The sequence below is a fragment of the Mesoplodon bidens genome, assembly GCF_964165515.1.
Source record: "Mesoplodon bidens genome assembly, chromosome: 2".
Taxonomy (NCBI): Eukaryota; Metazoa; Chordata; class Mammalia; order Artiodactyla; family Ziphiidae; genus Mesoplodon; species Mesoplodon bidens.
The window spans coordinates 83,778,834-84,067,191 of record NC_138177.1 but is presented as its reverse complement, the minus strand read 5'-3'; the positions used below and the strand labels follow the sequence as shown (position 1 = coordinate 84,067,191).

At 44.9% G+C, this 288,358-nt stretch overlaps 3 protein-coding genes and 1 pseudogene across 6 annotated transcripts; 2 read left to right on the top strand and 2 right to left on the bottom strand.

Annotated features, from left to right (window-relative positions):
• Nucleotides 1-102,992: 102,992 nt before the first annotated feature.
• Nucleotides 102,993-122,188, top strand: LOC308630059 (small ribosomal subunit protein uS2-like; annotated as a pseudogene). The gene is made up of 3 exons: nt 102,993-103,110; nt 107,160-107,238; nt 121,394-122,188. The product of its transcript is annotated as a small ribosomal subunit protein uS2-like (transcript).
• Nucleotides 122,189-130,837: 8,649 nt separating this feature from the next.
• On the top strand, nt 130,838-181,614 carry VANGL1 (VANGL planar cell polarity protein 1). Of its 2 annotated transcripts, none has more exons than XM_081224324.1 (8): nt 130,838-130,945; nt 140,606-140,812; nt 149,068-149,200; nt 153,160-153,767; nt 171,728-171,861; nt 173,296-173,428; nt 174,614-174,848; nt 179,068-181,614. In XM_081224324.1, the coding sequence occupies exons 2-8, from the start codon at nt 140,742-140,744 to the stop codon at nt 179,326-179,328; spliced, it is 1,575 nt and encodes a 524-aa protein (XP_081080450.1). In that variant the 5' UTR covers nt 130,838-130,945; nt 140,606-140,741; the 3' UTR covers nt 179,329-181,614. The 2 variants fall into 2 exon arrangements, with proteins under 2 accessions (XP_081080450.1, XP_081080451.1); XM_081224325.1 differs by lacking the exon at nt 130,838-130,945 and adding an exon at nt 138,721-138,823.
• A 17,549-nt stretch (nt 181,615-199,163) lies between these two features.
• Nucleotides 199,164-262,580, bottom strand: CASQ2 (calsequestrin 2; the record flags this gene model as incomplete). 2 transcript variants are annotated; one of them, XM_081224550.1, is made up of 12 exons in its annotated part: nt 199,164-199,382; nt 200,342-200,416; nt 202,331-202,431; nt 213,138-213,192; nt 213,442-213,450; nt 219,713-219,758; nt 221,152-221,282; nt 228,221-228,294; nt 235,440-235,551; nt 237,022-237,122; nt 240,123-240,207; nt 262,046-262,279. In XM_081224550.1, 12 exons carry the CDS (start codon nt 262,277-262,279, stop codon nt 199,164-199,166), a joined length of 1,242 nt encoding a protein of 413 aa, XP_081080676.1. The 2 variants fall into 2 exon arrangements, with proteins under 2 accessions (XP_081080676.1, XP_081080675.1); XM_081224549.1 differs by lacking the exon at nt 213,442-213,450 and having other exon boundaries at nt 262,046-262,580.
• Nucleotides 262,581-279,746: 17,166 nt separating this feature from the next.
• On the bottom strand, nt 279,747-280,292 carry LOC308612024 (NADH dehydrogenase [ubiquinone] 1 beta subcomplex subunit 3). The gene has a single exon (XM_081224227.1). It carries the CDS (start codon nt 280,180-280,182, stop codon nt 279,886-279,888), a length of 297 nt encoding a protein of 98 aa, XP_081080353.1. The 5' UTR covers nt 280,183-280,292; the 3' UTR covers nt 279,747-279,885.
• Between the last annotated feature and the right edge of the window lie 8,066 nt (nt 280,293-288,358).

Below are 288,358 nucleotides of genomic sequence, written 5' to 3'. Positions count from 1 at the left end.
GGAAGATGGTACCGCCAACCCCAGAAACAGTCCTGTCCACAGAGGCTTATGTATCATCCTACCCTCACAGTCAGACCTCTGCTGGAGTGCTCAGCCTCAAGGCACTGAAGCCCTCCTCGACATGCAAGAGAAACCAACGGTGGCCTGGGCCATCCACCCTCCTGTACTGGAGCCCAGGATGGGTGCCATATATGTGTCACTTTCTTGTAACCACCCAGGGAGATGTGCGTGTTACCCCTATTTTTATAGGTGAGAATCCTGAGCACAGAGAAAGACAAACAACTCAAAGCACACAGCCAATGACTGGCAATCCTAATACTCGCTCCTAGGGCTCCTGACACCAGAGTCTGGCTCCCTCACTGCACTGTGACACTTCTCAGAGACTGCAGGGTTTTTATTAGAGTCAGCTGTGGTGCAGATCAAGAAAGGGCAGTCAACCTATGGGGACATTTCCAGGGGCCCAATAGCTGCGTGAGTTGGAATTGCTGTAGGAAGGAGAAGAGCTTGTCAGCGGGAAACCCTGGGAAACCCTAGGACATTCCCCCCAGATGAGAAAACCCAGCCCTGCTTGACAGCCTCAGGCCACTCCTATCCTGCTTGGTCTAGGATGGAAATGTTCTTTCCCAGAGGGAATGCGGTGCCCAGGACCATAGAGTGAAGTGCCACAGTGTTCCACCCATGACAGAAACCAGGACTCCAGGGGATGAAGGCAGAGCTGTGTTGCTATGGCCATGAGATAGGCTGGCATGGGAAGGTGACGACCTGCCCCACCTCCATCTCTATCCTTGAAACTGACCTCAGGATCTCAAAGGACGCATACTGCTGAGAGCTCATATCATAGCGTGTCATGACAGGGGTGATGCTGTTGATTTTGGAGAGGGCATATCATCCCCAAACAGCCAGGGGTGTGTCTCTGTACTTCTGGGTAAACAATCACAAGCTCAACACTATTCTGTGAAGTCAGCCTTTCTCCTAGTCTCTGGACCACTCCTTTCTCTGATGATGACTATGGGTAGGAAGAAAGAGGCTGATGGGTCTCTGAATTCTGTTCTTAGCCTTTCTGCCCCTTCTTCAGAAGTTTAGGCAGATAGGAGTGTGCGTGTGTGTGTGTGTGTATCTGTGTGTGTGTGTGTGTATGTGCTGCTTCAGGGGTAGGGGAGTGGAATGTGCGTTCTGGTAGAAGAAGCAGACTTGTCTATGGGAGAGAGGTAAGTGAGTGTGAGGGTAAATAGGAGAAATGTGTGTGTTCATGCACAGGCCACTGTGTGACCCTGTGTGTGGTGTGGGCTCCCCCAGCTACATTTCAGGCCTTGTCAGCTCCCACTGCAGCCTGAGGGCCCTCCAGGATCTAGCCATGTGGAGGCCCTGCTTCAGCAGATAGCCAGAGGGGAGGAGATCTTCCTGTCTCATGCTTCTTGGCCTGGGACTGCTGTTTGCAAGACTCTGGGCTTTGCAGTTATGAACCCTTGGGAAGGCATGGGAATATGCATGGGACAAAAGGGGTCTTTCTGCCTCATGTGGCTCCCAGGCTGACTAGACCTGCTGTCCTGATTGGAGGGAAGGTACAGGGGAGATTGGAGGCTGTGAAGGGTATAGACATTATTTGCCCCAGGGACCCCCATCTCTCTCTCCAGATCCACTCTGGGTAGGCTTAGAGACCTGGGCACCTAGAGGTGCCCAAACCCAAACCCACTTCTTCCTGGAATCTCCAAATAGTGCCCAAGGAGCAAGCAACCAGGAGGGCCTGGGCAACCCTTGAAGGGGGAAGGTGGAGGGGGCTCCCTTCCTAGGTATCGCCCCTTGTGGTGAATCTGTTACAGTAGTAGTGGGCTGGCCATACACCACTGTGGAAGAATATGAGCAGCAGGAGTGGAAGGGGTTGGGATACAGGGAGTCATTCCAACATCACTTTTCATATTTTAAAGGTCAGTTTTTGAGTGCCTACTGCATGCCACGCACAGGGCTGCCTCATTTCATCCTCACAACAACTGTATGAGGTGGGCACATTATGCCCATTGTATAGAAGAGAAAACTGAGACTCAGAGAGGTTGAGCAGTGTGCCCCAGGTCACATAGCTGGAAAGTTACAGAGCCAAGAGTCGGACTCCCACATTCTCACTCCAAACACATGGCAGTCTCTCTTTGTCTGGCCCACACCCTTTTATTTTTAACATCTTTATTGGAGTATAATTGCTTTACAATGGTGTGTTAGTTTCTGCTTTATAACAAAGTGAATCAGTTATACATATACATATGTTCCTATATCTCTTCTTTCTTGCGTCTCCCTCCCTCCCACCCTCCCTATCCCACCCCTCTTTGGTCACAAAGCACCGAGCTGATCTCCCTGTGCTATGCGGCTGCTTCCCACTAGCTATCTATTTTATGTTTGGTAGTGTATATATGTCCATGCCACTCTCTCACTTTGTCACAGCTTACCCTTCCCCCTCCCCATATCCTCAAGTCCATTCTCTAGTAAGTCTGTGTCTTTATTTCCGTCTTACCCCTAGGTTCTTCATGACCTTTTTTTTTTTTCCCTTAGATTCCATATATATGTGTTAGCATATGGTATTTGTTTTTCTTTCTGACTTACTTCACTCTGTATGACAGACTCTAGGTCCATCCACCTCACTACAAATAACTCAATTTCGTTTCTTTTTATGGCTGAGAAATGGAAATAAAAACAAAAATAAACAAATGGGACCTAATGAAACTTAAAAGCTTTTGCACAGCAAAGGAAACCATAAACAAGACCAAAAGACAACCCTCAGAATGGGAGAAAATATTTGCAAATGAAGCAACTGACAAAGGATGAATCTCCAAAATTTACAAGCAGCTCATGCAGCCCGCACCCTTTTAAGCAGAGCCAACCATTTTCCTGAATGAATTGTCTCGGGAGGGAGGGCTGGCAGTCAGCCTAACTCTGTCTCACAGATCTCCACACTCCTTTGGTGACAACCAAGGTGAAGCCACCTATCCCCAGAGCAGTTCTTCCCTCGAACCTCACCAGGCGTCAGGCAAGGAGCTCTTGCCCCCTCCGCCCTGCCCCGCTCCCACCTCCTTCTCCCTCCACCTGCAGCTTCCAGGGTCCAGGCATGGTCTCAGGAAGGTGAGGGACAGGAGTCCAGGGAAAGCTAGTGTGCCCTTTCTCAGCTTCAGTGCCTCCTGCCAATCCCCACCTTCCATTTTAAAAGACATCAGAGCCCAGCGTGGTTCCATGCTTGGCTCAGAGCTGGAAGTCAGGGGCAGGGCTTCCTTTCGGTGTTGGGGGCGCTAGGACAGGACAGATAGCCCCCATCTTCACCACATTTTTGTTTTGATTTCCTGTGGTTTCTTTAATGTCTGTCCAATATGGTCTTAACAACTATTCCTTCAACATACTACTTTCATAAAATATTACCAAGTACCACTTTCGACACATTTATGTCTGTTCCCTCCCTAAGCCTCTTAAAAGACAGCAAAGGAACAAGAAAGGTATAAACCCTCAAGGATGAAGAGCAGGGAGAGGAAACCATGGCTGATGAAAAATGACAACCAGATTTTGAAGATAGAAATTAGAGGGAGGGTTTAGCAAGCAGAGCCAGCAAGGGTTACACGGAGGGAACATGATGGATGCACCCCAGGACCAGGTCTTGGGACAGGAATGTGTCCGGAAGAGATGAAGCCTGGACTGGAAACAGGGGGACTGGCTGAGAATCTGTCACGGAGAAGTTAGACTTCCCTTGTGCCCTCTCCCCAGCAGACAGAGCCACGCTATCATGCTACCCCACCGGGAAGAGGCCAGAAGATTCCTCTCTTGGAGACTGCAGTAGAGACACTTCAATCGTGTCCAGTAGAGATACACTCAACATAGTGAGGGTGGGAACACAGACAGGGGCTGGAAAAATAGAGACTCTGTGTTAGTCTGTATATGGACTGATGTGCTTTCAGCCCCTTCCCAATCTCTGTCCCGAGAAAGGATGTGGAAAGGTATATTTTCCCCAGATGGGAGATAGAGATCTCAACAAAAAGACCTTCAGATACTGGCACTGGAGGGTGCCCCAGGGAAAGCCAACTCAGAGCCTCTGCTATGGGGTACTTTGCGCTACCAGTTCATGAGCCTCGTCCACATACACTGAGCTTCTCCGCCCTCTTACTTCTCAACCATGAATAGAGAGGAGAGCCGAGGGATCACAGGAGATTAGTGGAAGCCTCCAATTTGGAAGAAGAGACCAAAGCAAACAAGCACACAAAAAAGAGACAATGCAGGATGCAGAGACAACGTTTTTAAAGCATTCATCTGTAATCAATCTCTTCCAGGGGCATACGAGGAAAATTTTTCATCCATAAAGCAAGTAGTGGGTGCAATAAAAATAGACATCATCAGAGGCTCAGAAAGGGCCTTTGAAGTTAAAAATATGAGAGCAAAAATGTTTTAAGGTAGTAAAAGTGTTGGAGAACAAAGTGAAGGAGATCTCTTAAGAAGTACAACAAAAAGAAATCAGGAGCTAAATAAAAGAAGCTTGAGAAAACAAACCAGAAGTTGCCTTTATCATATCAGAGTCCTGAATCTTGACTCAAAATATATGTCTGGGTCCTGCAGCACCACCCTGGGTGTGGGGCTTTAAAAAGTTGCTACTGGAGGGCTTCCCTGGTGGCGCAGTGGTTGAGAGTCCGCCTGCTGATGCAGGGGACACGGGTTCGTGTCCCGGTCCAGGAGGATCCCACATGCCGCGGAGCGGCTGGGCCCGTGAGCCATGGTTGCTGAGCCTGCGCGTCCGGAGCCTGTGCTCCGCAACAGGAGAGGCCACCACAGTGAGAGGCCCGCGCACCGCAAAAAAAAAAAAAAAGTTGTTACTGGAAATTCCCTGGCAGTCCAGTGGTTAGCACTCTGCGCTTCCACTGCAGGGGGCATGGGTTAGATCCCTGGTTGGGGAACTAAGATCCCACAAGCCATGTGGAGCGGTTGGAAGAAAAAAAAAAAAATGCTGTTCTTCTGGTGCTGGCATCACTCCACACGGCCCGCCACAGCGTAGCACCACTCTCTCTGAGTCCCGCTGGCTCTGCCAGTCTTCTCTGACACCACAGCCACAGAAGGGGTCCCAGAGTCAAGAGGCAGAGCCCTCAGCCCATTCTTCTCTAAGCTCCCTAAAGCCTCAACGTTCTTGTCTGAACAGTAGAAATGACAGTAGCCACGTAATAGGGCTGCCCAGATGAAATATTATTATTCAAAGACTTCACAGCACTTTGTAGGTGCTCAATAAACGGTGGTTGGTATCACTCACCTTCTGATGCAGTCCCCGGGCTGCCTCATCTCCCCACAACCCCTGCACACCTGCTCCCTCTCTGCTCCTTGCTCTGCGTGCTCTAGGGTTTGGGGGGAGGAGAGGGAGAGGAAGGATGGGTGGTCAGTCTCCCCCACTGGCCATGACTGGTCACAATCTTGTCAGGCCTGCTGGTAGGAAAGGAGACGGCATCACTCTCCTGAGATTCGTGACCGACTCTCCATCAGCAGACGGCCTCACTGAGGGAGAAGTAAGGTTCTGGGGCAGGGTACCCGCCCCCTCAAATTAGGATATATAACAACCTCTTAGGTCTTGGTTTCCTCCTGTGTCATAGGGAGAACCATCCACTCCCCTCACATCTCAAGGCTGATGTGACATTGGGAGAAGACTCTCCTTTCAAGTTCACGCTTTCTTACCTCAGGCCCTCTCCACTCACTCACTACTGTCATTACCAGATGCCAGGTCCCACCACATCATTAAGCAAAGACTTTGGCTCCTGACTCACAGACCTCCTTCACCCCAAGCTTCCCAGGATCATCCTGGATGGACCACCATCCGCACAGATGTTGACCCAGCCAGCACCCTGGTCCCTTCTTTCCTCCTTTTTACAGCCCAGCTTCTCAAAATAGCTGCCTGCCCCCCTCCCATCATGGCTCAGCCCATGCCTCGTCTCCTGCCCTTCTGCTTCACTGAACAGCTCCTGCTAAAAGCACCCATGGCTGCACATCCACTTGTTACCCTGAGTCACACAGACCAATTGCTCAACACAGTCCTCTGTGGCTTCAGGGACACTTAATGGTTTTCTCTGGCTACTCCCTTTGGGTCTCCTGTGTAGACTCTTTTCCCTTCTGGTCCATTAAAGCTTGGAGCCTTTGACCTTGCTCTGTATTTTCTCCCTGGCTAATTTCATTCAGACCCATGGCATTAAGTACCAATTGCAAATAATGCATAAATCCTTCACCAGATGCATATATCCACCTGCCATTTGATATCACCCCTGGGATGTCTCACTAGTAGCCCCACACTCAACAGGTCCTTGAACTCATGATCTCCTCAACCCTCTTTCCCTTCTGGAATCCTCATTCTCTCCTACTGCACCCTGTGTATCACCAGGCATCCAGAAACCTCCTTTTCCTTTACTTCCTTATATCTAATTAATCCCCAAGTCCTGTGACTTTTATTTCCTAAATTTTGCTCAATTCAGTCCAAACTTCTTCATCTCCACCAGATGCGCCCACCCTAGTTCAAGCTTCTATAGTAACTCTAGAGTTCAAATGCCATGGCTTCCTAACGGGTATATTACAGTATTCTAGACCCATTGCAGCCAGAGTGATCTTTGAAAAACACATTTAATTACATCACCCCCTGCATAAACCATCAAAAGCTTCCCATTGGTTCTAGGGTAAACAAAGGACTTTTTAATGTGGGGTTCAAGAACCTTTATGGTTCAACACTCAAGTCAGCTATGTAATGAGTTCTGGGTCATACGGCCTAAATTTACAGCCTGACTCTCCCATCACTTTCTGTCAGTCTGACCTTGGGCAAGTTACCTTCTGAACCCTGCTGTATCTCAGTCTCCTCATCTATGAATGAGGCAATAATGGTACCTACCTCATAGGTTGTTATGAGAATTGAATGTGGTAAGCACTTCTAATGGGGTCTGGTGCACAGGAAGCATCCGCTCTCATCATCCCCTGCCTCCTCGGTCTCACCTCTTCTCCCATTCCCTCTCATCAGTCTGTTTTAGCCATGCTGGCTCTTTTTCAGGTCCTTGTTCTCACGCTGCTTCCTCTCCACAGGCCCTTTGCATGTGCCATTCCCTTTGGGACTCTACTTCCTCCCCCAGCAGAAAGATCCATCCTGGAGGCATAGAACTGAGAATGTAAGAGGGCCTGAGCTGGAGGGCACCTTAGAGCCTGCCTAGCCTTCTGCCTCATTGTACTTATTTGGAAACTAAGGCCCAAGGATGGGAAGGGACGGTCCAATATCACACAGCAAGTCCACGGTAGAGCCGGAACTAGAACCCAGGCCCCTGCAACTGGTCCAGGGCTCTTTGCACTGTCCATCACAGTTCACTAATTCACTCATTTAATAAGTATTATCCCCTACTTTGTGCTGGGGGAGAGGCAGATGCCCATGCACGTAAGTAACTGAGGTCAGTGCTCTCAAAGTAGGGCTCATTCCTGTGCTGCGGAGCCCACAGGAGAAAGCAGTCAACTCCAGGCTGAGTCAGGACCTGCTTCCCCAAGGAGATGGTAATATTGAAAGTGGGCCTGGGAAGAATGAGCAGGGCGAAACCAAGTGAGAGCGTAGTAGGCGGAATAAACGGCCCCCCTCCTGAGACTGGGGGAATGAATGTGTTTTTAAGGAGCTGCCCCAGACTGGTTGAAAGCTACAGGGTAAAGGGAAAAGGGCAGAGAGATGGGGCCCCAAAAGGAGTTAGGGCCAAGCAGAAAGAAGCAGGAAGACTAACTGCCCTGTCTGCAGAAGCTTCCCCAAACCCCGAGGGCTGCCCATCCCTCCCTCCAATACTAGGAAAACTGAGGATGGACAGCCCCCCTTCCCCCAGCTCCCCACTTCCAGAAGGTTCCACTAGGTGCTTCTTCTCACGCCAGTCTGTGGTGCACTTTCCCATAAACAGCTGCTGCTCACAGAGGCTTGGAGAGGGGCAGCATCCGGGCCCCTGGGCCCAGCTCTGTCAGGGAACAAGTCAGGAGGACTCACACATCTTCCAGATGGGAACACTGAGACACAGCCTGGGAGAGGCCAGACACAGGCACAGCCAAGGTTAGTATAGAGATTGGAGCTTTGAGGGCATGGGGGTGGGGTCTGAGCTGGGAGGCTGGAAATCTAGGCTCTATGCCCATCTCAGCCTTGACCTTGTCCCTGAGCAGTGCTGTTCCTCATCAGCTTCTGCCCCCTCTAGGGAGCCCCGGGCCAGGCTGGGATGGGGCAGCTGCTGGCGTCACTGGACACAGCCTTCCTCTCCCACAGCCCTGCTTCCTCCAGCCCCTCTGCTGGTTACCCTTCCCCCACCTAGCTAGGTACCGTGGGTAAGACTTGTTACTGGCTGCCCTGCTGTCTGCCCCAGGATAATAGATCAACGCATAAGAGAATGACTACCTCCCTATGTATGGAGTGTACAAAAGGAGAAGGGCGACAGGCTTCAGTGGATCCCAGACAGACAGCCCCAGGCGGGGGAGTGGCATAGAACTTCTGGGGCAGGATGCCTCACGGGGGACGCCTGCTGGCGCTCCGGGGCTCCTGCACCTCCAGCCTGCAAGCAGAACCCAGTGCCTTCAGACAGTGACTCAGGGAGAGCAAAGAGATTCCCCTACCTAATGAGGGTCCCATTAGGCACCCCTCACTAGGCGCAGTGTGGAGCTCAGAGGTGATTAAGACATGCCCTTGCCCTCAGGGGGCTCACAGCCGAAGTATCTAGAAGGGTGTGGGCAGAGTGAGCTCCATCACGGAAGCAGACAAGGCTACTAGAGTTGGCTTTGGGAGATTTCTTGGTTGCAGTGTTGCTCCACGAGCAGAACTAACCAGGTCCAAAACCGTGGACAAGTTACCTCTTGTCGAGTAACCCCTCAAGTCTCAGTTTACTCATTTTTAAAACAGGAATAATGCCAGGACCTACTGCAGAGGGTTGCTCTGAAGATTTACTGAGATAATGCATGGAAAGCCCTTACCACAGTGCAGGGAATGTTGTAAGGACTCAGCTGTTATTAGTACTACAAGGCGGATTATCATAAATGTTAAGATCTAAAAAGCAGCAAAAAGGCAAAAGAAAAGCTTAAGGCAGCCAAGAGGAAGGAGGAGAAAGACAACGTCCATTCTGTGCCAAGCCCTGTGAGGACAAGCAATTCGTTAGGGTTCAGAAGGGGAAGGGCAGGGTTGGGAGAGGGCCCAATGATGAGGAAAGAGCAGGTTTGCATTTGGAAAGCTCAGGTGGGACCAGAGGACCTAAGGGAGGAGGGTGGGCTTTGATAACAGTAGCAGTTGCTAAGCCTGTAAATGCTTAGGTTTCACAGCATCTTTTCTCATGTCTCATCTCAAACCATCCCCCCATCAGCCCAACAGTCCTATTGTACAGATAAGGGTAGCAGGACTCAGGGAGGTTGAACAGCGAACCTTGGGCCATAAGTCAGAGGCTGAGTTTGGACACATGCCTGATGGGTTGTTTCCAAAGCCTATTTCCCTTTCCCCAAGTTCCCGGAGAGAACTGCGGGATTGGGAGGCTAGGACAAGGGCACAGTGAGCTCAGGCCTAGGGCAGCCCCAGCCCCGGGGGAGGGCAGAGGGAGGTAAAACCTTCCTCCCTTGTTCTCCTCCAAAGGAGAAGTCAGGCCAGGGAACTGGCCAGGGTGGAGAGGGTTCTCAGGCTTTTCAAACACAATTTTGGCAATTTTACCAACTGCTCTGTGCCGAGCACCACACAGGGCACTTTGGGAGTGATCCCAGTTCTCAAGCTGCTTTCACTGCCTTATACATATGCAATTACATTTATTGGCCAGGGGGCAGCTCATTTAATCCACACAGAGACCCTCTGAGCTAGGCACTGCCATTAAGCCCATTGTTATAGCAGGGCTCAGTGGAGGCCCAGGGAGGGTAGGTTAGCTGCTCAGAATCACTTAGGAAGTAAGGGGAGGCACCGGGATTCAGGCACCACCCCACAGACACTATGCCCTCCCTCCCACCATATTGTACAAAGCATTAGGTCATGCAGTGCTGGCTGTGAGCACCCAGGGGGAAAGGCACAGGAGCCCAAGGAGAGGCAAAGCCAGTATGGACTGTGGGCCTTGGGGCAAGCTTCCTGGATGAGGGGCTTTGAAGATTAAAGACCTGGGTGGGAAAAGGAAAGGGAGAAGGAAGTGATTTTCTGAAAGCAGATTGGTAAAAGTCAAGTTCCAAAGCAGAGGCTCTTTAGAATCAATAGTGGGGAAAGTACCTTCTTTGAGGTAAAACCTTCTCTGGCCCTCCATGTCCCCATCTGTAAAATGGGAATAATAAAATTACCCACCTCAAGGGAAGGCTGAGAATCAAATAAGATCATAACTGTAAAAACACTTTGTGAACAGGAAACCATGATGCAAATATGACAAGTCATTTCCATCATCGTATCACACGGATAGGTGTGAAAATAGAACTCATGTTCTTGGACACAGTGGTGGGATGGTCAGTAGAATGGGAAGGAGAGGAGAGTGGAAATAAAGCAGGGCTAGCAGCTGAAAAGAAAGAGGGAATCTCCATCTGGATGGGGAAAGCCTCTTGCAAAGTTAAATTGAGCTGGCGTCCTGCCGCTCCGCACACAACTGCTGGGGCCATCTTCCTCCAGGCATCTGAAAGCAGCCTTCCTGTCAGCAGAACCCAGGGGGCTTTTATAGAAATAGAGTCAAACGCAGCTGCTTTGAATCCCTGCTCCATCATTCTGAGTCACCTACATCCCCGTGAGCCTCAGTCTCCACATCTATAAAATGGGGATAAGGACAGCTAGTTTGCAGGGTTGTTATGAGGGCTACATGGGTGTATGTACAATGCTTGGCACTCCCCAGCAGCAGCGCAGTATGCTGTGAGTTTCCCAGGTCACTTTAATTCTGCCTCCCAAAGGTGATGGGAAGGTGTCTGGGCAAGATGCTGAGGACCTGGGACTTAGGCTCAGACACATCCTTCTAAGGACAAAGTACACAGACTCTCCGGAGATGATGTCCTCTCTTCCTGCCCCACCCAGTTCCATAGGTCCACTTCACACCCTGGCGCCTGGCTGGCTACCTGCCCCCAGGTGTCCAGGAGCCCCTGCGGGCTGCGATGGGCATCTGCTGCCACCTATAGGACCTATGTGGCATTGCCTCCCCCAGCCAGCATCACAAGGCGCAGACTTCATCTGCTCAGAGATGTCACTGCATCTTTCCTTGTCTGTGTCCCGGCCTGCTGGCATTCCCTGAAGGCAGCAGTAATCATCTTTATCTATATCTCCAGCATGCAGCACAGGGCAAGCACAGAGGAGGTGCTCAGCACGAGATAATGGAATGGATGATTGAGTGAATGGCCTTGTGGTGATCCGTGTTCGAGGTCCTAGACAACAAGAGGCAGTTAGCTGAAGCTTATTTAATGCCGGTGCAATTGACTCATGGAGACTTGGAAATCCTCTTTCAGAGGCCACAGGGAGCAAGCGTGAGTCTTAGGTGCCTGGGTTAAGGTTGGGGGGAGCAGTAACAGAAGCAGTGGGTGGCTTTAGGGACTCTGCCTTTGTGGGAGGACAGGCCTCTTCTATTTTTCCTTCCCCCTCCCTGGGCCAGGATCTCCCTCTAGAAAATGTCCTCAGTCTGGAAAAGCCGGAAGGAGCAAGGAGGCATGAATGTGGCCAGGCTCCGTACTAAGTGGAGCCAGTTCACCAAGAGACTGTCCTTCAGCAACAGCACCGGCTCTGCCGTCATCATCAACCACCTGGACGCTCAGCCCCTCACTTCCTCCCTGTCTCCTTTCTGTCTTGGACCTAAGACTTTCTTTCCTGCAAGGTCCGTTCTTTCTCTACTGTCTTGGACTGAATTGCTGAGGAGCACATGAGCATCCTAGAAAATCCCCATTGTACAGCTGGAGAGCCTGAGGCACATTGAGTGGGAAGGAGCTCTGGGACAAGTCAGAGGCTCTTCACCTCAGCCCAAGTGTCACTGGTGGGTGGGAGGGATGTGTGACCTAAGGTGGGTGTTTCTGTGACCAGGCTCAGCACAGCTTGACCTTCTTCTACACCAGTGGTTCATCAAAGGTCTCGGCACGTTCTTACTTCATTTTCAATGTTTTTGTTTTGTCCTCTTGTCTCACTGAGTCTCCCACTTCCTTGGAAGTTTTAAAACAAGAAGCCCCATCCATTCCCTGCTGCAAAATGGAAACCCAGAGAGCTTGTACAACCTACCTAATTCCACCCTAAGCACTAAGGGTAGAGCAAGACAACACCCCAAAGCCCAAGGCCCCCCAGCCCCTCAAGCAGACTCTTTCATCCCTACAGACCCAGTGCTATGGGGAGACCAGCATCAGCACCTGTTATAGACTGAGTGTTTGTCTCCCCCAAATCCATTAAGTAAATCCTAACCCCAATGTGATGGTACTAGGAGGTGGGGCCCTTGGGAGGTGATTAGGGCACAAGGATCGAGCCCTCGTGAGTGGGATTCATGTTTTTACAAAAGAGACCCCAGAGAGCTCTCTCGTCCTCTGCCCACCACGAGAGGAGACAAGGGGAGTCCGCAGTCTGCAACCCGGAAGAGGGCCCTCACCGGAACCAACCATGCTGGCACCCTGACCTCAGCCTTCCAGCCTCCAGAACTGTGAGAAATGTTTCTGTTGCTGGTAAGCCACCCAGTTTATGGTACTTTTTTTTACAGCAGCCCAAATGGATTAAGACAGCACCCTCCCCCAGACCTTCAGAGTCACCTCTGACACAGGTTCACCCAACCTCTTGGTCCCCCCGCATCGAGAACAGCTCTCTTTCTGCTGCTTGTGGTGACACCCAGGACCTCTGGGCCTCTCCCCAGCCTGGGGGTGTTTCTGACCCCCACCCAGGTAAACCCTCCTGCTGCTATTTGAACTGCTTCCTCTCTGCCTCTGGTCCCCTAGCCCTGAAAGGAGAAAGATGGCACCCATTTTCTAGAGATGGCCACCAAGGTAAAATGGCAAGTTCCAGGAACCCCTGGCCCACCCAGAAGGCCACGTCCCAGCTCTTCTGAGACCAAGACAGGACTGACTCCTCAAACACAGCCCAGGCACTTGTGCTCCTCCATCCCCGTCCTCCGTCATCAGCCTCTTATTGAAAACTCTATGCCCAGAATCTTCTCCCCATCTCAGTGTTAGCAGTTGCTTTTAAATGTGTCATTTGAGACAAAAGTTTTAGAGGTACAAGCACAGAATAAGTGTTCAAGAATCACCGTCCTTGATCCATGAAAGACATTTGCCAAGCCCCCAACTCCAGGACTACCCCATTCCTGCACCTAGGTCTTCAACCACACTGGCCATATCCATTCACAGCCTGCCTCTCAGCCCCACTGCCTGGGCCTCTCTTGAGCAGGACCTGAGCCTATGTCCTTCTGCCAGAGAGTCACAGCCACTACGATTCCTTGGGAGCCTCCAGCTACATGGAAAATGGGATAGAATTCACCACCCAGCATCCACTAGAGTTCAGAGAAGGTCAAAGGCTTCTTGAACCAGGACATGGTAATTATATATGGGGTCACCCCAGGTCATCTGACCCTCTGCCCTCTTGTCCCAGGGCTCTTCTGCCCCTCCAAGGATCACACTTGGGGTGAGGTCCACTCTACCCTACTCTGGAGCCTGGGAATTGAGAGCACCCAGCTCTACTGCTTCTAGCTGAGCTCCAAGCTCCAAGCTGGTGACTCTGAAAGACTTTGCATCTTTGTATGTAGGGCCAGTGACCTGGGGCCTCTCCCTGTGAGGCCCATGGCTTTTCTCACACAGATACAGTCAACTTTATTCCTTCCTTCCTTCCTTCATTTATTTGCTTGCTCATTGATTCAACAGATATTGGGCACTTATGTGCCAAGCACAGTGCTTGGCTCTGGGGGTACAGCCATAAACACAGTGCACAAGACAGAGTCCCTGTCCCAACAGAGCTTATAATCTAGCAGGTAAGACACAAAACATTAGCCTGTGATGAGTGTCCCGGGAGCACAGGGAGTACAGGGCTGGAAACTGGAGATGATTTTCAGTGCCTGGCTGAGCTTCTCTGCAGGACAGCAAGCCTTGGGGGAGCTGCTGTCAGCTTTGAGCAGGGATGAGACCTGCTCCAAGCTGTTGGATTTAGAAATACGGTATGAGCAGGAGACAAGGGGTCATCAGAGTAACACTGCCAGTGACAGTGAGGATGGAGAAGAAGGTGAGGGTCCAGAGGAATCTCAGAGGTAATATGGAAAGGAGTCTCTAGTTTGGCAAGAGAAAGGGAAGCATTGAGAAAAGGCCACAGTTGGTGGTTCCACAGTCAGGGGTGGTCTTGAGAAGAGCTCTTTTACAGGAAGAGCAGGGAGAGCAGAGGGTGAGTGGCTAAGAGGTAGATGTTGGTGTTAGGAAGTGGACGCTACAGATGTAGGCTGTTCTGAGAAATTCAACAGGGAAGGGAATGCGGGGGGGTGGTGAGAGGTGGGGAGAGATACAGGAGAAGCTGGGTAAGGACAGGCGGGCGTTCTTAAATACCAGTGGATGCCTGAGCGTGCTCGTAGGTGGAGTTACGAGCCAATGGAAAGAGAGAGACAGAAAACTGGGAAAAGGAGAAGATCATGGAGGGCACAGGAGCCCGGAGGCTATGGGAGGGATGAGCAACCAGCAGATAGGAAGAAGGCAGGCCTTGTGGAGAAGAGGGCATGCCTCTTCCTTTACCTCAAGGAAGAAGAGGGAATATCCAGTGGGATCCTGAGGCAACAGGGGAGGGGTGGGTGGGAGGACTTGTGCTAACTCATGCACCTTCGTGCTGAATTTGCAAACATGCAATTACACTTGCACAAAGTGACATGTGCACACCTTCACACTGTGCCACATGTGCGTGTACAGAGGGCTCCTCCTATGAATGTGGGAAAGCCACATCCCATGCACACGCACTCTGGAAAACCGGGCCCAAAGTGGCCACGAGCCAAGGGAGGCATCTCGCAGCGTAGAAGGAGAAGAAGGCAGGGAGATCAGCTTAGGACTGGGCACCGGGATCCTTAGCTCCAGTCCCTCCTTTACTCCACTCAGGATGCTCGAGTTCAGGAAGTGACTTCACCTCTTGGTGACACCATTGCCTGAAGGGCAAATGAGAGTGAGTCATACCCACCCTGGCAAACAACAGGTTGGTTAGGCTGACCCAGAACAAAAGCCCCCTCATTGCTGGCTCTTTCTCTGCAGAAAATGCAAGTAAGGAGATGAGCCCCAAGTGGTCCTGACCCACCAGTACTCCCTGACCGCCTGGCCAGTCACACAGGCTCCGCCCCTCCTCTGCTCACCCGGTGTCCTTGCTCCACCTGAAGCCACCCAAACCCAAGTGAGGGTGGGGCCAGTTGCACCTTGTTTGCATTATTTTACTCACTGTCCTTGTGCCTGCTCTTTTTCTGTGACTTCACTGGGGCTACTTTATTGGGTGAGGCTGGACTATCCCAGAGACACCTTTGGGTGGGCTGGGGGAGGGGTAAGAAAGATGGAGAAGCCATAGGTTCTGCATGTTTCATGAGGCAGCTTCCCAGCCCTGCCATCCACTCGCCTCCCTCTGCCTGGCCCTGCACCCATGCCCAACTTCCCTTGTTGCTGGGGTCTCTGGGTCTTAGAGGTTATGTGTCTCCACGAGGTTCTGATCTTTCCCGTAGGAATTCCCATTTGCTGGGGGGAGAGGTTGTGCTGGGATGCAGGGACTCCCAGTATTACCAAGGGAATTTCCATCATGTGAGCTTCAGCAAGACTGGCTCCTGGCCAATCAAAATGAAACGGTCAGGAATCTTCAACTCTCCCCACTCTCCAAAAATCCTGCTGCCATCCTCCTGCCCTGACCCCCAGTACAGCCACTACTCAAGGCACAGCTGACAGGCTGGGACCTGGGACCCTTTGCTCCAGAGCTGCAGCGCTGCAATGCCTGCACCTGGACAAACATCTCCTTGAGCAACAAAATACAAAGAAACTATAAGGGACTAAAAATAACTGCATGCATGCGCATTTGGGGCAAATTCTGGACGAGATACAAAGAGAAGCTGGGGGCAAAAGCAGGGTACTGCACATGCTCCCTGCACACCATACCACCTAAGGGGTGGGCAAAGCACCTAAGCCACCCCTCCGCCCAGACACACCCCTGCCCTCACCCCATATAAGGATCCAACTCACCCTTCCTCAGCGAGCGAGCGAGCAAGGGAACCTGTTACTTGTCCCTGCTGCAGCAGGGGCCCCAATAAAGCCTGGCCTGAATTTCTTGTCTGGCCTCTGATCAATTCTATTGATTAAGGAGGCCAGAACCCTGGTCGGTAACACTGCCAACATGTGCTCTCGGCCTGCTCTGTCCAGGGAAGGGGGGAGGGACATGGAGATAAGAGGAATGGGGTTGGGGGGCCCCTAGTGAGAGGCAGTGGAGGGTCACTAAGCCAAGTGAGGGGCAGCACCTTCCCTCCCCCGCTCACAGCTTACCCACCCTCCACTGCAGCAGCCAACCACCAACACGGCGACTACTCTCACTTGGGAAAGCTATGCAGCCCGGTGGTGCTCCCTCAGCCTCTGTCTGTCTGTCTGTCTGACTGTGGCCTCACCTGTCTCTATGCAGAGTGCTGCACGGTAGTGGACACCAGTGCATCCTCATCTCAGGCCCCACCAGCTCCCTGTGGCTGTTCATGGAGGGCCTAGGGGCCCAGGAGCTGAGCACAGAGGAGGAGAAACCACAACGAAGCTAAAGGTGCCGGGGGAGCACCAGGCCCCAAAATCCGCCCCAGGCAGCATCACGTCCCAACGAGGCCATCTGGAGCTTCCTCACCTCCCACATAATTTCCACACGTGCGGCTTGGGTCCCCCAGGGAGGGAGGGCACTGCGCACTCAAAGGTCAAATGGGCTCTCTGTGTTGCTTCCCCCAGTATGTCGAGGACTGTAGGCAGGTGCCCAGCCGCCGAGTCCTCTCCTCCGACCTCAGAGGCAGAGCCAACACGCTCACTGGTGCAGACAATGTATTACAGGGGCGTCCCCTCAGTGGCAGAGAAGAAGGGTGGGTGGGGACCCTCGAAGGGGATAAGTTATTATACACAGATGACATGCTAGACCAGTGGTTCTCAAATTTGGCTGCATGTTCATGGCCCCTGGGGAGTTTTTAGAAATTCTGATGCCCAGGCTGCAGCCCAGACCAATTAAATCAGAAACTTTGGGGGTGGCACCTGGACATCTGCGGCGTGTAAAACTCCCCAGGTGACTCCAGTATGTAGCCAAGTTTGCAGATCACTGCGTTTGTTCTTTACCTCCATTTTCTCACCCAATGCTTTCAGTTACCCTTTACTGGGGATATTCTTATTTCCTTTTTACATGCAATGGATTTAGAGAAGTTAAATACCTTGTTGAGGATGAAAAGCTCTGCCGCACAGCGCCTTCATCCAGGAGCAGTGCCATCCAGGATGGGTTTTACGGTCGAATGGCCAGAATGTGATGGAGGCCTCGTGTGGATGGGCAGGGAAGAGGGGATGTTCCTGAAGATGGCTGCTGGGGTCAGGCAAGGTGAAGGGAGAATGGTTATGTGCTGGGCAGTCGGAAACTCTCCTGCTTCCTGCCAGGACCCCTACAGTAACGATGACCTGTGCACAGGGTCCTCCACAGCCTGGACGTCCCACCACTCACCAGGCCCCTCTAGGTCCTGGGCTCCAGCTTCTTCCCAAGTTCTGAAAGAAATCTGATCAGCATAACAATGGCACTGACTTTGCTCTGGCCCTCTGAGGCCCTTTGCTCTCCAGGCAGGCCCTGCCCTCAGCCCTAGCCCCCAGCTGGAGCCCTGTCTGGGAGCCCCGTCTGCCTGTGCTTGCGCCCTCACGTGGGGCATGGTGGGGTGGAACTCCCCCTGGATGTGTGCCCTGCCCCCAGCACCAGCTTTGAGGACAAAGAATGAAGATGTCATGTTCAGAACCCCATTGCACCTGGGTGCACTAGGGTTTGAAACAGAGGGAGAGATGGCCACGTGATCATGTGACCCAGAATGACAAACTGGACGCATTGACCAGCATGCAGAGACTCTGTCCTTCAGGGACTGATGCCATCCATCCACTGTGGAGTTCATTATACAGCTGCAGGTAAGAAGTTTGCAGAGAGCCGGGTCTGTACCCACTCCAGCCCCTCAAGGACCAAGGCTAATGCTGTGGCAGCAGACTGTGGGTCCCAAAGGTGCTCCCAGCTCCTGAGAGCCAGCCCTGAGCTCAGGCTCTGCACTGCTGAGCTAGCCAGCCAGCCTTCGGTGCACTGGGAAACTCCCCCCCAGCCCCTGCAGACACCTCTGCCCTGTCCTGGGAGCCATTGACACAGTCTAAGGCACCATCACCTCCAAATGTAGAATGCCAGAGATCTGACTGATATTCCCACTTTACACGTGGGGAAACTGAGGCCCAGAGTGTGGGCCTAGCTGACCAATCTGGCCCAGCCGACTCAGGTCCTGGGGGCTTCCTGCTTTACCTGTTTTAGTTGTGCCATCCCAGGTACAGAGCTTCACGCGGGAACGGGGTCACGCGCACAAGCACACAGCTAGCCTCCAGCTCTCAGACCTGGGACTCAACAGGCTGTGGTCTCTTCTCCCACTCCCACCCCATGGGCTGTCTACAGGGGACGTGTAGCCAGGGAGTGAGATGGCAGCATCTACCTGACAACCCTGAAGCTGCCCCTCTTCAAAGGAGCTGCTCAGCCCTCATTTGATCAAAAAGCCTGAGTCACTGAACTAGGTCTAACTAGACCTAGGCCGCCTCTAGAATGCAGCCTCTTGGGATTGGGTGGGACCGCAGGGCTCCGCCAGGACAGCATTCCCACAGGCAGGAGTGCTCTGCAGCACCCCTGTGCAGTCAGGAGCCTGGATGGAGACCCTGCCCACCCCCTTGTGTCCCTGATGATTCTCTGCATTCTCCTGCCCTGCCTGGTTTTACTTCCTCACTGCAGAAGGAAGGGTTGGAGTCAATATCCTCTCCAGCTCCCATACGCTGGGGCTCCATGACCTTAAGTGGACAGGCCCCTCCATCACCTCCTACACTGTCCAATAGGGTAGCCACGAGCCATATGTGACTACTTACATCTACATTTAAATTGAAGAAAATTCAACAAAAGTTTTCACTAGCCACCTTTGAAGTGCTCAGTGGTCACATGTGACTAGCAGCCACTGCCTAGGGCAGTGCAGATATAGAACATTTCCATCATTTTGGAAGTTCAGAGCTGGATTCTGGACAACAGTGAGAGGACTCTTGTGTTGGAGAGGTCTCTGGATAGGCTGAAGAGACAACTTGGGACAATAGAAAAGGGTCTCTTCTCTGAAGGCACTTTTCTGGGTGGGGCAGTAAGAGATCTGGCCCCTTAAGAAGGCCCCTGGGCTTCCCTGGTGGCGCAGTGGTTGAGAGTCCACCTGCTGATGCAGGGGACACGGGTTCATGCCCCGGTCTGGGAAGATCCCACATGCCGCGGAGCGGCTGGGCCCGTGAGCCATGGCCGCTGAGCCTGCGCGTCCGGAGCCTGTGCTCCGCAACGGGAGAGGCCACAACAGTGACAGGCCCGCGTACCGCAAAAAAAAAAAAAAAAGAAGGCTCCTGTGCTCACGTTGAGAGCACACATACTGAACTTAGAACAATACAGAGAAGATTAACCTGGGCACGGATGACACGCATATTCAGATAGTGTTCCATATTTTTTTGAAATAAATAAGTCACGAGGATGTAATGTACAGCATGGCGACTATAGTTAATAATACTATTTGCACATTTGAAAGCTGCTAAGAGGGTAAATCTGAAAAGTCGTCATCACAAGAAAAAAACTCTATAAATATGTAAGGTGACAGATATTAAAAAGATTTATTATGATGATCATTTTACAACATATACAAATATTGAATCATTCTGTTGCATACCTGGAACTAATGTTGTACGTCAATTATACCTCATTTTTAAAAAGGAAAAAAACAGAAAAAAACAGATGGCTCCTCTCTACAGAGATGGTGATTAACTAGTGAGGCTCCACAGGGGGACAGGAGGGTGGGCCACTAAGGCATCACTGTGGCAAAGAGGGCTGGCCGTCTACAGAGCCCGGCTCCGGAGGCGACAGAGTGAACAGGGGAGTGTCCCGCTAGTGGGGGGCTTGCCCTTAAGCTGCCCTGGCCTCTCCATGTCTCCTCCTCCCCCCAGGAATTCCGTGCCCACACCCGTCCTTGCAACACACACGCATGCACACACGTACACACACACACACCCCACCTCATCCTGCCCTGGCCCTAGAGCTGTGCCAGGCTTTCATCTCGCTTCCCCAAGGGCAAGCACGGGGTCTGTCCCACCTCCTCACCCCAAGTGCCCAGCAAAGCACTAGGTTCAGGCACACCTGCTTGCCTACAACCTGTGCCTCCCAGTCACTCAGGATTATTAAATGACCAAAATTTCAGTCTTGCTCAAAATCCTGGCCCAAGGTGTATCCAAATGCTCCCAGGTCCCAGGATGTTCAGTGGCCCTTCAGGCACTCTTGTCCCCTGTACCCGACGGACCCTCTTCATCAGGTGTGTGTGTGAGGTGGGGTGGTGGGAGAGAGTTGCCCAGAGGTTCCCTGCAGGGAAAGGCCTTTGATATGCCTGTGGGGGCCACTCCAGAGCCCTTTCCAGGGAGCAGGGGCACAGGTGGGCGAGTCCAAGCTGACCTCTAGGAGTTGCCTCATCTCTGTCCCCCAGGAAGCTGCTCAGGTGCAGAAAGAGCCCGCCCCCACCCCTGCCCCAGCCTGGGTGGGAGGGGAGGGATCACCTGGCACTTCAGAAGTGGCAGCACGAGACCTGGGGTAGAGGGGAGGACAGGCCCCAGCCCGGCATCACTGGCCTCCCGGCTGCATCGCCCTCAGCCCGGGCTCCAGGCAGTGGCCGCTGCCTCTGGAGGCAGGGGCTGCCCTCACTCCGTGGCAGGCGGGCCGGGCAGGACGCGTTCCCATGGCTGCAGCCTTGGCTTAGGCGATCCGTGGCCCCAGATGCCACCCTCCAGGAGCTGCTGCTGCAACGGAAGCCAGAGCAAGTTCAGAGCAAGATAGCAGAGAGGGCGCGGGGCCGGGAGCCGGGATGCTGTGGACGACCGTGAGAGCATCCCCCCAGGTGTCAGTCCCAGGGATGCGCAGCTCCAGTGCAGGAGAGGTTTGGAAAGGTGGTTTGTGTATTTATTTCTCCATCTCCTTTGGTTGCTAAGCAGTGCTAGGCTCACACCTCCCTCACCCCGTGCACTCCTCGTGGACCCACGCCTGACTCTGCGGCCCAGCCCCTCGCTGCCCAAGATCGGGTACCCCACCAGCTCGGAAACCTGAGGAGACAGGACCCTTTGGGGGCCCCCTCCACACACACACACACACAAACACACACACTGCTGCCCCCGCTCATCAGTGTGGTGGGAACAAAGCCTCCAGGTTCAGGGCTGCCCCGCCAGGCCCTTGCTTTGGGTGGAACTCCGCCCAGCCCCCGTCTGCACTGGTACAGGCCCTCGCCTTAGCTGTAGCTGCGCACAGGGCCACTCCTCACCCTCCGTGGGCTGCATTCTCCCGGACACAGATGGAGCAGCTGACTCCCCGGCTGACCTGCCTTCTCAGAAAAGAAGTCTTCACCTGCCTACCACCCCCAGCCCTCTGGGAGCTGCCTGTGAGGGGGTGTAACTTCCCTGGGGTCTTGCAGCTTGTGATGGAGAGGAATTAGTGGCCCATGCTGAGGGGCCTTCTGGGTGGAGAAAACAAGGTCCTGGGGAGGTTCAGGGCCAGGTAGGTGGGGCTGCTGACAGACCCCTCCTGGTAAGGGAGAAGGGTGGCATTTGCAAAACAAAAGGCCCGGTTGGTAATAGACTTTCTTTTCTTTTTTTTTTTTAACATCTTTACTGGCATATAATTGCTTTACAATGGTGTGTTAGTTTCTGCTTTATAACAAAGTGAATCAGTTATACATATACATATGTTCCCATATCTCTTCCCTCTTGCGTCTCCCTCCCTCCCACCCTCCCTATCCCACCCCTCTAGGTGGTCACAAAGCACCCTGTGCCATGCGGCTGCTTCCCACTAGCTGTCCGTTTTACATTTGGTAGTGTAGTACACTCTGAGGCTTCAAGAAGGTCAGAGGTTAACTCCAGCACTGCCCTAACACGCTGCCCATCAGTCCCTCCCCTCTCTGGGCCTCAGTTTCTCCACCTAGAATCCTTCAGGATTTCTGCTAAGGCCCCGTAAAGCTCTGTCACACAGCGCCGCCCAAACTCCACGGTTCCTTCCTCGTTGTCACCCTACCCAGAGAGCCTGTTCTCCCATCCTGGTGCCTCGCCTGTCTTCTGGTATGGAACTTTGAGGGGCTATAAGGACCTGTCACCACCAAAGGCCAGGGGTGGGTGCCAACCTTAGTGCCCTCCTGGATGGGGCAAGGGGTAGAGCAAAGAGCCTGACGCCTGGCAGATGGTGAGAGGCAGCCGGGTCAGGATGTACCTTTCCCAGGCAACTTCCAGTCCTCCTGTGCCACATTCTGGTCCATGGAGGTTTCTTTCAGAGCCTGATGAGAGAGTGACGAGGGGGAGGGGCCTTCTACCCACCAGGGACCGAGGAAGTTCCCACTGCCAAAGCCCTTCCACTAGGAGCAGACCAGTGAGTGCACCTGGGCTGAGCCCAAGTACCTCTGTTTCTTGAACTCTAGTCTCCCACAAGTGCTGGGGGCAGGGGAGAACGTTACAGCTGATGCTGAGCTCTTTATCCAGTGGGGGGCCAAAGCACGGGGGGTGCTGTGTGACTGTGTTCAGCATTCAAATAGCACCCCGTATGGGAGCTGGGGAGTCATGGGGCAAGACCAGAGAGACTGTTCTGCACGCTCGTGATCTGCCCTCTCTCCCATGCTGGTACTTCCCTGGTGGAGACATCAGCACACTGGTGACCTGCTACGTGGAGGAGGACGTGTGAGACTGTGGATGGGGAGTGGATGGAGCTACTGGTGGGCAGGGAGAAGGAAGCTGGGATATGCCAGCGGCTGCTGTGCTCCCAGAGTCTACTGCACCTTCCAGCAAAGGTTGTGCCATGAGTACATGTGGGGCATGGCCCTGCGGCCTGGGCACGTCTGCAAGCCCTGGCTCTTCAGGTGAAGACAGTGCCCAGGGTACTATAGATCTTCACCATTCCTCAGGTTTTGGGCTTTGAAATCCTCGGCCACTTTTCTTGGTACAGAATTAGGCCCATGGATGAGACTCATAAGATCTGTGAGCTCCCTGAAATTGCATGAAATATGTGTGTGTGTGTGTGTGTGTGTGTTGTGCATTGCTCTGCGGAGAGGGGCTATTGCTTTCTATAAAATTTCAGTCGGTCTGCTAGAAGGATGAGTTCTTGGGGGGGAAAGTGAGAATTTTGATGAACCTGGGGCTAAAGGACCTGTTTCCCTAGGGATTAGCAGCAGGGATCTGCTTCCTGGCCCCAGGTCTCAGCCCTCTGTTCACCCCAGATCTTACCTGGAAACATCCCAGAGCCTTAGAAGTGAAATCTGAGCCCAATCCCCAGGGCTCTCAGGGTTCCCTGCTTCTCCCCTCCTTCTGCCAAGAGCTCACCTTTTCGAGGAGAATGTGCCCCATCCAGGGTGGGTATGGCTCTACTAGCCCAGAAAGATGTCATCCCTCCTCCCAACCTGAGCTCCTTCCAGGTTCTGTGACAAGGTGGAAGCTCTTCTAGGCTTAAAGAGCTGTCAAGCATTCCTTTCAGAGGCTCCCATTAACCCATGGCCCCTAGGGAATGCCTCCTGCTAAATCCCTGGATGTGTAGGACCCAGGTCTGGACTTAACCTGTGAGCCCTGTGGATGCTCCTATGAAGCATGGAAAGGGGAGGACAAAAGAAGAGCCCCAGGGCGACACTCTCCCGTGACGGGCCAGGGCGGCGATGTCAGGCAGGATCCTCTGCCTCTCTCTTCGATGCCCGGCCCACATGCAGGGCGCTCAGAGCGCAGTGAGGCCACAGGCAGGCTAAAGTTTACTCCCGACAGCGGGGTGAGCAGTGCAGCGTCTGCCTGGGATCGTTAGATCTGTCCTGTGTGAGCCAAGGGGGGCCCTCTCCATATTGAGGAGATTCAAGGTCTGCCTGGGGGATAGAGCAAGAAGCTTCTTTGCTCCCTTACCTACTTGCCACCCTGCTAACCCCCAGCACACATGGCCGTGTTTGGATAGCCCTCCTGGCTGGCCTCCAGGATTTAGAGAAAGGCTATCTGATCAGGCCCCCAGGATATTTACACTGAGTGTGCAGCTCTCTGTGTGTGTGTGTGTGTGTGTGTGTGTGTGTGTTGGGAGAGGGAAGGGAGGCTATACAAACCTGTACAAGGGTCTTCTCAGGCTCCAGCTGAGGAGTTCTAAATGCACCCAGCCTTCAGCTGTGAGGTGGGAGAAGAGTGGGGGGACTTTTCCTGTTTCTGCCACTGCACTCCCCCCAGCTCTCCACCAGTCTTGTGCCAATAAGCTCAAGCATTGGCTCGTCCTCACCACTCCCAATCTCCCTCCACCTCTGTGAACACGATGCTGGCACTCATTGTCTCATTCCCATTGTCAGGAAAATTGAAGATGGGTTTAGGTTCCACAATGAGAAGCACTTTGGATTCCGGGGAGAGCCAGAAATGGAGATAGGTGTAGGAGGTAAGCCCTTCCTTGATGGTTTCACCAGGATATACCCTTATCCTCCTGGGGTGAAGGTGGATCTCTGAGGGAAAGGCAGGAAGGAGAAAGTCTGGGGGGCCACCCTCCTCATGTTCCCCTGCACCCCAATCCCTGACTTCCACCTGCTGAGGTTTTACAGCATAAAAATGCTGAGTGTTGGGGTTACTTTCATTGCTATTCTAAGCAACAGCCCTAATGATATTCAAGGAAATGGTCTGTTTGTGCTCCACCCAGAATCTTCCTTTGGGAAGGGAAGACTTGGGTTTCAGGTCTGATTTCCTGCCTTGCCCCAACCCTGGAGGGCTCCCTGCTAACCCCAGTCCTCTGAAAGCACAGCCTCCATCTCTCACCTACTATATATGTATATATAGTATATATATTTCTCCTAAGAGCAATGATTCAGTATTCACTGCTTCAATGTACATGGTGACTCTCTAGAACATAACTACTGCAAATAAGAGAATTGACCGTAATGATCTTTAGCTCTATTTGGCTCAGAAACATAACTACTGCAAATAAGAGAATTGACTGTAATGATCTTTAGCTCTATTTGGCTCAGAAACAGCCAGTTAACCATCTCTAGCTTCACTAGATAAACTCATCATCCACCTAGTCCCAACACGGCAACAGGCAGGGAGTGCCAAAGTTGTACCCAATCTTCTCTAGACCTCTTTATTAAAAGAAAAAAAAGGTCAGAGAGCCTTTTCTAATTTTTAAAAGTTAATGTGCTTTTGGGGCTTCCCTGGTGGTGCAGTGGTTAAGAATCTGCCTGCCGATGCAGGTGACACGGGTTCGAGCCCTGGTCCGGGAAGATCCCACATGCCGCAGAACAACAAAGCCCGTGCGCTGCAACTACTGAGCCTGCACCCTAGAGCCCGCGAGCCACAACTTCTGAGCCCACGTGTCACAACTACTGAAGCCCGCGTGCCTAGAGGTCCGTGATCCACACCAAGAGAAGCCATCACAATGAGAAGCCCGCGTACCGCAAGGAAGAGTAGCCCCCGCTCGCCTCAACTAGAGAAAGCCTGCGCGCAGCAGCGAAGACCCAACGCGGATGAAAATAATTAAATTTTTAAAAAATTAATGTGCTTTATATTTTAGAGTAGTTTTAGGCTCACAGCAAAACTGAGTGTAAAGTACAGAGTTCCCACATACCTCCCTGATCCAACCTCTTCTACCAGTCTCTCTTACCATTAACATCTCCCACCTGAGTGGTACATTTGTTACATTCATTAAACCTACACTGATACATCATTATAACTAAAGTCCATAGTTTATGGTATTTAACAATCGTATTATGACAAACACCCATGCTTATAGTACCATAGAGAATACTTTCACTGCCCTAAATATCCCTGTGCTGCACCTTTTCGTCTCCCTCCCCCCAAACACCTGGTCACCACTGAATTTTTTTTTCACTGTCTCTATAGTTTTGCCTTTTCCAGAATGTTATACACTTGGAATTGCTCAGTATGTAACCTTTTCAGATTGACTTCTTTTACTTAGTAATATGCATTTAAGTTTCCTCCATTTCTCTTCATGGCTTGATAGCTAATATTTTTAGTGCTAATTTTTAGTAGCGAATTTTTTAGTGAAATTCCATTGTTTAGATATACACAGTTTATTTATCCACTCACCTATTGCGGAACATCTTGATTAAGAGTTTTTTGTAGATTTTGTATAAAAGTCCTTAATCAGATATGTGTTTTTAAAAGATTTTTTGCTTGGTTTGTAGCTCGTCTTTTCATTCTCTTAACAGTGTCTTTTGCAGAGAAATTTGAATGAAGTCCAATTTATTAATATTTTTCCATGGATTGTGCTTTTCATGTTGTACCTAGAGTTATTACCAAACCCAAGGTCACCTAGATTGTCTCCTGTGTTATTTTTTAGGAGTTGCATACTTTTGTGTTTTACATTTACATCTATGATCCATTTTGAAGTGATTTTTGTGAAAGGTGTAAGGTCTATGTTTTGATGCATTTTTTTGCATGTGGATACCCACTTGACCCAGCATCATTTATTGCAAAGGCTATCTTTTTTCCTTGAATTGCCTTTGCTCCTTTGTAAAAGATCAATTGACTGTACTGTGTGGGTCTATTTCTGTGCTTTCTATTCTGTTCTACTGATCTATTTTTGTTTCACCAGTACCACACTATCTCGATTTCTGTCACTTTGTAGCAAATCTTGAAGTCAGGTAGTGTCAGTCCTCCAACTTTGTTGTCCTTCAGTTTTGTGTTGGCTATTCTGAGGCTTTTGTTTTCCATATAAATTTTTGAATCAGGTTGTCAATATCCCACAAAATAACTTGCTAAGATTTTGATTAGGATTGCATTGAATCTATAGATCATGTTGGGAAGAATGAACTTCTTAACAGTATCGAGCCTTCCTTTTTATGGACATATGGACTATCTCTGCATTTATTTAGATCTTCTGTGACTTCTTTCATCAGAGTTTCATAGTTTTCCTCCCGTAGATCTAGTCATATATTACATTCATTCTTGCTCCATCATCCAGCAGGCTAGCCTGGGCTTTTTCCCATGGCAGTCTCAGGGAGACAAAAAGCATCACCTTATTCAGCTTCAGCTGGGATTGTTCCTATTGGTCGACTCAAATTCTTTGCCACTCTGTGCATATCCACAGATGACCACAAAAGTGCCAAGAGCGTTGATTTGGGGATTACAAATTAATATTAGCCAATAGAGTTCATAAATAGGATATCTGCCAAAACTGAGGATCACCCGTATATGTATGTTTGTGTGTGTAACTGTGTACGTATTTACCAAAATTTTAAAATCAAGATATATCCCATAAAAATCTGGATTTCAACTTCTCTTGAAATTGGCCTTTGGCAACAATTGATTGGAAGTGAGCAGCCGCTACTCTCTGTGGACAGGCCAGTTTGTCTTAGTCTCCACCACACCCTAATTACGATCTACTCCAAAAGGAGAGCAAGTATTCACTACACTATATAATAGGTTTCTATGTTTTGTTTTCCCTATAGTAGAGTTGAAATAAATGTGAAATATTTCTTCTATCTAAGTATCTACCAAAAGTGGAAAAACAAATAACAGGCTGAGAGAATGAGTGGTTTCTTTTTGTGTTTATTACAATTTTTTTTAATATAAATATATTTATTTATTTTTGGCTGCATTGGGTCCTTATTGCTGCGCATGGGCTTTCTTTTAGTTGTGGTGCACGGGCTTCTCTTTACGGTGGCCTCTCTTCTTGCAAACATGGGCTCTAGGTGCGTGGGCTTCAGTAGCTGTGGGACTCGGGCTCAGTAGTTGTGGCTTGTGGGCTCTGGAACGCAGGCTCAGTAGTTGTGGCGCACAGACTTAGTTGCTCTGAGGCATGTGGGATCTTCCCGGACCAGGGCTCAAACCCGTGTCCCCTGCATCGGCAGGTGGATTCTTAACCACTGCACCACCAGGAAAGCCCGAATGAGTGGTTTTAAGGAAAGTATTTTCTTACATCTCACTGGAGTCTCTCATTTAGAGACTGGCCACTGTAGACTTAGGAATTTACAATCTCTGGTTTCAGCAGCTGCTACACCTGGTCAACGTTGCAGAGACTCTGCCTCACCTGGTTCCTGTTGCTGCCCTGCTCCTGCCACACCACTGGCAGGGACATCCAGAGAAGCTGAGCCATCACCAGATCTTGGGAAGCTCATGCCAGCTTTGGGGCAAGAGCAACAGATGCCCGTAGCTCTCCTGCTCACCCTCCAGAGTCACTGGGCAAGCATCCAGGGACATGATCGGGGAGGCCTGGATTCTTATAGGGACACCTAACAGGTACAAATACGAATGAGTCCTGGCTGTGGTACTCGGCTGAGTGACCTTGCGCAAGTAAGTTAGCCTTTTCACACCTCAATTACCCCATCTGTAAACTGAGAATGAGAGTCCCTACCTCACAGGGCTGTCACGAGGATTGGTGGTTGATATTTGCACAGTGTTTAGAAAGAAGAGCATGGCGGTAGTAAGCACAGTATGGACTTTTGTTAAAGCACTGCTACTTCAAGTGCAGCCGAGGACCTGCAGCTTCAGCATCGCCTGCGAGCATTCTAGAGGCAGTGTCATGGGTCCCACCTATGAGTCAAAATCTCTGGGGTGGGGCTTGGGAATCTGTTTTAATAAATGCTCCAGGTGATCCTGATACACACGAGCTTGAGAGGCTAAATAAAATTTATAAAAAATTTTTTACCCAGGGAATAAATTTTTAGGGAGAATGTAAGGCCAAAATTGAGATATAATGAAACATCCCTTAAATTAAATTGGAGGTGCATTGTAATATTTGTATATTGTATCAATCTGGTATAGTAAAATGTTTCTTATAACATATATAATAAGTAATATGCAGTGTTACAGTGCCATATATAATAGAGAACATGTACAATGTTTTTAATTAAATAACTAAAACAACATTATAGTTGATATATATGAATATATATAAACTGATATATAAAATATATATTGATATATATAAATTATATTTATATAATATATATTATATAATACATATATAATATAAATATATACTATATAAATTAATATAAACAAATATATAAATATATTAAAATATATAATATCTATATATTTCATTTGAGTCCACCCTAAAGATGAGACCAGACTAAACTCTCCTGCCTCTCACTTTAAAAGGGCACAATGCCCTGGGGGCTGCAGTGAGACCCAGGACAGAACATTGCAGAGTGAGGAGAGAGGCACATACCTGAGCCTAAGAACACTGGCCCCATCCCACCTAGGTCAGGAGAAAAGAAGAGACCCCAGTTTGCCCTTGGACTTTGAGGCGAGGCTCCCCTTCTCATCCCCCAGGGGCCTGGAGGGCATCGTGGGAAGCAGGAAGCTCAGCCAGTTTGGGCTCAGAGAGAAGCAAATAATGGGGATGAGGAGAGTCCGGGAGGGAGTAGTTTCCTGAAACTGAGGGCAGCAGTTTCATAACAAACAAACCCTGGGCTCCAGCTGTGAATTAAGCAAATCACTGAAAATAAAACTGTCCTCTCTGGAACTTCAAACAAAAGAAATGAAAACAACCAGGTTGGCTGGAAAATAAAAGTCAGCAGCACTGAAGTGGGAGGACAAAAGGTAACCAGACCATAGGGTGTTGGATGAAAGTTAAAAAAAAGCCAAAGGAGGACTTCCCTGGTGGTGCAGTGGTTAAGAATCCGCCTGCCAATGCAGGGGACACGGGTTTGAGCCCAGGTCCGGGAAGCTCCCACATGCTGCGGAGCAACTAAGCCCGTGCGCCACAACTACTGAGCCTGCGCTCCTAGAGCCCGCGCACTGCAACGAAGAGTAGCCCCCGCTCGCTGCAACTCGAGAAAGCTGCGCTCAGCAACGAAGACCCAACGCAGCCAAATTAATTAATTAATTAAAAAATAAAAATAAAAAAGCCCACGGGACTGGTCTGCTGCCTCCCCAGACCGAGATGGGGAACGTCCATCTGTGGCTGAAGGTGGAGGCGGGGGGGTTCTGACTGACCCCTGGCGGGTCTGAGCACTGATGTGCTGTAAGTGAAAAACACACACGGGATTTTGAAAACTACAAAAACAGAATGTAAAATAGCTCATTTACAATTTCTGTTATTGATTACATGTTATAGTTATAAGATTTTGGATACAACCATTTAAATAAAATACAATTTTTTTTTTTTTTTTTTTTGCAGTACGCGGGCCTCTCACTATTGCGGCCTCTCCCGCTGTGGAACACAGGCTCCGGACGCGCAGGCCCAGCGGCCACAGCTCACGGGCCCAGCCGCTCCACGGCACGCGGGATCCTCCCGGACCGGGGCACGAACCCGTGTCTCCTGCATCAGCAGGCGGACTCTCAACTGCTGCGCCACCAGGGAAGCCCTCTAAAATACAATATTAAAATTAATTTCACCTGTTTCATTTTACACTTTTTAATGTGGCTGCTAGAAAATTTAAGACTAAATGTGTGGTCTGCATTCTATTTCTATTGGAACTATTGGACTATTGGACAGCACTGCACTTAGGACATCTCCCTCTGAGTTGTTTTTTTTTTTTTTTTTTGCGGTATGCGGGCCTCTCACTGTTGTGTCCTCTCCCATTGCGGAGCACAGGCTCCAGACGCGCAGGCTCAGCGGCCATGGCCCACGGGCCCAGCCGCTCCACGGCATGTGGGATCTTCCCAGACCGGGGCACGAACCCGTGTCACCTGCATCGGCAGGCGGACTCTCAACCACTGCACCACCAGGGAAGCCCCTCCCTCTGAGTTTTGATGGCCATTTCTAGTCACACTTAACCCCCAGCAGTCCCTCCAGCCATGCACGGTGGAGTATCTTTACACTGGGGAGATGCCTCCTGGGTTCTGACGGCTCATCCCGGCCTCCAGCACAGCACCTGCTAACAAAGAAAATGGCTTCTGGTGACCAGCCGAGCTGCCTTGTGGGTGTCCATTTCCCAGGGCATGGCGCCCACCAGTCAGCCCTGCTAGACCCTGCCACCCAGGCCCAGGGCCCCCCCTTCCCACAGGCTCGGTCTCACCTGCAGGCGTTGGACTCTGCTTCTCAGTTGGGCTCCTCTCAACCCATTTGCTGCTGGAGGGGCAACAGCCCAGGCCCTACGGGCCCCTCTCAGAGAAGGGGAAGGGTACTGGGCCCCTCTTTGCCTCCCTCCTCCTTCCCCAAGCACAGGCCTGCCGGAGAAGAGCAGCGCCGGTCCCTGTCCCCGGACAGCCTTCAAGGCTACCAGGGTCCCAGCCTGCTGGAGCCCACTGGACGGCGACTCTCTGTGAGGAGCCATCAATGCCAGGCTCTGGACCCTGGCGCCCCAGCTCCCCTTCCCCAGAGCAGGAGCGGGAGCCACGTGCGACAGACTAAATAAGGGGCAAAAGCAGAGGAGGTGAAGGCGAGTGGTCCTCATGCTGTCCCTGATCCCCTGATCGTCTCTCAGCAGCTGCGAGTCCCTACACAGGTCACTTCGCCTCTACAGGCTCTTCTATGAATGAGGACTATTTGGGGAAGTTCATGGAACAGAATTTAGATGACTCATAGGCTTTTTTTTTTGCTGTACACGGGCCTCTCACTGTTGTGGCCCCTCCCGTTGCGGAGCACAGGCTCTGGACGCGCAGGCTCAGCGGCCATGGCTCACGGGCCCAGCCGCTCCGCGGCATGTGGGATCTTCCCGGCCCGGGGCACGAACCCGTGTCCCCTGCATCGGCAGGCGGACTCTCAACCACTGCACCACCAGGGAAGCCCCTCATAGGCTTTTATGTCCAACAAACCTGGGTTCAAATTCCTGCCCCACCACCGACTAACTTGTGTGACCCTGGGCAAGTTAATTAACCTCTCTGAGTCTGTTTCCTCATCTATATAATGGGCACAACAACCCATATCTCACAGGTATCTGCAAGGAGTAAATAATACAGGTGAGCATCCAATATGTCATTGCCCTGACTGCTGGGAAGTAAAGAACAGCAGATCAGGGCTGCCCGCCATCAGCCGGGATGCCCTAAGAGCTGTGTCCTGGGCTTCAGCTTGACCCGGGCAGGGCAGCATCACAGTGGCAATGGCCCACACCACCAGGGTGGTTTCTCATCAACTGCTCTTCTCCATTTCACAGCCACCACTCCTAGCACACCCCCGAAACAGCCTGCAGCCCCACATAAAAAATGTGGAGTCTTCTCTCCCCTCAGAATCCAGCTTCCCTCTGCTCCAGGGACAAACCCAGGCCCTAAATCCCTAGAAGAGAAAACACCCTGCATTGCTTTGAATGGGCTCCCAAACCGCCTGCCTATACCCCTTATGTCACAGGCCCACAGACTGATGGCCCATAGTGTGCAGCCCACAAACACACTTGTCACAGCATGGATGACCAGTACGTGCTTGAACATATATGTACCTTTCCATGTGTGCACAGAAGCGTGTACATGTTTTTCCAGAACACAGGTATCAGCAAGCACCCCCAGGTAGGATGCACACCCAAGGGCCCTTCCACACATGTGCAGACACTCACTCATGCAGACAGCACAGCTGTCTGCCCTGAACAGGTCTGGAACGAAGAGGCTTGAGGTGTAATGGTCTCAGCTTCAACTGTAGACTGGTAGGGGCTGGAGAAAGGGCTGTGGGCTCCTGGCAGGGCCATGTAGGTGTAGGAGGGAGAAAGAACTGATAGTCTGAGTGTACTTTGGGAGGGGCTTGTAGCCCACTCCAAGACACGGCAGGAAAAGTAGATCATGAAGGACTGGAAGGCCTTCAGGTCACGCCAGGGTAAAACAGATCAATTCATCCTTTCCCCAGTCTCCAGACTGAGAGTTTAGAGTCAGGAGGTTGAGAGAAAAGCTTCTGGGATCAGACAGACCTGGATAGACAGGAACCTCAGCTCTGCCCATTAATTGCTGTGTACTCTTGGGCAAATGACTTAACTTCTCTGAGCCTCAGTTTCGTCCTCAGTGAAACGAGAATAAGAAAGCCTAACAGAGAGGAATGAGTTTTCCTAACATCCCAAAGCCTATCAGATGTGCTTATTTTACATTCGCATGGCATTTACACATTCTTGTGGACATTGTAATGATACATTTACATGCTTAATTTATTTCTGACTCATCCAGTAAGTCACCCAGAGAACCTGCCCCACCTCACCCAGAGCACTGTGGAAATATACCTATTTTTGTTCATCATTGTAGCCCTTGAGTCTAGCATAACATCTGGAGCATAACAGGTGTTTAATAAATATTCACAGACTAACAGAGTAGCATACAGTTGACAGCACAGCATGAGGCAGGCCTGGGTGTTTAATAGATGACGTCTACTACTGTTGCCATTATTAGATGCTGTGCTCTGAGTTTATTTCCTATATTCCCACTTTCCATACCCAGTTATCCTCAGCTGCCTCTTCCCTGCATCTAAGCTCTTCCTGTGAGTCACTGAAAGCCCCCCAGCAGTGAAGCAAGTCCGTTTCTTTTTGTTTTCACCTGAGGACAGATAAGAAGCGTTTTCCATAGTTTTGGGGTTTAAAGACCCCGTTGGAGTCCTCCTTAAGTCTCTTCCAGAGACTAAAAACCTCTCAAGTTCTTTACTCCTTCTTTACAAAGCATGTCCTATGCTTCTTTGATTCTCCATGTAGCTCCTAAGGTTTTTAAGGTCAGTGTCATACATCCGCCCCTGCCTCTCCAGAAGCTCACAAGCCAAAGGGAGATGTGAGACCTCTCTCGGGGTAAAGTTAGTTTTCACAACACATGGCCTTTGGCCATGGTCCTTTTCATATGTCTAAGATTATCCGCACAGGATAAGGATAGGAGGCTTCACTCAATTTCCCAATACACTGGAACCTCAGTATTGGCGTTACAATCTTACCAACAAGACCGGCGTTATGCCATATCATGCTGTGGTAGATGTAACTGGAGAAAAGATGCTGGCACATTACGAGAATCCCACTCACTCATTAGAAGTTAATCCACTTCATCGTCATGTCATATGACCAAAGTATCTTCCAGGGCAAGGCCACTCAGCTTTGCAGACTTCCATTTGATCTTGGCAAGTTCCAAAAGCAGGATTGGGCCCAACAGTACATGGCTTCACCCTTTCAGGCATCTCGTATAATTGAGCTAAAAGATAACATCATCTCCTGCTCCAAGGCTCTGTTACAGCATGTAGTATTAGATCTGCCTTGTTGCCTAACCGTTTACTTATGCCTTTACCCTCAGCTACTATTCCTCTGTCTCTTCATTTATACCCAGACATTTCCACCTTATTGAGGGGTGTTAGCTTTGGCCTCTGTGCTGGTCTAGATTGCTGGCAGTACTACTAGTGTAGCAAATGCTTACTACTCAATCCACCAGCTACAGGCTCAAGGGTTCCCAGACCACCCTGACTTCTGGCCAGCGGGCTCTAATCCCTCTCACAGAGACGTCCCTCTCTTCCCCTACTCTACGGTGCACCCTGTCTGGGCATGCCTGGACAGTCTGAACCCCAAAGTGTACGGTGGGAGTGGGGATTTTCCTTCCTTCTGGGTCCTTTGTCCAGGACCACAGCCTGGGGGTTTTTCCTTGTACAAGCACAAGATTCCCAATAGGAATTTGCTGAGATGCCTGTTGAATGCCCCCTTAACCCTTGAGGTTATACTTTACATAAGATGCCCCCAAATATCCTTAGTACAAATGGAAAAATGTGAAGCCAACGTCTTATTATTCTTGGTTATTTTCAGTTGTACTTTGATGGAAAAATAAGTTATTCCTTACATTAGGCCTTAACCTACAGCTATTCTGATTACATTTCTGAGAAACATAGATTTGGGTTTTTGTTGTATTTTTTTTTAATGGGCTCATATCATGTTTCCTTGTCTTTATCCTTAGGTTAGTATGATTACCATATATATTTTATGTTTCCAAGTTGTTTATAAGAACTGAAATTTTTTCCAGGAGAAAACACAAAAGTCTTTATGATTTGACCCCTGCATATAATGGAGCCTCATCTGCATTCACACATCCCCACCCGTTCCTTTATTTACATGCTCAAGCTTCCTGGGTTCTCTTCTAGCTCCACACCAGGCAATCTGGTATCATGCTTAGGAACACAGAGCCAGAGTAGGATGGACTCAGGTTAAAATCTGTATGTGCCATGTATTGGCCAGATGACCTTAAGCAAATTCCTAAGCTTTTGTTTTCTCATCTGAAAAAAAAAGCTGATAATAAGAGTACCTGTCTCCCCATAGTGTGATTCCACTTCACACCCATTAAGACAGCCATTATCCAAAAAGCAGAAAATAACAAGCATTTGCAAGAATGTGGAGAAATTATGCATTGCTACTGGGAATGTAAACTAGTGCCTACTCTGAAAAACAGTATGGCAGTTCTTGAAAAAAAATTAAAATCTGTGTCCAAAATTTCCCAGGTAATCCCAGAATTGCCATATGATTCCGCATTTCCCGCTTCTGGGTATAAACAAAAAGAATTGAAGGCAGGGATTGAACAGATATGTGTACATCCATGTTCACAGTAGCATAATTCACAAAAACCGAAAGTTGGAAGCAACCCAAGCAACTATCGCTGGATGAATGGATCCATAATATATGGCATATATATACCATGGGATTTAACTCACCTTAAAAAGGAATGAAATCCTGACACACGCTACCACATGGATGAACCTTGTAGACATTATGCAAATTGAAATAAGGCAGTTACAAAAGAACAAATATTGTATGATTATGCTTATATGAATTACCTAGAGTAGTCAAGTTCATAGAGACCAGAAGTAACATGGTGGGGCTTCCCTGGTGGCGCAGTGGTTGAGAGTCTGCCTGCCGATGCAGGGGACACGGGTTCGTGCCCCGGTCCGGGAAGATCCCATATGCCGCAGAGCGGCTGGGCCCATGAGCCATGGCCGCTGAGCCTGCACGTCCGGAGCCTGCGCTCCGCAACGGGAGAGGCCACAAGAGTGAGAGGCCCGCGTACCGCAAAAAAAAAAAAAAAGTAACATGGTGGTTACTTTTGCCAGGGGCTGGAGGGCAGTGGTGTGGGGAGTTACTGTTTTACAGGTTCAGAGTTTCCATTTGGGAAGATAAACAGGTTCTGGAACTGGAGGGTGGGTATGGTTGTACAGCAATATGAATGTACTTAATGCCACTGAACTGTACCCTTAAAGGTGGTTAAAATTGTAAATATTATGTTACATATATTTTACTACAATAAAAAATGTAATTACAGTACCTGTCTCAGAAGGTCACAGTGATACATAAGTGTATGGGATATATTTGGCAGGATGCTAGCATATAGCAGGTGCTCACAAAGTGTTAACTCTCTTTCCTTCTTTCTGGAAAGCCCTTGCCCTGCTCTCAGAATAACTCCCATTCAAACATCCATGACTCTTAAGCCTGTTCCAACTCCTTGTGTTGTCTTAGCCATTTCATGCTGACTTGGGTGTCCGCCTCCATTCTCTCATGCACAGGCTTCTGACACAGTCCTGGCTTCTCTGGGGTCCATCCTTGATTTCCTTATCTACCTTTCCCACTAGACTCTGAGAGCCTTTGGGACAGTGTGTGTGTCCCGTTCCTTTCTTATTCTAGTGCCTGGCGGAGTGTCTGCTACCTATGTTTAGAATGTTTATCATACATACAAATAAGGGAAGTGTTGGGGGAATCAATAATTTTTAAAATGACAATTGCTGCTCATTCCTTTAAAATAGAGGTTTTGCTTAAGTACTAGGGAGCTCTCTTTTAAAGTCAAACAATTCCATGGACCCACATGTGAACCACTAGTTTAATTTTTAATATTTGAAGATAAAAATTTTATTGTGACCTGATGGTCCTATAAATGTAGTACTTTTAAAACAGAACTGAGCCAACACACAAAGTCTGATGATCACACAGGTTTGTAGGTCAGTGGCTATAACTCCTGGCCTATTGGGGGTCTGGGACACTCCTGTTGGCAACCACACTGCTAATGGACATGGCATCTTCAGAGCACATTAATGACTTTTACAGCTTTTGAGTAAACCTTAAAGCTGAGTTTGAATTAGAAAGATAATAAAGCATTTTTGGTTTGTCCTACTGTATGGACATAAAAAAGAAAGCTTGTAACTATTCTGGAGTCTTCGTCAAAGGAAAAAGTATTGTTGAAAACAGGCAATCCCAGGGCTGAAGGTTGGGTGCTAGAAGGCTTGCCTGTTGAGTTGGGATTTTTTTTTTTTTTTTGCGGTACGAGGGCTTCTCACTGTTGTGGCCTCTCCCGTTGTGGAGCACAGGCTCCGGACGCACAGGCTCAGCAGCCATGGCTCACAGGCCCAGCCGCTCCACGGCATGTGGGATCTTCCCGGAACGGGGCACGAACCTGTGTCCCCTGCATCGGCAGGCAGACTCTCAACCACTGCGCCACCAGGGAAGCCCTGAGTTGGGATTTTTTGAGAGAAAGAAAGGAAAGGCCCCTAGACTCCTGTGAGCTCTGGGCTGAAGTAAGTGTCCCCCTAGTAATAAAACTGGCCCCTAGGGAGATGGTCACTGCCAGCAAAGAAAGTCTACTTGGGGAAATTTGTACATGTGTGTATTAGTTTACTAGGGCTGCTGTAACGAAGTACCACACACTGAATGACTAAAACAACAGAAATTTATCGACTCACTGTTCTGGAGGCTGGAAGTACAAGATCAAGGTGTTAGTAGGGTTGTTTCCTTCTGAGGGTTGGGAGAGAGAATCTGTCCCAGGCCTCTCCCCTAGATTCTAGTGGTTTGCTGGCAATCTTTGGTGTCCTTTGGCTTCGGCTGCATCACCCCATCTCTGCCTGCATCTTCACGTGATATTTTCCCTGTGTGCATTTCCTGATTTCCCCTTCTTATATGGACACAAGTCGTATTGGATTAGGGACCCACTGTAGTGACCTAACCCTAACTGATTACATCTGCGACAACCCTATATTCAAATAAGGTCACACGCTGTGGTACTGGAGGTTAGGACTTCAACATATAAATTTGGGGGGCACACTTCAACCCATTGCAATGTGCCACTGGTTAATGAAAGGACATCCTCTGGAGACACAGCGTTAGAGGCCTCTTGGACACACACTCCTGTCTCTTAGCAGTTCCTGCTACTTATTTTTTTATGAGATATCACGTACCTTCTCCTTCCATGAATAATCTAGCAAAGCTTTAAGCATATACAAAATAAATACAAATAGATGCCATGTAGACTAGAATCGGGCTTTGCCATTGATACAAATAGATCTTGGCAGAGATCAGTAGCGTCTGAGTGGCAGAGAGGGGTGCAGACTCCATAGTCAAGGCTAGGGCTGGGCAAATGTTTTCTGTAAAGGACAAGATAGTAAATATTTTGGGTTTTGCGGGTTATAAGATCTCTGTTATAACTACTCATCTGCTGTTGCTGCAACATGAAAACAACCATAAACAATTCATAAACAAAGGAGGATTGTTGTGTTCCAGTAAAACTTTATTTGCAAAATCTGGCAGCAGGCCAGGTTTGGCCCATGTGCCTTACTGGTCAAGACCACTGTTCTCCCTACTGAAGCCTTTCCCTTTCAGGTTTTTTTTTTTTTTTTCCTGTGTCATTCCCCACATCATATCATCCCCTCTCATATCTTCTCCCCCAGCCCTACCTCATGGTTTTTCTTCTCCTCCATGTGACCTATCATGAAGGGTCTTCTGCCCTCACTGCCACCCCCTTTCCTTGCAGTCTTCCTTTTCCTCCCATCCCAACCCACTACGCAGCCTCATCCTCAGAACATCCTTTCTTCTCCATCCCAATTCTAACCCTGACACTGATTCAAGCTCTCCACCCCACCCCATGCCGACAAAGGAGACAGCGTAGGCATTCGTGCAGGGCAATTCAACACTGAGCTCCAGCCGTGCGGTGTACATATCACCATGAGTGTGTGGTATGTGTGGAAAATACTTTCAGGTCATCCATCTCAATTTATGAACCCCCTTGGCAGCCTTTGTTCTGCTCTCACATGAGGCTCTTCCAAGTTTATAAATACTTCCTCCGAATGACAATACATTCAGTCTCCCCTGATCCTTCACGCCATAGATAAAACCTCAGTGAGGTTGCAATAGCACTGACACTTAAAGTTAACTGTTTTCTTGCTTTATCTTAACACTCTAACCAAATGGATTTTGAGGGCCTCCTGTTCAGGGTTCACAGCTGCTTGACTCAAGGATGTTTGCCTGTCCGTATCCTGAAAGTTGGAAGCTAACTCACTTGGATGCCTGCCTCTCACACTGTTCTATTCTGTGAAGTCAAGACCATTGCTAAAAGCCAGACAGTTTACAGAAGGACCTGAAGAAGGTTATTTCTCTGAACACCTGGCTGTACTTTCTCCAACAACAGAGGAATATACCAGATGTAACCGAAGTGGTTCTTTTTTTTTGCAGGAAAGACAAGATTGCCTTTGGTTTTGATGAGCCCTGAAGAACTTTCAGGTTAGGAAACATATTACTAGTATATCATCTCATGTTTGCTTTTTCTCTTAATTCTTTCCACTTTATTCTCGTCTATAACTTGTCAGTTGCTTCTTACAGTAGCAGGCACATAGGAGATATTTTTTAAAGCTGTCTTCTTGTCATTACCGCCACCAGCATCACAGCACTCTTTCCTTTCTTCTGTACCTACTCAGCTACAAACTCATTCAACCTCTTTGTAAATTTTTAACAAGCAGTTAGTCCAGGCTAAGACTAAGAATTTTATTTTGTTGCCTGAATTGATAACTGACTGATCATTTTCAATGCAGTGAAAATGGCCATGTAGTTCATATTCGAACAATAAGGTGTGGAGGAAAAACTACCTTTGAATTCTATTTTCTTTCCCTATTCATTTTCAAATACGTGCAGAGAACAAAGACATGGAGATACAAAGAAGAAACAGACAAGAATAGAGGCCAAAGGATCCTGAGGGAAGATACGGCTTCCTAAGCAGGACCCGTGCACTCACCTCTTTTTGTTCCATTTTCTTTCCTGTTCTCTTTTGTCTCCCCTCTGCTTCTGTTTCCCTTTTATTTGTCCCTCTTGTTTTTTCTTTTCACTGTCTCAATTTAAAATAAATTATAAGATGGAATCAAATGGTTATGCCTTCTTTTCCAACATTATTATTAGCACCTGAATAACATTGACTAGTGATTTCTATCTTGAGTTTTTTACAATTTAATTACTAATTACTAATTATTTGAGAAGAAGACCTATTTCTTGGATCCTTAGCCTGTTGTTTCCATGTGCCTAAAGAGGTATAACTCTAAATGGAAAATAAAATGTCTTCATTGTCAGAACAGAAGGAAGCAACGATAATTTCGATTATTTTGTTTCTTCCCTTATTTCCTCCCTCCCTCACTGTTTCTGGTTACTCACACTCAGCTGTGTCAACTCTGATGACCAATGAGCCAGGCACCCACCTTGGGCTCCTTCTGGGGGAAGTAATGACTCAGAGCATCCACCTCCCTCCCATGGAAGCCACCTGTGCCGTTCACTGCCACGGGCTCAGGACAGGGCTCTGTACACAGCATAGTGTTCACCCAACAAAGAGTGTTGATTGACTGAGGGGCCAGATGGCCGACAGGCTGGCCCCTGCCTAACGTGAAGTAGAGGGGACACCAACCTGGCTCAGAGTCAGACAGAGATGGCCATGAGGAGGCAAGTCTGAGATTCCCCGCCAACAGGTGCATGAATTTGCAATCCCACAGATCTGGACTCAAGCCCTGCCTCCAGCTGTTGAACCTACAGATTGAGAGACCTTGGGCTTCTAAGTTCATATATCTTGGTCTCAGTGTTCCCATCTATAAAATAGATAATGCTGCCCATCTCACAGGCTGCTTCTGAGCATCCAGGAGATAACAAATAAGGCACCTAGATTAGCACACAGTAGATGAGAAAGAGCAAAGAGAATGGAGGGAGGGGACACAGGGACAAAGGGCAGCATCTAGGAGTTAATGTGGGGGGCTACGTGGGGGAACTGACCCAAACACACCACACACAGAAAAAAGTTATTTTTCCCAACTTGCTAACCACACAGCGCCATCTAGGGGCAAGCATGCTCCGAGCTAATGGTGGTCTCAGCGAGGCCCTCTGCCCGGACAGAATTCCTTGCCCCTTTCGTGCCCTTTCCCCTAGCCTGTCTCTCCCTCGGCTCCCTTCTCTCCCACCCCATGTCCTTTCCCACCCCACCCTCCTGCCTTTTTCTTCCTCTATCCCCTCTTCCTTGTGCAGTGTTTTTTACAGTGGGGTCCTCAGGGCTTTGGGCAAAATGATTAATCTGTGGGGAGTCACCTCTCGCCCCGCCTCCCGTGCTCCATGTTGCTGACTCCTTTGGATGGTACCGGAAGCTCCTGGACTGTCACAGCCATGCTGTCCCTGGGGGTCTGATGAGAACTCACCGTGGTGCCATGGACAGCAGGACCTTGGCTACCACCGATTCAGGCGTCAGGCTAATGGAGAGAGGAACACTCACGCTTCCCTCTGTCCCCGTCCTTTGGGCCCACTTTCTCCAGTGTGAATTTCACTGTGACTCCTTACTTGTTCTCCAGCTAAAGCAAGAATTCCACCCAAACAGCTCACAAGCTCAAGGCAGCAGCAGAGATTTTACTTAAGATGGGAAAACAAAAACCCCAGAACCCTTCAGAGTGAAGGACAATTTTGGCCAAACCTGCATCTCAATAAGACTTGCCAATTTCTACTCCTCATTTCAGAAATCATGATTTAAAAACAATGCTGAATTATTTTTTTTTCAAAGTACATTTATAAAGAGATTCTGGATCCAGTTCAGCATTCTCTCCACACCTCCTTAAATCTCTCTCATTCTTCTCAAGAACTAAGATTTGCTTTCAAATCCCAGCAATTTGCACTTGAAACAGCTTCCAAGTTTGTTCAATGTAAAGTGGTTTTGAAAGCTCAATAGGAACATTGTAACATAATCACGAATTTCCTGAAAGGTTGTTAGAGGGCATCACCTCCACACACATAAGTGTTCCTGAGTTTCCCAACAAATTATTGAGTGCCAGCTTCAGTCTGGACAGGGATGAACTAGATATATGAACTAGTTGTGTTCCTATTTGTCTTTTCCCTAAACCAAATGTTACTCAGAACACACTTCTGCTCTGACTGTGGCCATTAGTAAACTAAAATTTGGTTTTTACAAATTGTCGAGTTCACATCCAAGTGTTAAATTCAGCATATATTTTATTTTATTTATTTAAAAAACATTTATTTATTTATTTATTTATTTATTTATTTTGGTTGCGATGGGCCTCTGTTGCTGTGCACAGGCTTTCTCTAGTTGCGGCGAGCAGGGGCTACTCTTTGTTGCAGTGTGCAGGCTTCTCATTTCTGGTGGCTTTTCTTGTTGTGGAGCACAGGCTCTAGGCACGTGGGCTCAGTAGTTGTGGCATGTGAGCTCAGTAGTTGTGACTCGTGGGCTTAGTTGTTCCACGGCATGTGGGATCCTGCCAGCCCAGGGATCAAACCCATGTCCCCTGCATTGGTAGGAGGATTATTAACCACTGTGCCACCAGGGAAGTCCCTAGCATATACTTTTAAATTACAACAGCTCTGACCAAGGCAAAAGTGTCTATGGAAACAATTACCTGTGTCAATTGAAGATAAACTAGAAACACAATACATAGATTGCCTTCTTATTTTTCCCTTGCTGGTGATCATCCATTACATGTGTAATGAAGCTATTACCCACGTGATTCCTCTGTCTAGAGAACCCTCTCCCTCTAATGTCTGACTAGAAATCACCTAATCATTCTTTGAATTTGAGTCAAATGCCATCTACTAAGTAAAACCATCTCTTAACTCTGGAACAAACTTAGGTGCTGCTTCTCAGTGTGTCCAGAGAACTGTATACATGCCTTCCTTAAGGCAATGACCTTGTTATATTATAATTTTTGGTATTAATGCAGTCTTCTTCCTGATTGCAAGTCCCTTTGTTCTCAGTGAAGCAGCAGCTACCACTCTGCACCAGACAATCTTCTGAGACCTTTGCACACATATTATTAACCCATTTAACCCTCAGAGCATGGTTTCTCAAACAGGGTTCCATGGAACCCTAACACTTTCTACAGATTTCAGACTATATCATGATTGGAAAAAAAAAAAATCACCTTTTTTCAACTGATCACGTAACCAGATGCTAATACTCACAGTGATTGATGAACTATGACTGAGCAGCCCAATCAGTGGTTTCATTAGAGGTCTTTCAACCCCATAGGACAGTGTGATGTCAGACCATGTTCATTTGCTTGAGTCCGTTCTCAGGGTTGGACGCAACTGATAACTGGTGAGCCCTTCCCTGCACAGAGGGAAGGATGGTAGGCTCTTGACCTCTCCCTTCTGAATACCTGTAACAGACTCATCCTTCCAGCCACAGGCGTATCAGAGCAAGTAAGCACTACAGGTGTGAAAGCAAATCAGAGGAAAATCTTCATTTTAGGGAGGAATTTTTAAGTGCTCAGTTACCTTTACCACTCAACATAGTTAATAAAATTGTTCAATTACAGTAATTGACCTCAGCAAACAAACTTTATTTCAATTATATCCATGATTAAAATTAAATTACACAATTTGGCATAAGCCAATTATTTAATAGAAATTTATTACATTGCCTTATGATTTTTAAAAATCTATGAAGAAGAAAGAAAGAATAATTTCATGAAAGGTAAACTAATCTTAACTATCTTTTTTATAGAAAGTTGACCAAAAAGTTATTTTTAGGTTTAGGAAAAACATGATTCTTGCACATTTTGTATAACTTACTTCTTTAGCATCTTTTGGAGGTGGGCGGACTTTTTTATTGAGGTATAGTTGATGTACAGTATTACATAAGCTTCAGGTGTACAACATAGTTACTCACAATTTTTAAAGGTTATACTCCATTTATAGTTATTATAAAATATTGGCTATATTCCCTGGGTTGTGCAATATATCCTCCTAGCTTATTTGTTTTATACACAATAGTTTGTACCTCTTAATCCCCTATCCCTTTTGCTCTTGCCCCCCTTCCTTTCATTAGTAACCACTAGTTTGTTTTCTATTTCTGTGAGTCTGTTTCTTTTTTGTTATATTCACTAGTTTGTCTTATTTTTTAGATTCCACATATAAGTGATATCATACAGTATTTGTCTTTCTCTGCCTGACATTTTACTTAGCATTATACCCTCCAATTCCATCCATACTGTTGCAAATGGCAAAAATTTGTTCTTTTTATGGCTGAGTAATATTCCATTGTGTATATATATACTACTTCTTCTTTATCCATTCATCTGTTGATGGGCACTTAGGTTGCTTCCATATCTTGGCAATTGTAAATAATGCTGCTATGAATGTTGGGGTGCATGTACCTTTTCAAATTAGTGTTTTCTTTCTTTCTTTTTTTTTTTTTCAGATATATACCCAGGAGTGGAACTCCTGGATCTTATGGTAGTTCTATTTTTCATTTTTTTGAGAAAACTCCATACTGTTTTCCACAGTGGCTGCACCAATTTACATTCCCACCAGCAGTGTATGAGGGTTCCCTTTTCTCCACATCCTCACCAACATTTGTTATTTGTATTCTTTATGGTGATAGCCATTCTGATAGATGTGAGGTGATATCTCACTGCAGTTTTAATTTGCATTTCTCTGATGATTAATGATGTTGAGCATCTTTCCATGTGGCTGTTGCCCATCTGAATGTCTTCTTCAGAAAAATGTCTATTCAGATATTCTTCCCTTTTATTTTATTTTATTTTATTTTATTTTTTTTGCCACACCGGGCAGCTTGCAGGATCTTAGTTCCCTGACCAGAGATCAAACGCATGTCCCCTGCAGTGGAAGTGTGGAGTCATAACCACTGGATGGCCAGGGAATACCCTGCCCATTTTTTTAATTGGGTTGTTTGGTTTTTTGATGTTGAGTTGTATGAGTTGTTTATATATTTTGAATATTAACCCCTTATTAGTCATATGATTTGCAAATATGTTCTCCCATTCAGTAGGTTGTCTTTTTGTTTTGTGCAAAAGCCTTTAAATTTAATTAGGTCCCATTTTTGCTTTTATTTCCTTTGCTTTAGGAAAAAAGAGAGAGGACTCAAATAAATAAGATAAGAATTGAAAGAAGAGACATTACAACTGATACCACAGAAAAACAAAGGATCGTAAGAGAATATCATGAACAATTATATGCCAACAAATTGTATAATCTAGAAGAAATGGGTTAAATTCCTAGAAACACACAACCTACAATGACTGAATCATGAAGAAATAGGAAATCTGAACAGACCAATAATGAGTAAGGAGATTGCGTCAGTAGCCAAAACCTCCCAACACAGAAAATCCCACACAGAAAAGATGGTTTCACTAGTGATTTCTACAAAATATTTAGAGATAAATTAATGCCAATTCTTCTCAAACTCTTCCAAAAATTCAAAGAGGAAGGAACACTCTTAAACTCATCTTATGAGACCAGTATTACCCTGATACCAAAGCTAAATGAGGATACTACAAGAGAATAAAACTGTAGACTAATATCCCTGATGAATATAGATGCAAAAATTCTCAAGAAAAACTTAGTTAACCAAATTCAACAGCATATTAAAAGATCACACAACAGGATCAAGTGGGAATTACCCTTGGGATGCAAAGATGGTTCAACCTATGAAAATCAATAAATGTGATATGCCACTTTAATAGAATGAAAGATAAAAATCTTGAGATCATCTCAGTAGGTGCAGGAAAACCCCTTGACAAGATACAGTAAGTATTTATAATAAAAAAATGCTTAACAAATTGGGTGTAGAGGGAACATACCTCAACATAATAAAGGTCATATATGACAAACACACAGCTAACGTTATGTTCAATAGTGAAAGGTTGAAAGCTGTTCCCCTAGGATCATGAACAAGACATGGATGTACACTCTCACCACTCTCATTGGACATAGTACTAAAAGTCCTAGCCAGAACAATCAGGCAAGGAAAAGAAAAAAAAGGCATCCAAGTTGGAAAGGAAGAAGTAAAATTGTCTTTGTTTGTAGATATGATCTCATATATAGAAAATCCTAAAGGTGCCACCAAAAAAATCCTTACATTTAATCAATGGACTCAGTAAAGTTGCAAGATAAAAAATCAACATTTAAAAAATATCAATTGCATTTCTATACACCAACAATAAAATATCTGAAAAAGAAAATTTAAAATTCCATTCACGATAGCATCAAAAACAATAAAGTACTTAGGAATAAATTTAACCAAGGAAGTGAAAGACCTGTACACTGAAAATTATAAGACATTAACCAAAGAAATTGAAGAAGACACAAACAAATGGAAAGATATCCCATGTTCATGCATCAGAAGAATTAATATTGTTAAAATGTCCATAATACCCAAAGTCATCTATAGATTCAATGTAATCCCTACCAAGATTCCAATGTCATCTTTTACAGACATAGAAAAAAAAAAAAAACCTAAAATTTATATGGAACCACAAAAGACCCCAAGCAGCCAAAGCAATCCTGAGAAAGAAAAACAAAGCTGGAGGCATCACACTTCCTGATTTTAAGCTATATTATAAAGCTGTAGTAATCAAAACAGTGTGGTCATGGCATAAAAACAGACACATAGACAAGTGGAACAGAAATGAGAGTCCAGAAATAGCGCATGCATATGCAGTCAACTAATGTTTGACAAGGGAGCCAAGAATACTCAATGGAGAAAAGACAGCCTCTTCAATAAATATTGCTGGGAAAATTGGATATTCACCTGTAAAAGAATGACCCAAGATAAAACAAGTTTTGGTGAGAATGTGGAGAAAAGAGAACCCTTGTGCACTGTTGGTGAGAATGTAAACTGGTACAGCCACTCTGGAAAACAGTATGGAGGTTTCTCAAAAAATTAAAAATAGAACTACTGTACAATCCAGTATTCACACTTCTTGGTATATATCCAAAGGAAATGAAAACAGGATCTCAAAGAGATATCTGCACTCCCATGTTCATTGAAGCATTATTCACAATAGCCAAGAGATAGACAACTCGTGTCCATCAATAGATAAATGGATAAAGAAGATCTTGGAGATTATATATATATGAATGGTAGTTACCAGGAGCAGAGGAAGGAGGAGGAGATGGGGTGAAGTTGGTCAAAGGATGCAAACTTAGAGTTAGATGAATAAGTTCTGGGGACCTAATATACAGCATGGTGATTGTAGTTAATGATACTGTATTGTATACTTGAAAATTGCTAAGAGTAGGTTTTAATGTTCTCACCACAAGAGAAAAATGGTAATTATGTGACATGATGGAGATGCTGGCTAACACTATGGTGATAATCATTTTGCAATGTATAAGCGTATCAAATCAACAGGATATACACCTTAAATGTACACTGCGTTATATGTCTATTATACCTCAATAAAGCTGGAAAAATTAAAGTAAAATATTTGAAGGTGTTTACCTCTCAGCAGAGCCTTCTTTGCCAACCTATTTTAAAATTCATTCTCATCCCATTCTTCCATTTTATTTGTTTTCGTAGAAATTATGAACTTCTGACATAGTAATTTGCTTCTTTACATTGTTTATTTTCTGTCTTCCCCCCATTAGTATGTAACTTCATGAGAGTAAGATATTTCATCTGTTTTGTTCCTGTTGTTTCCTCAGTGCCTGGACAAGAGCCTGACAACTATTTTTTAGTGAATAAATAAATAATTAAGATTCATAAGTTGAATTTCAAAACAATCAAGAACTGGGATTTGAATGTGTAATTCTAATAAAGTATTATTTGTTAAAAAAAACCATAAACTCTTGGGTAGTCTTTGCAGAACACAGAAACCACCCTGAAGTGTACCTCAAAAGAAAAAGCTATAAGGCCCTCATTTGGTCTTTATGGTACAGTGCTGATGGATAATACAGAAGCAGTGGGATTCCTTGGATCTTGCTTTATTCCTGCTTCCTTGTCCAAGAGAATCCTCTCCAAGCTGAAAATTAACTGTTAGGAAGGGATGAGAGTCTTTGAGAGATGACAAAATTATTAAAAAGCATGCCCATCCTCTACATTAGACCTAGCTTCTGGTCCCAGGAAACTGAGAAATTGCAAATTGTTAAATGTGAGCTTTGGGGGTATTCTTGAGGGTGATTTCTGTGCTCTGCAAAGACTACACAGAAGTTTATCTACTGTAGGGGAGGAAAATTTTTTCCTTTATCCATCTTAGGGTCTTGTTTGGGGCTCTTTATAAAAGACAGATTAACAAGAGAAAAACAAGTTTATTAGCATCTATATCATGCATGTAACAAATGGGAGTATTCAGAGATGAGTAACTCAAAGAGGTAGCTTAGAATTCAGGCTCGTAAAGTGTCCTCAATAAAGAAGAATAAATTTGTAGAGAAATGACAGGACAAAGGAAAGATGTTTTAGGCTTTCAAGGGTGGCAAATTGTGGGTAGGTAAATATATGGGGATCCAATGGTAGATAAAGGATAATCAGTAAAGTCTGTTATGTAGATTCCTCTTCTGGTGCCTTCTTCAGGCTGATAAATTGTTCCTAGTGATTAACTTTTGTTTGTTCTGGTAGAGAGGAGGAGGGACTTCTTTGTATATTTATGTACAACTTTCAGGCAAATACAGGGAGGGCAAGACACTTTTCTTGTATCTACATCTCAATTACCTTCAGCTCAAAATAATCTGTATGCCAAAGTAGCATATTTGGGGGTAACATATTCTAGTTTATTTTACTATCAAATAGTATAATTGATTCTTTGGGTATTGACAGCCAGAGAAGACACCATCACAACCCCCCAGATAACTAGAAGAGGTGCCAAGATGATTCCACATATGTAGAAAAAAGAATTAATCTCCTGAATGTATGTAGACAATGCCTGAGGAAGTCAGAACTATTTGAAAGGGCTGTGAGGAAAGTTAGTCTTCCTAAAAAGTAGAAAGCACCAGAGACAGAGAAACACTTATTGTCAATGTTAATTTTACACCCTAGCTGGTAGACCTGAACATACGAGTGATGTGGGAAGGTTGGTAGCACTGAAACCGAGCAGGACCCTGTGGAGTCCTCCAGGGTACAAATCCTTTCCACGTCCCTCATTTATTTTTTTAATTTTTTAATTTAATTTTATTTATTTTTTCATACAGCAGGTTCTTATTAGTCATCAATTTTATTCACATCAGTGTATACATGTCAATCCCAATCACCCAATTCATCACATCACAACCTCCACCACCCTACCGCTTTCCCCCCTTGGTGTCCATACGTTTGTTCTCTACATCTGTGTCTCAATTTCTGCCCTGCAAACCGGTTCATTTGTACCATTTCTCTAGGTTCCACATATATGCGTTAATATACAATATTTGTTTTTCTCTTTCTGATTTACTTCACTCTGTATGACAGTCTCTAGATCCATCCAAATCTCAACAAATGATGCAATTTCATTCCTTTTTATGGCTGAGTAATATTCCATTGTATATATGTACCACATCTTCTTTATCCATTCATCTGTCAATGGGCATTTAGGTTGCTTCCATGACCTGGCTATTGTAAATAGTGCTGCAATGAACATTGGGGTGTATGTGTCCTTTTGAATTATGGTTTTCTCTGGGTATATGCCCAGTAGGGGATTGCTGGATCATATGGTAATTCTATTTGTAGTTTTTTAAGGAAGCTCCATACTGTTCTCCATAGTGGCTGTATCAGTTTACATTCCCACCAACAGTGCAAGAGGGTTCCCTTTTCTCCACACCCTCTCCAACATTTGTTGTTTGTAGATTTTCTGATGATGCCCATTCTAACTGGTGTGAGGTGATACCTCATTGTAGTTTTGATTTGCATTTCTCTAATAATAATTAGTGATGTTGAGGAGTTTTTCATGTGCCTCTTGGCCATCTGTATGTCTTCTTTGGAGAAATGTCTATTTAGGTCTTCTACCCATTTTTGGATTGGGTTGTTTGTTTTTTTAATAATCCTTTGTCCATTGATTCATTTGCAAATATTTTCTCCCATTCTGAGGGTTGTCTTTCCATCTTGTTTATGGTTTCCTTTGCTGTGAAAAAGCTTTGACATTTCATTAGGTCCCATTCGTTTATTTGTCTTTTTATTTCCATTACTCTAGGAGGTGGATCAAAAAAGATCTTGCTGTGATTTATGTCAAAGAGTGTTCTTCCTATGTTTTCCTCTAAGAGTTTTATACTGTCCGGTCTTACATTTAGGTATCTAATCCATTTTGAGTTTATTTTTATGCATGGTGTTAGGGAGTGTTCTAATTTCATTCTTTTACATGTAGCTGTCCAGTTTTCCAAGCACCACTTATTGAAGAGACCATCTTTTCTCCATTGTATATCCTTGCCTCTTTTGTCATATATTAGTTGACCATAGGTGCGTGGGTTTATTTCTGGATTTTCTATCTTGTTCCATTGATCTATGTTTCTGTTTTTGTGCCAGTACCATATTGTCTTGATTACTGTAGCTTTGTAGTATAGTCTGAACTCATGGCACCTGATTCCTCCAGCTCCATTTTTTTTCCCTCAAGACTGCTTTGGCTATCCGGGGTCTTTTGTGTTTCCATACAAATTTTAAGATTTTTTGTTCTAGTTCCCTAAAAAATGCCATTGGTAATTTGATAGGGATTGCATTGAATCTGTAGATTGCTTTGGGTAGTAGAGTCATTTTCACAATATTGATTCTTCCAATCCAAGAACATGGTATATCTCTCCATCTGTTGGTATCATCTTTAATTTCTTTCAACAGTGTCTTATAGTTTTCTGCATACAGGTCTTTTGTCTCCCTAGGTAGGTTTATTCCTAAGTATTTTATTCTTTTTCTTGAAATGGTAAATGAGAGTGTTTCCTTAATTTCTCTTTCAGATTTTTCATCATTAGTGTATAGGAATGCAAGAGATTTCTGTGCATTAATTTTGTATCCTGCAACTTTACCAAATTCATTGATTAGCTCCAGTAGTTTTCTGGGGGCATCTTTAGGATTCTCTATGTATAGTATCACATCATCTGCAAACAGTGACAGATTTACTTCTTCTTTTCCAATTTGGATTCCTTTTATTTCTTTTTCTTCTCTGATTGCCTTGGCTAGGACTTCCAAAGCTATGTTGAATAATAGTGGTGAGAGTGGACATGCTTGGCTTTTTCCTGATCTTAGAGGAAATGCTTTCAGTTTTTCAACATTGAGAATGATGTTTGCTGTGGGTTTGTCGTACATGGCCTTTATTTCGTTGAGGTAGTTTCCCTCTATACCCACTTTCTGGAGAGTTTTTATCATAAATGGGTGTTGAATTTTGGCAAAAACTTTTCTGCATCTATTGAGATGATCTTATGGTTTTTCTTCTTCAATTTAATATGGTCTATCACATTGATTGATTTGTGTATATTGAAGAATCCTTGCATCCCTGGGATAAATTCCACTTTATTATGGTGTACAATCCTTTGAATGTGTTGTTTGAGTCTGTTTGCTAGTATTTTGTTAAGGATTTCTGCATATATATTCATCAGTAATATTGGTCTGTAATTTTCTTTTTTTGTAGTATCATTGTCTGGTTTTGGTATCAGGGTGATTGTGGTCTCATAGAATGTGTTTGGGAGTGTTCCTTCCTCCACAATTTTTTGGAAGAGTTTGAGAAGGATGGGTGTTATCTCTTCTCTAAATGTTTGATAGAATTCACCTGTGAAGCCATCTGGTCCTGGACTTTTGTTTGTTGGAAGATTTTTAATCACAGTTTCAATTTCCTTACTTGTGATTGGTTTCTTCATATTTTCTATTTCTTCCTGGTTCAGTCTTGGAAGGTTATACCTTTCTAAGAATTTGTCCATTTCTTCCAGGTTGTCCATTTTATTGGCATAGCGTTGCTGATAGCAGTCTCTTAGGATGCTTTGTATTTCTGTGGTGTCCGTTGTAACTTCTCCTTTTTCATTTCTAATTTTATTGATTTGAGTCCTCTCCCTCTTTTTCTTGATGAGTCTGGCTAAAGGTTTATCAATTTTGTTTGTCTTCTCAAAGAACCAGCTTTAGTTTTATTGATCTTTGCTATTGTTTTCTTTGTTTCTATTTCATTTATTTCTTCTCTGAACTTTATGATTTCTTTCATTCTGCTAACTTTGGGTTTCATTTGTTCTTCTTTCTCTAGTTCCTTCAGGTGTAAGTTTAGATTGTTTATTTGAGATTTTTCTTGTTTCTTGAGGTAGGCTTGTATAGCTATAAAGTTCCCTCTTAGAACTGCTTTTGCTGCATCACATAGGTTTTGGATCATCGTGTTTTCATTGTCATTTGTCTCTAGGTATTTTTTGATTTCCTCTTTGATTTCTTCAATGATCTCTTGGTTATTTAGTAACATATTGTATAGCCTCCATGTGTTTGTGTTTTTTATGTTTTTTCCCTGTAATTGATTTCTAATCTCATAGCATTGTGGTCAGAAAAGATACTTGATATAATTTCAATTTTCTTAAATTTACTGAAGCTTGATTTGTGACCCAAGATGTGATCTATCCTGGAGAATGTTCCATGTGCACTTCATAAGAAAGTGTAATCTCCTGTTTTTGGATGGAATGTCCTATAAATATGAATTAAATCTATCTTGTCTATTGTGTCATTTAAAGCTTCTGTTTATTTTCATTTTGGATTATCTCTCCATTGGTGTAAGTGAGATGTTAAAGTCCCCCACTATTATTGTGTTACTGTCAATTTCCTCTTTTATAGTTGTTAGCAGTTGCCCTATGTATTGAGGTGCTCCTATGTTGGGTGCATATATATTTATAATTGTTATATCTTCTTCTTAGATTGATCCCCTGATCGTTATGTAGTGTCCTTCCTTGTCTCTTGTAACATTCTTTATTTTAAAGTCTATTTTATCTGATATTAGTATTGCTACTCCAGCTTTCTTTTGCTTTCCCTTTGCATGGAATATGTTTTTCTAACCTCTCACTTTCAGTCTGAATGTTTCCCTAGGTCTGAAGTGGGTCTCTTGTAGACAGTATATATATGGGTCTTGATTTTGTATCCATTCAGCAAGCCTGTGTCTTTTTGTTGGAGCATTTAATCCATTCACGTTTAAGGTAATTATCGATATGTGTGTTCCTATGACCATTTTCTTAATTGTTCTGGGTTTTTTTTTTTTTTTTTTGTAGGTCCTTTCCTTCTCTTGTGTTTCCCACTTAGAGAAGTTCCTTTAACATTTGTTGTAGAGCTGGTTTGGTGGTGCTGTATTCTCTTAGCTTTTGCTTGTCTGTAAATCTTTTGATTTCTCCATTGAATCTGAATGAGATCCTTGCTGGGTAGAGTAATCTTGGTTGTAAGTTCTTCCCTTTCATCACTTTAAGTATATCATGCCACTCCCTTCTGGCTTGTAGAGTTTCTGTTGAGAAATCAGCTGTTAACCTTATGGGAGTTCCCTTGTATGTTATTTGTCATTTTTCCCTTGCTGCTTTCAACAATTTTTCTTTGTCTTTAATTTTTGCCAATTTGATTACTATGTGTCTCAGTGTGTTTCTCCTTGGGTTTATCCTGTATGGGACTCTCTGTGCTTTCTGGACTTGGGTGGCAATTTCCTTTCCCATGTTAGGGAAGTTTTCGACTATAATCTCTTCAAATATTTTCTCTGGTCCTTTCTCTCTCTCTTCTCCTTCTGGGACCCCTATAATGAGAATGTTGTTGCATTTAATGTTGTCCCAGAGGTCTCTTAGGCTGTCTTCATTTCTTTTCATTCTTTTTTCATTATTCTGTTCCACAGCAGTGAATTCCCCCATTCTGTCTTCCAGGCCACTTACCCGTTCTTCTGCCTCAGTTATTCTGCTATTGATTCCTTCTAGTGTATTTTTCATTTCAGTTATTATATTGTTCATCTCGTTTGTTTGTTCTTTAATTCTTCTAGGTCTTTGTTAAACATTTCTTGCATCTTCTCAATCTTTGCCTCCATTCTTTTTCTGAGGTCCTGGATCATCTTCACTATCATTATTCTGACTTCTTTTTCTGGATGGTTGCTTCTCTCCACTTCTTTTAGCTGTTTTTCTGGGGTTTTATCTTGTTCCTTCATCTGGTATCTATCCCTCTGCCTTTTTATCTTGTCTGTCTTTCTGTGAATGTGTTTTTTTTTCCCACGGGCTGCAGGATTGTAGTTCTTCTTGCTTCTGCTGTCTGTCGTCTCCCTCATTTATTGTCTGTAGGAAATAGGCTTCTTTCATCCTCTGTGACCTTCCTTGAGTTCCAAAGGGGAGATTCAAACAGTTGCTAATCAGAAAAGTGAGGGAATGCAGAAACAAAGGAGGAGCAATCAAGAAAGAGTAGTGCAGCAATAAAGCAGAATCCTGCTTCCTCCTCAAGGGATATACATAACAACACCTTTGGTCTTGAGAACTAAGGCCATCACCCAGGTGGAGGATGGTAACTTCAGGCTGAGCACAAGAATCCTGGAGTACCACCCTGTTACCTCACTACCAGCCAGTCAGAAGAAAGTCTGCACACAGTGGAAGATAATGAAGTTTCTGACCCCTTCCCCAAAGGATTAGCTGCAATTAACTTCCCTTTTCTCCCTTTAAAAACTTTTATAGTCAAGCAAAATCTTCAGAGTTGGTTCTTGGACTTGAGTCTGCCTTCTCCTCAGGTTTCCAGTCTCCTGAATGAAGGAAACTTTCATTTCCAACCAACACTTGTGTCACGAGAATTGGCTTTCAAGAGGTGAGCAGCCGAATCTGAGTTCTGTAACAGCATTTTATACAATCCAGGCTTCTGGTGTCTCACCAAAGGCATGGAATACACATAGCTTGTTTTGTTCACATTACAGAGTACTGGATCACATCCTGGGATATGACACGTATAAGTGTAGGTTGCTTTCATGTAGCTTCTATATCATATGTACTGATATATTTCACATAATTAAGTCTATTGTGTCTGCAGCACTACATTTGAAGACTTAAAGCAAGTCCTGCAGACTGCCCTCTTGTCTGAGGAACCCATTTCCTGGTCTCCATGTTACAAACACAAGCTTCTTTGCCTGAACCATGCTTCTTAGGCTGTGCTTTCCTCAGCTCTTGGGTCTAAGCCTATCTGTCTCCCCTTCCATTCTGTCTCATTTTCATCTCCTTGCTTCTGCTGTTTTGTTTGAGTAGGCAAATAAATCCAGAAAGCAATGTTTGAGGCAAAATTCTAAAAACAGCCAAACAAAAATCCAGCTGCTACAGTTTAAAGCTCATTAATGCTTGGAGGGAAAACTGCTGAGTGTAAAATATATCTCAGTAACATTTTTGGAGGGGAATTTGGCAATATCTATCAACATTTAAAATTTGTACACTCTTTGATGTTTTGATTCCACTTTTTGGAATTTATTCTATAGATAAACTTTCACAAATGTGCAAGTGTGTGTGTCTGTGTGTGCACAGAGACACATCATTGTACCAACTTATAATAGATGTTGTAGCAGCATTGGAAGAGCAGGAAGTTGGTAACAACATAAATGTGCATCAGTAGTCCTGTTTAAATAAATTAAGACATTCATATACTAGATTACCACATAATCATTAAAATAATGAAATAGGGCTTCCCTGGTGGCACAGTGGTTGAGGGTCCGCCTGCTGATGCAGGGAACATAGGTTCATGCCCCGATCTGGGAAGATCCCACATGCTGCGGAGCGGCTAGGCCACTCAGTGGCCATGGCCACTGAGCCTGCGCGTCCGGAGCCTGTGCTCCGCAATGGGAAAGGCCACAACAGTGAGAGGCCCATGTCCTGCAAAAAAAAATAAATAAAATATATAAAATAGAATAATGAAATAGATCTATATGTACTGATTTTTAAAAGACATCTAGGAATCTAGAAAAATGGTACAGATGAACCAGTTTGCAAGGCAGAAATAGGGACACAGATGTAGAGAACAAACATATGGATACCAAGGGGGAAAAGTGGGGATGGTGTGGGGTGGGATGAACTGGGAGATTGGGGTTGATGTATATAGACTAATATGTATAAAATAGATAACTAATAATAACCTGCTGTATAAAGAATAAATAAATAAAATAATATTCAAAACTTCAAAAAAAAAAGATATCTAGGGATTTCCCTGGTGTGCCAGTGGTTAAGACTCCATGCTCCCAATGCAAGGGTCCCAAGTTCGATCTCTGTTCAGGGAAATAAGATCCTGCATACTGTGACTAAGCCCGCACACCACAACTACTGAGGCTTGGTGCTCTAGAGCCCGCATGGAGCCACTGGAGAAGCCCTGATGTCACAAGGAAGCGCCTGCACACAACAACAGAGACCCAGAGCAGCTAAAATGAATGAATGAATGAATGAATGAATTTTTAAAAATAAAAAGACATCTAAGATATACTGTCAAGTAAAACAAAAATCAAGTTACAGAAGAGTATATTAAGTTCCTTTTGAGTTTTAAAAATGTAGGGTGTGTGTGTGTGTGTATACACCAATATTTTCTGAATGAACCCCAAAATTGCTAGTGGTTGTTGTCCCTTGGAGTTAGACTGGATGTTGTGAGATGGGTGGGAAATGTGGTGGAGACTTATTTTTCACTTCATGCCCACCTGAACTTTTAGAAAATTTTCCCCCATAGGCACAATTTATATTTATATTTTAAAATAAATTTAAATAGGAAATATATAATTAAGTTGTATAATTCATCTTCCATGTCCCAAGTCATTTGTATCATTCAGGGTGTTAAGTTACTTGTAGTCAATCCACTCCTGTCAGTTTGAATAGCAAGGGGTTTATTACAAGATACTGGATAACTCACAGAATTGTTGGGAGGCCTGGAGCATTGGGTTCTAGGCCAGATTTCCAAGAATGATTCCTACAACCACAGACTTGTGATGGGGGAGCTTCCGCCACCCTCACCATCCAGGCCCAGGCTGGTACCCACGCCCAAACTCATGGAACTCACTCCCATCTCACTCGGGCAGCCATGACCTATGGGATCTCAGTCACATGTTTTTCCTTTGGCAAGGAGGTAGGAAATACAAGGATGAAAAAGAAAAATCTTCCTTAGGAAGGCAGAACTCACAATGTGGGAAATACCAAAATGTGGAGAGGTTCAGTTTAAAAGACAAGGGCAATTAAAGGTGATAGATATCCACTACCTGGTTCTACAGGTTACTGCCTCTGGGATCCTACTAACTAAACATATTTTATCAGAGAAAAAAATGTATTCCAAAATTGTGCTGTGTCACATTGAAAATGAATGATAGCAGTGACCTGGACTATCTTTTATTTTTTTATTTTTATATTTATATATTTTTATTTATTTATTTTTTTTTTTGCAGTACACGGGCCTCTCAATGTGGTGGCCTCTCCCATTGCGGAGCACAGGCTCCGGACGCACAGGCCCAGCAGCCATGGCTCACGGGCCCAGCCGCTCCATGGCATGTGGGATCTTCCTGGACCGGGGCACGAACCCGTGTCCCCTGCATCGGCAGGTGGACTCTCAACCACTGCGCCACCAGAGAAGCCCCCTGGACTATCTTTTAGTTAACCATTTGTCAATTACATGTGGGAAGCTTTTCTGGCAGAAATAACCAGAACTTCAAAGTCTGGTGAAATCCAAATAAATCCTGGATTTAGATGGTTTTCTCTGAGTTCTAGAATAGTAATGATAGCTACCATTTAATTAATGCTTATTAAATGTTAGGTACCATTCCAGGGTCTATACACATGAAAAAGGGGAACATTGTCTTAAAGAATATTACCGTGGCCACCAACCTACAACCTATTGTATCAGTCAGGGTTCAACCAGAGAAACAACCAGCAGGAAACATATATTAAGAGATTTATTATAAGGAACTGGCTTACGCAGTTGTGGGGTCTGATGAGGCAAGTCTGAAATCCAGGATGCGGGCCTTCAGGAGGGCCAGGCTGGGCATGGGCTGAAGCTGCTATCACAGGTATTTTAGCTTCTTCAAAGAAGCCTCAGTTCTGCTCTTAAACCTTTTAAATTATTGAGTCATACCCACCCAGAATAGCTAAGCGATAGTCTCCCTTACAAAATCAACTGACTGTGCACCTTAATCACATCTTCAAAATATCTTCACAGCAACACCTACACTGGTGTTTGAATCACTGGGGGTTGTAGCCAAGATAAACTGATATGTAAAAACTGACTGACCATCACACCTACCTACTGTTAACCATAGCAGACATTTTATTCTGCAAAGATTGTTCATGGATCCTTTAGTTATGCAAAATAGCCCATTTGGTGCTAAACTAGAATGGGACTCATTGGGAGAAGAATGATTTGTACTCACTAATTCACTCAATTCATTGGACAAGTCATGAATGCCTTACTACAAGTTATTGTTTTTGGTGCTTGGGATACATCAGGAAATAAAACAGATCCAGTTTCCTGCCTCCATGGAATTTATATTCTTTGTGTAATAGAATGGCGACAATTGTGAGTTTTCTTCTTTTGTGTGTGTGTGAGTTTTCTTTTGGCATTTGCAAGAGATTGAAGTTTAGAGGCCCAACATCCAAGAAGACAGCTAAGGAAGACAGATTTTAGGAAAGAATGTGTTCCAACATAGTAGCAGGTTGGAATCAAGGAAATGCTGATCAGTGGGAAATCCTTTTGTGCTGACAGCTGACCATTAAGAAAAATGATTTCCAATAGTCCAGTTGTCTGCTCTGCTGTACTTTCCTCCATTATCCCCAATGTTTCTGTTAAAGTTATTGACACACCCTGCCTTAGATTAGTGAAGTTTGGTAGTGTCCATGCATTGAGCAAACTGGTGCAGAGTGAGTATGGCAGCCACAGGGAGCAAGAGGGCTGACGAGAGAAACAGAACTAGTAGCTAAACATATATATATAGAGAGAGAGAGAGAAATATAAATATATATATATATAGAGAGAAATATATTTATATATATTTCAATATATATTGAGAATTCAATATATATTGAAAATTGAAATACATATATACACATATATATACAATTTATATAAATAAATTTTCAAGAAATTGGCTTATGTGATTGTGGGAGCTGTCAGGTCCACAATCTATGGACAGGCCAACAGACTGGAAACCGAGGCAGATTTCCTTCTTCTTTGGGGAAACTTCAATTGTGCTCTTAAGGCCTTTCATCTGATTGGATCAGACCCACTCACATTATCGACATAAAGTCACAAAGTCAACTGATTGTGGATGTTAACTACATCTGCAAAATACCTGCAGAGCAACCCTTAGTTTCATGTTCAATTGAATAATCGAGTACCATAATCTGGACAGCTTCACACATAGAGCTACCCATCACAGGCAGGAAGTCGAAGTGACCAGAAGAATCTAAGACCCCAGGAATCCTCAGAAAATTGAGAATGGAATTGGACTTTTGTGGGATAGAGCTTGAGACAGTTTGTCTATTAAAGTAATAAGGAAAAAAAGATCTACAATTTGGAAATAGGCAATAGGATGACTGCATGTCCTATGAGTGTCATCCTGAAGCACCACCTGCTCCACCCAAGGATTATCTCATCCTCTGGAGGCATGTAAGTGTTTTACTCAAGATTTACAATTTTTAAAATTTATTTATTTTAATTAATTTATTTTTGGCAGCGTTGGGTCTTCGTTGCTGCGCGCGGGCTTTCTCTAGTTGGGGAGAGTGGGGGCTACTCTTTGTTGTGGTGCACAGGCTTCTCACTCTGGTGGCTTCTCGTTGCGGAGCATGAGCTCTAGGCATGCGGGCTTCAGTAGTTCTGGCACGTGGGCTCAGTAGTTGTGGCTCATGGGCTCTAGAGCACAGGCTCAGTAGTTGTGGTGCACAGGATTAGTTGCTCTGTGGCATGTGGGATCTTCCCGGACCAGGGCTCAAACCCATGTTCCCTGCATTGGCAGGCGGATTCTTAACCACTGAACCACCAGGACCCATGATTTACTATTGATTAGGGTATTTTACAAATCTGGAAGGGTGGTGGTTAACTTGCTGAAGATGATTCTTATCTGACTGCAATGCAAACATCTTTTGGCTGATATAAGGAGTACAAAGTCACAAAGTCAACTGATTGTGGATGTTAACCACATTTGCAAAATACCTTCATAGCAACCCCAAGATTCATGTTAGATTGAATAATCGAGCATCATAATCTGGCCAGGTTCACACATAGAGCTAGATGCTACTTCAAAGTATGTCTAGAGGGACTTCACTGGTGGCACAGTGGTTAAGAATCCACCTGCCAATGCAGGGGACACAGGTTCGAACCATGGTCCAAGAAGATCCCACATGCTAAAGAACAACTAAGCCCGTGCGCCACAACTACTGAGCCTGTGCTCCTAGGGCACATGCTCTGCAACAAGAAAAGCCACTGCAATGAGAAGCCTGTGTGCCACAACGAAGACCCAACACAGCCAAAAATAAATAAATAATAAATAAATAAATTTATATTTAAAAAATCTATGTAGAAAAAGTGTCTCTTTAAAAACACACACACACACACACACAAACAAAGTATGTCTAGAAGAAGATGCTACTCCAAAGTACGTCTCTTCTACAAACGGATTATTTTGAGCTATAGACCACTGAGAACCAGCAGATGAAAGAAAAATTCTAAAAGCAGGGCATAAGTTTTTCTTTTGTAAAGGAAGTTAACACTTATAAAGGAAATTTTAGTTTCCAAAAAGTATCTCCCTATCAGATCAGGAAGAGGTAGAAAACAACTTTATGAAATGACCCTTACTTACCATGATTTTCTTGGTCACCTTCCCATTACAGGCTTCCTCCCCTCCCAACCCCCCAACCACCCAGAAGCCCCAAACCCCTTTTCCTTTGTTTTATCCTAACATGATATATAAACCCAAGTTCTAATCACCCCTCTGAATTACTCATCTCTGAGTACTCCCATGTGTAAGCATGATTCACAGGCTAATAAACTTCTGTTTGTTTTTCTCTTGTTAATCTCTCTTTGGCCAGTCTCATTTACAGGGCTTCAGCTGGATAATCTAAGACGGGTGGAGGAAAAGATTTTTTCCTCCCCTACACATAGAAATGAAAATTATTTCCAACCATAGAAAAGACACTCCCCAAAGGTTATTCTTTCTTTGCCCTGTGGATCATTAACCAGTTTTGTCACAAATCGAGCAATCTTAGTCATCGGTCTTTCTTTAAGTGACTGTAAATATTTCTGTCTCTACTACACGCCTTTGAAATAGTTTTACCATTCTGGTGCTTCCCTCATCAATGAGTTACATAAGTCTTTGATGTGTGTACATTTTATATCTGTATGAGAGACCTGTTTTTAACTTTTGAAAATTATACCTGGACAAAAGGAAAGGGTGAAGGACCCAGAGGCTGAATGACTTTGGAGTATTTGGGTGATGTTTGCCTTATCCTATTTAATTGTCACAAAAATCACAATGGTTTAATATTAGTATTGCTATTTTAACATATGAAGAAGTAGATACTCCCCAAGGTTAAAAACTTACCCAGAACTACGTAAATAACATGCGGCGGACCTAGGGTCCGAGCCCTGGTCTTTACTTGCCCTTCTCTTTGCTGCGCTATCCACAACTGAAGAGCAGGCAGAAGGGATTCTACAAGTCTAAATCATCACACTCTGCCCGAATCCCCTCTGTAAGATCCTTGATAAGTAGTTACTCTCTTCCATTGGACAGGAACATAGTATTCACTTTCCTACAGTTTATTTTCTTTTCTGGCTCATCCTCTGTGTTCTCACCCATTCCTCAAAATGTCACAGACTTCAGACCTGTAACTTCCTAGATACTGGCCCTTCATCAATTATCTGTGAATATCACTCCTCAGACATAGCATTCTGAATTGCATATCATAATAGTGTACATGGAGCTGATAAATAAAAAGTAGAAAACTATCAATCATCTTCCTTGTTGTATTCTTTCATTATTCTGCCTAAGATTGAGTTAGCTTTCTTGGTAGTCTCAATAACTGATAGCAACATTAATCTTGTAGGCAAACAAAAAAATTATGTCCTTTGCATCTCAGCATTATTTATTTCACTACTTCTTGTTTTCTCCCATCTTTCACTGAAATGAAACAGAAATGTGTGGCCCAGATCTAAGAAATCCATGAGAGGAGGGGAACAGCTCAGTTTCTGTATGTATTTTAATCAGAAGAAAAAAGAATATCATATTTTTTTGTAAAGTAGCTAAGCTGAAGCAGCCAGCTGCAGAAATTCCTAGAGGACAAAATATATATAAAAAAACAGAAATCAAGATTTGACTGACATAGTCTAGGAAATATTTTAATGCAGATAAGAGTCATTTGAAAGTTTTAAAGTGAATTTCTCAACCATCAAAATAAAATGTTGCAATGACACAAAAAATAAAGCTGTATTTTTCAAAACAAACAAAACTGAATTTTGAAAATAAGTCATTCGTGTTTGGTTTCACAAGGAGTTGAATTACATGGAGAACTACTTGTTTTAGCATCTGGATGCTAATGATTGCATGAGGGCAATGATTAACTCATGAAAATGCAAGAAAATCATCTTTTTAGATTATGAATAACATTAACCTCATCTGAAATTACCGAGTCTGGAGCATCAAGCTGAGTGAATTAGGTCTCTTCAGATGACAGAAACCTATTCAAGGTTTCTGAGAGACAGAGGTTTCATGTACTGCAGGAAGAACCCATGGAGACCCATCAGGCCATCTTTAATTCTGCTTCTCTTCAAGTTGGTATCCATCTCTCCTGCTGAGAACAGCTCTTTCTGCACCGTGGGCAGTGTGGTCAGTCCACAGGCTCATATCTCCACTCCCACAGATCTAAGATTCTCCAAGTAACGCCAGCAAAGGGCTCTCATTGGCTCATCTTAGACTTGGTTAATGTCTAGATCTGAATAAAAAGTTGTGGCCAAGAAAGAGGGGTGATATGATTGGGCTGGCTTAGGTTAGATACTGACTTCTGAAACAATCACTATGGCCAGTGGGGTGGAATCTAAAAGAAAATGCGTAAATCCAGTTCACATCATATGGTTTGTGTCCAGGAGTGGGTAGAAAGCTACTTTTTTGGGCATTCTGAATAACAGATATTCAATAAACAGGGACAATTAATATTTGGAATTTGGCTTTTTACCTGAAAAAAATACCAAAATATTTTTACATTAGAGTTAAAGCATTCCATTTCAAATGATTATTCCATATATTCTGTGTGTAAAATTGAGAGGCATTAGCATCTTGTCTGTAGCGGCCTGCAGGAATAGAAAGGTCTTGCTGCCATTTATGAATGCAACTCACCATTTCATACCTCCAAGAGCTACTGCTTCTTGGCAAGCCTCCATTAAGACTTTGATTAAGTTCAAGGTGATGAGACTATTATTTACATTAGTCATACTCTGGTAGACTCATTTCACCCCCCTTCCATTCCTTTGATCATTGCTTTATTTACTTGCTCAACAAATATTTAACGTGACAGTTGTCTAGATATAGAAAGATATATAGAGAGAAATAAGTATGGTCCCTGCCCTCAAGTGCTACATCAAAGAGGAGACATCAAACAAGTAAACAGATTATTAAATACAGTATGATAAGTGCTGTGATTGGCCTATTCTATTTACCACTAGCCTCTAAGGTCACAGTGAACAACCTGTTCCTTTGCACCTCAAAATACTTATTCATCCTATCTACTGATGTCTGCCTTTTTTCAAGCAGGAATTAACTTTCATTTACAAATACAAAGAAGTACTAAAGTGCAAATGCCCATGAGAACTATTTTAAATTCACACTGGCGATTGGTTCAAGATGGCAGAGTAGAAGGATGTGTGCTCACTCCCTCTTACGAGAGCACCACAATCACAACTAACTGCTGGGCAATCAATGACAGGAAGACACTGGAACTCACCAAGAAAAATACCCTACATCCAAAGACAAAGGAAAAGCTTCAATGAGATGGTAGGAGGGACACAATCAAAATAAATCAAATCCCATGACCACTGGGTGGGTGAGTCACAAACTGGAGAACACTTATACCACAAGGGTCCACCTACTGGAGTGAAGGATCTGAGCCCCACGTCAGGCTTCCCAACCCGAGGGTCTGGCAATGGGAGGACGAACCCCAGAGAATCAGACTTTGAAGGCTGGAGGGATTTGATTCCAGGACTTCGACGGACTGGGGGAAACAGAGACTCCACTCTTGGAGGGCACGCACAGAGTGGTGTGCTCATCAGGACCCGGGGGAAGGAGTAGTGACCCCTTAGGAGACTGAGCCAGACCTATCTGCTAGTGTTGAAGGGTCTCTGTCAGAGCTGTGGGGTGGCTGTGGCTCACCACAGCCACAAGTACACTGGCAGCAGAAGTTCTGGGAAGTACTCCTTGGCATGAGCCTTCCCAGAGTCCACCATTAGCCCCACCAAAGAGCCTGTAGCTTCTGTGCTGCATTACCTCAGGTGAAACAACCAACAGGGAGGGAACTAAGCCCCATCCATCAACAGACAAGCAGATTAAAGTTTTACTGAGCTCTGCCCACCAGAGCAACACCCAGCTCTACCCAACACCAGTCCTTTCCATCAGGAAGCTTGCATAAGCATCTTAGATAACCTCATCCACCAGGGGGCAGACAGCAGAAACAAGAAGAAGTACAATCCTGCAGCCTGTGAAACGAAAACCACATTCACAGAAAGACAGACAAAATGAAAAGGCAGAGGACTATGTACCAGATGAAGGAACAAGACAAAACCCCAGAAAAACAACTAAATGAAGCGGAGAGAGGCAACCTTCCAGAAAAAAAAATTCAGAATAATGATAGTGAAGATGATTCAGGACCTCGGAAAAAGAATGGAGGCAAAGATCAAGAAGATGTAAGAAGTGTTTTACAAAGATCTAGAAGAGGGACTTCCCCGGTGGCACAGTGGTTAAGAATCCGCCTGCCAATGCAGGGGACACAAGTTTGAGCCCTGGTCTGGGAAGATCCCACACCCATGGAGCAAATAAGACTGTGCACCACAACTACTGAGCCTGCGCTCTACAGCCTGAGAGCCACAACTACTGAGGCCCACGTGCCTAGAGCCCATGCTCTGCAACAAGACAAGCCACTGCAATAAGAAGCCTGTGCACTGCAACGAAGAGTAACACCCGTTTGCCACAACTGGAGAAAGCCCACGCACAAAAATGAAAACCCAACACAGCCAAAAATAAAAAAATAAATAAGTTTATAATAAAATAAAAGATCTAAAGGAATTAAAGAACAAACACCCAGAAGAATTTTTTAAAAAACCAAACAGAAATGAACAATACAATAACTGAAATGAAAAATACACTAGAAGGAATCAATAGCAGAATAACTGAGGCAGAAGAATGGAGAAGTGAACTGGAAGACAGAATGGTGGAATTCACTGCCACAGAGCAGAATAAAGCAAAAAAGAATGAAAAGAAATGAAGACAGCCTAAGGCACTTCTGGAACAACATTAAATGCACTAACATTCTCATTATAGGGGTGTCAGTAGGAGAAGAGAGGGAGAAAGTGCCCGAGAAAATATTTGAAGAGATTATAGTCAAAAACTTCCCCAACATGGGAAAGGAAATAGCCACCCAAGTCTAGGAAGCACAGAGAGTCCCAGTCAGGATAAACCCAAGGCAAAACATGCCAAGACACATAGCAAACAAATTGACAAAAATCAAAAACAAAGAAAAATTATTAAAAGCAACAAGGAAAAAATGACAAATAACATACAAGGGAACTCCCATAAGGTTAACAGCTTATTTCTCAGCAGAAACTCTACAATCCAGGAGGGAGTGGCACAATATATTTAAAGTGATGAAAGAGAAGAACCTACGAACAAGATTACTCTAACCAGATAGGAGCTCATTCAGATTCGATGGAGAAATCAAAAGTTTTACAGACAAGCAAAAGCTAAGAGAATTCAGCACCACCAAACCAGCTTTATAACAAATGCTAAAGGAATTTCTCTAAGTGGGAAATACAAGAGAAGGAAAGGACGTATAAAAACAAACCCAAAATAATTAAGAAAATGGTAATAGGAACATACATATCGATAATTACCTTAAATGTGAATGGATTAAATGCTCCAACCAAAAAACACAGGCTCGCTGAATGGATACAAAAACAAGACCCATATATATATGCTGTCTATAAGAGACCCACTTCAGACCTAGGGACACATACAGACTGAAAGCGAGGGGATGGAAAAAGATATTCCATGTAAATGGAATCAAAAGAAAGCTGGAGTAGCAATACTCATATCCCATAAAATTGACTTTAAAATAAGGACTGTTACAAGAGACACAGAAGGACACTACATAATGATCAAGGGATCAATCCAAGAAGAAGATCTAACAATTATAAACATATATGCACCCAACATAGGAACACCTCAATACCTAAGGCAAATGCTAACACCTATAAAAGAGGAAATCGACAGTAACATAATAATAGTGGGGGATTTAACACCTCACGTACATCAATGGAGAGATAATCCAGATAGAAAATTAATAAGGAGAAACAAGCTTTAAATGACACAATAGACCAGATAGATTTAATGGATATTTATAGGACATTCCACCTGAAAACAGCAGATTACACTTTTTTCTCGAGTGCACATGGAACATTCTCCAGGATAGATCACATCTGGGGTCACAAAGCAAGCCTTGGTAAATTTAAGAAAATTGAAATCGTATCAAGCATCTTTTCTGACCACAATGCTATGAGATTAGAAATCAATTACAGGAAAAAAAAAACATAAAAAACACAGGCACATGGAGACTAAATAATATGTTACTAAATAACCAAGAGATCACTGAAGAAATCAAAGAGGAAATCAAAAAATACCTAGAGACACATGACAATGAAAATACGACGATCCAAAACCTATGGGATGCAGCAAAAGCAGTTCTAAGAGGGAACTTTATAGCAATACAATCCTACCTCAAGGAACAAGAAAAATCTCAAATAAACAAACTAACCTTACACCTAAAAGAGCTAGAGAAAGGAGAACAAACAAAACCCAAAGTTAGTAGAAATCATAAAGATTTCATAAAGAAATCATAAAGATCAGAGCAGAAATAAATGAAATAGAAACAAAGAAAACAATAGCAAAGATCAATAAAACTAAAAGCTGATTCTTTGAGAAGATAAATAAAATTGATAAACCTTTAGCCAGACTCATCAAGAAAAAGAGGGAGAGGACTCAAATCAATAAAATTAGAAATGAAAAAGGAGAAGTTACAACGGACACCACAGAAATACAAAGCATCCTAAGAGACTACTACAAACAACTCTATGCCAATAAAATGGACAACCTGGAAGAAATGGACAAATTCTTAGAAAGTTTTAACCTTCCAAGACTGAACCAGGAAGAAATAGAAAATATGAACAGACCAATCACAAGTAATGAATTTGAAACTGTGATTAAAAACATTCCAACAAACAAAAGTCCAGGACCAGATGACTTCACAGGTGAATTCTATCAAACGTTTAGAGAAGAGCTAACGCCCATCCTTCTCAAACTCTTCCAAAATATTGCAGAGGAAGGAACACACCCAAACTCATTTTTTGAGGCCACCATCACCCTGATACCAAAACCAGACAGAGACACCACAAAAAAAATAAAATTACAGACCAATATCGCTGACGAATATAGATGCAAAAATCCTCAACAAAATACTAGCAAACAGAATCCAACAACACATTAAAAGGATCATACACCATGATCAAGTGGGATTTACCCCAGGAATGCAAGGATTCTTCATTATACATAAATCAATCAATGTGATACACCCTATAACAAATTGAAGAATAAAAACCATATGATCATCTCAATAGCTGCAGAAAAAGCTTTTGATAAAATTCAATACCCAGGGCTTCCCTGGTGGTGCAGTGTTTAAGAATCCACCTGTGAATGCAGGGGACATGGGTTTGAGCCCTGATCCAGGAAGATCCCACATGCAGAGGAGCAACTAAGCCTGTGTGCCACAACTGCTGAGCCTGCGCTCTATAGTCCATGAACCACTACTGAAGCCTGCGTGCCATGACCACTGAAGCCTGTGTGCATAGAACCTGTGCTCTGCAAGAAGAGAAGCCACCACAATGAGAAGTCCACGCACTGCAATGCACAGTAGCCCCCACTCACTGCAACTAGAGAACGACCGTGTGCAGCAACAAAGACCCAACTCAGCCAAAAATAAATACATTGATTAATTAATTTTAAAAAATTCAACACTCATTTATGATAAAATCTCTCTAGAAAGTGGGCATAGAGGGAAGCTACCTCAACATAATAAAGGTCATATACAACAAACCCACAGCAAACATTCTCAATGGTGAAAAACTGAAAGCATTTCCTCTAAGATCAGAAACAAGACAAGGATGTCCACTCTTGTCACTGTTATTCAACAAAGTTTTCTAAGTCCTAGCCCCGGAATTCAAATTGGAAAATAAAAAGTAAAACTCACTATTTGCAGATGACATGATACTATATATAGAGAATCCTAAAGATGCGAATCCTAAATCCTAAAGAATCCTAAAGATCCTAAAGAGGTAGTCAATTAATTTGGTAGTCACAGGATACAAAATTAATGCACAGAAACCTCTTGCATTTCTATACACTAACAACAAAATATCAGAAAGAGAAATTAAGTAAACAATCCCATTCACCATTGCAACAACAACAAAAAATACCTAGGAATAAACCTACCTAAGGAGGTAAAAGACCTGTACTCAGAAAACTATAAGACACTGATGAAAGAAATCAAAGATGACACAAACAGCTGTAGCATGTTCTTCGATAGGAAGGATCAAAATTGTGAAAATGACTATACTACCCAAAGCAATCTACAGATTCAATGCAATCCCTATCAAATTACCAATGGCATTTTTTACAGAACTAGAACAAAAATTCTTAAAATTTGTATGGAGACACAAAAGACCCCAAATTGCCAAAGCAATACTGAGGGAAAAAAATAGAGCTGGAGGAATCAGGTTCCCTGACTTCAGACTATACTACAAAGCTACAGTAATCAAAACAATATAGTACTGGAACAAAAACAGAAATATTGATCAGAGGAACAGGATAGAAAGCCTAGAGATAAACCCATGCACCTATGGTCAACTAATCTATGACAAAGAAGCAAGGATATACAATGGAGAAAAGACAGTCTCTTCAAAAAGTGGTGCTGGGAAAACTGGACAGCTACATGTAAAAGAATGAAATTAGAACACTCCCTAACACCATACACAAAAATAAACTTAAAATGGATTAAAGTCCTAAATATAAGACTGGACACTATAAAACTCTTAGAGGACAACATAGGAAGAACACTCTTTGACATAAATCACAGTAATATCTTTTTGGACCCACCTCCTAGAGCAATGGAAATAAAAACAGAAGTAAACAAATGGGACCTAATGAAACTTAAAAGCTTTTGCAAAGCAAAACTATAAACAAGACGAAAAGACAACTCTCAGAATGGGAGAAAATATTTGCAAATGAATCAACAGGCAAAGGATTAATCTCCAAAATATATAAACAACACATACAGCTCAATATTAAAAAAACAAACAACCCAATCCAAAAATGGGCAGAAGACCTAAATAGACATTTCTCCAAAGAAGACATACAGATGGCCAAGAGGCACATGAAAAGCTGCTCAACATCACTAATTATTAGAGAAATGCAAATCAAAACTACAGTGAGGTACCACCTCACACCTGTTAGAATGGGCATCATCAGAAAATCTACTAACAACAAATGCTGGAGAGGGTGTGGAGAAAAGGGAACCCTCTTGCACTGTTGGTGGGAATGTAAAGTGATACAGCCACTATGGAGAACAATATGGAGGTTCCTTAAAAACTAAAAATAGAATTACCATATGATCCAGCAATCCCACCACTGGGCATATACCCAGAGAAAACCATAATTCAAAAAGACACACCCCAATGTTCATTGCAGCACTATTTACAATAGCCAGGTCACGGAAGCAACCTAAATGCCCATCAACAGACAAATGGATAAAGAAGATGTGGTACATATATACAATGGAATATTACTCAGCCATAAAAAGCAATGAAATTACATCATTTGTAGAAATGTGGATGCATCTAGAAACTGTCATACAGAGTGAAGTCAGTCAGAAAGAGAAAAACAAATATCGTATATTAACGCACATATGTGGAACCTAGAAAAATGGTACAGATGAACCAGTTTGCAGGGCAGAAATTGAGACTCAGATGTAGAGAACAAACGTATGGGCACCAAGGGGGGAAAGCCGCGGGGGCGTGCCTTGGGGTGGTGTGATGAATTGGGCGATTGGGATTGACATGTATACACTGATGTGTATAAAATTGACGACTAATAAGAACCTGCTGTATAAAATAATAAATTAAATTAAATTAAAAAGTTTTTTTTAAAAAAAGAAGAAGAGCTCGGAGGAGGGGAGTATGAAGAGAAGAATATGGAAGACAGCGTCCAAAGATCAAATCTCCCTGCTTCACATTGTCTCCAGTAGGCAACGGTGGAATCAGGAGGATGCTCCTAGGAAAGGAGGAGGCTGGTTTAACTTGGCCCCATTTTCAAGATCACCTGTTGGTGTGAGTAGTTGAGTTGCTGAGATGAAGATAGACAGCTAGTGCAGTGGGTGATTTAGAAGTCATCCATGTAAGGAGGATGGTAAGCCAGCCTTAGTCACTAACAGTTAGACTCTGTCTTCATGAAATCTAGTGCAGAGCAGTATAGAAGAGGCTGTGTGCTTCTCAGGATGGGCCCAGCCTCAGGCTCTGGGCAGGCCCCCTGCTAGGGATGGAAGCCTAAAATGGAGGGAGAGATGACGGCTTCCAGCCCTGGGGAGAGGCAGGGAAGTTGGAGCAAGAGAGGAGCTCTGCAGACGAAGCTCACTTATTTCCCAATTTTGTCCAAAGTGAGAAGTCCACAGAAGAAAGAGTAAGGCCGAGGTGCGGAAGTGGAAGGGGTGATGGAGAATTAACTGGCAGTGCAAAGAACAGGTGAGAGAGCCTTAAGTAGAAACTATGCCTTTATGAAACTCCACAATATTCTGCTCCCTAGCAGTTAAGGAATCAGTGCTTTTTTTCTGTCTAGCAAGTAAGAACTTGTAGTTAGTGTCCCCAAAGCTTCTGAATAAAGTGAGGACACTGGTCAGCATGGAAACTCCTTTGAGATCCTGGGAACTCCTTACAGATGGTCCCTTTGTGGAGCAGTGACGAATTTTTATTCAAGAAGGTAAATTATTGAAAGCAAGCTCTACTGAATGCAACTGAACTGTATAACATCACAGGGGTTTATTCCTTACAGACCTTCCTGCTGATAGCGACATTCTGTTGAGTCTAGACGTCAGCTCTGTAGCTGGCAGTTGGTATTTGCAAGAGAGTAATTGTTCAAGGAAAACCCTCCTGTCTTTTTCTGAGATCAGAGTGCTCCGGAGCCACTGGCACCTCTTCTTTTCCCCACTCTGCTTGCTCTCTGCGTGAAGTGAAATTCGGGGCTCCCTGTGAAATTACTAGGAACCAGGCACCATTTTAATGCATTGTTAAACATCATCTGTTTTTCTCTGGGTCATAGTGGCGCCGAGCTCTCTTTCACCGAGGAGATGCAAAGTAGCATATTTCATGCACTTTTATGAGTCCTTTGGCTCTTCTAGGCTTTTCTTTGCTTTAGCTCAGCCCACAAACCAAAGTGAGTATCTGTTAATATTTCCCCAGACCGCTGTTCAAGAAAAGGAACCGCTTGATATGAATCATGATGGCAGAACTCCCTGACAGTCTTTGGTCCAGAATTCTTGAGGCTACAGTGCCTGTGACACACTGCTAGTCTAACTCTGTAAACCCACGAAACTCCCTGAGGAGTTTGCTAGCAATGCCGGATCCAGCAAATTCTCCCAAAGATTCTGATCCAGTGGGTCTGGGGTAGGACCCAGAAATTTGCACTGTTAACAAACCCGCCAGCTGATGCTCCAATAAGTGTGCTGAGGAGCAAACATGAAAAACCCTGCAATGCAGTTTTTTTTCCCCTTATTAATGAAGTTGTTGGCTCATGGGTTAGATTCATTCATTCATTCATTCATTCATCCATTCCTGTTACCCAGCACTTGTTATGTACCTCCTAACTTGATTTCCCATTTCTAAAGACTTTAAATTCCATCATCAAGTTTCACTTTTCTTAGGAAGACTTGCCAAGGGTGAGGCTCACAAGAGACAAAGTGAAATTGGCTGCAAGAGTGGTCACTCCAGCTGCAGGCCTGGAGGTGGGAGGGATGACATCCAGGTGGTTGGAAACCATCTGGTAGGGAAACAAATCCGATGATGACCCTCACCTAAGGAACTTGGCTGTTTGTCTAAGCCTCCAGAGGGAGTGATCCCTGGCCCCATAATGGGCTGAAGCAGCTTCAAGTGTTATGAGGGAATGGAGATTTCAACATGTGTGATCGGGAAGCTGAATACGATCTTTGTTTGGGAAGCTAGTGGGCCTCTTTTCTTTACTATTGTGCTGTGACCAATAATTGAGTGTTTGATTTTTGTTATATCTTGAAAATTGTGGACCAGGTGAAATGATGTCTTGTAAATATTCCACATGGGTATAGCCCTCTCACTTCCTCAGTTCTCTCAAAGTGTTTCTGGAGGATTACAATCCCTCACTACAAACACAGGTTTCATATTAGGGCTGACCCCAAATCATATGGACTCCTTCAAAAAGGCCACAGCCACCCCTTGGGTTGGGGAATGTGAGGGAGGCTGTGCTGAGCTTTTAGTTGGTTTCATTTTGTTAGTTTTCTTTTGGGAGGGATGGTAGAATTTCACAAAGATTTGGTGGGAGTGAGTGAGGAGAGAGGTATCCCAGGGAGGAGGAGCACTGTATATCCCACATCACCCTCTGACCTCTATTATCCCATTCAGGCTGCTATAGCAAAACACCGCACACTGGGTGGCTTATAAACAAGAGATATTTATTTCCCACAGTTCCGGAGGCTCAAGGCCCAAGATCAGGTCCAGGCCTTGGGCTTTCTTCCAGGTTGCAGACTGACATCTTGTCTCCTCACATGGCATAAAGAGGGCAAGAGAGCTCCCTGGGGTCTCTTATATAAGGTCACTAATCCCATTCATGAGGGCTCCTCCCTCATGACCTAATCACCTCCCAAAGGCCCCACCTGTAAATACCATCACTTGGGGGATTAGGGTTTCTAATATGAATTTTAGGGGACATAAACATTCAGAGCATAGCATGACCTCACTTTTTTAAATGGACTTGTAACCCGTCTCCAAAAGAGACTTGGGTAAAGTAAGTCGTGTGTGTGTGTGTGTGTGTGTGTGTGTGTGTGTGTGTGTGATCTATGTGTTTGCTGGGGAAAGCAGTGTATGGGTGAGTGGGTATACAACATTCCCAGTCCCACGATCAGGTACCCAGTAGCCCATCCATGGTAATAAATATGCCTGTTGTTTGGTTTGCCCCTTAAGTGTGGAATTCTCAGAGCCCTGATCCTATGGAGAAGAGTAATTTCAGCTGGGATAGAGAGAGATCACAGATATCAAAAATCCAAGCAGAAGAGGGAAATCTCATAGGTGTTACAGTCTCACCCAGCCAGCAAGCAGCAGAATTTGTGTTCTCCCCACCCCATCATGATAAATGGGGACGTCCATGGGGACAGGCCACTGACACGAGGAGGTGACATGTATAACAGGCTCAATCCTGGGCAAGCAGGCAAATGGGCATGCAGACACTCAGGCTCTGCCTTTAACAAAGTTTTGCCCATGACTATCCAATCCTCCACCTTCACTCCTCCTTCTATTGTCATCCCAAGCATAAACATGGGCCCAGGAGACTCTCCTGCTCACTCAGAGTCTCTCTGGCAGTCTCACTTGTCAGCTGTCGTAACATCAAGGACTTACAAGGCAGAACTGACTTCCTGGGTGTGTGACCTATATAGTCTCGCAGAAACTTGTGCTCAGAAGGGCCCTGTGCTTGGTTCAAAGCTCTGCTGTCACCATCTTGAAATGTTTAATAATTTTTTAACTAGGAGTCTGCAAATTATGTCTCCAGTCATGCTGGCAGGGTCAGGAGGATGCTTCTGGCTCAGTGGTGGGCAAGGCAAGGTGGGTCCTGGTTATGTCCCAGCAGCAGAGCACCCCTGTGCCTTCTAGGTCTGCTACTCCTCACCTGCCTTCCCCTCATCCCTCCAGGAAATGACCTAGAAAGACGCAAGGAAGAGAGAGCTCTGGTGTTATTTATTACTGCTTCTGGTAGGATCCAGGGGAGGGCATGAACGTTGGGACTGAATGAACTTTAGGGCAGGTGACAAGAATGGCCCTCAAATAGGCCCCCAGCACAGGGGGCAAGTGCTTCTCACGGGGACAGAGGCCAGGCCCTGGTGGGATGAACTCCTGCATGACCACCTTTATCAGTAGACCCTCTCCCTTGGCCCAGCACAGGCCTGGCCTGGATCCTAAGAGACTAGGGAATGGAGACCTCATGGGGACCATCCTCACCTGGCTTGTCTTAGGATTGGGGTGCTGCTAAGTGCAGAGCCTCTGTCTACTGTCTTGTGTGCTGTTGGCAGTACCCCAGCACATCACCCTGGCTTCATCACCCCGGAAAGGAGCAGGCTCATGTGCAAAGCTTGTGGTGGGATTCATCATGACCTAATCAAAGGATCGAAAGAAGGTCAGTGAGGCCGAAGTGGACAGAAAGAGAGGTGCATGGGTCCAGAAGAGCCTGAAGAAGAAAGAGGTCAGAACCCGCAAGGCCTTTGAGGATTTTAGTCTTTATCCTAAGACCAATGGAAAGCCATTGATGAGTTTTAAGCAAAGTGACAGGACCTAAATTATAGTTTAAGAAGATCACACTGAGTGCTGTATGGAGAACACGTTGAAGAGTGGCAAGAGTGGAGATGGATGACCATTGTTGGCTATTTTAGAAGTCCAAGAGAAAGACAATGGTGGCTTGGAGGCAATGTTGGAGATGGAAAAAAACTGAGAGAGAGTGAAGAGGTAAAATTATGGGTATTGACTATGATTGAATCAGGGAAGTGAGGAAGAGAAAACTTCCAAGGATTTGATTTCAGGTCTGTTAGTCTCCAAAGACTGTACTTTTAATCACTACTCTTAAGCACTTGGTTTTTCAGGTTTAAGTTCAGCTGTATATAACCAGAAACACTGAATAGCAATAGTTTAAATAAGATAAAAATTTATTTTTAACTCACATTTAAAAATTTGAAGATGGTCAATCCATGACTAGTTCAGGGTTCTGCCATGTCAAGCACACAGGCATCTTCTATTTTCTTGCTTTGCCTTCCTTAGCACAGAGTCACCACCTCCTGGTCCAAAACTGTAAGCTTGAGCTCAGCCATTGCATCTGCATTCCAGCTAGCAGAAGAGGGGAAGAGGAAAAGGGACATGTCTCCTCCCTTTGAGGGTATTTCTTGGAAGTCACATACCAAACTTCTAATTACATCTCATTTATCAGAACTTAGTCAATGGGTATACTTATCTGCATAGGAAGCTGAGAATTCTCCCCTTTATGAAGTACCAGCTTAAAACCAAGGGTTCAATTACTTAGAAGGAAGAATAGATGTCAGGGTACAACTAGTAGTCTCAACTATAACCACTAGTCCTGAGTCTGTGCAATGCCCAATGACATGCTAAATGATGAAAAGACAGAAGCAGAGGCTCAAATAAAATGAAATAAATTTCTCTATAAAATTGAGACATAAAATGTCTCAATTTTATGCATATTTTGAAGTTCCCTTTTTGTATAGCTGTTAGACTGTTTACTAGGTTAAAAATACCCACTTGAATGTAAAATGGTGCAGCCACTGTGGAAAACAGTTTGGCAGTTCCTCAAAAATTTAAACATAGAGTTACCACATGATCTTACAATTCCACTCTTAGGTATATACCCAAAAGAACTAAAAAGATATGCTCATGCAAAAATGTGTAAACACACACACATTCATGGCAACATTATGCAGAGTAGCCAGAAAGTGGAAACAGCCTAAATGCCCATCAGCCGATAAATGGATAAATAAAATGTGGTATATCCATACAATGAAATATTATTCAACAATAAAAAGGAATGAAGTACTGATATATGATAGAACATAGATGAACTTTGAAAACAGTATGCTTAGTGAAAGAAGCCAGATAAAAAAGGACTCACTGTATGATTCCATTTCTATGAAATGTCCAGAATCGGCAAAGCCATAGAGACAGACAGTAGATTAGTGGTTGTCAGGAAATGGGAAGAACAAATAAGTCATATTTTTGGAGTGATGAAATTTTTCTAGAGTTAGATAAAGTTGATGGTTGCACAGCATAGTGAGTACAATAAAAACGACAATAAAGATTGTACACTTTAAAGGGATTAATTTTATCACATGATATTGCTTATATGTGGAATCTGAAAAAATAATACAAATGAAATTATTTACAAAACCAAAATAGAGTCACAGATGTAGAAAACAAACTTATGGTTACCAGTGGGGGTGGGGGGAGGGATAAACTGGGAGGTTGGGACTGACATATACACACTACTATATATAAAATAGATAACTAATAAGGACCTACTGTATAGAACAGGGAACTCTACTCAATACTCCGTAGTGGCCTATATGGGAAAAGAATCTAAAAAAGAGTCGATATATGTATATGTATAACTGATTCACTTTGCTGTACACCTGAAACTAACACAACATTGTAGATCAACTATACTCCAATAAAACTTTATTTTAAAAAAGGATGAATTTTCTGTTATAAGAAATATACCTGTTTTTTTTTAAAAAAAACCTCCATCTTTAGTTCCACGTGTAATTCTTTTTTTAAAACCTCCTCCCAAATCCCATAAATATATATATTTTGGTTAAATCTAATGAAATAACACTCTAATTCTGGCTTTGATCCACGTCGTCAGGATAATTTTAGCTATAGGAAGCCAGACATTTATGTTTTTGCCTGGATTTGGAAGTCTTCCTAAGGATGCCCATCACCCCACATCACTGCAGCATTGCTGCGTAAAGGTTATCTAGGGCTGGGTAGCAACTCACATCACAACTCAGCCACTTAAGACGACAGACTTGGGCTATATCAGAGCTTCTGGGGGTCAGGAATCTGGGAGCAGAACTGGGGGGTTCTGGCTCATATTTTCCTGTAGGGTTTCTGTCAAGCTGTCTGTCAGCCAGGGCAGCAGTCCCTGCACCCATGACTACGGCTGCAGGACATGCTTTGGAGCGCCCTCCCGTGGCCGTTGGGCAGTGGACTTCAGGGCCTCACCATGAGATTCTTCATAGGGGCTACTCTCAACAGAGCTTCCTCCCAGAGTGAGCGATGAGAGAGAAAGAGAAATGCCAGCTGCTGTGTCTTTTTAACCTAATCTGAGACGTGACACACATCACTTCTGCCATATTCCACTGGGCCAAAGACCAAGCTAGCAGAGTGTGGGCGGGCACTGCACAAGGGTGTGAACACCAGGACGCAGGATCACTAGGGCCATCTGGGGGGCTGGCTGCTCCGGGGAGGCAGCAGCTTTCAGACTGTACGAACCCCAAACTCAGAAACTCAGTGACACTTCCCGAAGTGCCGTCACTCAGCTAGACAGAGACCCCACTTGAGTGCTGTAAGGTGAAGGCTCCTGCTCAGCAGGAGTGACACCCAGGGGTCCAGTTGTTAGTGCTGCTGCTGTGGGAGCTGCCCTGAGGACAGCACGCTGGGGGGCAAAGCGTGCCAGACCCGGCATGAGGCGTCTCTGAATCCACTCTGCGAGCTCCTCCCTCCGTGAGCTTGGACAGGCCGCTGTCCCACTCCAGGCCTCTGCCTCCGGATTTGTAAAAGAGACAGTGTGATTAGACCAGTGTTTTTCAGTCTGCGATCTCTGGGCCCCCAGGAATCCAAGAAAGTACTGCCAGGTGAAGGTCTGGTTTGATCAGGCCCCATGTAAGAGTTCATTTGGTAAAAAAAATAAAATAAATAAAAGTATAATGAAAGGAATGCAGGTATAAAAAGAACGAAGTGGGCTTGAAAGCCACCGTACTCTATGATGTTTGAGCCCCCTGTGCCTTCACTTTTTTTTTTTTAACATCTTTATTGGAGTATAATTGCTTTACAATGGTGTGTTAGTTTCTGCTTCATAAAAAAGTGAATCAGTTATACATTTACATATGTTCCCATATCTCTTCCCTCTTGCATCTCCCTCCCTCCCACCCTCCCTATCCCACCCCTCTAGGTGGTCACAAAGCACCGAGCTGATCTCCCTGTGCTATGCGGCTGCTTCCCACTAGCTATCTATTTTACATTTGGTAGTGTATATATGTCCATGCCCCTCTCTCACTTCGTCCCAGCTTACCCTTCCCCCTCCCCGTGTCCTCAAGTCCACTCTCTAGTAGGTCTGTGTCTTTTGAATGTCCTGATCTCGGAATCAGCAAAGCCTTCACTACAGGATCACCGTCAGTCACGCTAAAGGTATGCAAAGAATGTGCAGTTATGTTCCATCCCGGGGTTGTCTAGCCAGAGGGAAATTGTCCTTGTATCAGATGTCACAGTAATTGTCATTCAGTCGTTTTCTTGTTGTCTGGAGGGGGAGTAATCGTAAGGAAAGGGCGGTGTCCGCAGTGTTGAGAAGGGGCCAACATATCTGCATGGAAAGAGAAAGATCAGTCATGGCAGTTGGAAGCCCGGGCACCGGAAGGAGCGCGGGGGAGACCGTGGGTCTGAGAAAGGGCTGCACCTGGAGTCCTCTGAGCTCTGCTCTCCTCACTGTGATCACCTCAAGCGTGGCCAAGACGAGCAAATGAAGTCGTGGCTCACTTGGAAAGTGTATAAACAGGTAGTGCCCCAGTGGAGGGAGGCTGTGGTGGTGCCGCAGGGGAGAGGGCAGGAGGGTGCCCTGGAATGGTGGCAGCCTCCACCCACTCCCTCTCCATACGGGAATGCAGGCTCAGGGTTGCAGATCTTCACATTTTCCAGGAGAAGCCAGAAATCCAGGTTTTCATGTGAAGTTTTCCAATTTTAAAACTTGCCAAAAAAAACTTATCACTGCACCAGACCTGATCCATTGGTCCAGTTTGCAACCGCTGAATTCCAAATGAGTGACTCCATTTTAATTAAAAACACCAGGAAAATTGGATTAAAATTTCCATTCTCCTTCTGAGAATTTGGAGGCACATCATTCAACTACCAAGTCCCTACTGTGTGCCAGGCACAGAGAGGATTCTAGAATGTTCTCATTTTCTCATCACCTTTCTGATCACAGAGCCCACTTTCTCCCTTGTTCCAACTGTTGCAGGAAGGGGGACCCCTTCCAGGGCCCGAGAGCGGGCTCTCGTCTAACACTCGGAAATGAATTGTCTGAGGAGACACACGTGCTGACAAAGCAGGAGACTTTACTGGGAAGGGGCGCCCGGGTGGAGGGCAAGAGGGAAAGGGAACCCAGGAGGACTGCTCTGCCACGTGACTCGCTGTCTCGGGTTTTATGGTGATGGGGTTAGTTTCCGGGTTGTCTCTGGCCAATCATTCTGACTCAGGGTCCTTCCTGGTGGCGCGCATTGCTCAGCCAAGATGGATTCCAGGGAGGAGGATCCTGGGAGGTTGGTAGGACACATGGACTGGTGTCTCCTCTCTCCTTTGACCTTTCTTGAATTCTTCTAGTTGGTGGTATCTTTTTAGTTCCACGTTCCTTATCAGGAACCTCTGTTGTAAGAGAATTCATGCAAGTGGTTACTATCGGGGCTGGCCAGAGAGCATGGTTTCCGTCAGTGGCTCCCCTAACACATCCATTAAGTTTTCCATATGTGGGAAAGTGGGAAAAATAGAAATAGAAGGGAAGGAGAACCGAAGCCTGGAAGAAAAATTTGGCCAATGTCTCATTCCACCAGCGGGGGTAAAATTATGCCCCCAAAGTCACCATCTTTGTTCCCTCAGAAACTAGCCCAGCGCTCATTACATATTTATCGAAAGACTCAATAACGATTATAGCATACGTCGATGGATCACCCACTGTGTGCCTGCCCGGGGGGGCATTATCGTATTACCATGCATTTTATTCCTCATAACAGGACCCCTTTGTAAGATGAGGAAACCAAAGGCTCAAAGAGGCTAAGTTACTGGCTGGAGTTCACAGAGCTCTCAAGCTGTGGGGCTGGGATTTAAATCCAGATGTGCTGACGCCAGATCACACATTTTTAACATTATACCGAATGAATGAATGAATGAGTGAGTGAATGAATGAGTGAGTGAATAAGTGAGTGAATGAGGCCCTCATCCCTTACCCTTCCGCCTCACCCTGCCTCCCAACTTCTGCACTGGTTCTGAGACTTAAAGGCCTGAGTGACATATTTTCAGGTCTCCCAGAGGAATCTTGGGGCCATCAGTTCCCTTAGTGGCTCAGGAGGCTCCTACTTGGCACGGCCTCCCAGGAGCGGTCAGTCTTAAACAGGAGCTCAGCCCCCTTCCTGTCACACTGATACACTTGGCATCATTTGCCTTTTAAACGTGGTGAAAGGGAAAGATTCAAGAAAGCTGCAGGTTTTATGCATCAAGGAGGGGTATTATTTACCAGCACACTAGTTTCTGTTATTTTTTTCTGTACCTTAGTGTATAATCAGAGCTCATAAATGTGCTACTGTGTGGGAGGTCTACATTTCCTCCCGATTAAGCGTCCCCAGATGTTCACAGATCCTGACAATTTGTGCCTCCCTGCCTGCTTCAGCTCACCTTCCAGCATCACTCTTCTGCTTTGCTCCAGCCCAGGAGCTCGGAATGTCCCGCCCTGCCCCTGCGGTTGCCTAATCAGTCAGCATTCCCCAGTACTGCAACTCGACCTCTGCCTGTGTCTGTTTCTTCCTTGATGTGGTTGAGCGTCTACTGTCTGCTTTGACTCAGAAATCTCTCCTTCATTAGAACCTGACTCCCAAAGGCAGCTGGATTTCCTTGCTGCTTTTGGAAAGCACCAATAGGACTCCCTTGGTGCAACCACAGAAGTCCCTATGTGATACATGCTGGCCTGATGGCTAGACAAGGGATCAGCAAACATTTCTCTACACCGCAGTTAGCAAACTCGCAATTTCAGGGGCTGTTGGGATGAAACCAGGAAATACTGTGGTCCTTCAGATAGGTCCAATGGTCTATTTTTGCAAAGTATCATACCCAAAGGATACTAGGGCTAACTCAAATAGGGGCCTCTCTCTTTTCCCCCAAATCCACCCAAGACAAGCTCCATGGGCTTAATGGCTCTGTCCCGAGGGCTTTGGCCTTTATTCCCCAGGAAAAGACAATGAAAGGATCTTAGAATGACATAAGACTTGGAATCTGCAGAACTGGGGTCACATTCTCGCTCTGCCATGTATTGGCTCTGGGATCTAAATAAAATCACTGAATTTGGGGTTTGTTTTCCTCACCTATAAAAATGAAAGTAATAAGGACAAAAATTGCCTCACAAAATTATTGTGAGAATTACATAAATTGGCATCTGTGAATGTACTTGGAACAGAGTAGGTTTTTTACCAAATGTTAAATGAATTTCTTTAATGAAAGAATAAAGGTGTCCCCTTTCATTTTCCCTTCTCACCATTGAGGTGAAAGAAATATCATTACCTCCAGTGAGGAGCTCTGCACCCAGACCTGAGACCACTTCTGTCTCAGCATGATGGTGCGGTTCGGTCCATCCTAGTCCTGGTTTCTTCTCTCTACCTGGCCAAGAAGTCTGGTGTCACTTTTTACCTCTACTCTTTTACTTAATTTTTTTTATTATGAAAAATTTTACATCTACAGAAGAGTGAAAAGAACAATATAATGAACAATCTACCACCTAGTTAGCATTTTGCCATATTATATATTATACATATTATATATTTTATATATTATGTTATATATGTGTGTATATGTATATATATATATTTGCTGAACTACTGCAGAGATAATGACTCTTCATCCCAAAATATTTCAACAGGCATTTCCAAGAGAAGTCATCTTTTATAACTAAATTAAAATTATACACTAACCAAATTAACAATTTCCTAATATCATCTAATACTGACTTAATGTCAAATTTTCCCAAATTATTTCCAAAATAGATCTTGTAACTTTTTTTGGAATAGGTATCCAATCAAAGATGCATTTGGTTGTTATGTCTCTTAAATGTTTAAAAATCTAGAACAGACTACTTCCCACCCACCCCCACTCCCAGCTTGCCTGCCACATACACTTTCTGTCTCCTTTGATGCTAATTTTTTTAAATTAGGGTATAGTTGTTTTACAATGTTGTGTTAGTTTCTACTGTACAGTGAAGTGAATCAGCCATGTATATACACATATCCCCTCGTTTTTGGATTTCCTTCCCATTTAGGTCACACAGAGAACTATGTAGAGTTCCCTGTGCTATACAGCAGGTTCTCATTAGTTAACTATTTTATACATATTAGCGTATATATGTCAATCCCAATCATATACTAAATTTGATTCCAGGGCTAAGATGGTGATCAGCCAGACCTCCACATTTTTAAGGTAGAGTGCGCTCCTTTGTGATTAGCAAGGTATGGGGGCGAAGGGGAGGAGGGGCGGGGAGGAGGAGAGTTGGCTATTCTCTTTCCATTCCCCAGTTCCATTTGCTCTTCTGGTGCTGAGGAATAAAGAACATTCCTGGTTCTTCAGGAACAACCGTTGGTTCTGGGGAAAAAAAAAAAAATGGACCTCTAGGTGACTTTGACCAAAACAGAAGTTCAGGGAAGGGAGAAATTGCCACCCTAGGGAGATGATAGGAATATTCATTCATTAGATGGCATCTGAGTCAGCTCTTGAAGACTGGATTGGCAGATGTGGAGAAGTGTGTAAAGGGTATCTGGCAAAGGGAACAGCATGAGTGAGGACATAGAAGCAGGAAAGTCTGGCGTGGTGTGTACAAGGAACAGTGAGCCATTTACTTTAAATAGAGGGTGGGCTAGCCCTACTGATACTACCTACAGTGGTGGAAAATACATACAAAAGGACCCAATTGTTGTCAACCGTGGATACCCTCAGGGGTCCAGAGGTCAGAACAAGCATTGCTTTGCTATCCCCCTTGAGTCAGAAGTAAGGCTTACTGTACTTTGCAAGGGTGCAGGGGAGCTCTTTCCCCTTGGGTCTTCCTCCTTGCTGTTCTACTCTTTATCCCAATGGTCTTGGTTCCACGTTATTGCCTCATTCTTTACCTCTGAAGCCAAGCCCACATCTCCTAGATCTATGCTATCTCCGGATAGCTCAAAGAAGACAATCCATTCTCTCCTGCTAAATTGATTGCCTCTCATGACTTTAATACTTTATTATGATAAAATACACTAAAAACAAGGATGTTGAGAGTCACAGGGGTGTCAGGAACAAAGAACCCTGTACTGATGAGTGAGTCAGACAGAATCTCCAAGAGTAGGAAGTAGGGTTGGAAGGGTTGGTTGGGATTTGGTCATCAATGGTTTCTGAGCAAAGAAAGGACCAGATCAGAACTCCTGAAATGTATCAATCTTGCAGCGGTGCGTAAGTGCATAAAATGGCTTGGTGAAGAGAAGTGACCTGAAGAGGGGAGATTCGGGTAGAGACACCAGCTGGCAGGTGGCAGGTGACTCTAGAAGCGTGGATATCACTGTGCAGAGAGAGAATGTTGAGATATAGCAAAACAGCACCAAGGATGACTCCTCAGGGGACACCCAAGGGCTGGGAGGTAAAAAGAAGCACCTGAGGAGAAGATAGAAAAGACTCATCCTGAGAGGGAAGAGGTAAACCAACCCATCCCTGTATAACACAAGCAAGTGAAGACATTGCCTGCAAGGAAGGAGTGGTAATAGTACAGTGCTGAACTATCTATATTTTCACAGAGATAAGAGCTGAGCAAGAGACTTTGAGTTGGGTGGACATGTTTCTCGTCTGCATCCATCTCCCTTTCCTGTGGTCCTCCTCTGCCATCCATAGCTCATCTCTCCTCTAAACTCTGGGACCATCTCTTTCTTCCTTCATTTTCCATCAGTCCCTCCTCTCCCTCTCACCCTGCTCGGCCAAGAAGAGGCTCAAAGACTCTTCTATCTTAAAAACACAAACCAACCAACCTTCCTCAATCTTATATCTACCACCAAATCTTGCCCTTTTTCTCTATCATTCCACATTTAACTCTGGGAGGAAGTTATCTTAGCTGCATCCGTTTGTCTCCTTTTACTCATTCCTTACTGCTGCCCAACCTCCCTTCACCAAAATGTTCTCATTATGATCACTGATGTCCATACAGTTAAATCCAATGGACAATGTTTGGTCTATATCTTATCTTGACTTTGTGAGTCATTGATAATATTAATTACTTTCTTTTCCTTGCAGTCTCCTCTTGCCTTGCCTCTGAACACCACTTATTCCTGTTTCCTCTCATGCCTCTCTCTCCGTTCCCCCTCAGTCTCCTCTGCTCATGCTGTACACACCCTTGGACACCCTCGGGAAGGCCCATGTTGACCACTACCATTTTTATTCTGATGAGTGCCAGATCTGTGTCTCCAGCCCAGACTTCTTCTTTGAGCTCCAGAACCATATATGGTATCTAACTGTCTACCAGAGAACTCAATTTTTATTCAACAAATCCTTATATACTCTGTAGCAGGTACTGCTCTAAACACTTTATGAAATACTAGCTTATTCACTGCCCCATCCCAAACTGAAAACCAACATGACCAGAATTGAACTCATCACCTTTCCACCCAGCCTCCTCCTTCTCCCCCTGTGAGACTGGCATTGTAGAAGGGCATCCACCACTCACACAGCTGCTCCAGCCAGGAATTACTGGCTCCTCTTAGGCATACCTCTCCCTCACCACCCAATCCTTTCCCTTTCCCTCCAAATACAACTAGTCTTCAAGACTGGCTGATCCCACTGCTTTATCACCTCCCGCTGCCACTGCTTTAATTCAGACCTTCATCACTTGTGACCTGGATCATCTAGAGACTCTCCTGCCTCTGGTCTGACCCCTCTCAAATCCACTCTCCATGATGCTTTCCAAATAATTTCTTCTGACATATAGTTTGAGCCTGTCTCCACCTCTGCCTTCATGTTTAAGTCCTTCCATTTCGCTTCAAGATTTAAAGATGAATAAAATTCTGAGACCCAGGAAATAAGGTTAGGAGGTCCAGGTGGGCTCCGGGATGGCTAGCTGTCTCACGTCTCTGAATATTCTTGTTATGCCCTTCCCCTCTTCTCTCTATAACCATCACATACTCCTCCATATGTGACTTTTGCTCTCAGAACACTTTCTTATTCCAATTTAAACCCCCTTTCTTGTTGTTCCCATAGCATACTTTGCATATATCTGCTGTTGTATATATCATTCTGTCTTTTATTTGTGGTCTCATCATTGACTGTATACTTCTTAAGAGGAGAGATTAAACATTATGAAACTGTGACTCCCCAGTATTCAAAAAGCTTCTCTTGGATGAATGAACAAATAAATGAGTGAATAGCAATAACTGAGTAGCATTATAATTAAATATTTAAGGATGTGGGGTTTTAGATCAATCTAGTTCAGTTCAATCCCAGTTCAACTATCATTTACAAGATCTATGACTTTGGACAAATTTCCTAATACCCAGCACCTTGATTTCCTCTTCTATACAGTTAAGATTAATGAGAGAACTCCATCGGTTCAATGTGATAATTAAATGAGATTATCTATATAAATCAAGTAGCAAAATACCTAGCTCACAGTAATGCTTAATAAATGTTTGCTATTATTACCATCTTTAAATTAGGAAATCAATTACTTTTGAGGAGCTTGGAAGTAATTTTTAAAATGTAGATGGAATATTCTCCCTGAAATGTTTAAAATTAATTTTCATACTTTTTACTAATTATTGTTACTGTTGTTAATTTGCAGAGTTAAAACTTAGTTTATAGCTTGGAAAAGTTCAGCCCAGCCCCTGGCATATCATCAAAACTTCCCCCAAAATGGAGCTGAACTCATGAGATGATCCTACCCTGTTGAAGGTCCCAGAGTCAGATGGCTACGGAATATAATCTTTCATTCCAGGAACTAGGGAATGCTGCCACTCACTTATGCTTTAAGCAGTTTCCTGACTCAGAAGCCAGATGATCAAGATATACATTTACCAGCACCCCAGATACCCACTAACTGTTCGTCCCCAGCACATTTCAGAGACAGTCCTTTCTTTCACTGGTTGGAAAGGGTATGGGGATGCAAAGGTATTTTCATATTTGTAAAAGTAATACTATGGATGCTTCAGAACACTTAAATAGAGCAGAGTTAACTCTAAGACTAAACACAAATAGTTTCTGACTTAGCCACGGATTTGGACTATCCACGTAAGGAATACCCATCTTGAGCAAAAAGGAAAACCGACTATAGAATTTTGAAAGCCTGTCTTGGTTACTGAGAGCTCATTTCAACAACTGATTTAACAATATCACAAACTTAATTGACAATCCACTCATCAGCTCAATTTCTTCTATTAATACCCTTTTACCTGAATGTACATTTACAGTTGGAGCCAGTCCAGCTGCTGCTGCCGCCAGATGGTTTATAGATGCGTGCTGAGACGCATCTGAAAAGTAACATCTGGAAATCTTTGAATCACATTCTTCTTGCTAAAATATCCCTGGGGGAACAGGGGCCTCAAAGAGAGAAAAATCCAAACTTTTAATATATATTGTGAAGGATGTGAGATGTTAAAGTTTTTCTTTCTTAATTAAAACTTCCAGAGAACAAAACAGAAGTTGATGTAAAATTCTAATTGAAAAAGCATTAACACTATCGATAAAAGAGTATCACCTTTCAACTTGTATTATGATGTCATTTATGAGAGCTCATCTTTAATACAAGTTTATGAAAAAGCCCAACCACTCATAAAGTCTGCACTCAAAAACATTTGTCCAACCGTGGTGACAGATTTGCACTGACCCTCTACATGTACATTTGCTCCAAGGGGCCTGGAACAAAAAACTTCCCTGGGTTGTTCCCAGGTTTAATGAGATAATGAATGTGAAAGTGCTTTGTAGAATGAAGAACACTTTGTAAACTATAAAGGGCTACATTAACACAACATTAGTCACCGTTAAAGACAAGCTATTTGACAGAACTCATAGTACAGCAAATAATCTTGGGTAGAGCAAAGAAAAATGATTAGCTCAGGCAGATACAAAACCACAACTAAGTCTTTATTTTCAGACCAGTGATCAAACCACCACAATTTAAGGGTCGGCTCACATTACAGACCTGGGGTGGGGATGGGGAGGCTGTTCTTGTTTTTTTTTTCCTAACTTTGAAAATACTGTATATAGAATATTATCCTAATTTGGGACTTCCTTCTCTACCTGTGATTTCAGACTTTCTGGGGCCACAGAGTTATTACCAAGTATCCATGGATCCTTATGCTGAGCCAGCCCTGAGAGTAGCCTGGACAATGTGTACTTACTAGGCTCTGGTAAATATTTATTAAATGAATGAATGAACCACCTCATTCATTTACATACTAGTGTATTTCAAATTATGTAAATACCATTGTATTTAGATTATCCATGGCTGCATAACAAACTACTCCAAAACTTAATGGCTTAAAACAACAATGATCTTGTCATTTCTCATGATTCTGTTGGTTGCCTAGGTTGTCCTGCTGGTTCTACCTGGGATCATTCATGTGGCTGCATTCAGCTGGCAATCAGCTGGTGACTGGACTGATAGCTCAGCTGGGACAGGTGGGCCTCTCTCACCCCTTGTGAGGCTAGACCAGCTTCCTCACATTATGGCAGCTAGGTTCCAAGAAGGCAAACCCCAGAGGGCAAGCACTTACCAAGCTATTGCTGTGTCAAGTTTATTGATGTCCCCTTGGCCAAGCAGGTCACTCAATCCAGAGTCAATGTGACAGGAAACTAAACCAAGAGGTTGATTTTTTTTGAACCAATAGTGTGACAATCTATAACAGTGTGATTAATTAATTGCAAATTCAGAGTTACTGAATTCATAAGAGCTTTTGGTCATAATGTTCTCTCAAGCATCAGAATGTTCATTAAAGTTCAGACATTCTTGTGAGGCCCCACTAAATTGTTTGGCAGTTTAAAGGGATCCTTGTAATCAAAAGAGATGGAAGGAATTTAAAGTATTTGATCTTATTGATATATTTGGGATGAGATTTGAAGCATTTGGAAAATGTTGCTTTAATATTTATTATGTTCTCCACCATAGTAGGATGATGAGTGCTAACTGAAGAATGTTTAAAAAGTTAATACATTACTGCACTTTTGCTAGAGGAATAAGATAGGATGTTTGTTCTTTCTCATCCAGGGCAGAGCACATCACCCTTAACTCCTCAGGCCCACCCCTGGCTCCTATGACTTTAATGTGGCAGAAATCAAGGTTAAAGTACCCAAAGTAAACTTTTGCAAAAAAAAAAGCGACATTGTAAAAAGCTGGCAACTGACAAATATAAAACTTCTACTTTTACATACTAGTTCTATAGTGCCAGCCAATAACTATAAAGTGAGAAAGGCATCAATCAGTAACAGGAGAGCAGGCAGGGGAAATGGCAGGGGAGTGAATGTGCCCATTGACAGAGAATCTAGTGGTCATCCTGTTCAGAGGGGTGAAATCAGAAGTGGGAACTTAAGTGTCTTGGTGAGTTGGATATTTTCCTTGGTGATAATGAGTCTGTGCTTTCTTTGGGCAATCAATCAACTAGCGATGTCGAGAGATCCAAAAGGAGACCAGTTCCCTTCCAGGGGAGCCTCCCTACAAGGATGCTCGCTACACGTGTGGTCAGAAGGCAACGCGTTGGCTTGTGGCCCAACTGCAGGCAGCACTGCTCTGGCTGACTGCAAAGGGCTGCCTTTGGGCACATGGCCACCAGAGTGGCATAAATTGTTCACCCCATCTTTATTGGCACCTTCCGGACCCCACCCACACAGTTTTCTATGTGATCCTGATGTTTCTCTTAAGACCTTTCTAGCAGACCATTTTCCCAGTTTCTCCTCTGTGGCTCAACACTCCTCTCCAGTTTCCTCTTTGTTTACTTGTTCTTTCCATTAATTTACTCAACATGTCTTGAATGGCAGCTGTGTTCAAAGTTCTCAGTGAGGTCCTGGAGCTACACAGGGCAAATACTGTTGGTTAAGGAAGACATATCCCCAAATAGCCTCCAAAAAGCAGGAAGTGATAGCAAATGTCACACGTGGTAGAATAAAGGGTCAGAGGAAGGAACTGATCTTTTACCTCCATGACCACTGCTTCTCAGCTTTCTTCACGGCCCCTTTTCCTCTTTGCCAGGATTCACTTTCCAGCTGCTTCTGTCTCCCTCACCAGCCATCCAGCCACTCTGGCTTTGATAACTCATCCCAGCCCTGATCATTCTCCTTAAATCCCAACCACCCTTTCCTCTCTCTATTAGATGTTGTCATTGAAGGATTCTGGGTCTTCAGTCAGGCAGCTTGGCTAAGACTGAACTTACTCTTCTGGGACCTACTGTCACTCCTGTATTCCCAGACTCAACAATGGCTACAAGTAACCTACAAGAAACCTTAAGTAGTCTTGGACATATCCTATCTCTGGGTTTCTGAATCTACCTTGCCAGGTACTTGTGGGTTTTACCTTCGTTTTACCTGGGAAATGCCGCATCTCATCCTCTTCCTATTAATTCCCAGGACCATCACACCAACCTACTAACTGGACTCACACCTCCACCTCTTTCTTTTCTAAACTATACTCCAGAGACTTCCCTGGTGGCACAGTGGTTAAGAACCTGCCTGCCAATGCAAGGGACACAAGTTCGATCCCTGGTCCAGGAAGATCCCACATGCTGCAGAGCAACAAGCCTGTACACCACAACTACTGAGTCTGAACTCTAGAGCCCTCGAGCAACAACTACTGAGCCTGCGTGCCACAACTACTGAAGCCCACACACCTATAGCTTGGGCTCCGCAACAAGAGAAGCCACAGCAATGAGAAGCCCGCGCACCACAAAGAAGAGTAGTTCCCGCTCGCTGCAGCTAGAGAAAGCCCGTGCACAGCAATGAAGACCCAATGCAGCCAAATAAAAAATAAAAAGCATAGGCTCAAGGGCCAGCCTGATAAACTATCCTCCACTGAGACCAGGGTGATTTTTTTTTTAATATATAAATTGATCATGTCACTTCTGTGCTTCAGAACTTTATCATTGTACACAGAGTAAATTTTTTGGCATGGCATAGAAGACTGTCCAAATGTGATCTCATTTCCAATATGTTAATACTTCCTCTCCACCCCTACACCCTGCCTGCACTACACACACACACACACACACACACACACACACACACAGATACTTTTAACTCCTTCAGAAAGCTCCTAGGGAAAAAAAAGCATGAAACTCTCAAAAATGAAGAAAAGCGATTAGTAGAGTACCTTCTGTGAAATGCTGACCTTGCCTAGTGTGATTGTCAGGGACGGTCTAACTCTATACGGGCTGTGCACCTCTGATTGCCTTTGGTGGACCAGCCTGTTTCACAACTCTAGAATTAGAGGTTAAGTTGCGGAAAATGGTGGTAATGCAGATGTCCTCTTCCACAACAGGGCAAATGATTCCTTTTCATAACTATGCAAATAAATTTTGTCTCACAGAGGCCACAAACTACTGTAAGTCAAATCTTGATTCAAACTGATTTTAACATCTTACTGGTTCCCTCATTAATTAAAGAATTACATAACATCCTTGGTACATGTTAATTTTAAATTTCTGTGAGAGTCATGAATTTACCACTTGACAATACTTTGAGGATTTCGTCAGTCATCACCAAGATGCTCCAGTGTACTTTCCTGGGGGAGCAAGGGAAACTGCTTTGCAAGAGAAGTCTCCCTCCTGGGCTTCTTATGCCTAAGCCCATCTTTTCTTTGCTCCCAGAGTGCTCCTTAATTGACAACAGAACCTTAACATTTTTCCTCAGTTTTTTATATCAACAAAAATTATGTGTTGTATGCATCAGCTTACACATAATTTTCAATATTTTAGGAAACTTAAAACCTTGAACTAATACTTTTTTATGTAAATTTATTTTTTTTTTTGATATTTATTTTGGGCTGCATTGGTTCTTCATTGCTGCACATGGGCCTTTCTCTAGTTGAGGCGAGTGGGCGCTACTCTGTCTCGGTGTGCGGGCTTCTCATTTCAGTGGCTTCTCTTGTTGCGGGGCACAGGCTCTAAGCACGCGGGCTTCAGTAGTTGTGGCATGCAGGCTCAATAGTTGTGGCTCACAGGCTCTAGCTCACAGGCTCTAGAGCACTGGCTCAGTAGTTATGGTGCATGGGCTTAGTTGCTCCACGGCATGTGGGATCTTCCCAGACCAGGGATCGGACCCATGTCTCCTGCATCGGCAGGTGGATTCTTAACCACTGCACCACCAGGGAAATCTCTTGAACTAATATTAATTGAGCCAATAAAAGGAAAATACTGGACACAAGTATTGATTATTTATTTACTTTTGTTTTCATTTTCATATGTTATAGAGTGGTTATATTGGGGGTCATTTAATAAACATGGTCATTTTTGCCACCTTAAGAAGGTATAAAAGGATTGGGTGGCAGTAGAAAGTTGTGTTTTGTGTATTCAAGATCTTTTTCTGGCCTGCTAAAATGCTTGTATACGACTAAGGTCATCATCTATTGTGCAGTTTTCTTTATAAAACAGAAATTAATTACTTTGATTAAAAGTAATGGTAATATAAGTGGTTAAAAGTATATAAGAACAATAGTGATGAAGAAAAACAACTCTGTGCATTTTTTATTTTCAAGGGAGAAAGAATAGTTTCATCCTAAAATAAGAGTTTGTTACAGTCAGAATAAGAATGAAGGACAAAACTCGAGAAAAGTACATTTTATTTGCCATGGTTTTGGGTTTTTTAATTTATTTATTTAATTTATTAATTTTTGGCTGCATTGGGTCTTTGTTGCTGCACGCTGGCTTTCTCTAGTTGAGGTGAGCAGAGGCTACTCTTCACTGCAGTGCGCGGGCTTCTCATTGCAGTGGCTTCTCTTGTTGGGGAGCATGGTCTCTAGGCGCGTGGACTTCAGTAGTTGTGGCACGTGGGCTCAGTAGGCTCTAGAGTGCACAGCCTTAGTTGTGGTGCACAGCCTTAGTTGCTCTGCTGCATGTGGGATCTTCCCGGATCAGGGCTCAAACCTGTGCCCCCTGCATTGGCAGGCGGATTCTTAACCACTGCGCCACCAGGGAAGCCCCTTGCCTTGGTTTAAAGCATGTCAGTCTGAAAATAAACTTATGAACTCTGAAAATTTTGATGGGCTTGCTTCCCTGGTTTATTAATGCCCTCGTTTACATGAAAGGTTATTTACCATCTCTGTCATCTACCTAGAAATCAAAGATTCCATGTCTTTGCAGAATAATTTTCTGTGACGATGTTGACTTTATGATGTTTTTGATTATTTTTTTAAAGTTTCTTTACTTGCTCTTCCCTGGTGGCACAGTGGTTGAGAGTCCGCCTGCCAATGCTGGGGACACGGGTTCGTGCCCCCGTCTGGGAAGATCCCACATGCCGCGGAGCGGCTGGGCCCGTGAGCCATGGCCACTGAGCCTGTGCGTCCAGAGCCTGTGCTCCACAACGGAAGAGGCCACAACAGTGAGAGGCCGTGTACCGCAAAAAAAAAAAAAAAAAAAAAGTTTCTTTACTTGTGAAAGGGCTGAGTTTCTATAGAATTGTATTATTTTCTTCTGTTTATTTTAAAATATTTTATTGTAATTAGATTAAGTTGGTAAGTTGGTATTGTTTCTCAATCACCCATGATCCCATTTTAATCAAGTGATTAAGATAGGATTAAAACTCCTCTGACAAGCTTTTTTTTTTTTTTCAGTTTTAAAATTTTTTAATTTGTTTCAAAGTTAAACCCAAGACACACTGACTTCAGAGGAAATCCACCGAGAAATGTTTTTCTAGGCTGAACACCTCTTTCCTTTTGGTCTCCCCACACACAGCATGCACATGTTAATTACTTTCATTTCATAATCACTGCTGTCCCACCACTATACCAAGATCACCTATACTATGTGTGTAGTATTCTGAATGTTCTTAGTTATACCCTAATTTCACTAACTGCAAAAGATTTTCTGGGATACCCTGTCACTTGAATTCTTTGGCTACTTTGAAGATGAAGTCCAAAGAACTCTTAAATGATTCTCCTTTGCGGGGGGGAGGGTGGTATTTTATAGGCGTTAGCAACTAGCACCTGGGGCTGTGCTGATCCCTTCTGGCATCACTGGGAGGCAACCTATAAAACCAAAGAATCGGGCTTCCTGGTGGCGCAGTGGTTGAGAGTCCGCCTGACGATGCAGGGGACGCGGGCTCGTGCCCCGGTCCGGGAAGATCCCACATGCCACGGAGCGGCTGGGCCCATGAGCCATGGCCGCTGAGCCTGCGCGCCCGGAGCCCGCGCTCCGCAACGGGAGAGGCCACAACACTGAGAGGCCCGCGCACCACACACACAAAAACCTCCCAAAGAATCATTTGATGTGGCAGCCAACTAAGAGACTCAAAACTAAGGTTAAATTTAAAGAAAATTTTAAAAATGGTAATCCTAGAGGAACTCATTCTAAGCAATCAATCATTATGCGTGTGCGTGTGTGTGGAAGGCACAACCAGATCAATTCAGTGCAGCCTGGTTGGTCCCAGATGACTCTCCTTTTCGGGAGACTGTGCTCTGAGGAAGCAGATCTGGCAAGTGGCCAGTACCAGTAAAGAGCAGCCATTAAGTGCTGGCAACATTTATATTCAACCCCCCTCTGGAGTCAAACCTACAGGTTCGGGAATTCCCTGGCAGTCCAGTGGTTAGGACTCATCACTCTCACTGCCAAGGGCCAGGGTTCAATCCCTGGTTGAAGAACTAAGATCCCACAAGCCATACGGTGCAGCTTAAAAAAAAACAAAAACAGAAACCAACCTACAGGTTCACTTGGGTCCCACAGAGCAGTCAAGTCCACTCAGAAGCAGACTATAACCCAGCAGGTAGACTTTCCCACTTGCTAACACGTCCTTTCGCTTTGTTTTACTTCCAGCTATAAGCTGCTTGGACCGGTTTTCAGGCTCTTTAAATCTCACTCCAAATATAGTTTCCTTGGTGACCGAACAAATATGTGACCTTATGTATAAAGAGCTGCACACACCTCCCAACTTCAACAGGAAAGGCAATCTGTGTCCAGTTCAAGCCTGGCATTTAAATGGGAACAAAGCCCAGCTCCACTCTGCTACTCTCTTGCTCACATGCCCGCCATGCCATTCAGACAGAGCTCAGCTAACACCAGCAGAGCTCCCTGGTGTTAACAAAGCACCTGGAAACCAAATCACTCTGCTAGTGCCACTGTACCCTGTCTTTCCTGGATGTCAGGATATGGTGCAAGGGCAAGAGGTCAGACAGTCCTGAAGTGTTCTCACTGCCACAGCTGGCATACATCTGCCATTCCCGTCTGTTTCAAACAGCACATTCATTTTTTTGAAATATGTGACAAGCACTCTTTCATTCTACAGTAAGAGTATAAACCAAATCTGGGCCACTTGCCCATTTCTGCCACCTCTTATAGCCTGTGCCCTCAGAGCCATTAATCAAGGGGCCTAAAGTGTGACAGGGCAGCCACACCACTGGTTTTCAAGCTGCAGAGGGATGATGCATTAGTACTGGGGTCTTGGCAGGGTGTGCACAATTCCCTTTGGGGTCCATTCAGTTCGATCCCTTATAGAGCCTGAACTTCTTTTAAGAGCACAGGGCCAGCCCCTTAAGCCTCAGAACAGATTGTTTTCCCTCAGTTGAGATTTTCAGACAGGGATAACTAACCATCATAGGCTTGTGGGGCTTCTTTGGGACATGTTAACATGGAAAGAGAAAGCTTACAAACAACAGGAGAAGAATCATCATTTCACTTCTTCAGGCAAAGCAGTTCAATTCTGTCTCACTCACTGCAGACACCTAGCGAAGAAAACAAACCTATGTGAAAGTCTCCCTGCCACTCAGCACAACTCAAAGGCCAGGACAGGGGAAGCAGAAAGAACACTCCACCCAAGCCTGTTCCAAAGATCTTCTCTATTACACACACGAGAGAAATTCCGCCTCGGGTCCAGGGCAGCTGAAACGGCACTGCTGCTAGTTAGTGTCTTGTTCTGGAGCATCCTTTTCGGCCTCAAACTGAGGCTGAGACTGTACTATTTATAGAAATTTCATCACGAAGATCCTTACACTCAATATCTTTGGATGATGGTTTTCATGTGACTTTTTTCCAAGTCCACAGCCAACATCTTTAATCTGCATCCATGCGACTCATTTCAGGGTTCCATGCGCTAGTTTTAAGCTTCAACGTGCGCGTCGGCTTCTCACCGCCTCTGCAGATGCCGAACAAAGGCCGCCGCCAAAGGTCCGAGGTTGCCGGCATAGCTCGGACGAACCTGAGGCCGCCATGACTTCCTGCCACGAGACCGATCCCGAAAAAGCTCTGACAAGCTTTTTAATTTTGTCCTCCCAAGACCGAGCCTTAAGTTTAGAAAGAATAAAATAAAGTTTCCGGAATATTATTTACACCTAAACCTATCGTTGAGATAACCTAAAAGGCCCATGGAAAATGGCAACAATTTGTTATTTTGCCTTATAAAAGGAGCAATGTTAGAAATAATTAGGTTTGTTGGCATGCCCATATTTCTTAACAAGCTCAACATTATTGTAAGAGCTGCCTAAGAAGAATTACCAAATCATGAAAAAATCTTCCATGAATTAAGTTAGAATAGGTAAACTATTATTAATATAAGTTTTTAAAATTGTATGCTTTATGTGAAATCCCTGGAAACTTTTCAGTGTACTCACTGTCCATATGTTTTTACTTTCAGGGGAAACCACTGCTCAAACTCATATGAAATGTCCCCCAATAGAGGATTTCATTTTTCTATATACTGATATGATCAGTTAATGTAATAAATTAACCTCAGCCTTTCTATCTTTGGCATTTACAAATAATTTTTGCTTTACTTTTATGCTTGCCTGATGGCTCTCTCATAAGCTATAAACTAGAGTTTCTCTTGTCAACTAAGAAAGAGTCTCAGAGCTTCATGGGAAGGATTGCATCAGGGACTTGGAACTATTGATACTTCAAAGAATAGATTCTCAGGGACAAGCTTCTGAGCTGACACTGCTTGGACAACTTCAGACCACACCAGTGGACTGGGTGGGATTTCCAGAACTCATTTTAGTCTGGAAGCAAATGCCTTTCTGAAAACAAACTGCTGACAGAAAACTTAGCAGCAGAAGAATTAATTATATCATTAATTGTGAATTATAGTATATTAAGAATTAATTACATTAGATTGAACTTGATGAGCTAAGAGTGAACTTGATGAGCTAAGTTTAATTGGAGCTACTTGTTTGGAGTATTGTTCATGTTGCTTTTGTGTGTTTGTGTTTGTAGGGTTTTTTTTCTTCATTGGATACATCAGAAAACCCTTTCTCTTTCTTCTTAAGCTATCTCTAACCTTCACTGTAGTAGACTCTGTTTTGCTACCTGAAGTTAAACAAATGGTACCCAATTCTCCCTGACACTCCTCTCCCCTCATCCTTCAATTCAGAAACTCTTATAGTCTCCTAACTTTCCTTGAACAATATAGTTATTGCATGGGTTTAATTAAAATGTCTTCTTTTTGCCAGAATATAATTTAAAACACTGACTTGACAACCAAAGCCATCCACTCTATTTAGAGAAAGACGGAGCACCATATTTGAGAAAGATTCCCGTTTAATTAGATATGAAAAAAGCAACATATGTGGAGCCAGTGCTCACAAAGCTCTCTATCAAGGAGATTGTGAAAGCTTTGGAAAGGGGCAAAGAAGAGGACCTAGTGTCCTATCTAGACCACCCTCTAGGTTATCTCTCTGCTATTCATTGTCTTTGTGCTGTGACACAACTCTGTATGTTGTAGAAATTAGTAACACATTTTATTCTCGTCCATGGAAAAGCAAATTGTGTTTGGTGAAGATGCACTTGATTACTGCCCTGTGGATGCTAAGTGGTTTCACATAATTAAGCAAATTTATTTCTATATTCCTGATGGCCTATATAAGTCTCTCCTCTTTGATTTCTCCTTTGAACTAGTTATAATGCCCTACTGTTTCCCATATTAATAAATGGGTTAAATAAAGCCTTTGGCATGACTTTATTATCATGATTTTACTTTTGTTAAAATTTTTTATTTTTTTAACAGTTTCAGAGGTTAGCCTAGCTACCCAATGGATTTACCTGACAGAACCAGGTAAATTGCATTGCCTCAGGAGTGCGCTCCATGGGGAGGTTAACCCAGATGTATCTCTTCTTGACACCCACAGGTGAGTTCCAAGTGACAACAGAATTTAACTTTGCTAACTCTCCCCTTCTCTGGTTTATTTTTATTCTTCCCTACTGGATTTTTGTTTTTGTTTTTGTTTTGTTATGGCCAATGAGTTAGTTCCCATTGTTGGTAGGAATGATTAGGAATTTAGTTTTATAATCTCACAATTTGGGTGATTTCTCTAGAAGGATGATAGACATCCATTCTCTGTTGGGAGAGATGACAGATAATTCAGTTCAGTAGGGGGTTTTTTTGTTTGTTTATCTGTTTGTCCTTTTGTCTAAAATCAATTAATCATTTAGTGCACAGTGGGAGAAGAACAGCTCTTTGGTATATTTATAACAGTGAAATTTTTTTTTGTTTCTGTATTTATCTGTGGCTGAAGTTGCAGATTTAAAGCTATAAGCGCTCTGTGTGTGTGTCTGTCTGTCTTTCTCTAATTCAGAAAGGCCTTTATTGCTCATTGTAAGACTATGGAAAGATTTCCTATTTTTTGAAGGCTTAAGTTTTGTCATGAGTTTGCAGTCCAGCTATTGGCCAGGGCTGCAGTTTCGTGTGAAATCTTGACTGGGCACGAATCTGCTTCCAAGTTCACTCATGTGGTTGTCAGGACTTATTTCCTCATGGGCTGGTGGGCAGAGGTCTTCAGTTTCGCACTGGCTGTTGGGCAAAAGCCTTCCTCAGTGTCTTGCTACATGGGCTTCTCTAGAGAGCAGATCACAATGTGGCAGCTGACTTTCCTCAGGGTGAGCCAGAGAGCAGGAGAAAGCACCCAAGAAGGAAGTCATGGTCTTCTTGCAACCTGGTATCAGAAGTAACATCTCATCACTCTGTCATATTTTATTCATTGGAAGCAAGTCAGTAAGTCCAGCCTACACTTAAGGAGAAGCAATTACACAAGGTATGAATACCAGGAGGCAGACTCAGTGATCGTCTAGAGGCTGCCTACCACAGATCTCAAAGAGCTTTTATATATGTGGGTTATAGAACTGTCAATATTTCCCATATTAGAAATTGATATTCAGAAATTTTACAAATATTTATTAATTGGCTCATTTAAAGATAGCAATGATAAATGCATTTCATGTTAACATAAATAACATCTTAGCATTACTATTAAAATAATTTCAACCTCATGGACCCCTGAGAGAGAACTGCTGTCTTAAAAGTGTCAGTTTGCTCCAGAATGTGAAAGAGCATAATGAAGAAAAAAGCTTGGAAAGTTAAGTTTCTTTTCCTTGGTTTAACATACCTGCATCTGAATAAAAAGTAATGAAATATGTTAAAATTATAGCAAAGTCTATTCAATGCCAATGGGCTTACTTGATTTACCAACAAATGCATTTGACTATAACATGAAAGGTTATTCTCTGCCTTCTTCATAACCTTCCTGTGTAGTAGAAACTCTGGGTCTTAACAGCATAATTTTCAGAACTTTATATTGACTGTATTAAGGCCTTTATTATTTAAGAAAAAAACAAAACAAAGAGTCCTCACTTACAAAAGAACTAAGGTTCTTTTCCATCCCATGTTATCTTCTATGTTTATCCTTTAATGTTTGATTGTCATTTTGATTGAGTAGGTAACCAAGTACTGTTTCTCTTCACCCATGACCCTATCTTAGTCAAGTGTCCAAATTTCCTCTTACAACATTTTAAAAAAAAATTTTTGCCTACTCAAAATTAGATCCTAGATATAGGAAAGAATAAAACTTTAGGATCTCTCTTACATCCAAAACTATCTTTCCAGTTCCCTGGAAAATCACAAAATTTGTTCTTTTACCTTATAAAAAGAGAGGTATTAGAAAGAATTTGATTTATTTGATGTGCTTTTACTATAAGAGTTACATGGGAAGAGTTTGTCACATCAGAAAAAATACTCATTCTACCCTAGGTTAAATTTGGATAGATAAAATGTTATTAATATAAATATTCCGGGTATTGTATGCTTTGTGGGAAGTCCCTGGGTAATGGTCAATACCCTTGCTGTTATAATGTTTTTTCCCTCTAGGATAACTGATCAAAACTCTGATGAAGTAGTTTTACAGCATTTTCCTACACTTGTCAGAGTCCTGGAGGTGATATTAGCCATATGCCTGATATTAGCCATAATAATTTTGCATATTATTAAAATGTTTAATTGGCCACAATCTTCTTTTATTTGCATAAAGCATCTTCTAGGCCAGTGGATGTCAAGCCAAGATGCACATCAGACTTATTCTTGGAGTTTTATAAAAATTCAAATATCTAGGCCCTACTCTACACTTACTGAATCTTTTTTTATATATATACAGCAGGTTCATCTAGGCCCTACTCTACACTTACTGATTTTTTTTTTATATACAGCAGGTTCTTATTAGTTATCTATTGAATCTTTTTACTTAATATTCTAAGAAAAAAATATGCCTTTAGGCTATTATATGTTAACCTTAAGATTTTTCTCTTTATTTTATGTGCCATTGAAACAACCAAATTTCTTCAACCAGTGTATTTTTCATGTTACAAAACTTCATCAGACCTTTCACATTTGAAAATGGTCAATTATAAAATAACCATAGCCATTATTATTTCTGTGTTGTGGAAAATTTTTTTAAAAACCACTCAAATGAAAATAAGCAAAGCCTATTTTTTCTGAGCTTACTATAACAAGGGAGTCGGCCACCATTGCTTGCATCTTGGCAGAAACTCAAAGGCGGGCAGAGGGGTGGGAAAGCTCTATAGTGGGAAAAAAGGGAAGGCTTCAAGTGTGCCCTGATTGGAGGCTGTTGACCTGGAGAAACTGGAGGTGGCAAACTAGAAATGGCACATCCTGTGTGATTGGTTGGGGGGGGCACATTTGGTTTTGCTGGTTGTCTCTAAGTTGGAAGCTGGGGCAAAAATTCAGGAAGCTGTCAGTTTTTAATCAAGTGCTGGCCATTTGGGGCTGATTGCTACAGGAATTATCATTTGGCTTCTTGGATGGGTTGGCTTCTTGGGCTGGTTGCTGCAGGCTGTGGGTCAGAGTTCTACTTTTATATATAGTCTGGTCCTAGTCCATTGGTATATTCAGTCTCCCATCATCATTTACAGATAGCTTTTGTCCCACTGTCTTCAAGCAAATTGCTTGCTTGAAGTCTCTTCTATAAGCTACAGGCCAGCGTTTGTGTCTTCAGCAAAGGACAGTCTTAGAGCCCACCTTGTGGAGATAGACTGTACCAAATCCTACGAACTATTGATGCTTCAAAGACTAATCTCTCAGGTCCAGGATTCTGTGCTGGCTCTGCTTAGACAACTTTCAGAAAACAGCAAGATTTCCAGGACTGCTTTTAGTTCAGAAACAGACAGCTTCAGCTTCATGAAAACAGACTACTAACCCAAGATCCAGCAGAACAAGAATTAATTAATTAATTAATTAATTAATTAAGACTGAATGAACTAATGAAAAACATTTTTGTGACTATTCATTTTGAATACTGTTGATATCATTTTCATGTATTTAAGAACGTCATTTTACTTTCTTCCTAAACTTTCCATAATCCAAATCAATTTAATAAACTCTACTTTTGTAAACCGAAGTAAAACATTTAAAAATGGTATCTGGGGACTTCCCTGGTTGCACAGTGGTTAAGAATCCACCTGCCAATGCAGGGGACACGGTTCAAGCCCTGGTCCAGGAAGATCCCACATGCCACCGATCAACTAAGCCCGTGCACCACAACTACTGATCCTGTGCTCTAGAGCCCATGAGCCACAACTACTGAGTCTGCATGCCACAACTACTGAAGCCCCTGTGCCTAGAGCCCGTGCTCTGCAACAAGAGAAGCCACCGCAATGAGAAGCCCACACACCACAACAAAGAGTAGCCCCCGCTCGCTGCAACTAGAGGAAGCCCGCACGCAGCAACAAAGATCCAATGCAACCAAAAAATAAATAAATGAACTAATTAATTTTTTTTAATGATATCTGATTATCACTGGACCCCAAATCAGAAGTTCTGAATTCTGACTTTCCTTACTTTCCGTGGCGATGCAGTTACTTGCACAAGTTCTTACCAGAATATAATTGGACAAATGGATTGTGCAACCAAGACCTTAGCTGGAGTGTCACATTTGAGAATGATCCTCATTGAATTAGGTATGACCAGCCTCTTTTAAGGAGCAAGGGCTGACTTTACTCATCAAGCTGATGCCCACAAAGCCCTACTGGAAGTATTAGTTGGGTTCCTGCTTTCTAGAGTCCCATTCTCACAGATAGTAAAGAAGGTCATTTCCTGGAAAGCCAGAAACCTTTGTCAATTTGGGGGACCTGGAGAAGAGAGGAATTTCCTTTAGTTTATGGATACTGCAGGTAGAGTCTAGTGGAGAGGGTTTCTTGGGTTTGGCTTTCTAACATGCTCTTCCCTCTGCCTCAAGTCCCTACCTCTACTCCTCTATCAGAAGGATTCCCAAACCAAAGCCAAACAATCCTTCTAGACTGAACTAAAATTCTTCCTCCTCTGGGGAAGGCTTCCCGGCTCCTCCTCTAGATAGAACTCTCCCTCCAGGATTCTCAAAGCACTTGCACATTTTCATTATCCAAAAGGCCTAGAGCACAGCAAAGTACATGGCATCACATGGCAGATGAACAAAAAAGGAGGGAAGGAAGGAAGGAAGGCAGGAAGGAAGGGAGGGAGGAAGGGAGGGAGAGAAGACTTGCAGCTAAGAAGAAATAGTGTGTGGCTTAAATTTCAAGAGAGATTGGATTTTAAAATCGGGGAGGGAGCTCAGACTTAGGCTCTCAGTAATGCTACCTCTTAGTCACTTTGGCCTACTTTGGGGTCTGCTGCTAGACTCTCCTTTCCCTCCCTCCCTCTCTCCTTCCCTTCCAGGAATGGGGACATGAAACCCTGGTGTCAAAAGCTGGGGAGACATCTAGTCTGTAATCCTCCATCCCTTATTCCTGCATGAGCCAGCAAGTTACCTAACCTCTGTCAGCCCTCCGTTTCCTTATCTCTGGAGTGGGAAAAGCGATATCCAAGGCCGGGGGTGGCTGGTAAAGTCTGTAAAACCTTTTAGCCCGGGTTCCTGGCCAGAAGTAAAGGCTGGCTATTGTATTGCTATCATCGCCACTCCCCCCTCCAGGAATCCCAGTGCCTGTCCTATTAGCAAGTTAATAAGCAGCCTGACCTCACTGTGCTCCCCTGACACATTTGTAATCCTCAGTGGCCCTTCTGCCTGCCAAGTCTTCTCCCTCTGGAGGTCAGGGTCCGGAGTTAGTGATTTTTGCTAGCCGGGTGTGTGTTTCTGAGACTCTTGAGGCTCTGATGCCCACTCTGCTCCCAGTCTGCAGAACTGGTGTCCGGAGAATTCTCTGCAGCATCCTCTGGGCATAGTGTGTGTGTGTGTGTGTGTGTGTGTGTGTGTTTTGGCAGTGGAGAAGCTGGGCTACGAGGCACAGCCTCTTGGGTGGACCTCCGCTGAGGCCCTGTGTTGGGGAAGAGCCAGCCGCCCACCGGGAGAAAGCAGGGAAGGCTGGGCAGCACCCCTCCCCCTCCCACCCCCGCCTTCCCCCCGCCCCCCTCACCTGCCCCCTCACCTGCCCCCCTCTGGCCACCAGGCTACTTCCGTTTCTTGAAGCTTCTATTTTTAAGAAATGGATAAATGCCAAAATGGGGTCATAAAAAGGGCAATTTATACATTATTCTTTGATGCTTTTTAACAAAAAAGCACCAACTGAATGACCACATTTGGAGACAATATGGGGGTCACATTTCAGGCTTACTGTGCAGGGGAGACCCAGGCTCGCCCGGCCCTGCCTCCGCAGTCCTTGCTGCCCGGTGTGGTCCTCTCCCGGCCGGCGGTGGACGTGGAGGGACGTGCGGTGTGTGTCAGAGGGAGCGGACTGCGCAGGTGACGGGAAGTGGGCGGGAACAAGGCTGGTGCTGGGCCTTGCGGGGGACACAGCTTCCTCCCAATCTGGGTGTGTGGGGAACCAGAGGACCCCAGTCCTCACTTCAAAGCCCTACCCAGCCTCGGAGCCAATCCAGTCCAAACTCCAGTCATGGTAAATGGTCATTTCTTTGACCCTGAGGTCACAACCACGTCGCCTTATTGCCGGAGCAGATCCCCACGCTCAGCCCTGGGCTCCAGGAGCACCGTCCGGCCCGCCTGTACTTGTGGATGTTCCCCGGGGCCCTGAGAATGAGAAGGACAGGACTGAGGAGTGGGAGGGCACTGGGGCGAGGGGAGGATTGACGAACAACCACGCAGATGATCGTGGAGACGTCAAGGCTCCCCATCTCAGAAGAGTAGAATTCAGGCCCCCGGACTGTGTGTTGAAAGGATGGGTTGGGGGCCGCTGGATGGGCCCCGCCCAGCCTGACCAGGCCTGCAGCTGGCCTGCTGCCTCTCGGTCCCTGCGCTGTCCTCGGTCCAGAGAATGCAGCAGGAGAGCCCTTGCACTTGCCCTGGGACCTAATGGCCAGGCTGAGGGCTAGTCTGATTCAGTTCTAAGCCACTAGGCACAGCCATGGGAATAGAAGTCTCTGGCCAACCCTCTGGATTCCTAGGCATATAGGGAGGACATGGCAAGAGGAGAGACCCTTGCCCTGGGTCCCCCCATCTCCCTCACGCTGCCCCCAGCCAGGCTCGTGTGATAGGCCCACGTTATCTCTTTGAATCTGCACAAAACATGGAAGATGCACATGGTCGTTCCCGCTGTTCCACGTTAGGCATTAAGAAACCTGCCCCAAGTGTCTACCGTGGAGTAAGTTTTAGGGCCAAGCACACGCACCTGTGGCTCCCAAAATTCAGCACCTGCTCCCAACATCATGTTGAAATTGCGAAGGGCTGAACACCAAAGGGCGTCTTTCCTGGTCCCGGTCTCTTATGCTGATAACCTCTTCTTGTTCTTCCACGATCCCTGTTCTGCCTTCTCCTCTCTGCCCTCTGCCTTGGCTGAACTTCACACCAGCATCAAAGGCTCCCCTGCCCTCTAGCTTCCCACTGGGCTTGGCAAAGGGAGGCCCCCACGGAGACCCAAGGAAGAGAGATGGGAGGAAGCAGGCAGAGGAGACGCGAGGAAGGCAAGGTAGGAGCATTTCCCCAGCCCTGGCACTCCAAGTCCCGGTTCTCTCCTACAGCTCCAGCTCTCCCGCTGGATTCCAGTCACTGCCCTTGCACTGGACCCTTGGCCCAGGGATGGTAATGGCTCTCTCGCCAATGTTGCTAGCATTGCTGGAAACGTCATCTCTCATTGGTTTTCCGTAATCCTGCCCCTTCCCTCGTACCCTGCTCCCTCATGAAACCCTCCTCGGTCACCCTGTTCAGGTGTATCTTCTCTCTCCCAGGGGTTCCTGACTGAGCTCTCCTGTTTGCTCCCTCTTCTCAGCTTGCGGTACTCTTGTCTTCCCTCTTCGCATACCCCGTGGTCCCCCGGGTCTACTCTTCCCTTCCCAGCCCCCCTCCATTAATCCTCCTCTGACACAAGATGGAGCTATTGCTTCTGAGGAAAAGGATACACGATGCCCCTGGTTCTGCGGGGGCAACCCAGGCCCTGTGTCTGACCATGAAACTTAAAGCTTGGCCTGTGCTGGGGACACATGGACACCCGGGTGGGAGCAGGCAGACCCCTGGCTCTCCACAGCTGTGCCTCTCACTGGGTCTGAGGAGACTCCTACCAATACCTCCTAGACCTGTGTGATGGAACAAGTGTGGTCCAAGGAAGTCAGTCAGTAGAGGATTCTACCTGCTCCTTACCAATCTAGGCTCTTTGGGGCAGACCTTCCTCGGGGTGACTGACAGTGTCAGTGTAGGTATTTTAGTCTTTGTCATTCCTTCACTGTGGGAAAGGGTTGGCAGAAATCCTCTTACAGAATTTATTTTAAAGAATCCAGAGGAGGCTTTTACAAGTCCTTTTTATATTCCGGCTGAGCGATTGAGTGCAAAACTGGAGATTTCATGTGGTTTGGCGCCATCTAGTGAGTTAGGAGCCACCTGTCTACCTGTGGGTCACGCAGCTCTCCTGGAAGTCAGTTTGCCTTCTCGCTGGGCAGACGTTCTCTGACTTAGGTGTGCAGGAAAGTCATCCGTTTGCTTGTTAAAAATAAGGATTCCTGGGCTCTACCTGAGGTTTTAACTCAGTCAGGAGGGAATCTAGGAATGTGTTTCTCTAACTAGCATCTCAGATGTTTGTGAGGCAAGGCTCTGGCCCACACATTGAGAACAACTCTCGTGAAGAACTGTATCTTCTAAGTGTCCTGCTTTGCGTGGATAATTACGTACACTGACATTGTTCTAAGAACTGTGCTGACCATTCCTAAATCTGTATCATCAGCAAAAGCTCCTGAGTTTCAGGCTTGTGTTTTTGACTGGTGGCTTCATAACTATGACTAGAGATAGACACACAGATTCACCGTGGTCATCTCTGAATCTCTGTACCTCATCCTCAACCGCCTCTTATTCAGGGGAGGGTCAGTCTTTTTTTGTGCTATTCAGGCCTTCAACTGATTGGAAGAGGCCCACCCACGGTATGGAGGGCAATCCGCTTTACTCCATGTATCAGTTTAAATGTTAAGCTCCTTCAAAAACACCTTCACAGAAACACCAGGATAATGTTTGGCCAAATATCTGGGCACCCCATGGCCCCGTCAAGTTGACACGTAAAATTAAGTAAGCATCACAAGGCCACCCTTGTCAACCTGGCACCTATCACGTCATCTTAAACCATCTTTAATTTCCAAATAAAGACAATAAGAAGGTCATAATTCCACCTCACATGAGACAACTGTCCTGTGTACAACTGAAAAATGCACTAGCTCCTCCCCCAAAAGAGGAAGTAAAGTCCTTGAGTGACATTTACTCTTCTTCTTGATATCTTGTAGCTTAAACACTATGATGTTAAATTAACAATACTTAAATATTATCATATAAAGTCAATACATGTTATACTTCATGATAAAGGAATAAGACAGGGAAGAAAACAAAAATATTTAATATATGTATTATGTATCTTATATATAGATATTATATATAATAATACAAATTATAACATATATAATATATATCTTCTTCCACTACTCATTCACTCATCCCATCTTCCTTTTGCTTCACAGTAGGGTGACCCAAACCTTCATCCCTGAAGGGTCTGAGCCATTCATAGTTCTGCCTGGATTGGGTAGCTGTCGTTTTCCATTGATCCTAATCACAGGGCATGGTAATATTTTAAAACACCCTAAGGAATCTCCCATAGTCCCGACATATTCCTCTTTACCACCCTTGTGGAGTCACAGTCCAATTTCTCTTTGATAGTTGGGCTCAGTCACATAAGTCAGCACAGTAACTCCCTTCTCTGCCTGTTGATTCAGAAGCATGAGGAGCTCAAAGTGACTGAGCGGAAGTCTTAACTCTCAGTTTAATGGAATCATTGTTGTGTCTTCTGGGGCAAGCATTCCTCCCTCTGGAATGAAGACCTCTATGCCAGCAGAGCATAAGGTCATGGGAACAGGAAGCAAAAATTTTGCTAGTGGGTCACTAGGGGTCATCGTGAGGGGTGACACTCCCATTCCCACCCCTTGATGCCTGGACTTGTGAATCTGGGCAATGCAAAAAAAGGCATCATATATGGGGTGCTGATTCGGAGCCTATGTAGCTTTCTGGAGAACCATGCCCCCGTCCTGCAACGTAATGCCACCTAGCTGGCACTATAATTGAGTCTTCAAGAGGCCATTCCACTGTTTAATCGAGCCATCTGCTTCAGGGTGCTGGTGAACACGGCAAGACCAGTGAATTCCACAAGCATGTGTCCATCGCCGCACTTCCTCCTGCCTGACTGCCTTCAAACTGGGACGTCAGTGTTTTCCTGCCTTCGGACTCAAACTGAAACAGCAGCTCTTCCTGGGTTTTAAGACTGCCGGCCTTCACACAGGAGCCACACCATTAGCTCTCCTGGGGCTCCAGCTTGAGCTGGAGCTGCAGATCCGGGCCTTCTCAGCATCCATAATCACGTGAGCTAATCCCTTACAATAAAAAAAAAATGGACTTGAGGATATGGGGAGGGGGAAGGGTAAGCTGTGACAAAGCGAAAGAGAGGCATGGACATATATACACTACCAAACGTAAGGTAGATAGATAGTGGGAAGCAGCCGCAGAGCACAGGGAGATCAGCTCGGTGCTTTGTGACCGCCTGGAGGGGTGGGATGGGGAGGGTGGGAGGGAGGGAGATGCATGAGGGAAGGGATGTGGGAACAGATGTATATGTATGACTGATTCACTTTGTTATAAAGCAGAAACTAATTAAAAAAATAAATAAATAAACTTAAAAAAAAATGGATAACCAGTGGACCTACTATATAGCACAGGGGACTCTGCTCAATGTTATGTGGCAGCCTGGATGGGAGGGGAGTTTGGGGGAGAATGGGTACATGCATATGTATAGCCGAGTCCCTTTGCTGTGCATCTGAAACTATCACAACATTGTTAATCGGCTATACTCCAATATAAAATAAAAAGTAAAAAAAAAAAAAAAAAAAAAAAAAGAGTGTGTGTGGGGGGGGATAAATAGATAGATAAATAGTAAATATATATAAATATCTTCTATTGCTTCTGTTTCTCTGGAGAACTAATACAGATTTTGGTTCTCGGAGTAATGTTTGACCAAATAGCTGAGCACCCTATGACCCAGTAGAGTTGATATATAAAATTAATCATCACAACACTTTTTCCTTCTTTTAGATCTTTTAGGCACCACCATATTCCCAAACCATACCAGAAAACTTGAAATTATCCTTTAGACTGTCTTCTTCCTCACCCCTCAGACTGCATTGGTTGAAATCATGGCTCTACCATTTACTAGCTGTGTAAACTTAGGGAAGTTACCTAACCTCTCCGGGCCTCAGTCTACTCATATGAAAAGACATTTAATAATACCTACCTCATAAGGTTGTTTTGAGACTTAAAGGAGTTGATATTCAAGGAGCTTAGAAATGTCTAACGCCTAGTAAAGGGCTAAATGTTTATTAAATAAAATAAATTTTATAAATAAATAAATAAATCCAGGGACTTCCTTGGTGGTCCAGTGGTTAAGACTCAGTGCCTCCACTGCAGGGAATGCGGGTTCGACCCCTGGTTGGGGAACTAAGATCCCACATGCTGTGTGGCGTGGCCAATAAATAAATAAGTAAATCCACGTAAAGACTACAGGACAGCAAATAAAAAAATCTTTGAAGCAGAGAAAAGAGAAATTGGCTCTAAAATTGACAATTAAACAGATAACTGTCTGCTCAAAGACAATAATGAACAACAGAATATAGTGGAATTATATCTTTAATTTGCTGAGAGAAAAAATAACTAGAATTATACAACAATAAAAAATATTTTTCAAATACAAAGATTCACTAAATTAATTTTTTTTTTTTTTTTTTTTTTTTTTTTTGCGGTACACGGGCCTCTCACTGTTGTGGCCTCTCCCATTGTGGAACACAGGCTCTGGACACTCAGGCTCAGCGGCCATGGCTCACGGGCCTAGCCACTCTGTGGCATGTGGGATCTTCCCGGACTGGGACATGAACCCATGTCCCCTGCATCGGCAGACGGACTCTCAACCACTGCACCACCAGGGAAGCCCTCACTAAATTAATTTTGAGGCAAACAAAAACTGAAGCAGTTGACCACCAAAGACCATCACTAAAACGAAATCCAGAAGATTCTTTAGAAAGAAGAAAAATTATTCCAGAAAAAATATCTGATATGTAGGATAGAATAATGAGAAAAGAAAATAGTAAAGATATGAGTAAATCTAAGTAATATTGACTATATAGTACAGTAATAATGATAATGCCTTATGAAATAGAAAAGGAGAACAGTAATAGCATGACAATAGCAGAGAAAGTATGTGAGCCTTAAGCACTTTGGTGGGGGGGGTAATTTGGAAGGAGGAGGTATCCCTTAGAGGCTTGATAGTGAAAGGAAGGGAGGAAGAAACATTTGAATTTAAGTGTCCTTAGAAACAGAGAGTATCACAGAATCAGAAGCATGCCACCAATGATGGCACACACACCACCATTCATCAAAGAACCTGAACTCCATTGTACCAACAGAAGAGGGCACTGTTGAACTAAGAGATGCAGTAAGCCAGCCTCTCAGCCTGGGTTCCCACCACAGCAGAGTTTGAGATCAGGGCTTGTATGCAGATCCCTTGAGAAGTGATCGCAGGGAACAGATGCGAGGGACTAGGGAAAGAGTCAAAGGAAAGAGGGTAAATCAAGCCAAGCGTGCGCCATCAAGCTGGTTACTGCTGTAGGCAACTAGGGCTCAATCTTGCTGGAGGCCCTCTGTGGAGCCCTGTAGAATACAGCATTGTCTGCCCTAGGGATAGAAGGAGGGGGTATTTCATCACTAGTTTAAATGTAATTTAACCCCACTGGTTGATGTGGCAGCCATGGAGGTGTGCTGTTTGGATCTCCCCTCAAGAAAGAATTTGTCATTTAGTTGAAAGGAGGGCAGCCTCCCACTGCAGTGCCCACAGGATTGGCCTTGGCTTTGGAATGAGCTGTGTCCTTCTGGGGCAGCATCCAGTTAGTGAGTGAGCACAGTGGTGGGTCCTAGGACTTTGCCATACGTAGTTAGAGAATCTTTATCTTGTGATGAGAACTTTTAAGATTTACTCTTAGCAACTGTCAAATATGCAATACAGTATTATTAACTATAGTAGCCATGCTGTACATTACCTCCCCATCACTTATCTACTTTATAACTGGAAGTTTGTACCTTTTGACTTTCTTCACTCTTTTTGCCCAGCCCACCGACCTGTTCTCTGTATTTATGAACTTTGGGGGTTTTTTTGGGGGGTGGGGGGTGGGGATTCCACATATAAGTGAGATCGTATAGTATTTGTCTTTGTCTGACTTATTTCACTTAGCATAATGCCTTCAAGGTCCATCCATGGTGTCGCAAATGGCAATATTTCATTCTTTTTTATGACTAAATAATATAATACATATTAATATACACAAATATATATTAATTTATATAATATATATTTTATATATCCATTCATCCACTGATGGACACTTAGGTTGTTTCCATAGCTTGGATATTGTAAATAATGTTGCAATGAACTTGGGGGCACATATATCATTTCCAGTTAGTGTTTTCATTATCTTTGAATACATTTCCAAAAGTGAAATTGCTGGATCATATGGTATTTCTATTTTTAATTTTTTGAAGACCCTCCATACTGTTTTCCACAGTGACTGTACCAGTTTACATTCCCACACACAGTATCACGTACTGTTTTTAGCCTTCAGGCTTCAGCAGAAATTCTGACACCACCATAAATGTCCAATTCAAGATGAAAAGATGTTCAGCCTCTCTGTAGTCATAGAAATGTACATTAAAGCAATAATAAAATACCATTTTTGACTCATAAGGTTGGCAGAAATTAATAAGAGCAATAACAACCAATTTGGGGCAAGACCTGGAGCAATCCTGCAGGGAGCTGATGAGAACGTGGCTATAATTTTTTTCTTTTCTTTTCTTCATATGGAGAAAGGAGACTTCTGTACCTTGAAAACACTAATTACAGTTCATTGTGTTTTTTTTTCAAAATCTAATATGCAATATATCAAAGTGTTATTTCTTAAAGCCTAGTTTATCTTAAACCTTCAAGCTCAACCTACAAATCAGTTTCTTCTGTACAAATCCAGCAATGAAAAAGAAGTATAAAAATTGTTTCTACTGGCTCTTTGATTAATGTCAACTAACTTAAGTGTAACAGATTAAATCCTTCTTAAACATTTACTTCATTTATTTTTTAATTAATCACACTTCCTCAGACATTTGAAAGTACAATCACAAATTCAATATATTGGATTCTTCCAGGTAATTGAAACTCCTGTCATGGCAGACTTAACAAGAGCAAAATTATTCTCAGCAATTATGAGAACTGCAAATTAATAAATCAGTCTTGCAAATGTGGTGTGTCAGATTCTCTTACCCATTTCCAACATCGTAAAAACAGAAAAGCAGACAAAGCACATATAAAGCAGTAGAATGATCTCAACACTTGTTACAAATCCCATACAATATAACCCACTAGAAGGAATTCTGCATCCAGTGTTTCATTATCTCTATAGTTATTTTATACCTGTCTAGGGTTATAAATTGCTACCTCAGGAAACAAAATTATGATCTCAGCTGAATGATTCTATTCCAGCTGCAGGTTGAAAAGTTGATTAATTTTACTGCATGGTTTGAGATGTGTCTGCACCCTCTTTCTCTATTACTTGCTTACCTGTCTCATTGCCCACTTTTTCTAGAGTACTGTGTTGGCACAGGTGGAGGTGATGAGCCTACATGGGGTGGTCACTCCAGCTAATGGGGCCTCATCCATAACCACAGGCTGGTGAGTTTATACATCCTCATGGGAGAGCCTACCCTCTCCTCCACACCAGGAGGAAGGGAAATGCCATGCAAGCCCACCCCTTGAGAAGGCATCCTCCCGTTTTAGATCAACAAGGAAACTTCTGTGACGGGCTTTCTTCTCTGTAAAATTTAACTCTTTGCTTAAAAACAAGTCCTCCTATACTCAACCAGGGAGTACCAGTGATAACACTCCTGTTTATGAATCTTTGGGGGAACAAAGTCCTTTCCTATCAAAGTCAACCATGGTTGAAACACAAATAGATATACACGCCCCTCATAAATTTTGTTGGCATATCATAGAGTTTGCCAATCGTCCTTTTCTCCCTTCCCTGTTCAACCCAGGTGGAGTAACAGACATCCTCCTCCAGCCTTCCTAGTTTCTCCAGTCCCCTGCCTGTCATCTGGGGGCTAAGAGTAGGTCTTGTCTACATGGACCCAATACTTGGCCAGCAGGGATGAGCCTAAACAGGTTCAATTAGCAATTGATCCTACTGCTGCCTTGCTGGTATGTCCAGGGCCAGGCTTCCATCTCCACTGCCAGCAAAACTCACTACTAAAACACTGAAACCCTCCCCTAGTCCCCAGCCTCCTTGGGTGGGACCTTCCCTTCTTATACCAGTGTTTCTTCAAGGGAGGCACGGGATCACTTGAAGCAGACTCATTTGTGGTGTTTGTTAAGACACAGAATCCCAGGCCACATCCCAGACATACTGAATTTCTGGGGATGGACATAGCACTCCTTCAGTTTGAAAGGTGATTCTTCCACACACCAGAGTTTGAGCACCCTCGATCATCCTCGTCTCTGCTTTCCTTGGACCAATGGAGGTGGCATCCGAATCCCCGCTGTGAATGGCGTGGACCTAGGACTTTGTCGACCCTCTGACCGTGGGCATCACCTCTGACCAGCATGACCCTGGCAAGGAGCCACTTTTTGGGTGTAATTCTCAACCATTTTTACTTAAATCCCAGCATGCTCTGTATTCATGGCTTAACTTATATTCTTCCTTAATTTGACTTGACTGCTTTTGTTTTTATTGCATGATAATTTATTCCATAAGTGCCCCCCTTTTGATAACTTGAAATACTAATGACATGGTTTAATTTCTCTCATAGCAAGTGAAGTTTCTGCCTCGTTAGGACACTCTCTGAGGAGCCACCAATCACAGACTGGTGGGTTTCAGGCCAAAGAACTATTTCCTTCAGTTAGTTGTAGAACTGGAAGCCTGTGCCGAATTGTGCAGCTGCAGTGTGATCGGTGCTTTCAGGCAGGGAAACAGCCTCCTTTAGGAAAGGCAGTCAATTCTCTTAGGAAAATGGAGCTTTCAGGTTTGAGCTGCAAAATGAACAGGCCACTCCGCAGCTGGGATGGCCAGGCTCCTGGAGAGCAGGGGAGGGAAGTCCACTCTTTCTTGCTCTGGGCAGCAATGCAAAACCCATCTTTTGCCCCTTCTACTCTGAAGAGTAGCACCCACATCCTTCCACATGGGCTCTCACCCCCACCCTTAGCACCCGCCTCTGTGGGTTCTAACCCTCAGGATCTTTCCTCTGCTTCCCAGGTAGATAACTGATAGATGGACCCACACAGGTTATGGATGGTTTGCTGTGTTACCTCTTTTTCTAAGTGAGTCTGAATCTCCATGAGACACGCACAGAGCCATGATGTGTCAGACCTTAAGATGATCTGGTCCAACTCCTCCACGGACAAACAAATGAGCTCAAAGCAGACAATCATCTGAAAAAACACATACTAGGAAGGGGTGGAGCCTAGGTGTGAACAGTCAGAGCCCTGATCTCCTTCCAGAGCCTCCTTTATGCCCCACTACAGACATACTACATGGAGAAAAAGAAGGGACGGTCCCCAAACACTGACCTACCTCCCTCTGTCCACTGCTCTCTCCAGCCTTAACCTCTTCTCTGCATGCCAGACTCATGCATCCATCTGTCTGCTGACAGCTCCTCTTGGGTGTCCAACAGACATGTCCAAAACCAACTCGTAGCCCACCACCTTCAATTTCCTCATTTCAGTAACTGGCACGTCTGTCCTTCCGGTCGCTCAAGTCAAACACCTTGTAGTCCCCCTTGCTGTCCCTCTTATAACACGTTCCATTCACCAGCACATCCTGTGGCCTCCACTTTCTATCCAGGATCTGATCTCTTCTCACCAGCCACACAGTTGGACCAAGGTCCTAGACAACATTTCCTTACATCACCATGGCTTCCTGAATGGTCTCCCAGTGTCTACACCTTTCCCCTTCCTGCAATCTACACTCCACACAGCACCCCGGGTGAACGTAAGCCACCCCTCTCTCATGACCCTCCCACAGCTCCATCTCAGGGTAAAAGCTGTGGTTCTCACAGGCCCACAAGTCCTACAGGACATATAACACCCTCGGCCCCTCCTCCTCTCCCATGGCTCCCGTCCACACTCTGCTCAGGCCACCCTGGTCTCCTGGCCCTCCCTCATCCCTCACACTTGCCCAGCCTGCCACAGGCTCCAGACCTTTGTTCACTCTTTGCTCCTCTACCAACTGTCTCCCCATATCTTTGGCACTCACACCCTCACTTCCTTCAGGCCCTGCTCAAATATCACTTCAAGGAAGAGGCATTTGACCACCCCATATAAAATTGGAATGATGCTCCTTCCCCATACTCCCTACCCCCTTGCTCTGTTGTTCCCTGGAGCACTTACTATCTGACATACTTTATATTTACCTGTTTATTTACTTTTTTATCACCTTGTTCTACAATATGAGCTCCATGATGGTGGGGAATTTGCCCTGTTCACTGTTGAATGCCCAGCATGTAGAGGGGTGCCTGGCACTTAGTAGGTGCTCAATAAATATTTGGTGAATGAATGGGTGAATGGATGATTCTTGTGGGATATGCTGTGTGAGGCATTTTACGTTCACCATCTCACTTCATCCTCACCTACCTGTAAGATGGGTATCATTGTCCTCATTTTACAGACGAGGGAATGAATGCTTAGAAGGGTTAAATACTGAAAACAAAAGGTTCACAGCGCTCATTGCTGGTAATTGGTAGGGTCAGGATTTGAACTCAGTTCTAATGGATTCAAAGCCCATGCTGTCCACATAAAACCAAACCAAAGGAATCAAACGTATCACCCTTCTTAGATTTGCATTTTAAAAGACATGGTATGGAGGACATGGTAAAGTATTGAATCCCTAATCGTGGGATTTCATCCACTCTAGCATTAGACCTTCCACGACCCCTCAAGCCATTCACCTAGGTGTGCCTACCCTGTCTGCCCCTCTGTCTGCAGCAGGGGCAGCCTCACTGGGTCCCTTTTCATGCAGCTGGCTTGGAAGAGCATCCCCAGCAAAAGCTGTCATCATTACCCTGCTGTGCTAACTCTGTCTCATTTGTAGCTAGACACTTACGTCTTACCAAAACATTAGCACTGATGGATGAGATGCATCTCTCCAGGGCTGCTCTAGAGCTGTGATAAAATGAGCAAGCCCATTTTTGCCTGTCTCTCCTCCCCTCTGAGTGCCCTCTGAGCCATCCCTCACCGTTCCTGGGGTGCCCTCCTCCTGCCAGTCACACCCAGAGCCTTACTTTCATTTCACGTACACAATGCACACTGTTGCCCTCATCACTCTCTTGGATGGACACACACACAGATATAAACACAGAGTTGTTCCTCCCTATCTTCAGCTTTGGAAGGCAGACCTCAGGGCGTTTTGTGAGAGTCAGACAGGGCATTACAGGTTCAGGCAACACCTTGAAGAAGTCAATAATGTCAGGAAAGGGAGGAGTGTATTTGAAAAACAGCAAGTAGGCTAGTGTGTCTGCATCAGGGAGGGGCATGGAGCAGGCTGGGAGTGGCGGAGAGCACAGCTGTGAAGGTCAGGGGGGCAAGTGGTGGAGGGGGGTGTGAGGCATCGTCCTGGATCCTGAGTGCAGAGCAGAGTTGTGGTGGATGCATCATCACCGTCCTCCACAATCCTCCTCCCCTACCCTGCATGGGTCAATTCCTAGCCAGTGATGTTTCAGAAAGCCACCCATGGGCTTCCCTGGTGGCGCAGTGGTTGGGAGTCCGCCTGCCGATGCAGGGGACACGGGTACACGCCCCGGTCCGGGAGGATCCCACATGCCGCGGAGCGGCTGGGCCCATGAGCCATGGCTGCTGGGCCTGCGCGTCCGGAGCCCTGTGCTCCGCAACGGGAGAGGCCACAACAGTGAGAGGCCCGCATAACACACACACACACACAAAAAAAAGCTTAACAAATTCTTGGAGGCCAAGAGTGCGTCAGCATGTCAGTTTGGAATAGTGGGGGCACTAGGCACCAGGAGAGCTCGCTTCGCTTGTAAGGTCTTCTTCGTGAACCTCTACTGGGTGCTCACAAGAAAGATTGGGTGCAGGGGAGCAGATTGACGAGAGTCTCCTCTGACACAGGAGGGAAGAAGGTAATGATGGCTGAGTGGGACAGGCACAAAGCCCTGTTGCCTCCCTGGATCCTTTTCTCCTATGAAGCAAAAGCCTTAAGCTGTTGAGGGAGAGAGAGTGCACCTTATAGATGCATGGTTTCTGAGAGAAGAGGAGGAGTAAAATCCAGCTTTCGTGGGAGAAGGTAGGAAACTCTCCCCCAGGAAATAGGCAAAGAACCATCACTGCTAGAAGAAGAGTAGAAGTAAAAATCCTCTACCCCCAGGGACAGCAAGAAAGATCTTGGGTCCAGAATTCTACACTGATGTCAAGAAAACAGCATGACTGGGAAAAATGTAGATCAATGGAATAGAGAGCCCTGAAGTAGACTCATATGAATAGAGTCAACTGATCTTTGACAAAGGATCAAAGGCAATATATTGGAGAAAAAACAGTCTCTTCAACAAATGGTGCTGAAACAACTGGACATCCACATGCAAAAAAGATGAATTAGAAACAGACCACCCTTCACAAAAATTAACTCAAATGGATTAAAGACCTAAATGTAAAACATAAAACTATAAACTCCTAGAAGATAACATAGGTGAAAACCTAGATGATCTTGGGTATGGTGATGACTTAGACACAACAACAAAGGCACAATTCAAGAAAGAAATCATTGAAAATCTGGACTTCATTAAAATTTAAAGCTTCTGCTCTGAAAAACAAAAACAAAAACAAAAAAAAAGCTTCTGCTCTGTGAAAGATAATGTCAAGAGAATGAAAAGACAAGCCACAGACTGAAGGGAAATATTTGCAAAAGACATATCTGATAAAGCACTGTTACTCAAAATATACAAAGAACTAGTAAAAGTCAACAATAAGAAAACAAAAACCGGGTTAGAAAATTGGCCAAAGACCTTAAAAGACATTTCAGCACTGCCATACAGATGGCAAATAGTGTATGAGAAGATGCTCTACCTCATATATCATCAAGGAAATGCAAATTGGAACGAGATACCACCATGCACCTATGAGAATGGCCAAAATCCAGAACACTGACAACACCAAATGCTGGTGAGGATGTGGAGCAACAGGAACTCTCCTACATTGCTCATGGGAATGGAAAATGGTACAGCCACTTTGGAAGACAGTTTGGCGGTTCCTTACAAAACTAAACATACTCTTACCATATGATCCAGTAATTGTGCTCCTAGATATTTACCCAAAGGAGTTTAAAACTTATGTCCACACGAAAACCTGAACACAGATGTTTATAGCAGCGTTATTCATAATTGCCAAAACTTGGAAGCAACCAAGATGTTCTTCAGTAGGTGAATGGATAAATAAACTGTGGTATATCCAAATAATGGAAAATTATTCCACACTAATAAGAAATGAGCTATCAAGCATGAAAAGACCTGTAGGAACCTTAGATGCATATTACTAAGTGAAATAGGCCAATCTGAAAAGGTTATATCTGTATGATTCCAACTATATGACATTCTGGAAAAGGCAAAAATACAGACAGAAAAATGATCAGTGGATGTCAAGGTTTGGGAAGGGGGAAGGATGAATACACAGTGCACCAAGCATTGTTAAGGCAGTGAAAATACTCTATGATATTATAACAGTAGATACATGTCATTATACACTTGTCCAAACCCATGAAATTTACAACACCAAGAGTGAACCCTAAGGTAAACTATGGATTTTGGGTAATTATGATGTGTCATTGTAGATTCATCAACTGTAACAAATGGACCACTCTGGTGGGGGATGTTGATAACAGGGAAACCTGTGCATGTATGGTGTACATACATGGAGTACATGGGACATCTCTGTACCTTCCTCTTTATTCTCCTGTAAACCTAAAACTGCTCTAAAGAAGTCTTTAAAAAAGTAACGAATGAATTAATAATGTATAAAATGAAATCACAAATAAATAATTAATACAAATGAGAGCAAGAAAAGAAAAATAATGGAAAAGAACAAATCGAACAAACAAAACCATGAGCAACATAGTAGATATAAAGCCAACCAAGTCAATAATTAAATTACATGTAAATCATCCAGGAGTTCTACTTTTAACTAAGATGGAATAACAGTGACCAGATTTACCCTCCTGCCTAAAACTTTTAAACTGGACAAAATTCACAAAACAGTGGTTTCGAGAGGTTTCACATTAGGCAACAGAGGACAGTGATCCCTGATAGATGGGGAACAAACAAGGTGAGACCTATGATTGCCCAGGCTTACTCTCTTGGGAGAAAACCTACTGTGGCTAGGAAAGGCAAACCTGGAAAAGCCCAGAAGACTGCATGAGATAAGGAGATATTTCTCTGAATGTCCAGAGAAACTAAGGTAGCTAGAGTTTCCAGTAGAGAGTACCAGAGAGGAGAGAGCTGCACAGAGAGAGAACCTCAGAGATTCTCAGACAGTCTAATGACTTCTACAGAATACTGATGAGTGTATTAATGTGAGGAGAGTATTGAGACTGAGGAAAGAACCACTCAAAAGGATTAGAGGGACAAGTACCTGATGCTCACACTAACTACGAACAGTGCCTGTTCCCACCTCATAATCCATGGGGTGTTGGGTAGAGTACTCAGAAATGTCTTCCTCAGTATTGGAAAGCAATTAGCCCTAGAGTAAACATGACTCTGGTCCCACATAACAGGTCTTAAAAGGAGGACCTAAAAGGATCAAATGACTTCCAAGTAATTTATCTGCATCCCAGAGCAAAGCTCAGGAATATTTATAGGAATACAAAACTATCTAACAGTCAACAAAAAAATTCACAATGTCTAGTATCCAATAAAAAATTATTAGACACCCAAAAAAGCAGAAAAATATGACCATAATGAGGGGGAAGAAATCAATCAGCCATTTGAAAATGACAAAGAATTGATACAGATGTTAAATTTAGCTGACAAGGACATTAAAATAGTTATAACTGCATTTCATAGCTTCAAAAATTTAAGTAGAAACATGGACAATATAAAAGAGACACAAATCAAACTTTTAGGATGAAAACTACAAAATGAAGAAGTACACTGGATGGGATTAACAATGGATTACACATTGCATAAGAAGAGGTTAACAAACTTGGATAGTTTCTTTTGCTATGTTTTCAAGTTCACTGATCTTTGTTCCTACTATGTCTAAGCTTTTGTTAATCTTACCTGGTATATTTTTTATTTCAGACATTATAGTTTCCATCTCTAGAAGCTCAACTTGGACTTCATGTTCAATTTCTCTGGTTATCATGTTTAATTTTCCCCCTAGCTTTTTTTAAAATTAATTTTTATTGGAGTATTAGTTGATTTATAAAACTGTGTTAGTTTCTGCTGTAGAGCAAAGTGAATCAGTTATACATACATTCACTCTTTTTTAGATTCTTTTCCCATATAGGCCATTACAGAGTATTGAGAAGACATCCCTGGGCTACACAGTAGGTCCTTATTAGTTATCTATTTTATATATAGTAATGTGTATATGTCAATCCTAATCTCCCACTTTATCCCTCCCCCCCTTCCCCCCTTGGTAACAGTAAGTTTTTTTTCTACATCTGTGACTCCATTTCTGTTTTATAAATAGGTTCATTTGTACATTTTTTTAGATTCCACATATAAGCAATGTCATATGGTATTTGTCTTTGCCTGACTTACTTCACTCAGTACGATAATCTCTAGGTCCATCCATGTCACTGCAAATGGCATTATTTCATTTTTTTTTTTTTTTGAAGTACACGGGCCTCTCACTGTTGTGGCCTCTCCCGTTGCGGAGCACAGGCTCCGGACACGCAGGCTCAGCTGTCATGGCTCACGGGCCCAGCCACTCCGCGGCATGTGGGATCTTCCCAGACCGGGGCACGAACCCATGTCCCCTGCATTGGCAGGCGGACTCTCAACCACTGCACCACCAGGGAAGCCCTATTTCATTCTTTTTTATGGCTGAGTAATATTCCATGTATACGTATACCACATCTTCTTTATCCATTCTTCTGTCGATGGACATTTAGGTTGCTTCCATGTCCTGGCTATTGTAAATAGTGCTGCAATGAATACTGGGGTACATGTATCTTTTTGAAATATGGTTTCCTCTGGATATATGCACAGGAGTGGCATTGCTGGATCATATGGTAACTCTATTTTTGGTTTTTTTTAAGGAACCTCCATACTGTTCTCCACAGTGGCTGTACCACCCCTAGCTTTCTGAATTACCATTTTAAAGGTGTTTTTATTTGTTTGTTTTACTAATTCTATCATCTGTGTCAATTCTGGTGTTTCAATTGATAGATTTTCCTCCTCCTTTTAAGCCACATTCTTCTACTTCTTTATATGTTTGGTAATTTTTATAGGATCCCTGTTACTGTACGTTGCTGGATGCTGCATATTTGTGTATTTCATAAATATTCTTGACCTTTGTTTGGAATGTAAAGTACTTGGAAACAGTTTGATGTTTTCTGGTTTTGCTTTTAAGCTTCGTTTGGGCCAACCAGAGCAGCATTTAATCTAGGGTTTTTTTGCCCCACTACTGAGGCAAGACCAGTCTGACTACACTACCCAGTGCTTCATGGATTGTGAGGTTTGCCAGCCTGGCTGGTCATAACAGATACTATTTACTGTGTGACTCTAGGTATTGCCCCCTTTTATCCTTTCAGGGTGTTCTTTCCTCACACACATACACTGAACAGCCCTCAACTGAGTACTTGAGGGGAGCCTCTGTGTTTTTCTAGAGTTCTCCTTACCTGCAGATTTCTCATCTCTGTTACTTTGCCTCCTTAAACCCTATTAGCTCTACCTGTTCAGTGCAGGGGGCCCACTAGGCTCTGCTTGGTTCCCCCTCCTTATACCACAGCCTAAAAACTCTTTAGGCAGAAAGTTAGGGCCATCGTGGGGATTACCTAGTTGGTGTCCTGCATCTCAGGGATCACTGTCTTCTGTTACCTGATCCAATTTCTTGAATCCTGTTGTTTCATATATTTTTTCTGAATTTATAGTTATTTCACATGGGAGGATAAATCCAGACCTTTTCCTCTATCTTGGCCCTGGCGTTTTAAAAAAGCATTTAAAACGAAGTACATATTTGAAATTGGATTATTGCACTTAAAATGTAAAAATACTTATAAGTTCAGAACTGAAAGTTTTTGTAGTTAAAATAAGAAATTTTATTATATCCTGGAATTTATGATTTGTCTTTTAGATTTTCACCTAGTTAAAAAACACACACACAAATAACAATGCCAAGAAATTTTTTTGTTTAAGGGGAAAGGTAGGGCCTTTCTGAACCACCCAGACAGGGGTCCATATGGTGCTGTTCTGCATTCCCATCATAACTTAAAGGGAAACGTTCACAATATCTGGAGCCCTTGATGTCCTGCAAATAAAGGAGGAGGATGTCCTCAAATTCCTTGCAGCAGGAACCCACTTAGGTGTCAGCGACCTCGACTTCCAAATGGAACAGCACATCTACAAAAGGAATCTACATGGCATCTATATCATAAATCTGGAGAGAACTTGGGAGAAGGTTCTGTTGGCAGCTTGCACCATTGTTGCCATTGAAAACCTGGCTGATGTCAGTGTCATATCCTCTGGCCAGCGAGTTGTGCTGAAGCTTGCTGCTGCCATCGGAGCCACTCCTATAGTGGGTGCTCCACTTCTGGAACCTTCACTGACCAGATCCAGGCAGCCTTCGGGGAGCCAAGAGTTCTGGTGGTTACTGATCCCAGGGCTGACACCAGCCTCTCACAGAGGAGTCTTATGTTAACCTGTCTACCATCGCTCCCTGTAACACAGACTCTCCCCTGTGCTATGTGGACATTGCCATCCTGTGTAGCAATAAGAGAGCCCACTCAGTGGGTCTGATGTGCTGGGTGCTGGCCTGGGAAGTTCTGCACATGCGTGGCACCACCTCCCGTGAACACCCGTGGGAGATCATGCCTGATCTCTGCTTCTACAGGGATCCTAAAGAGATTGAAAAGGAAGAGCAGGCCTCAGCTGAAAAGGCTGTGACCAAGAAGGGATTTCAGAGTGAATGGACTGCTCCAGCTCCCATGTTCACTGCTACTCGACCTCAGGTCACAGACTGGTCTGAAGGCACAGGTGCCATCTGTGCCTATTCAGCAGTTCCCTACTTAAGACCAGAGTACTTAGCCCACCACTGAAGACTGGTCTGCAGCTTCCACTGCTCAGGCCACTGAATGGGTAGGAACAACCACTGAGTGGTCTCAAGCTGTTCTTTCACAAACTCTTACAATGGAAATAGGTTGATGGAAAATAAACAGTTGCTAGTAAATAAATAAATATATAAATAAATAAATGGAAAAGTAGAAGGAAAGAAAAGTGGTAGAGGATGGGGTAAGCAGTGATCATTAATCAGAGAAGGGAAGAGAGAATAAAGTAACAGCAAGAAGAAATCTGTCTTAGTTATCTACAACCAGTGCAATGGGAAAGTCTGGCTAGAAACCAAAAAGCCTGGGTTTAGCTTCTGTGACCTTGGAAATGGCACTTAAACTATTTGAGTTTTTGTTAAAAAAAAAAACAAACCACACTAGGGCTTCCCTGTTGGCGCAGTGGTTGAGAGTCAACCTGCCAATGCAGGGGACACAGGTTCGTGCCCAGTCCAGGAAGATCCCACGTGCCGCGGAGCGGCTGGGCCCATGAGCCATGGCTGCTGAGCCTGCGCGTCTGGAGCCTATGCTCCTCAACGGGAGAGGCCACAACAGTGAGAGGCCCGCATACCGCAAAAAACAAACAAACAAACAAACAAACAAAAACACTACACTAGTGTTACCAGGAAAATATTATTAAATAATAGATTAAAAATGACTATTACAGGGCTTCCCTGGTGGTGCAGTGGTTGAGAGTCCGCCTGCCAATGCAGGGGACACGGGTTCCTGCCCCGGTCAGGGAAGATCCCACATGCCGCAGAACAGCTAGGCCTGTGAGCCATGACCTCTGATCCTGCAAGTCTGGAGCCTGTGCTCCGCAACGGGAGAGGCCACAACAGTGAGAGGCCCACACACTGCAAAAAAAAAAAAAAAAGACTATTACAATGCCTGCCACATAATAAAAAACAGAATAAATATTAATTCCTTCTCTCTGCCTAATCATTTATATGGTTCACAAATGAGCAGCTTCAATAGAAACCCTGTTTTAAAATGTAGGTTTTATTATTATTCAGGTATGATAAGGCCAACAGATCAGGAGACAATTGCCTTTGAGAAGACAATTCCAAGAGGAGGGGGTACACTACACCAGGCAGGGCCACACAGAGAAGCACCAGGGTCAGTCAGGAGGCAGGGAGAGTGGGAGGAAAACATGGGCAAGAGCCTTTATTTTCCTGTGAGAGGGAACAAGTAAGGCAGGGTAAACAAGCTTAAGGATTTCTGGTTTAAATAATTTCAGCAGGTTCTGGGGTGTAGGGCCTGTCTCTACTTGTCCCATACCTGACCCTGGGGTGATTAGGGCAGATGGATAGTGGTCCAGAGTGTGAGAGTTGGATAGAGGATAAGGATGGGGTATGGGTTCTAGATTGGTTGGTTTGCATATGAAGAGCATCGCTTGTGAGTCTTTACTATGTCTAGGAATTAGCTAGCCCTGAGAGGGACAGTCTCTCCTGGGGCAGCAAGGCCCCCAGATGTCAAAGCATTAGAAATGCAGAAAATAAAAAGGTATAATTAACTCAAACCCTGATCACTAAGATGGATTAATGGTGCTGTCCTTCTGTGCCCAGACTTGGCCTTCCCCTTCTGCAGCAACCATGGAGACTATTGGTGACTTGCGGTGAGTGGATCTGGCTGTGGGCCAGAAGCCAAGGCCTTCCTTCCACACCTGTGTCTGCTCCACAGCCCCGAGTCTGAGCCCAGGCCAGGAGTGCCAGAGGCTGGTTCACCCTTAGAAAATAATGCCACCTGGTGTTAGTCCAAGTAATTAGCTTAACGCAGTATGCAGGGTGTTATTCAAGTGTTTCGTATAAATAGGTAATGAATTACTGACAATGACTCCCCAGATTAAAAACGACATTAAAGAAGAAACTTCCAGTCCCCAGAAGGTATTATTAGCCAGTCCATCCCTGCCCATGACTGGCCCTGAGTGTGATCCTTTGCACAGCCCAGGCAAGTGGAATCACCTTGGGAACACCTAGAAGCCCCAGAGCCATGTGTTCTGACTGGTGTCTCCATCAGGTTCTCTGCCCCGGCTTCTCTCCTTTTCACTGATAACAAGTGAAAAGGAAGGGTTGACTGAAGCCTTGGCAGCATCCTGCTTCTGAGATCTGAGCTCTACCTGACATTGCGCTGCCTCCCAGCTCCCCTGGTAATGAGAGCCGCTGGGCCTGGGAGTCAGCTGCCCACCCAGGCCTATGGACCAGCACAGATGCCAGGGCCTGGCCCCACTGGGGCGTTAGTGCACTTGGTCCATGGGCCATGGCTGAGTGTTTAGGTCCCCCTTTACACAGAGCACATTTGCTTTCTTGTCCATAGACTACACTCCCGAGCCCAAGAAAGCTGTTGAATAGAATAGAAAATAGAAATAGAAAGTCTCATCATTTCCTCTGCTTTTTCAAGTTTCTATTTGGGCATCCCACTCTCACCTCAAACTTAACTCATTAAAGATAACAATTCTTAGACATGGAAGAGGCTGTAGAGAGGACAATGTCTGGGGTCCCTTAGAGGCCTTGAGTCTGAGTCTATTCAAATGGCTTGCAAAAAAAAGGGGAATGTGCATTTTCTGTGATTTCCATCCCAGCGGCAATCAGATGTTCAAAGGGCCCCTGAGAAGCCATCAGATATACCTCCTCTCTCTGGACGCCATCTCCTGGCCTCCCAGGCTCCGTTAGAGCCTCTTGCTTCCTACTTCATGGAGAATACTGAGATGCCCTTGACTCTCCATGCTCACATTAGGCTCACCTCTGTCTGTACATTTACAAGGTTAGTCCTTCCACCCGACCCCCAAGTTACCCCTCCCATCTTAAATTTTGAAATTTAAGATTTCTTCTCCCTGGTCTATAAACAGGCTTCAGAATTTCCTATTTCGAAACAAAACAACTATGACACCTGTCACCTCTGCATGTCCCTGTCATATCTCTCTGCCTCACACGTTCTGCAGTTTCCTACCCACCTCTTGCTCTTTTCTCTACTTCATTGTCAACCACATGTAATCTCCGAAAACTGTATCCATTGTCAGTAGCCCGTCTCCTCCTGAGTTCTAAATGTACACTGCCAAGAAGCCATATAGCTGATGGATTAAAGGCGGGGAGTCTGTGGTCAGCAAAACTTGGGTCAAAGCCTGGTGACACCTGTCAGCAGCTGCATGATCTCCTGCCGTTTATTTAACCTTTCTATGCCTGAGTTTCCTTCTCTGTAAAATGGGTATAGATGATATGATACCTAAAACATGGGTTGTTGTGAAGGATGAATAAGACCTATAAAATACTCAGAACAGTGCTGGCATATAATAAATGCTCAATAAATGTGACCTCTTGTTGTTTGCACCTGCACCTCCCAAAGATACTTACACTCAACATACCTAAAACTGAACTTACCTTTCCTCCTTGAACTTCTTCTTCCTCTCCGTTCCCCATTTGTGATTAATACTTGCCTCCAAAGGCTTCAGTAACTCAGGCCCATTCATCACTTCAGGAGCCCTATGTCTCTCCTATTTGGTCCCTCTGCCTTCACTCTTTCCTCAAGAAGCCACTCTTCAAACCGCAAAGTCAGCTCATCTTATTCCTTTCCGTAAAAATCTTCAATGGCTCCCTATTGCCTACCAGATAAAACCCACACTTTTAAGCTCACCACATAGAGCCCTGCGAGCTCTGGACTCTGTCCCCCTTTTCCAGGTCGTGCTGCCCCCTTCCACCCATCCCAGACCTGCTTCCTCCCGTATGCTCTCCCCAGGCCAAACTGCTGGCAGGCCCCCGAGGAGCTGTGCTGCTTCAGAGCTTCCTTCCTGTCCTTCCGGACACCAGCGGCATTTCAGTGCCTCACCCTTCCAGACCTGCGGCTCTGCACGGCCTCCTGTTCCACCTCACCCCCACTCTCCCCCGGTGCATCAGAGCGGCACACCGTCAGACATGGCTTCCTAGACGTACTCTGCCACACTTCTGTGCCTGTACCCAGAATGCTTCCTCCCGTTTCCTCTGTCAAATACTCATCCTTAAAGTTTTGCTCCCAGGGTCATGGCCGGGTGAAGCCACGCCGCTTCTTCAGGCTAAGCTGGCCCCTTTCTCTGTGCTGCTCTGGTCCCAGTCCCAGCGCTCTCCTCTTCCACTGTGAGGCTCTGTTGAAGCTGCAGTAAGACATCCTCCAGGACAGGGAGGGGCATACCCCACCCCCACCCCTGTCTCCCATCCCGCTTTGTTCTCTCCTGGGCACTTGTTAAACCATCTGACATGCTGTTCATTTGCCCATCTCCCCTCACTAGAAAATAAACTACATGAGGGCAGAAGCTTTTGTCTATTTTGATGTATCCCCAGAGCCTAGAATAGTGACTGGCATGTAATAAGTGCTCAACAGGGACTTCCTGGTGGTGCAGCGGTTAAGAATCCGCCTGCCAATGCAGGAGACACGGGTTCGAGCCCTGGTCCAGGAAGATCCCACATGCCGTGGAGCAACTAAGCCCATGCACCACAACTACTGAGCCCGCATGCCACAGCTACTGAAGCCCGAGCGCCTAGAGCCCATGCTCCGCAACAGGAGAAGCCACCACAATGAGAAGCCTGTGCACCAAAACAGAGTAGCTCCCTCTCGCTGCAACTAGAGAAAAGCCCACATGCAGCAACAAAGAACCAATGCAGCCAAATATAAATTAATTAATTAATTTAAAAAAATAAGTGCTCAATAAATATTTGTTGACTAACTTGTCGAATCATGGATCAATGTTACATTATCTACTTTTGTTTCTCCGTAGCTCATATATTGTCTGCCTCTAGTAGGTACTAAGTATGTGTTTTTGAATGAATGGATGGGTGGATGAATACTTTATCACATTTACTAGCCCATTTTAAAAAGTTCAAATACTAATATTGGATTCCAAGTTCTCCATCTTCTAATCCTAGTCACTCAACTTTGAATCCTCTATGTCTCAGCATGAGCCCTTTTCTTGAGCTTAACCACTCTGCTCACTGCCCTTGACTCTATCTCAGACACTGTTCTCTCCACACCCCTGCCCAGACTCCAAACAGAAATACTATTTACCCATTTATTCAACTCATATTGATTAAGCAAGTACTTGAGATAAGCCAGTCACTGTTCCAGCCACTGTCCTCCACCTGTGCTCGTTCCACTTCTTTCTTTCCCCTTTTCCTTCTTTTCTTTTCTTGTCCTCATGGACAAGTTGACCTTGACCATTCAGACCCATGTGACTCTCCCTGTGGGCCCTAATAACCCATATTTTAGCACCTCATCACTGGCATTATTAACCTATAAGCAGATATTACACATATGTAGATTTTACAGAAAATGGACTTTTAAAGAACCAGCACTTAGCATTTCAAACATTTTGTATGGAAATCTAATTTTTTTCAACATCTTCCCTGTCTTCTTAAATAGAGTACTATCTACAGAATATCCATCTAACTTTTATAACTCAAGGTCATCAGTATTCTGTGATGTGATAATGTACCAAGAGGAGTAACTGGTAAAAGCAAAGGGCATGAGTTTTGGAGTTAAACAGTCTTTGCAATGACCCCCCCTTTGTGGTCCCTGGGGTCTCCTGAGGTCACCTCCTGCTCTCTTTTAATGTGTTTCTAACCTACAGTGGGCTTAGGAATCAGACGACGAAGTTTATAGAAATATTTGTAAACTATATGTAAACAGTGTCTTAAGTGAGGGCATGAGAGATTCTCCTATGTATAAAATCTATTTGTTTTGGGTTTTTTAAAGTTTTATTTATTTATTTTTGGCTGCGCTGGGTCTTCATTGCTGCACGCGGGCTTTCTCTAGTTGCAGCGAGCTGGGGCTACTCTTCATTGCAGTGCGTGGGCTTCTCGTTGCAGTGGCTTCTCTTGTTGCGGAGCACGGGCACTAGGCACTCAGGCTTCAGTAGCTATGGCACGTGGTCTCAGTAGTTGTGGTTCGCAGGCTCTAGAGCGCAGGCTCAGTAGATGTGGCACACAGGCTTAGTTGCTCCGCGGCATGTGGGATCTTCCCGGGTTCGAACCCCTGTGCCCTGCATTGGCAGGTGGATTCTTAACCACTGCACCACCAGGGAAGTCCCAAAGTCTATCTGTTTTAAATCATACATTTATGCAATCTATTCAGTTGATCAGAGGCCTTTCTCACTTAACTCCTGTTTTTCAGGTGTATTCAGAATTCTTGAGGCTGGATAAGTGACTTCATAAAAAGTGTGCCAATAGTGCATTTAGCATTTTATATATTCTTTTGTTGTTAACTATCTTTATGTGCACATGTCATAACTTTCCAATTAGATTACTTTCCAATTAAGATTATTTCCTGATTAGATTATTAATTTCCCAGGACAAGTGATATTTTATAGCCATTCATTCATTTGCTAAGTAGTTTTCAAAATGACTACTATGTGGAAAGACCTGTGACAGAAAAGAGATAAAGACTTAGCATTTACACATTATTGAGGAGTGAGACAAAATAACCAATACACGGTAGAAGGTGAACATAAAAATCCAGAGAATTCAAATGAGGAGAAGAGAATGTTTTCTCGTTGGGAGAACTGGAGAAGGCTTTATAGAGACAGCATTTGTGTTGGACCTTGGTAGCAGGAAGAACTTTAGTGGGTAGCATTTTAGGGTTTGGGAAATCTGCAAGAATGGGCAGGAAGGGAGAGAGAGAGATGCATGAATTTGTGGAATTACAGTCACGCTGTTGTCTTGAGAGCACCCAGTACATAGTACCCCCTTTCCCCAACTGGCTTTGGCCCAAATAATAAGACCAAGGAGTGGCAGATGGAGCCCCCAATATTACCCTTTTTACTGATTAAGGTTAAGCTAGAGTCTAGGCAAGAGTCCGGTAAGCCTGCTAACCGAACCCTAGGTTAAGGCTGACCCACTTTGTGACAGGTAATGGGAGCCGGGTTATAAAGTCATTCAGTTCCTGAGAAGTTTTCCAACTCATCTTTTAAACTCGAATACTTAAGATTGTCAGATAAAAACAAACAGTAGATGGCGTTTAAAGGTGAATTTATTATCTTAAAAAAGGGTTTATTTTGCACTACCTCTCTTTCCCACAAAAGCACCACATGGTAAGGTAGACATAATACACTGAAGTGTACTAAAATCACTTTTCATGAAAATCCATTGAGGATCTGTATATCTCATGGGGGCTATTCAGTAATATCATAACTACAATTGGAAAACCCTGGCCTGTTATAACTTTGAAGGGTCTACACTTTAAAGATGATAGACACATGTTTTTATAAAACTCTACATTTCTGCACCTGAGCACTGATTCAGGTGGACAGACAATGGGCTTTACCCTTAGGAAGCTGGCTGCCCTCAGGAGACAGGTAAGAGGCTGGCGAGGGGGAGGGTCAGACGCCTTACACGGCCAAGAGTGAGCAGTAGGCCTGGTGGCCGGATGGGGCTGCATGAAGATCACCTACATTGAACATATAATGTCCTCAAGTAATATAATATATATGGGAGAGAGAATGGGGACTAGGGAGGATGGGGAAGAGGTGGTGAGGGAAGAGTGAGGGCTTTGGAGGCTAAAGTTCCGTAACTAAGGCTAGCTCCGCGTGGGTATGTTTCCCCACCCCACTGCCCACACTACTTCATAATACACCACCTCTACTGGGCAGCGCTGCCATGTAAGCTGCTTTGGGTCCCAGCCAGACTCCAGACTCTCCACATGGATCCCTAACCCTATTCACCCACACAAGACAACTAAGTAAGAAGAGTGTAAATATTCACATGAATAGTTGGCAACTGTTCAGTGTCTACTGGGCACCAGCCACTTTTCATAATCCTCACCACTATCCTGCAAAGGCTGGCTTTATCTTCCTCTCTGCTTCTCAGACAGGGAAACAAAGACTTAGAAGCAGACCTGGTTGAATCAGGATTGGAACCTGGGGCTGCCTGCCTTTAGGGGTGTGCTCTTCTAGTAACTTCTAGGATACTGGGGTTGGGGGGCAGCGACCACGCTGTTAAAGGGAGGAGGAGGGGTAGGGTCAGCTTTGGGGGCCTATAGGGGGTCTGGGTGTGCATGGTTATATGTGGGGTCATTTCCTGAGCTACATGTGAGTTTAAGTGTGAGTGTGTATGTGGGTTGAGGTGTGGGTATATATGGACATTTGTGGGCTGGTTCTTGGAATATGTGTATTTGAGAGTGTGTGTGGGGGGGGTTAGTCCCTGGGCTGCTGGGCAAATGTGTTTTGGGGCTCCAGTGGGGGCAGACAGGCTTGAATTTTGTGCATGATTGTGAGTCTGTGTGTGCATGTGTGTAAGCTTGAGCGTGCAAGTATGTTGGGGTGCTGGGGGGGTTAATCCCTGACCATGTGTTTGTGATGTGTGGATGAGTGTGTGTGTGTGTGGTCAGCCCCTAGGGTCTGTGTGGGTACGAGTGTGCCTGTGTGTGTGTGTGTGTGTGAGTCGGTATGTGTGTTTGAGTGTGTGTGTGTGTCCGGCGCGCGTTGAGCCTGGGGGTTGGGGGGAGACGCCGGCGGGCCCCGCCCTGCGCTGCAGGTGGGCCGGGCCCTCGGCTGGGCCGGCCGCGCTCGCTGCTCTTGGCTCGCGGCCGCGCCGGGCTCGCAGGGCTGGGCTCGGGCTGCGGGGCGGCGCCGGGACAGGAAGCGGAAAGCAGCAGTGCAGCGGCGGCGGCGGCGGGGCTCTGCCTCTACAGGAGCCCAGTGCAGGCCGCAGAGTCGGGGCCGCTGCGAGCCGAGACCGCGGGCCGCGGAGCCCGCACGGCCGGCGCGGAGGTGAGTCCCGCCGCAGGCCGGGCGCGGCGGGGCGGCGGGCGCGGGGTGCAGACCTCCCGCGGGGAGACGCCCCCACCCGGACCCGCGAGCCCCTGAGTCCTCCTCCCGCAGCCCCACCCCGGACTCAGACCCCGGTTCACTGCCCTCCTCCCGCCTCTGGCCTGGAGCCTCCTTCCCTCCCGCGGTCCATAACCCGAGCCGTGCTTCCCGGGACCCCACTCCTCTCCCATCCCCGCGAGGTGCGCCCCTCCCGCCCCGGGGCCGCGCTCCCCGCGCACCCCACTTCCTCGGTCCGGGCATTTCCTCCCCACGCCTCGGACGCTCGCTTCTCCCCTGGCTGCACTTTGGGGTGCGCGCCCCGGCCGGCAGGGAGTGGCCGAGGGTTCCTGCAGGCACCCGCGCTGAGGCACCGGCCCTGCGGGGCTGGGGCCGGACCGCCCTGCGCACCCCGGGAGCCGGGCGCGCTCCGTGGTTCCCACCCCGCCGCGGGGCTCGACCCGGGAACAGCCCGCGCCCGGGGGCCCGCCCGACCCTGGGCCAGAAACCGGCACAGAGCTGGCCTGTGTTCCCACCTCGCTTACAGAAGGGAGCTGGCCCTGGAGGCGGGCGGGGGGCGAGTCCGGTTGCGCATCGGAGAGCGCAACAGGCAGGTAGGAGTTTACTTTCAAAAACGCCGGGGTGGAGCAGGAGGCGTCCGGCTAGTCTCTGCCCGAGGCGTCCCGGTTGGAGGCAATCTCACCGCCTTGGGGCAGTCTTCGCCACGGGCAGGACCTCATTTCCTCCTGCAGGCTTTAAACTGCCCCAAGCAAACGTGTCCGGGGAAGTGTGAAGCTTTATAAAAATTTAAACGCGTCGGTGGCGGAGGCAGGAGTGGGGCGGAGCCGCGGCCTGGCTGCCCGGAGATGAGCTAGTGAGACTTGGAGCCGAGAAACCTGTGGCAGTTTTCACAGCTTCAAACCAGGTATAAAGCCCACCCCAAGAAGGTGTTGTGAGCTCGTTTAGCCGCTTGTTAAGAGATGTTAGAGCTCTTTATTATGATGATTTTGTGGCTGGCACGTGCATTTTGTTAAACCCCTTTTGGGGGGCTGTGATTGGAAATGCATGTATTTTTAGACAAATATTCCAAAAGCTAGCAAGCTGTAAAGAATCTGGCATTTTCACTGATGTGTTTATAAATTTTACAGGGTTGCTGGAAAAATATTATAACTTGTGTCACCGATCAACAATGCTAATTAGCATTCTCCTTCCAGTGGGTGGGTTTGATTACACAGCTCCTAATCTCTTTAAGTGAGATGGCAGAAACTGTCTGAATCCAGGGAGATGTAATTAGTCATTTTATGTAACCACTAATTAGAGTTTTTAGAGTTGAATTAAATCAATGTGATATAGTTGGGGCTTTGATTTGTGGGAGAAAACTGTTTATTCTCCAGTTCAAAGAAATAACACTCTTCACCTATCCATAAGCATTTAGCATTCCCAGACTTTGGTGTCTCTCAATATAATTAGTGAAACAGGTAGGGTGAAATATTCACTGTTACAGTGTTGGCAGTGTGACTTGGTTGCAACTTAATTTGTAAGTAAAATGGGAGAATTCTGAGAATGGCATATTTGTAAGGACTGCTTGCCAGGCAACACATTTTCATTGCCTTGTGTACTTGAGCAAAGGGATGAAACCGTAAAGGAAGGTTTCCTGACCATGAAGCAATGCCAGGTCACCCTGGTCCACTGGAGAATAAACAAATGTTGAGTGAGGAAGGTATTCTCCCCTCCAGCCCCCAACACACACAAACACACACCCTGTTTGTTATCCCAGACCTCAGCAGCATTTGGGTTGAGTGGGCACTTATCACATTGTATTTTAATAGGCAGGCTCTACCTTTAGGCTGTGAGCTCCTTGGAGTTAGAACTATTTCAGATTCATTTCTTTTCTTTTGGACTCCCCACAATGCTTGGGACACTGAACCTGTGAGTAGGAGTTGAAATTGCAGAATTCTTTGTGGGTTATGTGTGGTTTGGGACAATTTGTGATTGTTGCCTCCCCTCCTCTCTGTAAATAAACAAGTCTGGTAATCGCTACATTGTTATATAGTTTCCATAGTCAAGAGTACAGGTTCTGGCATTAGACTCTCAGAGTTCAAGGCCCGGCTCCAGCACTTAACAGGTATGCCACCTTGGTTTTCTTTTTTTTTTATATATATATATATATATATATATATATTTTTTTTTTTTATTAGTTTCTGCTTTATAACAAAGTGAATCAGTCATACATATACATCTGTTCCCACATCCCTTCCCTCATGCATCTTGGTTTTCTTAACTGTAACATGAAATTCATATTTTTTCTCCCATATAAGGCGTATTCTGAGGATTAAGTGAGATATTTTATGCAAATGACTTAAAACAGTTCCTAATACATGTGAAGCACTCGATTAACTGTGAGTCATTAGATTATTATGGCCCTTCTCTCTCTATAAAGTGAACTAGCTGTGGCTAGGGGACTAGCTGTGTATGGGCATCGTGCTGTGCCATTTTCCAGAAGGTGGACAAGACAGGATTAGGTGGATGTGGGGCTGGACCATGTTTCTAGTAGTGGCTTTGGCCTCACCTGAAGCCTGATGAAAAGGTGCATGTATGTTCAGGTGAGGTCTGTCATTGGTGTCCTTCTGAATGCCACTTATTGGACAGCAGTCATTGGACCCGGCATCATGGAATTTACAGGGGAGGTAGTACTTATGAAATTTACTTTTCCGAAGCTTAAAAATCTGGCAGGGGAAAAGGGGGCGTCACTTGAAAACAAATATGCATCGTAAGAACTCCAGACACATTAACCATTCACAGCTTTTGGAAATCTATACCCAGCTGTTAAGGGTGTTTCAGAGGTAACCGATGACTGGAGCCAAGAGGAGATATTCTGGGAAGGTGAGTTGAACTCATTGGCAAGACAGGTAAAATGAGGTTGACATTTTCTTGTGAATAGTGGCCCGGAATCACTCATTTATAAGAGCACTGTTGTAATGAAAGAATCACTGGGTTTGTTGCAAATGCCACAATCCTTCTGATCCCCACATCAGTGGCCTGGATGATGTGTTATGGTTTATAGACCACAAGTTCAGCAAAATACTTCTTCCCATCCTCCCTTACAACCCTGAGGTCCTCCAGATAAACCCAATAAAACACACAGAGCTTTCTCCGATACTCACTTCTAACCTGGGGATGGTAAAAGAAGGCCTGCAAGGAAAAGAATGGAAATCAATAAATTAGTTAACTATAGCTAATGGGATTCATTAAAGGTAGACTCACATAGACCAAAAAAAGTACATAAGTTTAATGAAAAGGATACATAAGTCATGTGCCTCACAAAGGTATTCTTTCCAATGGAAGGAATTTAACTTTACTAAATAGTAATAATGCTTACCAGTTGTGAGTGCTTACCGTGTGCTAGGCATTAGTCTGAATGATTATGAATGATCTCATTTAACCCACCTTGAGCCTATAAGGTAAGCAAAATATAATTCTGTTGTTATAATTAGGGAAACAGGCACAGAAAGGTTAAGTAATTAATCTGAGGTCACACAGCTGATAAGTAGCAGAGCCAGGATTTGAACAGTGACAATCTAACTTCAAAACCTGTGCTCAGGGGCTTCCCTGGTGGCGCAGTGGTTGAGAGTCCGCCTGCCGATGCAGGGAACACGGGTTCGTGCCCCGGTCTGGGAAGATCCCACATGCCGCGGAGCGGCTGGGTCCGTGAGCCATGGCCGCTGAGCCTGCGCATCCGGAGCCTGTGCTCCGCAACAGGAGAGGCCACAACAGTGAGAGGCCCACGTACCGCAAAAAGAAAAAAAAAAAAACAACCTGTGCTCATTGCTTGTCCCCTGTAGAAGAAAAGTTGACTAAACAAAATTATCTAAATTATCCTTTTCCCCTTGAGTGCCACATAATTAAAAATGGGTACCTTGAGAAAAATGTTAGCTTGAAAACAATAAAAATAATAAATGGTATAAACCCTTTAGAATTATATATATGATAAAAATCAAATATTCAAAGTGATGTGCACAGTATATGTAAACACAGTTGCTTCCCTTGGAAATACATCCACTGCAGAAGGAGTAGAATGGCTCTTTAAATTCAGCGTGTGTCTCTGTACCCCTTGCAAGGTAACTTTCTACCCTCCAACCCAAGTTCCCTTAATAGCTCTAGGCAGAGCTGTTGACATTTTTATAATTTCCTTTCTGAGAAGGTTAGCTTATGTTTACCACTGTCATTACCATAACATATTATTTCCCTCATATGATTTTCTGAACACTGTGTTTTCCTTTCAAGTAGGAGTCAGATATATTTTATGTGAGTGAATGTGACTAGGGGCAGATTCTCTTCGAGGCCTCTGATCCCCACTTTGCTTTTAATAAAGGGGGGGCGGTGAAGGAGGTTCTCTGACATTTTTGCTGGGGAATTCCAGATTTAAGATGCTGCCACTTAGTCAAAAGTGCTCTTGCACCTGTCTCAACACTGCCCTCTGACCTTCATGAGATGTGATTTGACAAGCTCTAGCCCTATCCTGGTGTTTGCTTGCAGCCCGGAAGGGATAAATGACAGGAGGACAGGGGGAGGCAGAGACTGATGCCAGTTCTTACTGTGTCTGGCATATAACCTTTGCCGCTGAGTAAGACTTGTGCAAGCAGCAGAGCAGCTCCACTCTTGGTGGTTCGGATATCACTGTGGAATGTAATCTCTGCATCTTTTTCTTCGGTTGTAAAACTGAGGATTTAAAATAGACGACCTCTAAGGTTTCTTCCACAGTGAACCTATGGGCTCCACATCCCGAGATCTGCCACCTAAACCCTTCCTTCATTCAGCACACATTTACAGAGAGCCTGTTGTGCTCCAGGAGCTGGAGAGAGGGTAATGAAAGAGGCCCCTGCCCTTGTGGAGCTTACTGTCTCTACAGGAGCCAGTCCCTGTGTAATTGGAAATTGGGATATCAAGAAGTACAGGAAGCTGGGAAAGGGCCAGGTGAAGCCGGAGGACCGGAAAGGCCCTTGAAGGAAGCTGTATTTCAGCTGAGAGGGATGAGTAGGAATTGGGCAAAAGGAGGTGGGTGAAGAGTGAGTAGAGCAGATATACTGAGGCTGCAGAGAGCCGGGTGCCTTAGAGAACCTCGGGTAGAGAAGGAAAGCCCAGCTGGAGAGGTGGGCAGGGCCTGGCAGACCAAGTGAAGGATTTTGAGTTTTATTTGCAGTGCAGCGGAACACCGTGGAGGGGTTTTAAGCAGGGAAGTGACGTCCACGTCGTGATTTGAAAGGTCACTCTGGCAGCTGCCCAGCCAGAGCCAGGCACAGTCTGGGTCATGTCAGGGGTCAGTGTGATAGACAGATAGTTCCAGATTCCAGGATCCACATTGACACCTTTATATGACCCTATCCTATTCAAGCCAGTGCAGCAGCCTATCAGTTTATTACCCAGAGAACCTGATTCCTTTTCTTTACTTTATTATCTTCCTGATAAGGCCTCCCTCTGACCTTATCTGAGTTCTGCTAATTTCTTGTGCATACAAGGGAACTATCTTGTAAATGTACTGCTGCAATGATAAGCTTCAGGATGTGTTTTTCTGTTAACTCTGTCGAAACTCTTGCATTGGCTTTTGAGATGAGTTCGCTCTGGATTTTGTCCGTCTGCCTCTGGTTGCTGCTTCTTAATCCTCACTGAGATCTTGGACAAGAATTGATAGCTCTGATAGAGACAGTGTGACTCAGAAGGGACCCGAACCCTCTAGAGACTGGATTCTGTGAGGAAACCTGCAAGCTTTGTAATAGTTTAGCCCTGTGTCCTTGGAGCCTGGAGGAAGTGGGTGGCCTGAGAAATGGGAGAGTGAGGGGTGGATCCCAGGGGACAGAGGGCACTTAGTGACAGTAGAATGTGTGGGCTGAAGGGGGGAGAGAGTTGTGAAAATGGTGCTGGGTTGGCTGTATAGGGTCAGTAGGATGTTTGTATGGCGCCAGTGAAGGGAATTGAAAAGAACAGTCCGGGGCACCAGAGAGCATTGCGGGGGTGATGATAATACCAAGCGGAGCAAGAGGCATCTGAGTAGGAAATGCGCATTGGGGATTTATCCTTTCAGTAAGTATTTGTTGGGTACCTCTTATGTTCATTGTATCCTGGGGTAGGTAAACAGTAGCTCCTGTCTCCATGGAGCTTATCCTAGAGTAAATCCATGGACGGAGGAGAATAATGGGTGAGTTTTGAGTCTTAAAAGATAACTTGATGGGGGAGAGGGAAAGGACTGTTGGAGGAGGAGTAGCATAAACACCATCAAATCGGAGGAGGACAGGCAGCAGAGAGCTCCGCGAGGGCAGCCGTGTGCTGTGTGCCATTGTCATCGCTGTAACCTAGCTTCGCCTAGCAGGTCTCTCATAGCTCCACTAAACGTGGAGGCGGATGAATGAATACATGGGTTAAGAAGGTCTGAGGGAAGGAGGACAAGGATGGGACCTTTGGATTTGGCTCCTGGCAATCTCTGGCCAACTTAACGCTGTTTCAGTGGAGTGTCAAAGATGGAGGATTGGGGCTTCCCTGGTGGCGCAGTGGTTGAGAGTCCGCCTGCCGATGCAGAGGACACGGGTTTGTGCCCCGGTCCGGGAAGATCCCACATGCCGTGGAGCGGCTGGGCCCGTGAGCCATGGCCGCTGAGCCTGCGTGTCCGTAGCCTGTGCTCCGCAACGGGAGAGGCCACAACAGTGAGAGGCCCGCGTACCGCAAAAAAAAAAAAAAAAAAGATGGAGGATTGGGGTGACAAGAGGGAGGGAATGGCAGCATATGCAAACCACCCCTTTGATAAGTATAGTTAGGAATTGTGAGAGAGAAACCAGACAAGGGCAGCTGGTAGAGTGGAGGTAAAGCTTTCCCCCAAACAGCACTTGGGAGCCCATGATTTCCTTTGAGGGACATGCCTGGAGTTGCCTTAACGGATGGCCGGAGGTTTTAATGAGGACTAAGGATGACGTCCTCTTGCAGTCGGGGAATGAAATTTGCATTAGCCTGTGCCAGAGGCTTTATTTTGGGAGCTTCCTTTAATGCTTAACAGCAACCCTAGGAAGAGATCATATTAAATGGCCTCATTTTACGGGGGTGTCGGGGGGGTGGGAGGGTGGGGGGATAAGCTCAGAGAGGTAAGTGTCTGCCCCACAGTGTCATGGCCAGGGAGCATGAATAGGATCAGCCCAGGTCTTCGGGGCCTGGGCCACCTGCCTCTGAGACACCCCAGCAGCATTTAGCCAGAAATAGCTAGAAGCTGGGATGGAAAAGAGAATCGAGAGTTAATGGGTTGGAGGGCAGAAAAAAGTATAGATGTTGTGGATGGTCAATTCTGGGTGTAGAAGACAGCAGTCAGGTTTCTGGGCCAGGCAGCCGGGTGTTGGAACCTGCAGGTCAGCAGAGAGCTGGGTGAAGGGCCTTTGGGGAAAGAGGCTCATTCAGGGCAGGTCTGGAGATCTTGGCTCACCTCCTGAGGCTGGCGTCTGCCAGGTATGGAGAAGAACACGCAGCATAGCCCAGAGCAGAAAGGAAGTGAGAGTCTAAGGTGCTGAAAGCTCATTGAAATTGCTAGTGAACATGCTGGGAGGAAGAGTAGGGAGAAAAAAAAAGATGAGCCGGCTCTTAAAGTCTTCTGGAAAAGTGGGGGAAGGTCCAAGAGCAAAACCAACATATTTTTAAAATGCCCACAGTGGGTTTTTTTCCACATTTGATTCTTTACAGTCACCCCACGAAATAGGCTGCTTTATTTCCATTTTACGGATGAGGAGACCTGAGGCTCCGAGGGGGACACAGCTAGTTAGCAAGCCCTGGACTGCACTGGGTTGCAAGCCCAGCGCTGTCTGGCCGCAGGTGAGCCTCAGGTGGGAAGGTGAGCATGGGCACCCACTCTGCCTTGCTCCTTTCCATGCCTTTCTCTTACTGAGAGAGACAAGGAGAGCCTCTAGGTTGGGGACTGGTCACGGGAGTCTTGATAACCCCAAATGCCCCTTATCCAGTGTATCGGAGCCGGTGCTGGGAGTGGTCACAGTTGTAGCTTGTGTGTTTCTCGCATGAGCCTTTTTATTCACCTTTTACAGATGTGGGTTCAGAGAGATTTAATAATTTGACTGAGGTCGTATAGCTAACAGGTGAGTAAAGCCTGGAATTGGAACCCAGCTCCTAATACTATATCAGCTTATATCTCCAGATCAACCCTGTGAAGTCCATGGCTGGTGGGTTTACCCCCATTTGACAAATGAGGAAACCGAGCTCAAGAAGGCAGGTGACTTATCCCAGGTTGTACTTGACAGTGAGCAGCCCTGGCTAGACCCCGGGTCTCCCCACTTCTCACCTTGGGCTCATGCAGGAGAGCAGACATGAAATAATGAGTCAGGACATCAGGACAAGGGAGGCTAGCTAGCCCTAGGAGACAGACCCTCGGGAATGAATGACAGGGGCAAACACAACCTAGGTGGTACTGAGGCTCGGACTGTGTTGGCCAGTGGTGGTTTGTGGGTGATTCCCTCCAGGCTGGCGGGTCATTGCTCAGGAGCCTTGGCCTCCTCCCAGTGGGGGTAGAGGTATGGCATTTGCAGCTTCTTTGTTTTTTCTTCACACTGATCTCACTGGCTCTGTTTGCAGTGTCAGCTTCCAGGGGCGCTGGAAGGAGGAGGAGCCCTGTGGGGTGGAGACCAGCTCTGGGGTGAGGGGTGCAGAACTCCTTTCTCTTGAAGTAAAGGTTTAGCATGTGGGGCTCAGGAATGTACTTGGAAACATTTCCGATTTATTTTTATTGCATAGCAATATTTAATGAAAATGTGGGAAAAGACCCAGGAACCTGCAGCTAATAAATCACCTGCTTTCATTTTCTGATGTTCTGTCCTCCTTGTCCTTACATAAGTGATTTTATGTGATTGTAACTGGAATGTAGATTTCAGCATCTATCTGCAATGCTGTATGTAGCCTGCTTTTTAAATTTATCCCTATATCATACAAATTTCTGTTCTTCATAATTATCATTTTAAAGAGCTCTATGATGTTTCTTTGGGTGAATGAATCATGTTTCCCTGAGCTAGTCCTCTGTTTGGGAGGCATTGAGAGTGTTTCTTGCTTTTCACTATTTTAGACAATGTGCTAATAATAGTTTTTCTTTTAAAAAAAGAGATTAGTTCCCTGAGATAAATTCTCAGGAGTTTGGATTCCTGGATTGAAGAGATTGAGAACGGGTTTTTTTTCCCCCCAGTGGCTTTCGGAAACTCTGAGCAAATCCCTTAAAAGCTGCTTCCCTGGGTATTGTTTTGTAACCAGCACACTGGCAGTGGGAGCTGGGCACGGTGTCCAGGGCTGCCAGGAAGGCCGGGCTGTGTCTGGGAGATGGCTAAGGGCCAGGTCTCTCCCACCTCCGGTTTCCCGCTGCCGCGGTGGGGGGTGGGGGGAGGGTTGGGCTTGCCCGGCACCCACCTGTCCCCCTCCCAGACACCTGGGCAAGCTGGCTGCTGCCTGAGTGGAGCATTTAGCACTCAGGAGCCTCACTCTTGCTCACTTGTTCCATCATAGAGACCCCAGAGAGGAGGTTGCTACTGTCACGTATCTTCTGGCCCCTTGGGTTTGGCTTTGAAGGTTGATATCTTTTCTTTTCCCCTGTTTTCCCAGAATTCGTTCCTGCCGAAGAGTAAGTCCTTGATTCCCAGGCCCTTTGAGGTCTGAGGAGGAGTCCAGTAGGTGAGATTCTCTACCTCTAAGGAGAAACAGCACCTGCTCCTTCAGCAAGAGCAAGCTCTCCATTGCTATGGATACCGAATCCACGTATTCTGGATATTCTTACTATTCTAGTCATTCGAAAAAATCTCACAGACAAGGGTATGTAAGCTACTGCTTGTTCCACTTTTCCTTTGGGGGAAACTTGCAGGTTGCTCAGGCTGCCTGGGCTCACTTTCAAACAGTCCCACTGCAGGGCAGTTGACGCCGGAGGTTCAGTCCACTGGTGCGTGAGGAGCTGAGCTTTAAGAACATTTAACAGGCATGGGGAGAAACTACACCACCAATTTACGTTTTTAGCCACCATTACAGTTGATGACTTTAATTTCTCACAATTGATTCTAAAGTAAAGTTTCTCCCTTCAGTGGAAATGTTTTTCATTTCTAAGTACTTTTCACAAAGACAGTTCTCTCAAAGCTTTACCAAGAATGTAAGTGAAAGTTCAAAAGAAAAAAAAAAAGTGTTAATTTGTTACTTCTCACCCAAAGCTGCTGACTCATTGTGCCATTATGCATTTGCCTGAGGCTTATCCACTGAAGTGGCAGGATTGGCCTAGTGCCTTATTTATTTCTCTCTGACTCTCTTCCCAGTGAGCAGGCCTGGGTTTTGAAAACTCCAACCTCGGTGATGGGACCAAATTTCCTCTCCTCTGTGAGGAATGAACAGGTCTGCACTGGTATTCATAAGGCCTGCAGTATTACAGACCTGCAGAATGGTGAGGAAATGAATGAATGAAGAGGTGGTACTGTACTGGTGAAGAGTGCAGTTGATAAAATTGCAGCGCTGCCTCTTACTTAGAGCCCTCATTTGTAAAATGGGTATAGCAGGGCTGTTGAGAGGATTAAATGAGATTATGCTTGTGAAGCATTTAACACAGCACATAGTAGGTCACTAACCAGTGGCTGTATTAATGCTACCAATGGCCTTGGCATTTCAGCACCACACTCAAAGGCCCACCTGTGGTCACAGCCCTGCCATGGCTGGGAATGGTGATTATAGTGGTGTTTCCCTGACTGAGCAGTTCCCCATACAAGCAGCTGAATGCAGAGCAGGATTTTGTTTTGTAAAACAGCAGTAAGATATGGATATCTAATTGATTTATTCATTTGTGAGCATGTATGGACGTATACACACAGAGAGGGATCTGGAAGGATAGAGTCCGAGCTGCCCAGAGTGGTCATCCACAGGGAAGGGGTCTACACAGGATGGTGACTGATAGGAACTTTCATTTATGCTTTATCTTTCTGCACTTGTTCAGTCTTTTACAAGTGTATATTTTGTGATTAAAAGTAGAAATGGAATGAGTGTAAAAGAAGGATTTTCAAAGATTATTTAATGACTTGAGAAAATATATATGATGCCATGTTACTAAAAAACAAGATTCAAAACTTTGTACATATAATGGTTATATATTCTTATGATACAGTGAATGGTAACAGATTGACCATGCCTGTCTCTAGGTGTGCAACTACTGGGATTATAGTTGTGTGTGTGTGTGTTTTTAACTTTCCTTATTTTCTAAATTTCATGTACTGCTCTTATAATCATAACAATCTGGGGAAAAGAGGTAAATGAGCTTGTGCTGGAGCCCAGGCAAGGCTTTCTAGTCAACATGGGAAACAGCAAGGAGGGCTGCTGAGTGAGGCGTAAAGTAACATGCCAGAGCCCAGATCCTGAGAAAGTCAGGAACCCTCTGGTGAGAAACATTTAATCACAAATTTCAATCAGTGGGTAAACATATCAGATTTGTTCTAAAATACTAGAAACAGCTGTGTAAAAATGTCCCATCTTTGAACTTAACTGGAAAAAGCAATTCCCTTGTCAGTGTGCCAAGCTTCCCCATCCTACACTGTGATGAGTGGAGTGGGAATTTGGGGTTCTCTTGGTGCTTGGGGGTGAGTAGAGAGGGACGCCTTGCAGTGTTCAGAGGAGGAACCACCTCTGGCCTCCTTCATCTAGACTCGTGTCCCAACTGTCATTGCTCTGCACTGCTGTTTCCTCAGGCCCCTTGAGGCCCCCAGAAATGGATACTGCAGTGCTCTTGTGGTAACTTTAGGAGACTGTAACTTTCAATGAAAACAGCACGCAGAACTCTGAGGGCCTTCTTGGACCCCTGCGGAAAGTACTTGGCAAATGATAATACAAGCTGAGACCTTGAATAATTTAATCAAGGGTGTTGCTGAATGCCTGCTCAGAAGAGCTCGGGGTGAGAGATTCGAGATTTATAGGTGAACTTCCTGGCATCTTTAGAAAAGCAGCAACCTCTGAGTTGGATTCCCTGACAGGCAGCCCTGTAGGGCATAGTGACTGTGGGGCAGAGGTTGTAATCCATAGAGAGTAGGTGCCGGGAGTCCCTTGTCAGGGTGGTACTGGGGAGTAGTAGTAGCCTCCCACAGGCGTGCCCTGGACCCAGCAGAGGGTCTCTGTCACCCGGGAGTGTCCCTTTGAGGGCTGCTTTGCTCAAGGATTTGTTGGGAATTTGAACGGCAGAGTAGGAAAGGAGAGGGAGCTTGCTCTTTGGGAATCTTAGTAGAACTGTCAGAGGGGAATAATGAAGAGCAGCAAACTTGATATGCCTGATGACACCGAGATCATCTTTGGAGGACTGGCTGGGTCCTAAGCAGATGACAAGTGACTCTTTTCTAACAAAGAGGTTAGTGGTCTGGTTTTGTGATACCTGCCATCTCCAGAGGGTATCCAGTTAACTTGCTGGGAAAACGGCACAGACTCCAGCCGACCTCGCCTAACCTTTGGGTTTGGGAGCACCAGTTCCCTGAGTTCAATACAGCGGCTGCCAGTACTGTTGATGACCAGTTTGAGAGTGCCTGTGTTAGGACCCTTGGTCATTATCCCCCATCCTCACGGCTATCCCAGGACGGTGGGAGGTGGGACCCCCGTTCAACAGGTGATACAATTGAGACGCAGAGAGACAGCACTATTTGCCTGAAGTTATGAGGTTGGTAGGGACCCTCAGGTTTAAGGCCCCATTTAGCCCTCCTTTGGAAGCCATGCTTTCCTCCCTGGGCTGTGCTGGGTGGAGAGCAGCAGAGTAACTGATAGGGAAAAAAGGGAGTGGAGGGTAAGCCATATGACTAATGTACTAAAATGCATTGTCCAAAAGAGGCTGCCTGAGCGGTAGCGGGATCTGTGCTTTTGTTCCGAGGCCGTTTCCAAGTCAGTTTGTGCTGTGTCCAGCACGGCCCCCGCAGGCAGTGCCGAGAGGAAGCAGCCAGGCCCCCGCAGTCGCAGTTGGTGGAGAAAGGACAGGTAGTGGGCGGTGGTAGACGAGGAAAGGGAAGATTAACCGGTGGAGCTGCTTTCCCCAAATAGAAATAGACAGACAACAGAAAGAGGGCAAAATCATCTTCCCAGGAAATGCTGACTGTAAGTGGGAACGGTCTAGGAATCGACGGGGATTCTGGTCAGAGTGAGACGGGCTTTACAGCAGCACCCCCAGGGCTCAGCTCTAGAATCGCCTGAATACAAGCATTTACACACACACACACACGTGCAGTTACAGACACATGCCCAGGCCTCCAGCATGTTATTGCTTGCCCCCGACCCCTGACTTATCTTTACTCATATGGGCAGATGATGCATGGAGACAGGCTCAGAGATAAAGATACAAGGATTCCTTTGGCTGACACACCTGCCCAGCAAAGATGCGTAGGTGATCCAGACAACTCAGGTGGAGTTGGAAAAACACCAAGTTCACATATGTTTGAAAACTCCTTTCAGTAGTTTGGTAGCCTACTCCCTGTCTCCTGTTTCTCTTAGACACCGTGGACTGATGGTCTTCACCACTGGCGGGCCCTCTCCTGGAGGGTACTTGGCACATCCTTGACATCACGGCAGTTGGAGCTCTGGGGATGAACGTTTGGGTACTGATACAGTGAAGCAGCAGCCATACTGGCCTCAAAGCTCTGCATGCTGGAAAGCACTTGGAAGGCAGCCTTTTTGTTGGACTTCTCTATGTAGTCCGGGCTCAGACAGTAATTCAGAGCAGTAATTCAGGACCAGTGATTTTTATAAAAGCTGTACAACAGGTCTTTTTCCCTTGACAAGGACCGGCACAGCATGCAGCCCACGTTGAGTTGATAGGGTGAGCTTTCCATCGGCCCCTTACTTGACAGTGTATGGAAGGCTCTCGGCTCTGGGCCTGATGCACACTGTCCTGAGTCCTGCTCCCAGCCTCACCCACTTAATGCTGTTTTAGTATAGCAGCCACACTGTACACTGCAACATTGTATAGCTGAGCGCTGCACCCACAGCTCCCATTATTGAGCCCCGGCTGTATACAGGGCATTTTACAAACAGGGAAATTTCTGAGTAGTCTCTGCAATAACCTCCTCCCCCAGGAGCATTTGGGTGGGAGAGCCTTGGGCAAAGTTTCCTGGACCACCTGCCTCCTAATCACCTGGGGTGCTGATGAAAAGGGCAGATTCCTGTTGTCTCTCCCCTCTGGACTGTTTCTCTGGGGGTGGGGCCAGTGAATCTGTACTTCATCTGCACCCCAGGTGGCTTGTCTGCACCTTCAAGTTTGAGAAGCACTGGTTTAGGGTTTTGGGCTTGGAGGATGAGAAACCTTCCTGGTGTTGTCAGGTAATAGGCTCTTATCTGGTTTACCTCTGATGTTACCAGGGGAACTGGAGAGATGGCTTCTCCTTTGGGGACTGTTGGGCCCTTTAAGGGCCAGGCTGGGCCAGTGGGGTCGGGTCGAGGACTGGCTGGCCCCTGAGAGGCTGTTTCCAGCCCTGGGTGGTTCCCTACCCACTCTGGCCCTGGTAGTGTTCAGCCTGCAGGAATTGGCACTCAGTGAAAGAATTTTGATTTCCAGTGGAATTTGTGCTGTTACAGGATTTGACCCGTGGGACCAGTGAAGAGATTGATGGGTTAGGGGAGCCCGTGACTTGGCAGATGGCAGGACAGTGATAGATGTGAGAGCAGTTGGAGAAAGTGGGAACAGAGTAAGAGGAGGAGTGCCTCGGTCTGGCCTGGCCAAGGTGGGGTCCTGGGGAACAGTGATTCCAGACTTCGTCTAAACAGCTCATTCTAAGACTGATCAGACACATGGGAAAACTTTCCCAAATTGCCTATTGTTTCTCACAGTGAGTCCTTTTGAAGTGGTTGTCTTTGGCAGCCCAGAGTGTTGGGTGCACTGCTTTGTGTTCTCCAAGGCCATGGTCCAGTCATGACTTCTAGCAGTAGCTTCAAAGGCAGATTCCATAGCTCTGGTAAGTTCATCGAGTTCAGGGTGTGAGAATGAGCATAAGGAATACTTCTGCTACAAAATCTTCCAGTTGCTCTTCAAATCAGTGCAGCCGAGCGGGTCTGAATCGAGGCAGTGGGGTCACATCCTGCTCTGCCACTTGCTGTGACTTTGGGGAGTCACTTAACCTCTGGGAGCCTCCGTTTCCTCATTTATAAAATGCAGACAATAATACCACTTAGGGTTATTGTTAGGATTGAACAAGATTAATATAAGAAAGCACTTGGTAAAGTGCTCTTTAAATTGGGATGGGGAGTGGAGTGATTGGCAGTGAGACACGCCCCTGGATAAACAAACAACATCTCTTAGCTGTTTCCTTAGTTGCCCAGTTAAAATAAAACACCAGAGTTGACCAGAACACATCTATTTCTGGACTCTAATTTAGCAATAGATTGTAGTGATAAATTACGCTACAAGGGATTAGAGATGGTATCACTGAAAGCGTCTCTGGAACAACTGAAGCCTCCCTGCCCTTTGAAGGAATTAACCAGGGCTTATCCTAGGGAGATATTGATAAAGCAGAAGTTTGACCACAGAAAGTCTGCATGTGGTTTTGTTAGCTAAGTAGTAGGTTAATAGGAGGGATGCTGTGCAGGGGGAGGGGGTTTGACTGTGTGTTAAAAGCTTCTTTATCATCTGTCTCCAAGGAACACATACTGCTTCACCAAGTCAAGTCACCATTCTTTGCCATGTGTGGATAGTAATAGCAGTAATAATAACCACAGTTATTTCACATCCCTGTGACTATGTGGTGAGATCATTATCCCCATTGCATAGATGATGAAACTGAGGTTTTTCAGACGCTTGTCAACTGAAATAAAACACAACATGAGAGCTGTGAGCTCACTTTTATTTGGGGCTTCCTGAGGACTAAAGCCTGGGAGACAGCCTCTCAGATGGCTCTGAGGAACTGCTCTGAAGAGGTAGTGGGGGAGGTCAGCATATATATGACTTGATGAAAGGGGTACATGCAAGCAGGCACACATCTTTTTGTTGTTGTTGTTGTTGTTGTTTTTATTGCGGTACGCGGGCCTCTCACTGTTGTGGCCTCTCCTGTTGCGGAGCACAGGCTCTGGACGCGCAGGCTCAGCGGCCATGGCTCACGGGCCCAGCCGCTCCGCGGCATGTGGGGTCTTCCCGGACCGGGGCATGAACCCGTGTCCCCTGCATCGGCAGGCGGACTCTCAACCACAGCGCCACCAGGGAAGCCCCCAGGCACACATCTTGGTAGAAGGTTGCTGCTAGTCACGAGGAGCAGACGTCTCCATTAATGATTTTAGTGCTTTTCTAGGTATGAGAAGATACGAGAAATTGGGTTCATAAAATTTTCTCCTGAAAATGTCTAACTGTCTGAAGGGCTGTTCTGCCAGTTTTCCCAGAGCACAGAGTGCCTCATTCCTGATCTCTGCCCTGAACTCCTTTCAGGGTGTGTCGAAGGTCAGCAACTGCAGGGGCTAGTGACTTCATCCTTTTAGAGCCACTGGTGAGCGACATTCTTTAATTGGCAAGTTCAGTAACTTGTGCAAGCTCACACATCAGGTAGGGGCAGAACCAAAATCTGACCGTCTGTCTCTGTAGTGTGTGTGTGTGTGCAAGGCTTCTGTCCTGCCTGGGAGACCTCGGGGAGGAGGGCGCATGGGTGAAGGAAGGAGGACTGATGTCAGGGCAGCCTGTGGGACGGAGTTTGAGGGAACTTATTCTTGGCCACTGGGGGGCTCCTTTGGTGGGGCTCCTGGGTTGACTCTTCACAGTTGGGGGTAGGGGTGCCAGTCTCCATAGGTGGTTAATGTCCAGGTCATGACCCCTGGGCTTTGCACAGTGGTTGATTCCTTTCCTTATTTCAGCATTGACCCACAGCAGGGTGCACTCATCATCACCCTGGAAGACCACCCAGGAAGTTCATCTGGGGTAAAATGATGCAACAGCCTGCTTTCCTTAGGGAGCCTGAAACACACACACACACACACACACACACACACACACACACACACACACACACACACACACACACACACACACACACACACACACACACACACACACACACACACACACACACACACACACACACACACACACACACACACACACACACACACACACACACACCCCTCTACCTGTGTGTGTACCTCTTGGGGCCATTTGCTCTAACGTTTGCCTGTTTCTGTGGGTGCTTTAAGTTCATCTAGAATCTATGGGAATAGCTTTTAATTTTGAATTTGTAAGAATGAGAAGTAACTGATTCTCTGTATTGGTTTAGGGTTTCCTTTCTTCTCTTCTTGTCCAAAGGTGTAGGGTGACAGTGTGTCCCAGATTTTTTTGGACAGACCAAAGCTTAAGTATTTTGCTGTATTGTCCCAATAAAAAAAAGTCCTAGAAAATAAGTTTAGGCGAATTATGATCAAATCAAGTCAGTAATTTTACAATGAAATGTGCCTTACCTACAGAAATTCTAAAGTTCACAGTATTAGGCTTTGAAAACATATGATCACTGTTGATAGAGAAGATGTGACACTCTTTTTTGGGGTCTTGGAGTGGCAGAAAGAAAATAGTAAGTAGGGAGTAAAGATCAGCTTACTCTTTGCTGGGGGTGGGGTGGGATGGGTGGGTGTTGGCACCGTGTGTGTGTGTGTGTGTGTGTGTGTGTAGAAGTTTCTTAAATTCAAAATGAAATTTATAACATGTTTTTTTTTAACAATGTATTTTTTGAATTTAATTAATTTATTTTTGGCCGCGTTGGGTCTTCGTTGCTGCGCACGGGCTTTCTCTACTTGCGGCGAGCAGGGGTACACTTTGTTGCAGTGCACAGGCTTTTCATTGCAGTGGCTTCTCTTGTTGCAGAGCACAGGCTCTAGGTGCACGAACTTCAGTAGTTTTGGCACGCAGTCTCAGTAGTTGTGGTACACGGGCTTAGTTGCTCGGCGGTATGTGGGATCTTCCCGGACCAGGGCTTGAACCCGTGTCCCCTCTGTTGGTGGGTGGATTCTTAACCACTGCAGCTCACGGAAGTCCTGTAACATGTTTTGATGAGGGTTAATTAACATGGCATAAATGTGCTAGCGGATTATCTTTTATTATTTTTTTTCAGGGAAAGAAATAGAGAGAGGCACAAATCACCCCGGAATAAAGATGGCAGAGGGTCAGAAAAATCTGTCACCATTCAAGCTCCCACCGGAGAGCCCTTGTTGGCAAATGATTCTACTCGGACGGAGGAAGCTCAGGTAAGGATCAAAGGCAGTCTGTAAGTACACTGGCACTTGATCAAGCCTCTTTTCTGTAAATGTTTTCCTAAGTCTTGTTGTAATAGGTTCTCTTGGGTTTTTATCTTTATTTTTCTAGCATGTTAATTAGTTTATCTATATCCTGTGGTTTCTTGTTGGTCTAAGGACAGCCTGACCTACCATTGGCTAGCTTGAGGATTCTTCTGAAGTGTGATTGGTTGGCCTGCTTTGAATGGTGTTGAAAAGAAGCCAGCAAGGCTGACGACAGAGCAGAGAAGGGAAAGTTGCAGGCTGCAGGCTCTGGAGACTCATTCCAAAGTAGAACAGTGTAAGAGAGAAGGAAACTCGCTCTCCAGAGACCCTAAGTCATGTTGGGAAGAAGAGCTCAGAGGTTAGGACAGCCCAGACGAAGCCTCACTAAACCTGGAGCTGTACACTTAGATGCCTGCTAGGGAAACATAGGTGAGTGAAATAGACCCTGGGTTACACAGAAGAGGCAAAAGTATATCAGGCTACCTTGGGAGTAAATAGCAATCTGTGTGGCATGTCAGTGTCAGGGCTGTGGCATGGAGTGATGGAATCTGGCACCTGGAGAATGCATTTCCTCTGTCAAGGAAACAGCAGGAATGCAGGAATTAAGTGTTCCCGGGTCTTGCAATATTTAAAAAAAGCTGGAAGTTAGGATTTTATGTGAAATCATCCAATTTTAAAATATGGACTATTTATTAAATTTTTTGAAACATTGTGTGTGTTCTTCTCTCTGGGTCCCAACTGTCTCACAGTCTACTTGATTTGAATAAACATCTGAGCTATACTCAGAAACATGTTTGCACAGCCCCTTGAAGTATATGCATGTCTAGCCTTAGCCCCAGATAAACTGATGTGTGCCCACACAGCTGTAAAGATATAGATAAGCATGTATCTGTGTGTACCTATGGGTACAGACAGATGTGCATTTATAAGCAGATGTATGGACTGAAATTGGAATTCTTCAGAGCATGCAAGATGCTCTTAGAAGCCAAAGCTGCAGTTGTGGTTGAATGTGGGGTTTGTTCAGTGGTAAGTAAATGCCTTTAGTCCTTACTACTGCACAGCCTGCCTTGGCTCTGGGGCAGTCATAGGGATGGAGAGCCAGAGGGCCAGAGGAATGGTTGGATGGATGGGGCCAGTCCTAAGACTGGACCACCCTTAAGTGCTGCAGGGGTCAGTTTCCTCCTGGATGTGAATTCAGAGGTGCTGGTGGCCCACTGTGAAGGCATTTCGTCTGTCATCTTCTCTACATCTTGTAGCTCACTAGGAAGCTACATTAGGAAGCTGTTGGTGTATACACCAGGGAAAAGCATTGAAGTGGGCATTTGGAGGCTGTACTTCTCAGCAGCTATGTGACTTGACTTTGGGCCTTCACAACCTTTGTGGGCCTCAGTTTCTTCATTGAAAATCCAGGGGATTGAGATAGAGGATCTAAGATCCTTTCTCTTCTAAGAACCTCAGTCTTGGGAAGATTGTTGGACATCTTCATTTATTAGGCACAGATGTGCACATATTCTTAAAATGGACAGGGGATTTAGTTAGCAACTCTTTGGCAGGAAAAAGGGTAAGTAGCTAAATCAGCTACATAACAAAATGACCACGATACTAGTGATCATTATTTCAACACTGATCATCAACTGAATATTAGGCCCAATACAAAACATGGAATCCAATATTTGCCTTCACTAAGAGTGTTACAAAGTAACTTTACTGATCTGTAAACTCACCTTATGTTAAAGCAAGTTGTCCTTCTTTGAATGTGTGGCTGTTTCTTCTCGTGCTTGTGTTTTTTTTCTTTTTCAAAATTGAAGTAAATTCACACAGAGAAATGAACAGATCTTAAGTGTACAGTTTGAAAAGTTGTAATAGCTGAATAAACCCATATAACCCACATTCCTATCAAGATATATTTCTTTCACTCTAGAAAGTTCTCTTATGCTTTCCCAGTCAATCCCTGCCCCCAAACCCCTCTAAGGCAAGCCCTGCATTGATTTCTATCACTGTAGATTAGTTTTGCCTGTTTTAGAATTTAATATAATTGGAATCATATTCTTTTGTTTTGGACTTTTTTTCACTCAGCATAATAACTTTGAGATTCATCCATGTTTTGCTGTGTTTCAGCAATTCATTCTTTTTTATTTTTGCTGAGTAGTGTTCTAGTGTATGAGTATACCACAATTTGTTATCCATTCTCCTGGTGGATAGACATTTGGGTTGCATCGTTTTGGGCATGAAAATAAAGATGTAAAGAACATTCTGGTTCAGATCTTTTTGTGGACATATGTTTTCATTTATTTGGGGTAAAAATCTGGGAGTAGAATTGCTGGGCCATACGATTAAGTGTAAATCTACATTTATATGAAACTACCAGACCAGTTTTCAAGAGTGATTGTACCATTTTAAACTTCTACCAGCAGTGAAAGAGTAGCGGTTGCTTCTGGCTGTTATCTTAACTCGTAACTTCCCTCATAGTACTTGATACTTGTAACTTTCCGAGTTGAAGACCTATTGTTCCCAGGTCCAAACCTTCCCTGCCGCCATCACTATTTCTTGCCATAGCTTATACATTTCATGAATCATAATTTTTTTTTTTTTTTTTTTTTTTTTTTTTTGCGGTACGCAGGCCTCTCACTGTTGGGGCCTCTCCCGTTACGGAGCACAGGCTCCAGACACGCAGGCTCAGCAGCCATGGCTCATGGGCTCAGCCGCTCTGCAGCATGTGGGATCTTCCCGGACCGGGGCACGAACCTGTGTCCCCTGCATCGGCAGGCGGACTCTCAACCACTGCACCACCAGGGAAGCCCTCATAATTTTTTTGATTGTTACTAGATTTGAGGTTATCGTTTGGCTGTGAGATCTCTATCTTGCTGATTCAGCTATTAACTTAGATTTTTCTAAATTGGTATCTTACGCATTAATTGCACCCAACTTACCACCATGGCTGACTGTTTTTTCCAAGTTAAATCATCTAGTCAAATTTCTGAGGCAAAAACCTCTTTGGACCCAATGTGGCTTTTCATTGTCTTCTTGCTCTTTTGTTGCTTTGGAACGACGTCGTAGTTGCTAGAGAAGTAGAGAAATTGTTTAAAACCCTGGCAACTGGATCATGTTAAATGAAGAGACATTCGCTCCAAACTACCTCAGACTTTAAAAAGCAAGAGAAAGTGAGACAGTGAAAGCAAGAAAGTAAAAGGCACACATTTTAGTAATCTCAGTATTTTTATGCTCTTGATGTTTAGTTTGCCATGAGAACATGTGTTTAGGGAGGAATTTTTGAGCTGTCCTGGCCAGAGATACTTGTATCTGTTTAGCTTGTTCAATGAGAAATGTTGTCAGATTGCTTGATACTTATTGAAAACATCATGGAGTTTTAAAAAATGTGTGTACCATCTACAGGTGACTTTTGATTTGTATGTAGCCATGTAAGTTTCCCTCCTGTGCAAGATCTTCCCTTCTCAGAGCTCCTGGAGGGCATAGTAATACTCCCCACTCAGGGGTTGGGCTTTAAAGTAAACCTTTATCGCCCAGCCATGAATCAAGAAGGAAATGCAGAGGGTTCTCTCCTTAGGCGGTAGGTGAGCTCGCACACGTTAGTCTAACAGCAGGATTGTCTATTCCCGAGCCTCTCAGGGACGCCAACACAGTGGATGATAATCACGAATCACCCAAACACGCAAACAGGTCAAATTATGTTTTCTCTGTTTGAAAAGTTAAATATATAGTACATTTTGAAAAATTTCAATGAAAATTGTTAAAGTTAAAAAATTCCTCTATTTAAAGAGCTAAGCCTCCATTTCCCAGGAAGCCCACTCATGTGGGTTGGTTGAAGGAGGCGGACCCTCCCTGTCCCCTGTGCCTCCGCGGGCTTTGTGGCTTTTACACATGACCTGTCATGTGGGTCTTCATCCTCACTGTTCTCTCGCTGTCAGGATGACAACTGGGGGGAGACCACGACGGCCATCACAGGCACGTCAGAGCACAGCATCTCGCAGGAGGACATCGCCCGCATCAGCAAGGACATGGAGGACAGCGTGGGGCTGGACTGCAGGCGCTACCTGGGCCTCACCGTCGCCACGGTGCTCGGACTCCTGGTCTTCCTCACCCCCATCGCCTTCATCCTGCTGCCCCCCATCCTGTGGCGGGAGGAGCTGGAGCCTTGTGGCACCATCTGCGAGGGACTCTTCATCTCCATGGCATTCAAGCTCCTGATTCTGCTCATTGGGACCTGGGCACTGTTTTTCCGCAAGCAGAGAGCCGACGTGCCGCGGATCTTCGTGTTCCGTGCCCTCTTGTTGGTCCTCATCTTTCTCTTCGTGGTTTCCTATTGGCTTTTTTACGGGGTCCGCATTTTGGACTCTCGGGACCGAAATTACCAGGGCATCGTGCAATACGCCGTCTCCCTCGTGGACGCCCTCCTCTTCATCCACTACCTGGCCGTTGTCCTGCTGGAGCTCAGACAGCTGCAGCCCATGTTCACGCTGCAGGTGGTCCGCTCCACTGATGGCGAGTCCCGCTTCTACAGCTTTGGACACCTGAGGTGAGGGGGATCGTCTAGGGGCAGAAGGACCACTGATGTCTTGCTGGAAGACAGCTAGTCTTCAACAAGTGAGGGGTGACGGCAGGCGCCAAGAGCCAGGACCGGGCTCTGACTCTTTTTTTCAGGTTTTGGGGGGAGGAGGAGGGGTGTGTGTGTGTGTGTGTGTGTGTGTGTGTATGGCAGGGTGGAGGTGGGGTTGTTCATGTGCATTGACTTTCCTCATTTTTAGATGGGGTGGCACAGGTACTGGCTCTCTTCCAGCTTGGAGTTTTGTTGGACCTATTTCCAAAGTTGTTGGCAGCTCTTAAAAATGATGGAGAGGGCTTCCCTGGTGACGCAGTGGTTGAGAGACCGCCTGCCGATGCAGGGGACACGGGTTCGTGCCCCGGTCCGGGAAGATCCCACATGCCGCAGAGCGGCTGGGCCCGTGAGCCATGGCCGCTGAGCCTGCGCGTCCGGAGCCTGTGCTCCGCGACGGGAGAGGCCGCAACAGTGAGAAGCCCACGTACAGCAAAAAAAAAAAAAAAAAAATGATGGAGAAAGGAAGCCTTAGTGATGGCTGCTGACGTTGCTCCGGAAATTGTCCTGTGAACGATAGAGTCATCAGCTGTTCCATTTTGTTCATAATGGTACATCTGGTTTACACCACTGTCCCAGTGGAATTATTAATCATTCCTTTTCTCCCCACTCTCAGAAGTGTCCTGGTTTGGGCAATAACTTATATGGTCACCTTAGTGATCCTCCAGTAAAGACTCAAGTGCAAACTTGGAAGAGTTGAGTGTTTTAAAAATGTATGCGCATGAGAAGAAGTTAGAAATACATTAAGATGTCATATTTTAAATCTGTGCATAAAATCAATTATTTTGTGGTTAACTAAAAGAGTGATCATCATTATTTATTTTATTTTGTTTTTATTTACCCCGAGGTAAACACTTTGTATAGATTGTCTTCACAGAACTCTTTGGTGTGGGTACTATTAATCCCTATATTACAGATGAGGAGATGGGGGTTTAGGGAATTTAAGTAATTTATACAAAAGAACATGACTAGCTTTGTTTAGGATCCACTAGATGCCATGAAGCCAGACCTAAGTTAATGCCCGCATTATGGCATCTTTCACTTGGTGTCATTGGCCCATTTTTCTATGTTTTTTTTCCACAAACTGTGGGCTCCCTGAGGACAGGTGCTGTGTCTTACTCTTCTTTGCATCTTCAGTGCCTGGCCTAGAGCATGGCACATGGTTGGCACTCAGATGGTTACCGGATGAGAGAATGACCTGGGATGTGTGACATTGTCCTCTCCTAGGGCTCTCCTCCCTCCTCTGCATCAACATGTATGTTGACGTGTGTAACCTGCTTGGCGTATGGTAAGCACTTTGTTGGTTGTAGCTATTACTGCTGTGATACTGCAAAGCAGCCAAGATGGCAAGGGCACCTTAGTGGAGATCAGAACAATGGGCTTTGTCATATTTTTGGCTGGGGCCCAGGGATGTGGCCCAACCTCGGTTTGGAGTCAGTGATACTGCCAAACCATCTCGGTGTTGGCACGAATCTTCTTTCATTCCTCTGGCTCAGATGTACCGCCTGAGGACTGGGTGGTTTAGCATTCAAGGCCTGTGCCACTTTGACCGATCCTTGGAGGGAATCGGTGTCTGATTCACAGGCTCTACGCAGCGAAATCAGGTGTATTGAGTCCTTTGCAGATGCCAGAGGGGCTCTGAAGGCAAGTAAGTCTCTGCTGCCTATTCATCTTAGGCAGCTTTCTTTCCCCATATTTTACATTGGAGAATGACCAGCAGACTTGTATTAAACGTCTGCTGCGTACAGAGCCCGGACCTGGGGACTCTGGAGACACAGGGTGGCTGCCTCCAAAGCTGTATTCCGGAACTCCTTGGAGGGGGGCCAGTGCCACACTGTGCAGTGCACAGTTGCAGACACAGGCCTTGGAATGGGCGACGGGAACACAGGAGGATGGGGTGGACTTCAGGCAGTGACAGAGATAAAGCCCGGCCACACATCTATCTCAGGACTGGACAGGTTTTGCTAAAGGTCAGGAGGGTGGAGAGAAGTCCAGCTCTGGTCACAGAGAGATGAGTGACATTTGGGACTCTGTAAATGTAAGTAGTTAATACACTGGCCCGTGGTGAGGCCTGCTGTGGTTTTGTGTTTTGGCTCAGCCCTAGTTGTGTGAATCCCACCTGCGGAGGTGGAAAAGGGAAGGGAGTCTTCCCACTTTAGGTAGTCCAGGCAGTGGGGCTGGCTCCCTCCGTGGGCTCCCATGTCCCTCCTCCCTCTAGGACTGCTTGCTCTGCATGCTGGATCAGGGTGGAGGTGGGGAGGGGACACACAAAACAGCCCCAGGGCAGTGTACCACGGTATGTTCAGAAAATTGTGGGTCGTCCCGGTTCCTCACCAGATGGTTGCACCAGCCAGGGGTAGACCTGGGCAGGAGACGCAGGGCCCACAGTGCCGTGTGGCCCAGGGCTTGCCGCGGACCCCTCGGGGTTGTCCTAACCATGACCAAACAGCTGCCTAGTCCTTACTTGCTATCCCTGAAGCCACTCACCCTAGCTCCCCAGGGAGACGGAAGGCGGCCCGGGGGTGGCCCCGTATCTTCCTTCCAGCCCCTCAGCAGGACCATTTGTTTTCCTCCTCTCCTTCCTTCATAAGGCCCCTCTTGCCCCTCACATGGAGACCCTGGTTGTGGAGTGGAAAGATGGCCAGGGAAGGAGAGGTGTCTTTACTCCCGGAGCCCTCGGGCAAGGCCAGCCACCCACGCGACAGCCAGGCTGTGAGATCTGGGACGGGCCAGGCTGTGAGATCTGGGGTGGGCTCGGGATCCGTCTCTCCCTGCTGTCCCCCGTGGGCCTGTCACCCGCCGAGCCTTGGGCTAAATCTGGTCTAAACCCATTGGTGGCTAGAAGAGTCACTGGGTCAGAAATAAAACTTCTAAGCCCTTTTGTAGAGTGTCGAAACAGGAGGGAAGGGGGAATCGGAATAGACACAAAGCAGGTTCCGGGGATCAGAATAGCAGGTCATCCCCAGACCCGTCCGGAATCAGGCCAGTCTGCTCTCCCGTTATGTAAGGCCCTCCCCGGAGCAGCGGCCTACTGGGCTGAGATGCAGAGCGATGGTGAGTTCTTTTGTTGTTTTGTTTTCAAAGGTGATTTTATAAAGTCAACTGAGCTATTTTTGAGAGTAGTCAGAAAAATATCTATTCTTTAGTGTCTTAAAATATGTTTCTCCTTAGCTCTCATAAAAGGTATTTGCAGGGACTTGGCTTGTTGGCAGGAATGGGGGTTTGGGCTTATTTGAAAACTTTCAGAAATGTAAAAGGTTCCAGTTGTACAAAGTGAGACCCCAAAGTAGATTAAGATACATCCCAGTGACGTAGGGATTACCAGGGCTCTTCGGGATGTCTCCCTTTCCCCTCCTCGCTGCTGTCAGGGGTGGGGGCAGGTGCTGTAGTGGTGTCGCCCCTTTACAATTGAGGGCCCCGAGCCATAGGTTCAGGGACCTGCTTGAGACCGCAAGGCACCAGCGCCTTCCTGTGCATCACACTCCGTCCCTGTGTTCTCTGCAGCATCCTGGGGTCTTGGCACGTTGGGTTCGTAATTCTCCACACATACCTCACGTGTCACTTTTCTTGGCCAAGTTCTCGCAATGAGTTGCTAACTTTTCCAGGATTTCACCAAACACCAGGTTTTGATCTGACTGTATCTGGGGAGAAACCCAGAAGAAAAAAGAGACTTAAAATGACATTTAATGATCCTCATTAATGATTTCTCAGTTTTGAAATCTTTAAAGGTAAATCCTGTAAATATTGGAGCATAGCAGCCAGTGTAATTGACTGACTGAATCCAAGATGCAGAACAAAGCAACAACAATGGAAACCTTACCAGTTAACACTGACATAGACCTTAACGTGTGCCAGGCACCTTCTAAGCTCTTAACATGTAACCCATTGAATTGTCACAGCAATCCTGTGAGGTAGGCACTGTTACCCTCATTTTCAGGTGAGGAAACTGAGGCTTGGAGGAGTTATGTAGGTTGTCTATGACCACACAGTTTGTAATTGTGGGAGCCAGGATCTGAGCCCAGGCTGGTTCCAGAATGATCTTAACCGTTTCACCATGGTGCCCCTGAGCAGATGTGTTCATGTTCACATCACTGCTTTAAGAATGCATGAGTGGGCTTGTAAGCATTTTTTGAGTGCTTACCGTGAACCAGGCTGGGTGCTAGATATTTTTGTACACCTTATTCTATCTCATTTAAATCATAGCTTCAGGGCTGGAAAGGAGGGTGTGAAGAGGATTGTCAGAGGTTGGCTGGCTCCCATTCTACGGTCGTTCCTTAGCTCCACTGGTTCTTTTATTCAGTCGCTCAGCAAACAAAGCCTCTGCCTTATAACCACAGTAGTAAGTAGGTTTGAGCCTTTGTCTGGTCAAACTTTTTTTTTCTTAATTTACTTTTGGCTGCATTGGGTCTTCATTGCTGCACGCGGGCTTCCTCTAGTTGCAGCAAGCGGGGGCTAGTCTTTGTTGCGGTGCAGGGGCTTCCTGTTGCGGTGGCTTCTCTTGTGGAGCACGGGCTCTAGGCACACAGGCTTCAGTAGTTGTGGCGCACGGGCTCAGTAGTTGTGGCTTGCGGGCTCTAGAGTGCAGGCTCAGTAGTTGTGGCGCACGGGCTGAGTTGTTCTGTGGCATGTGGGATCTTCCCGGACCAGGGCTCGAACCCGTGTCCCCTGCATTGGCAGGCGGATTCTTAACCACTATGCCACCAGGGAAGTCCCCTGGTCAGACATTTTTAACTTTCTGTTTGTCACATGTCCTGAAGAATAGCGGTCCCCAACCTTTTTGGCACCAGGGACCGGTTTCATGGAAGACAATTTTTCCATGGATGTGAGCGGTGGCGGGGGAGGGTGGGGGGGGCAGGTCAGGAGGTAATGCGAGTGATGGGGAGCGATGGGGAGCGGCAGATGAAGCTTTGCTCGCTCGTCCGCTGCTCACCTCCTGCTGTGTGGCCTGGTTCCTAACAGGCCGAGGACCGCTACTGGTCCGTGGCCTGGGGGTTGGGGACCCCTGCCAAAGAAGACCTCTTTTAACTATGGCTGTTAAAACCACCCCAAAACTTAGTAGTTAGGGCAACATTATTATCATTTCTCATAGTTCTGTGGGCTGGGCTCAGCTGGGAGGTTTTTTGGCTGGTCTGGCCAGTGGTCCCTGTGCAGTCATGTGGTGAATCCGCTGGGATTTTGCTGCTTTCTTGTCCAAGGTATTCTGTGGTTCTCCCCTTCCCCAGAGGGCCTTCCCTCTGGGGGAGTAGTGTCTTCATTAGTGTAGCTAGACAACTTCTCAGGGCTCCTAAGAACACACAAGCAGAGCTCTCTAAGCTCTCCTTTAAGGCTTAGGCCTGGAACTCACCCAGTACTACTTGCACTGCATCCTCTTCTTAGAGCAAGTCAGAGCCCCAGCCCAGATTTAAGGGGCAAAGACTGCACCAGGTGGGGGCTATTGGAAGCGTTGGTTCATCGGGGTTCACTGTGTGGCAGGTGCCCACAACAACCTCAGGCCCTCATTCTCAGAGCCTGCATATTCTTATAGTTCTAAAAAATTTAATTATTGACTTTGAGATCTCCAAGAGTCCAGAAGTAACATATTTCAAGTCAGGGAAAGAGCTGCTATAAGGAGGTACATGAACATCAATGGAGGGTGATAGCTGGTAGTCATCAGCAAGGACAGAAACCACAAAAGCAGATTGAACTCTCGTCTCAGTCCTCTGGGAAACTTGTCTATTCACAGTGACCCATTCTGTAAGATACCCATGTTGCCGAAGCCCCATTGTACCTAATTCAGCCAGCAGGTTTTTTAACTCAGTGCTTCATTCATTGAGACTAAAAGTATCTTACAAATCGGCATTGACTGTGGACCATTTAATCAAAGTTCTGGTCACTGATCACAGAACCACCCATGCTTTAGAAGAAATGATTCTTGGACTGCTTTTCAAACAGTGGAAGTTTACGATCATGTATGGTTGTAGCATTGTGTTGAAAAGGAACGAATACAGACTGAATGTGTTCCTTGAAAAATTCATAGCTAGAAATGAGGAAACAAGGAACATGTTATTGGATGATGGAGAAAAGGTGATCTTTGTAATAAAATGGCAAAGAACTTGGTGGGATTATGTTTTGCAGGAAGGACATGAATTTTGGGGGAACCAGAGGTGGAATGTTACCCCCAAATTCATTGGTCGAAGCTCTAAACCCCAGTGTGGCTATGTTTGGATATAGGACCTCTAAAGAAGTAATTAAGGTTAAGGGAGTTCCTAGATCTTCTAAAATTAGTGGCCTTAGAAGGAGAGACACCAGAGAGCTTGCCTGCATGCTCTCTCCCCTGGTGCACACGCACTGGGGAAATACCATGTGAGGGCACAGTGAAAAGGCAGCCGTCTGCAAGCCAGGGAGAGAGTCCTCAGCAGAAACTGAGTTGGCCAGACCTTGAGCTTGGACTTCTAGGCTCCAGAACTGTAGGAAAAGTCGCTTCTATTGTTTAAACCACTCAGTCTCTGGTATTTTGTTATGGCAGCCCAAGCTAAGACAGGAAACGTTAGGCACCCTGGTGACCTTTGACCCTAAAGCCCCAGGAAACCTCGGATCAATGAGCAGAGCTTAACCCCATGAAACAGAGCTCCTATTGTCCTCTCTCCAGCTCTAGCCTGTATCTTCCCAGCTTGAGTGGGGGCCTTGTTTCTCTAGATGGCACTTTGGTTTTCTAGTTAGAAGTGAGAAAAGGAGTCTCCTGGGGACGTTAAGGTTACTCCAGTAACGCCAGGATACATCCAGCACTGGAAATCTTGCGTCTGTGATTCTGGGTCAAATGATACCAAAGCTGGTGATTACCCCACTGATCAGGCTTGGCTGTCACGCTGGGCTGTGGGCCCCTCCCTCCCACATTCAAGACCGGCACCAACTGTCACGGGAGGGCCTGGCTCTATCGCCTGTGAAGTGGGGGCGTGTTTTAAAATGACCGCCAAAGGTCTTGGTTCATGTTTTTTATGATCATGGTTTCCCATGCAGTCTCAGTTTTGGAAATGTGCCTTCTTGCATAGCTGCTTTTCAGTAAAGATATTAGCAGTCCCCACCCCCACTCCCTAAGGAAACAAAGGATGAAAATGAGTAAGAGCTAAAGAGTAGCGTGTGCAGATTTTTGCTCAGGCTCTGCTCTGCTGTGGGAGAATTTCGAAGGCGGGCTCAGAGCTGCCGTTTGTGGTTTGGCCCCATGGTGCCTGTTAAAAGTGGCTTTAATGAGAGTGGAAGGTGCCGGACACTGCGGGCCTGTGTTTGCTCAGCTGCCTACTGGCAGCAGCCACAGCTGGGAAGGCTGCCCTCGCACGGTGTCTGCCCACAGATCCTCGCTCCGAGGCGGAGAGTATGGGAAGGAGCCCTGGACGTGAACCTGGTTTCCATGGTCCCATCCCCACACCCCTGCCCCTGGCGGCGGCTGGTGGATCCGCACTAGAGTGGTGTGTGGTCCGTTTTCCCAAGGACTCGCCCCTCTGCCTGCCTGGCTTTCTGCACGCTCCCGCACGGATTGATGGGTGTGATTTGGTTCAGTGTGTGTCGTACACTAACACTCAAGAGGGCAAGTGAACAGGGTCCCCTTTCCCTGTCCTGCTCCGTATTGGCCTTGCTTGGTCTCTGTAAGCAGAGATCCGTTGGCTAGACTGGTTGCCCTTGGCCTCCAGACCTTTCCATTTGGGTGCCTGTGGTTCTTCCCAGGGCCAGAGGTACCCGTGTCAAGAGGATGTGAGGCTAGATAAGAGCAGGCCAGCCGAGCATCTTGGGTGGGTCTGGAGCTGCTCTTGGTCCCGATCTAAATCTGCTTTTCAAGGCACCCAGAACAAGTGGTCGTCTTTGATGTTTATCTGGTGTGATTTAGCTCAGTGATTTAAAGCTTGGAAGGCTGATTTCCCATTGCAGGCATGGCAGGTGTAGCCCAGGTTGGATGAGGGGCCTGTGCCCTGCCCTGGAAGTGGGCTGCGAGCTCTCTGGGCAGATGTGACCGTAGCCAAACCTGCCTCTTGAGGGGAAGCACATCTCATAGGTCCCCCCGGTGCAAGGGGTCTGCCAGCATCTTTCTGTTATGGGACAGCCAGCTATGACTGGATCATCCCCTAGGTGGGGGCTTTCTTATCAGTTTTGTCAGCACGCTCAGAACCACCCGGTGGTCTCTCCGTGTTGCAGCCTAGAGGAATGACACACGTCTCGTTGTTTAGTTGCTGCGACCAGGAGGACCAGGGCGTTGCATGTAGCTGTTGGCGACTTCTGTGCTCACAGACTCCTGGTGCTGGCAACGTGGTCTCCTCCCAGTGTGACTTTGCTTGTTTTATTAGAGAGGGTGTTTCCCAGGTTACACTTTCTTAGCAGGTACTTAAAGCGGGACAGTAAAGGGCTTGGAGAAGTGCCCTGTGTGGCCCGCCAGACAGCACATTTCACCTCCTTCCCCCATAGGACTATGCGGCTTCTGGTCTCAGTTTACTATCTTTCAATAGGGATCCCCTGCAGCACTTGTCTGCAGCTGGTGTTCAAAGCCTCGTCCAGGGACACCTGCCAGTTTTCGAATCTCGATTCAGAGAACTTGGTCGCTGAAGCTGAGGAGCCGGCATGCCTGGGTCACTGGAGAATCCATGTGGCCTGGAGAAGGGCCTCCATGGGCCTCCCCAGCAGGACAGGGACGCTGGCCACTGTCCCCTCTCAGGATGGGCCTCGCATCTCAAGATCTCAGGCAGCTACGTGTCCCCCGCGCTCTGTCATGAGAAGGTCCCAGAACATCCTGCCTTTCTCCCAGATCTTCCTGCATCCTAACCCAGACCTGTCAGTAAACAGGAGCCGATTCCAGTTTTTGCCGCTCCCTGTCCTCAAGTTCCCAGGTGATGACTGCCTGTTATCTGTGTGGGACTTGTGTAAGCTACTGCCCCCAGTGCAGCTGTAAGACAAACATTTTAATTGAAGGACAGGAGGGCCAGGAGGTATGAACGCTCGTGTGTCCGGTTCTCAGTAGAGGAGGTGGTAGGAACGTTCAGGGGCTAATTATATGTGCGTCTCTGGGACTCACACGGATGTTACTGCAAACGCTCCTGACTCTCGGTCACAAAGTCCGTTCATCTCCAAGTCCAGGGAGCAGTGAAGCCCACACATTCAGGAAGATGTAACCCTTGTTGACTGTCCTGGGGAGAAGTAGCAGTCGGGTGAAACCGAGGGCATCAAGCTCTCTCCCAGGGTGGGAATTTTCCCAAGAAGCTGAGTCAACTTTCATTTTGGATCCTGCATTTTAGAGTTGTCTCAAAGACCTGGGTTCCAGCCTAAAATTCACCTACCGGGTAGGCATGCCTTAAAGAGCAGGAGATGCGGTGGCCGTGGTTCCCAGGCTCCTTTACGGCCATTGTCCTCTGGGTCTTCTCAGCTGGCTCACCCTCTCTGCTAACCCCCATGCCCCCACCGACCTTTCCTTCCCTTGTCCTCTCTCCTCACCCTCTCCCCTTTGCCATTCATGCAGCGCCTCGGCCACCTAACCTTAGCTTAGCCTTGCCCTCTACCTGCCTCCATCCTGCTTTCCCTAAATACAAGTGTATTCTCTTCCTGCAGCTGCTGGCAAAGGACCACAAACTGAGTGACTTGAACCAATTTTCTCTCTGAGTTTTGAAGGTTAGAAGTCCGAAATCTAGGGCTTCCCTGGTGGCGCAGTGGTTGAGAGTCCGCCTGCCAATGCAGGGGACACGGGTTCATGCCCCGGTCTGGGAAGATCCCACATGCCGTGGAGCGGCTGGGCCCGTGAGCCATGGCCGCTGAGCCTGCGCATCCGGAGCCTGTGCTCCGCAACGGGAGAGGCCACAACAGTGAGAGGCCTGCATACCGCAAAGAAGTCTGAAATCTAGGTGTTGGTGTTGGTAGGGCCGTGTTCCCTCTGCACCAGGGAAGAGCCCTCCCTTGCTCCTCCTCGCTTCTGGCCACTGCCTGCAATCCTTGGTGCTCCTTGGCTTGTAGCTGCACCTCTCCAATCTCAGCTCCGTCATCACACGGCCTTCTCTGTGTGTCCTATTTTCTTCTTATATAGACGCCAGTATGACCTCATCTTATTAACTAATTGTAATTACATCTGCAAAGACCAATAAGGTCACATTCTGAGTTTCTGGGTAGATGTGGATTTTGGGGAGATGCTCTTCAACCCACCCCATCAGGTTTCTCAGAGCTGTCCTAGGACTCAGCACTGTGACCCCATTGCTCTTGTTGTAGCCATTTAGGTGGATTGTTGAACACCAGCCCGTTTCTGCCTATGTTGCTTCCTCTGCCTGGAATTGGCTTTATAGGCTGTCGTCCACATGGTGTGACCATCGTTCATCTTTTGAGACTCAGCTTTGCCTCCTCTTTGGATCTTCACCTGAAACTCCCACCCCCACTCACATGCTCTGTCTTGGCCCCCAAGTCACTCAGCTGTACTTACCTGTTGGGGTGGTTGTCACCGATGGGTGTGTGAGCCCCTTGAGGTATCGTTCACATCCATCCCAGCACTTAGGACTTAGCAGGTGCTCATACTTCCTACTTGCCTTTGGATGGAGTGGTCAAGGCTGGTCATTAGAATCTTTCTGAATGTTAGCATCCTTAGTTGACTGGCAGGATAATGAACACTAACCCTGAAGGGGGGCCTTTGCAGATTTCACTCTATGACCAGCACACTGTCTCTCCAGAGCTTTCCTGTCAGCACATACCCAGGCAGTCAGAATAAAGGCAGCTAGCTAGTGTTTATGTGGGGCTTTGGTATGTAGGAAGTGCTTGCTCATTTTTCACACAGTGGGAAAGCTGTTTTTGTTGACAGAGCTCAAGGGAGCAATTAACATTTGAAAAGAAGTGGCTAAAACCTGAACAAGGCTTCCCCACCTGGCCCTATCTCTCACCTTTTCTCCCTGCTCTGGGAGAACTTAAAGCTGTGGAGTGTGAGGCCTCTGACTGGGTGAGCTCTTACAGCCTTAATATTTCTGATTTTAATAGCATGTGCTAGTTTAATTGCAGAAGCCACAATCAAATCCGAGGAAAGTGAATGAATAGGAAATAGACAACTCTGTATGGGGGGGGCAGGGTGGTGTGCACATACTTTTTTAGGCCTCAGGGCCCTTATCTGCAAAATAGGAAGGTTAAAAGGGAGGAGGTTTATGTCCACAGTTGTTTTCTTCAAGTATATGATGGGCTTTCACAAGAAAGAGGGGCTTGGGTGCGGAAGGAAGCTGTGGGTGGACCAATGGGTAGAACTTAAAATAAGGTCATTTCAGTACAAAGTGAGAGCATATTTTCTTTTCAAGCAGAGGCTGAATGATTTCTGGGGTGTTTTAAAGAGTTGGTGCTTGGATTGCGAGTTGGGACTAGATGGACTCTGATTTCTTCAATTCTTGAGTCTATGCTTGGGAGAACACTAAAACTCTCTTCATTTCAAGAATTTTCTGATTAATGTAAGTAGAGGGACTTCCCTGGTGGCACAGTGGTTAAGAATCCGCCTGCCAATGCAGGGGACTCGGGTTCGAGCCCTGGTCCGGGAAGATCCCACATGCCATGGAGCAGCTAAGCCCGTGCGCCACAACTACTGAGCCTGCGCTCTAGAGCCCGCGAGCCACAACTGCTGAGCCTGTGTGCTGCAACTACTGAAGCTCGCGTGCCTAGAGCCCGTGCTCTGCAACAAGAGAAGCCACCCAGTGAGAAGCCTGCACATCGCAACAAAGAGTAGCCCCTGCTTGCCGCAACCAGAGAAGAGCCCGTGCGCAGCAACGGAGACCCAACGCAGCCAAAAATAAAATTAATTAATTAAAATAATAATAATAATAATAATTTTATATATATATGTGGAGATTGGATCATGCTTTTATGTCCAGGAACTGTGTGACTATTTTAGCCAACAACCAACCCCATCCCTTGATACAAAATGCTCAGACTCATTAGTAATATGATACTACTTTATATTTGTATAATCCTGTAAGTTTATAAATGTTTTCACTGGCAGTATTTCATTTGCTCTTCTCAACAACCAAATGCAGTAGTGGGTATTCCCTCTCTATCATCAGCCAAGAGACAGGGCCCAGAAAAGGGAAGTAACTTATATGGTTTACAGAGTAGCAGGATCAGATCTGGAATCCAGGCCTTCTGACTCCAAGACAGTGCTTTTTCTACTTTTTTGTACCACAGATGCCTCTCAGTAGCTACAGGTTTGATTTTTCAGGAGGCTGAGAGTTGGCAGCAAATACTGCATAAAAACAGAGAGTAGCATGACTTTATGGTCTAGGTCCCTAAGGAAAGCAATGGCCCTGGCTCATTTCCTGTAGTAGTGCCCTCGTGGTAGCCCTTGGTGGGGAGGGCAGTACAGGTACACATAGGGGACAGATTGGCCTCCCCAGCAAACACAGATTTGTAAGCTCACGGTGCTACCATTCATAAGCCATTTGCTTTGGGTCAGGCACTTTAAAATATATTATCTCATTTAATCTTTAACAAAAACCTAAACCAGGCAGGCAGCTTCTCCTTGAGAAATAGGAAAGTGGAGGGTGGACTCCTGAGTCTCCAGTATTTTTCCTGGCCTCAGTGCCAACTGTTGAAGGCTCAGAAAGTCATTGAGTTTGGAATTGTCCCCATTGACATTTAAGCTCATGAGACAACTACCACGGGTGACTCCAGACCTCAGCCCAAACCTGTATATTTGGGTCTTGCAGTCTGTCACTAGATTTTCTGACCAGCTACTTGCACCGGGCTGGCCCAAGTCACTTCATTAACCTTTTAGTAATACATGTACACAGTTGACTGTTTTGGAGCCCACTTACCGTGTTATAGCAGGGTTTTCTGTGTTGTTATATTCTCGTCTTACAGATGAAGAATCTGAGCTTTGGAGAAATGAGTTAACTCGTTCAAGGTCAAAGAATAAATGGAAGAGTCAAGGGTCGTGCTCTCTGGGCCCTGAGCCTGCACCATCTACAGTGTGCCTCCTAAACCCACAGTCAGAGAGAGTGGAGAGGCTGCGGAGGTACAGATACGTAGGGCATCAGTTTGGTTTTGTTTTTCAGAATTTATTTTTCAAAAACATGTCTTTCAGAGTTTTATGAACTAAAATTTGAACTGTGTTCGGAGGTGCTTCTCTCCAAATGTGTTTTAGAAATGTAGCACGAGGGTGAGCCCTCTCCTCCGTTGCCATGGCAGTTTTGTATGACAGTTGTCACTGACACTGGAAGATGTTCTGTAGCTGATTAGACATAGCATTTCACATTGCACCCTCTTTGTCCTGAAAAGAAAATAGACCAGTAGAGTTGAGGGGGTTACTTTCCCACTGGGAACAGCATCAACTTCTTCTGGTTCTCATCATGGCTAGTCCATCATCCATGTTGTCCTTTTCTAGGCGTATCTGGGGTTCCTGTACTTGTGTTTTTATGTGCAGGTCTCAAGTGAATTTCTGTTATGAGCTATGCGTATCCATGCGCTGTTTTCCACAGATATATGTGGTCTGTGAAAAGGGGCATTTCCCTGGGAGGGTGTATTGGAATGCAGTAATTATTGAGCTCAGAGTTCCGTATCTTGGGAAAGTGCTCCTTGCCATGGGTTTTTGGTGTGGCCATGTCCACAATCAGTCTGGACATCAGGCTCTGCCTGCCCGTATACACGGTTTCTGCATGAGGATCATTTAATCAGGTTACTGTCTTTTGTCTATGACTGTGGTAATCATAAGAGAGGCAGCAAATTTCTTACCAGCTCAGTTTTTCTTGCCTCCCTCCTTCCCCAGAGGCAGTCTGGTCTGGAGACTGGGGCTAGTTGAAGGGTTTGCTTTTGTTCATCTCTGAGGCCCCTCTGCCTCTGAAACTCCATGGTTTTATGAAATACATGCTCAGAACTGATCCTATACCTGTGGCAATTACTAGGGTTTCCTAAATGTGCAGGTTGAGCCGACGAGTACCGTGCACCGTAGGGAAGCCACTGCAGGTGTCCCTGTGCGTGGGGGACTTTCCCGGGGCTTGTTGGAGAGCGAGCCTCGCCCGTGTGACTCCCCTGACAGGTCAGTGGGGACCGGAGGGTTGGAAAAGCCTTCCTGAAAGAAATCAGCCCTGCTTTGGCCCTGTGAGATGCCATATTTGGAAGATGCCAAGGAGCAGAGGCAGGGGACTTCTGAACCCCGACACTGGCTGAGGACAGGGGTGCTCCTGCATCCTGGCATTATTGGCTGAGGACAGGGGTGCTCCTACATCCTGGCATTGTGGAGCCATAACTTAGGCTGATGCTAGGGTGCCCTGCAGGGTGTCCCCTCAGTAGATGCCAAATGATACAGTAGTCGTAGATTTCTTTCATCCTGAAGTTATCTAACAAACTCAACCAGTCCAGAGCATGAATCAGGAGCCAGAACAGAAATGAGAAAGCCCTTAGACTTGGGATTGAAATCGACATCGGACTGCCGTACTGGAGCGGATATCACTTAGCCCGAGCAGAGCGCCTCACTCCGGTGCGGCAAAGCCCATTTTCTCTATTTATACCAAGGTTGAAGATGTACAAGAACAGAGGATCATTGCCTGAGGCAGCTAGGTTGACAGCAGCTAGGAATGACTTTGGTAGCCAGTAGTGAGAGATAACATGGTGAAGAATGAGAAAAAACGGCTGTGAGTACTCCAGGTGACTGCAGCATGGGCCCCAAGAGGAACCCCTGCCTCCTAAGGGCTCTGACATCCCCCTCTGATACATACGAGGCACAGCCCAGTACCTAATTCGGGCTGGTGATCACCCTGACTCACCAACAAGACTTACATCATATATTACGTAGTCTGCTCTCTTCAAAAAGGTAAAGAGGGGCTTCCCTGGTGGCACAGTGGTTGAGAGTCCACCTGCCGATGCAGGGGACACGGGTTCGTGCCCCGGTCCGGGAAGATCCCACATGCCGCGGAGCGGCTGGGCCCATGAGCCATGGCCGCTGAGTCTGCACGTCTGGAGCCTGTGCTCCGCAACGGGAGAGGCCACAACAGTGAGGGGCCTGCGTACTGCAAAAAAAAAAATAAAAGTGAAGATAGGCAGATTGGATTTTAATCCAATTTTAATCTCAACTTTTTTTTTTTTTTTTTTAGCTCCCGTGTTGGCTTGTCAGCCTGTGGAGGCGGGCAGGTCCACAGCTGATTCTGGGGCTTTCTGGTGCCTCTCTGTTGAGACCGGGCTGAAGGAAGAAAACGTCACCTGAGCTCTGCCCCTTGTTTGGTTTTCTGAGCAAAGGCTCCAGAGCCTGGGGAGGCTCCTGTCCAGTCCCTGAGCCCTCCCCAGGCCACCCAGGGCTCTGGCGTAATGCTGATGGTGGACTTGCCTAGTTTGGAGAGCAAGGCCCCTGCCAGAGCTGGGTGTGGACCGACATCCCTTCTCCGGGCAGCATGGTGGTTTTGGGGGTAGAGAGGTTGGGAAACAGGGCTGCCAGGCTCCGGTCCAGCCGTTCCCTCTCTGCCTTGCAGGCCCCGGCTGAGGTAGTATGATGCCCTGGGCCCCTCCTTGCGGGCTGGCTGAACAGAAAAGCCAAACCCCACAACCACAAGAGGGTTTGCTTTGAAGACGGGCCTGAGTATAACCTCTGAGTTGCCTTTTTAAGTTTTAAATCTTGATCAGGGAAATACTTCTCTGCTGGAATCCAGGCCCCTTGAGATGTGTCCATGTCAGCACAGGAGCCTGGGATGAAGTAGCTTGCACGCGGCAAGTCTGTGCACATGAACAGACCTACTTCTGTGTAGAGGGGCTCCTCATCTCCAAGAAGCCCAGAGACTTTGGAAAAGCAGTGCCTGGGCAGGCGGGTGGCGGTGCATAGGAAGGAGTGTTCGTGTGTGATCAGCAAGCAGGCAGAGGCCACCGTCAGCCTCAGGATGGAGCAGGAGGTGGAGAAGCAGCACGTGCCCCGCCCGTGGGAGAATGTCACGGACACAGGGACGGAGCCGAGGCTGGCCATGCTGAGCCGGGGATCCGCCGGGCAGGGTGTCTGTGGAAGCCAAGAGGACTTCTGCACAAAGATCTATGACACACAGACCTCAACTCGAGGGCCACTTCGCTTCCTCAGGAAGTTGCTCTTACGCCTACGCAAGTCCTAGGTGCTTAGAAGCCCTCCTCTGCTCTTCCTCAGCCCGTGTATTCCAGCTGGTGGTCACAGAGCTTCTGTTCCGCATACGCCGCCGGCAAGGAGAAGCTCCTCCCACCGTATCTTTGCATTCCCAGAGCTTGGCTGACATAGGTTCTTAAATACGAGTGGTGAGTGGGTGACTGGAAGACTAAATGACTAGGGCTTTTGAACGTGGATTTGCTCTTAGGAATCTTATACTTCTGGAAGTTGGTCTTCCCACATTTCCCCAGCCCCGCATGAGTGTGCATATCTAGGTTGATACTAAGCCCCAACTGAATGTGGATCACGGATCGAGGCACTGTGGGGATATGAGTAAGAAAGCATTGCCATGACTCTGCTCTCAAGGAGATGAACTGATTGACTTCTAGATTGTTTTCCGACTCCACGTTAAACTCTGGGGGCACAGCCCCAAGGGGAGCTGAGGACTGGGTTGGCAGAGTGTCAAGCTGATGGGTTAGGGGCTGTCTTGTCTTGGTGTGAAGAACCCTGAGCCGCTCGGAGAGCTGTAGAAGGCAGTGTGGTCATCCAGGAATTGAAGGCAGCCCTATCCTGGTGCCCAGGCTATTGTAAATAATCCTTATACGCTCACCTACTTAGCAGGGAAACAGGAAGAAAAATATAAAGGGCAAGATGTAAATAACTATGTGGAGTTTAGCACACTGGTGGTTGGTGGACATCTAAGAGACCTGGAGAGGTCCGTGCATACGTACACTGTCCTACAGTGGCCACACATCTGGGAGAAGGAACAGATTGGAGTTCCAGCTCTGCTGTTTGGTAGATGTGTCCTGTTTGCAGGTCATAGATTTTTGAGCCTTGGTTTTCTTCCCTTGAATGATTGTGAGGGTCAAATGAGATGAGGTATGTAAAATCCCTGGCTGTGCTATTACAGGTCACTCTTTGAAGGGGTGAGTGTCCTGTATCTGTGTCCAAGAGCATGTTCTTTTGCAACCAATACCGAGTATGGGTGCCCCCTTCACCCACCTGCTACCTCTTCTCTGCTCCTCTGCTGCTCCCAGAGGGGCCAAGCTGGTGACAGGTTAGAGATCGCAGGACACTGGCAAGTGGAGTCCTCTTGACACACCCCTGCGGAGGACTGGAAACAGCAACCCACGGAGCAGGAGACCTTGTAGACCAAGAAAGAGTGAGGTCCCAGCTGAGGCCTCAGGGGGCTCAGGGAAAAGGATCTTGTTTCCTCTGAAAGAGGGAACTCTTGCTGGCCTGGGATGGATGGGATGCAGAGTAGGAATCAGGATTAACTAGTGTTTGCAGCCCGTATTTTTCCAGTGCACTTTGCCCCGTGTGGGTGTTGTTTTGACCTACAGAAAACTGAAAACCCTACATTCCTTCCATCAGGGGCAATGAGGTGTAGGTAGAAACACTGCTCTAGGACCTGACAAACTTGAATCTACACTTTGTTGTTTCACTCAGTAGCTCTGCAGCCATCTGTAAGTCCTTGACCTTTTTGGGGTCCTCAGTTTGCTCTTCTGTAAACTGAGAAAACGAGGAACGTTCTGTGTAGCCTCAGCAAATCTAAATTAGAAGGTATAACATTCCTTTCTCGCCTATTGGCTAGATGGGATGCGGCTAATGATGTAGCCTGGGAGAAGGCACAGAAGCCACTGAACGATGGGACTTAAGTTTCATCTTTAAATTCTTGTCCTGGAGACGAAAGATGTGGTGAAACCAGGAGCCTTCTATGTGCGGTTACCCTTGGTGATCTGTTATTTTACCTGACTCCAAAAGAGGATTTTTTTTCCACATAAGACCTGCTTGGAAAAACTGCATTAATTTTGCCTTCTTTTCTCAGTATCCAGCGAGCGGCATTGGTGGTTCTGGAAAATTACTATAAAGATTTCACCATCTATAACCCCAACCTCCTAACAGCCTCCAAATTCCGAGCAGCCAAGCACATGGCAGGGCTGAAAGTCTACAACGTAGATGGTATGTGCCTTGAAGTGGTGTCTCTGGTGGGTGCAGGGGGCAGTTGGCCAACCCAGTACTTAGATTAAACTGTATGTTCCATTTGGTTCTACCCCTCTCAGGGTCTGCCTTTATGGTACATTCTCATTTCAGAACAATTTTTCCTTTTTTCTTTTTCTTTTGTCTTTTCTTCCTTTCCTTTTTTTTTTTTTTTTTCCTGACAAAGATATTTTTAGAGAAATGTTGATTGATAGTCTGCATATGTGGGAGATTCATTCATTTGAGGATTTTATGAAAACGACATGAAACAGTAGTGATGTGGGTTTCCTGCCTCCTGCTGTGAACATCTTGCATTGAAAGCTCATAGGAAAAGGCTGCTTTTCAAAATTTGGATAAATTACCGAAGATTCAGCTACTCCAATCCATTAAGACTATAATTCAGACCTCTGGTGAGATTCTTACAGGCATTTGTCAGTCCTGGCTGAGAACCAGAGTTGAGTGGGTGGCTGGAGGCCGGAGGCCAGGCTGGGGACATCAGAGCTGTGTTTCGGGCTATCAGATGGTTAAGTGCAAGAAACAGGACACGGTGTCATTTCTTGCCAGGTACCTTGGGTCAGGGCAAGAGCTTTGCAAAGCCTAGAAGAGGATCATATTGTTAACAAGTCGAGTGATTTATAGGCGGTGTCAGTTTTAATGACAATATCCTCCCCCTTTTTTTGTTTTTGGCTCTATGAGATGTGCACTCGCTTGTGAATCCTGAAGGATTGGTAAATTTCACAAACCTAGTGCAGAATCCCACTAGCAAGCCAGGCCATTAAGTAGATGATGCGTAAGGAAGCATATGATCTGCCTCGTCCTTCTGAAAAGTTAAGGCAGTCCGTGGTCAGGGGAACGAGACCAGGAGTTCTAGGTGTGTATTAATAAACATGACATTTTGCAAGACCCCAAGCCTGGGTATTTTCTGTAAAAGTTGTGGCTACCATGACACTCCAGCACGTGTGTGGTCAATGTCTCCGTGGCCATTGACTCTCTTTTTCCTGTCCTGTCCCCCTCATCCCTCTCATTCTCTCCCATTGTCTTGTTGCTGAAATGAATGTTCCAACTGCCCTTATGGCCAAAATGGAACTTTATGTAACAGATGGTAAGTAACATCTTCAGCATAGTCTGTGCTATTTTTGGCCAGCATTTTAATTGTCAAGCATTCTTCATCTCCTTGGGAGTTCCATTTCCACTCATCAAGTTGGGGTTTGGGGAGATTTCCTTCTTCTTGTGAGCGTTTTGAACGCAGATCAGGGGGTCCTGTTCACCCTTCTGGGAAGTTACTTTTGGGATTTGTGTACGTGCTTCACAGGGGATGGGTGGACGGTACTGACAGACTGTGGACTAGTTTTCTGCTCTGTTTCGCAGCCCCAAGGCATTAAAACTGTCCTTCCTCCATCGTCCTTTCCCCCAAAGGCCCCAGTAATAACGCCACTGGTCAGTCCCGGGCAATGATCGCCGCAGCTGCTCGGCGCAGGGACTCGAGCCACAACGAGTTGTATTATGAGGAGGCGGAACATGAACGGCGGGTGAAGAAGCGGAGAGCAAGGTACACTGCCCACCCCCCAAAACTAGCATGCCTGTAACACTTTTCTTTTGAATGGCATACTAACTCTCTTTTTCAAAAATTTATTTTATTGAAGTATAGTTGATTTACAATGTTGTGTTCATTTCTACTATACAGCAAAGTGACTCAGTTATACATACATTCTTTTTCATATTCTTTTCCATTTTGGTTTATTACAGTATGTTGAATACAGTTCCCTGTGCTATACAGTAAGACCTTGTTTATCCATCCTATGTATAACAGCTTGCATCTGCTAATCCCAAATTCCCAGTCCTTCCCTCCCCCAACCCCCTCCCCCTTGGCAACCCACAGTCTGTTCTCTGTAAGACTTTTTTTTTAACCAGAATGAAATTTCAGTTTATAAACATGACCTGCTTGGGCCTTTGGAGGGAATCTTGCTTGCTCCAGTGTTTCTCAAACTTTAGCATTCAAAAGCATCACCAGGAGGACTTGTTAAAACACAGATCTCAGGTTCCGGGCCCTACCCGCAACGGATACTTAACTTTTCAGTAGGTCTAGAGTGGGGCCCACCCAAGAATTTGCATTTCTTTAAAATTCCCAACTGATGATGAAGCTGCTGGCCCTCAGCCCGCACTTTGAGTGGCCCGCCCTATATCCCCAGGCTCTTGCTGATTTTCAAGATCTGATCACATTAGCCGAAGTGGACAAAGATGGTTTTCATCCTGTGTGCTGGGCCCCTTCCTTCTTTTCTCCCAGGGGCTGCTGGTATGGGCGGCTGGATCCGGGGATACAGCTCTGGCTCTCTGTAAGGCTGACTCTGCACCACCAGCCACCTCTCAGTGCAAGCAGAGCCTTTTGTAGCCGGAGTTTGAGGGGCCTTAAAACTCTTTTCATCTAACCCTTCATTGTAAAGATGAAAGGGACTGAACTGAGTCTCCCGAGTAAATTAGTGGCAGAATTGAGAACAGAAGTCATCTCCGACTCCCAGCCTCCTTCCACCTCACCCTGGAGCCCCCATTCCACGTATTATTTTTGCCTTTGCCTTCCTTTCCCCTTCCCTCCTCTCCCAACCATCTGGAGTGACAACTAAGAACTGGAGCCTTGGGTGAGCTGGTGGCAGACTGGGAGGAGTCATCCCACGTTCAGTGTGACTCTGTTCTCAAGCCCTGCACCACGGTCCTGACTGCTGTGTTTCATCGCCTGCAGGCTGGTGGTTGCAGTGGAGGAGGCCTTCATCCACATCCAGCGTCTCCAGGCTGAGGAGCAGCAGAAAGCCCCAGGGGAGGTGATGGACCCCAGGGAGGCCGCCCAGGCCATCTTCCCCTCCATGGCCCGGGCTCTGCAGAAGTACCTGCGCACCACCCGGCAGCAGCACTACCACAGCATGGAGAGCATCCTGCAGCACCTGGCCTTCTGCATCACCAACAGCATGACCCCAAAGGTGCGACTTGTCACCGAGCTTGGAAAGTCCCATTTTAGGGTATTACCAGGAATGATAAAATCAAAGGCTTCTCTAAAGCACCAACTAATAAGAATGAATGATTCTCACTTATTTTATGTTGTTTTGGTACAGTCGTTTTTAAAATGTGCCTTGGAAGGCCTCTAGATTCAAGCAGAGGAAAGACTTTCACTTAGAGACAGTCCAGGTAGTAGTTCAGGTTACTCTGCGGATTCTGGGGCCAAGTTGACTCACTTTAACCTGGCACCTCCACCAACTAGTGGGGAACCTTGGGCCAAGAGCCTAATGGCTCTGTGCCTCAGTTTGCTAGTCTGTAAGTTGGGGATAATACTAATATCTACCTCATTGGGTTGTCATGAGAACTAAGAGAGTCCATTCATGTGAAGTGCTTAAAACAGCGTCTGTCATAATATAAGGACCAAATAAATAGCCATTATTATCAACAATAGAAAACGTGCCATCACTTTGGTGTTTTGGCTCTTAGGGGGTTAGTTTTACTGAATGCTCTTTTGGATTATGACATGAGCACACTTTTGGGGCTGTTACAAGAAACAACCATGCATCTAATAGAGGGCTGTGGCCAAGGAGGCAAAGTAGAGGAAGGGTTCAGCAAAGGACCTCTCTTCAAACAGAAGTGGGTTCAAATCCCGGCTCCAGGGGCTTCCCTGGTGGCGCAGTGGTTAAGAGTCCGCCTGCCAATGCAGGGGACACGGGTTCGTGCCCCGGTCCGGGAAGATCCCACATGCCGCAGAGCGGCTGGGCCCGTGAGCCATGGCCGCTGAGCCTGCGCGTCCGGAGCCTGTGCTCCGCAACGGGAGAGGCCACAACAGTGAGAGGCCCGCGTACCGCAAAAAAAAAAATCCCGGCTCCACCACCTGATTGGTTTGTGACTTTGCCTAAGTTACTCTTCACTTGTTTCCTCTTTTATAAAATGGGGATAATAATAGTATCTACCTGATAGGATTGTTGTATGAGAATTATATTAAATATGGCAGCATGACATGTAAATCATGTGGTAGAAAGTAAGTGAGCTTGCATCCAGTACACATGTAACACTTGGTAGTGATATTAGTAGTATAAGGACCTGTGTTCATACATTGCCTTGTAATTACAACTGCTGGTTGCATTGTCACTAACCAGTAACGATCCTTAGAAAAGCAATATGGAATTATTCAGTAAGAAGCCATAACGTTTCCCATATTCTTTGACTCACTAATCCCTCTCCTAGAAAAAGTACTCAGCACAGTCAGCTATACTCATGAATATATAGGCACGTGATTTTTGCAAAATAATCTGTATTAACTCCAAGTTGGAAATAACTTAAAAATAGAACAGTGGCTTACATATTACAGTATTTCACCTGTTAAAACATGGAAGAGTCTTTGTTAGAATATTAAGTTACAAAAAACAGAATGCAGAAAGCTTTGAACACTGGGGTTGCAAGTGAGTACAATATGTCTGCATGTGCAAAGTGATAGCTCATACCACATAGAATGGAAGTGGTGGTTTTCCTTTTTTCAAGGTTTTTTTCTTTTTTTTAAGTTTCCTGGTTGCTTTTGTTTTCATTTAAAAAAAGTATACTTTTCTGAATTAAAACTAATAATCTTTGTATAAAAATCTAAACGTTAAAGAAAAGTATAATGTACAAAGCGAAGTTTTCATTCCCCTAGCCCAGACAGTTCTTACTGATATAAAGAGTAGGGGTATATTCTTTCAGGTGTTTGTGTGTGTGTGTTTTTAAAGCAGAAATGGTTTAAAAAAAAAAAAAAAAAAACAGAAATGGGATCTCATACCATATAGGTAAAGTTTGGAAACTTGCTTTTTTCACTTAAAGCTGTCTTTTGGCTATATTTCCATGTCAGTACTTCCCAATCTCCGTCATACAGATCTGACTCATTCCCTGTAATAGCTGCGTCTTATTCCACTGAATACCATGGTTTGTTTAATGGATTGCCTACTGATGCACATTTGGATTAAGATCTTTCATTAGTGTAAACCAGGGGTTGGTGGTTTTTGTTAATCGAGTTTTATTGGGACACAGCTACACCCTTTTGTTTACAGATTGTCTACGGCTGCTTTCTCTCTACTACAGCAGAGTTGAGTAGTTGTGACAGTGTGTGCCTTTGCAACACCAAAAATATTTACATTTAAAGAAAAGTTTGCCAATCCCTGGTCTAAACAGTGTTGCAGTGAATACCTCTTTTTTACATATGTGTTTGTGCATTTATGCAAGTATTTCTGAAGGATAAATTTCTAGTAGAGGAACAGCTGGATCAAAGGTACAGATCCTGCCAAATTGTCCTTCTAAGGGGTGTTACTGTTTTACACTTTTGCCTTTAGGATATGAGACCGTTTATTTCCCCCTTACCCTTGCCAGCATTGGATGTCATCGTTCTTTTTGATCATTGCCCATCTAAGAGGAGGGAAATATATTTTCATTATTTGAAGTCATATTTCTTTAACTATTAATGTGATAGAACATCTTTTCATGTCTTAATTTTCTATTCTTTTATGAATTGTCTTATTAATTTCATTTATCTAACTGTTGAGCTGTTTCTTTTCCTTATGATTCATAAGAGTTGTGTTTTTTGTTCTTTTTTTGGCCGTGCCTCATGGCTTGCAGGGTCTTAATTCCCCGACTAGGGATTGAACCTGGGCCCCAGCAGTGAAAGCGCTGAGTCCTAACCATTGGGCCTCCAGGAAATTCCCTCATAGGAGTTATTTTTATATGAGTGTGTGTTGTGGTAGAGGCACAACTCTCCCTTCTGCCTTAGAATATATGCTTATAGATCAGAAATAATGTACCTGGCAGCAGCAGTGAGGTGTGGTTGGAAAAGGATACCACTTAGAAACCATCTGTGACCTGTGTTTAGGACCAGAATGTTTTATCCTAATATTTTCTATCTGGATCCCTGGTTCTTTCTTCTTCTTTCTCAAAGCTAAATTGGGGCTTCCCTGGTGGCGCAGTGGTTGATTGAGAGTCTGCCTGCCGATGCAGGGGACACGGGTTCGTGCCCCCGGTGTGGGAGGATCCCTCATGCCGCGGAGCGGCTGGGCCCGTGAGCCATGGCCGTTGAGCCTGCGCGTCCGGAGCCTGTGCTGCACAACGGGAGAGGCCACAGCAGTGAGAGGCCCACGTACCGCAAAAAAAAAAAAAAAAAAAAAAAGAACTAAATTGATGCATTTATTGATGTAACACACATGCTGTTGAGCCCCCCAGCATATGCCAGGCACGTGGAAAATCCAAATTTAAAAAATAGTTCCTGCCTTCCAGGAGAGTATAGTTTAGTGTAGGCCTCAGATAAGCAAGTTGGCAGTAATTGTTCAGAAAGTAAAATGTCACACGGGAGTCATGCCATGATTAGAGGCCCTTAAAGGAGGACATGTTCGCCTGTCTGAGAGGTTCAGGGAGTAGTGTGAGAAGATTTAAAGGGCCAGGAGGAGTTTGCTGAAGGACGACATCCAGCAGCAGGAACAGCACATGTCGAGGGGAATGTCAAGGAACCCACGGAGCTCAGCCCTACTAGAGCCGAGAGAGAGGGAGGTGGACGTGGGGCCCGGCCACGCCCCGGACTTGCCACGCACGCACTCCATCCACCATAAAACAACCTTGCATCGTGAGGTGCTTAGAGTCGACCACTTCGTCCTCACAGCGGCTCTGTGCAGTAGCGCTGTCATCTCCTCTACCCACAGAGGTTAAACGGCTCACCCAGAGGCACACGGCAGTAAGGGCAGAGCATGCGGGTTTGTGTGTGCAGGTATATCCCTGTATTTCTTCTGCTCACGTTCCCAGAGTGCTTCTCCGTGCCTGGCACCTGCCCCGAGGAGCTCTTGGGATGGGAGGAGGCCAACCTATGAACAGGTACAAGCCATGACCTGGGCCGTGGGACCCAGGCCCTTAGAGGCGGCCGGTGCCTCAGCCACGGCTTCTGGGCAGACGTGGGTACCAGCCACCCTGCCTCCCTCGCCTCTGTGCTTACCACTGTTGGCACCCTCTGGTTGGAGAGTGAGAAAGTAGGGGAGCCTTCCCTCCCCAGCAAGGACTCCGTGGGGCAGGCCTGATGGAATTGGGTGTGATCTACGGGGCCATCCTGGTTTGTTGGGAGGACATGTTTTCCCAGGAGTGAGAGCAGGCAGCCCCCAGCAGCACCGCCTGGAGCGGGTGCTCCCTCCCTAACAGCATCTCCACTTGTCCTTGCAGGCCTTCCTCGAGCGGTACCTCAGCACAGGTCCCACGCTGCAGTACGACCGGGAGCGCTGGCTCGCCATGCAGTGGCGGCTTGTCAGTGATGAGGCCGTGACCAGCGGGCTGCGGGATGGACTCGTTTTTGTCCTCAAATGCTTGGACTTCAGCCTCGTAGTCAATGTGAAGAAAATTCCATTCATCATGCTGTCGGAAGAGTTCATAGACCCCAAGTCTCACAGATTTGTCCTTCGCTTACAGTCTGAGACGTCAGTTTAAAAGGTCTATATTTGTGGCTTTATTAAAAAAAAAAAAAGAATATATAGAGAGATATATATGTATACCAGAGGGGCATCTTTGTTTTTATTATTCTTCATTGCTGACTGAACTGGCAGATGAGAGACCAGGGTCCTTTGACCATCTGCACTTTATTTGGAAGGAAGCAGAAGATGTCCGTCCTGGAAAAAAGTGACTGATGACATCTGACTTGGGGATGGGACGTCTCGAGAAGCCGTTCCCTGGCGTTTCTGTGACAGCTGCAAACCAAAGCGGAGCTGGAGGTTCTTGGGAACCTCGCCTTACGACTCGTCCCTGCCTTTCGTCCAGCACCCAGCCCTGCCCTGGCTTCTGGCCATCCCACTCGTGGGCCTCTGGGGACACGTCTTTGTCCTGTTTCAGGGAACCAGACAGGACATGTCCACACGTGTTTGTAAACATCCGGCGCCACGGGCTGTTCACGAAACGCCTGCCTTCATCTTTGTTCTCTGTTGCCTTAGGTTCTGCAGAGAAAGATCGCAGTGACAAACGTGCACTGTCAGTTTACAGCTCTTAATGATTTTATTTTTTTCCCCAAAGAGAGAATCTGCCTGCCCCGGTTTTGACCTGCTTGCCTACCAGCTTGAGCAGGTAGCCCTTTCCCAACCCAGTGATGGCCTACCTGACCCCACTGCATCCCTCCCTCACCCCCCCAAAACACACCACACCCTACCTGGCTGGCAGCCCCGGCCAGGGAGCCCAGCCTTCAGAGCCGCCCAGGACCTGGCTCTTCACGTGTGCCCTCGGGCTCCATGCACGGCCTCAGGTCCGCCCCACGGATTGTTTGTTTACGTAGGGAAGGGCGAAGTACCCCCCAGGTAGGTCCCAGGGAGGGCATGCCAGCTAGGATGTCCCTTTCAGGCTGCGGCAGGAGCCCCTCCCCCCACTGCTCCACACCCACCAGGGGGGAGACCCACGCTGTGACTCAGGGACTGGCAAGTTCAGCTCGGAGCCTCCATTTCCCGGGAGATACGTCCTCACAGCTCCATAGCAAGCTGTCCTGCCAAGGGACAGCTGCGGCGTCCAGCCCCTGACTTCTGACCACCGTCACTGTGTGCTCATCACCTCCGCCCCTTACTACCTGGGCAGGGGCTCCTTTAGGCCCTGGTGCTAAATCACTTGTAGTTGGCAGTAAAGTGAGGAGAGGGAGTGGGCAAGCTGCAGCATTTGGGGAAAGGAAAGTAGGGAGCCGAGCTTGTGATCCAGAATGAGGCCGGCCTGGTCGGTTTCTTAGGTGGTTTCAGTGGGCTTGCCTGGGCCCGGGCGGGCCCAGGGGAGCAGCCGGGCCGGGCGAGTGGAGGCGCCAACGGACAGAGCCCTGCAGCGGGCTTCAGTTCCTCCATCTGCCTTCCTGTATCCACGGCAAACCTTTGCAAAGTGTTCACTCTCGCTTTTCCCCAGTGTTTAGGGTAACCAGTCACCTTGCTATAGCCATGGATGACACTGTCAAATGCTCTTTGCGTATGTGTTCGCATGTACCCTTTCTGATTTATGCATTCCACAAGTGGTGCAGTGTTTGTTATTACTGTCTTAAACCAAAATTGGCTTTCGATATTTGTCACACACCTGTACCTGAAAAAAGTAAACAGCGTTCTTGAATCCACAACCTTCAGGTCAACAAGAAGATGTGTTGGAAAAGCAGGAAGGAGAAACCATGGTGTGGAGCCAAGACATACTATTTAACTACATGGTTTCTGTTGATGAAAAACACATACCATGTAACCATGGTGCTTTTGTTCTTCTTAGTTTTGCCTTTAGGTCCCTTCAAGCTGGACATTCCTTTTGATAATGTCTTTCTCAGGAATATATTTTGGGAGACTGGGCAAGGGATGGTGAATGTATAAGAGACTTTGGCTGCATAAAGGTTATACTGTCCCAGACTAAATGTATCAGAGGCTGCTGCATTGGAAACCCAGCAATAGAAGTGCCATACATGTATATTCATATGGGTAACAATGACACTATCCATCAACATTCTAAAAAACTGTGCTTACAACCCTGTCCTCAATTACCAGTCCAGAAGGGGTTAAGTTGGATTCATGGCTTTGGTGCCTGCCTTCCCAGCAGGGTGAAGAAAGGTTTAAATTAAGGAATTTCTTTCCTCTCTCTCCCAGTCTTTGCATAGGAGAATGTCAGACTTTGTGAAATTATTGTTTCTGTTTTAAATTGAATATTGATTTTTTTACACTGACTTTGTATTGAGTCCTTTTCCAAAGAACAACGTAATAAAATGCAGGATCTTTGTATCAAGCCTTTGCACTTGCAAACTCTTAATAGCTTGAGTTACTGGTGCAGTGGGAACAATGTAAATGGCATTTTTTTTTAAATGTAAGTTTTCAGAAAAGCTGTATCATACAGTTGAACACAGTCCTTTTCAGTTCTTGCAGTCAATAAGCTCTTCTTTTGAAAAGGAGTAAACTGTGCCCTGGGCTAGTAGAATTAGAAGATAAGTTCACATTAGAGGATACAAGATTTTGTTTGCCTGAAATCTTTATAGATTTTCTATAACTTTCAACCTGTTATTAAAATGTGAACGTTAAACAGTAAGGAGTAGAAAAACTTAATGAGGAGTATATGTCTGAGGTCGTTCTCTTCCCTGGTGATGTTTTAACCAGTAGATAGTTTCTGTTCTTAAGTGTGTGCTTTTGAAGATAATGACATTTTTAATCGTCCACGAACTAAACATTGAAGTCTGCATTCTTAGAGCTGGAAGGGGTTTTAAGGTTTTGTGATTGATCCATCCTTTGCATTATCAGTTAAGTTAAAACGTGTAATAGTTTTGCGAAAGTTTTTAAAGTAGGCCCTAGAGAAAATGCTTGACCATTTTTTGCCCAGCTGTCATCATCTCCCTTCCTTCCTCTCTGTCCTCTGTCTATGCACAGGACAAATTCTGTACAGCCAATGGATAGAGGAAAGTGGCCGTAGTGTGTGTGCGTGTGTGTTGTGCTGCGGCTCATTGCCAGAGCTCGGGCCTCCTTTGCAGTGGGGAGACTGTGGCTGTTCGGATGTGTGTTGGGTGGGCATGAGATGCTCCGCTGTCTTCACCATAGTTGGTGGTAATCGAGTACTCTCTCTCTTGTGTCTCCTGGTCGCTTTGGTGTGCATGTATATAGATAAGGCTGTAGCCCTGTGGGAAGCCAGGAGCCTGTTAGGCTGACAGAAACTGATGACCCTGCCCCTCCTTACTTTCTCCCAGGAGAGTGAGAGTAGCAGCCGCCCAGTGAAATTAGCAAAATCAAGTCCTTGGTTTACTCTCATCTGTGTGAACCCTGCTGTGGAAGGCTCCCTACACTGGGACACATTATTTGTTTGTGGGTGTGTGTTTCTATATATGTGAGCATTTCTCTGAGTGTAATTACCAGATGGACGGCATGTTTATGTTAGCCATCTGAACATCTGTGTTATCTGTAACAGATGGGTACACAAATAACTTGTGGATGTGTTTATATAGATGAGTGTGTGAAAGTACATGTGTTTCTACATATGCGCTGTGTTTCAGAGATATCCTAACAGCACCCATCTTCTGGGAGGTTACTCTAATGCCAGATACTTCTCCCTCCCCTCCTTTACTCCTTCCCCTAGGTTACACTGGCTTCTCCCCAGGAGTAAATGGCTTTAGCACAGCAGTGTCTTCTGGAGAGCCTGCTGTCCTGTAGGCAAGTCCATTAGACTTTCTTGCCTCAGGACTTTATGACCTGAAAACAGCAAGAAACAAAGAAAGAAAAGTCAAGCTCCATGATAATGACTGCTCCAACTTCACTACCCCGGAAGCCTTACCATAGATTTCTCAATATAACTTAAAAATTGAGCTTCATTTTAAAAAAAATATTGATTACTAAAAGCAGCACAGAAATGGTGCCATAATATTCAAATAGTCCAGCAGACACCCTGCAATTGTAAAGCGATGTAAGTATTTCTGGGTAGTGTTTGTGCTTTGTGAGTCTTGTTTTACAAAAAATAAATCACTACTGTGAATTTACTGCTATGTAACCTTGTGGTCATAAGCCATTATAAATAAAATATGAGTTATTCTTAAGCCCATAGCACAGTTTTTGAATGGTATTCGGTGCAGTAGTGAATAAGGTACCTTAGACACTACGTTGAAATCTACATATTGAGCTTTAACCAAGTGGATGCCCAGAAAATTAGATTTGGGGTCACATTTTTGACAAAATATATTTTGGTCAAAGAAGGAAGAGAAGGGTAATATGTATCTATCAGGTATCGTATGTTAGGCGTTGTCTTAAAATGTGAATTCCTTTAAGGTAGGTGTTAATCTGAATTTTACAGGTAAGAAGAGGGATGATCAGAGAGGGAGGAACTTGCTTAAAATCTCATGGCTAATAAATGAAATTTCAAATCTAATGTTTGATTCCAGTCCCTCGGTCACTGTACCTTGAAGTATTACCTAAATAATTTGGCATTTTCTGGATGTGGAGGAGAGACCTGAGGATACTTAACCTTGAATCAAAACCTGGGATTGGGGGTTCGTTGGAGGTGGAATCACATCTGTTCTTTGACCTCGGGTTTGCACCAGAGCTGTGGCTCCAGGGAAAGCTGCTCCGCCGTGCTGGCAGATTTCTCAGGAATTTTGATGGAAAGAACTTGAGAATCCTCCTTCCCTTAGGAGAACCAGCCCTGCTAGCGCTGCACCTGCTGGGGGACTCAGGTGCTATTGTTGTGGCAGCGACCCTTGGCTTCTGCCCCTCTCCCCCTCCACTCCCACCCTGCTGGCTTGGGCAGGTGTGCACCTTGGGGAGGTGTGCAGGGGCTGACCTGGCCTCCTTCTGATCTGAGGAGGCCTCTTCCTGGTGCTTTGTCAACATTATGCCCCAACAGCTTCCACTGGTTGGGGTGGGAGAGGGACTGCCTGCAGCCCAGCCTAGGGAGGTTTGGGACTGGAGCCCCTGGCCTCCATCCTTGACTTCATGTGCTCAGCAAGCACTTTGCATCCCACTATTTTCCCCACATTTGCCCTCTAGAGTTTTAATCACTAGGCATAAAACAGGACTCTGAGCACACTGTTTCTCTCTATTCCAAAGTCTTGAGGTTTTGGTTTAGTTGTGCATAAACTACCTTCTCTCCTGCTGTTTGCTTTCAGTAGAGGATAGGAAAGGAAAGATGACACACCTCTCAGCATTGCTGCTTATTAGGAACGAGTAGGACACATTTTCAGAGGGTAAATAGGGAACGTATAACTACTGAATAAAATTAGATTTTAGTACTCTGTGTCCCTTTTACCAGGCCTGCCCCATTTCTACTTAGATAACCCAATTTGTTTTGATTCACCTGTAACATAAATCTCTTCAATGGGTTGTTTTAGTCTCCCCAACACAACAACCGATTTCTGACACCTGAAGCAGCACAGTGAAATGTTACTCCCAATATGGCACCAGGAATCTACAATTGATATGTCTCTCAGCTTGAAAACATCAGTGTTTTGTCCTTGTTTTAGTGGGATAAAAACACTCTTAAGCCTTGGGGACAAATGTGCCCAATTCCCAGGCTTTTATCTTGAGTGTCTTTGGCACTTCTTTTGGCACTGAAATAATACTTGGATAAAAATATTTGAATGTGCAGTGTCTGGTTTTGTATTTGCTTGTATTTATCTGAGCTTTCCCTTGTGCACATGAGCTTTCATTCTGAAGGAGGTCATCCTTTAGGAGTTTTTAAACCCCCAAAAGCCCTCACCTTGGGAAAGCTTCATGTCTGAGGCCAGAGACTCTTGCTCAGGGAATTAGTAGTAGGACCCGGGCATCTGATCTGCGGGTGTCAAGTCTAGTTCAATTCATGTTGTAGGGAATTTAAACAGTTATACACCATCACCATTCCAGGGGCCAGGTGGAGAGAGGTGGCAGTTGCTTTCCATTTGCCAGCGCCCCTCAGTTACCGAAATAATGGAATATTCACTTAGTGTTGATCATCATTCTAAAAAAAATCCAAACTTTTTGCTGATAAGTCCTTATTTTTATAATGGATTCACAGTAGGCTTTAACTAAATAGCAAAGTCCTCTGGGACTCCTAAATTATGACATGTTTAACAAAATTTGATTTCCAAGCAGTTGTTTATGACAACTATTGCATAGAGTGCAGGACACCAGCCAGGATGAGGGCAGTGGTGGATACTGGCTCACTGGGGTGGTGAATTAACTCATGTTGTGATGACCACTTCCTCAACAAAGATGCTTGGGAGAAGACCAGAGAGTCTGGGGCCAGGTCTTACTCAAGGGAAGTTTATTTGACCATCACTTTTGTGTTGAAAGGACTTTACATTTCTGGATTTAGAATCCAGTATCAACCCAGCAACTTCAGTGACAAAACCATCTGTCTATCTGATGGGCCCATAACTGTTTGTGCAAAGATGTGGCCAGGGGTCTTTTTCATTCTCCCTTATTAGTTAATACTGCACTTTGTAACCAGAAGGGAAGTTTTGCTGGTTAGCAAAATGCACAATCACTAGATATGTATGACAAAGTCTGAGTGTGACTTCCTGCACAAACTAGGTGGTGGGCTCTATTGAGACATTGCAAACATGTGAATGAATGAATTACACTACCAGCAACCATCTGCCCAAGTACATTTACGTATATTCATAAGATGTATGCAGTGAAACCTCTTTTCATTGTAACATCAGTAACAATGTTAGAGTCTATGAGGGGCACAGTGTACCTGGCATCCAAGTTATTTTGTTCTCTTTTGGGTCCCCCATTCCAATTAATTGTAAAACATTTTACATGTTACATTTTTTATACTGTAAAACTCGGAAAATAAAATGAAATCCCAAATTACATTTTGTTACTTTTTTTTCATGTGATTACTTCAATCTAAAAAGTTTTATTTATTTTTTTATTGAGGTATAGTTGATGTACAATGTTGTGTTAGTTTCAGGTATACAGCAAAGTGATTCAGTTATACATGTATATATTTTTTTCAGGTTATTTTCCCTTATATGTTAGTACATAATACTGAGTATAGTGCCCTGTGCTATACAGTAGGTCCTTGTTGGCTATCTATATATTTCATATATAGTAGTGTATATATGTTAATCCCAAACTCCTAATTTATCCCTCCCCCCTTCCCCTTTGGTAATCATAAGTGTTTTCTACTTTTTAAGGAACATTTTCACTCTTGAATAATTTTGATACCCTCTTAAATATAACCTGTCAAGCTTCTCTGAAAACCAAGATAATTGTAATGATAGATTGAACAGGAAAGTGGAATTGCCATTGTAAGAAAAACTACAGGTTGCAATCATTTTATGGTCAAGAGAATGTTTTAAATGAATAGATTACTGAAAATTAAATTCTTAGGCTCTAAAACTTGGAGGTGAAACAGGCCTTCTGAGTAAATCAGCAAGTGAAAAAAGATCTTTGAGTCAAGTAAGGAGGGAAGAAAATGTCAGACCCTGGAACTGTGAGGAGGGTGAATGAATGTTGGATTGTTTTTGCAAATGGCTTGCTAATTAAATTTAAATTATTGACTTATTTTCGATAGGTCTCTTTAAAGGGAACTTGATTATTTGACAAAGAAATATTGGAGCTTGCCTTCTGCTACTCTCAGCTATCCTTACTGAATGCTGGTAGCACACAGTCAGATTCTTACCTGTTGCATGGATAAAGATCAGAGAAAGTAATTGATTTGATGATATTCATTGTATAGATTATTGACAAACTCTACTTCTCTGGGCCAAGATGGGCACAATTTACACCTGCACAAGCAAAACCTACTAGAGAAAAGATTAAAAGTGTATGCAAACATAAACCAAAGACTTCTCTTTTTCATTCATTACCCATAATACAGATATAGAATTTTGGAAGAGGTTCGAGAATGTCAGATGATAAACTGAGATTATGGAAGTGGAGTGAGGGGTATCAGGATGGCATCAGCTACAGCCACTGCCTGCTTGCCCAGTGCCAGAGACAAGACCCACCAGTAGTAGTGTGGGAATGGGCAGTATCTCTGCACAAGAGAGACTTGGTAATTCCCTATTGGTGTCATGCAGCATCTTCTAGTTATGCAGGCTGATGCTGACGTGGAAAATCAAAACTGTATTTGCCTTCTGGATGTGTTCTCTATATTTACATCTGAACGTGTTTCTGCAGTTCTGAGAATTCATAATGTCTCAGACAAAATGATGATGCATATGTAGAACAGACACGGGGGCTTTAAACATGTTTCCTTGCTCAACTCTCCCATCTTACCCACTCAGTTTTGCCTTCTGTGATCCACATGTGGTAACGAGGTTTATGGGTCCATTGACTGAATATTGGAATGAGTGAATGAATGAATGAGAACGTGGCAGCACACTCAATGCTAAAACTACTGGGTGTTACCTAATCATCTGTGACTAGGGTGATCATTAAGAATACTGGTCATCACTGCTCCAAAGAGTTCTGATCAATGAAATACCAGGTTAATTTGAAAAAGGTCCTTAATTCACCTTGCAACCATTTGGGTCTGCAGGTGCATTAAAATAAATGCATGGACACTTAGGTGGCTGTGGTCATTCCATGCCCAGAGAATGGGGCCTGGGACCTCTGCTATCATCCCCATGCTGCTTTGCTTCCCATCATGATGGCTATATTGCTGGGGGATTTTGCTAACCTGAGGAAAGAGAACATCCCCCATTGGAAACCTTCTTATTGAGCCAAGGAGATAGTCTTCCTATTTCTTCAGCAATTGGCTATCCTGTTCAGCAAACCTGAACAGATGACACTGTGTTGCCAAAAACTTCTTGGGATAAGATAGACTTTCGAGTATCAATAGCACATTTTAATGGTGCTAATAGTTGTTAAATTAGCTTTACATTGGAGCTTAGAGAATATTTAGTCAAACAAGATTAAGTACCAAGATCACTGAGACTGGTTCAAGATGGCAGAGTAGAAGGATGTGCTCTCACTCTCTTGCAAGAACACCAGAATCACAACTAACTGCTGAACAATCATCGACAGGAAGACACTGGAACTCACCAAAATGATACCCCACATCCAAAGACAAAGGAGAAGCCACAGTGAGATGGTATGAGGGGTGCAATCACAATAAAATCAAATCCCATAACTGCTGGGTGGGTGACTCACAACCTGGAGAACACTTATACCACAGAAGTCCACCCACTGGAGTGAAGGTTCGGAGCCCCACATCAGTCTTCCCAATCTGGGGGTCTGGCAATGGGAGGAGGAATTCCTAGAGAATCAGACTTTGAAAGCTAGTGGGATTTGTTTGCAGGACTTTGACAGGACTGGGGGAAACAGACACTCCACTCTTGGAGAGCACACACAAAGTAGTGTGCACATCAGAACCCAGGGGGAAAGAGCAGTGACCCCATAGGAGACTAAACCAGACCTACGTGCTATTGTTGGAGGGTCTCCTGCAGAAGTGGGGGGTGGCTGTGTCTCACTGTGAGGTCAAGGACACTGGCAGCAGAAGTTCTGGGAAGTACTCCTTGGCATGAGCCCTCCCAGAGTACGCCATTAGCCTCACCAAAGAGCCAGGTAGGCTCCAGTGCTGGGTTGCCTCAGGGCAAACAACCAACAGGGAGGGAACCCAGCCCCACCCATCAGCAGACAAGCAGATTAAAGTTTACTGAGCTCTGCCCACCAAAGCAACAGCCAGCACTACCCACCACCAGTCCCGCCCATCAGGAAACTTGCACAAGCCTCTTAGATAACCTCATCCACCAGAGGGCACACAGCAAAAGCAAGAAGAACTACAGTCCTGCAGCCAGTGAAACGAAAACCACATTCACAGAAAGACAGACGAAATGAAAAGGCAGACAACTATGTACCAGATGAAGGAACAAGATAAAACCCCAGAAAAACAACTAAATGAAGTGGAGATAGGCAATCTTCCAGAAAAAAAATTCAGAATGATGATAGTGAAGATGATACAGGACCTCGGAAAAAGAACGGAGGCAAAGATTGAGAAGATGCAAGAAATGTTTAACAAAGATCTAGAAGAATTAAAGAACAAACAAACAGAGATGAACAACACAATAACTGAAATGAAAACTACACCAGAAGGAATCAATAGCAGAATATCTGACGCAGAAGAACGGATAAGTGACCTGGAAGACAGAATGGTGGGATTCACTGCTGTGGAACACAATAAAGAAAAAAGAATGAAAAGAAATGAAGACAGCCTAAGAGACTTCTGGGACAACATTAAACACAACAACATTCACATTATACGGGTCCCAGAAGGAGAAGAGAGAGAGAAAGCACCCGAGAAAATATTTGAAGAGACTATAGTCGAAAACTTCCCTAACATGGGAAAGGAAATAGTCACCCAAGTCCAGGAAGTGCAGAGTCCTATACAGGATAAACCCAAGGAGAAACACGCTGAGACACATAGTAATCAAATTGGCAAAAATTAAAGACAAGTTATTGAAAGCAGCAACAGAAAAACAACAAATAACATACAAGGGAACTCCCATAAGGTTAACAGCTGATTTCTCAGCAGAAACGCTACAAGCCAGAAGGGAGTAGCATGAAATACTTAAAGTGATGAAAGGGAAGAACCTACAACCAAGATTACTCTATCCAGCAAGGATCTCATTCAGATTCGATGGAGAAATCAAAAGCTTTACAGACAAGCAAAAGCTAAGAGAATTCAGCACCACCAAACCAGCTCTACAACAAATGCTAAAGGAACTTCTCTAAGTGGGAAACACAAGAGAAGAAAAGGACCTACAAAAACAAACCCAAAACAATTTAGAAAATGGTCATAGGAACATACATATCGATAATTACCTTAAATGTGAATGGATTAAATGCTCCAACCAAAAGACACAGGCTTGCTGAATGGATACAAAAACAAGACTCATATATATGCTGTCTACAAGAGACCCACTTCAGACCTAAGGACACATTCAGAATGAAAGTGAGGGGATGGAAAAAGATATTCCATGTAAATGGAATCAAAAGAAAGCTGGAGTAGCAATACTCATATCAGATAAAATAGACTTTAAAATAAAGACTATTACAAGAGACAAAGAAGGTCACTACATAATGATCAAGGGATCAATCCAAGAAGAAGATATAGCAATTATAAATATATATGCACCCCACATAGGAGCACCTCAATACCTAAGGCAAATGCTAACATGTATAAAAGAAGGAATCAACAGTAACACAATAATAGTGGGGGACTTTAACACCTCACTTACACCAATAGACAGATCACTCAGACAGAAAATTAATAAGGAAACACAGGCTTTAAATGACACAATAGACCAGATAGATTTGATTGATATTTATAGGACATTCCATCCAAAAACTGCAGATTACACTTTCTTCGAAGTGCGCATGGAACATTCTCCAGGATAGATCACATCTTGGGTCACAAATCAAGCTTCAGTAAATTTAAGAAAATTGAAATCATATCAAGCATCTTTTCTGACCACAACGCTATGAGATTAGAAATCAATTACAGGGAAAAAATATAAAAAACACAAACACATGGAGGCTAAACAATACATTACTAAATAACCAAGAGATCACTGAAGAAATCAAAGAGGAAATCAAAAAATACCTAGAGGCAAATGACAATGAAAACACGACGATCCAAAACCTATGGGATGCAGCAAAAGCAGTTCTAAGAGGGAAGTTTAGAGCTATACAAGCCTACCTCAAGAAACAAGAAAAATCTCAAATAAACAATCTAACCTTACACCTAAAGGAACTAGAGAAAGAAAAACAAATAAACCCAAAGTTAACAGAATGAAAGAAATCATAAAGATCAGAGCACAGATAAATGAAATAGAAACAAAGAAAACAATAGCAAAGATCAATAAAACTAAAAGCTGGTTCTTTGAGAAGATAAACAAAATTGATAAACCACTAGCCAGACTCATCAAGAAAAAGAGGGAGAGGACTCAAATCAATAAAATTAGAAATGAAAAGGAGAAGTTACAACGGACACTGCAGAAATACAAAGCATCCTAAGAGACTACCACAAGCAACTCTATGCCAATAAACTGGACAACCTGGAAAAAATGGACAAATTCTTAGAAAGGTATAAACTTCCAAGACTGAACCAGGAAGAAATAGAAAATATGAACAGACCAATCACAAGTAATGAAATTGAAACTGTGATTAAACATTTTCCAACAAACAAAAGTCCAAGACCAGATGGCTTCACAGGTGAATTCTATCAACATTTAGAGAAGAGCTAACACCCATCCTTCTCAAACTCTTCCAAAAAATTGCAGAGGAAGGAACACTCCCAAACACGTTCTATGAGGCCACAATCATCCTGATAGCAAAAGCAGACAAAGATACTACAAAAAAAGAAAATTAAAGACCAATATCACTGATGAATTTAGATGCAAAAATCCTCAACAGAATAATAGCAAACAGAATCCAACAACACATTAAAAGGATCATACACCATGATCAAGTGGGATTTATCCCAGGGATGCAAGCATTCTTCAATATATGCAAATCAATCAATGTGATACACCATATTAACAAACTGAAGAATAAAAACCATATGATCATCTCAATAGATGCAGAAAAAGCTTTTGACAAAATTCAACACCTATTTATGATAAAAACTCTCCAGAAAGTGGACATAGAGGGAACCTACTTCAACATAATAAAGGCCATATACAACAAACCAACAGCAAACATCATTCTAAATGGTGAAAAACTGAAAGCATTTCCTCTAAGATCAGGAAGAAGACAAGGATGTCCACTCTCACCACTATTATTCAACATAGTTTTGGAAGTCCTAGCCACGGCAATCAGAGAAGGAAAAGAAATAAAAGGAATCCAAATTGGAAAAGAAGAAGTAAAACTGTCACTGCTTGCAGATGACATGATACTATACATAGAGAATCCCAAAGATGCCACCAGAAAACTACTAGAGCTAATCAATGAATGTGGTAAAGTTGCAGGATACAAAATTAATGCACAGAAATCTCTTGCATTCCTATACACTAATGATGAAAAATCTGAAAGAGAAATTAAGGAAACACTCCCATTTTCCATTGCAACAAAAAGAATAAAATACCTAGGAATAAACCTACCTAGGGAGACAAAAGACCTGTATGCAGAAAACTATAAGACACTGTTGAAAGAAGTTAAAGATGATACCAACAGATGGAGAGATATACCATGTTCTTGGATTGGAAGAATCAATATTGTGAAAATGACTATACTACCCAAAGCAATCTACAGATTCAGTGCAATCCCTATCAAATTACCACTGGCATTTTTTTACAGAACTAGAACAAAAAATCTTAAAATTTGTATGGAGACAACAAAAGACCCCAAATCGCCAAAGCAGTCTTGAGGGAAAAAAAATAGAGCTGGAGGAATCAGACTCCCTGACTTCAGACAATACTACAAAGCTACAGTAATCAAGACAATATGGTACTGGCACAAAAACAGAAATATAGATCAACGGAATAGGATAGAAAGCCCAGAGATAAACCCAAGCACCTATGGTCAACTAATCTATGACAAAGAAGGCAAGGATATACAACAGAGAAAAGACAGTCTCTTCAATAAGTGGTGCTGGGAAAACTGGACAGCTACATGTAAAAGAATGAAATTAGAACACTCCCTAACACCATACACAAAAATAAACTCAAAATGGATTCGAGACCTAAATGTAAGACTGGACACTATAAAACTCTTAGAGGAAAACATAGGAAGAACACTGTCTGAGATAAATCACAGCAAGATCTTTTTTGATCCACTTCCTAGAGTAATGGAAATAAAAACAAAAATAAACAAATGGGACCTAATGAAACTTAAAAGCTTTTGCAAAACAAAGGAAACTACAAACAAGATGAAAAGACAACCCTCAGAATGGGGGAAGATATTTGCAAATGAATCAACAGACAAAGGATTAATCTCCAAAATATAGAAGCAACTCATGCAGCTCATTATCAAAAAAACAAGCAACCCAATAAAAAAATGGGCAGAAGACCTAAATAGACATTTCTCCAAAGAGGACATACAGATGGCCAAGAAGCACATGAAAAGCTGCTCAACATCACTAATTATTAGAGAAATGCAAAATCAAAACTACAATGAGGTATCACCTCACACCAGTTAGAATGGGCATCATCAGAAAATCTACAAACAATAAATGCTGGAGAGGGTGTGGAGAAAAGGGAATCCTCTTGCACTGTTGGTGGGAATGTAAATTGATACAGCCACTATGGAGAACAGTATGGAGGTCCCTTAAAGAACTAAAAGTAGAATTACCATATGACCCAGCAGTCCCACTACTGGGCATATACCCAGAGAAAACCATAATTCAAGAAGACACATGCACCCCAATGTTCATTGCAGCACTATTTACAATAGCCAGGTCATGGAAGCAACCTAAATGCCCATCAACAGACAAATGGATAAAGAAGATGTGGTACATATATACAATGGAATATTACTCAGCCACAAAAAGGAATGAAACTGGGTCATTTGTAGAGACGTGGATGAACTAGAGACTGTCATACAGAGTGAAGTATGTCAGAAAGAGAAAAACAAATATCGCATATTAACACATATATATGGAACCTAGAAAAATGGTACAGATGAACCGGTTTTCAGGGCAGAAATTGAGACACAGATGTAGAGAACAAACCTATGGACACCAAGGGGGGAAAGTGGTAGGGGGTAGGGTGGGGGGTTGTGATGAATTGGGAGATTGGGATTGACATGTATACACTGATGTATATAAAATGGATGACTAATAAGAACCTGCTGTATAAAAAAAAAATAAAAAAAAAAAAAGATTAAGTACCAATCCGGGTTTACACACTGAGGATAGAACAGAATCAGCCAAAGTCTTTTCCCTAAGGTTGCTTTCAGACTAATGGCCGGGGGGTGGGGGTGGGGAGACACACACTAAATAGTACAATACATTGCAGGTTCTATAAGAGGCCTCCATGGGGTGCAGCGAGGCCTCAGCAGAGGAGGTGGTCCATTTGCCTGGGGCGTGACTGGAAGTGTCACAGAGTGTATCTCTATAGGAGTTTGCCAGGCAGGCACAGATGGGGAAGGACAGGCTTTCCAGTAGATGGAACAGCATGAGCCAAGGCTTGGAGGTGTTAAACAGCCAGGCAGCTTCGGCCAAGTTCAGGTTCTAAGAGTAGAGGGGCAAAGGGGCAGTTGGTTGGGAGGTGTCATGAGACATGAGGATGGTAAGGTAGACGAGAGACACTTCACATAGACTGCCGGTGTCCTGTAAAGGAAATCAGTTTTTACCCCATGACAAAGCTGGTCCTGACCCCTTAGCTCGCTGGCAGTGGTACTCACCCCACTTCTGCTTAAATAACAACTGGGTGCTATAATCCAGATGAGGCATTTGGACGCCATCATTCCAAGATGGCGGTCCACATTTGCAGCATGGATCACCCCAGCTAGGCCAGTGCTCTTCTCATCCCTGAGCCCAGATATCCCCAGCATCAACACTACTCAGACTTTGCTTTCCTCTTGTGGAGGAGAGACTCTTCAAGGACTTTTAGTTTTACAAGCCCTACTTCATTGTTCCTCCCCAGCCTCATGCCCCACGGTCTAGACTCTACGTTTGGCCGTCAGAAAACTGTCCATTCATTACTTGCTCTTTGGCCTCATAATCTTTAAAAACAACAACAACAACAAATTTTAAGCACCTATTGGGAATAGAGAACCACTGAAGAATTTTAAGCATGTGTGTGACATGATCAGTTTTTCATTTTCAAAAGATCGTTTGATTGCAGTGTGCAGGGCTGGAGATGGAAGTACAGTCAGAAACTTGTGGTCACACAGCTGAGAGATTGTAAAGCCTCAATTACACAGTAAGAGCAAGTGAAGAAAAGAGGACTGGACTTGCTCCCTATTGGATGCGAAAGTGGGAGACAACAAAATGGCTCTAAGGTTTCTGGCTGGGACATTGTCAGAGGGGGATGCCTCTTCCCCACTCCTCTGCTTCTGTGAAGGACTTTCCCCAACATATTGCTGGCCTTTTGTCCAGTCCTTGTTCCCGTCCTGAGATGGAGTAAGTTACCGGGTTAATAGGCGGTAGCCATTTCTCCATGTTTCTTAGAGTGAAGTGCTTAGGGTGCAGTTAGTGTGAGGGGTCCACTCCTTTTCTCCTGCCTCTCCATCCTTGAGCGCTGAGAGCACTGGTCCTCTCTGCACACCTGGATGACCTGCACTTGAAGGTTGGAAACTGGCAAGCCCATTCTCCTAATCTCTAGTCTCCAAATTACTGCTTCTCTGTAATCAGGGTGACTTTTGGAGCTAATTTCTCAGTTGGTTCAGATCTCAGTCAGGAAAAGAGAGCTATCAATACATTTTAAGGGCAGTCCCCCCTTAAAGCCCCAAAGCTGTGTTGGTCTAAGGTGCCTATGGGACATCCAAGTGATGCTGTCCAGGGGAGATGGCTGGAGAGAGGGGCTTGGAACTCAGGAGAGGCCTGGCTAGAGACAGAGAGAGTTGGAAGCCGTAGGCTGGATGAGATGACTGGGGGGAGTGGCAAGAGCAGTGGTCAGTGCTGACTTGCATCCATCCCCAGTGACTCTTGTTAAAAAGGAGAGGGTCAGGCTTCCCTCGTGGCACAGTGGTTGAGAGTCCGCCTGCCGATGCAGGGCACGCGGGTTCGTGCCCCGGTCCGGGGGGATCCCACATGCCACGGAGCGGCTGGGCCCGTGAGCCATGGCCGCTGAGCCTGCGTGTCCGGAGCCTGTGCTCTGCAACGGGAGAGGCCACAACAGTGAGAGGCCCGCATACCGCAAAAAAAAAAAAAAAAAAAAATGGAGAGGGTCAGGCCCCAACTCTGGAGACGTATATCAGTAAGTCTGGGCTAGTGACAAGAGTCTGTGTTTTCTAAAATAAGCTCAGACATGATTCTGACGCTCACTGAGCAGGGTTGAGGAGCCATGGTGAGAGTGGGAAGTTCGAAGACAGGCCAAAGGACCCATTCAAGGGATGTGTGTGTCTGGGTGTAGCAGGGATTATTGATCAAAAGCTATTCGATAATGACCTGTGACTGGTGACATCATTAACAGAAAGGGCTTCCTGGGCAATACAAACTAGGGCCTGGACAGTACACAACCTTGTTACAGAAGAGACAAGCTCATTTCAACTATGAGATGATGTTCTAAAGAAATATATTTAAATGATTGTGCATTCTTGATAACACAATGATTTTTTGTTTTATTTTGTTTTCTAGCAAGATGGCCAGATCTCACAGTTCTAATTAGCCTACATTTCTAGTACTGTATAATTGATTACTTGCCTCCAGAATGAAAGGGGAAAGGGCATCTTGGCTTAAGCAGTAAAAAGGATTACGAGAAATTCACTTGAGTCCATCTTGGGACACCATCTGAAGAAAAGAAATGGAATCCTTTGATTGCTTAATTTAAGGAATTAAATATAGTTTAAATCCTTGATTTAACTATAAAAATGGGGTTACATTTACACTCCTTTAAAGTATTTGTGTGACCCTGGGAAAATTACTCGAGGCCTCTGTGCCTCATTCAGTTTCCTCATCTGTAAAATGGGGAAAATAACAAAACTCATCTCATAAGATCTTTGTAAGGATTAAACGAGACAATACATGTGAAGCATATAGCATAGTGCTCTGGGCACATACCATTCAATAAATATCAGCTGAAAAAGTTTTAGACCAATAACTAAACAGCACTACTACTTACAGATAGTACTAGTTTAACACTCAGTGCTTCTAGCACAGGAGCAGCATAGCATGTTAAACTTAATGCATATTACTCAGGCCTGTAAGAACCAGGGAATTTTCCTGGGCTGGGAAATAGACCACTTTCATGACAGAGCACATTCCTTGGCTATTTGAAAGGTTAGCTTCAAAGATCACTTTGAAAACTCACCTCCCCTGGAACTTATTTGGGCCTGTCTGGAGGGCAACATAGCCCAGCTTGGGAAGTGTCTGCCTTGTTTTGTGAGGCGAAGGGATAAAAATAAGGAGGCCTTGGAAGCACTGTGATCCCACAGTGCTGATCAAACAATTATTCACCCATCAGTTCAACAAATGAGTATCTACTTCATGCTGAGCAAAGTGCTAGGTGTTGGGGATACAACAGTAAATAAATTCCTTGTCTCCAAGGAGCCTGTGTTTTAGTGAAAAGACAGACATACAAATATGTGCTACCATTTAAATGATGAGTGCCAGGATTTGGGGTATGCACAAAATGCCATGGGAGCAGAGGGGAAGGGGACCCCTTCAGACCACCCAGGCAATTGGACAGATGGTGATATTAATCATTTGAACTGGGGCTCCAAGAAGAGGAGAAGGAGAAGTTTAGGGGAGAAGGTAATGAGTTTGGCTTTTGTGATGTTGTCTGAAGCACTTGTGCAACATCCAAACCAAGATGTCCAGAAGCAGTTGAATGAGTGAGTCTAAAGCTAAGGAGAGAGGTCAAGGTTAGAGACCCAGACTTGGAAGTTATTAGCTGATGGACATGGATGATAAACTGTCTTGGAAAAATGTTAGAGCTGAGTGATACTGTGGAAGACTAACATTTAAAGGACAGGCAGAGGAAGAGGGGCCAGAAAGGAAAACGAAGAAAGAATAGAGAGGAAGAACAGGAGTCCAGAGAGAATGAGCAGAAACAAAAAATCAGGAGAGGATGTTCAAGATAGTCTCAGTATTTTCAAAATATAACTTTAATGACAGAGTTAGGTAGCTACTATTCCATAAAGGATTGCCCTATTTTCAAAGAATTTGCAATGTCTTACACGTGTGTTAAAAGATTGAGAAAATAAATTAGAACATTATAATGCACACTTAACACTAAAACTACCGAGCACAATATAACTTTTAGATAGTTTGGAAGGCACTGAGGGATTTTTTTCAGTGCCTCAGGGTATCATTATGAACTCTAATTATTATTGTTCTGTTCAACTGTGGGAGCACTGATAGATGGAGAGTTAATTGCCCTCTGGATAAACCAACTTTGAATGGGAAGGCTGCCTAGGAGCAAAAGAGAGGGGGTATCAGGGTCCCAGCTCAGGCTAGGATGCCAGCTGACCCAATCAGAGACCTAAAGCCATCAGAAAGAATGAAAACAAACCCCTGTGTGTCTATGCGAGAACACTCACCTAGAGGGAAGTTCAGAGAGCAAATCAACCTCCCATCCCAGTATCCTAATATACTAGAAATGATGGTGACATCAGTACACATGTTTTTCAAGACCTACCTCTCAATAGCCATCCAAAGGTTTGGATCTGAGTTCATAATGGTCAGACCTACACTTAAAATAAGTTTAATAGAACCACGAGAAGCTGATTTATAAACTTGTTTCCAAGCCTGAGCCTTCCCTAAGAGGGATCCTCTTGGCTTTAGGAGGGATCCTAACTGATGTTGTAGGCATGGGGGCTAAGTGGATTGTGTGTCTTCCCCGGGCTCTGGTTATAAGGTCACACCATGCTTGTGAGTTAGCAAGCTGTGAATTCTGTTACTGCCATAGTCAAAGACAACAAGTAAATTTGAGTCAAGGTGTTAGGGGATTGCTCTCCCCAGACTGCCAGATTCGGGCACTGCCATGGCCACTGATGATCTGGCAAAGAACGAGAGTTTTTTCATGACAATCAAGACCGTCGACATGGGAAAAATTCCCCACTGTTCTTGCTGAGTGGGATTGCTGGATTTAGAAAGGCATTTGCTGAGTTGCACATCTCCTGATGAGAAGGAAGTGGGAAAAGTGATGTTGGAAAAGGGAAACGAGCTGGCTGGACGTGGGCCAGGGCTGCTTGCTGCTACCTTGTGCTGTCTACATGGTGGTGGGTAGCTGTGCTTTTGTTTTCATGAAAATCATCTGGAGTTGGGGGCTAGTCATCATCGTCATCACTGTCATCATCATCCTCTTCGTCAGAATTGTCATTGTCATCATCATCATTGTCGTCGTCATCCTCTTCATCCTCTTCATCTTTGTTGTCATCATCCTCAGTGTTTATCTTCCCAGAAAGCACATCCTCAATCCAGTCTTCCAGCTCCTCAGCTGTGGGCAGGTCATCACCATCTGGAATCTCCATCCAGACACTGTCAGCCTGCAGCCAGAGACAGAATGAGTGAGTGCACGAAGGATCAGCAAGGCCAGGGGGTTCCAAGCAGCTGTGCTGAGTGGGCTCCAGGTCACTTACGCTTATCAGGAATATGTGCACACTGTTAAATGGAAATGCTTAGTTGCAGAATGGTGTGTGTAGTATCCTGTTTGTGCAACATAAAAGGAAAGGTGTATTCCATTGCATATATATATTTTTTTCTATTGTATGTATATATAGCCAGTTAGCAATGTCCTTTTACCCTGTTGGTAGATGTTCAGTCACCTGGGAAATTCTACATTTCTTTTATTTTGTAAACTACTTTTAAAATTAATAATAATAATAAAAAATAATAATTTAAAATTCTGCTTAAGTTAAAACATTTTAAAACAGAACAGTAGGATACAAGGTGAAAAGCAAAAGTATTTCTGGCTGCCCTAACCCCATCCCTAGTCTCATTGGTGGTAGTTTCATGGCTGTCCTACCAGAAGTTTCATATAGATCCTATATATCATATATATCCATATATTCATGAACACACACACACACACACACAATGGTGATTGCCTCCATGGGCTTCTGGACCACAGCTGCCCCATCACCCATTGAGCAATAACAACTCCTGGTGTGGGTTCCCTTGTGTAAAGAGACCTTGTTGGGCTTTGGAAGAAAATACAGGATAGTTTACTTGTGTGGAAAGTTCTAAATAGTCAGTGAACCAGGTCAGGCTGGCTCCAAAAGCAAGGAAATGTGCCCATGGAAGAGAACCATGGAACAATAGGCTGGGACCGGCTCAGACTAGGACTGGGCCACACTGGCAAGTCTCCTGAGCTTTGGCAAGGCCAAGGGTCCTGCTCATTTCACACGGGGCCAGACTCCTATATGTGATCTCATAGTCTGGGCTGCATGGCAGAAACCAGGGCAGGCTGAGGGTATCCGAGCAAACTTTCATGAGGTATACTCACATCTGTAACATTCACCACTCCAATCTGTGGCTTGAATAGGTCAATCTTGAAAGTCTTTTCCCAATAAGCAACAAGCTGTAGCAACAAAAAATAAAATTAGACAGCAGGCAGAAGCCTGCTTCTGTTAAAGCCACTTTTTGTGGCTGGACCCACCTGCCATCCCATCACAGTAATTAGGTCACCATTGGTTAAAGGTCTCCAAAACAGCTGTGGGCACTGAGGAAATTGAAGACTTGGCCCCAGCGTTCAGCACTTTAAATAAACATGAAAAAAGAAGTCATAACACAAACTGTGAAAGCATGTAATATAAAAGCTTCTACAGCTGTAAGGAAGAATATTACAGAGATAGTCCAAAGCTGATTCCCAAGTTACTTGTGGCTCTTTTACAGTTTATGTGTGGTGAAAGAGCCATTTCCCTCCACCTCTCTTGCAATGTCTCACTTAAAAGTCCCTTACTTTGCACCACTCTGCTCGTGAGATGCCCGGGAAAGCAGTGGTGTGCTGTAAGTGGGCACACGAGTAAGAAGAGGGCTTCTTCATTCAGCCAGACTTGGGTTCCATGAGGACTAATCTCTGACTGGGGCAGGACTAAAGATGTAAGGGGCCATGGGGCTAAGAAAATGGAGATATTCAGTGGTAGAAAGTCTCCCAAACATGGGACTTCCCTGGGGGTCCAGTGGTGAAGAATCCGCCTTCCAATGCAGGGGGCGCAGGTTCAATCCCTGGTCGGGGAACTAAGATCCCACATGCTGCAGGGCAACTGGGCCCTCGTGCCACAACTACTGAGCTCTCACGCCTCAACGAGAGAGCCCGCGTGCCGCAAAACTGCAGAGCCCTCGCGCTCTGGAGCCCGCGTGCCACAACTAGAGAGAGAAAAACCTGCACACCACAACTAGAGAGAAACTCGCTAGAGAAGAAGCCTGTGTGCCGCAACTGGAGAGAAGCCTGCACGCCGCAAGGAAAAGATCCTGCATGCCTCAGTGTAGATCCTGTGTGCCGCAACTAAGACCCAACACAGCCAAAAAAAAAAAAGAAAGAAAGAAAAAAAAGTCTCCCAGACAATTATATGGTCTCATGGGGACTGGAAGAGTATATCTACCACTTACAGCTTTAACCTCTCCAGCTGTCATTCTTTTCACCTGTAAGATAGGGATTATAATAGTCTGTACTTCACAGGGTTGTTGAGAGGATTGGACGAGATGATGCATGGAAAGAATTTACCATCGTTCTAGGCAGATAGTATATTAGCTACCCTCACTATCATTACCACTGGGCTCATGTACTGTACAAATTCTGTTTATTCTCTTTAAAACAAAGCATAATCAAGGCTTCCTGGCCATTGATCACTGACCCAGCAAGAGTTTGGGCTTTAAGGACCTGGGAGAACATGCTGAACAAGACAGGCAGGGTCTCTGCCCTCCCTGAGGGTTTTTTTTTTCTTGGCTGCGAGGCTTGCAGGGTCTTAGTTCCCTCACCAGGGATTGAACCTGTGCACCCTGCAGAGGAAGTGCAGAGCCCTAACCGCTGGACTGCCAGGGAATTTCCAGCAGAGGTTGTTCTTAACTCTATGCAAAATGTTCATCTCTGAACATTTATTACTTAGTAACTCAGGTTGCCTCACAGCGATGGTCCCCACCCAGAAAATGAAAGAGGTTATAGCAAGGAGTGGTGTGGTGGGGGGGTGATGGGGAGCTATGGAGCTGCTGGCAGAAGATTTTCACCCAACACGCTTGAGTGGGCCCTGCAGAAGGACTTCTGGCCTCTAGGGGGTGAGAATAATAAGTCTAACCATGTCAGGTAGGCACCAGGCCCTAAGTTTTATGTTGCCCCAGGGGCTAAGATCTCCCACAGTGTGTGGGGACAGCCACTGAGCTTCTGCAAGTGCCCCTCCTATTTCACATCCTCCTTCATGCATCCAGGTCTCACACTAAACACAAACATGAGGCTGTGAAGGTGGCCAAGGACGGGGCCCCAGTCTGAGCCACTCACCAGAGGAAAGTCATCTGGGTCGATCCATACAATGCTCAGGTCAGGGTTGTCCGTGTTGTCCCGAGCAACCTGCTTCAGGATCTCCAGGAACTCGTAGCCATCTGAAGCAGGATTCAAGAAGGTTGAGTAAGCCCTGTGCATATATGGCTTCTAATGTGGAGAGCAGAGTGCCGTTTTTCCACAAGTGTTTCTTAGACCATTTGGTGCATACCCTCAATTATAGGATTATTCTATAAAATGAGTCAGATGAGAACTCCAGCCACAAAGTAGCTTATTCAAAGGAAACAATAAACATTTTGAATAAAGAAATTGAAAGTTTCCCAGGGAAGTGTCTGGTTGTAACTGAAAGCTAAGTTCCATTTGCTAAATTGCATATGAAAATTGACCAGCCTTGCATCAGAAAGTGCAACCCCAGGACAGAGAAACTCCTGTCCGGTCCTCAGTACTCTGTGCCATCTCTTAAAACTGATAATTTATTGATACTATCCCTGAGAGTTCCCCATAGCATTTGCTCTTTGGAGCAAGAACATTTAGCCTGGATCCTCAGTTTTCTACAAACTGGAGTTCCTATAACCTTCAGACTAAGTGGGCTTCTGACTGACAGTTGGTTTCAAAGCTTTGAGATAGTAAATAGGGTTCCCTCCCCTCGTCACCATTTCCCTGCATGCTCTGCCATCCCTTTATTCAATTTGAAGCATTCATTGCCCCCCAGGGGAGGGATGATTCATAAGAAAAGCAGAGACAAGCCTCAAAAGACCAACTCATAGCTTCAAGAGCACAGACAGCCTAAATCTTGAAGAAATGAGAAAGATGAACTTTATATCATAGACAAAAATTTTGGAAGAATGTTTAGTAAGAGAAAGGATAGCCTAAACCCTCAGCGTCCCTGCTCCACTCCCAGCTAGAAGCAAAGAGTTTAGATTCTGGCAAGTCCCTGAGAATAAGCTCTGTGCCTGTGTGTATGTGTTTGTGTGTACATGTGCACGTGCTCGAAAGCAAGCCCATGTGTCCATGTAGAGAAACTCCACAGTTTCAGGGAGTCCCAGAGTATAGGGGATTCGTGCTTTGTTTTAAAACTCATGAAAATGGAAAGACCTCAGATTCTCTTGGCGAATCCTCTGGTGCAGGAGCACTAGGGCAGAGAAGAGTGTAAGGAGGCCCCACCGAGTTCTCTGTGGTTTTGAGGAACACGGACAAGGCTAGTGGAGGGGGCAGATCTGAAGATGTCCAGCGGTTGGGATGAAGGGGACCAGTGGTGACCCTGGCATAAAGCTAGAGTCCAGACAGAATGACGGACTTCTCTGCAGATGCCAGCATGGATAGGTGATGATTATAACTCTGACCAGATGCACACTTCACCCATCATACCTGAGAACCAGCAAGACACCAGATCCCGAGGGACGGTAGGTGGGGGAGGGGAGACCATTAATTGTCAGACCCAGTTTCCTCCATCCAGTAGTAAAATTTAGGTTCAGTTCTAGAAAATAAAGTTGTATCTCTTGCATAGATGGATTTGTGGCCTGAAATTTACCTTCTATATAAGCAACTAACTCACCCACTACTTAGAAATTCAGTACAACAACTGCTCTTTCTTTGTAAAAGTTTCCTTCTTTTGATGGGGGCCCCAGCCATTCTAAGCCCCTCTCTGTGGCCTCTGTTGGACACACCTCTCCTCTCTCCAGGCACCCTAGCCTTTGTTTGGCTACCTGGGGCCTCTTGGGAAAGTTTTTTCTCTGCACTTCCTCATACTTAACATATTCTAGGCAAAATGCACACTCTTCTTAGGAGCTCTGCTTTGAGTGGGTGTAGTCTCTTTAACTGTAGCTAAATCACACTAAAGATTCAGACTAGGCCCCCTCAGGCCTTGTTACCTGGAAGGCAGAGCTACCCTGCTACTATAGAAGAGGGTCGTTATGGCCGGCAGCCCTCTCCAGCAGAGATCCGGGTGACCTAGGTGATTTTTCCATCTATGCTCTGAACTATATGACAAATTTGATTGTAGGACAGACACTTGAGATGGATGGGGCCTTGTGTTTTAGTGCTCATTATCTATTACTGTAGGGGTTGGGGTGGAGATGGGGGTGGAGGTAGGGATATTCTTCTTGCTGCCTGATGTGTGGCCGAGAAAGTCAAGTCCCTCCAGAGTGCCACTGGCTGCTGCTACTTGGACACTATGGATCTTCCTTCTCTGGGTGTGTCGCCATGTCACAGGACAGGGACTATGGTGCCACCTGGGTTATCTGTGGATTTAAGTATCATTATACACAGACTGCAACAGGGGATTTCTCCTCAACAGCTTCAGTGACTGCTTTCAGCAGCCGAGAAGAGACGGATGATAATAAATAAGGTGATGCTGCCAGTACTCTGGAAGAGGAGAATCACATGTGACAAATCGGAAATTCACAAAGAGGATGACATCCAACCACACAGACCCGAATTCAGGTAGAAAGTAAACGTGAAGTGCAAAAGACTAACTCACATAAAGGGAAAGCAGAAACTGTCTAGGCACAGTGTCGTAGAGGGAGAAGATCTGCACGGAAGCCGAACACACAAGATGGCGTTGTGGTTTTCTGACGGAAAAACCCACATAACGGGATTTATGAATAAGAATGTACATACAGGGATCGTTTCTATGTTTTAGAGCAGGTTTGGAGATGAAAAGAGAAAGATTGAAGGAACAAAAACTGGGTCCTGCAAGAAACATCAAATGGATTGGAGTTTTTACATAAACAAGAGAAGTCAAAATTGTGGCTTAATGTCTGTTTTCAAGAATACAAAAAGTTTTTGTGAGGAGGATGCTCCTTGTGTCTATGGAGGAGCAAGGAAAGCTCAAAAAACATGCCCAGAATAAATTAATAATTGAGTTGACAAAAGCTGGGGAAGTTTCTTCCGGAGTCAAGGGCAGCTTTTTGGTGCTCAGGATGATGGATTTTATAATGGGCATAATCCTTCTGCATCCCTGAATATTTCCAAGGACAGAACAGAACCTGTTCTTTAGGGAGGGAGCCCAGCATGATGTTCAAACACACGGGCACTTGGGGCAAACAGTCCAAATCCTGGGTCTGCCATTTAGAGTGTGACTTAGGGCAAGTTATTTAATGTCTTGGTTTCTCAACTGTAAAATGGGGATGATAATAATAGTACCTATTTCATAGAATGACTGTTAGTTAAATGTGTTAGTGTCTCTATGGCACATAGTAAGGTTTAGCCATTATTCTTCTGAAATGCTCTGACATTCTTCTGCTTGAATACAAGGAACCTGGCCACTCATCTGTTCATTCAATGCATATGTCTTAAGTGCAATGATCTGGGCACAAGGGGGCAGTTAGACACAGTCGCGGCCCCGTGTGTCAGAGAAGACATACTCCCAGGCAGTTACGCCAGGAGGTGGTGTATCATGGAGCTATTCCTTCTGGCCCCTGTTGCCGACTCAGTGACTGAAGTCTGCAGGGGTGGCTGTACCAGGCGGTATGACTATGAGAACCTCGCCTCAGTACATGGTTAAAGCACGGTTTAATTACTTTGTTTTAAAGTCATTAAGCTAATCTGGATATTCCTGATCCAAGGCTCACAAGCCCCATACCGTTCCCCCCATTATTCCCCAGCCTTGAACATACACCTGTTGGAATGGATTCTCATCCATCTGGAAAAGCGGAATTAAGGCAATCACACTGGCCTCACATGGATTCAGTCGCTAACATTTTAAGTTAGAAGTTCAGTTTCCTCTTAGGGACAGTAACTTTTTCTTTGTAAAACAGGTGAGCTGGAAAAGGGACACATCCGCTGTGGACCCTCCCTTTTTGACCAGGAAGGCAGGTGTAGGAAGCCACATTTCGCTTTTGTAATTGAATGTGAAGCAGAAGACAGTTCACAGTTGCAATTATATGAATGAATGAATGAGTTTGAAATTAATGACTGTTTCCTTTATCAGTGATATACCCAGCTAAGAGGGCTTTTAAGATTGTGGCCATGTAGCTCTCAAAAGGAATAGCCCATAATTTTTTTCAGAGGTAGGTTAAGAAAAAAGAGGAAATATTATTTTGAAATTTGTAGGCTAGCAGTTATTTCACCATTGAAACTAGAGGACAATTCTCTGCAGTCATTAGTTAGAGAAGCAGCCATTTTCAAAGCCAGAAGGGACTCCCAAACATCCCACAGATTCAGGTAGCTGTATAGCCCCACCCAGAACATTTGTCTGTCTTCTCTCTTGAATGTTTCCAGGGCTAAGCCCCTTGGACCTCCCTAAAGGTCCACTATAGAGTCAATAACCCAGACAGACAAGAGTCGTTTTCTTGCATCCAGCTGAAATCTCCTTTTTTCTCAAGAAGTTCATCTCCCAACTTCTTCCTTTATGAACACAGGACATTGTTCTTTACATGCAGGAAGTCTGCGATCATGTAGCCCAACTTTGATTTTATGAGTATTTCTTGAGCATTTACTGGCTACTGGCTACTGAGTCCTTTTGTATTTAATCTTCACATCTAGTCCTGATGGAGGTTAGGAAGATGTTTTCATCTCCATTTTAAAGAGGATGAAGTTGAGACACAGGGAGAGTACTTGACTTGCCCAGCATCGCATGCCAGCAAGTGGCAGAGCTAGGATTCTAACTCAGGTCTTTGGTCTGCAGGTCGAGAGCCGTTTCCACCATCCATCTGTGGTCTCCACATGCTACCAAAACTGCTGCATCTTCTTGCTCGAATTTGTGCTTGAGATCCCAGTGCCCAGTGTGAAAGCTTCAATGTGAAGGAAGCAAGGGCAGGGGCATGGGGAGACACCAGGGTGGAGAGGGGGGCTGGTGGCCGGCCCCTGCCCTCCCCCGGAGTAGTCAGGGTCCCTTCCCCTCCTTCTAACCTGTTGCTAAGCCACACACTCGCCAGCTACAGCCTGTTTGGTTGGCTGTCTCAGCGATTTCCCTGAGTGCGCCTGGAATCTCAGAGATGGCCCTAACTCAAGAAGAGGGGCCCGGTGCTGTGAAAGCTGTGACTCTGTCCCTGCCACACGGGCCTGGACCCTGAGATCCCACGACCCAGGGTCGAGGGCTCAGGATGGGCCAGGTTTCCCACGGCGAGCCAGAGACCTCTGGGAATCACATCCTGTGGGAGGGGAAACCGGTGATTATGCTCTCCTCCTTCCCAGGCAGAGAGAGCCTGGTGGGAATGAGGCTGCACAAGCCCTGGGGGACCAGTTCCAGGCCAGTCGCAGCCATGTCAGGAGCCAAGGCCTGTCTGGCAGAGACACGTGTGTCTCAGACCAAGCAGTGGCCCCGAAGTAACAGGCCCAAGCCCTCAGCGTGCTGCCCACCAGGCTCTTACACCATCCTCTGGACCCAACCTCGGGGACTGGTGGTGTTCATTCCATAAAGGCACTGAAAGACCCTCCCTGCCGCCACACCATGTGCAGTTATGGGAGTCGGGGTCTCACCCCTGGAGACAGGCCTAGGCTTGGGAAGCCGGGCTGTTTGGCCCGATCCTGTGGCTATTGCTTCTATAGCAGACGACACACATAAGCAGGCATCACGCAGCTTGGAAGTTGTGTCTGGAGTTTGAAGACCCTGCACGGGTCACTTAACCTCTCTGGGGCTGCCATCTCATCGTCTGAAGATGGAGAAAACAGCTCCCTTATTACCTTGGGGACTCATTGATAATAATGATACCGCTGCGGGCTTCCCTGGTGGCACAGTGGTTGAGAGTCTGCCTGCCGATGCAGGGGACACGGGTTCGTGCCCCGGTCCGGGAGGATCCCACATGCCACGGAGCGGCTGGGCCCGTGAGCCATGGCCGCTGAGCCTGCGCGTCCGGAGCCTGTACTCCGCAAGGGGAGAGGCCACAACAGTGAGAGGCCTGCGTACCACAAATAAATAAATAAATAAATAAAAATGATACCGCTGTTACCATGTGTGGCATTTGCAGAAGAAACTGCAAAGATTTTCTGTCTTTCTTTCCCACTCCATCAACATTTAATTCATTTCAAGTGTTAATGAGAGGGATTCATTTTTTCATCGGCAGGAATGTTCTGAGTGCCCACATGTATTAGACCCAGGGCCAGGTGCTGGGACACGAAGGTGTGGAGGGCAGTCACCTGAGAGGTCCCCTCACAGACAGGCCCACTCAGTAAGTGTGGAAGTCTCAGAAAGCTGCGGCATGGCATCTGAAGCTGGGCCCTTTGGGAGCCTAGGGAGGACAAGGTTGGGAGCACCTCCCAGACAAGGCGAGTCACCCAGGCACCTGTTAGGGTGAGACATCCACTTAGAACAGGGGGACATTGTGTGGGCCCCATGGTCCCAAGATGGCACCTGCGACATCAGAACACCCTGACACTCCTTACTACAGCCCTCCTTCTCTGCTGTGTCTCCTAGCTCTCGGGGCCCAGCATTGGTGGAAAAGTCCAGCGGTACAGCTTTGCAATACAGAGGAGCATAGGTGGTAGTTATAGAGCTTGGGCTTGGGGCTGGACTGCCTGGGCTGGAATCCCCGTTCTACCAGTGATTAGTCACATGACCTGGGGATGCTACTTAACTTCTCCATGCCTTTGTTTCCCTATCTGCATATCGGGGAAGATGATAGTGACAGTACCTACTGCATACAATAGGGCAGCTGTGAAGATTAAATGTGCTGATATTTAAGGGCCGGAACTACGTTTAGCATTTAGCAAGAACCAAATTTTAAGTTTGACAAATCAAATTTAAATGTGGAAGCTCAGTTAAGCAGTTGCCTATTTGAGGCAACAGGTGTCAAAAACATTTTCCAAGAAACCGAGGCTGTTGAAACTCGGTTGGAACAAGGGCTTGGAGACTTTGATTCGGGGCCCCTCACTGGTTGTGTTCCACAGGCGCAGACGGCAGTCGGTTCGCGCATTTCCAGCTTGTTAGTGCTAATATTGCCAGTGCCCTTGGAGGATATCCATCCGGCATGCGCTCACGTAGAAACGCCACTTTGTGAACCGTTCCGACTGTTCTAAAGAAGACGTCAGCCTGATGCAGACACATCTGGGGGCGGCGGGGGAGACTAGTTCATTTTCAAACCTGTCAAACAGTAGCTCTGGCGGCATTCTGAGCGCAGGAGCTGAGAGGAGGCTGTGGAAGAGGAAGCCGGGCCGCACCACAGGGCACCGGGCAAGACCAGAGAGCTGGAAATGTCCTTCCCAGCCAGGCCCGCCTGCAGGGGCAACGGGGATGAGAGCTCACCGCAGAAGAGACCTAGCGATTACGCTCAGGGCCGGAGAGCAGACACTGCAATCCTTGAACACAAGCTCTCGGCTGCGAATGTCAGAACCGCTGTGAGAGTCCTTGGGAGACCCGAGTCACTCAGACCTTTGTTATTGCTGCTGCTGAAAAATCGTAGATTCCAAAATCGGAAACATCAGTGGGGAGGAAGTTTGACTTTTCTTCATTGATCGGGCGCTCAAGCTTCCAGATGTCTCCGCTCGCTCTCTTCACTCCCTCTTCTTTCTCCTGCTCTCTCGGCTCCCTCCGCCCCGATTCCTTGCAGCGGCTTTGCGCATGCCCAGAGCCTGCAGCTGGCTGGGGAGTCCTGGAGATGGTAGTGTGGTCAGATGGACAGTGACCAGAGGAGCCAACCAGAAATCTAAGCTCCTGTGTCCGCTGTGCCTCTAACCGTGTGATCTCAAGCGCGTCGTTGAACTTCTCTGGGTCTTTCAAATGTTGGAGGTGCAGGGGGTGGTAAAGGACAGCAGAGAGGAAGGAGGGCAGGCTAAATGGTCACCCAGACGTCCTCAGGGGTAGTACTCCGAAGGACCGGCAGACACAAGGCAGGGCCTTGTGGTTCAGGGTGCGGCTGGGGAGCCAGACAGCGCTGAGCTTAATTCCAGCTCCACTGCTTCCCAGCCAGTCAGCTGCTCTGGGCCTCAGCTTCATCAGTTGTAAAGTGGGAATAAAAGTAGCACCTCCCACATGGGGTTGCTATGTCACCTAAGCATACAGTAAGTCACCATCATCATCACCTTCTTCCTCAGAATCATAATGAATTCAGAGGTCAAGAAAGCCTGATAGAATTTGAATCTTGGCTTGGATACATCGAGTGATTTGGGCAAGTCATTTAACCCTTAAGAATCACTTTTCTCATCTGACGCTGGGATGATAATTATTATGCATATATCACAGGGTGGCTTTAGGGACCAAATAGGACCACCTCCATAAAGCTCACAGCACAGTTCCTCCAGACTGTTAGCTCTTTAAGGAGAGCTGTATTATTTTCCTGGATGTATGACCCATTTTCTTTGGCGAGGGGTTTGGTTGGCGCAGTGGGCCACATGTAGCTTGTTAGCAAAAGCAAGGTATATGAGGAAGTACTGTCTGGGTAGGAATGAAATTCCTAGTCCTGCAGCCAGGCCCCTCTGGCTTGGTTACACATCAGTGACCTGAGAGTAATGACTGACTAGTCGCAGAGTCAGGGACTTTCACGGAAAAGCCTTTCCCTTTCGCAGCCCTGAGCAGGCCAGGTCCCCCGCCCCCGCCACCCCTCCCCCGCCAACCCCCCCCCCCAGGAAAGATGCTGTGAGCTCCTCCCCCTCCCCCCACCCCTAGCGCATTTCTCCCAGCTTCCCAGTAACAAGCCCCAGCTTGGGCTCCTTTGGGGCAAGACACAGCTTCGGGCCCAGGGGTGTTTGTGCAGGGAGGAGGTGGAAGTAGTTTCTGGAGCTTGATTCATTACAGCAGCAATCTCGGTCAAACAGGTTCTTGCAACCTCTCGGAGGCCTCTTTGTTCCATTGTTCCAGAAAGCCAGACAGGCCTCCCCGCAATCCTGGGAGGGGGAGGGGAGGGGGGAGAGGGCGGGGGAGGAAGCCCCCTGGAGTCTGGCCAGCAGGCTGCTGCTGATGGCGATCTCATCTCTGTTCACACAACACCAGGGATCCCATTCTTTTTGATTATAGCTTGTAAACCTTGGGCAACTGGCTTTCTTTGCTATTTGCTTCTCCAGGGGCTGAGGGGTGGCCAGAATCTGTGGAAAAAAGCTGGAAGCATACTGGTATTTTTTTTTTTTTTTGGATGCAGACTAGATTTTCTTGAAGAGTTTTTCCAAATCTGCAAGTCAATGATAGGAAAACTGGGATATCAATGGACATTCAAAAAATTAATGAAAAAAAGGGAGAAGGAAGCTTTCAGATAATTTCCAGCATACATTTGTTTTTCATACAATGGAATATTATTTGGCCCTAAAAAGGAATGAATTATTGATACATACTACATACAGATGAATACTGAAAACATTATGCTGAGTGAAAGATGCCAAGCACAAAAGGCCACATATTACATGGTTCCATTTATATGAAATATCCAGAACAGTCAAATCCATAGAGACAGAAAGTACATTAAGTGGTTGCCAGGGGGCGGGGGAGAAGGGAATAGGAATGGCTGCTAATGGGTATGGGATTTTTCTGAGGTGATGAAAATGTTCTGGAATTAGAGAGTGGTGATGTTTGCACAATTTTCTGAACATACTGAAACTGCTGAATTGCACACTTTAAAAAGGTGAATCTTATGGTATGTGGATTATATCTCAGTTTTAAAAATTGCATGATAAAACCTTTGGGTTTCAGCCTGTAAGAAACTATGGAGGCTGATAGTGTGTTACCAAAAAACAGAACAAAACCCAAAAAACTACTGGTCAGACAGTGAAGAATTGGGCTCAGTCTCAGTCAGTCATCTGCCTATCTAATCATCTGCCCGCAGGCATTTATTGAGCACTTACTATGTGTCAAGGCATGGGCAAGAACCAGGTATATATTGATGAATGAGACAATCTGTCCCTCCTTCATGGCCTCCCTCTAGCTCATTGTGCCCTCTTGGGCAGTTTGTTGAACTTCTCTGACCCTTTGTTTCCTCATCTGTCCCTATGAATGTATAAGAGGCTGAGGTCCTAGGAAAATACGACACAATTGTATCTTACCTGGAACAGTGGTTCCCAACCCCACGGTGCATCAGCACTTGCCTCAGAGCCCCGTGAACTGACAGGTGTCTGAAGGCCCTGTTTCAGTCAGCCCCAGGTGGCTTTGTGGCACTATCCGGTTGGGAATCCCTGCCCAGGCACCTCATAGTCCAAAGCCTGACAGCTTAGCCATCCTAAAGGAAGTTCCCTGCCTTCTCTGGTTGCATTCTGGATTGTCCCATGTCTTCCAAAACACACTTCAGAATCACCACTTACACCTCCCTTTGGGGACCCTTTATTCACAGAGCACTGCTGAGGGGACCCGGCATTTTACCACCTGCAAAATTAATTTTTCCTGCACTTCACTTTCCACTGGCGTTAAAAAGAGTGAAACCAGGAAAAAGTTCCAAAATAAAACAAAATTACACATCCATTTATAGGGTCATTTTGTACTTTAGAAATAAGCTGCTCATTCTGCCTAGTTCTCATTATTTGGGGGAATATTTTCTATGAAGTTTCCTAAGCACAGACAATATTTTTCAGACCAAAGGGTACATGATTGTTATTTTAAGGTAGGATTGTGATTCACATAGGCTAGGTCACAACATTGGTAAATGAACTTTAAATGTGAACAGATGTTTACACACACACACACATCCTTAAAGCTAGGGCGTTTTAATATCCTCAACCTCAGTACTTGGTGCTTCTTCCTAGTTGGGCAGGTAGGCAGAATGAGGTTCAACGTTCTGTTAGCTGTGTGCACGTTGGAAAGTGGAGTCGTCCCTAACAGGTGACCACCAGGGGGCGCCCGATACCTTGTGGTTGCGAAAAACTGGAAGTGACGGAAGAGAGGGTGAGGGCTGACAAAGGTGAGAGGTCAGTCAGGCTTAAGGTGCACAGGAGCAGACAGGGGGCTTCCTACCTGGATCACTTCTTTCCGCAAAGGCCACAATGTGGATCCCGTTCAAATCATCTTCCTATGGGAGAAAAGAATCAAAGTTACTCCCCTAGGTAGAGAGGTACCAAGGACAGACTCAGAGGCTGGAATGGAAATGGGAGGTGGTGGAGGGGGGTGGACGCAGGGCCACAGAAGAGCCGAGCAGGGCATGCATTCAGGACAGGAATACTGATGAGCCCCTGCGAGGAATGTGTGGAGTTTGATCAGTGGGTTTGCAAGACAGGAAAACACCAACTGCACACAGACATTAGCACTAAAGGGGCCTCACCCCGGTGGTCTGGTGGGTCCAGGAGAGCAGCAGTAAAAGGCAAAATGAGGAAGAATGTGAGCCTGGTTCATCAGGAGCTCTGAGGGCAACAAGCATTCTGGACACAGCTCAGTAAGTGCGCATGTCCGTCTGTGTTCTCAAGAACTCACCGCCAGCAAATACAGTCGGCGATATACCAGATTATGGAAACTTCCGAATGCTGCTGACAGATCCTGAAGCTGTCCCCAAACAGGCAGCAGACAGGACTCTATGCGCTAAATTAGGATGTGGGTCTGTTTTGGTCACACGAGGATCATATGCAAGTGTAGTGCTTCCCTGTTAAGACATCTCTTATTGAAGAAGCAGAACCTGTGTGGTCAGTGGGGGATGCTTTGCTGACTGTGACCTCCAGGTTGTTTCCTTGGGGTCCTTTCTGCTCTGGACCCCAAGCTTGCCAAAGCAGGCTAGGCCTCGAAAACATGTCATGAAAGTGGGAGGCTACAGGGAGAGTCTGGAATTTGGAGTTAGGGAAGGTTGAGAGTGTGACAGTAAAAGTGTGTGTGGATGTGAAGGTCGGGACGAGGTAAAGAATCTAGAGAGAGTATTTCAAATCCATGGACAAGCAAGTGGCATTCCATGTTTCTACGTCCTGGGCAGAAAGGACCATATGTATGTGCCTTGTGTCTCCTCTGCATTGATTATTCCTGCAGAAGGAGAAGCGGGAGCTTGGAGGGTCCCCTCTTTGGGAAATGTGATCCTCAGAAGACCTGGAGAGGAAGTTGTGTGAGAACGAGGCACCGGGGACAAATCCAAGTGAATATGATTATCACTGACACCAGCAGAGGGATTCACTGGATGCCCTGAATGTGTCATATCAGAATCATCCTAGGGAAAAAAAAAAAACTCCAGGCATCTCAACCCTCCCATGATCTCTGTTTCCATTTCAATTGATTTTAATGCTGCTGCAATCCTATCTAAATGCTAATTTTTTCCCCTTTGAGTTTGGAATGGACAAAAACCTCCAAATAGGCTAAGAGAGATTAAATGGAAAATATTATTATTAAAAACAAGAGAGTAGGCACTGCCATGGTCAGACTCTCTGGGGAATTGACTTTTACGGATAACGGGTGTGTGTGTGTGTGCATGCGTGTGCATGAGTGCAGGTTTATTACGCAAATCTGACAGCAACCAGAAGGAGAGTCTGAGTTTTCACTATTTTACATTTGCTATTATCTCCAGACAGAATATCCTGATCAGTTCTCATTAGGCTGCCCCGTGTCTCTGTCTCCTGCCATCAGCTGGAAGTAAGCAGTGTTAATTCTGTTCATTTCTGTGTGCCCTCCTTGAATGCATTTGGAAATTGGTTTTAGAATTAAGAATCCATATTCGTTTGCTAAGAGGCTGCTTATAATACGGCTGTCACTCCCCAGGCCTGAGGTTGTCCCTGGATGGAGAGCCATACGTAACCCAAAGAGAGAGCCTGTCTCTTTGTGGGTCTCAAAGATTCAGCCCACAAACCTGTACTGAACACCTGCAAAGAGGCAGGCGCTGCTCAGTGCCAGATGTTTTCAGTAATAAACTCACAGAGCAAGAATCCGTGGACAAGCCCGTAAGTCAGGGTTACTCAACGAGAATCCAGTGTCCATGGGGGGAGGAAGAGCCGAGCTGACCATCCACGGGCCTGAGAACACCCCAGGGGCTTTCTCTGAACCCCACAGCCTTTGCTGCCCAGATCACCCATCCCGTTTAGTCATCGCCTTGCCTTGGAAATAAGCTTTTTTTTTTTTTTTTTTTTTTTTGCGGTACGCGGGCCTCTCACTGTTGTGGCCTCTCCTGTTGCGGAGCACAGGCTCAGCGGCCATGGCTCACGGGCTCAGCCGCTCCGCGGTATGTGGGATCTTCCCGGACCGGGGCACGAACCCATGTCCCCTGCATCGGCAGGCGGACTCTCAACCACTGCGCCACCAGGGAAGCCCGGAAATAACCTTTTTAATTGCACAAATCTCTTCTCAACCAGATGGCAAGCTCTCTGAGGGAAGGCATTATGGCTTAAAATAAAAATGATGATGAAAATGGAGACAATAATATTTGCCACCCTCTGTATCAGTACTTTGTAAATACATTGTTTCTAAATCTCAAATCAAAGTCTTGTTCCTATTCAATGCTTCAAGAATTAAGTGACTTACCTTAAGGCATGAGATGGTACGTGACATAACTGGGATTCAAGCCAGTTCTGTCTGGCCCCAAAGCCCATGCTCTTTCTCACTGAAGGGGTCCAGAATAAGCCACTGTGGCATAAAAACTATTTTGGCTGAAGGCATTTGAATTCCTGAAATCTTTTATCTGCCTAAAAGTAGAGCCTCCCCAAAGAACTTGTCATCACTCTAATTTTCTTTTCTCAGATAGACATTATCACAAAACTATCATATCTGCCATCTCTTCTCCTAAGGGCCCATTTATCTTTCCGAAAAGTCATTTCGTTCTCCCAGAAGTGCTCCTCTCCCTTACCCCCCCACCATTCCCCATTAAGATGGTATATAAGCCCCTCCTTGAATCACGTTTGTGAACTCGCATGCATAAATAGCTAATTAAATCTGTTTTTTTTTTTTTTTTTCTCTTGCCAATCTGTCTTTTGTCAGGTTAATTTGTAGGCCCTAAGAAATGAACCTAAGAGGGTAGAGGAAAGATTTTCCTCCCTGACGTTACAAACAACAGCAGAATGGGCTCCATAAATCTATTGTCTCTCCACAGGCTTTGCAGAAGATGTTGCGAACTCTGGTCAGTGGCTCTTACTTAAGTTGAAAGAGGCCAAGAAGGGGCTTTTATACAAAGTGTCTGAGCACTCGATCCCCCAAAGAAGTGGAAATTTGGGAGTTACTTTGGTGAATACCTTACTCTAGATTCCCTAGCACTTTGTATGTCCCTTTGTCATAGCAACAAGCATACTGGGCTGGTGTTGTATTATCGCGACTGTTTCATCTACTCAACCTTGGATTCCTAAGGACAGGACAGCAAGGCTTATTTTTATAACCTCTGTACTTAGCACAATGTAATAGGTTCTTTTTAATGTTTATTGACTTAGAAAAAAAGAATATAGTGATAAAAATCTTACATACCACTTGAAGAAAATTAGCAAATATTAGAGATACCAAGGAGAAATGAAACATCAATTACCCACCAATCGGATAAATTACCACTGTTCATATTTAACTCTGTTTCTTTCCAGTCTTGGTTGAATGTTTGCTCTCATGTTGAATGAAGAAATGCAAAGGAAAAAAAGAAGCAGTTAAAACTGTCAGACTTCCTAACTAAGGGGCAGTGAAGTGGTGCAGGGGCTCATCTGGAGGAGATCTCTGCCCCGCTCTGGGAACTACTTTCCTATTGCAACCAAGGGAAGATTCTTTTAGAAAGAACTGCTGACTCCCATTTCTGTGGGCTTTTGCTAAGGACTCTGGCTGACCACTTGCTAGGATGGAGAGCTGGTGGGAAAGTGGAGTCTCAAAGAGGAAGGACAGGTCAGCATTGGGTCTGGACCGCCCTGCTCTACCTTGACATTCTTTGAATATTCTAAATAAATAAATAAATAGCTGTCTGATTTTCACACAGCAAATATTACTAGGAATAATGTTTTTAGGAATAATAAGTTATGTGTCTTCTATGATTTGCTGCTTTAAAAACCTGTAGAGTTTGGGAGAGAAGAAGGTCAATAGTTGCTTTAGCTCTACTTAGTTTTACTATTTTATTTAAATATCTTGCAATGTCTAAAGAAGTGGGTATTGAAGATAAAGACTTTTAAGTTCATGAGCTGGTCACTTTCCCCAACATGTGGGGTTTAAGTTGCTATGGCCAAGTAGCCCTGGAAGATGCTGCTTTGGGGGTGGGCACATGTGGATGGGTTGGGGATAGGCAGAGGGGTTCCCCAAAGAGCCTTCTGACAGACTGATTTCTGTTCCTCCTTTTTCAGGATGTGAAGATAACCCTGGATGGCCTGTCTTGCCCTCCCTCCCTGGTTGGAGACTTGGATAAGGGGCTGACTAGGTCTGGCTAGGGCTTCTGGGGAATCATGTGGGTATTCCATGATGGGGTGTTGGAAAGGAGTAAACCAGTCTGGTTGCCTTTTCTCTACCTGGTTAACTTCAATACACAGCCCTTTCCCAACTAGAAAACAATTGAGTATATAATAATGTGAGCCATCACTGTTACCTTATAGTATAGCAAAAGCTGTAACTTACTAAGTGAAAAGAAAGCAGAGAATGGGTTCCAGTGAAGCCAGGCAGTGAACTTTCTTTCTGAACATCTACCTCCGATATGGGAGAGAGAGCATTTCTTCAGGGCAGTGTGGAGGATTAGGGGTGTCTGTGATCAGAAGGAGGGGACAGGACATCTCCCGCTATGGTGTGGTGGTTTGGGGTGTGATACTGCTATGTCAGTGAGGAAAGGCCTGAGAGAAGGGTTCTACAATTTTGCAGTGTCTCCCTTCCAGGAGCCTTGAGACTTATCTCTTAAGAATGAACAAAATAATAAGAAGAAGTAAAGATAAGGGCATAGCAGAACAGAACAGTAATAATCACTCTTGATTTAAAATGGTACCTTGTGTCATGAAAGAAAAAAACCAACAACCTCTTCCAGATTAAAGGCAACTGAAGAAACAACAACCAAACACAAGCTTGTGATCCAGGATTGGATCCTGTGACAGGAAAAAACAAATGTTTTCTCTTGCTATAAAGGATATTAGTGACAACTGGTCAATTTAAACGTGGAATTGTATTAGTATTAATTTCCTGATTTTGATAAGCATACTATGATTATGTAAGAGAAAGTTCCTGTTTTTAGACAACTTCTGAAGTATATAGGAGCAAAGGGGAATTGGGTCTGCTACTTACTCTCAGACAGTTCAGGAAAAAATCTGTATATCTATCAAGAGAGTGTGTGATAAAGCAAAAGGAGTAAAATGTTAACATTTGGGGAATCTGGGTAAAGAGATCATGGAATTCTTTGCACTATTTTTTATAAGTCTGAAATTGTTTAAGGTGAAAAGTAAAACTATTTTTAAAAGGAATATTATTTTCAAAGCACTGTTATATGCTTTTTGTTATTTTTAAATCTAATAATGAGACCTCCTAAAGGTTAAATTTTTGAAAGGTTTAAATGTTAGGAAAAAATGTTTCTATTGTGCTGTGTTGTTCTTCAATAGTCCACTCCTCTGGACCAGATCATTTGCCTTCGGTGTGAAACGTTTGTTCTACCTTCAGACATCCAAAGAAGTTACGTGCCAGTAAAACAGAAAGTGTCAAGTTACTCCACGGTTCTGTTCATCTGTCACTTTAGACTCTGAATAAGAGAGTAAATATATGCTTCCATGTTAATCCCTTTCTTCCCCCTCCCCGCCAGAATGTTGCCTTATGGGGACATGGCCCACTCTAGGAGGTATACTGGAGAAATGAGATGTGGCTCCAGGTGGTCTAAATTTAAGTCCCAAGATCTACATGTTTATTAGCTATGTATCATGAGTAATTAATTTAATCTGTATGATTGCCAGTTTCCCCAGGAAGCTAAAATAATACTTGTTCTAGATCACTTTCTAGAACTGTTGAGAGATCCAAGTAAAAAGATGCATGAAATGCTTTGAAAAATGCTCCATAGACTTTGGTTGTTACTGTTTACAGAATTTTGTATAAAGCTGGGAGGTGGGGGGGGGGAGTGTATCTCCAAGGCCCTCTTTCTAATGCAATTTGACCCACCTTACATCTTGTCCGTGACCCAGACCTAGGGGACAGTCTGACTCAGCATTTTCCAGTGCCTTGAGTTGACATTTACAAAAACAGCTACCATGCATTAATGGAGTACCCCCTATGTCTGGGTTCTTCACACCTTTCATCCTTACAAAAAGCCTGATTTTAGATTTAGAAATTAAAGCTCAGAAAGGCCACGTGACTTGATCTAGGATGCAAAGCTACTAGGTGGCAGATTGTGGGCTTGAGCTCAAGTCTGTATGTAACTCATGGTCTGAGCTCCTCCTACCATGTGACCTTGGGTCTCTGGTGGCCAGTGAATGAAAGCCAGTAGAAACTCCAGGAAATGAACTCAGAGATAGAGTAATTTTGCCTACTGGCCAGCCCAGAAGAACTGGGTTGTAACTCAGTGTGATATTGTCCACATTTCAAATTCTCCACCATCCAGACATCCACTCCAGGCAAATAAGACTTGGTTTGAGTTTTGGAACTCAAAGGGGTATTCCTCCTGGGGAATATACCCATCTCTACAAAGCAGAATGAGTTTGCCACTTTCTTACCCATGTTTCAAACATATCTTCTGGGCGCAAGCGACGTAGAGTGGGTCTGAAAAAAAAAAAAAAAAAGATGAGTTTTCTTGAGTAGGGATTACCTCGGCCAACACCAAAGCCTCAGCACAGTGAAATGTAGAATGAGATGTTGGTCCATTTTCAAGAGTGTCTACATACCTGTTTTCTCCCCTAAGGAGACAGAGCAGGTTGACCCTGTTGTGTCACACACAGAGCTGGGCCTAAAGCTCTCAGCCTTTTCATGGGCCCATTTGATCCAAGGATTATAAAATCTATTACAAATAATGGGTCAGAGGGCACGGAGTCAGCTCACTCCCAGGCCAAGAAGCCATTTCCCTCCTCACATACAGCTGCCACTCCTGAGAACCCAGAGCAGGCCCAGAATGAGGAGACCCAGGAGAGAAAACAGCCCAGAACTACAGTTGTTTTATCGCCAGGGTCATCCATCAAAAGCCCTTTAGGGATGTTTGGAGGAGCAGGTTGGATCTATCTTTTGCTCATGGTTTCATTTCTTTTTGAATGTTGACAAATACTGTTAGACATGTTGATATTTGTTCCTCCAAGTGCTGCATCCCTGTAGGGACCAAGCTGACTGGGTGATGGAATCATGATGCTCCATGGTCAATGAACCTATGTGAGCATGTGGAGGGGAGGGCCGGTGGGTGAGAGGGTGAACCACCACCATATTCCATGTTCCAGTATTGTCCCTCCCTTAAGAGCTGGGGTCAGCAAACTACAGCTGGTGGGTCAAATCCAGACAATGGCTCCTGTTTTTATAAATAAACTTCTTTTGGGACACAGCCACACCCATTTATTTACATATGGCCTGTGACTGCTTGCACACTATAACGGCAGAATTGAATATTTGCAACAGAGACCATCTGGCCCATAGAGCCTGAAATATTTATTATCTGGCCCTTTGTAGAAAAAGCTTGCTGATCCATGCTAGAGCTGGTGGTATCAACTATTCCTCTCCCAGAAGTTCTATGCATAAAATGTTCATCCTTGACTAAGTTACTCAACTACCCTGAGCCTAATTCCTTGATCTGTAAAATTAGGATGATAATAATTACCCCATAACGTTGAAGAGTAGGTAAAATAGTTTCCAAAAGCACCTAGCATAGTACTTTAGGAGGCTGTCACTAAATCACTATCATTATCATTATCATTGTAGAATTTATTTACATTCCTCACTGCAGGGAGGTGGTCTAACCTTGTTTGCAAGTGTAGACCCATATTCAGAAAATATAGCAACATCCCTGCCACTGATCAATGACCAACAAAGCCACACTACTGAGTTCAGTTCTGCTCGGTTACTAACTCCAGGTTGTTGCCCTGGGGGGTCTGAAATGGTAGGACTGAGAGGCTTTTCTCCATCTCCCAGGCCCTGGATCCCCCCTGTCCCCACCCCTGCATGCCATCTGGGACACCTTTGGTGCTCCTTCACAAACTCCACAAGCTCCTCTTCTGTGTAGGGTTTGTCAGGGATGGCAATGGGCTCGTCCATAAATGGCTCATAGAAGTCAACCTCATTCATCTTCAAGGACAATTTCTTTGCAACCTGTAACAGTTAGAAGTAAGACAATAGTTTCCTTGAACACTAGTCTAGAGTAGCAATGGGTTGTCCAGCTACAAGTGTGTGTGTTCTCTGCAAAAGACATGAAAGTGTATGCATGGTTTTAACTTAAACATTGAAATGCTAGGAACTCATCACCTAACTCATCGATCCACCTGGCTACAAGTGTGTGTGTTCTCTGCAAAAGACATGAAAGTGTATGCATGGTTTTAACTTAAACATTGAAATGCTAGGAACTCATCACCTAACTCATCGATCCACCTGGCTGGACCGATCTACCTTTTTTTTTTTTTTTTTTTTTTTTTTTGCGGTACGCGGGCCTCTCACTGTTGTGGCCTCTCCCACTGCAGAGCACAGGCTCCGGACGTGCAGGCTCAGCGGCCATGGCCCACGGGCCCAGCCGCTCCACGGCATGTGGGATCTTCCCAAACCGGGGCACGAACCCGTGTCCCCTGCATCAGCAGGCGGACTCTCAACCACTGCACCACCAGGGAAGCCCTGAACCGATCTACTTTTGTGATCAAAGGACAGATAGACAAAAAACTTCTCTGGCAAATGAGATCTAATCAGGGCCAGAGAGCAGTCAGAATGAAAGGTGGGAAATTTAATTCCACCATCACCATCACTCTACTGTATTTGCCAGGGGCTGGAGGAGGAAGCAAATGTCAACAGATCATGTTCAGTGTCCTGGGATGTATGGCTTTAATTGAATCCGTTTTGATAGAATAGGCAATTGACAAAAACCATTTAAAGCATACAGGTACTCAGATCAGAGGCCAACCCAGTAATCTGTCCTCGATCAGCTCATAAACCCTAATTGCTATTTTGGTTAAAGCATTGGCCCAAGGGTTGTCTCTCAGTCCTGGGCTTGTTTTATGGTTTCTCAGGCTCTGGGAACTGCCTGGTTAGTTACCTGCCAGAAGGTGACCCACCATCCTGGTTTGTCAAGAGTGGAGGGGTTTCCCAGGATTCAGACTTTCAGTGCTAACACTGGGATAGTACCCAGCCAGCTGGGATGAGTTGCTCATGCTGTACCAAATAAAAAGCATGGGGAGCCAGTCCATAGCCTGGGAGCCAGCTGCGCTCTTCATTAACGTGGCTACGTGGTCTGGTCAGGGCAGAATGGTTGCTGTGTTCGCCTGCAGAGCTGCTGAACTCTCATCTCCTTTTGTGAAATGATTTGAGAGGCCTGGAATGTGCAATGCTCTGTAGAAAACCAAATGCCATTCTTTTCTAGTTCAGAGCCGTGGTCCAAGAAAGCACAGGGATGAACAGTGGTTCCCTTGAAAATAAAGAGGAATTGCCTAAGAGCTGACACCCTGTGGTGGTAACCAACAGTGTGGAGGCCCAGGGCAGCCGTGACTAATTGGTGAGGGGGAGGACCTGGGTGTTACATAAGCTATTACACAAGGAGGTCCATTCTGAGCACACACTGGTATCCCTATGGCTTTTGTCGTCAATTGCTATTCATCCAGGTCACTATATTCCAAAAGACATTTCTTAAGGACTTAAGGGAAAGAAATACCAACATCCTACTCAGAGCTAACGAAAACAAGCTGTGTTAAGAGCTGCAGTCAAAGAGATTTAATGGTCCTGTTGATTTGGTTTTAAAGGACAAGAAGGTGTGGGGGTTTTTTCTTACTTTTTTCCCCTCTTCAATGGGGTGGGGGTGAGGAGTGTGGTTGGAGGAAGGGAGGAAAGAGCAACTCTACAACCACCGTTTGGGTTTACACACAGTTCTTCACAAAGCTGGGCCCATCAGAGACTGGGCTTGAAAATGACATTGGATTCTGGTTTTCTGAGTTCACTTACTACATATTTTAGGAACCAAGAAACTGTGTTTGTATGAAGTACGACGTGAGCAGATGAGCAAAAACAAATAATAGCAAACATATGGAGGGCTTACTATGTGCCAGGCACTGCTGCAAAGTGTTTTCAGTTGATTACTTTATGAATCCCCCCTTTGACTGTATGAGGTAAGAACTATTATTATACTTATTTTACAAATGACAGACCTGAGGCACAATTTGAGTATGCAATTTGTCAAGCAGAGTGTTCTCAACTAACAATTTGCCTCCGTTCCAACTTTCCTTTCATCTGAAAATTACCTTCTTCTTGACACTGTACAGAAAGGAATTTTTGTCCCTTTAAGTATTGCCTTGACACTGCGCATGTCACAGTGAGAGGTCTCCTTCTACCTCTTGTAACACGCTCTCATCAGTTCATCCCTAGCACAGTCTGCCAGAACGAAGGCTTCCTGAAGGTGAAAAGGAGCTCATCAGACCTTCCATAGAGGTAAGCAGTGGAGATGCACCTATGCACGTGAGTGTGCATGTGTATATGTGTGTGTATGTTAGGGTCTGTAGTGTTAAGACCATGAATGTAAAGTTGGATTATGATGTTTGTAAGTTTAAGTCTTTGGAACCCTGAGCAAAATTTTCCAGAGACCTGTTCACTATATCCCCATCACTACCATAGAATTTCCTCATTTCGAATCTCAGAGAATTCCTTTCTTCCATTCTTTTTTTTTTTTTTTTTTTTGTGGTATGCGGGCCTCTCACTGTTGTGGTCTCTCCCGCTGCGGAGCACAGGCTCCGGACGTGCCCGCTCAGCGGCCATGGCTCACGGGCCCAGCCGCTCTGCGGGATCCTCCCAGACCAGGGCACGAACCCGTGTCCCCTGCATTGGCAGGCGGACTCTCAACCACTGCGCCACCAGGGAAGCCCCCTTTCTTCCATTCTTTTTTTTTTTTTTTTTTTTTTTTTATGGTACGCGGGCCTCCCACTGTTGTGGCCCCTCCCGTTGCGGAGCACAGGCTCCGGACGCGCAGGCTCAGCGGCCATGGCTCACGGGCCCAGCCGCTCCGCGGCATGTGGGATCCTCCCAGACCGGGGCACGAACCCGTATCCCCTGCATCGGCAGGCGGACTCTCAACCACTGCACCACCAGGGAAGCCCTCTTCCATTCTTTTAATTGTATCTTGGATGGTAAAGACTGAAGGAGATTTGATCGATTGAGGCATTGATTCTTTCATTCCTTCAATAAATATTTAGTGGGGTCTACTATATCCAAGGTTCTGTTCTGGGAGGAGACCTGTTTCATGGATGGTAAGAATGGATTTTACTATTAAAAACTCAAGAGGTCCATATGATGAATTCTTTTGTACTTAAAAAAATAGTAGGAATGGAGTATGCCAAAGACAAGAAAGTTACAAAGTACAATTTTTTTGACATTTTCATGTGTATGAATTTTGATAACAGATGTTTTTCTACAAGTTAGCAAGCCATTTTGGTTGTTGCAGATGAAAACAACTCAATGAATTTAGAGAATCACAGCTTCTTTTGGACCAATATGGTTCAAAAAATGATTTTGCTTCTCACTGTTAACTCCAAGAAAAGAACAGGCCAGTGGGAGATAGCATGAGATGATTAGAACTGACATTTTTCAGGTTGTGAGGTGCCATAGAGTAGACACCATCCTTAGCCCTCTGACTCTTGCTCCACTTGCTTTAGGGAGGTTAGGCCCTTGTGTAGCTTGATGTAGGATCAAGATCCATAGATCAGTGCTGGTCCCAAACCTGTGTGCCAGATAAAATCTCTCAGGGAGCTTTTAGAAAAATGCATATTTCTGGGCCTGGTCACAATGCTAGAAAAATCAAAATTTCCAAGATGGGACTCAAGAATCCTTGCTTTTAAAAGCTCCTTGGGGCATACCAATATGGACAGTGGTTGGAAACTACTAAACTCCCAAATCTACATCAGCGACCCTGATATCTCATCCTCTTTACAGTTCTCCAACTCATATAATATATTTATTGTATTATAATATATTTATTGGTTTAATATAATATAATATATTTATAATTAATATAATATATTTATTTGTTTGTTTACTTACTTTCTGTCTTCCCATCTTTTCCTTTCCCAGACCTTCCCCACCAATCCCATATACTAAACTCTAAATTCTACAAGGATAGGAATCTGTTTTGCTCAACGTTGTGTCCCTGGCATCTGGAAGAGTGCCTGGCACATAACAGGCACTCAATAAATGCTTGCTAAGTGAGTGAATGAATCAATAAATGAAAGATCCTTCCAGTTGAATGTCTTCCCAGCTTGTAGAGATTAGAGCTCATCACCCCATTTTATGTTCCTATATATAGATTCTTCTTCCTAGATTTCCTAATGTTTTCAGTAGCTTTACAATCTTTGCTGTCTTGAAGCAGAGACTTGCGATCTTAAGTTATTTGTGTGTCTTCTCTCGTCTTTCTCTCCTGCATGTCAACAGTGGCCAGGTCCTCTAGTCATCTCAACCTCTGCCAGTTAGTTTTTCATCTTTGGGACTGCATTAGGGCTTCCCCAGCCCTTGCCTCTCCTGACTTCAAACGTCTATAAAACACCTCCCCTTCTCCAGGTCCCTCTGGGATTCCCTAGGATGTGTCTCACAACCAGGTCCATCCACCCACCTCTTCTCCTCTAGCACTCCCTGCTGGACACCACTGAGTCTTGGAATGGGGGCGGCCATGCCTTCTGGACCCCACCATTTCCCCCACTCCGCAACTGATGAGTGCAAGTTCTCAAGTCCCAAATGGCATGATTCGGTCCGCTCAGTGAAACAGCTCTTCCTTCTGTGTTCTGTATAGAGGTAGAGAGTGCATCTTTCTCTTTATAAATGTTATAAAATCCCACAAGGCTATGTGAACAAGGGCACTTATGACTCAGTGTCTTACAGAGTTTTTAGTGAAGAGCCTTCTGAGTTTTTAATTATAGCCTGACCTCACCTTCTTCATGGGCCACAGATATGAAGCCATATGGTTGGGCTGGGAGGCACACCTAAAAACAGACACTACCCTGAACTCAGCATTGGACCACCCTTCTAAGAACTGAGGCTTTCTTGCTTGGCCTGGCTTGCCTGCCTGACTCTCTCTTTCCTCAGATGAGTTCTTACCCAGGAGCCACCTTATTCACTCCTGGCCCATCATAACCAAACGCCAGCGATGAATTTACTTTAGGCTTCTCTGGACCTCCCCTTCTCTACTAATATCCCCTCCCAACCTCCATCCTCCTGGGCTTAGATGACTGCCTCTTCTTAACAATAGTACTGGCTAACATTTACTGAATGCTTACTATGTGCCAGCCGGCAGCTAATCATTTGACATGTAGTGTTTCTTTCTCTGGGGTGCAGTAGTACAGAGCAGTTGACTTTGAAGTCAGGCTGACCTACTCACTGTGTGACCCTGAGCAAATCACAAATCACTTCCTCTCTTGGTGCCTTGGTTTCAGCTTCTGTAGACTGAGAATCCTAATCCCTCTTATACAGGGGTGTTGAGAGGATTAAATGAGAAAACCTATGTAAAGCTCTTAGCACAAAGCCTGACACATAAAAAGTACTTAATAAATGATAGTTATTATTCCCTTTGATATTCTTGTTCAAGCTCTCTCCCAACTCTAATCCAAACAATTAGGGTAAACTTTCTTCAAGTTTAGATTACATTACTTAGATTATAGAGCTCTCTTCTGGATTATAGGCTTGTAGACTGGGGTCAGATCCATAGAAGTGGTTATGTCTATATATTTAATGCAATCTCTTTTCACCATACTCCTTCCCTGCTCCAGCACCTACAGGCTTCCTCTTGTTTTTCACAGAAAACTTGAACTCCTCAAAGTATCAAGGCCCATGAGCACTGTTCATCCATGCCTTACTCCTCAGTAGGAGTAACTTTTACCTTTTTTACTTTCAACTTTTACCACTTGGATTTGATCAGGACTTAGTTTGTCCTAGATTTATTTGTTCTAGTAAACGTTGTGATTTACGGCTTTAGTTGGGGTACGTATGTGTAGGAGGGTGTGGATGTAAGTTTGAATGTATGTGTACTGGGAGTGTTATATATGTGTGGGTGTGAGTGTGATTGTGTGAGGAGGTATGTGTTATGCTTGTATGTTGTGTGAGTGTGTGTACTGTGTGTGGTTATATGGGTGTTGTGTATGTGTGTTCTGTGTGTGTTGTGTGGATGTGAGTATGAATGTGGGTGTGTGGGTGTGCACCCTGAATCTCAAGGGCAGATACAGAGTCTTCTACTAAATGGTGTGGTACAGAAGAAATGGCATGAGTTTTAGGTAAAGATTGTCCTAAGTTTTGATCTCAGCACTACTACTAATTCGCTGGAGACCCTGGATACTACTTAACCTTTCTCAATCTTTTTTCTCATCTGAGAAACAGGGTATTTTACTTTTCAGAGTTGTTTTGGAGTTGTTTAAAGGATTAGAAATAGTAGAGATGCAATATATCAAATTGTGCCCAACACACAGAAAATACTCAATAAGTAGCCATTTTAGTAGTAACAGGAGCCAGAGTGGAGTACTCCAACCTTAGTAGACCCCAAATAAATTACCCATTGATTCAAGATCCCTCTATCTCTGCTGTTCTTTGGCTTAAAAAAGAACTTACCACATCCAGAAAATATAGATCCATTGAATTATAGACAAGTACATCAATAGCTTCTCCTGAGGATGAAAGTAACTTTCTGAAGCACCAGGGCTTCAGATGGTCAGTGCTCCTCCCCACTTCATCCCCCATCCTAACCCAGTAGAAGGGGAAGTATGCAACCCCAGGAAGGCAGAGGATGGCCCTAAACAAAAAGGAAGCAGTGATCAGTGCCCTGGCACACTCTGGGCTTACACACTTCCCATTCTTAGTGTTGAGGTAATAAAGAGTGGTTCATCTCTCTTTATTGGATGCTTTCAGAAATACCCTTATATAGCTTCTGAATTAATCATCTTCATACTCATCTTTTATTCACTGCCATATTTACTGCCATATTCCTAACACTTCTGGAGAAAGTGTTAATGGATAGAGGATGGTTAATGTGGCCAAAAGAAAAGTGGTGGGAAGTTCGATCTTTAAAGTGGGGTTTCATAGGTACTTACCCCTTTGTCGAAAGTAGCAAAAAATTTGATGTATGGCTGGAAATGTTCAGCTGCCTCTTCAAAAGCCTTGTAATCTAAGAGGAAGAAGATAAAAGGGAGAGACATTTTCAAGATACACACTGCATCAGAAATTTCTCTCTCTTTTTTTTTTTTTTTGCGGTACGGAGGCCTTTCACTGTTGTGGCCTCTCCCGTTGCGGAGCACAGGCTCCGGACGCGCAGGCTCCGGACGCACAGGCTCAGCGGCCATGGCTCACGGGCCCAGCCACCCCGCGGCACGTGGGATCTTCCTGGACCAGGGCACGAACCCGTGTCTCCTGCATCGGCAGGCGGACTCCCAACCACTGCGCCACCAGGGAAGCCCTCTCTTTTTAAATAACGTAGAGAAAGTGGGAAACCAATTAATTCTGATTGGATAGTTATTTAGTAGCCATTATTTAGATAAATAATTATTTGATACTATTTTAAAACCCAAGGAATTTGGACTGACTGGCATTCTATCACCCAAAAGAGGAATTCTTTATCACACTTTTATGTGTTTTAGGAAATTGGGTGACAGAAAGGAGAAAACAGAGGAACCAAGAGAGGACGAGGGAGAGAAAAACCAAAAGAAATTTTTTCACTCAAACTCACTGCTAGTTACGTGTGCCCTCTAAAGAGTACTGCTGTATAAGTGAGCACTGAGTAAGAAGAAAACCCACTTAGTATGCAAAGCAACTTTATCAAAAAAAGCAACATCACAGAAGAATTTTAAACTTCTTAACAGGAGTACTTCTTTGGGTAACTCCTAGTTTTTCTTTCCCTCTTTTTAAGTTTTCTTTTTTCATTCTGATCTCCTGAGAGATGACTTAAAATTAACCAAGCCCAGGGACTTCCCTGGTGGTCCAGTGGTAAAGACTCCACCTCGCAATGTAGGGGACATGGGTTCAATCTCTGGTCTGGGGACTAAGATCCCACATGACGCGGGGCAACTAAGCTCGCTCGCCACAACTACTGAGCTCGCACACCTCAGCTAGAGACCTCATGCCCCAGACTACAGATCCCACGCGCTCTGGAACCCACACACCGCAACTACAGAGCCCACACACCCTGGAGCCAGCGTGCCACAACTAGAGAAGAGAAAACCTGCACGCCACAGCTAGAGAGAAGCCCGTGCACCACAATGAAGAGCCCGAGTGCCACAACGAAGAGCCCGAGTGCCACAACAAAGATCCCGCGTGCTGCAACTAAGATACGCTGCAGACAAAAAAAAAAAAAAAAAATTAACCAAGCCCTTGCTTGATTCTGGCCCCAAACTTGAATCTAAACTGGTCAAGATAAGCATGAGACCACATGAGTGTGGCCATGCTGTGCCTCACTACACCTAGATAGTTATTGTTTGGTAAAGACATTCGTATTCCTGTCTGATGTGTGAGGGTGATGGTAATGGTGTTGGTGTTGGTGGTTGTTCTACATAAAGTCTATAATCCTGAGAGTCAATGATCCTATGATTCATTCTTAACAAGATTACCTTTTTTTCCATTTCATGGAATTTCATATCTCTTAATCATCAGAGGCATAAGCTTTAGCTAGAATCCCAGGAGCAGGCAGAATTTTCTAATATTCAATGAAAAACATTTCAAGAATCATGCTGACTCAGGGGACACCAAGACAAGTAAGACAAGGACACTGATCTCAAAGGCTCACAGCCAAGGAGCGTTACGGGCCCTTAAAGAACCACAATGCAAGTGATAGCTGCTAGAATAGAGGAAAGCATAATAAGCACAGGCGAGACAGGGGTTGAAAAATTTACAAGAACACCTGTACAAACTGATACACGTTTACACAAACTCATTCCTCATAAAAGTAGTTGGGTCGTCAGAAAGTATATCATAAAACCCGAGAGTTGGGATAGAGGATTAGGTGGAGGGGAAGAAGGTGGGTGAGAGATTTGGAGAATGAATAGAGAGAAAGTGGGAGAGTATAGAAAGTGTAGTGGTTATAGCCGTACCTAAGTTATTTACGTCTCCCTAAGGCAGCAGTGGGCTCCATCAGAATCCTCTGTCCCCTCTTCCCAGACCCCCTGTTCCGGGTGAACCTCTCCCCACCTCCATGAACCCCTATCCTCATAGAAAGAATGGCCCTGATCTGTGTCCAGAGATCTCTCTTCTTCACTTGAGGAGCCAATCTACATCCCTTTTAAGATGAAGAAGGGTAGAGAAAGGTAATTCGCCAAGTTGGTGCTTCAAACTGTGGTTGAGCCTTTAGCCTTGCCCAAACAACAGTTGTCTTCCAGGAAACCCGGTCTAGTCTTCTCCTCTATTTGATCTCCTGTGATTCCCTAGATTTTTCCTGCCCTCGCGTCCTGTTTTTGTTTGTCTGTTAGTTTGTTTTTTGTTTTTGTTTTGTTTTGATTAATTTTTATTGGAGTATAGTTGCTTTACAATGTTGTGTTAGTTTCTGCTGTACAGCAAAATGAATCAGCTATACCTATACATATATCCCCTCTTTTTTGGATTTCCTTCCCATTTAGGTCACTACAGAGCATTGAATAGAGTGCCCTGTGCCATAGAGTAGGTTCTCGTCAGTTATCTATTTTATACATAGTAGTGTATATATGTCAGTTTCAATCTCCCAATTCATCCCACCACCCCACTTCCCTCCTGGTATTCATACGTCCGTTCTCTACATCTGTGTCTCTATTTCTGCCTTGCAAATAAGTTCATCTGTATCATTTTTCTAGATTCCACATATAAGCGAGATTATATGATATTTCCTCTTTCCCCTCTGGAATAGGCTCCTGAACATCCAGCCTTCAACCTCCAGCTTATTGCAGACGTGTCTTAGCATTTTCTCACCTTTCTTGCCCATCCCTCTGGGTTTTCCGTACTAGGTATTGACCCTTTAGCTCCACATTTCCCCCATTTTGGCATTCTTAACCATCAGCTGAGTTCCCCTAGGAAGTTCTTGTCACGCTCGCTCAATGTAGCATCCATAGCTACATACTCAAGATGGAGATGGACTTTCATGCCCAACCTCCCTGGAAGTTCTTCCAGGTCCTTTCTAATCTGGTACCAAATCTCTTAGGCATCCTTTTCTGCTAAGACTATTCCAGTCTACTTATGTTTTTAAATCCTTCCAGTTTCTCCACTGTCTCTCCATTGTTCTTGTTCTATAGAAAAGCTTGGGACCATTTGCAAAGCCAATGCCTTCTGTGCCATTAAACTTTCTTGACCAATCACTCTCAAACTACAGCAGAAATATAGGACTCTCAACAACTGCTTCCCTGGGTGTCTTATCCACTCCCAGCTTCCCCACCGACTGACCTTGGCCTCTTTTGAAAGGCAAGAAGAAACAGACAGAGAGACAGGGATGCCTAGTAGAACATCCTGATGCTTTCAGCCAGTGTGTGATGGCCACGGGTATGTTAAAAGGAGCTTGATAGACATAAATTTTTTTGGTGATAAATCTTTCTAGATGTTTTCTACAGCCATTCAGATTTTACGGTAGTTAATATTATATTTGAAAACAATGGCTCCCTCTATAAATGTTCTGTTTCAGTAACAATTATTTTGTGCCTAAGACTAGCGAGCATCACAGCTAGAGAGAGGCTGCTCCCCTGTCTTCCCCACTGGATCTTCTCGGTGTGATACTCGGTGTGTTACTTTAGTCCAGGTTTGTTTATCATCAGTGAAGTTTTTTGGTTTGTGAGACTCTAAAATATTTAGTTTTTTTCTTTTGATTTAATTTACTGTAATGTTCATATTTTTCTACTAACACCAATGGAATGCATGATTGTTATCTGTTTATTAGGTTAGTAATCATCGTAATCAGCATTATCAACAAAATCTGTCATTAGGTATTCCTAAAGAGGACAAAACTGATTTTCTTAATTTTCTGAATTATTCAATTTATCCCTTCCTTCCTACCTTCCTTCTTTCTTTTTTCTAATGCCTGTAAATATTAACAATTAGCCAATCTAATTCTAGATGGAGTTTTCATAATGTATTATTGTTTGTCTCTGTAAATTAAAAATATTTCTTTCAAAAATAATAATTGGACATAATATAATTAATTGATTCATTAAAGAGGACTGTAGGCCTTTGGCTTCAGAACTGATGGTGAGGCTATAATGACAAGAAGGTGTAAAGACTGTGTTGTCAAGTTCATTCTGAAAATCTTGAGATTCAAGCCATATTTATTCACAGAAATTCTTTGTTATATAAACTTTACCTATTGGTCTGAATTCCACATATAAGATTGTTATTAAAAAAGTGATCCCAATAACATCCAAATCTTGATAGCCCCTTCTCTTCTTAGCTCTAGGTGAAGAAATGGGTTCAGAAGACCTGTCTCTGCTGTTTCACACTAAGGCAGTCTAACTGTCCCAGGGGAATTTTACTAAGAGTTTATGAGCTAAGAGGTGAATTGAAAGAACTGAATTATGTTAAAAACTCTTCAAAGGATAAATTATTGTCTTCAAAACATGCCAGACCTTGCTGAGATCCTGAATGAAGTTAACTGAAAATTGCAAGGATCGTGTGAAATACACAGTGTACTGACAAAGTTTGTCAATTTAAAAGCAAAAATTTAACCTTAAAAAGGTTAAATCTGGGCTTCCCTGGTGGCGCAGTGGTTGAGAGTCCGCCTGCCGATGCAGGGGACACGGGTTCGTGCCCCGGTCTGGGAAGATCCCACATGCCGCAGAGCGGTTGGGCCCGTGAGCCATGGCCGTTGAGCCTGCGCGTCCGGAGCCTGTGCTCTGCAACGGGAGAGGCCACAACAGTGAGAGGCCCACGTACAGCAAAAAAAAAAAAAAAAAAAAAAGGTTAAATCTTAAGAAAAAGGTGTAAGACCAGTAGAGCGATAATTGCGTATTCCTAAGGAAATGCTTCATTATTATTTTGAAATATATAATATGAAAGAGCTCAGTTGGATTTGAAATCTATTCAAATGATCATAAGAAATATTAACACTACATTTGTCATTGAAAAGGAAAGTAAAAGCTGTTAGATGGAAAGAATGCTCACATTCCTGAAGGACAATTTAGAGATTAGATTATCTAAATTCTGTTCAATGGCAAGAAAAGATGGTTCATCAATCAAAGAAAAAGCAGTAAATGTTGTCCTGTCATTTGCCACCATCCACATGTGCCAGCAAAGTCTCTGGTCAAGGGTGACTATCCAGAATTCAAAGAGATCATTTAAAACCTTGATCAGGAACTGTATGTTGCTATTTCAAGCATAAAACCTAATATCAAAAGCTATATTCTTAGAAACAAGCACAAGATTTTCATTCAAAATCTAAAAATATTTTACTTGGTAGTTTTATACAATGTAATATTTGATATCTTTCCTATTATTTTGTATATTATTATATTAAGAAGGTAATTTTTTTTTTTTTTTTGCTAAGCCCAAGTAAATCTCTTCCAGTTTACCACTATGTGCCTTACAAATATGGTCACATTTCAAGTGTGCCATGACCCGACAAAGCTGTGATGTCTTGAAAGTGCAGCCCAGTGGTTCAGTGTATGAGCCTTAAAGTCAGATGTCTGGGGTGTAAACCTTGGCTCTACCATTTATTTGCTAGCTGTGTGATACTGGGTGAGTTCACTCAACCTTTCTGTTCCTTCATTTCCTCATCATTAAAATGCTGATAATGATGGTAACTGCCTTACAGGCTAGTTGTGAGAATGAAACTAAGGCGTCTACAGAAAGCTACTTGCATGGGCCCTGGCGTAAGATATATGTTAGTTAAATGGAGCTATTATTGTTATTCATTTAGGGTGGGGGAAGGTATAAACTGGAAGATGTGTTTTGTTTTGTTTTGTGCCACACCGTGTGGCCTGTGGGATCTTAGTGCCCCCACCAGGGATCGAATCCTGGCCCTCGGCAGTGAGAGCGCAGAGTTCTAATCACTGAACCATCAGGGAATTCCCTGGAAGATGTGCTTCTTCTCCCAGTCTTGGCCTTGTCTCCCTCCCTATATGCTATCCTGAGCTTAATGGAGGAAGAGAGAGAAACAGGATGGAAATGGATAGAAACAATTGAGGGGGTCGGGGAAGGCAGAAAAGGATTAAGGGAAATAGAAGGAAGTGAAATAAAAAGGAGAAAGTAGAAGGGGTCAGGAGAAGCACCCCGGAGTAGTCAGCATCTATATAGGAATGTGAAAATTGAAATAAAGTCACTTAAAGAACTTGGTTGAAACTCCCTGGCTAGGCTCCTTCCCGCAAACACACCCTTAAGGAGGGTGAATAGAGGCTTTTATGTAGCAAATGAGAAGACAGTTGGGTCATGAGAGAGAGAAAATAGGTGGGTTGTTGATGAGACGACTAAGGATGCCAGTTGGCCGATGGGGTACAGAAACGGCTTTACAAATAATTTCAAAATATTTTGAAGTTTCCAGAAATAGTCACGAGCAGCCCTTATTTGCACCTCCCACACATATGAATGCTACCAGATTCTCTTTCATAGTTATGCCCACTCCTTCTAACACTGTCCCTCTCTCCAAGGCTCAGACACCAGAAAAAGCCTTAACTCATATAGGGCCCTTGTTGCAAAAGCAGTTTAAAAAAATGTCCTCAAGTAGTTGGCCTTCCTGGTTCCTTCTCTTCCTGACTCTTCCTGACTCCCACTCGCTACGCCGCTCACCCCTGTGTGGGTTGTGGTGATGTCTGATATGTTCCTCTGCCCACCCCAAAGCTGGCCACAAAGCTTTCAAAGGGAGTGTACCACAGTGCGTGGTTGTGCTGTTGCAGGCAGCCTTGGTGGTCAGGGGGGTTGGCCAGCAGTCTTCCACATTGTGCTGTAGCTCCCAAGCCCATCCCTACCCAGATTTTCCTCTAATGCTGTCCAAGTAACTGAGAAGCTCTCCAACTGCTGACCACAGGAGCTGCCAATGTCAGAGAGACAGCCCACTCTCTGCCCCATCTGGGGAGAGAATCCCACGGGTTGGTGGGCAGGTGGAAAAGGTGGAGGAAGGGCTTTTCTCTCTCCTGTCAAATACTCAGCCCCCTTCAAGGTCAACGAACAAGGCCCAACTTTAATATTCTTTCAGCTCCCCTGCCTGTTTTGCATAATTTCTGCTCATTTGTCCCATTCCATAGGGTGCAAGGAAGATTCTCCCTTTATTCTACCCAGCACATGATGTGCTAATGGCTCATCTTCTTTCTGGATAATCTAACACACCTTGTTGGGAAAAGAGCCTTTAGAGTGACAGGTTGGGGCTGACAGACAACTTACACTCTGAGTCCTCACTCTTGAAAAAGCCGATGAGTTTGATATGGTCCTCAATGCGCTCAAAGGCTTGGACTTCCAGTTTGCTGTTGATGATCTCCACTGGGTCTTCAATGAGCTGAAATGCCACACACATGACACAAAAGCTGTTCAAATAAGAGAACTTTTCCCTCCCCAGAGGGGAAATCAGGAACATGTATAGAGTGCTTTGGAGGGAAGTTGTGGACTAGGTCCTGGTGCTTCAATGTCCACCCCACCTTCCCCCGTGAGCACAGTTCTTTTCTTAGAGGAACTGACCTTACCTCAAGGGGTAGGCTGATTGGTCTGGGGGCAACTCCATTTCTCTTGCCGGTTATTGATTCAGGAATGGCATGTGACCCAATTCTGGCCAATGAATCTCCAGGGTAGATAAGCCTGAAGGCCTGGGGAAAGTTCTACTTTCCTTTTAGGGGAACAATGGGAGGCCGGATTTTTCCCTCCTCTCAGTGGATATGAATGAGGAAATGTGATATATCAGCTCCTGCTTCTGGCTATCTTATAACCAACTTGAGAACAGTCAGCCTGAGGACAAAGCCAACACACCGAAAAGAGCATTATCTGTGATTTACAGAGAAAAATGGAGCTACAGCCCTGACTGATCAAGCCTAAAATCTGCCCTCACCCTGGTCTTCCATTTGTGTGGGTCAATGACGCTGCTTATTCTTTAAGGTACTTGCATCTAAAAGCCCCCTCCTGGTTGACAGAGTCAGAGCAGGGCCATTGGGCCCACAGTTGTCTGGTTGCCTCCGTCAGCTTTTTTGAGGGCTTATAGGTATGGGTTAGCAAGAGGGCGAAGCAGAGCCTATGCGCACTTTTTTGTAGGAAGTAACCTTCAACTTACTTCCGACCCTCTCTCTGGGTTTCTGAGGCAGTGAGGAAAAGGCAATAGGCCACTGTATTCTAGCTGGTAGATAAGGAATCACCATTATGGATGTTCTTTATCTGCACAGGCACCTGTGTTCAAAAGAACTTGACTTCACAGCTGCTATTGAAAGTGTGAGTTTATCTATGGAAAAATATTTTTATAATGTTTGTTCCTCTGTTTGCCTGAGCACGTGGACCCCAGGGTGCTGGATCTCCATGGCTGAGAGGGAGTGTGATATTGGGTGTCTCATTAGCCTTGCCTATTTTCATCCTGCCTGAGGGGTCACTCAGCAGACTGTTACTCCTCTCCCTACCCCATCTCCCAGGGACTATCCAACTCTCTCTCCTACACTTTTCTTCAGAAGCCCTGAAACAAAGCCAAGGGGATTCTGGGGATGTTTGTGTATAATTGCTAAGAGAATTAACATCTTACTACTACACAGTCCCAATTTGTGACCCTCTGGTCGCTAATAAAATAGTTTCTGAGGTGAATGAAGGGCCAGCTTCCCAGTAGACATAGATATTGCCATGATATAGGCACGCTTTCGTTTTTTGTGAAGCTTGAGAAATCTTTCTTAGACCAGGTCATGTTATTCACCTTCTCTGTTCTTACTTTGGGCTTTTACTTCCCCCTGTATTTGAACCCAAACAGCGCCATGCAGGGCCACTGTGCATAAATGCTTACGTCCAAGAGAAACTCCACCAAGACATCAGCTGCAAACTCGCCATCAAACTCAATTGTGCGATCACCCTTAAGAACATACAGACTTCCTTCTTCATCAAAACCTAAAAAAAACAAAGAGTTCCCCAAATAAAGTCATTCCGATGTAGGAAGAGCCATCCTGTTGGCCACGGTCTGGCTCAGTGTCCCTGGGTGACATGGGGTCAGGCTCAGGGGAACTAGCATGAACCCTAGGATCAGTTCCCTTGCAGCCACACCTCTGAAGGGCTCCCAGAGTGGAAACTCAAAATGAAATAGTCAAGAACCGAAAATCTAATCTCCACTCCACCACTGCTTTAATTTTCCAAAAGTATTGCTGACCCCATTCTCCTTATCAAAAAGTTTTCATGCCCACTGCCTACCTGGCTTTTTAGTCTGGCATTCAAGCCCTTCCACAACCTAGTGCCAGCCCTATCCTTTACGTCCTCCCTTGGGTGGACCCATGCTCCCTTGAGAACTGCGCTCCTCATCCCTGTGCAACTCCCTTGGCTTTTTGCCCGAGAGCTGCTGTGAAAGGGGACATGAAGGAAAAATCACAGCACATGATTCTCTGCACAGATGCTCTCCTTGGGCCTAGAGTGACCTTCACCACCACCACCCCTTGCCCATCTCAGTCAACTCCTTTGGGTCTCAGCTTACGACCCATTTTTCCAGAGAAGGCCGCTCCGATCTCTCTTGCCATGATGGATCTGCTCTCAGCTCCATTTAGAGGTATTCACTATAACAGCGAGCCCTCTATAAGGGTAGGGCTGCTGTCCTCTTGGGATTCCAGCGTCTTGAATGGAGGCCTGACACACTGGGCTCCCCATAAATGTTTGCAGCCAGAATGAACAGCTTGCTTTTCTATTGTAGCTGAATTCTGCACCTCTTTTCCCAGTCTGCTGATAACGCTGCAAGGGCAGGTTCTGCATCTTCTTTCCTACCCTCCATCACTCTCAGCGTAATGCTGTGTACTTTCACAAATGCTTGCTGGAGAACTGCATTTGCCCCCAGGAATGCTAAATAGCTGAGGCTGGCCTTAAGTCCAACGGCATGGCATCCTTAATTCCTTAGATTAATTGTTTTCAAACTCTCGGATTAGCTGAAGGATGCCTTCTCCAGATGAACTCTTCTGCAGAATCTCTAGGAAAGGGAGGCTGGCCCACTGCCCACCGTGTCCCAGGGCACTTCTGAAGAACCCGTGGCACACCATGGAGCACCATTTGTAAATCTAAAGGAGCAATGGGCCAGGTATCCCTGAAGCAGGCAGTGACTGATCACAAAGGGTGCCATGGGGAACCTCAGCCAGTGTCCTGCTGTTAGATTTTTCTCTGAGTGAAACCAGTTAGGAGGTTGTTGCACCAGTCCAGAGACAAAACTCAGGCACATGGAAATGGGGATGGAGATCAAGGAGCAGGTTCACAAAATACAACTGTCCTGTAAACTCTGAGGATCGAATAGTCAGAAAGAACCCGCCCCATTTCATTTAGAGGTTCATTTAGACATTTAAAGGTTCATTTAGACATTTAAACCCCCATCACATCCTCCATGGGGAGGATATGCACCAGTCCATTCTTATGAATATTTACCCAGCTTGTCCTCCCTAAATTTTTAGATTTCTGGAACTCTAGCATTTTCCTCTAACTAAATTTACTGGAAATTCTCCCAAATTCAACTTCTCATTAAAACAGTGGGAAGGGAGAAGACTAGGGTATCAAGAGGCGCTGGACAGAACTCATCAACTTGCTTTTGACTAGGGAAAGAGTTGAACATGCTTTGTTCCCCTGCTCAAGGGAAAAAAAACTTCTTAATTTGTCTCCAGGGAAAGAGATACCCCAGGCATTCTTAATAATCCATTATCATTTTACAGTCATGAGTTCTTCCTTGTAGTTAACCTAAATATTGTCTCTTACAATTTAAATCTTTCTTTAAAAAAAGCTATTCTTGAAAATAAAATAAAAAACAGTTGTTTGAAATTCTCTAAGATAATGCACTTTCGTGTGCCTGAAGGTATTTACTGAACCACCACTAATCTTTTTTATCCTGTGCTTACTACTCCAAATCCAATTAACCTTTCTTCAAAGGTCCTGTTTTATAACCTCCTGCTCTCTTTTAATAGCCACCCTTCACTGGTCATGCAGAAAAAGTGAAATGGGCAATACATGTCTGGGGGTGTTTGCAACCCAGCGGAGTAACCTATATTCTCTCTCCTTGGGATTAGAGGTGTAAGAATCTTAAAGCGCACTCGCACTTAACCATGACATATTGACACAAGAGATTACAACTTGCACTGTGCAGTCGCTTGCTTAACCATACCTCATCTAAATCCTCCCTTTCATCCTTGGTGACAATGCCCAGCTGGGCTTTGGACTTAAATTTAGAAACCACTGGGACCCTAGAGTCACTACTATTTATGACATTCTTTGTTGGCTGCCTCAGCCAAGAGGTCAGGAAATAATAGGTGTTGGAAAAAGAGATTTGATCTCCCTCAAAGAGATCACCATGTCAGTGAGATAGAGAGGTTAGCCTTTTTTTTTTAATTGACATATAGTTGATTTACAATGTTGTGTTAGTTTCATATGTACAGCAAAGTGATTCAGTTATACATGCATATATATTTGGTTTTTTTAGATTCTTTTCCCATATAGGTTATTACAGAATATTGAGTATAGTTCCGTGTGCTATACAGTAGGTCCTTGTTGTTTATCTATTTTATGTATAGTAGTGTGTATATGTTACTTCCAAATTCCTAATTTATACTTCCCACCCGCCATCGAGAAGCTAGCTTTTTAACATGATCTAGAAGCTGGAAATAAAGGTTTGAATCTTTAGTGTCCATTTCTCCAGGAAGAAACCCTCTTCCTTGTACTGATACAAAGATATATTAGATGACTAATGTGAAATTATTTAATTCAGGCCTGTATTTACTTTTGTGAGACTCTTCCCCAAGCCAAGACTAAGGTGTGCAGGATCATCTTAAATTTACTTAAAAATAGTCTAGTGATCGTGCAAGAAAAAAATGTACTTTTTTTTTTGCAAGACACATTTGTTTCTTCATGCTATATCTCAAAGAAAATCACACTTACCCAGTTTCTTGGCAAGCTTGGCTTCTTTCTTGGCATCCACCATCACAAAGCCTATGTCTTTATGTTCTAGGACTTGGGCCACAAGCTGAAGGGAGAGGCAAGTAGGAGAGTAAATGAATCAAGATCAGAAAGACTGTAGAAAATACCACGGGATACTATTTTGATATGTTGACAAGAGGATTTTCCTCCATACTTCCTGTTACTCTGTGACCAGTTCAAGCAGCAATGTAGGGATGCTATGCTTATGCCCTCAGGAGAAGGATGATTCAGTAGAATTCTGAGCAGGAAGGAGAGAAAAGTGTAAGGACCAGATCTAAGATATAAGATTTGGAAGACCTTGTCACACACCCTTCTCTGCCCTCAGGGTAGATAAAATTTGAATTGGGAGAGAGCAGGATCAGAAAGGAAGCAAAAAGTACTAGATACCCACAGATACCTAACATGGGGCCTGGAGCCCATCGCAGCTACCAAATGAACCTTGGATTCGGTGGGGTCATAAGAGATGCCAGATAGGCTGAGGGACCTTAGGAGAAAGGAGACCTGTGACCCCAGTACCCAAGATAATCCTCAAGTCCCTCCACCCCGTGGGCTTGAGGAGTAAGAATGCCCATTGAGTGTATCTGGTAAAAAGACCTGAGGCAGCCTCTGAAGTTTTCCTGCTTCCAGTTGAGAGGAAGAACTATCAGAGTACCTGGGTGGAAGTAGAGCCCCGAAGGTGAAGAGGATGCAACAGTGTCAGGTGGACAGATGACTGTAAACTACTCTGGGTGGACACCAGCCTAGATGATGACACCAAGCACAAGACTGGCATCGTGTTAAGCTCCCTGAAACTTAGATATAAGGAAGTAGGGAGACCCGCAGTTGCCTGAGATCTAATTCCTGTCATCTGGCTGAATGGAAGCTTAAAATAGAACAGAGTGGAGAAGCTACCAAAAAGATCATGTAATACTAATATTACATTCCTTTATTTACAATTAAAAAAAATAATTGTAGATTAACATGCAGTTGTAAGAAATCATACAGAGAGATCCCTCCTACATTTTATCCAGTTTGCCCCAACGTAACATCCTGGAAAACTATAAAACAATATCAAAACTGGAGATTGGCATTTATAAAGTAAAGATACAGAACATTTCCATAACCAAGAGGATCCCTCATGTTGTCCTTTTCTAGTCACATCCACTTGCTTCCACCTTCATCCCTTCCCTAACCCTTAGCAACCACACCTTCATCTCTTCCCTCACCTTTGGCAACCACTAATCTGTTCCCCGTTTCTTTTCATTTCAAGAATGTTATATAAGTTGAATCATATAATATGTAACCTTTTGGGTTGGTCTTTTTTTACTCATCATATTTCTCTGGAGATTCATCCAGATTCTTGTGTATATTAATAGATCATTCTTTTGTATTACTGAGCAGTATTTCCGTGGTACGGAGGTACCACAGTTTCTTCAATTATTCACCCATTGGAGGACATCTGGGCTGTTTCAAGTTTTTGGCTATTATGAATAAAGCTGTTATAAACATTCATGTACAGGTTTTTGTGTGAAGGTTAGTATTAATTTCTTTACGATAAATACTCAGGAGTGAAATTGCTGGGTTGTATCATAATTGCATAGTTTTTAAAGAAACTGCTGATTGTTTTCCTGAGTGGCTGTACCACTTTACATTCCCAACAGCAATGTAGTGATGAGAGATCCAGTTTTTCTGCATCCTTACCAACATTTGGTGTTGTCACTAATTTCTATTTTAGCTGTTCTAATAGATGTGTGGTGATATCTCATTACAGTTTTAATGCATTTCCCTAATGGCTAATGATGATGAACTTATTTACCATCGGTATGCTGTCTTCCATGAAATACCTGTTCACGTCTCTTGTCTATTTTCCAAATAGATTATTTTTGGTAGTTGAGTTTTGAGAGCTCTTTAAATATTAGTCCTTTGTTGGGTATGTGGTTTACAAATATTTTCTCCGACTCTGTAGCTTATCTTTCCATCCTCCTAATAGGGTCTTTCACAGAACAAAAGTTTTTAATTTTGATGAAGTCATATTTATCAGTTTTTCCATTTATGGATTGTGCTTTTGGTGTTAAGTCTAAGAACTCTTTGCCTAATCCCGTATCCTGAAATTTTTTTCTAATTTTTTCCTAAAAGTTTTAGAGTTGTTTTTTGTTTGTTTTTTTGTTTTGTTTTGTTTCCCATGGCTTTCAGGATCTCAGTTCCCTGACCAGGGATTGAACCTGGGCCATGGCAGTGAAAGTGCCAAGTCCTAACCACTAGCCTGCCAGGGAACTCCCTAAAACTTTTAGAGTTTTAATTTTACATTTAAGTCCATGATCTACTTTGAGGGTTGTGTGTGTGCGTGCTTTTAACCAATGGATGTCCAACTATTCCAGCACCATTTGTTGAAAGGGCCATCTCCTGCTGTAACTTCTCTGAGGGTTTTCTTTGCCTATTCTTTCTTCCCTCCTTGACCTTCTCACATGCTCCCTGTCCTCTTTCTTCTTTCTTCCTCTCTAGCTCCTAATCACTCCTGTTCCTCTAAGGCTAAGGATATTGGGCGGAAGTGCAGACAGCTGCTCTGTGGAGTGCCTCTGGAGGAGCAGGGGGGGCGGGGTTCGGGACGACACAGATAACAAATGACCCCCTCAGGCTGTTTTCTCTTCTTTCTTAGATTTTGGCTGAGAGTAGGAAAGGCTTAGGATGAAAGATATCATCAGTGTTTAGATTATGACTCATCTTGAGCATCCCTGTAATGCTTAAACAGGTCTTTCTGCGAAGTCACTTGGCTTTAGTCTATTGCATTCAATTTATTAGACAAGGTTATTTTTGAATGAGTTTTCTGGTTTTCAGTGTAAGCCACTCTGTCCTATTTAGTGCTGTCAAAACATTAACTTAAATGCTCCCTTTCTATCATTAGAAATTAATGATGATGAGACCTGATGGCTTTGTGATATTAGTAAGTTTCCCAACTCCTAAAGCATGAGCCTCTAACAGTGGTTCTTAAACTTCTGTGTGCATAAGAATCACCTGGAGCACTGGTTAAAATGGGGCTTCCTGGGCTTCAGCACCAGAAAGTAGAGAATAGAGCTGGGGTGGAGCTCAAGTATCTACATTTTCATAAACCACATTACCAAGCCCCATGATTCTGACGCAGCAGATCCTGTACCACACTCTGGAAAACTGCTATAAATGATTGTCAGTTCATCCAAAAGTGCTGTGGCATAATACTTTCCAGCTGTGACCCACGGGCCATGCTTAGCCCTGTTGGCCACTTCATCTTAAGTGTAGGAGAGAAATATTAATAATAGTAAGAATATTAGAGATTGAGAATTAAACAGAGAATTTAACTCTGACCTCTCCTAGACATACATCACCACATTTTATTGGTTTCTTAGGTAGGTGCCAATGTGTGCCTTTCCTAGGCTTGTAAAGCATGCCCTTCTCATTACCTTATTGATATTTATATGTGACATTTGAAGATATATGAGTGGAAGGTGCTAGCTCCGGCAAACTCAGTTCTATTTTTCTGCTTTTCTGTTTAAGCACGGCCAATTATTGTCCTAGGCACGGATGGATAGACAGAGCTGGCAGTCACAGATGGTCCAGGAACCTGTGCTAGCTGAGACCTGCCCACCTTCTCCTTGGTACCCTTACACACAATCCCTGCAGTGCCCTGTCACTCTCACCTCCCACCGCGATTAGGCCCGAAGCCTGCCCACTTGAGCTCTGTCATCACTTCCATCAGCCCTAGCAAGCACCCTTCTTGGGCCTAGGCCAAGGGTGGCCAGGGCTGGCAGCCACCCAAGAGAGAGTAGTGAGATGGATGGGGGAGAAGGGCTGTGGGGAAAGACTGGGAACTTCTGGGCTGACTCCTAACATGACCATTCTCTCCAGGACCAAGAACCCCTGCTGGGCTGATGGGGCTGGCCAGACACTGTCTGCCTCTCCCACTTGACTTCATCTCCACCTTTGCTCTGGTCCTAGATTTCCAGCTCATAGTTTCCATTCTCCATTCTCTTGCACCACAATCCCACTGGGCTCACTCCAGTTGCTGCCAGCCTGGCCTTGGCTGCAAAGCCCAGCTCCAGACTCATCTTTGACTCCAGCCTCCTTTTTGTGAATTCCAATAGCCCATTACAGGGATACAGCACTCTGGCACTTATTTTGCAATCATTAGGGTTCTGTATTGTGCATCTTTCCTCCCTAAGGAGAAAAAGCCCATTTTGTGCTTCTTTTGTATCTCATATAGTTCCTTAGAGACACTCAGCATACTTTGGATGAATGAATGGACTGGCCCAAGTACTTCAAAAGTTTAAGAGGCTTTTGAGCCAAAGGGCGAAGAGGAAATTGTCACCAATTACAGTGATTAAAATTTACAACCATGAGGAGGAGAAAAGATAGAGTCAATATGTTTCCTAAATTCCCAGAAAACTGGAATACTCTTTTCAGATTGGACTCGTTTTCTCCTGTTGACTTATAATCTTTCCCCTGCTGGTTTTGTCTGGTTGGTTGGTTGGTTGGTTGGTTGATTACTTCTTGGATGGTCTTGCCTCTTGTCCATCCTAGAGAATGGGGTTGTCTCATCAGTTGGTACATGCAGCCGCTGGGCATTGGTGCAGTGCTCATTCTTTCCAAGAACATTAGGATTTGCTTTGACCATTGCTGATTCTTTTGAGTACAAAAATAACTTTATATAAAAAAAGTTATATTAAATAATATGCATAACTCAGTAGTAAAAATGTGGATATTCATAGTATGTCCTTTCTCTCTTTTTTTAATAAATTTATTTATTTTATTTATTTATTATTTTTTGGCTTCATTGGGTCTTCGTTGTTGTGCATGGGCTTTCTCTAGTTGCAGCGAGCAGGTACTACTCTTTGCTGCGGCTCATGGGCTTCTCATTGTGGTGGCTTCTCTTGTTGTGGAGCATGGGCTCTAGGCATGCGGGCTTCAGTAGTTGTGGCTTGTGGGCTCTAGGGTTCAGGCTTCAATAGTTGTGGAACCCGGACTTAGTTGCTCTGCGGCATGTGGGATCTTCCCAGACCAGGGCTCGAACCTGTGTCCCCTGTATTAGCAGGCGGATTCTTAACCACTGTGCCACCAGGGAAGTACCCTGACCTTTCTCTTTTTAAATTTTGCATTGTATAGGTGTTTATTGTACCATTGTTACCTCTGTAATGATGTGGTAGAAATAGATCTCAGCTTTAAATGAATACATGACCCAGGAATCCTAGTGGTTAAGAGTACACAGCTTGGCATCAGAGACCTGGATTCCTGACTTGGTCATAAGTGCTCACTCTGCTGTAAAATATGGACAATACCAATATCTATTTCATAAGGCTGTTTTGAAGAAGATTAAATGAGATCATGTGTAAAGTTCTTGACACAGTTTTTGGCATACAGTAAGTGCTTAATAAGTGTTATATTTTCTTCTTACTATTCTGACAGCTGGATAGGGTTCTGAACCTTGTACTAATTCAGAAATACCAAAGCCTAACATATTGGGATGGAAAAAGAACAATAATTATTAATTGAGGACCTACTGTGATCAAGGTTCCATGCTAAACAAAAGTGTAAGACACATTCCAGAGTCAAGGACCTTGTGATTTCATTAGGGAGGAAGCTAATGAAAACTTAGCTGATAAGTGTTAAAGGACTGAGGACAGAAAATAAGGGCTATGGAGACAGAGCAAGAGAGCTCATGGGCAGGAGGTCAAATCATACAGAGCTTCATAAGCTATGATAACGGGTATAGATTTAATTTCCATGCACTCAAGATGAAATCCAAAATCCCTAACATAGCCAACGAGGCCCTGCACGGTTTGGCCTGCCTGCCTCTCCAGCCTCATTTGGGGCCACTCTGCCTCTTCCTTAACACACTCGTCTTCGGCTCCTCAAAACAGCAAATTCTTTCGTGAATCAGGAGATCTTTACACAGGATCATCTCGTTCAGCTCTCATTTCCTAGACCAAGACATGGGCCGCAGCTGCCCACAGGGATGCCTGGTTGTATTCACACAAAGACACTCAACAAGCTCTGCTTCTGTGCATGCCCTTCCCTCTTCCTAAAAGATCTTTCCCTCCACTCTTTGCCAACTCCTATTTCTCCTTGAAGTCTGCACATAAATGTCAGTTGCTCAAAAGGCGTTTCCTGACTCCCAATCTAAATTGGGTGCCCTTTCTACACTTGTCCATAGTGCCCTGTGCTTTGCCTTCACAGCCCTTTCTCAGTTTGTAAGTACATGTTCACTTATACGATCATTTGTCTATCAGCTATCCACGTGCGAGCCTGTAAGCTCCATGTCCCTGTCTGCTTTTCTCCATATACTATCTCCAGCACCCAGTACAGTACCTGAGCAGAGGAGGGCTCAAAAATATTAGTTTATTAAATAAATGAATGGAAGAAAGAGGGGAGACCAGCTAGACCTTGAAAGAGGAGGAGTGCCTGGATAGGCAGAGGAGAGCAGCAAAGACATCCAAGGAAGAAAAAGCAGCATAAATAGGTGAAGGTTTGGAGGGGCAAATGCACAGTGTGAGTGTAAGAGAAGAGGCTTCTGTCCTCGAGCAGAGGGCTTCTCAGGGGAGCTGAAAGGCGTAGTGTATTTAAGGCATGTTAGAAAAAGAGCGCGTAGGACTTGGAATATTAGGACTAGCAGTTCTGATTTGGGAGATGTTTGCGTAGAAGAACAACATGGCTAATTTGAGTTCGGAGAGGGTTGATCTAAGGGCGTAGACCAGACAGATAGAAGCAAAGGTGACCAGTTGGGAGACTGAGTGGGAGAAGACTGGTCTCCAGCTAAGGCAGCACATGAAGTAACTTGTGAGGTAATGTTAGAGGTTGAGAATCATTCAGACCTGGTAACTATTTCATGACCTTGGAGAAGCTGGGGGGAACCAAGGAGAGAAGGAGGCAAGATGATTCCAGGGTCTCCAGCCAGGGAACAGAGTGAAGGGCAAACAGATGTCAGGAGGGCATGCCAGAACCACAAGCCAGCTTCTCAGCTTGGATTTAGATGCAATGAGTTCATGGCCATGGAAATCCAGCCAAGAGCTGGAGGTGCCAACCTGGAGCTTGGGGGAGAGGTCCTAAAGGCACTGTGCAAGTGAGGGGTGAAGGAATGAGGAAAGTGTACGAGAAAACTACAGGGTCCAGGACTGGCCGCCTTGTAGGAGGTGAGAAAAGGAGGCTGTGCTGAGGCCGAGAGGTCTGTGGGAGAAGTAGGAGGCCAAGGAACACAGTCTCATGACTCCAAAGTCATGAGCAGCTTGAGAACGAGCAGGTGGTCAGATCAAGTGTTGCGGGGAGTCACAGAGTTGGGACCACTGTGAGGTCTCTCCTTTCAGGATAGTAAGACATGGGTGACCTTTAGCGAGGAGCTGGGACAGAAGCTAAAGCAGTGAGAGTGTGGCCGGCGAGTGGGTGGCAAGGACACATTAGAGCAGGTGTGGATCACTTGGTCAAAAAGTTTGCCACGAAGGGAAGGGGGTACGAACACAGCAGCACCAGGGGACACATTCCCTTTGGCCTCAGAGGACAGGACATGCAAGATGCCTTCTCTGTCTATGTGTGTCCCTCCAAGTCCAGTCCCTTTGTGGGACATCTCAGCCCTAACCCAAGGACGGACAGGAAGAAAGATACATTTGTACCACTTCCCAAGAATGGTCTTCCTGGAGGAGAAAGACTGATTTGCTTCATGGTCAGAGGAAGCTGGGGAGGCATGCTGTAGCAGAGACAAGGGAGTGTTTGCTTATTAAAGGGAGCTGAGGGAGGGTTACTTTCTGCAGGGTCAAGAATCTGAAAAAAATCAAGGGCTGAGAAATTTGGGGGAAAATGTCACAGACCTTTGCTCCAAGTGAATGTCCCTCAGGCCAGTCATTAAAAATACCCTGGCTGCAACCCTGCTCTTTCCATGTAAGCCAAGAGCCAAACGGCTCTTTTCACCCACTGTCCCTGATACCATCTGGCCACACGTCAAGCAATTCAACTACTGTTTGTGTCCTCCACTGAAACCGGAGAGCTGACGTTTATCTCCGGTAATCTGTCACTTTCCACCGCCCTCAGATGAGGCCCGGGCTATGTATAGCTGGGGGGTTGGCACATGATGTGTCCATGCAAGAGGCAGGCAAGGGAATGGAAGAGCTATTTTATGAGATTCAAGTGAACATTGGGGCCTCTTGGGGCTGGACTGGGAGGCTTCTAAAAGAGCCTTGAGGGAAAGGGAGGCTGTTGATTGTTTTTATTGGCACTTTTGGGCTATCACCTTGGTCAAGGCCAAGGAAAAGACCCAAAGGTCATTGCTATGTGTTCTTTCCACTCCACCACATTGAGAAGCAGTATAACAACAACAACAAAAATAGCGTCTAGGGCTTCCCTGGTGGCGCAGTGGTTGAGGGTCCGCCTGCCGATGCAGGGGACACAGGTTTGTGCCCCGGTCTGGGAGGATCCCACATGCCACGGAGCGGCTGGGCCCGTGAGCCGTGGCCGCTGGACCTGTGCGTCCGGAGCCTGTGCTCCGCAATGGGAGAGGCCACAACAGTGAGAGGCCCGCGTACTGCAAAAAAAAAAAAAAAAAAAAAAATAGTCTATTGAGTGCTTGCTATATGCCAGATACTGCTCCAACACCTTACATGAATTATCTTATCGAATCTTCACAAAACCCACATGAAGTAGAAGTTTGAGACGAGGAAATAGAGGCACAGAGAGGTTAACCAGCTTGCCCAGAGCCACACAGCATTTAAGTGACACAGCTGGGATTCCAACCCTGACACTCTGGCTCCAGGGCCCAAGCTTTCATCCATTACATTACATTCCCTTCATCTGGGCCTCAGAGGGACCTGGGCCCGAATCCTGGCTCTGCCAATTATCAGGTATGAGACTCTGGGCAGGTCACAACTTCTCTGATTTCAATTTTCTAATCTGAAAATACAAGATCTAATTCTTGCAGGAGTAACATGTATGCAAGTGCTTATGAATGTTTGTTCCCTATAAATTCACTATAGGGCAACCTCATTACCCAAGCCGGTGATTCTTGAATCTGAGCCCGTGTCAGCATTACCTGGAGGGAAACCTTGTAAAAACCCAGATTGCTGAGTCCAACCCAGAATTCCTAATTCGGCAGGCCTGGGATGGAACCTACAAGTGTGCATGTCTGACTAGGTCTCAGAAGATGCTCATGCTGCGGGTCCTGGGTCCACACACTGAGACCCACCGCCTTACAACTGTCTCTAACATATAAACACAATCTCCCTGGGTAGCATTTTGTAATGTCCAAAATGACTGACTGAGGGAGGCTGTTCCTGGAGTCCAGGGTTTGCTTTTTTTGTTTTCTGGTTTTTGTACTAAAAATATTATTGCAATGGAATTTTGGGGGAAAAAATGGATTTGACTGACATGGGGGTGAGGCCATGCCCTTTTCCAATTTTTTCGCAGCAGAGTTCTGTTCCCAAGAGCCTGTGAAAATGCAGTCTGATAGCCCAAATGTCGACACCCCTTGGTAACCCCCTTCCTGGGAAGAGTCCCACACATTATCCACTGCATTCCTGCAGCCAGAGAGAGACTATCCCTTTTCTAACAAGACTTTCCATAGGTTGGTGCACTTCCTCAAAAAAAAGAAAATCAGGGCTTCCCTGGTGGCGCAGTGGTTGAGAGTCTGCCTGCCGATGCAGGGGACACGGGATCGTGCCCCGGTCTGGGAAGATCCCACATGCCGCGGAGCGGCCGGGCCCGTGAGCCATGGCCTCTGAGCCTGCGCGTCCGGAGCCTGTGCTCCGCAATGGGAGAGGCCACAGCAGTGAGAGACCCGCGTACCGCAAAAGAAAAAAAAAAAAAAAGAAAATCAGAGGGAAGGATGGAGGCTGCAGCTGGGAGAGCCCTTCTAAATGTAAAATGATGGCAGACAGGCCTCTTTGCTGCATCTCCCCCATAGCGCACATTAAAAAGCAGAAGAGAAACCTGCTGCTGCTTGGCTGAACTTTACAAAATGTCTGACCAGTGTTTATTTTGATAACATTTGCTAATGATAACAAATGCCACGTATAACTAACCTGAGAGTTAGTTTTCAATGTACTTTCACATACACAATACGTTCGAGAATAGTCCTTTCCTGAGCACCAGACATGGGCCGTTCACTTTACACACACCCCTCTTTTCTCTTCAGAAGAACCCTGGGACAAGGGGTTGGTGGTCTCTATTTTACAAAGGAAGGGGCTCAGCCTTGAGCAACTCAGTGACCTGCCAACTGTCTGGACAGTGTAAAGACTCAGACCCACGGGGTCTCCCTCCTAAGTGTGTGCTTCTTGCATTGCTGGGCATGGTGCTGGCTTCTGTTTATGGGTTGTATTCACTCTTTCCTTTGGGTTCAGGAAATGCTCTCAGTTCCTTCACAGGGAAGCTGGGTGTGTATGGCCAGGCTATGGAATGGCTTGGGGTGCTGAGCCAGGGCAGTGTAAGGTAGAGGCAGGTGAGCGTGTGAAGGAGTATCTGCTGGCCCGTCTCCCTGCCCAGCACACGGTAGATGGTGAGGAGAGCTCTGCCTGGCTTGGGGCACCGGGCAGCAGGCGGGCGCTCCTGGAACAGGCTCTCTGGGCACTGAGAAGTGGCTCTGGCCTGCCCAGCCCATCGCACAGCAAGATGGTGCTCTGGCCATGTTCCTGCATGTCTTTCCAGACAGAAATGGCTTATCTGGATCAAACCACATTCAGTCTACAGAAGAGGGAACCTCAGAGGCTTCATTGTACAGATGCAGTACTTTGTGGGGACTGGCTTTTTTAATGGAACAAGTCATTTTTTTTTTTTTGCAATACATCCTATTTTTATTTTTTAAATTGAAATAGAATTGATTTACAGTGTTGTATTAGTTTCAGGTGTACAGTAAAGTGATTCAGTTGTACAGGTATATGATATATACTATATATAACATATATATATTATGTATATATATCCTTTTTCAGATTCTTTGGAACAAGTCATTTTAGATGCTAAGGCTGAGCTGATAATTATGCAAAAATACTCCACACCAACCAGTGAAGCTCAAACTGCAAGTGAATAGGGCTGTTGCTTTTTTTTTTTTTTTTTTTTTTTTGCGGTACGCGGAAAAAGGTACGCACAGTAAAAAGAGGTACACACAGTACCTCTCACTGTTGTGGCCTCTCCCGTTGCGGAGCACAGGCTCCGGACGCGCAGGCTCAGCGGCCCAGCTGATGTGGGATCTTCCCGGACCGGGGCATGAACCCGTGTCCCCTGCATCGGCAGGCAGACTCTCAACCACTGCGCCACCAGGGAAGCCCAGGGCTGCTGCTTTTAAAGAAAAATCTTGTGATTCTGAAACAGATTTTGTTTGTTTCTATTTTACTGCTTTACACTACAATTAGCCTCATAATACTTTTATCACAGTGACTTTTGCGGTCTCTCATATCTCCATTTAGAAATTTATAACTTTGGGAGGAGGTCTGCTTCAAGGATACGATGACTAGATATCCTATTTGGGCTTGAATATTATCGCGGGCTTTTGCAGGTGGGAGGAGTGAGAGAAGAAGGTTCCAATGGTCTAAAAGCTTCTGAATCAACACTGTATTTGCCATTTTGTAAAATCTCTATTTCCGTATTAATTTTGTGTATGGAAGAGAAAATTTAACTGTAATCAACTCAATCCACACTCTTACCATAGCACTTCTTGTCTTTTCACCATCTCACCCCAGGCTCTAGTTTTATTACTGAGAAGTGCAGAGCAAACACGCATCAAAAAGTTCAGTGGCACATGGGCTCTAAGGAGAAGTGCAACTTAAGAGTGAGCCTGGGCATTCATCTTCTGAGAGCACTGGCTCTACGCGAGGATTTAGTCTCAAAGCCAAACAAAAATAAGCCTGAGTTTTCCAAGTGCAGCAGGTGTGAGTTTGGAGAATCCCATCTTTGGGCAGTGAACAGTTGGAAGAAATACCTGAATCCTGTGTGTGTTGCGATTCTCTGCCCAGTGTTCCCACATCATCCCATCTGTGGATTCACTTGCCTCCAAAGATTTCATTTTGCCTTCCTCTCTTGAGGTTTGGAAATGCAACCACTGGGACATTTGCCAGTGCTAAATAGGTTTGAAGGCAGCATCAGCCTTAGAGAGCCCAGAGGTTTCTGCTCATACTGTGTATGTATTTTGGACTGAGAGTCCCACGGTTAAAAAAAAAAATCTGTTTTACCCATATTTCAGCAGGATTAAGCAGGGATGACAAACAGTTCCCTGAATCTGACAGATTCAGTTTAATTTTTCACATTTCCACTCAATTCTTTTTTAAAAACTGATTTAATTTTTAAAAGATATCAAAGAGGAATATATTTCCAATATAGGCAATGAATCTATAATTCCATGCTTTTTTCTTTTCTCTCCAGCCATCCTTCTACCCACCCACCCAACATTTATGAAATACCAAGTAGATGGTGCTAAGCATTAGTCCCTCTACTCACACCAGTCACTTCAGCTCAACACATAGTCCAGTTGTGAAATTAAACACTGCTTAAGTGTGGGTGAAAATCCAGAATTCAAACTAGAGACACTTGTCCTTTTGTAAGTTGGCACTGCTTACAAACAGGAAGCGATCCAATTCAGCAATCCCAGCTCCTTGGTGTAGTGGAAGGAACATGATGTTTGGAAACAGGTAGACGTGGGTTCAAATCCTGCTTCATGCTGTGCCGTTTTATAGCTTTGTGACTTTGGGCAATTTCTACTCAACTCTATGGAATCATTTCTTTGTACATAATGTGAGAATACGTTGTAAGAATTCAACAGAATGACATATGCAAAGCACCATATTGGACATGTTTTATGGTAAGTTCATAATAAGTGCCATTTCCATACCCCTCCATCCTCTTCTGTTCATTTAACATTCATTCAGCAAACACTGTTGAGAGCCCACTGTGACTCAGACACTGATCTAGGTGCTGGAGTACAGCAATGAAGAGAACAAAGTCCTTGTCTCTGTGGGTTTTACACTCTACAGCAGTGTAGAACAATATGCACTATGTCAGCCAAGGGCTATGGAGAAGAATAAAGTAAGGGTGAAGGGATAAGGGGGTGCTTGGAGAGTGTGATTTATATAGGTGGTCAAGATAACTTCTTTCATGAGATGACACTTAAGCATAGACCTAAAGGAAGTGAGTTCTCATCATCAACAAAAGAAGATCAACTCCTTAGTTACCAGGGACCATGTCATCTGCATTTTCTAAGTAAGCAGTGCATGAATATTTGACAAATAAATGAAAGAATGAATATTTCTATTTGGGTGTTCACAAGACTTAGTTCCAAGTTATAGAACACTCACCAGTTTTCTCTGAGCAGCTTTCCCATACTTTTCTGTTAAGCATGCTAACATGTTAGTATCCCATATTCATATAACCTCAGGGTTCTCAGATTTGTCATCTCTTTTGGAGAAAAGGGAAGTGTGCCATGGCAACCAAATAGTTGCTTTTCCTCCCCTTCTGAAGGTAAATCCTGGACCCTGACCTAAGATTCTTTAAGGTACCTTCTGATCTGGCCTTAGAAACCCCTGTAATTCCACTGAAAACCTCTCAAGGAGGGGGAGGCTTCCCATGGGCCCAGATCTTCCCTTTCTTAGGAGGTCCAAAGTATTAATCACGGACTGTGTGAGTGAGGGGACCATGGGAGAAGACTGGGAGACCTGGCAGAGTCCCTAGAGCAGACCTGAATCCCTGCAGCCCCCAAACCAACTTCACGTCTCAGCAGTTCCCCAAATCAGAGGAATGTTGACAGGTCCATTGTCATTCAGGAGAGTCAACAGACCAAAGGTCAAGCAGGTGCAACATGATTATGGTCATCTGGAAAATTTCTCCAACCCAACAGACCAGTATAGTGCTTTGCAAACTTTAACATGCCTATGAATCACCTGTGGATCTTGTTTAAATGTAACAAACACCTTGGTTATACCATTGCCACTGGTGTGGTTTGCCGTCCACATTTTGAGCATCAAGCCTCAAGTGGTCCACAAACTTGGCTGCACATTAGAATCACCCAAGGAGCTCTTAAAAACTGTAGCACCTGGATATCATCCCTTCCCCTATGACCAGTTAAACCAGTGCTGGTGGCGGGTAGGGTGGGAAAGACCCAGGCATAGGTGTTTCTTAAAACTCCATAGGTGAGTCCCACGTGCAGCCAAGGTTGAGAACTACTGCAACTGGCCAAGAACAGGGGCTACATTTCAAGTGACAGGTGAAGGGAATTAGCATTTGATAAGCACCAGCTGTATTTCAGGCACTCAGCAGTCTACATAGTTCCCAAATAGTAAACAATGTAACAAAGTAATAATACCTGACACTTGTACAGCTTCTTATAATCTTATGAGAAATTTTTATTCGCCTGTTTTCATTGAATTCTCTTAATTCACTGAGGTAGAAAGCACACAGTTGATTTTTTAGATGAGTAAACTGTGATGCATATTTGTGACATGCCCAGGACCAAATAGTAAATGAAAGAGAAATTCAGTTACTCTGACCCGCAGCTGTCTGTTTTGCCCAAGCACTGCGACCTCATCTGAAGTTGGATACACGAGGATGGCTGTGCACAAAAGTCATGTCGATGACCCTGGGCGTATGGCAGAGCCTAAAGTGGCTGCAGTCACCCCACCAAAGATTTCTCACTGATATATAGATTGATTAGGAAACTGAGACCTGAATAGAGAAGGGAGCTCAGTCTGTTGTGGGCCTTGGCAGACTGAGAGCAGCAGCATTAGGACACTTAGCAGAACCCAGAAGCCTGCATTGCACGGATTCAGATTCTTGGTTCTGCCATAGATGATGGAACCAGCCTCCTCCTCCCCTGTAGGGCCTAATGGATGATCTGTTCTGGAATCACCATCTAAAAAGTATTGGGAAATAACCTGCTTAGCAGCCCTGGACAATCAGTCACAACAATAACCCTCCCTGCTGGTGGACAGGCCATTTCCAATAATTTTTAGGTAGTGATCTTGCCACTTGATACCCAAGAGGGCTTGGGAGAGAGCCCCTGGGCAGGTCATGTGTGGGGATGGCAGTGGCTTTTTTGTGGTGAGCGAAGTGGGACCTCCTTAAGCAGGAAGAGCAGAAGGCCCTGCAGAGGGGATCCTCTGGGGAAGCATCAGAGGGGATGCAGAGGGGAAGCAGCCTCGGACCTCCCGAGAAACAACAGGTGCAGCTGGTCAACCTGGCGGGCAACTACCAGGATGATGTGGCTATTTCTGTGCCAGGACCCCAGGTTGCCTGCCAGTCCCAGGGACCAGTCACCCTAAACAAATGAAGTGATATTTACTGTTCACAGTGTGGAAAGCATTGCTTGTTCACCATCTATTCAGTGACTCATTCATTCATGCTATGATTCCTGAGAGTCTCACTAAGAGCAAAAAATATTTGACGAATGAATATTTCTATTCAAGGATTCACAGTACGTATTTTCATGGTCTGAAACACTCACTAACTTGCCTGAGAAAAATTCCCTGTAGTTTTTCCTAATCCTGTAAATGTATATTGGTTACAGGTTGGTGTGTTTCGTTGCTCCCATAGGACATACATACACAGTGCACAGCCTCAGCTCTGGAGATGAATGTGATCAGAGTGCCCAGAGATACTGAGGCCTCCTTTCTCCTTTCCCTCTAGAGATGTTTAAGTGGCCATGAAATCATTTCTACGTAAGCATGAAGCTCACTAGGGAAAGTTTTCACCTTTTCCTTCCTTCTTTTTCAGGTTGGAATGGTTTCCTAGAGGTGGAGTGGTGTAGAGGAAAGGAAATGGGCCTTGGACTTGGGGATAAGATCTGTGTGAAGGTAGGAGGGGAAGAGGAACAAGTAAATGGTTCCCCACACCTGGCCTAGGCATTTGGCAGGACCATGACACCGTTTCCAGCAAGCTCAGGAACTCACAATGTGGACACCATACTGCTGGGGTTCCTTCTGACATCGAGGCATCCTCTGTCACATGACCAGGTCATTCATTCAGTTGTGTTTTTGGCTCACAAGCAGTTTTTTTGTCCTTCTGCATAGGAACTTGATTCCATCTCTGGTTTTTTTTTCTTTTTTTTTTTTTTAACATCACCCGTTACCAGGTTTGCTTTGAATTCAGTTGCCTTCAGGAAGCTTCCAATCTAGGGGGAGAACTCCAACATATGTCTCCAAGGAGAGAAAGAGTGAGTTAGAAGGAGCCTGAAGGAAATGGAAGAACTTCTTAAATGGAAGCAGGCTGCATTGTGACTGAAAATGTGGAAGGGGCCTAATTTAAGAACTGACGCTGATGATGTTGTTGAATCTATCAGACACAGGCTCCGTAAGCCTTGGCGATCAGAGAGAGAGGGTCTGTGATCAGGGAAAGTCACTCCACCTTTCTGGGCGTGGCTGGCTGTGAATAAGCAACATGGCATCACATCACCAATCCTGAGCTCTCTGAAAGTGGCCTGGGGTCCTCAGTCTCTAAAGTGATGGGTTAGGCTGGGCTGTATCTAAAATCCTGACTGAAAGGGCTGAAAGGAGTCAGCATTTATCCAGTACCTTCTGTGTGCCAGAAGCTGAGCTCTTGCCATCCTGCCTCACTGAATCCTCACGCCATCTCCAGCATCTCACATCATAAGTAAGGAACCTGAACACAGACAGACTTCCTTGGGAATTAAACCCAGGTCTATCTGATTTGGAAGCTCATGTTAGAGCACACCACCTCTCAAGCATTCCAACCTGAGAGAGGTCAGTGATGTCGAATGTGGGAGGACTTTCTCTGGCAATATTTATAGAACATGATAGGCATAGCACTTGCACTGCAGTTTTAAGGCGAAGGTGGAAGCAAGCAACAAAGGAGCAAGGAAGAATTAGATTCAGTGCCCGTATCCTCCTCTTGTGTCTCTGAGTCCTGCAGTATTAACAGGATTCAGCCATTGTGGTATGACTACATTTGCTGACTTGGCCAAAGCGGAAGGAAATAGTATACAAAATTGCAACTCCCTTTATAATCTGAGTTGACACCTCAATAGAAAAAATGGGGAAAAGGCATAGAAAAATAAGAAAAAATGTAAATAGCAAATAATTTTATGAAAAATTCAGCCTAGGGCTTCCCTGGTGGCGCAGTGGTTGAGAGTCCGCCTGCCGATGCAGGGGACACGGGTTCGTGCCCCGGTCTGGGAAGATCCCACATGCCGCGGAGCGGCTGGGCCCGTGACCCATGGCCGCTGAGCCTGCGCGTCCGGAGCCTGTGCTCCACAATGGGAGAGGCCACAACAGTGAGAGGCCCGCATACCACAAAAAAAAAAAAAAAAAGAAAAAAGAAAAATTCAGCCTAGCTAGAAATCAAAGAATGTCCATTAAAACAACAATAAAAATATAAATAGACAAAGGTTTTTAAAACCTGAAAATTGTGTCAGTATCCAAAAAGAGAGAAATTCTGTAATGGCCTATATGGGAAAAGAATCTAAAAAAGAGTGGATATATGTATATGTATAACTGATTCACTATGCTGTACACCTGAAACTAACACAACATTGTAAATCAACTATACTCCAATAAAAAAATTTTTTTTAATTAAAAGGAAAAAACCAGAGAAATTATCTTAAAAATATGTATGATCATACAATGGAATACTATGCCAGCATTAACATTATGTTTGTCAAGAATTTAAAGCTATTTAGTGACATAGGAACACTCACAATATACTGAAACGAAATAAGCAGGAAACAAAACTATAAAAATGGTATAACCCTAATTGGAAAACGTGATTTTATGCATAGAAAAAAATACTGGAAAGAACTCTATCAGAACATTAACCATGTTTAGCTCTGGGTGGCAGTTCTTATTGCCTGCTTTGTCTTTTCCACATAGTCTAACATATTCTTACACTAGTGTGTTGTTACTTTGTGGATGAAATGCCCAACCAAGAATCAGGATTACCAGCTGTGTAAGTCACAACACTGCAAGGCTGCATGTATGACATGAGAGGTTCAGAAAAATCTAGATGGTTCACAAGGTTCTTTTGAGCTCTAACACTTTGCTCATTTATTCAACAAGCATTTACAGAACATCTGTATAGAGCTACATACAATGCACCAACACTGCGGTCCCCCGGAATTAGACCCCAACCAAACGCAAAGCAAATTTTGAGTGTGATGCCTCCTGGTGCCATTTGACTTGTCCTTTTCCTGCCTAAGCTTTTAATGGCCTCATATTTTTCCCTTTCTCCTCTTCCCTTTATCAAACCCTGCTCTCAACACAAAACTCAAACTTGATCAGATGGAAGTGTAAATGGATAGCAATGTCTTAAATGACGGCTTCTCCCAGAGGGGCTTGACTAAGTAGGGATAAAAATTTTACCTAAAGGAACGAGGCCCTCGTGGCCAAATTTTAGGAAAAAGCTAGTGGGGTGGAAAAAGATTTGGGAGCTATCAGAACCTTAGCTCTTGCGGTTCCCTCCCCGACCCTCACTTATTTGTCTGGTAAATTCTACTCATTTTCACAAATCATTTCTTCCTTGTCATGCCTTCCACATCTCTCCCAGAGGGCAGGGTGCTTCCTCTTTCCTCTGCACTCCCAGAGGACCTTATGTTGCCCTACTATTACAGTGACCCCATTGCACTGTGGCTTTTCATTTGTATTGCACTGTAATTTCCACATCAGGCTATGAGCCATCTGAGTGCCTCACGTTCCCGTGCACCCCGAGGCCCAACCTAGAGTAAGTGACAGATGTATGACTAAATGATCTGCATTTCAAGGCCCCAAGTCAGGCAGTGACCGCCTTACCCTGTGGATGGGGCTGTTTCTGGGTGTTTCAACGTCAGTCCTTACAGCAGCAGACAAAACACTGACCATAGTACCTTTGGATTTTTTTATCAGAATGGGATGGCCTTTATGTGACAAGTTATGAACTTCTAATTCCTAACCTTCTAACCCTTAGAAATTCCCCAGGGTTTTCAACCTGAGGATGGCAACTCATCACCGGAGAGGGAAATCATTTTAATAGGTTGGGATTAGTATTTTTTTAATGAAATACAATAGAAGAATAGAAAATAACAATAAAATAGAAGACAAAAGTATTTTAAATCCAAGTATTCCCCAAATAATAATGTGTTGTCCTATGAAACTTTTGTTTCACCTGTGTATGTGTCTGTACACATTAGGTCATAGTGAGTTATGATAAAAAAGATGGACAGCCACCTTCCCCGGGGGGGTGGTGGTGGAATGAATTGGGAGATTGGGATTGACATATATACACTAATATGTATAAAATAGATAACTAATAAGAACCAGCTGTATAAAAAGTAAATAAAATAAAATCCAAAAAAACAAAAAGAAGAAAGAAAGCCACCTTCCCAAACTATTGGGAGGGAAGGAGCCCGCCCCTTCCTGTGCTGTCTGCCCAGGGCTGAGATTTCACTGTCTCCTTCCTTCCTTCTATCCCAAACAGACACAGCTCTGGGATGGGCAGGATATTTTCCTTAGTGTAGGTTTGGAGTCCAGGGAATTAAGAGGACAAAATAGGCTTTTCTGACCACAGAGAAAATTTAGAGGTTCACATCTACCCTCTCTTATCAGTCATGGGATTCCTGGAACCAGTTTTGTCCTGGATTCTGAGGAATAGTCTGCACCTGACAGGCATCTCAACAAAGGCCCACCCCTCCCCTCCCCCAGGGTTTGGATATTTGCATGAGCAGTGCCTCTGGGGCTCCGTGCCTCTCAGCTGATACAGATGATACAGCTGGCATCATCAGGCCCAGGCTCACAGGCTGAGTACTCTATTTAAGGAAGACTCTTGAAATAATACTGAACAGGGTATCCACCAACTCCTTGTACATTGTCTCATTTGATTCCAGTAGTAACGCAGTATAGGGGCTAAAACTGCCTTCACCTGCACAAGTAGAGTGATCTTGGGCAACTTAGCCTCTCTGTGCCTCAGTTTCCCCATCTGTAAAAGGGGGATAGTAACTGTATCTACATCAGAGAAGCACTGTAAAGATCAAACCAGCTACCACATACAATCCCTGCACACAGGAAGCATTCAATAAATGTTGATTATTATTATTTAATCATCTCATAAGCTTGTATGATAGTTATTTTTTTCAGATTTATAGATAAGAAAATGAGGCTCAGAGAAATTAAGTAACCTGCCCTATGTCATATGTCCAGTAGAGGCAAAGCCAAAATATAAATCAGGAACGCCTGACTCCAAGTTCTGTGATCTCTTTCCCTTAGTGATTTAGGAGTCTGTGGGGCATCAGACTACCTCCTGTGCTGAATTTCCCCCTTGTCACTCTCTGCCGGGCACTCTTGAATCAAAGGTGGCTGGAAGGATGGTGAGTCCAGGGCAAAGCTCCTTCTCAGGATTTTCCTTGGCAGTACAGAATTCATCTTTGGGGGAGACAGATTCTTGGAGGAGTTTATGTGTGTGTGAGTGTGTGTGTGTGTGTGTGTGCGTGTGTGTTAATATAACAGGGAATCAGAAATGGGGTCATTGCTTGCACTGGCATTCTTTTTGAGTTCTAGGCTAAGTGGACAGTGATGAGCATATATGGTAGAATCCTTATGCCTTCAATTCACTTTTCATAAACGTCTCTATAACCGAGTAGGGCAGTTTGAGATGGAGATAATCATGTGAGTGAGGATTTCATGGGCTGAGCAGCAGCTGTGCTGTATGTCCTGGTTTTCTCCAGCCTGTAATTTTCCCGTATATATAGTACAAAGGCCTAATAACGGTCCCTGCTTTCTCCTCACTTGTAACCCACAGAGGTTTTTTGTCCACCAGAGCTCTCTGTAATGACCACACTGCTGTACATAAATCCTCTGAAAATAGATATGTGTATGATGATCGGGAGACACAGGATTCTGCAATACTTTTTTAATTATCAAAGATATTTTGATGTGTTTGGGGTGGTTTTCCTGGATTTTATTACAGCCAATTTTTCTTGAGAATTAAAATCCACGTGGGTTTTACATGGTAATTCTGTTCATCAGAGTCTTTGATTATAAAGTATGTCAGTTAGGTCTCAATAACACTGGAAAAAAAGAAAGAAAAAAGGCATCTGATTGAGCTGAGCTTTCTGGCTGGGCCGGTTAATAAACTGCTGTAGTTCTCCAGTAGTCCTTTTCACAGATTTGTGCCTGGGCTGAGCCGGACCTGGGGACTGATAAGGGATCTTGGTGCCTATTAGAATTCTTGGCACTCACAGGTGTTCCTGAGTGTAAGCGATCTGAAACTGTCCAGGAGGAACTGTGGGACGAGTTCCTGGGGCACTCACACAGGATTAGAGAACGGGTCCCAGCGCCAGGTTTACGGACAGGCCATGTAATGCAGATGAAATAAGAACTGACTTCAGCATCTTCCCTGAACTCACACCAAGAACTTTCTGAGAAAAAGAAATATTCCCATTAATGAACGCGCAGCTAAAATCTTCCCACATCTACACTGTGCGATGTTGACTAAAACCGAGTCACAAGAGAGGCTCATCATTTAGTGATATTCCCCGTCTAACCCACGAGGACAGGCAAGGTCAAATGACTCCTGCTTCATCAGGATCATGGGGAGACTTAACCGAACAAGGAGTAGGAAATTAGCATGCCGAATGAAACCTGCAAATAACCCTGAATTTCATTTCAGTCAGGCTTTTTAACAATAGCTTTAACATTCTCTGAGAAAAAGAGTAGCTGGAACTATTGCCCTTGAGAAATCAAGAGGACCATCAGATGACAGACTTTACAGACTATTATGCACCATGCAGCACATTCAATTGTCCCATCTTAAGAGTCTGGACCCACCCCTGTTTTTCACACATCCCAGCTTGGCAACAAGAATATCTTCAGATTTGCCCGAGACTGAAATGGGGCAAGACTTCAGGATATACTCTCAGCGCCCTCGGGTCCTCCCAGGCCGACCACTGGCCACCTCCCGCTCCCTTGGTCCACATGGCCTGGGGGCCCCCCACTCACCTCCAGCACGATTTCTTTCAGTTGGAACTGTTTCTGCGCGACTTTATCTGAAGACAAGGGCTCATGGTAGTAGAGGCAGAGCAAGTCGTATTTCTTCAAAACCTGCTTGAAGTTCTTCTCGGTTAGACTGACCACGCGGTCCCTGCCGTCATAGGTGGGGAAGTTCAGCCCCTCCTCTGCCCTGCAGGAGGACAGCAGGTAGACCGCCACCACAAACAGGTGGGTTCTCTTCATCTGGGCGAAGTTTTGTTTTTCTTTCCCAGAAACACCGTGTGTAGGAAAGAGGCTGGTGCCTTAGAGGACCTGCTGGGAGCAGTGGGGAGCAGAGAGGCCGATCTCGTCTCTCTCCTTGGCCCTTCCTGGGCCCGAGAACCCCCTCTTCACCTTCTCCGGCTGCTGACTGTAATCGTGGGCTTGGGGCGAAGCGTGCAGAGGCTCACACCCATGCATGTGTAGAACCAGAGCCAGGCTAGGCGGCCCAGCCCCAGATACCTCGCATAGCTCTGCCCAGCCCCTGTCTCATCAGGAACTCCATTTTTAGGATGCAGTTGTTTCAGGCTAAAAATAAATCGTGCAATGAATTAAAAAGTTAGATATGGCGCTGTTGAGGGATTCGCTGATAGTTTGTCAGGCCGGTGGAGGAGGAGGTGGGAGGGAGACGGGGGAACGTGTGCACATGAAATAAGGAGGGCGGGAAGGTCAGAGGAGAGAAGTTCACTCAGAGGGAGGAGGGGAAAAGGAGAGGAGAGAGACGCGGCACTTGGATGTGCACAGGGCCACTCAGACGCCGTTGACTCGGTCTATTACCCCAGGGAACTATTTCAGTCTGTTCCTTCCAGGCAGGGTGCTCATCCCCTACCTACTCACTGCTGACCTGGGGACCAGCCGGACCCCCAGGTGGACTTGACGTTCTGCACCTGCCTTTCTCCTGGCTGGCCACTGCGCCATGTCCCCGTGGCTCTGTCAGTCACTGGGCGAGGGATGTAGGGTCACCCTTTCTCCACGGAAAGCGCTCCAGGAGCCCAGCCCACCCGGGGTCACAGTTCCTCTCCTGCCCCTGCTCACAGCCGAACGCTGCTGACACCAGGAGATCCTGCCCCATTATAAAATTAAATAAAATAAAAGTTCAACAGTCTTCCTCAGAAGCCCTCTTAGGCTTTTCGCTATCCTCCCCGTCATCTTTCTTTTTTAACATTAACCCCCAATGTATCGTTTTTGCCCTTTTCCTCTTCATTAGAGACAGACTGCTGTAGAGAGTGCAGGAGCCGGACAGATCCGAGTTCAAAGCCGTGCTCTGCTTCTTAATGGCTGAATAGACTTTGGAGGGTCACTCACCCTCTCTGATTCTCAATCTCCCCCCCCACCGTCACGCCCACCATGTAAAATGGGGATAATTACGACTATATTGTAAGGCTTGGAACACAGAGATGGAAAGGCATGGTACAAAACAGTTACCCAAACACGGCAGCTACTATAGTTACTTCATTCTTCCTGGAGAGGGTGGAACGTAGGTTATTATAATAATTACTTCTCAGTTTCTAATAGTAATGGTTTGTGAACCCTTTTCTCTCTGCCTTCTTGAATCCAGCAGGCAACTGGGGCAGACGTGATTAGGGCTCATTGCACAGGGGAGCTAACTGAGCTTCAGGGAGCTCAGCACCCTGTCAGAGATCGCATTATCAGCTGCTTGAGTGAGGGTTCAGCTCTGCCTTGGAGCCTGGTGCTCCTGGGTGCTTTCACTCTGATGGGGCAATTCCCCCACAGACACTTCTTTTCTTAAGTGGCTCCATCTTTTCTGGCCAAACAACAGTCCACCCCTGTCTTTCCACTCTTTAGAGTAGTCTAATGGCTCTCATGATTTAGGCCACATTTTTTTCTTCTTCTGGTAGGAAAATCAGCTTTGGAAATAGCAAGGACTCTGTCCCATACAAACTTTGCAGGGAACAGAAGGAAAAAAGAAGTTCAGTGGCCTACATGAGTGAAAGCAAGCCCCTCTACTGCAGCCAGAGGTCCTGGTGCTGACAGTCAGGCTGACGGGAGTTGTCTTCAGGACAGGTTCATGTCCAGGAAACCAGGACCTTGGGGAACCCCTCGCTGAAACCCATGACAGCATTCAGTTCTTTCTGATGGTGAATTCTCTAGGCTTTTAAAGATAGAGCCAAGAATAGCCATTCTAAGATGTGGTTAGCTTTTCAGGTCACTTGCAAGCGTGCAAGATCTCTGCTTTCTTTAGAAAATTTAAGGGGAAAATGATTTTTGAGTGAAACAATGTATGTCTTGTCTTTTCAAGGTCAGCTTCCCAAAACTGTTCCCAGTTGTCTCAATCTCATTGGCTTATCTTTATTTAGAATTTGCTCCACTTCTCTTAATATATGCTTTTTTTAAAAAATGTTACCAAAAAGCTGAGAGATGTTTAAAGTCAGTCTTTAAATTTCCCACTGACTTGCAACTGATGAAAAGTACCAGGGTAAAGGGATAATTTTTAAAAATTCAGTTTAGCCCTCAAGTCTGGCTTATGACCAACTGTGTATTAACAGAAAAAAAGCTCCAGTGTGGAAAGTTCCTGTCCCTAAATCCTGGCTCAATTTGGGGCCTCAAAGCCCAGCCCTAAGGACGGCATGGCCACTCACACGTGTTGTGGTGATCAGGTTTCCCACACTGAGACGGGGGGCTGAAATGCGTGTCCCCCTCTTACTAAGGTTAGGTTTGCATGATCGACTTTTTATGTCCCAGCCATTTTTTTCTGACTGCTTTTTATTGTTTTTGTTTTTCCTTTGCCTTCTTGCTCACCAATCTTAATGTATTTATTTTGTAAACAAGGGATGCTTCTGACATGTCTGAGTCAAGTTGGCAGCTAGCAAATCAGCTTTTCATTCCAGTTTTAGCAGCTACCCAGGTCAAGGTGTCACCTACACATGCCTAGTTTATGTGACTGTGCTGAATTGTACGTGTGTCTTTATGTGCCATTAGCAGGTATTTTTTGTCTTTGTTTTTAAACAAGAAAGGATAAAACAAAGGAAACAAATCAATATAAATGTATGTTAACTATTGTCATGATATATGACATAGGCCCCTTGTTTTTGCTAACAATTTCCAGTCTCTCACCCCAAGTGGCCACTCCCTAGAATCCCATATTCTAACCTTCCCCTTTCATTTGTTTACCTTTGATGGGTGGCAGGACCATTGTGCATATATTATTTAACTGGATCTTCACAATAACTCGTTTTACAGATGAATCAGGATTTGAAGCCACGATCTTTCATTTATTTGTTAATTAAATACATTTTTATGGGACACCTTCTATGTACCAGACACTCTACTGGGTACTGGGGTTGGACACATTATTCATCTGAAGTCACTGAGTTTACATCCGAGAGGGGAGATGAGCAGTAAATAATCAATGTACTTAAGCGGTATATGTGTGTGCACCCGTGTAAAATAGGACTTCAAATAGAGGCACGTGATCTAAAGAGCAGTTGAGAAGGACAAGGGAGAGCCTGCGACAGTGGGTGGGAGGTGGCCCTTTTGGACCGGGGATGAAGGAAGGCATCTTCAGGGAGGGAACCTAGGAGCAGCAGGGAGGGCAGGTGTGAGGCAGAGAGCATGCTTCTTCCAGGGAGAAGAGGTAGGTGCCTCCGCACTGAGACCTACGGGGATTCCACCACTAGGGGGCGTTGCATCCACCTCCGATGGACGCATCAGTTTTCTCTCTCAGACTTTTTTGTCTGTTAATAAGACATATGGGCTCACACCTACATGGGTGGGTCCACAGGGTAGGGAACCTATCTGAACGACTCGGAGGCAGCTCAGAGAGAGCTGTGACCCGGAAGCCAGGACACCTGGATCCTGGGCTGCTCTGACACAGCTCAAGCCAGCTGTGTGACCTTGGTGAGTCTCCTCACCTCTCGGCCCTCACATTTCTAATTGGTGGAAAAGAGGGTCAGACTCACTGGTCTCCCATGGCCGCTTTCTGGCTCTAAACTTCTAGAGTTTGTTCTGCCCATAGAATATTTTCTTTCCCAGGACAGGCCCTGGCACAGGCCACAGGTTTGAGGAAGTTCGTTGACTGTTACCTGCGGAAGAGGGTTTCATGGGCGTGACTCTCACAAGTCCAAGCTTGCCTCCTCCAAGGCAGAGGTCTAGGACTTCACTGCCTCCAAAAGCCCCTTCTTTGGCTAAAATACTCCACCCAGTGGACAAAGCGGAGTATGGCATCTTTCTTTCTTTGAGCCCATTCCTCCCATTCCGCTGCGCAATGGGCCAGGGGAGTCAGCATGCTGGCCTGGAAGAGAAAGTCCCAGAAATGCCTGGGTCTACAGCCAGGTGCTCGAGGCTTCCTCTGGTCAAATCAGAACAGTCCTGTCAGCAACCCCAAGGCCTTCCTTTTCCTCTTGACTCTATCAGGCAGCCCCAGGAGCCTTCCCTGGTCCCCAGCACCAGAAAACTCCTAAATAGAGCCGAGCAGAGAAAGATCAATGCTAGGTTTAAAAAGAGCTAGGTGTAAAACCGTCCAGATCTTAACGAATGTCACGTCCTCAGGGAGGCCCTCAGGGTAGACCAGGAGCTGACATTCACTCCCCTTAGGTACCAACCATACTTCTCCTTGGGAACATCCCTCCCATTGGGGATTCTTTTTTCCCCAGCTAGACTGAGCCTTATAGGAGCTGGGACAGCATCTGTGCAAAGTATTCCTTGAACCGGCCTTGCCAATAGTAGTTCTCATTAAATATTTGTTAAATAAATGTGAAGCACTAACTTTGTACCAGGTCTTATTTTAAGTACTTTACAAAATTTAACTTATTCTTCTTAAAAACCCAGGAGGTTGACAGTTTTAGTATTCCCAGATGGGTAAGCAGAGGTACAGAGAGGTTAACTAACTTGCACAGGGCCACGTGGCTAGTAATAGCAGAGCTGGGGTTTAAACCCAGAAGGTGGACTCTGTGCTTTGTTTCTGTTTTCTCTACCACTTGCAACCACAGCTAGATGCCTCTCACAGGGGGCTCATGAAGTCACTTGGACAAGCCAGAAATTGCTTCAGAACAATAGATGGCTGCCCACAATGTGAGACTGCTCATTTGTGGACATGTTCTGGGTTTTGGCCCTGTACTGAGTCACCTCCTGTGCTTTCTGTGTGTATAAGAGGAAAAGCAAGAAGGGAACTAATGTTTTCAGTGCTTGCTATGAGCCGGTCATTGGGCTCATTACATTTTATACATCATCTCATTTAAAATTCTATCAAGCTAAGTATTATTCCTTCCATTTGACAGATGAGGAGACTGGAATTCAAGATCAAGTACTCTACCAAATTAATACAGCTGATAAGTAGCAGAGACTGGATTTGGACCCTGTTCTGTCTGGCTTGTCATGATCCCAGGCTATTCTGCGTAAGGAGGGGGACCCTTCTCTGTCTCCTTCAGGGAAAAACAAACATAGAAAAACGTAGAGAAAATTTAAAGGACAAGAAAATAAAAAGAAACCAGCTTTTTTTTTTTACAAGAGAGAAAAGAGAAACAATTGGAAGAAAGAGAAGAAAGAAAGAAAATGAGAAATTTAGTTCAGAAAAAAATGTACATGAGAGCAGATAAAAGGAAAGCTTAAGGTTTATTTGTCCTGGAACTACAAGGAAATATAGACTTCTCAGGGAAAGCAGTAAAAGAACAGAAAACCAAAACCAAAACCCAAAATCACCTGGTTATAGAGGTTACTTCAAAGTGTCCAAATGAAGATTGTGATGGGCAGAATACTGCCCCCTCGATCCACTCCCCAAGATGTCCAGGTCCTCACATTTCCATGTGAACTTCAGAATCAGGTCATCAAGTTAAAACAAAAAAAAGTCCATTGAGATTTTGGTCGTGTTTAATATGTAAACCAATTTGGGGAGAATTGACATCTTTACAAAATTGAGCTTTCTCAAACATCAAACGGCATACCTCTCCATAGATTTATGTCTTTTTTGATTTCTTCTGGCAGTGTTTTGTAGTTTTCAGTATCCAGATCTCATAATATCTTTTGTCAGATTTATCTGATACCATTTCATTTTTTAAATTAATTAATTAATTTGTTTGTTTGTTTGTTTATTTTTGGCTGTGTTGGGTCTTCGTTTCTGTGCGAGGGCTTTCTCCAGTTGCAGCGAGCGAGGGCCACTCCTCGTCGCAGTGCACGGGCCTCTCACTGTCGCGGCCTCTACCGTTGCGGAGCACAGGCTCCAGACGCGCAGGCTCAGTAGTTGTGGCTCACGGGCTTAGTTGTTCCGCGGCATGTGGGATCTTCCCAGACCAGGGCTCGAACCCATGTCCCCTGCATTGGCAGGCGGATTCTTAACCACTGCGCCACCAGGGAAGCACCATTTCATATTTTTGATGGTACTAAAATGATAGGTTTTTTAGTTTTTGATTTCCATTTGTTTGTTAATAATGGATAGAGATACAACTGATTGTTATATGTTGATCTTATATCCTGTAAACTTCCTAAATGCACTTATTCTAGAAGATTTTTGGAGATTCCACTGGATTTTCTACATAGGTACTTATGTCATCTGCAAACAAAGATCAAAGATTTTCTTTCTTCATTTGAAATTAGGACACCTTTTGTTTCTTTCGCTTGCCTTACTGCACTGACTAGGACCTCCTGCACGTTGTTGATGGTCGTGGGAAGGGTGGACATCCTTGCCTTGTCTCTGATCTTAGGAGAGAAGGATTCAGGCTTTCACTACTAAGTATGATAGTAGCTGTAGGTTTTTTATGGATGCCCTTTATGAGGTTGAGGAAAGTTCACTTCCTTTCCTAGTTGGCTGAAAATTTTGATCAGAAATGGGTATTGAATTTACTTTTTTTTTTTTTTTTTGGTACGCGGGCCTCCCACTGCTGTGGCCTCTCCCGTTGTGGAGCACAGGCTCTGGACGCGCAAGCTCAGTGGCCATGGCTCACGGGCCCAGCCGCTCCGCGGCATGGGGGATCCTCCTGGATCGGGGCACGAACTCGTATCCCCTGCATCGGCAGGTGGACTCTCAACCACTGTGCCACCAGGGAAGCCCTTTTTTTTTAAAATTTACTTTTGAGAATGGGTGTTGAAAATACTTTTTCTACATCTATTGAGATGACCATATGGTTTCTCTTTTTACTTTGTTGATTTGGTGAATTACCAGATTGATTGACTTATTGACTTTTGAAAGGTTATTCAACTTTGGATTTCTAAGATAAAGTGCATTTGGTCATGATATGTTATCCTTTTCATAAATTTTGGATTAAATTTACTAAAATTTTATTTAAAATTTTTGTACCTTTGTTCATGAAAGATATTGGTCTGTAGTGCCTTGTGAAGCTCCAGATTGCCATCCGGTATTTTCTTCCACCCAGAGGACTTGCTTTAACATTGCTTGTGGTGCAGGTCTGTTGACGATTCTTGTAGCTTTTGTTTGTCTTAAAATGTTTTCATTTTGCTTTTGTTTTTGAAAAATATTTTCACTGGATAAAAGTTCCAGGCTAACAGTTTTTTTTTTTCTCTTAAAGTCGTAGTTCTACTGTCATCTTGCTTGCATTGTTCCTTACAAGCAATTGCTGTCATCCTTATCTTTGTTCCATTGTATATAAATATTCTTTTTCCCTGTGGTTGAATAAAAAATATTTTCTTTTTATTCATAGATTTTTTAGCAATCTGATTTTTAGCCTTGGTTTAGTGTCTTGGTTTTCTTCATGTTTCTTGCGCTTGGGGTTTGTTGTGCTCCTTGGAACTACGGGTTTATAGTTTTCATTAAATTTGTTAAATGTTTGACCATTATTTTTTCAAATGTTTTTTCTGTCTCCTCTCCCTCTTAAGAACTCCAACTACACATATAATGAGTCACTTGGGGTTGTCTCACAGCTCACTGATGCTCTTTTCATTTTCTAAAATTCTTTTTCCCTCTCTGTGTTTCATTTTGGATAGGTTCTATTGCTAAGTTTTCAGGTTCACTAGTTTTTTCTTCTTCAACATACAATCTTTTGTTAATCCCAGCCAGTGTATTTTTCATCTCAGACATTATAGTTTTTATCTCTAAAAGCCTGATTAGGTCTTTCTATATCTTCCTTGAATTAAGTTTTTGAAGATATGGAATATAATTATAATAACTATCTTAAGATCCTTGTCTGCTAATTCTAACATCTGTGTCGATTCTGGGTCAGCTTCAATTATTATTATTCTGTCATTATGGGTCATATTTTCTTGTTTCTTTGAATGCTTGATAATATTTCATTGGCTGCCAGACTTTGTGAATTATTTTTAAAATTTTTATAAATCTTCATTTATAAATAAAGTGCTTTATTTTTAAATTTCGTATAAGTCTTCTTCAACTTTGTTCTGTGATGAAGTTAATTTTTTGGAAACAGATTAATCCATTCTGGTCTTAATTTTAAGATTTTTTTTTTTTTTTTTTTTTTGGGCAGGACCAGAGCAGCAATTAGCCTAAGACTAATTATTCTACATTGCTGAGACAAGACTCTTCTGAGCAGTCCACCCAGTGTCCCATGAATTATGAGGTTTTTCAGGCCAGCTGGTGGAAACAGGCCCTCTTAGTGGCTCTATATGAGCAAAGAATACCCTTGTGCAGCTCTCTACTCTGGTTCTATGGCCTGTGAACTTTAGCTCTTTGGTCTCCCTAGACCCTCAGCTCCTTCTGCTCAACACAGGGACTCTGTCTTGGTTACCACTTTCTGTTCTACTACCTAGAGGCTCTCTCCAGGCAGTATGCTGGGGCAACTGTAGGGCTTAAATCATTTGTTTCCTCTCTCTCAGGGATCATGCTCTTTTGCTGCCTAATGTGCAGTGTCTTAAAAACTGTTATTTCAAATGTTTTTCTGAGGTTTTTTTGGTTGTTTCAGATGGGAGAGTATTGGCTAGAAGCAGAAATCTTTGAAAATTGAAATTTAGCTATTTATCTACAAGCAAAACTAGACAACAACTGCTTTTATGATAATGATGTGGGTCATTCTTGTAGATTGCACTTATCTCAACAAATTAATTTTTATAATTTTTTTAGTTTATTTCTAAAGAATTATAAAAGCTAAAGTTATAGCAGTGAGATTATGCTAGGATGCAAGTAACAAAAAGCCCATGCGAGCTGGCTTAGCTTGTATTACTGGAGGCAGGGAAGCCTGTAGGGTTGGTTTGATTCATCTGCTTGACAGTGTCATGAGGATCTTTTCTGGTTTCATCTCTCTGCTCTGCCGTCTCTTGTCTTAAATCCTCATCATATAATTGGCTGTGCCTGGTTGTTGATAGCTGACTGCAAACCACTCTTGGGCTTCATGCTTTCTCTTCCACTTCCAGGACGACAGTGTGGGTATTTTTCCCAGAAACCACCAGCAACCTTCTTTAGTCTCCTGAGCTAAAAGTAGGTCACATGCCCACCTCTGAAAACTAGAGCCCAGGGGGTTCACTTACAGTGAATCACTGGGACACTGGTGGGGTCAGCTTCCCTCAAAGCCCTGGGCTGCCAGGAAGGGGTGGGATACCCAAACAACACTCAGTGTCAGAAGAATGAGGGGAAGCAATCACAGTGTCCACCTGGGTGGGCAACAGGCTATTTGTAAGTACTTTGGAACAAATAATACAGCATAGGTATGAGTAGTCTATTCCTAATAAATAAAAACCCTAATTCCTTATAATTATGATAGTATTTTTTGGATTCCAACTTTAGAAATTTTGGATATGTCTGGATATGTAAATTAGGATTTGGGTCAGGTAAATTATTGGGGAGTGATATATATTGATCACCTCCAGATGCATTCACAGAATTAATGAATACTTATATGCTTCCTCTTAATGTGTGTTTCAGAACCAATGTCCCTTGTATTTCTTGTCTTTGTACAATAGTGCATTATAGGCACAAATTTCAAGGTGATGACTAAGAATAAAGATTATTGAAAGCTCTGCAATAGCCAAGACCACGGTGGCAGCTGAGGGATACTCTGAGTGCCTGAGTCAGGAGCTGGTTTACCTGACCCCACTAAGGGGCATGTACACTGATATTTAATTGGAGGCTCCCAAGCAGTTTTATTTTAGGTGGCAAGATTTTAAGTTAGTATTTTAGGGACTTAAAAGAGCAAAATTGAAAAAGCAGTCTTAATGCCATCATATCACGAACACTTCGAAGAGTGTCCTAGCCCCCAGCTGAGAAGTGCTATAGCATAGGTCATCTCTAGGGCTCCCCACACGCCAAGTGCTGTGGGAGCACTTTACACGTAACTGCAAACATATAGTCTCAGATACCCTGTGAGGTTGTCCCTGTGGTTATCCACAGTTTACAGATAAAGAAACTGAGGCACAAAGCGATGAAAGTCCCTTGCCCAATGTCACCCAACAATAAGTGGTGAAGCTGGGAGCGGAGCAGCTGCAGTTCTTGCTGTAGAGTATGTATAATTAACCACTACACTGTAAGCCTCTGTGAAGTGCTTGGGGCAAATTTTTATACCAATAATGGCTATTGGCTTCACAGCTAGAAGTAGACCAACCTAAGAGGTCCCTGTATTTCACACCAAGCTCTTGTCTCAGGAAATAGTATTGCAAGCGCTAGCAGTTCTTCTGAGGCTTAAGTCCAGACGGGCCGATCAGTGATTCTCAGCCAAAGATGATTTGAAGACCCAGGAGACATTTGGCAATGCCAGGGAACATTTTCAGTTGTCACTACTCTGGCGGAGGGGTTTGGGGTCTTACTGGTACCTAGCGGCTAGAAGCCAGTGGTGCACTAAACTTTCAATGCACAAGACATCTCCTCACAACAAGGAATTGTCTGATCCCCAAATGCCGCTAGTGTTGAGGTGGAACCTGACACAGAGACCACGATGGGCTGGTTGACAGTCTCCTCTGCGGACCCTCCCTAGCGTTTTGATCTTTGTGACTTGAGCAGCAATGAACTTAACCCTGCGCACAGGACCTGAAGAGGATGTGACACCCTCATTCCTTGTTTGTGCAAGAGCACTGGCTTTGCCTGCATCTCTAGCCCCGGCTGTAGAGCTTGTTGCTCTTTACAGCTCTGTCTCTTTGCCTCATGGGCCACAGGATAGGTTTCAACTGGGAAGGACATTCTATTCTTAGCTGTTCCAAGATGAGTCATCACAGCCTACGTGATTCTTTTACTCTTCCCGGGGTTATCCTTTAATATGGTCCTCTGATTACTCTTTCTGCCTGTCTTGTTTGCTGAGTCCTGTGATGGTAGCTACCCACTGCCTGCAACACCCTGATCATCCATCCTCAACACATGACCAGCCTGATGGAGTGGAGGTACTCAAGGTCCTGTGGGATTGTGTCCTGGGGCAGAGTTCTCAGGCTTAACGAGGCATGGACACATGACCAGACTGGGGCAGGGGTAGATTAGTGACACCCTGAGACGTGGGGGCTTTACAGCAGGGATGACCCCCTCTAGACCATCATGTCAGCAATGTTCCAGGAATAGCTACTCTATCTGGCAATGGGTGGTCTGGGTTTGTGACATCCAGAAACATTCCTTTGCCACTCCTTCCAAGGGCAGAAGGACGACTAATCCTCCCTCTGACTCATACCTAAAACCAGCTTCCAAACTGGTGAGGTTGTACAGCTTGACAGAGGGGCCCCCTGGCCACAAATAATCTCCTCCACCTGTTTGCTGCCCCAACTAAGTCCTACACATTCATTTATTATTATCGCTTACTCCAATTTTACAGATGAGGATCCTTAAACTCGGAGAAATTAAGTGACTTTCCTGAGGTGACACAACTAATGAGCTAGATGATCCATAGGTATATATGTCAGACTCCCTACTCTTCGCTAGGTTATTCCAAGGGGCATTCTGGCTGGAGTGAAGGTTGTATGCAGCCTTCATGAGCAATAATGCTGTCAACAGACATGGGACCCAGACTGAGCAAAGCTGTGAATGTCAAGTGCAGTGGACGTCTGCTCTTTTTCTTGTCCCTTCCTCTTTCCCCCTTCTTCTCATAACAGCCTTCCATTGGACCCAGCCACGTGGCTACAGCGGATTCTGCCCACCACAAAGCATACTCTACTCTTCTGTCCACAGAAATAGGTCCCAAGGAGCACTGGTAAACTTCACTTGCCTGGCTGGGCATGAAGACATGCCTGAAACCTGGTGCATAGAGCCCTGCCTTGGTGGTCAGAATGACTAGTGATACTTATGGAGGCTTGCCTTGCTGATGGCAAGTCAACTGGAAGCATCTTGGTCCAGAATGGAAACACACTGTATCCAGCATGCTGGAGTCTGACACATCATGCACACTGCAAGGATCTGTTTTCTTATAAAATCAAACCATAGAACCCTCCAAGGGGTAAGCAGAGAAGAAGGCTGAGGGGAGGGGCTGTGAACAAGAATTGTCAGAAACAGTTCCCCTGAGTTTCACCTCCCGCTTGGGATTTTCACCACAGGGGACATCAGTTTCCATTTAAACTCAGGCTCGAGGGTGGACAAAATTGTTTCCCTTGGTTCTTCACAGCACAGCTGAGACAATCTGACATTTTCAAAAAGAATTTAACTAAATACTAAGGGAGAACAAAAAGGAAATAATAGCAGATAATACAAATAGAGAGTTTCCAGAGCACAAGTTTTCTAATCCTAATATAACCAAACACTGGCCTTAAGGATGGGGTAATAATTTGGATTATTGTTCAGAAAATATTCATTCCCTACACCCTCTCACTGTGGATGGAATATACATCCTGTCCCATTGATATTGACCTTGGCCACGTGGCTTTCTTTGACCACTGAAATGTTAACAGATGCAACATGAGCAGAGGCCTTAAATGTGCTGGCATGGCTGATTTTTGCATCCAGTGATCAGCCACAAGAAGAACATGCCTTGGGTAGCATTGCCTCTTCAGCCTGGACCCTAGAATGACACATGGAATAGACCTGAACCCCTCCTGAAGCCAGGAGCCTTGCCTAGCTGACCCACAGCAGAGCCTCTCAGGCAGCCCATTCTAGATCAGCCGAACTGCAGAAAAACTGCAGACCATGAGCACAAGCATAAATTTGGGTGTGGTGACTCACTGAGTGCTGGACTGACTTGTTTTTCAGCAGCATCGTGACAAATGCTGACTGATACAGACGATCCAATGTCACGGGTCCTGTCGAAATCCCTCCCTTAGAGCAAGTCCTGCCCATCGTACTGTCTGCTACCCAAGAGCTGTATCAGGACATCTTGACCTTGTTCCTGTTAGACAGACACCTGAGTGAAACACAGGACCTGCCTTCCAGCCCCTGCAGAGGGGGAAGTTTACCATCTTACTCAGGAAGAACCCCTGCCTCATCACCTCACTTCTCAGTGGAAAGCAGCCTTGCCTTGCAGACAGCCTTGGTTGTATACTGTAGACCTATAGCATAAAATGTGTGAACCAGACAATAACTGATGCAGTGAATACCTGCGATTGAAGAAGCTTTTTTGGCCCATGCTGCTCCAGCAGGAATGCTCACCCTTCCCTCCCTCAGGGAGTTAATGTCACTTGTCCTTCAGCTCTTAACTCAGTTGCCACTTTCTCAGTGGCCTTCACCAATGAGTCAAGTCCCCCACTAGCCACTCCCATAGTTCTTTGCTCCTTCAGAGCACTTAGAGGTGCAGTTTCACATTTGATTTGTTTAATGTCTATTTGTCCCACAGACTGTAAGCTTCATGAAGCCAATGGTAGGCTTCTGGTTGTTTTCTTTTCACCACTGCATGCTCTGTGCCCAGCATGTACCTGGCACGCAGAGCCTTAGTAAATATCAGTTGAATAGAGCAGGCTCTTGTCTCTCCCAACCCTCAGAAGTGCCCCTTTCCTAGGTAATTATTTGATTTCCTGGGCTTTTTTTCCTTTCTCTTGCGCTTTTTTTTTTTTTTTTTTTTTTTTTGCGGTACGCGGGCCTCTCACTGCCGTGGCCTCTCCCGTTGCGGAGCACAGGCTCCGGACGCGCAGGCTCAGCGGCCATGGCTCACGGGCCCAGCCGCTCCACGGCACGTGGGATCCTCCCAGACCGGGGCACGAACCCATGTCCCCTGCATCGGCAGGCAGACTCTCAACCACTGGGCCACCAGGGAAGCCCTCTCTCGCACTTTTTAATCCCACAGCTCATGAACTCGTATGGTTCTGACCGTAATTACAAGGTCCCTTCCGGTCCCTCAAGGTCACACATGCAGGAACAGAAATGGAATCTTCTCTCACAAAAAGTTCTCATCATCTGCATGGAAGTGAGGGCACCTGCCTCTCAGTTTATAAAGAGGGAAACTGAGGCACATTGTCCCAGTGAGTTTACTTGGCCAACATTGGCAAGTGTTAGAGCTGTTGACAGGAAATTGGTTCTGCCCTTTTGTTGTCACCGTGGTCATACATTGTTTTCCTCGTCTAATGATGACTTTGGCACCAAATACCTTTGATCTGAAACTCCTGATCCTCGTTAAGCAGCCCCGGCTTTAGAGGGTCTGCAGGCGAGTAGGGACGGATTGGGAGCCGTCCACTGGCCAGGTGTTTGGTAACAGCTGCCACTTCCCTTCCTTTGTTTTTCCACCATCGCTGGTTTTAACCCTCATCAAGAAGGCCACTTTGTCTGGGACAGGGAGGTAACTTCGTCTCGCGTCTGTTTGGCAGCTCCTTGATTACCAGCTGAGCCTGATTACACAGTCTGTGTGCCTGTCCCAGGACAGACGTGCCACGGCCGCGCTGGAGGATGGAGGCAGCTCCAACTGTGAAATTGCATCTTGGAGTCTCACTTCCAACACTTCTCTGGGGCTAACCCAGATCCCGTTCCAGGGGACAAAGGGCTCTCTGGTTCCACAGTTAATTTCAAAGCTACCTGCGCTGGCTTTCTCTCTCCAGCAGGAGGTCCTAGTGGCTTAGACCAGGCTATCCTCTCTCTGCAGACCTCAGATCTGCCCCTTTCCTAGGCAATCCCTGGACTTCCGGTGGGGGGGTGGGGCAGGGTGTGTGTGTGTGTGTGTCTTACGTACTTTCGTGAGAACAGCCTCCCATTCGTGAATTTAACAAGCTTGACCACACTCATAAACGATGATTGAGGACTGCTGTGCCAGGAAGTGAAGGTGTAGGTTGAGTAAGACACGGTTCTGACCCCAGGATCTTTCACAGTGGTGATGCAGACAGATATGTAGTGTGGGGACTTGTAGTCGTGGGAGCCCCGGAGAAGAGATTCCTTTTCTCAGAGAACGACAGAACAGAGTAGATCTGGGAAGCCTTCATGGAAGATGTGCCATCTTGATTGGGCCTTAAAGAGTAACTGAGATTTTTTTTTCCAAATAAGGAAGTGATGGAAGGACAGAGGGAACATTGTGAGTAACACAGAGGCATGAAAACTCGAGGTGTGTGAGGTGGGGAAACAGCATGGGTAGGTAACCCGACCGTGGTGAGTGGAGAAAGGGCAGCAATCAGATGTGCCTGGAAGACACACTAGGAGGGGACTGGGGAAGGAGAAGGGTGAAAATAAGGCTGGAAAATAGGGCTGGGATCAGAGGTGAAGGATGTTATATGATAAGCTAGTCCACTGTGAGGAAGGCAGTCACCAACGTCAGCACCCTTTGGAACATGGAGCAGATCATCAAGCTTCTACAAGAAAATATCACTTTTATATGATAGATCAAATATTTCTCCTGGATATATCAATTTCTGGTAGATAAAGTACATGTCATAGATAAACCAAAGAAGATAACTTTTAATTTTTTTATAATTTTATTGAAGTATAGTTGATATAGATAAACCAAGGAAGATAAGTTTTAACTTTTCTATAATTTTTTTTTTTTTTTTTTTTTTTTTTTTGCGGTACGTGGGCGTCACACTGTTGTGGCCTCTCCCATTGCGGAGCACAGGCTCCAGACGCGCAGGCTCAGCGGCCATGGCTCACGGGCCCGGCCGCTCTGCGGCATGTGGGATCTTCCTGGACCGGGGCACGAACCCGTGTCCCCTGCATTGGCAGGCGGACTCTCAACCACTGCGCCACCAGGGAAGCCCAATTTTTGAAATAATTTTATTGAAGTATAGTTGATTTACAACGTTGTGTTTAATTTCTGTTGTATAGCGAAGTGACTCAGTTATACATATATATATTCTTTTTCATATTCTTTTCCATTATGGTTGATCACAGGATACTCAATATAGTTCCCTGTGCTACACAGTAGGACCTTGTTGTTTATCCATCTTATATATAATAGTTTGCATCTGCCAATCCCAAACTCCCAATCCTCCCCTCCCCCACCTCCCTCCCCCTTGGCAACCACAATTGTGTTCCCTGTATCTGCGAGTCTGTTTTTATTTTGTAGATATGTTCATTTGTGTTGTATTTTAGATTCCACATATAAGTGATATCATATGGTGTTTGACTTTCTCTGTCTGGCTTACTTCACTCAGTATGACAGTCTCTAGGTCCATCCATGTGGCTGCACATGGCATTATTTTGTTCTTTTTAATGGCTGAATAATATTCCATTGTATATATGTACCACATCTTTTATCCAAGGAAGATAACTTTTAAAAGATCCTTTTATAAAATGGGATTAAGGCTGGATTGAGAATAATTGTCAAATGGAAATTTGGGCCTGGCATCACTGAGCACATATGACGCACCAGGCACGATGTACGCACTTGATATACGTTTACCTCACTTAACCCTCAGAACAACACTACAAGGCAGATGTTATTACCATCCCCATTTGGTAGCTGAAAGTGCCTAAAACAATGGGCATTTCTGAATCATGTAATTTGAAGCCAATCGGTCTGATTCCTGGGGTTGTGTGGTAACCTATACACTATTTGGGAGATAGTCAGAATCCTAGGCCAATGAATGCTAATTTTCTCCAGGCAGTGGGGAGCCACAGAGGGTTCGAAGCAATAGGGAAGTCGTATCAGTGAATGATGACTTCTCTGTTGAGTGAATAAGGAAGGCCGAATAAATACTTGCAGAAGTTTCAGGGGCAGCTGTTCAAACTATGAGTGGGCCATTGGAAAGGGGAGCCAGACTGGTGGGTAGAGCTCTTCCTAAGAAAGACTTTGTGCTATGCTAGCTGTGCCCCTAAGGAGCCAAGCTGCACAGAGTGACAGGCTCTGAGGACAAGGGGCTGTCTCTGCGCATCAAAGAATGGCACGGGCTTGATGGCATACTGATCTTTTCGATCATCCATATGCCTTAAAACACCCCTCAGCAGGAGCACCTGCAATTAAGAAGGCAGAGATCCTAACTTAAATTCCCTTTGTCTTCTTATGATTAAATTCAGCACTCTAAAGACAATCTCATAGACCTTTGCCTTGCCCGTCCAAACTCCTAAAATGATGGATATGTTCCCTGACAAGCAGGGATGGCTTGTGTTAACGACCGTTGCCAGGACGCTTTCAGGATTCCTGCAGCCTGAGATGCCTTTCACCTACTGCATTGGAGTTCCTGCCCTCGGATTCACCATTTCACTGCTTTCCAGCCTTCTTTGTCCTTTTCTAACCACCTTTCCAAATGAACCTCTGAATTGCATCCCTGCTCTTCCTGGGGTCTGCAAATCCTCCGTAATGAGTAGCCATCTGTGGATTTCATTTTTATGCAGTCTCCCCTCCCCCTTCAGGTTGGTAATAAAAATATTAAACAGGACTAAACCCAGTGCTGACCCCTGCAGTGCCCTGCTAGACAACCCCCCTTGGGATTGGCTGCCTTTTATCACTGGCCTTTTTTTCCTGCAGTTGTTTGGCCAATTTATTTATTTATTTATTTATTTTTTTACTGGTACATGTTCTCTTTATTAGATCTTACTAGTATTCTTTAAGGAACAAACACACAGATGAGTAGGCTACAGTGAAGAAATCTTCTTTTTATAAGAGAGTTAAGAAGACATTAAAAGATAATTCCAGGTATTATCTTCAGTGATGCTTCTTATCTTTTTTCTGGGACTCCAGGTAATATTCAGCCCCTACAGCTACCACAAATGCAGCAAATCCCCATTTGAATCCTTTTAATAATGCACCAACAAAGGAAACATTATTTGCAAAGCCACCCGTGTATCTCCAAGCTTCATTGCGGCACCACGGATCCCTTAGCCCTCGTGCAGCCAGCTTCTTCTGGACAGTTTCTAATGGTGTCCCTTCTATACTCCATTGTTTATAATCTGGAAGTTCCATTTTACTATGACCATGTTCATGTCCATGTCCATGGGCCATGTTGCTTTGTTACGTGCTTTCTTCAGATGATTCTTTAAAAATGCGGTGTTACTGTGGTTAATACATATGGATCACGTGAACTTTTTCTGACAGCAATCTGACCTCTCAGGACACTCTGTTTGGCCAATTTATAGTCATCTACCTCAGTCCTCAGCCTAGTCAATTTAAACCGATTTTGAACATAAAAATGTTGAAAGATATCCCAAAATTTTCTAAAGTCCAAATCTGTGTTTTTTTCCTGTACAGCAGGAAATAATTATGGTATATAACAGAGTCCTTTTTTTCCTAACAAGATATTAAATATCAACATATTTTGATGTGATCTAGAGAGTTGATGAAATGTTTTATTTTCAACAGGTTCTTTGCAATCCTGGGTTCATGAGCTAACAATTGCTAATAAAGAGTAAAAGTTTCACTCAGTTTCTCACTCAGGCTTGGACCATTTTATGCTCCAGTTTTTTCTGATATTAAAAAAAAAAAGAAAACTGACAAATTTGTGTTTATAACAAACTCCAAGGAAGTATTTAATAGACCTACAAAGGATTGTTTACCGCCTAGAAATGCTTTTGTCTTTTGACACAAATATTCCTCTATGTTTGGGGATCCCACCTAGAGAGATGCCATAGTGATCTTTTTTTTTTTTAAGTGATGGCTTTTATGTATTTTTTTCTTTTTTAACATCTTTATTAGAGTATAATTGCTTTACAATGGTGTGTCAGTTTCTGCTTTATAACAAAGTGAATCAGTTATACATATACATATGGCCCCATATCTCTTCCCTCTTGCGTCTCCCCCCCTCCCACCCTCCCTATCCCACCCCTCTAGGTGGTCACAAAGCACCGAGCTGATCTCCCTGTGCTATGCGGCTGCTTCCCACTAGCTATCTATTTTACGTTTGGTAGTGTATATATGTCCATGCCCCTCTCTCACTTCGTCCCAGCTTAAGATCTATTTTTTAAAATAGATTTTTAAAATCCTTTTAAAAATAGACTTTAGGGCTTCCCTGGTGGCGCAGTGGTTGAGAATCTGCCTGCCAATGCAGGGGACACGGGTTTGAGCCCTGGTCTGGGAAGATCCCACATGCCACGGAGCAACTAGGCCCGTGCGCCACAGCTACTGAGCCTGCGCGTCTGGAGCCTGTGCGTCTAGAGCCTGTGCTCCGCAACAAGAGAAGGCTGCGACAGTGAGAGGCCCGCGCACCACGATGAAGGGTGGCCCCCACTCGCCGCAACTAGAGAAAGCCCTAGCACAGAAACGAAGACCCAACACAGCCAAAAATAAATAAATAAATAAATAAATAAATTTATATTTTAAAAAAAATAGAGTTTATTTTTTAGAGCAGTTTGACGTTCACATCAAAATAGAGTGGAAGGTCCAGAGATTTCCCATGTATCCTCTGCCCCCCCATAACCTCCCCCTGCATCAACATCCCCCACCAGAGAGGTACATTTCTTATAATCCATGAATCTACATTGACACATCATTACCACCCAAACTCCGTAGTTTACATTAGGGTTCACTCTTGGTGGTGTGCCTTCTATGGGTTTTGACAAATGTATAATGACATGTATCCACCATTATGATATCACACAGAATAGTTTCACTGCCCTAAAAATCCTCTGTGCTCTGCCTATTCATCTATCCTTCCCCCAATGCCCCAGCACCCACTTATCCTTTTACAGTCTCCATAGTTTTATCCATTGCATTTTTATTCTGCATATACCATGCTTTTAGAAGTCCTAGAAGAATAAAAGTAGCATCTCACTGCTCTGGGACTGCATTCTGAGTGAATGAATGTGTTATGAAATTTGAATTCATCTGTTCCTGGACAGATTTTTTTTTTCCTTGCCCTCCCGAGACATGGCGCTTATGGAGTCAAAAGCTCAGGTGGTAGCATCTGGCCATGAGAAGACATCTTTTCAGGCTCTGTTTATCTTTGCCTCAGTACCCTCATCATAGTAATGAGGATGGACAGAGATTTAAAAGCAAATATGATCTAACAAATAGGCCAGACCGCTTCCTCATCCAGCATCCAGAACAAAAGATAGCACTTCTCAGAATTTGCTCACCAAGGGGGAAACAACCTCATCTAGTTCTGTAATACCTTTCACTTTCCCTCTCTTTCTCTCTCTCTCTCTCTCTCTCTCTCTCTCTCTCTCTCTATATATATATATATATATGTGTGTGTGTGTGTGTGTGTGTGTGTAAAATGTATATATATATATATATATATATATATATATATATATATGTCTTATGTTTTTATAAGGACTCAAAGGGAAAGCCTTCAATATTTGGACTATATTTTTAAATTTTTTGTGACACTTTTCTTGGCCAGGAGTGCTTTAACAAACAAAACCATCCAAACTGGAAACCTTAATAATATTTTTTACAACTGAACAAACAGCATGAAATAGTAAGAACCCCCCTATTCTCAATATATTTTAACTCTATTGTATAAAGAGAAGATATGACAAAAGGGAAAAGAATTTTATAGTTCACAGAATACCTTTATCTATCATCACAAATGTTATTTCTATTCTTAAGATGTCATTATACATGATAAAGGAATTTATGAAAATAATATATTCTATATAGCATATATAGTAAATTGATTTATTCTGTACACGTAATATTTGCTTGTGTTGTATATTACATAGGCGCATATTTTTGCAAATGTATTTAGAAAAACATATATAAATATAATTTCACTGGTGAGCTGTCTCATTGAAATGGTGATGTGGTCCTGGCCTGGCTTTCTTTGTATTACACTACATCAGGTCTCAATGGCAATGGAGTGGGAGCTGTCCCGTTTCTGAGTCCCAGAAGGCCAGGTTTGTGTTTGTGTATGGGGAGAGTTAATGAGAACAGAATGGCTTTCTTTCCCTCGCTTCCCCAATCCCATCTGTTCAAACAAAAGGCTGAAAGGGAAAGAGAACTGAGACCCTGCTGGTCAAGGGGGGAGGAATAATAACACATATCCTTGGGCAACATTTCAGCACATGCAACCCTTTTATACTGGGCTAGAGCTTTTATTCAGACAAAAGGAAGGCCAATGTAGGTTCCATTAAAAAAAATCATTATTAAAAAAAATACATTAGGCCCAAAGACTAGTGTTTTGTTTTTTTCCAATGACTGCATTTGTAAGTCTAGATTAAAAAATGGAAAACATGTAAGGGGCTAAAAGCAATTTGGCTGTAGTGAAATCTGCTGAGTAACCCACCTGTGTAGGGAGTTGTAGAAGAACAGTTTTCACTTACTTCGCATCAAGTTCAAGGTCCTAGTAATTAATATGATCATAAAAGGAGTAAAAGAAGGCACTTCCCACTCTTCCTAAAGAGAGTCTACGAAAATATTGGAATTTCCAGTGGTGGACAAGAAAACAGATTGCCCTCTGCCCTTCAGATCAATAGCTTGTCAACAGAAGCCTGGAAAGCATCTCTCCGGAAGGTCTAAGAACTTTCCCCAGAACAGTTCATTGAGGTTGACTGGCTCCTAGAGATGGCTCCTTGAATACCAATGGGACATCCTCAAGGGATTATTCTACAAGGTTTCCTGATGCTCTGATACATCAGAAAGACTTACTGGATATTGCTCCACTAACTCCAGGCCTGAGCTATTGGATGTTCTTAACCACAGTGGGGAAAGTGAATTTGCCATCAAACAATTAATTTCCTTTTATCGGTATTACTAATCTTATGTCTTAATAAATGATTCATCACAATAGCCGTGTTGCCATCATGTACAGACAGCCTGATCATTCTTTTGAAATTGTGTAAAATGAAGTCTGTCTTCTCTTGAGTGAACTCTGATGCTTTCACTCCTGTGACAAGGAAAATAAGAAAGGGAAGGAGAGAGTCACAGAGATCACCAAGGCTGTTTAGGTCACTATATATTTAAGAAAGAAAGGAGACCACATCTTCAAACTATTTTCCAAAGGATGAAAAAGAGAAAGGAAGTGGAAATTAAAAAGAAAATGTGAGTGTTAAGAAATGTCATTTTAGAATCTCCTGGGAATTGTGAATGTCTGAGGAAACTTCATAAGGAAATGCTATTAGAGATCCCTAGGACACACAGAGGTGTGGAGAGCTAATTCACCCCCTTGCAGGTCCATCAGCGTGAAAGGCAAATCAGACCTAAAATCTAAGGAGGCACAGACTCTGAAAACAAGAGACATTTCCTGAGAGGGGAGCCTTGAAGTTTAGTAAGGCACAAGTTTTACAAATCTTGATCATCTTGGTAGCAATATTTTCTCATAAGTGTTCCTTTTCATCACGTAGTCAACATTCAATTATTCATGTAAATAGAAAGGAAAGCAGGGAAAAGACAGTCCAGAGTGGTGATTGATCAAAACTGTATTATCTGGCTTTCACCTACATCATATTGTTCTTTTTTACAATGCATTTTCTTTCCTCATTATTTATTTTCACTTGGGCTAATTTTAAAATGAGTTTTTATTCCCTAGGTACCTCGGTCAGTGTTGGCCCAGAATAAAAAACACACCCCTGATAATCCACAGAGAATGTAATCCACAGCATTAATAACTGGTGAGCTGAATGCATTTGCCTACTCCATCTCCCTCCTCTATCCCTAAAGGAAAAGAGGAATATAATTATACCTACTTTACAGAACAGATGAGTTCTTAAAGGCTTGGCTACAAATGTAAATTTTTGGTGAACAGAATTCTGTTTTGCCATGGTTTTCTATCTGAAAACTAAAGTTCTGCACCAGATGAAAAGCCTTGCTCTGGGGGATAATAGAAACCATACTTAAAAGATAATAAAGCTGTTGAAGATCATGCATTTAAAGGAAAGTTGATCAAAGCTGATTGTTGGGTGACTATCATTATACTGTCCCTACTAAGTCACAAGAGACAAGTATACTGTGGTAGTTATGACAAGAGATCCCCTGCCCCAGCTCCCAACCATAAAATTTCAGACACCTTTAAGGAATGTTTTGTTGGTTTTTGCCATTGTTTTGTGTAAGGAGGTAGTCATATAAGTAAATTGGATCCCTTCTCTCTGCCGTCATTGGCAAGATGTATATATGTTTGAAAGAGTTGCTGTCTTCTGACCATTTGACTTAAATGCCCGTGTATCAATACATTCCATAATCGTTCATTGTGAGAGACTGAACAGAGGCTGCAGGTGATTTGGAAAGGCTGGTACCCAGCTGCATGTACGGGAGTGGAGGCTGTGGTCTGCCAGGTTTGGGGCTTGGGTATTTATCCTGAGGGTGACGAGGAGGTGCTGGAGGTGGGAAACAGGGAGGACCCGAGTGGATCACTGCGACAGTAGTGCTTATAGTCTGTATCTGATTTAACCAAACTCTTCGTCGCTAGATGAATGAGTGGCATTAAGAGATTCCTGCATAGAAACAGCAGACCAAAGCAGACAGGAGAAGGGCAAGGTCACTCCTCTAGTCTTGAACTTTCTGTCAGCCACATTATGGGGTAAAAGCAAAAACAACATAATTAGCTCTGACAAAAAGCCCCCAAATTAGAAATTATCAAGACTCTTGAAAGAGCAAATTTGTAACACTAACCACAGGGTACAATTATGGTGTATATTGTCTGTTCAAAAAACGAGGTGTCATTTCAGCCATGTCTGCCATGAAAATCTAGAGGGAAGTCAAAAGGTATGAACTTCCAGTTATAGAATAAGTCAGTCCTGGGGATGTGATGTACTGCATGGTGACTATGGTTAATAATACTGTATTGTATGCTTGAAAGTTGCTAAGAGAATAGATCTTAAAATGTCTCATCACAAGAGAAAAAATATTGTAACTGTGTGTGGTGATGGATGTTAACTAGACTTATTGTGGTGATCATTTTGCAGTATATACAAATATCAAATTATTATGTTGTACACCTGTACACCTGATTTTTATTTGTATTTTTATGTATGTGGAAGTTTCATTCATTTCTTGGTCTTGGAGAAGTGGCCCTCTATAGGGGATGTCCTATGTATCCCAGCAGTATGCTTCCCTCTTGCCACTCACGGCCCGGAGACCAGCCAGCCCCAGGGTAGGTTTGACCTATGTTTGCAGACTCTGTTCTACAGGCTGCAGGTCTGTAGTTTTCTTGCTTCTGGTGTCTGCCCCCTGGTGGGTGAGGCTGGTCTAGAGGCCTGTGCAGGCTTCTTGGTGGGAGGGACTGGTGCCTGCCTACTCGTGGGTGGGGCTGGGTCTTGGCCCTCTGGTGGGCAAGGCCATGTCAAGGGGCAAGTCTAGAGGTGGCTGTAGGCTCAGGAAGTCTTTAAGCAGCCTGTCTACTGATGGGTGGGGCTGTGTTCCCGCCCTGTTGGTAGTTTGGCCTGAGGCACCTCAGCACTGGACCCCACTGGCTGTTGGGTGGGGTCAGATCTCGGTGCAAAGGACCCAAGCAAGTTGTCTGCTCCAGCCAGAGTTCAAGTACATGAACACTCCCCTATATTTCTGCCACCAGCATTTATGACCCCAGAGAGAACCACAGCTGCCCCCTGCCTCCTCAGAAGACCCTCCAAGACCAGCAGTAGGTCTGGCCCAGGCTCCTTTTGTTGCTTTTGTCCTGGGTCTTCGTGTGCAGGACAACTTGTGTGTGTCCTCCAAGAATGGAGTCTCTGTTTTCCCCAGTCCTGTGGGGCTCCTGCAATCAAGCCCCACTGGCCTTCAAAGCCAAATGCTCTGGGGCTCCTCCTCCCGAAGCCAAACTGCCAGGCTGGGTAGTCTGATGTGGGGCTCAGAACTCTCCTGTGGGAGAACTTCTGTGATATAAATATTCCCCAGTTTGTGGGTCACCCACCCCAGAGGATATAGGATTTGATTATATTGCGAGTGCTCCCTTCCTACCCTCTCTTGGTGGTTTCTTCTTTGTCTTTGGATGTAGAATCTACATAATCAAAATTGTTTGAAAACCTCTAATTTAGGAGATTGAAGGTAAATAAAACAACCTGTGTTTGCATATCATGGCAGGCACTCAACATATTTTAGTTTCTTGATCCTTCCTCATTGGCTTTCAAATTAGCAGATGGGTAAATACCTTGTAAAAGCAGTGTTACACTAGGACTCCTCACCTTAATTCATCTTGTTCCTCTATATTTTGATAGTATATTATGCCTTTGGTACCACATTTCCCACATTTTTTTTCGCATTCAAGTTATGTATGTAGATGTCACATAAGACCTACTCAGCTCTGTATACTCAGCAGCTAGCAGGATGCTTTGTACCTAGTGGGTACCCCCTTCCCCAAATATTGAATGGAATGGACTTGCCAAAGTATTAGGACCTTTCCTCCAGGGGTAGAAGGTGGTAGTAGGAGAGCTGACTGAGGAGGAGGGGAAGGGAGAAAGAGCATGCTATTCCTCACACCAACAGCTCTCCCTAGCATGTTCTGCTCATCTTCCAAGCCAACTGGGAGGGCCACAATAGCAAGTGAGGAAGTCGACTAGGCCCTTAATCCAAAGGACAGTAAATATCTACCTCCCACCTTTGACACAGGTACCAGTGTGTTTGATCCCATGGCTCATGGTGAATGGAAATAGCTCCAGACTGGCCGTCATGATGTGGTCAGTCACTGGTGAATATAATCTTTGGCCAACTAACTCTTGGTTTCCTCATCTAAAAGGGGTAGAGTTGTTCAAGTAAGGTCTTAGGTGCCCTGCAGATCAGAAAGGTTGTGATTCTCAAAACCCCTGAGGTATGGTTCTGTATGGGTGGTCATGATGGAGAAGCAAAGGTAGTGGTCCTGATTAATGGTCTGGATATGGCACTGTCTTCCAGGCTTGTGGTTTAATGAAAACCATTGAATATATAGATTATTCCCCAATGCCTAGCAGAGTATCTGGCCCAACATAAGTGCTCAGAATATTTGTTGAGTACAGTATAATAAAGAATACAGCTGGCCTTTATTTTTGGTTCCTGCCACAGAGTTGCAAAACTTCTTGGAATTTTCTGAGTGATAGTAATGTATTTTTTTAGCATAAGAGCCCCTTTTGACCATACCTGAATTTATGCTAATGAGGTGACTTTTGATGGGACCTTAAATAGTTTAAAGGCAGAGACTGGTCATGTAAGAAAAACCAACCATGTGATGATTATAATGAGAGGGTTAGAACTTTCAACCCCACCCCTGATCTCTGGGAAGGGGAGGGGAGCTGTAGATTGAGTTCAGTCATGTGGCCAATGATTCTTTTAAAAT

Coding starts and splice junctions, on each gene's coding strand:
- VANGL1 (XM_081224324.1), top strand. CDS start 140,742: ATGGATACCGAATCCACGTATTCTGGATATTCTTACTATTCTAGTCAT. Junction 140,813..149,067: donor AAAAAATCTCACAGACAAGG/GTATGTAAGCTA, acceptor ATTTTTTTTCAG/GGAAAGAAATAGAGAGAGGC. Junction 174,849..179,067: donor CCAACAGCATGACCCCAAAG/GTGCGACTTGTC, acceptor TTGTCCTTGCAG/GCCTTCCTCGAGCGGTACCT.
- LOC308612024 (XM_081224227.1), bottom strand. CDS start 280,182: ATGGCCCATGGACATGGACATGAACATGGTCATAGTAAAATGGAACTT.